At 43.2% G+C, this 288,358-nt stretch overlaps 2 protein-coding genes, 1 long non-coding RNA gene and 1 pseudogene across 4 annotated transcripts in view; 2 read left to right on the plus strand and 2 right to left on the minus strand.

Moving 5' to 3' along the window:
- Nucleotides 1-48,332, minus strand: part of CD247 (CD247 molecule) — a 68,006-nt gene extending 19,674 nt beyond the window's left edge. Inside the window, exon 1 of one of the 2 annotated variants that reach the window (XM_032862967.1) lies at nucleotides 48,094-48,332. In XM_032862967.1, coding sequence (XP_032718858.1) covers nucleotides 48,094-48,202 — 109 coding nt within the window. In that variant the 5' untranslated portion in view covers nucleotides 48,203-48,332. The remainder of the gene's footprint in view (nucleotides 1-48,093) is intronic. The other variant, XM_032862966.1, reaches the window with a different exon arrangement.
- Nucleotides 48,333-84,651: 36,319 nt separating this feature from the next.
- LOC116870815 lies at nucleotides 84,652-196,973 on the plus strand. The gene is made up of 3 exons (XR_004383296.1): nucleotides 84,652-84,692; nucleotides 84,775-84,836; nucleotides 196,916-196,973. It is a non-coding gene; the product is annotated as an uncharacterized LOC116870815 (long non-coding RNA).
- On the minus strand, nucleotides 110,922-111,196 carry LOC116870813 (annotated as a pseudogene).
- A 49,544-nt stretch (nucleotides 196,974-246,517) lies between the features above and the next one.
- Nucleotides 246,518-268,225, plus strand: TNFSF4 (TNF superfamily member 4). The gene is given in 6 exon segments (XM_032862968.1): nucleotides 246,518-246,584; nucleotides 246,587-246,714; nucleotides 246,716-246,756; nucleotides 246,758-247,001; nucleotides 265,377-265,425; nucleotides 266,961-268,225. Coding segments are annotated over 6 exon segments (879 nt in total). The 3' UTR covers nucleotides 267,311-268,225.
- The last annotated feature ends 20,133 nt before the right edge of the window (nucleotides 268,226-288,358 follow it).

The raw sequence follows: 288,358 nt of genomic DNA on the forward strand, positions 1-288,358 counted from the left end.
GCTCCCCAGTTTGGTCTGGGGCCCTGTCAGGATCACCCCAAGCCCCTGAACTAAGAGTCCCTGGGGATGGGTGTGGGGATCTGTGTTGTAACCTGCTCCCCCACGTTCTCGAGCGGGCCAGGCGCCGTGTTTTGGGCACCCCTGCTCTCTGAGCTATTTGGATCTGGAGGATTCTGTGCCTGGATCTGCCCCCTGGACTGCTCTCTGAGGGAGGGCAGCCCAGACCTGTCTGTGGTAATCAGAGTGACCAGATGTGGGCCAACGCGCACAGGCTCCTTCTCTTTTGTCAGAGAGACCCCCGAGGGAGCCACGACTTCCACATCCCGATCCACGTGTGTTCACGCCCCCACATTTATTCACGCTGATGTGTCATCTCATCGCCTCACCGTGTTTAAAACACACTAATGAGGACCGTCCTGGGATTTCTTTTTCTCCTTCTACCCTGCCTTCTTCACAGCCAGGTGTTTGTTGAGGACCAGCTTCCTGCGGGCCCCGCGGAGAAGACCTCATAGCCACCTGGTCTTGGGAGACTGGGGGAGGCTGGTGGTGTGAGATGCCCGCGTGGGCAGGTCCAGGAGCTGGGCTGGGCGTCTCACGCTGCCTCAGGTCGGCCCGGTGGTGTTCTGTGCTCCTGGAAGGGAGCCACAAGCTGCTCTGGGCCATTCAGGGACTCTGAGCTTTTCTCAGGACTGTGTTCATGGGATGAGTCCCCCATTGCCTGCTTGAGTCCCTCTCGCAGGGTTAGTTGGTCACAGAGAACAGGTCCAATTTCCAAACAGACCAGCAAAGAAGAGAAGAAACAAGAAATGTTGCAGCCAAAATGGAGCTGGCACCTGGGCACTGATTTATCCTGGGTGGAGAAGGAACAGAATGAGCCACCAAGGCCCAGCAGGTGGGACGTGCCGGAGGGTAGGAAGGGCACAGTCTGACCTGCAAACGAGCACTTGAGTTTTCCCAAATGTTGCCCAGGGCTCTCCATCCCGGTGCCACCTTCCCCTGCCCTGCAGGTCATCCTCTCCAAGCCTTTCTCAGCCGTCACCTTCACCCCTGGCTTCCTCCCACCAGGGCTCCTGCCCACGGCAACTTGCACCAGTTATTTTTAGTGGGAAGAGCACTTCATTTGTTACCCTCATTGTTTCTAATGGGTTCTTTCCTGATCAACTAGATCGCAGGTTGCTCAAGGTCAAAGACCATGGCTTCTAGTTCTTTTATTTCTGCTGCTGTAGGAAGCCCCGTGGTAGGCATTGCTGGGCTCAGTAATTACGTAATCACTTGGGTAACTGAGACGCCGATTGGTTGACTGACTGAGTAGTGGTCATCAATGCAATAACATGAATGAATTTTGCCCCTTACACGTCCAAGAATCTATGAGTTGGAAGATGTCTGAGAGCCCATTTTTCTAGGCACCTTGGCTAATGCTATCACCCAAAGTGCGTGTGTCCTTAGGGAAGTTACTTCACTCCGGTTTCCTTGCCTCCGAAATGAAGGTGTGAATTTAACAATCTCTGTGGCTCCGTGATCAGTGCTCAAGCTAGTCATCAGGAAGAAAAGGACTTAAAATTTCATAATGAGGAGCCATCACAAAGTGTCAGCTTCCTAAACATGCTGTCTACTTTCCCTACTGTCCCTCTGAGAGCGAGGGAGATGGGGAGTTTGCAGCTCCTGAGCCCTGAGCACTGGAGGGAGTAAGGTGGGCAGGGAGTTTTCTCATGGGCGGACCCCAGGTGAGCAGACCCTCTGCCACACCAGGCAGCATTCTGCTGACACCTGAACACAGGGCAGCCGAGGATCACCTGGAGAAGGGCTGCCAGCCTTCTGGAAGAGCCAGCACCTCTCCCCCCTTCCAGTACACCTGTGTACTTGTCTCCAGCTCGGCAAACTTTTACTCATCATTCAAGGCCCCCCTCAGGTGTTACCCCCCACCGGGAAAACTTCTCTGCTTGCTTCGGGCAAAACCAATCTCCCTTCAGTGGGCACCTGCTTCTATTGTATTCGTCATGGGTGAAATTCACTGTTAAACAGAATATCCTTTACATTTTCAAATAATACATTCAATATGTTTTCCTTCAACTTTCAGACACCTGTTCAACTTTCAGAAGTATTTCTAAATGAAGGAAAGGGATCCAATCGTTAACCTCGTGAAAGAAAAAGTTACAGGGATTACAGAAGTTTTTCTGTGTTTCCAGGCGGTAGTATATTTCTTGTCCTTTTTCACATTAACAATGGGACTCATCACTTTAGACTTAGAAGGACTTTCTGATAAGGTGTCTAGGGGGTTGAAGAAAATCATATTGAGCATATTATTGGAAAATGTAGTTAATGTTCTGTTTAAAGATAAGTACTATTTAAAATGGCAATATTTCTGACTTTTCAGACACATTTCACTAATTACTCAATGACGGGTCTGTCTCCATTAAAAATTAAACTCCATAACATCTGGCATAGATTTCATTCTTCTTTGACTTTCCAGTCCTTGGCTTGCACCAGCATAAAGGAGGTAATTATAAGGGTTTGTTGAATGAATAAATGATAAAGTCTGGTAGATTTTACTCAAACCTTACACTGAGGCTGAGCCCAGAGTGGGCTGCCTCCCTCATCCCTGTGTGTCCAGCTCTTTCTCCCTAATCCCTCCAAAAGTCTGACAAGAAGAAATAAGGTTAAGACTAACAGCTTTCTGTCTTTGATATTGAGGAATCCGGCCCTGTGTGCAGGCAGAGAGCAGAACAAGACCAATTTCTCACCCAGCTGGGCGGCTGACTGGCCTTGCAGCCTGGGACAAGCTGTTTCTGAGCTCCTCTGAGTCTATGCTGAGGGCCCGAGCCCCAAGAAGGGCTGTGCGCTTTTCCAAGTCTCCTCTGTGGGTCTCTTGTGAGACGGCGGGGCTGCTGCTGGACGGAAGCCCTGCGAGAGTGGGAAGGCTTTCCTGGAGTGTGTTTGTCAGTTTGGCAACCCTCCGTGTGCCCAGCAGCCCACGCCCCACGAGTGCTCGCCTGTGACGTACTTCGTTTGCATGGATCAAAGGCCCCACAAAGCCTGCCGCCCCTGCAGCTGGGGAGGTGCTGGGGGACGTGGGCGGTGGTGGGCTGACAGCCTCTCCCAGGGGGGAGTTCACCCTGGGACCTTCAAACAGGGCCCTGGGCCTTCCCCCTTCTGGGAGGGGAGATAGGATGTGGGTGAGCCTTGGGCCTGTCACCTCCCCTCTTGCTCTCTCAGTTTCCCCATAGTCCAGTCCTTAGGACATCTTCCCAGGACCACCAGGGAACAGAGCTGACGGTGACACCTGCAGGACCCTCTCGTCATTCCTATCTGACTCGACTTCGAGATTACGAGTATAGACACAGATTCGGATATTCCTCTAGAAAAGCGACTGGAAGGAACTACAGCAAAGTGTCAGCAGTGTTGTCATCTCTGGTTTGTGAAATTGTGGGTGATTTCGATCTTTTTATGCCTTTCCCTATTGTCCAAGTCCCACAATACATTAAAGATATAAGATTAGGAAATAAGAGAAAATAGTAAAAGTCCATTTTTGATGCCTCTCTTAACCACCCCTCTTCATCCTTGGCCACGCTTCAGGTCAGTGACTCGCTGAATCACTGGGCATTCTTCACTCCAGCACCAGCAGGAGGTAGGGAGTGGGCACTTAGCGCGGTCCAAGTCCCCCGGGGCTCTGCCAGCCAAGCAGGCCTGAGCCGGTGTGGAGCCCAGGAAGCCAATGGGAGCACATCTCCTCATCCCGCTCAGGACCTGACAGTCCCCGCTCACATCCCAGTGCAAGGACCAAGCTGGAGTCTGGGTTTGCTCTGGCAACAGGGGACCCCTCCAAACCACAGCTCTGTCCCCGTGATGGAGGAAGGGGCCAGAGTGTGCCCTGCGCCAGGTCTGGCCGTGCAGCTAGGCCCACAAAGCCTTTGCAGCCGGCAGGAACGCAGACAAAGCTGGTGTGCTGTGGGCACCCTCACCTGGGGCCTGGGAGTCTCTGCGTGTGTGAGTGAGTGAGTCTGATCACAGGAGGGCCCGGGGAGGAGGGTCGGCTACAGGCTTGTCCTGCCTCTCAGGACAGTAGAAAAGTAGGTGAACAAGCCCTTTGGGCCAGGGCCAAGCCGGGCGAGAACTGCTGGGACTGTGCAGAGGGCGGTCAGCTCCCGACCCACTCACAGCGAGGCGGCCCTGGGGGCATTTCCTGACCAAGGTTCTCTCTGCAGGGTTGGAAGGTGACCCGCTGGCCAAAGGAGCAGACAGAGTCTCCCAGCGCTGGAAGGCTCTCCCCTCGCTGCTCGCATCCCTCCTCCGCTTCCCTCTGGCGCGGTCCTGTCCTCCTCCCTCTGGTTTTCTCTTACTTGTCTTCTCTCCGCAGCCCCTCCCTGCCTCTCCTGTACCAGCCTTTTCTTTCTCTCTCATCCTCTCCTCTTCCTCCACCCCTCCTCGTTCACACCGGGTCCCTTCTGGAGGTGGCATCGAGACCTGTCACCTCGGATGGCCTGGACTGACATGTTGCCCCCAAGCCTGGGCCTTAAGGACCTGGGGCCTGTTGCTTTTGCTGGACGGAGCTTTCTGGAGACAGCGAGTCACCCGTCCCCGGGCTGTGCTCTGCTCTGCTGCTGACCTACCGAGCTTAGGTTCAAGGTCACACTGCCCCCTCCAGCAGAGGGAATTGCAGTCCAGTCTGGACGTGACCTATGACCCGGGCCAGCAAGCCTTTCTCATCCCCCAGCCAAGCCAGGTGCAGACAGCGAACTCGGAAACCCGCGGTCACACTGGCCGCCCTTCAGAGGAGCGCGCCGGGATGTAGCCAATTAGCAGCGCTCACTCCTGCCTCCCGGCGGACTTCAAATGCTCGGAGCCCTTCCCGTCTGGAAGCCGAGCCCTGAAAAAGTCACCATTTTCTTGTTTTCAAAGGAGAAGGGCGAAAGGGAGGGTAACACACGTACGCTAATTCACACACACACACACAAATGAAAGTCGTTTCCATGGAGGGCATCTGCTGGGCTATGTAGAATCTGGGACCTCCAACTCGCGTCTCTTTCCTCTTGATCCTGCAGGCCGGCCTCCAATTTAGTGGGAACTGGAACTAAATTTGTGCTAATTTATTGGTTGAACATCGAATTCAAAGAGTCCTTATTTTTTTTTTAACAAAATCCAACTTTTCAACTTAAAAAAATAGACCTCATGGAAACGAATTGTTGGAATTTGATCAGAATCTCCATCAACTTATTTCTTCAGATTATTAAATTAAGGAGAATGCCAACCTATGGCCTGAATTAATACCAGCCATTCATTTTGGCTAAATAAGTTTTCTTTTTCTGGAAATACTGTGTCCTACAACTGTAAAGTGGGGGTGGTCAGGGAAATGGCGGAGAAAAGCTTTGTCTTTAACGTTTTGTTTGCTGACTTAAGAAGCACAGGACCCGGGAGAGGGCCTCCTCATTCCGTGAGACAACAAAACACCCTGAGATCCTGACTCCAGCTAGCAGGACGCATTTTAATAACTGCCTCAAAAAGAGACTCGAGTGTCATGTGTTCAGCCGCACACTGTTTTTCTCCAGAATGTGCCGATCGTGGCAGCAGCAAGCACCTCTTTATTGGGCAATAATAAACGTGTTTTTAAGTTCCCTTCCTTTGATAAGCTTAAATTACAAATGGAAATAAGAAGCTGAAAATTTCCACACAAGCAGATGCCACTCTTCTGGAACAAAATCACCCCCCAGGTTGCTGTGGAGCCCAGCACAGAGCCCCAATGTTTCCACTTCCCAATTTGTGATGCATTGAAGGCGGCTGATTTGTTTCCCAGCCCGCATTTCTGACTGGCTTTTTTAAGCACTAAACTCCACATAAAGAGGTTGCCTCCCTGCCATGAGTTGTGTGTTGGTTCCTCGAGCATCCCTGATTTTCTTCTGGGGGAGGAGGAGTGGGGTTTCAGTTCTGAGCCTCTCTAGGGGTCCCATCCCCCCCCCCCCCCCCGCCAGGGAAGACTGGCTCCCTCCTGCTTTGGGCTGACAGCAGCTCTGAAGCAGGGAGGCACCCCAGGACCTTGAGGTCTTTTTCTCAACCCCCCACCCCCTTTCTGAAAGCAGAAAGGTGCGCAAGCCAGATGGGAGCAGGAAGGTGGGGAACCTGGGAGAATTCTGCCTGTGGTCATTGTACCTCAGAAACACTCTGGAAACAGTGACAGGGCTAACCCACAACTTTGATCGTCTCTGCTTTAAAGGCAAAAATTGTCAAGTGAATGCCCAAAAAGCAAAGAGAAAAAACAAGAGATACACAGTTACTGAAAAGGCTTCAAGACTGTAATGTTTACCTGCAGTGTGTACTCCATTAAAAAAAAAAAAAAGTGCCCTTTACTCTAAGCTTCCTGGCATTCCTCTTTTTACTCCTTCCCTTTCTCCTCCTGTCCCTCTCTTTTCCTCCCAGTCTCTCCCCATCAAGATTTCCTCTTTTACTGATTTCACAGTTTCCTTTCTCTTCTCCCATCTCAGTCTCCCGATCCGTCTATCCCTCCCCTTCCCTCCTTCCTTCCCTTCCAAAGACCTGTCCAGACCTGGAATATGTTTACAAGCCTCACATTCAGACTTCTGGAAGCTCTCACACTGCCGCCTCACCTGGCCAACCTCCCCGGGGTCACCAGTCGCCCCCTATGCGGAGGGCGGTGCGGAGGGCGGTTCCCCACCTGTCTTCACGCCTCACCTGAGCCGTTTCCTCAGCTCCTTGCAGCCCGGAGAGACTGATAGTCAAAGCAGTGGTTTCCCTGAAATATTTCAGGGAGTTTATTTATTTCACAGCAGGAATTATTTATCTAGCCCAGGCTGCCAGAAAAGTCTGAGCGTCTCGTCATTTGGAGGTCACCGATGACTGGACCAGCCCCCTCCATATTTCTCCGGCTACACTGAAAGCGGTTCTTGGAGCGGAGTCAGCTGGGGATATTAACTCGCTCGCTCTCCTTTGCTAGCTTGAGTGCTCCGGGGATACATGGCCAGGCGCACACACCCCTGGCAGCAGATACCACGCAATATTGCTCTTTTGGACTTTGACACCAGCTCCAACTTTGAGGGGAATTTAAGTGATATTTACTGCATAGAAATTTCCTCGCTGGAGCTCTGCTCGTCTGGCTTAGCCTGCTGACAACACACGAGATTTATCCTGGCATCAACTAGCCTGAGACTCAAACTTAATTAACTTCCCTGGGGGATTGGTTGCTGCTTTGGAGTTTGGGGCTCAGTGCGGACCTCGCGACTGGTACCCAGCACCGTGCTTAGGAGCACCTCACAGCAGACGAATTAACCACGAAAAGAACCCTCCCCCTTGCACACTTGTCTGGCCGTTTGCCAGGTTAACTCTGACCTCCTTTAGGGAAAAAAAAAAGTCAGTTTGTCTTTGGACTACTGGTGCCAGACGGTTTTGTGTATTACATTTGAATCTATCTTTAGATTGTATTACTTTGGTTGGGGTTTTTAAAAATATTATAATTGGGGACTAATATTTTTGGGGAAATTTACACTAACATTTTTGGGGAAATTGACACTTAAAGAAAAATTATTTCCCTTGCCCTGACCTTTTAACCCCAACTTTCCCCCTCAGTTTTAAGAGTCACTTGAATGCTGAAAATAAATTTAAATTTCATGTATGAGGGAAAAAGTGTGCTTCTATGTATATGCGTGCACATAGATGTGTATGTACAGGTATACACATACATGTGTATGTGTGTGTATGCATTTGACAATGTATATAATGTATGTATACGTGTATATATACACTTGACAATGTATACAATGTACACATACGTGTATATAGACGCACCTGACAACATATACAATGTACTCATACGTGTATATAGACGCACTTGACAATGTATACAATGTACACACAAGTGTATATAGACGCATTTGACAACATATGCAATGTACGTATACGTGTATATATACACGCACTTGACAATGTATACAATGTATGACAAGCAGCAATTTCAGCGTTCAGGGGTGAGGACTGTTGAGAAGCCAGGTGAGTGATACAATCAGGTAGCGCGAGCCCCACCGGTTGGAGCACCCCTGATTAGCTAGTTAATGGGAAAAGGCATTGGAAGTCCTGTCTCTTGTCCCAAATGTACTTCATTCTTTTGAGCTTCCAGCCCAGAACCCAGAGGCATCCAAAGATTTATCATGAACGCTCACTGTGGTGTACTCTCACTTCTAAACATTTATTGTAGACTCCAAGCTTGTTAATGAAGTTTCACTATTTGCTCCTGGCTAATTCCTGGGTGAAAAAATAATCTGATTTTTCAGTGGCCCTTTGTACAAACAGAGTCACAAAGTCACAAAGCTCCCCAGTGGAGGGCCCAGGGCATGAATTGTGCCTTGCTATTTTCTACTTTTTTTTTTTTTTAAGCACCTGAAACCTCCCATCTCCCATTTGGAATGTTCAGAGACTGGAATTCTAGAGGGGAGTTTTCTGTTGGAGAAATAATTCTGTTGTATTGGGTTATTGCAGGCATCCAGCCCACTTCTCTGCCTTGGTGACTCGGTACAGGGCACTTTGCAGATAAATAGGAAAGGCAGTAAAGGTTTATGCTCCCTCCCGGGGGCAGCCTTGGAGGAGGTTGGTGCGTGCTCTGATTGTCGTTAGGGGTGTAGAGCACAGATCTCAGTGCTGGGGGCTGGTTGTTGTGACTCGTTCTCCTTGGGCTTGCTTAGTTTTCATTCATTGTTCTGGCCAGTCCTGGGGCTCTGCTTTATTCTCAGATTTATGTGGCTGCCTGTCCATCCCCCAGCACCATCTGCCCCCACCCCTAACCCACTCAGATGAACACCAGCAGGCTTGCTCACATCCCGGTGACCTAGGGCTTCTGTCTGGTTGGTTTAATATCCGTATGGTACATCTGTGGGCTATTTCCCACCCTGGACACTTCCTCATTCCAGACATTTGGTAACAAATCGAAGTTGCAGAACCATATTACACGCCACAGTCCTCCAATTCCCTTAGCCAATTCGTAATTGACTTTTAAATCATTTAGGTGCAAAAGCAAATAATAACAGCCCCACTGTTCAGCAGCTAATAAATTCTAGCTCATGAAAACAGAGGGAGAAAGCTTGGACCATAAAAATTAAATATTTATATAGATACTATATCCACATAGACATATAAATGCATATACACACACATTTTAGACATCACTATTCATTTTTAATTTCTTATGTGATATTCAATAAGAAGAGATTTCTAGTGGGGAAAAAAAGTGAAAGGAAGACTTATCGCTTCCAAATTAATATAAGAAAACACCCCTGTAATAGCATCCTTTCCCTCCTGCCCAAGTAAAGGAAAAAAAAAAAAAAGATACACAAATATTGAGTTGACAAAATTATCTTTTCTCCATTGTGAGAAAGGTGAGTTCATATCCATAAAGAACGTAGAGCTCCCTTAGTTGAAGGATGCTCTATAAATACAAAACATCATTATAATTTATTATTGAACAGAGTCAATTTTTTCATCCAAGCCATTTTTCAAACCTCTCATAGCACAGGCCTGTCTGATGGGGGCTCTGACACGGAGCCAAAACACCTCTCCTAGACACAGAGAGGACATCAATCAGTTTAATGGGAAGGCTCCTCCAAGTCAGCCTCCAGGAGCCCGACGGGACTGCTGGAGCCGCCTGCCTGTGGTTCAGCCCAGCGACTTACACCCTGAGCCCACATCCCCCGGTCCAGTGCTGGGGAGGGACTGGTCTTTCCACCCTGGCCACCTTCCTCCCAAGAAGGGAAACCGAGGCTAGGCAAGCTCGTTTTTCCCTTTCCACTGCCACTGCCAGACCTGCCTTCTGCTAAATTGTAACCAGCCCATCTACAGGGCCAAATACCTCTGTTCCCAATGAACCGGTCCCTCCTAGGCAGAAGTCCTCCAGCTAGCTGATGGGTTGTAGATGAAGGGAATGGGGAAATACAATGTTGTCTTTCCTTCCAGGCAGTGGAAGGAAGAAGCTACAGTCCCACGTATAGAAAAGAAGCAAGCCGCAGTCAGAAACAGGAGTTCCTAAAACGGAAAAATTTGATCTGGTTTCGAAATAAATCTTGTAGAAAGTTTGGCAAGTGAGATTTATGCATTTTGTGGGACTGAGTCCATTTAACATGCTGGCCCCAAACCAGAGCATGAATGAGAAAGTTAAAATTACTCACAACCCCCCCCACCCCAAACATAATCTCTGCTAACATTTTGCCGTATTTTCCCTTCGATGTTTATTCTAATTTTTCTTTTTCAAGATTGGGATTGTATCCTTAGGGTTTTTGTTATTTGGTTTTTACTTAGGACTCCCTATTTTTTGACCGTTTTTAGGTATCATTATGTATAATTACTTAGCACACCCCCCCTATTGCGACAATATGGATTATTATTGATTTTTTAGTATTACAGTGTTACAATAAATATCCTTGAACATAGATACTTTTATCCCTCTGATTATTTCTTAAGAAATAAATGAAGACACACGGAAATGTGCAACCGAAGGGAATAAATATTTTTGAGACTCTTTCAGCTTAAGGCTGGTTTACTTTCCAGAAAGACAGGGCCAGCTTTCACTCAGCAATTTTTGAGAGACTCTAATTCATTTACGCTTGCCAATGCTGTGTATTATCATTAATAAAACCCGAAATGACCTACGCAGTATATATAAAACCAAATCTAGTTTAAAAATCTGCATTTCCTTGATTATTGGGGATGTTGAGCATTTTTGTGTGTATTTTCTTCCCAAGTCTGTTTATTGTTTTATGAATTGTGTGACAATTACCTTTGCATATTACGATATTTTTGGATGTGCCTTCTTAAGTGATTTCTAAAAGTGCATTCCTGGAGATAGTCACCCTTTGCACATTGTATGTTTTGTGAGTATTTTCCCACTTTGTCATCTACCTTTCACCTGGTGTCTTTGACACATAAAAATTGAAATTAACCCTAGTCAAATATTCTGCTTTTACTTATATGCTTAGAAAATATTTCCTCATTTTGAGATCAAATGCATATTCACTTATATTTTCCTGAAGGTACTGTTTTCAGTGATGTTCCGAAAAACATTCACAATGAAAAATTAAGCAATGTCTTCAGAGGCAGCCCAGGTTGACGGATTATATCTGTTGCTAAATGTGTTTGTCTACACTGACACACAGTGTAAGCACATCAGGAAAGCAAGTCCAACAGAACTGACTTTTTCTATTTAAATGCAGCAAAATTAACAAGGCACAGTTGTGGGTTTTCTCAAGGGGACAATGACAACATAGGTGAGATCATTTTCGTATAGCCGGGTCAGGCATGGTGTCATGATACTTTTGTTCGGATTTTGCCAACACTAAATTCGGGTCCCTCTGCAGCTTATTTAACTTATCAGTTTCTTGCAAGAAAGAAAACTCAAAGGGACAGAGGCATCCGTAGAAAATGCTGACTGTACTGCGTGGCTGCCTATCTCGTGTCCGATCAAGCCCCCCTGCTTGTCTGGCTTGGTGGTTCCGTGGCCCAGTGACTTCATGTCTTGGAGAGGGAAAATTTCTGCCTGGTCTCTGTCCTGCATATCCTGTGTCTGTAAGCGTCTGTGCTTTATCTCAATCTGCCTCACCAATAGGGCTTCTGGACACTGTTTTGAAAACAGGTGTGGCTGTTTCTTACCTGGCTCCCAGGGTCAGAGAAGGGATGTGAGACTCTCTTAGTCATACTCACACCCAGCGGCTCACAGGCCTGCCCAGCTCCCTGACTCCCTCACCCCCTACTGCAGCCTTGAGGATGAGGCGTGATTATGATCTCCATTGTAAAAGAAAAATAATAAAATAAGGAAGGAACTAGGCAGACTGAGTTCACACAGCTGGTGTGTCCAACAGTCAGCCCTGGGCCTATTCTCCTCTGCCATGTGCAAATTCACGCTCTCTCTGTGAGCCCGTGCCCAGTGGTCACAGTGGAACCCCCGCCCCCCCACTACCCAAACATTCCCGACGATCGACCAGACTTGGTGGACTCTCGTGGTGGAGAAGGACTCCTGCTCTGTGTAGCAGCCCCTTGCTCCGTTCCTGGGTGATTTTCCTTCTTACCAGCCTCCCTGTTGCACTGCCCCACCAAGTCTAGCTGCGTCCTTGGAAGGTAACGAGTATGCTCTTTCTCCTTCTTGCTGGTGCCTCACAGAGCTGAAGACTGTTCTTGGCCTATATGCCTTTGGTCTTCTGTGCCCTTTTCATCTTACACTTGTCTCGGTGGGAGTTGGGGGGCTCTGCCTACTGTGCAAACCCCTCTAGCCCCACCCCAGCAAATGAGATTAAGCTATGAGAACCCAAGGTACCCCACTACCTCCTCCTTGAATGTTTCTCTCTGATTTTGCTTGCAAGATAGGTCTGCCTAAATATAGATAAATGGAGATAGCGAATACTGAATACTCTCACTGCCCTCTTTTCCTTCTCCCTGGTTCTGAGTCTGGGGGCGGAGCTGCCGCTGGGGAGGGGGAGACAGCCTCAAGCAAGTTACTGCCTGAGCCTTTAAAGTCAGATTTTAATCTCCTTTCCCCTCCACCCACCTACCAGCACAGTCAACGTGTTGAGACACCTGCTTGGGTGGGGGTGGGAGGGTAGTGGCAGTGGGGCGGAGGGTGGCAGAGGCACACTTGCTTGGCATGTGGGGAGGAAAAGTCTGCTCCTGTCTATAGAATGTAACTAGATCTCAGAGAGATCTTTTCAGGTAACAGCGACCAGGCACAAGAAAGACCCTTAGTGAGAGACAGCAGCTCTACCTTGGAAAAGTGTCCCAGGTCCATGTAGGAAACGTACATAGACAAACGGACTCTTGTCATATTGTAAGCAAGGACACCATCAGGGACTACTGCACTGATGTCAAAAGAAACTCTAGGAGCCACCTTGACGGGGGTCCCATTGGCAGCGACAGAGTCGGTGAAACGTCAGTAAGAGACAACTGCAAGATCAAGACACGTAAGTAGGCTGAAGTGCGTAGGGACGTCCTGACCCATTTATGGCTCGCCTTTGGAGGACGCCAGGGAACTCGACCATTCCTTACTTTTTTACTGAGAAAACAAACAAACAAAAAGAAACAAAAAAACCTCCCAAGAAACCCTCCCAAAAAACAAAAGCCTCTTTTTTGTTATAAACTCTACCAAACATACATTAAAGCAGAATGGTGGAATGAACTCTGCACACCTGTTACTCTCAAGTCAACGGGGACCAGCCCATAGCACTTCTGCATCCCCATCTTCCCCCTTCCCAGGATTATGTGGACCCAAAGCACAAGCATTACATCTGCCATGTCATCTAACGATAACCAGTCACTGTCCATAAGGGGAAGGAACCAAGCATTTACCCTGGGTGTTTATCAGGAGCAGCAAATAGTATGTCTTTATAGCAATATTCCAAATATTTCAAGTAAATGAAAGAAGAGCTGACCCCCACTGAAATAGCTGTTCTGGGCAGTGACCATCCGTGGTCCCAGCATCACCCCAAGTGAGACCCCGGGACAGCCTGAGCTTCCCGATGAACACACACGGAACGGCCTTGAAGAGCTCTCCCTCCATCATCAGACTGGAATGTGGCCAGACCTCTAGACCCAGCATCCGGTTTATGAACGGACCTCAGCCCGAGGCACAGGGCTCGGGACACCACGGGGGGACGTGACCAGGGCGATTCAAGCAACCTGGCTTCCTCAGCAGGTACGACGGCTCAAGGAAGGGAAGGGGTGAGGAGCTCTCAGTACGAGAGAGATACTAAGCAACACACAAGCCAGTTGGCTCCTAATTCAAATAAATGGAAACGTTTAAAAAGAGAGAGAGCTAGTGGGAGAAGTTTAAACACGGAGTCGATGTTTGATGATATTAAGGAATCAGTGTACGTTGTATAAGGAGGATGACGGTATTGCGGTTATGTTTTTAAAAAGGTCCCTATTTTTTAGAGATACACACTGAAATGTGCATGCGCTATCGATTTTATTGTTTTCCCTGCTTTTACACACATTTAAAACCGAAAGAGTCGCTCTCTTGCCCCTTCAGAAGTCAGAGATGGTCACTGCGGCAGGGCAGCCGCAGGCAGGTTCTCAGAGATTCTGATGAGCTGCGGAGGATGGGGGCAGGGCCTGGGCTTCTCCTGCACCCCAGGCCCCGCTGCTCCCTCCCCTGCAGCTCTCTCCGCCCTGCCCTGCCCTGCTGAGCCAGGGGGACCATCCTCTCGGAGACTGGCCCTGCTCAGCAATCACTTGCTCTCAATTCCCTTCCTTCTCTGTGAAACGGGAGCAATAAAACGGAGCGCGCAGGGCTGGCATGAGGAGAAAATGGCAGAACGTATGCGAACGGCTCTCCAGCCAGAAATAACAACTTGCAGGGACAACGAGGGCTCCCCTGCACTCAGGGCTGATTGGCGGGTGGATTCCACCGGCTTCAGATGACACATCAGCTTACTTAGTTAATTCTCGCAAACCCCTAGGAGCTGTGCCGGGCCATGGCCCTCCTCTCCCCCAGTGGGGACAGCCAAGAAGAGATGTAAAATGTGCCCTTTTGGTTGCAGTCTTTGCTCTTACTGCGCAGAGAGCGTTTGTCACCCTGTTGTAAGTGGAGGGACAACAGGGAACCCCTGCTCTGCAAATAGCTTCAGACTGAGGCCTATGGGTGTCTAAGAGGTCCCTGTTAAAATAGAAATTACCCTGAGAGATGGCGCAGGGAGCACCGCGAATGCCTTAATATGGGATTGTTGACTGGAGTCCTCTCCCTCCTGTATCAGGACCCTGAGAAATAGGACCCGTCAGACCAGGTATTGAGGATGAAAGCCCATGACCTTGGCAGTTTTACCTGGAGCCTGCCCTGACCCCTACCTCGAATGATCAGTGCCGGTGATGGCAAACGAAGCTGACTTCCTCTTTCTTTAACAGACCCGGGGGTGGGGGGAGGCCCCCAGTGGATGTGCCCTCTGTGTGGTTCCAACAGTTTCCCTGAAGATCTTCCTTACTGGCGGGTCCCACCCACTCAGACTCTTCCAAACCGGCTCTTGTGACTGCTGATGACTTCTTGGTTAAAAGATCAGGTGTAGGGTACCTGGGGGGCTCAGCTGGTTGGGTGTCTGCCCTCTGCCTGCTACTCTCCCTGCTTGTGCTTTCTTTCTCTCTGCCTTGTCAGATAAACAAATAAAATCTTTTTTTTTTTAAGATTTTATTTATTTATTTGACAGAGAGAGAGAGAGAAAGAGAGAGAGAGTGAGAGAGGGAACACAAGCAGGGGAAGTGGGAGAGGGAGAAGCAGGCTTCCCACAGAGCAGAGAGCCCGATGTGGGGCTCAATCCCAGGACCCTGAGATCATGACCGGAGCTAAAGGCAGACGCTTAACCCACTGAGCCACCCAGGTGCCTCACAACCAGGGTTGTTGTAACATGAGTTGATGTATGTGAAATGTTTCAAATGGCCCAACTCCTACTAAGTAACCAGTGTTAGGTTAGTATAATGTCCACAACTGTCAGAAATTAGAAACTTCTATCACAGGATAAATGAAGACAGCATGATACAAAATGTATGTGGTGTGATTCCAGTTTTTTTGTTTTGCTTTGTTTTCATTTTTTAAAAGATTTTATTTATGTATTTGTCAGAAAGAGAGAGAGCAATCAAGCACAAGCAGGGGGAGCAGAAGAGGGAGAAGCAGCCTCCTCACTGAGCAGGGAGCCCGATGTGGGGCTTGATCCCGGGACCCTGGAATTGTGACCTGAGCCAAAGGCAGATGCTCAACTGACTGAGCCACCCAGGCATCCCTCCAGTTTTGTTTTTAAAGTACACACTGTTTTGGATGAATATTAGAAGAAAATACCACAGGGGCATCTAGGTGGCTCATTTGGTTAGGCATCTGCCTTTGGCTCGAGTCATGATCTCAAGATCCTGGGATCGAGCCCCACGTTGGGCTCCCTGCTTGGAGGGAATCCTGCTTCTCCCTCTCCTCGCACCTGTGCACATTCTCACACTGTCTCTGTCTCTCTCTCTCTCTCAAATAAAAAGATTTTTTAAAAATCTTTTTTAAAAAATGAAGAAAATACCACAAAAGATTAGGTGAGAGTTATGGGTGATTTAAATTTCTTACATTTTTGAATGCTGCACACCTTCTAGGTAACCACATCCTACTTCATAAGTGAAAAAGCCCCATTTTTAGTGCCCTGTTTTGGAAAGGGATAATAATGTGCTTAAGAAGGTAGTGAGATCCTGGTCACTAAACTGCCCCCTCACTAAAAATATCCATGTCTATATGGGTCCTGGTCAGATGGATTACTTAGCTTAATCCCAAGCCCGCAAAGACGCCAGTGCATATGCCTAAAGACTGGAAGGGGACAGGTGACAGCAGCCGCTGCCCTGCAGAGCAGGATTGGGGGGGGGGGGCTTGTTTGCGTCTTTCCTCTTTTCTGTTCTTTTAAAAATTTCCAAATTAAATGTGCATGACTTTGAACATGGAAGGGGACATTAACTGGAATAAAAACCAAAAAGAAATCAAAAGAAAAGGTCAGTCTGCCTTAGCTCAAAGGCCCCCAGAGGCCTGCCGCTCTAGTTACCATGACCGTGCTTCCGTGACCACAAGATGGTGGCAATTACATCACATGACATCCTCCTCCCTCCACCGCACCGTGCAGCCTGACGGTGACCGTAGCCGCCACCTTCAAACCAACCACCTCGGAGTTCCGGTTTGTTTTTGCATCACGTGGCAAAGCCTCCTCACTGTGCGGCTGCAGCCTCTCACACTCTGGTCACACAACTTTCCACTTACGTTCCCTGTCCGCGTCTCTCCCACTTGGCCAGGGCTGCCTCCATGGGGCCTCCCTCACCCCTGCCCTGTCCGTGCCTCAACTGCCCCCGATGCCCCACCAGGTCCCACCCATCAGCCAAGGTCACTTCTGCACCAGGTGCACAGAGCGGCTCCTTTCCTACACCAAACCCTCATGCCCTCGTTCTTTGCTGCTTCCTGACCCAAGTCTTGCCTCCCCCATGCAGGGTAAGCTTCATGAGTGCGGAGTCACATTTTCTATGTCTCTTTTGTCTCCCATGTCTGCAGGGTCAGCAGAGGCCAGGACCCGTCTGGGCAGACCCGGATCTGAAAAGGCAGTGGGCCCGCGGATGGAAGGCAATGTGTCAGGGTAGCCCTGCGGTTAAGACACAGTCCTGCCCCAGAGTCCGCTCTCCTCTGACCAGGGTAGAGCTCCTCAGTACAGTGCCCCATGGAGTACAGTTCTCGGTGGATGCGTGCAGAGGGGAAGCAGCTTGGGAAGTGCAAAGTCAACAGAAGAGTGTTCATCAGGCTGGAGAAAGAGGGGACGCCCACGTTCACCATACAGAGAAAAGCGTGGCAGCTGTGAGTGCTCCTGGTGCCCCCTCCCAGAGGTCACCCCCCGTCCCCCCACAGGCCTGTCTGTCTCAACCAGCCAAGGAGCCACCATGAGGCCTCTCGAAGCTCCCAGAGCTCTGTGTAGGGCACCTCAGACTGTGGGCTCTGAGGTCTGTGAACAGGGGTGACTCTGGACACCCTTTCTGGTGATTTTAAAAGAAAATAAAGATTTATTTTAAAGGATGGCTTGGATAGGACAAAAATTTTAGATCTTTTACCTCTTTGAGCCACCCCACCTTAAATGAAACAGGAAGGCACATTCCACATAAAATATACAGCTATTTCACTACAAAAAGATGTAATGTTTTTATACTTTTGATTTAGAAATCATTTGGTTGTAAATAATTCATTTGGTTTGTAATAGGCTATGATTTCTTGGCGTTCTTGGGAATTTTTGTCGTGTGACTCTAACTTCCAGCTTGTTTTCACAGGTAAGAGTTATGTGACTCTGAAGGCAACACTCAGGCTGACGGACGGCACAATTACAGCGTTGCCTGGGACTTGGCATCTTGTGTACCATTGGTTCTCAACCACAGCCCGAAAGGACGTATTGCAAGAAAATCGCTATGTAGAATAGAATATAAAACTTGAAAACAACTTGCTCTATTAAAAAATTTAAAACAGGGGCGCTTGGGTGGCTCAGTGGGTTAGTGCCTCTGCCTTTGGCTCAGGTCATGACCCCAGGGTCCTGGGATCGAGCCCCCCATCAGGCTCTCTGCTCAGTGGGGAGTCGGCTTCTCCCTCTCTCTCTGCCTGCCTCTCTGCCTACTTGTGATCTCTGTCTGTCAAATAAATAAAATCTTAAAAAAAAATTTTTTTTAAATTGTGTCAAAGCTATGCCCGTACTAAAATCCTGTTCTCTCCTTTGCTTCCCAAAAGCTTTCTTGATGGGGGAGAAATTTGGAAGTAGGGTAAGAGTGGAATTTTGTAAGCACGAGTGGAACACACACTTTGGTGCCATCCGTGTGGGGTGGGGGTTGAAGGAACAATTCAGAATTAGCTCTGATCCTTTCGGGCAGATGTCTTCTTTCTTTTCAAACCCGTGCAGTTCTCGAGGATAGATGTGCTAAGTTCTCCGCTAGTGCGGAGCCCTCCCCCCACCCCCAGCTTGAGAAAGAACTTGTTGGGTTGGTTGGTATCTGTGCTCCAGGCGGAGCCACGTTCCAATCGTCAATCCCAGCCGTCTCCTGGAAAAGCAGTGTGGATCGCGGGATCCTCACTTAATTTAGTCCCGTGAGAGTGTCAGGAGTTCCTGCTGGCCCTTGTGTTACCAGGGACCAGGGCAGGTGGGGCTGGGGCTGAGAAGGACCCCAGACTTTGGGGGAGCTGGGTTTCAGGCCTCCTGCCGAGGTGCCTATCTGTGCCGGTGGCTGGTGTGCTCCCTGCTTAAGCAACCGGCCCCCTCCCTTCCCTGTCTCTCAACCAAGACTTCCTGGGCACTTGCTCATCCCCTACCGGACAACTCCTCGTAGGACACTCCACCGTCTGAACTCCCACAGCAGGAATCCCTCAGTCTGGTGGAAAGTCCCAGAGCAGCTCTGGGCCTCTCCCTGCCCAGCTAGGGACAGCCCTGTCCCCCACCGTTCTGGGATGAAGAGGTCAAAAGGACATGTCCTTCTCATCTTTGGATCCTTTCAGAACCTGTACATTCTCCTTTGTGCTCACAAAATGTTGAGATCCTATAGGTACTAATGATAAGAAAAGAAGGTGGCCGGGACCTGGCCACGGACAGCCAAGAGGCCACGCGTAGAGTTGAGCTCAGACTTTGGGGTCCTGGAGGGTTTGTTTTGAATCTCATCTTGCCTCCGGGGTGGCTGGGGTTGCGTGAGCCTTCCTCCTCTCCCAGTGTCTCTCAAGCACAACCCCCTTCCTGCCTCCGCCTACGTCCCTCTCCTATCTGTCACCCTCCCTAGAAGCGAAGCTTCTGGTGGCCAGGCCAGGTGCTGACCTTGAAGAGCACGCGGCTGACATCAGACAATGGAGGAAACCCAGTAGCCACGGAGGCGGCCGCCCAGGGAGGCCTGGGCCTCGGGTCTCTGGGCACGTGGGAGGACCTGGAATGACTTTCAGTGATCCTCCTGCACTCCTGTCCTCAGGGCCTTGTATCTCCTCCTGTGGAAGAGAGCCTGGAGCTGCCCCAGCCTGAGTAGGGGAGGTGGGGGTGGGGGTTTATCCTGAACATGCGGTCACAGTCCCTTAGGACGCAGCCCAGGTTTGCTTCGAGGGCATGGGAGGAACTATAGTGGAGGGAGGGAGAGGTCTGAGCGAGCCCTTGTCCGGCTCCTGGTTTGGGCCCTTCCTGAACTGCTTAATGTGATCCAGGGACCCCACAGCTGTGCCCACAGAGCAGCTCACCTTCCAGTACCTTTAGCTTATAAAGGACAGCGCCCAGTGGAGAGAACCAAGCCCCTCTCAGGGATTTGGTGCTTAGACCCTGTAAACGGCCACCCTCTGGCTCCCACTCTGCCTTTCCACCAACCTTGGGTATCCTCATGCCCTTGACGCATTCGGGCTAGTTTTTCCCCGAGGGAGCTGGGTTCCCAGCACTGGTTCCAAATGTTGATCCCACTTAACCCTCAGAGACTGCTCAGGGAGACGGGCCCTGGGCACAGCCGGGAGCCATGGGCTCAGAGAGGCTGCGTTCCCAGCCCAAGGCCCCAGTCGGGAGGTGCAGGAGCTGTTCTGTGACGCGCAGTAGAGCGGTTGCCTCCGGAGGCCGGCTGGGGGTGGGGAGGGCATGACGTGCCCTGTCATGCGGACGACAATGACAGTGACCATGGAAGAGTGTCCCATTGGCACACGCTTTACCGCAGGGCTCCTTGGCTCTGAGTCGGGGCCGTGAAGCCCAAATAGGAGAGCGGTTGCCTGTCTCTCCTCCGGCCCCGGAGTCACCTCAGCCTCAGCCTTTTCCTGAGGGTCTGGAGACACGGTTCGCCCCCCGGGCTGGCTCCCGGGACAGCAGGAGGTCTCCCCGAGCAGAGCCCCCGCTCCAAGGCACCCCCAGCAAGTGGCTCGCTGTCCTGCCCTGCGTGTGAGGCGGGGCCTTGGGGGCCAGCTCTGCTGAGCGGTGGCCCGGCTGGCAGCTGACCGTCGAGGCAGAGTTAAGAACGTGCCGTCAGGGGTGGGGCGACACGGGGCCCCCTGCTTCAGCGGCCACAGCTCTCCTCCCTCTCATGCCTTGTGCTCTGGCACAGAGGCCAGTGGCCCCCTTCTGTCTTCTCCTTATTTCTCTGGGAGCAGCTTGGCCTTTGGGAGACAGATTCCTTCACCTCCAATCGCCAGACAGATGCTGCTGGTCCACCCCACGCGGCTGGTTCCCCCCTTCCTCACGGGCTGCCGTGGATCACAGGGGATCCCACAGCTCCCCCTCAGTCCCAGGGACAGCTGGCCGGCCTCCTGGCTCCCCACAGCCCCCTTCCTGGCTCGGGTGGAGGCCCCCGGGGGCGGGAGGTCTGGAGCATCCGGAAGGCTGGTTCCCCAGGCAGGCCCCACCTTTGCCGCTGGGTGAACACGAGGCAGGCCCGGGGCTGGCTGGTGCCAGGACACCCTGGCCTGGGCAGAGCTGCGGCCGGCTGGCACCGTGAGGGTGTCCACACCTGACCTTGCAGGGTGGCGGCCCGCAGCCAGCAGCAGCAGGGCGGACAGAGCAGTAGCGACGGCAGCTGGATCTCGGGCCTGGCATGCACTCCGGAGGCTCAAGGAAGTGGTCTGTGGGCACAGTCGCCTCTCCTGCCTCCCCGCGGGCCCTGGGGACCTGCGCCCTGTCTGTCCATCTCTTGGCAGCTGCAGGGCTGCCTGGCACAGAGGAGGAGAGGCCTGCCAGGCAGGGTTTCCTGGTGACCCTGGGGCCAGGGCGGGGGACATGAATGGTAGAGCTCAGGAAACCCTCCTTCAGTCCCAAGTCCCCAACCCCCTTTTGGTGAGTTCAGCTCATCTTAACTATTCCCCATCATATGGATTTTGCTTTCTGCCTCCCTTGGGCTGAGCCCTGGAGACCAGACCAGCCGTAGGGTGGGGGTGGGGGTGAGGGTGGGGGTGGGGAAAGAAGCTGAGGTTGAACAACCAGGTCATTAACCAAAAAGGAAGTAACCTGAGGGCTGGGGTGGGGAGGGGTACAATTTGTAGTTGGCACCTTCCAGAAAACTCCCCCCCTCCACACTGCCCCTCAGGGCCCTTCAAGGACACACCCTCACGCTCCGAGGGCAGACGGCCCCCCTCTGCTGCTCCTAGGAGACAGCGGCAGAAGAAGTATTGCCAGGCCAAAGAAACGGGCAACATGGAAAAGTTGGTAGAAAGAAAACATGTTTTCATCACAGCAAAATCAAGAAACTGGTTTGGTTCTTACACCAGCCCCCTCATTTTTCATATGAGAAATCAATTCAGAAGGGACACAGGACACCACAGCTGGCGAGAGACAGCCTGGGGAGAGGGCGGGTGCCCTGGCCTTGGAGGCAGAAGTTCTGTGGACCCACAGGCACATCACTGACCCTCTCTGAGCCTCAGAGCAGAACAAGGGTGCTCTGACCCTGGAGACCGGCGGTGGCGGCCACAGAGATCGCTGCCGTGAAAATACCTTGTAAACTGGAAAATAGGAGTGGGGTGCGAGCGGGTGAGTGGCAGAACCGGGACCAGGGCCCGGATGCCCACGGGCCCTGCCCCTGCACCGTCTAGAACTCCACTCCACTCGAGGCAGGGCAAGCAGCTCGACAGCCTCGCTGCTGATGGCACGCAGCTGTTCCCACGCTAAGGCGGCCAGTGTCTGCTACCACATCCTCTCTCTCTGGCTTGTGGGATCGGCTGCCTGCTCAGAGGGTCAGCACAGAATCACCCCCTCCTAGCCTGGGAAAGACTCTGACCACCGATGCAAGGCCTCCACCTTCGTGTGCGGTAGACACGGGGATCCCTGTGGAGGGCAGGCCCAGGCACGGCACCGCAGGGGGCACGGGCAGCTGCCAGGACCCACTGGCAGCCTCAGCCTGGTGCCTTTGTCCAGCGCTCGGACTGATAACCTCCCTTGCCCGTACTGACCGAACTGGTCACTGGTCTCTCTGGTGAGGGTCTGACGCACCATTCTTCCAATAACACCGTGTTGAGGGTCTTTTTGTGACCAGGCAGCAAGGTTAACTGGAGGGAGCGCTGGGCTGGGAGTTAAAAGATGCGGGTCCTGGTCCCACAGTATTACTTTCTAGCTGCGTTCCCTTGAGGCACTCACTCAGCCTCCCCAAACCTCAGTTTCTCCACCTGCCAGATGGGAACGACAATCATTCTTTCCGAGGGTTTATGATTAGGCACAAAAGAGAGGAGACGATGAGAAAGCTTTGTAAAGTGTAAACCAGAATATGGCCACGTTACTATGCGTTCCATCAAAGTCTCAAAAACAGTTTTACTGCTAAGATGACATAAAATTAAGACTTATCTTAAAATTAGGGGGAAAAACTACTGTCTGATGGAGTAAATAAATATTGCCCTTTCTGCCTGTGCATGCATGTTCTTAGGCTACATTCCTGAAGTTTGAGTGGCTCTTAATAAAAAACTCAGGGAAGTGAGAAGACGATGGGTCCTGAGCGTCTCCTGCAGGAGCAACAGTCCTTGGACCGAGGGCAGGGGCTCCCTCCGCCACCTCAGGGAGAGGCACATCAAAAGGCAGGGCTGAGGAGCACAGAATGGACGCCACAGGGTTTCATACCCCACAGCCTACAAAAGACTAATAAAAATCCAGGGCAGGCTTTTTCCCAAGAGGGATGTGTCACTGCGGAATTCCAATGAAAGGCCTGAAGGAAGTTCCTAGGACTGTCCCCCAGACTCTGTGTTCATAGGGGCGGGTTTTGTGTTCCTGGACGCCCGTTTCAAATATCCATGATGCTAAATTAGCTCACCAGTAACCAAAAGAAAAGCGGTTCCACTTCACCTTTGAAAATATGTATTCAAATGGGCTGACATGTTATCACGGGCTTTTGGCTATGCAAAGAGGGTTAATGAAACCTTTCCTGGCTGCCTGTGAGTGGGTGACACTCGACTCCGTTCATTTTCCTTCTGTGCGTCTGGTTTGGTTGTGGAATTCCACTGAAGTGGGACCCCCCCAGCCCCCCAGGGATGAGAGATGCAAACTTGGGCTGTTCATCTAAAGGCCGCGTTTGCCCAGAACCGCACCGCAGAGACGCAGGGAGGCAAACCCAGAGAGACACGCAACAGGGACCTGGGCCCTCTCTGTAAAACGTGCTGTGACTGGCCCCTGGGAGAGAGGCCTTGGGGTTCCTGCCCGTTGCATTTCAGAGCCCAGCAGAGGGGGAGCAGGGCTTTGTGTGTGGGAACCCCAGACGGAAGGTCCCCAGCTTTCCCCACCCCCTCAGGAAAGAACTGGGATGCGCCTGTTTCTTCGGTTGCTTTTGAAATGCATGAACCAGGAGACTGAACACCGGCTCTCCCGGCCTTGGACCTGCTGCTGTGAGGAGGTATGGGGCAGCCGGGCTGGGCCGTGAGGGGAGGCAGAGCCTGGTCAGCGGCCACTGGCCCCATCCCCACCCTTTCTGGACCTTCCTGACCTTCCAGCCAAAGTCAAGAAAGTGGCTTGCCCATTTTTGTGTCCCTCCCAGCCCAGAGATACACTGTAGGAAGCCATCAACGTCCCTCAGGCAGATACAGGCACACAGGACCTGTAAGGGAAGGCGGGCATGCATTGGAGGGCTCTCCGTTGCCTCAAAATCCCAGACAGGATTCCAGATGCCCCCCTCAGAGCCTCTTCCCTTCACCTTGCCTGCGTTTCCCCACAGCTTTTCCTCCCATTCTTTGTTTTCCCTCTCCTTCTCCCTCTCCTCCTTTCCACATCTCTGAAAGAACTTGATATTATCAGTTATGATATTCTGATGCATGCGTCAAAATCATTACTTCGTGAGGGGCGCCTGGGTGGCTCAGTGTGTTAAAGCCTCTGCCTTTGGCTCAGGTCATGATCCCAGGGTCCTGGGATCGAGCCCCGCATCGGGCTCTCTGCTCAGCAGGGAGCCTGCTTCCTCCTCTCTCTCTGCCTGCCTCTCTGCCTACTTGTGATTTCTGTCTGTCAAATAAATAAATAAAATCTTTAAAAAAATCATTATGAAATTACTTTGTCACATCTAAAATAGCGTATGTCACGCTATACCTATAACTTCTGAAATCTTCGCGTGGCCCTTTCTTCCATTTGAACGAAATTTCGACCTCTCGCCCTCCATCCCAATGGATTTTTATCTGTTTATTATCAACAGACAAGGCCAGGCCTTGGCGAGCAGGTGGGACCCTGGAGCACAGTATGGGGCTCCCTCTAAACACAGACCCCCTGGGGACCCAGCAATTCTTCCTCCAGGGACACACCCAGGGGCACCAGGAGCAGAGTCCAGAACGGGTCATTGCACACCCCTGTTCCCGATAGCGAGAGTCACGCTCCCCCAAAGGCGGCCCAAAGCCACCCTTCCACCGAATGCATGGCTAAGCCAACACGGGCCACCGCGCAGGCGCAGATGACCCAGCCGTGAAGGGAAGGGGGTTCGGACCCAGGCGATGGTGTGGATGATCCCGAGGGACAGGACATTCCGCAAAGTGAAATCAGCCAGGGGCACAAAGACTCGTATTTTGTATTTGCACTTGCAGAGGTACCCAGAGGAGTCGGATTCATCGAGGCGGGAGGTGGAGCGGTGGTCGCCCGGGGCCGGGGAGGGGGCCAGTACAGAGCTTCAGTTTTGCAAGATGAAAAGAGCTTGAAGCTAGATGGTGACGGTGGTTGCACAGCCTTATACACGTGCTCGATGCCACGAAGTGCACACTTGAACGGGATCAAGGTGGTAACTTCCGTGTGCTTTTTTACCACAATAAAAGCACGGGAGGGGGACGTTAAAATTATAGTTTGCTATTTGCTATTACAATTGTGTTAGGCATGAGGGCTGTCTTGGGACTATTCCCCAAGCTCAGGACGGGCATTTGGGAGGGAAGGTGGTGAGCAAGGTTAGGAGTTGAGGCAGGCTGCTTGCCTGTGCACAGAAAGGTTTAACCCTTGCAGCGCCAGGTACAGTGGAGACCTTGCCTCTATCTGTGACTTTATTATTCCCCAGTTGGTCATCATTTACTGTTGTGGGTCCCACATTTTCCACTGCTTTCAGAGAAAAAAAGTAAGCAATAGCTTACAAAACTTCGAAGCTTATGTGCGCACAGAGAGAGAGAGAGAAAAAAAAAGAGAGAGAAAGCAACATGTTGGTGAGGTCTGTGAAGCCTCTTACCTAACAAGGAGGGGAATTTTCCTCTCCAGCGTAGGTTGTTGTCTTCAGTTTCAAATCACAAACAACCTCCCAGCCAGGGTGAGCCCCAGGTGGGGGACACCCTGTTCTCCCAACGCTCCTGCTTGAACTAACAGGCTCCCCTAGTAGGAGGTGAGAAACCACTCAGATCCATGTCAAAGGGTCCCCTCTGGTGGGTGGGTGTCCAGGGATGCCCAGGAGGGTGTCAGCCCTGAGAAGAGTGCCCTGAAATTACAGAAGATTTCATTCCCAGGGTGCCCCAGGTCTACTAGGGGCACAGAGGAAGGAATGGGGGGATGGATGTTCGGGAGTCCATACACATCATTCCACTCCTGGGCAGGTGAAAATGATTCCACTATCACCCTCGAACCTTGCCTGCCTCCCCCTCCACCCTCCTTGTTCAAGCATGGGCATACGAGAAACAGCTGTTACTTGGTTGAGCCCTCTCTCAGGGTTAAGGGCACCGTGGGTTGTATCACAGCAGTCATGTGAGATAGCTGTTATTGTGCCCATTTCACAGATGGACATGCTAAGGCTTAGAGAGGGTAGGTCAGTTGTCCAAGGTCACACAGCTGGAGCGCAGCAGAGCAGAGATTGGAACGGACAGGTCTGCCTTCAGAGCTCAGACTTGTCATCAAGTTACTGTGTTTTTTTTTGTTTGGTTTTTTTTTTTTTTTTTTTTGCAAATTCTCTTCCCTCCTTTCCTTATTCCCTTCCACAGATTCCTTTTCCCATTTTTCCCCTTAGGGCAGTATGTGTGGCGGAAACAGTGCCAGCAGGGAATGGGGGAGAAGTTTGACAGGTAAGGGTAGGGGACAACCAGGCTCATGACAGGAATGTAGCTTTTTAGCCTGCCTGCCTTTTCCAGGATAGCTGAATTCTGGTGCTGAAAGGAGACTTACTAATTATCTCTGCCCAAACCTTCCATAGCATGCAGAAGAATATAGGATCAGAGACATCAAGTGAAAGGCTTAAGGTCACAGGCTGGGTAGTGGCAAACCCAGACCCAGGAGCTGGCCACCTAATGCCAAGACTCTGTTCTAGAGGCCTTCTCTGTAGATGGCTGTCTGCTAGGTTTACTTGTCTGGAATCAATAACTCATCCAGGAAGCACTTACTAGGCACTTATCCCGGTCCGGCCTAGATCAGAATACCCCTCCACAGGCCCAGGACACGTGTTAGGTTCTTATTTTGTTGGATCTGTGTCTGCTGGTACAGCCTCAGGGACCCTGGACATTCTTTCTGGGGCTCAGCTCTGCGGGCCTGGAGGGGTTGCAAAATGAAAACGCGGGTTAAGGCTCTCACAGGATAAGCTGGGCTGGGTTTCCCCAGAGTTATTAGGGGAGCAGGACAAGCGAGGAGATATCACGGTCAGGAGTAACTTGCGGAGGATGGGAGGGTTGGGGGGTGCTACATAAAACACGCTTTCTGAAAATGATTTGCTGTGTTTCTTGTGTATGCTAGCCATCAAGCCAGAAGCCCTGGAGACCAGGGCAGCGAAGCCTCTGCCAAAAAATTAAGGATTGATTTTATCTTTTCTGAAAGAGCCAGATGTTCTCCTTCTGCGTGGGCAATGGCCAGGTACTGTACTTGGAATATGCTAGAGACTTGGATTGGCTGAAGGAGAAATACAGCAGAGAAACCAAGCAGCGCACTGGGCTGTGGTTCACCCCCCTGGGATGCGGGAATCCTTTCCTCATCCCGCTTGCTTCTCAAGTGTGTTGTGAGGGTCGGAGGAGCAAATAGGTGGGAGGACGTAGCGGGAAAGCACCACTCACAGGTGTGGTGGTCTCGTGGCGTTGTCCTAGTTCTATCTTGCACTGTGGCTCTGTTTTGCCCACTTCCCTGGATTGTTATAAGGACCAAGTAAGATCATGAATCACATGGTCCTCGGAGGACAGAAGCTTTGCCCTGCATTTTGTATCTCCAGGCAGAGGGAAATGTTTGTTAATGCAGTGGGTGTTGGGTGTGAAAGTCTCATCAAAACTCAAATGTGAGGGGCAAGGCAATGATCACATCAGATCCTGTGCTCATCGGGTTCTGGAGCTAGAAGAAGGGTTAGAGACCAATATATTCCAGGGCCGTATCCTAGAGCAAAGAAGTCAGGTTCAGAGAAGGGGAACAGCTTGCCTCAGTGGGACTGGAGCTCTGTTCTTGCCCGCTTGGTTCTTGGGTCCCTGCATAGTGTGCGGGACCCTCCATTCAGACACAGCGGGAGGAGAGGAGGACTGGGGCCCAGGGATCCTGAATGAGCTCAGTGGACTTCTCATGCTGTTTTAGAGAGACTTGCAAAGTGCAGCCTGAGAAAAAGTTTCCAGCCAGGACATAAGGGTTAGGATGGCAGGCTCGGAGTGGAATAGTCCCCAGTTAGATCCCGGCTGGCTAGTTGCTAGCTGCATGGGCTCTCTGAGCCCAAGTTTCTCCATCTGTAAAATGGGGATCTCAGGGGCTTTTTCTTCACAGGTTTTTGAGAGGCACAGTTGCCATTGGATGGGGTGTGTCCGGCCTGGAGCTCAACACTGGCTATGGGCTCATTAAATGATAGAAGTGGGGACCGTCGTGATACAGACCTATGGGAGGGAGGAGAGTTTGCTTCCTGGTGTGTCCTCATCACTTAGTTCCGTGTTTGGCACAGAGGAGCTCAATAAATGTTTGTGGAACAAATGACACTATTTAAGTAATACTTCTGTCCTCATCCCTCCTCAATAAATTCCAGCCCAGCTGCTGGAGTGATCATGCTGAAAGGTAAGATTGCATTAACGGTGGCTTTTGCTTTGGTCTTATATGGCAAGAATTATGGAATAAGGCAGAAAGTCGACAGGTAGTGAGTTGGTCATTACCAAAATATTTCTAACCATCGAGATTTCCACCCACCCAAGGCTCTGTTGAGTGATAGCTCTGCTGGGAAAAGAGCTTGGACTTGATGGCCTTGAAGTCACCTCCCACTCTCTGCTGTGGGCCTGCATGCGCGGAAGCAGGACCACAGGAGCCCTGCGCACCTCCCCCGCCCCCCCAGCCCTCCTCCAGCGGTTGGCCCTGGGGTCCGCCTGGCTAAGAAGCTGCCCAAATGCAAATGCTCACCACCGAATCCTGAGGTTCATAAGGGTTTGCATCCTTTTGGGGTTTTGCATCCCAAAGGATGGAGGGTCTGCCTTTCTCTGTGGAGTAAGGCAGGGAGGAGGAAGAAGGGGTCTGGGAGGTGGCAGCTGGAGCTCGGGGGTGCTGGGCTAAGAGAGAAATTGACCAGGCCAGAGGACACGCGGGGCTTCCTGAGTGAGGCTGAGAGGTGGACCCAGAGTGGGAGGAAGAAAAAGCACAACCGGGGATACTACCAGGCAAGGCAAGAGTCTAAACAGGGACGGAGCTGGGGGACTGTTTCTAAATGACCTCTCTGCACTTCCTGAGAGTGGCCTTTGCCCCAGAGTGCTGTATCCACTGTGGTCCTCGGTCACCTCGGTCACCGTCATAAACGCCTGCGAGGACCGATACAATTCTTGACCACCATGACCACCATGACCACCAACGGTCATCAGCTCCATGCTTTGGGAGACGCCAGGCAGGATGTGGCATGTACCATGTCTCCTGTGAGACCTCCGTCATGGAGTCGAAGCTTCCCGAAGAAGCTGGGGAATGAAGTTGGGCCCACGAAGTCCCGAGAGGTGGACCCCAGGGAGCAGGGGCATTTCCACTGCCAAGGGATTAGTCCAAGGAAATAACCCCAAGCAGGGAGACCAATAAATGCACGGCAGTGCCTGCAGCGGTGCAGTTCATAATGTGTCAAATGGGAAGCCATCTAAATGCCCGACAATAGGCGGTGGCAGAATAAAATGTGACACTCTCTAGGCACTAAAATTGATGGAGAGAAATATTTAACAGCAGGGAACGATGGCCATGATTTATTGCTCAGTGAAAAACACAGTTACAAAACTAAATGCCTGTATTCAGACCTCGAAGGACAGTCACCGACATACTAATGAGTCTCAGTGGCAAATTTGTAAAAAATGATTTTTGTTTTTGCTTTGTTCTTTTCTGTATTTTCCGAGCTTTCCACAGGAAGTATGCTTTGACCTTGTGAACACTAAAAATGCGAAAAATATTTTCCTTTAAAGTGTGTGTGCTTTTGGTTCTAAAAGCAGAAAATTAAATCCAACCACTTTTAAATAAGAATAAACAGTGACCCAGCTGACTTCGAGGTCATGTTTTGCTTATTTCTAATTTTCTTTAGTCTTCTGGGGCAGGGGAAATGTTCTCGGTGGTAAATTGCTACTTTTAGGAGAAGCGTGAAATAATAAGGACAAGAAGATAGCAAGTGTGGCTGGTATTTGTCTTGGAAACAATCCTGATCTCTCTGAATACCTGTTATCTTGGAACATAGAACTAAAACAAGACATGGGGCTGAGCGAGGGAGCCGGGCATAGCAGAGCCCTGGGCTGGGGGCCAGTCCGGGTTGCAGATCTAGAATCATACACTCGCAACAGACTTAGGAACCCCCATCTCCATCCATGACCTGACTTCACCTGCAGCATATTGCGGGCTCAGCCCCCGGCTTCAGGACAGCCACCTCCTTTCTCAGCAAGATAGAGATTGGGACCTAGGAGATTATCTACCAAGCAGAGGTTCTATGATGCAGAAAGGGAAGAGAGATGGGGCCAGAAAAGCCTTCTTTACCATTTTACCCAGGGCTGTCCTGGCCAATATTCTACTGAGGACCTGGCCTTTTCTGCTTGGTGCCTAATGGAGACCCTACTGCAGACGGGGGACAGGTGCCAGCAGCTTAGCCTTGGGTTTCCTGGTCTGTGCAGTTTTGTGCCATCCCTCCTGTCCTCTAGCCTGTCCTGTAGCCCTTCCCATCCACCCATCTGTTCACACTTCAGTCTTGCTGTGGCTCCTAATTTTGGTTGGTTGCGCCCCCCAGATTAGCTGCTAAAGTAACAAGGCTTTGGCATCTTTCTACAGGAATCCGTGTGTTCACAATCCTTCATTCTGGAAAGCTCAGGTCCCCCAAGAGTCAGACAAGCTGACTGACCTTGCTGAGGCCAGGTCAGAGGGCCTTGAGGAGCTAGGGAGGGCGCAGACTTCAGGGTCATCGGGAGACCGCAGAGGTCAGCTGCAGGCACCCATGGCTTCTGGCATTCCCAGAGATGCACCTCAGGAGCTGCATTTGGGATTTGTACTTTCCTGTTCAGGCATTCGTTTTTTTTAACTTATAGTAACAGAAAACATTCATTACACTGCTACTAGGTGCCTAGCTCCATCCAGGCCCTATAACCCAGGGACTCTTCAAGGTAGGTAGAGTTATTTTCATTTTATAAAAGAGAAGATAGTTTCAGAGGGGTTGAGTCACTCACCTAAAGTCACATAGCTAGGCAGTGCTAACGCCAGAATTTCAGTGTGGGGCTGGTTGCCTCATAAATCTCTCCTCTTTCCACTTCCTACTGAAACTGACCTCCCTCGATTCCACCATCTAGATGGAAACGCAGGTGGAAGATGAAGGAGTCACTTACCGACTGGACACCCAGTGTCAAGCAACTGCTTTCCCTACCTTGTGACTGTCCCCCTTGGGAAGAGCCTTTCCAAAAGCCATGCTCATAGGACATCCCTGAAGTCATCATTTTGACTAAAGGTGGGAAAGTGATTAGCAATGGATTAATTGCTAGCCTCCTGTGCTGGTCAGCTTAATGGCCAAAATGAAGTCAGATTGGATTGTCCCCCATAGCCTAACCCATCATGGAGTGATTACAAACAAAAATTATTTCTTCAGTCACTGGGTCTCCACCAGGGGCAGATTTTGCCCCCTGGGGTATTGGCAATGTCTGAAGACATTTTGGGTTGTCACAACTTGGAGGTGCTATGGGGATCTAGTGTGTAGAGGTCTAGGATTCTGCTAAATATTCTACCACGCACAGGACAGCCCCCCACAGCAAAGAGTCATCTGACTCCAAATGTCATGGCACAGCAGCTAAGAAACCCTGTTGCAGACACTTAATTCAAAGGGATACGATGCAACTGCAGCTTAATTCGATATCAGGAAGAGCAGATATTTTATTCCTGGGCATTTGTTGTGTTCGCTGTGGTCAAGGGTGTCCATATCCTGTTCGGCTAGTCAGTGGGCATTATGTGTTTTTCCCAGTTTGTCTTACTCAAGAGTGGTCCATGGAATTTACTTAGTGTTTCTTTGATTTTTAAAACCAAGAGTGGAAAATTTAACCTCTGGGAGGAAAAGAAACAGAAAATGAAAAATATGTGTAATAATGGAAGATCATGTGCAAATTTTAGTAGTGTGAGTTCTCCTCTATAAGGTTACTTGCCCCCCAGCACACCACCCCTCTGGGCCACAGGTATGTGCAACTCATAGGAGGAGAGCTTGGGTTTGGATCCAGAGGAATGGATTTCACATTCCTAATCTACCAACAACTGATCTTGAACAAATCACCTTCTTTAAGCTTTAGCTTCTCCACCAGAAGGAGGGGGCTCTGCCCGCAGATCCCAGAGAGCTGTAGATTTCTCACAAAGTAATTTAATAAAAGCACTTGGCAAAACTACAAAGTATGATCTCATTGTTTGCATGATTTGATCACGCACACATAGAAGGCTTCTCCTTCATGGGGTGCGTGGATTCTCTGTATCCGATTTTCTCACGGGATTGCTGGCTGTGTTAGTTTCTCTTGGGCGATTCTCCTATTTCTGTCCATGGCATAGTATCTCTCCATGCCACACTAGAGAGATACTCTCTATAGCATGAAATGAAGCACTGAACTCAACTTATCTTAATCATGTCCCAAAGGACATTACTGCATCCGAGAAGACAGTACCTCCCATTACAAGAAGGCTAGGATGATCAGGCAGACAATATTTATGACACAGCTTTCTGGTTTCCAAGTGACGGAGTCTTGACATCACTCTGCTTTATTGGTCCTACAGCAGTTCTTCCCACTTTGAGCCAAATTCTCACTGCTCTTTAATTCTTGTCTGTTTCTGTCTTTCCTTAACTGACGGGATGCTGGATTTTCACTTTCAAAATCAACACAATTTCAAAGGTTATAAAAAAGTTTAGAAGAGCCCATGCCACCCTTTCCTTACAACCCGAGCTTCTGCTGTGAATTAGAGAAGTGGCCTGTACATGTGTCACTAATGAACTTCCCTCTGATGATCTCAAAGCCCTTGTAGTGATTCTGACACACATGGTTTCTCATAACTGCTCCTTTTCCTGTGATGCAGAGGAGAATTATTTTGAGAACAAATGAGCTATCATTTGTGATGGGCTGTGAGTTCCTGAGAATAGAAACTCCTATGACTAAACTCTCCATGAACAGAGCAAATCAGAGAAGAAGAACAGACATCTTTATTGCTTGGGCCGGCCGAATCACTCCGGGGGTTTTCCCTTTCACATCAGTGAGTGGGCATTGGCCTTGAGGACGGGCGCCATTTTTGTTTGAAGCTTGGCACCTGTGCTAGCTGCCCCCTGAAGTTGGCCCCCCTTTCCAGCTGTGTGGGCGCCTGAGGAGGCCACCACTGGTGTCTCCCTGGTGCTAGGGGAGGAGCACATGCAGAGGTGGGCAGACACTTCCTGATGGGGTATCTTCTCAAACCCAGAGGTGGAAACTGGGGCATAAGTAGTAGTGAAGGTAGGCTTGGACCCAAGCATTCAACTTCTGATCATTGCTCTTAACCAGGGGTTGGCAAAGCATGGCTTGTGGTCAGATATGAGTGGCTGCATGTTTTGTAAATAGTTTTACTGGAACCTCACCATGCTTGTTGGTTTATAGACGGTCCCTGGGATCTTTTGGCTACACCAGCAGAGTGGAGTAGTTGTGATAAAGACCATATGGCCTATAGAGCCTAAAATGTTTACTACCCGGTCCTTTGGAGAAAAAGTTTGCTAACCACTGCCTAACCACTGGGTTTCATCTGAGGGAGCCCCATGGTAAATACTTAAGGCATATAGGGAACACAGAGAAATAAATATCAGAATTCCTGCCTCACGAATCTTTCCATTGGCAAAGCAAAGCATAACTACACGAGAAGTTAATTAATAATATAAGAGTCAGGTGATGACATGAGTCAGCAATCAAAGATAGCGCAGTGCGATGATCTTATGAGCTGGCTTTCTGGTATACCAAGCGCTACAGTCCTGGGCACCAAGCCCAGCCCTTTTCATGAATTACTGGGTTTGTTCCTCACAAAACCCCTTTGAGGTAAATATTAGTATACCCACATCACACAGGTGACGAGTGCCAAATCCAGAGAGCCTTTATGTGTCCTAAAGACATACTGCTAGAAAGTACTGAAGGCAGAGTTTGAAACCAGCAATGAGGCATCAGAACCCAGGCTCCTCACCCACCGTGGAGTGGCCAGACAGTGAGTACCTCAGAGGCTGAGGAAGGACGGCATGACTGCAGGCTGGGGTGGGCTGCAAGGGTGGGTCTAAGTAGCACCAAGTGTGGGGGAGAAGAGTCCAGTCCAACCCAACCAGTCCCCCTTACCCCCATGAAGGAAGACCGTGCGGCACACTGTAACAAAATGAGAAATGGTTGCTAACAAAAAGAGAAAAGGAACCATGAGAGTGTATTATTTTCCTCATGAATATCCTTTTACCACATCTTCTTGTACCTTCCCTGACTCCTAATTCCCACCCCTGACCCCTCTTTTTCTCACACATGCACACACGCATACACACACAGAGCAGAGAAAATTGAGGTCATCCCCAGTCCCGACCTACACACCTGTGCTGTCAACAAACAGGTCTCACTAGAATGAAAACTTTTTCTTAACTGGAACACCTTAATGCGGCCTCTCCTTGCAAGTCAGGGCTGGGCCTTCACCTAGTTTCTCAAATGCTCATCGACTGAAGAAAACTACAGAGAGAAATGACCAAGTCCTAGGGACTCTTCCCAGGGAGAAGAGCTTTGAAGCATTTCTTGACTCAGAACAAAACTAGGACCACCCGGCCTCCCAGCCGAGGCCCCCCAGCAGCTGTGACCTGGAAATGCAACCGTGTGTTCTCTCCTCCCCAGCCGAGGAGACCACGCAGAAGGCGGGAGGGGCCCACCACGGCCACTGCCAAGTCTCCTGCTCATTGAGACCCTGGTGACGGCGGAGCTGAAACGTCAGAGCTGGGGCAGGGAAGAGGAGGCTCGGGAGCCAGCGGGACTGTCTAAAATCCAGACCAAGCCCCAATGCTCGAATTACCATTCAGACTCATTTCAAGATCGCAGAATGTGCTGGCGATGTTTTTCTAAAGGGCAACCCCGGTGCTCCCGAGATGGGAGGCACCCTCCCTTCTGACATACTTATTCCATTTTCCGGAGGTAGGGAGGGGACAGCGCTGGCTCAGCAGCCCTGTAATCTGCATCTGTAGCACCCATTTCGGCAGGGGCGTGAGAGCCACCTTGCTTGGAAATGAATGTTTATGTCTTAAGCTGGGAGGGTCCTTGCTAATTTCAGGTGCAGATGGCAAAGACTCTGCGCCTTTCTTGGAGGTTCACATGACTCTCCTCTCCCCACTGAGCCCGTCACGGTGAATGGCAATCAGTGTTCAAAGCAAGTAAATCGAGCCATCATGGAAAGAACTTGGGAGACGCCCCTAGTCTCTCTGCCCCAGGACTCACCCCGAAGGTGCGGAGTCAGGGTCCCAGGATTGCAGTGGGAGGCTACTGGGAGCACTCACTGGTGTTTGCTGGTTTCCTTGGGTGGGGACATGGTGTTCTGTCCACCAGATCTGTCCTTTTCAACTCCCTTCTCCATGTGGCAAACCAACCCCAGCACCCTTGCACCCGCCCCCGCTGAAGTTCACGAGACATGTGGGGCTTTACCCACACCCAGAAGTGACATGGTTCGTGGTGGGCGCAGGCTGCCTGGGGTCAAAGCACAGCTCTGGTATGTGCTAGCCACACGCCGCTGCCTCAGTTCCCCCCTGCAAAATGAGGACAGTGGTAAAAGTGCCACAAGATCAGATGACCTAATACATGTGAACGACACACGAAATGAGTTCCTCTCCAGGAGGGTTAGCTGTCCCTGCCGCTTGTGTCACTTTACGAAACCAGTCCAACCCATCCAGCAGCCCCTGGAATGTGGGAGTTAGTGTGTGATTTCTCCGAGCGCAGCAGCCAGGAGTTCCCTCGCGGGGATCAGACACTCGAGGCCCATATACATCCAGGATGAACCAAGGCCTGGCTGTGCTCTGAATTTTCTATCACTGATGTTTCTGACGATGAAATATATTGTTAAAATACACTCTCTTCACGAATAGGAAAATGACTTGAATTTCTCTCGCTTGGTTTAACCTTCTCTCCCCAACTAGATGCACCTAACCGATGTCCTACGACTACTAGCGGCAGGTTCAGTGGCCGGAGTCGTCCATCAGTGGGTTGTTGTGGTCACCACGGTCCTGGACATTGTCAGCAGAGAAGAAGCCACTGGTCATCCAGACGAAGGCATTTACCTTTCCCTCCTGAAGGGGGTACAAGGCAGGAGGGTGGGGATCCCAGGGGAAAAGACATCACAGAAAACCCTGGAAGGGAAACCCTTCTCAGTCCTAGGATTCAGTCCTGCACACACTAGGGCAGTGAACAACCAAAAGGAGAATCCAGGCGCGTCTGTTTTTGAGAAGATTAAGCATGGATGTTCATTCTATGAAAATTCAATAAGTGAAAATTTAACAAGTAAAAATAGCTAAATTAGAAAATAAATCCTGGGGTGCCTGGGTGGCCTCATCGGTTAAGCGTCTGCCTTTGGCTCAGGTCATGATCCTGGGGTCCTGGGATCGAGCCCCATGTTGGGCTCCCTGTTCAGCGGGAAGGCTGCTTCCCCCTCCCCTCCCCCCACCCCCACTCATGCTCTGTTTCTCAAATAGATAAATTAAATATTAAAAAAAAATAAAAGTAACATAAACAAATGAAAAAATAGAAAATAAATCCTTACGTTACTAAACAATTCAACAACACTCTCCCAAGTGTATTTGCAGCTCATGGAGGAGACCTGTTTGCCATCATCGGGGACTCTCGGGCAGGCTGAGCTAATCGCATCCAGCCACCTGAGCTCTCCGTGGTTGTTATTCCAACACGCTGTGCCTATTCCTAGGCACCTACGACCCAAGTGACCAGCTCAGGAAGCACCATTTACTTACAGCTGGGCAACCTGCTGACCCAGAGGAATGAGAGCCAGAGCAAGAATCCAGAAGTCTTTGGTTCAAGGACTGACTCTGCCACTTGCTTGCTATGTGACATTCAGCTGGTTTACTGGTTTCTTGGGCAAGCATTTCCTCCCTGGTAAAATCTGGAAGTGGAACTTGAAGATATCTATGCTCCCTAGCTCAGATACCCTGTGATTCGACCACATCAGTCCAGCCCCACTTTGATCATAGACAATCTTCTCAGAGAGGCTGCACGTCCTCTTCCTGTCACTGCAGGTAAAATTCAGTGGCAGCAGCCCGACTTCCACCCCGACCTAATCATGATGTGACCACGAGCCCCTTCTGATAAGATGGTAATTCCACAAAGTGAGAGCTGCATTCTTGGTGACTTTGCAAAATTGATTTCTCATAGGAATAAGTGTAATTAATAAATAATAAGTGCACATTATTTTTAATAGTGCACATAAATTGAAGCATTAATTTTTTGTATTGCATTATTTTGAATTTTCACAATTCAAAATCCCATTACATGTAACTTGTGCATTCCCTCTGATTTTTTAAACCTTCAAGAGAGGGATTGGAGGGCGCCTGGGTGGCTCAGTGGGTTAAAGCCTCTGCCTTCGGCTCAGGTCATGATCCTAGGGTCCTGGGATCGAGTCCCGCATCGGGCTCTCTGCTCCGCAGGGTGCCTGCTTCCTCCTCTCTCTCTCTGCTTCTCTGCCTACTTGTGATCTTTGTCTGTCAAATAAATGAATAAAATCTTTAAAAAAAAAAAAGAGAGAGAGGGATTGGAGGTGGTAGGAGAGATAGGTGATGGCACAAGGTCAGACTTGTTGGGGAAGGCCCAGGGGTTTGAAGGAACCCTGCCATAGAAGCATCTAAGACCAAGGAGATGCCCTAGAGAGGACCTAGGTCCTCCCTTGGGTGATCACTCTGTACTGAATTTGAGATGATTGGCCAATTTGGAAGTTAGATTTCTTTTTCTTTTTCTTCTTCTTTTTAAATTGAAATCACTCCCGGCTTGAATGCTGCCAAAAAATGTTCAACCCCCAAATTAAAAATGTCTAAATAGGGACGCCTGGGTGGCTCAGTTGGTTAAGCGGCTGCCTTCGGCTCAGGTCATGATCCCAGCGTCCTGGGATCGAGTCCCACATCGGGCTCCTTGCTCGGCAGGGAGCCTGCTTCTCCCTCTGCCTCTGTCTGCCTGTGCTTGCTCACTCTCTCTGTCTCTGACAAATAAATAAATAAAATCTTTAAAAAAAAAATGTCTAAATAGCCAAATCCTCTCTTCATCCTTTGGCACAAAGGAGCCATTTTGTGCTCTTCAAAATGGCTGACAGGAATTTTCTGAGGAAGCTACGGTCTGAAAACAAACCAGGGATTAGATTAGCTTCAGGTCTGAGACCTTGTGTTTGCAGCCATAGCTAGAAGCTAACGGATGTGTTTTTCCCAAACCAATGAAATCAAGAAATAGCCATGAAGATAAAAAAAAAAAACTGTTCTCTAAATCTTCCCTTCCACGTCCTCCCTGCTGGTCCCCTTTAGATTGTAGGAGTTTGTGATTATAACTTTATTCACAACCCATTTCTTGTTTTCATGTAGCTCCCTCTCCAAGATGAGATCGCAAAGCTTTGAAAATTGGAGGCGCTCCTCCCCTCACCCCAAAGAGCCATCTTTGACGAAGTGCTCTGTCAAAACGGAAGGAATTTGCTTTATGGCAGCTTCCCTTGTGGAATTATGTATGGGGACATTTAACAATACAGCATTTGCAATGGGCAGGTGAGAGCTGGCCAAGTTTTTGAAGGGGATTTCACAGACCAGGTCAGCAGGGAGATGGATGGGTGAGCTGCAGCGGATACAATTATCTGACTTTCTGAGCTGTTCTTTTGAAGCCTCTCCACTTAATAGAAAGAAAAAGAATAATCCTCTTTGCCAACCTTTTGTAGCTCAATCTTTATTGTTCCCACTAAAATCCAAAGAAAACGGACAAAATTCATTTTGTCCAGAAAGCATTTGTGTATTTTATATAGGTCTGAGCTTTGAAGCATTGATAGTTAAGTGAGAGAAAAGACAAAGATTTCCCTCTAATCTGAGGAAATCAAAGGGGGATTTTCTGAAGCTCTCTGGCCTAACTCAAAACAGTCCTGGGTGGCATCTCCAGATATACACCCCCTTTTGCTACTGAACTCAGCATGGAAATTAGCACAGGCTCACAGAACGATGAAAATTAGGCCAGACCATAAAGAAGCAAGTCTGTCGGCAAATTAAGACTTTTTCATAAAACCTGAGAACGTGACCTACAGGACCAGGGAAGCTTTCTTTTCCTTATAGGCTCCCAATCACTCAACATCCATCTCCAAGATACTGGCCTGGTCAACGGGGCACTTGGCCAACGATCTGTAGGACTTTTTGACTCGGGGTGCATGATGGGTGCTTGGTTAATATTCACTCATTGATATGGCCAGTAGCTGACCAGATGGTTTGAATGAGTGGATATTAACAATAACTGTCAGTCTGGCAATACCAACCCTTGATGGCCAAAGTAGGTCACCAGAAACCACCTTATTGGGTTGCTTGCCGTTCTATTCTCAGGGCAGAAATAAAGAAAAGCATCACATGCATTTTGACTATTTTCATCAGAACTCATAAGATGGCCGCTGCGGAAAGAGTTGGTAAGAATTTGGGGAGCTCGCAACATTTTCTGCTGATGGGTAAGTGTTCCTGAAACTACTTGTGTGCTGGGCTTCCACTATGAGAAAGGCTCACCATAGGGAACTATTCGTGCTGGGTTTTTAATTCTGAGTTCTAAGAACAACAACTTTTCCACCTTCTTTTGTCACCTCAATGCAGATGACAATGTCAACGGTGGGCCCAGGTGAGCCACACGTATCTGGGCTTGATGGTATGGAGGCAGACAGGATTTCTACAGGTGGCAGGCCGTGAGGTAGAGTCAACATTCTCAGTAGAGAGAGCTGGAAGAAAGGTAGAATGAAGGAAACGAAAGAAAGACAGCAGGCTTACTTGGGAGATGGGGGAAGTTGGGGGCCAAGAGATTCTGCATCTCTAGGGAGGCCACCCCCACCTCTCGAGGATCCTAGACCTTCTAGTTTGCATAGAACTTTTCTTGTCTCCCTTCTGCACAGAGTCCCTAGAATGTGACATCTCAGCCCTACTGTTCAACTCCCCAGATTGCCAGCTGTGAGTTCAACCAATGTTTGTCCTTCCTTCTTCAGAGCTGTCATGCTGCCACCTATCACCTCTTATAGACACAGGCCATACACACAAAACCACTTACTGTCGTGCACAAAAACACATATCTGCAGATGCGAGACCTGTCCATCAGCATATGCATGCACTAGGCACAGCAGTGCATGAACACTGGGCACACACACACACACAGGAACACACCAGAACACACATACAGCACAGCATCTCACACCAGCACATGCACGACACTCAGGAACAGACCCCCACACCCCCACCAGAGCTCTTGGGTAAACACACACAGGCACGGATGTTTGCCAGCACCCACCCTGAGCCACCACCCCCGTAGGACTGGGCTTGGGGACAGGCTTTCCCATGGTGGATTCCCTTGGCTCAGCTGCCTTCTCCCTGGAGCAGGTTGCTCTGGCCATGCTGCCTCCTGTGGCAACAGGCTGCCACCCCCACCCGTACCCCCAGGTTGTTTTGTCTGTTCTTTCCCCTATAACAGCTCTTCTCTCCAAGTCCCATCGTCCCGCTCAGCCCGCATGAGGAAAGGGCAGTTCTAATGCAGGGCCGTCATTCACATTATGTCTTAGAACCAGTACAGTATTGCAGGGAGGGGACCTGGGGAAACACAGAAGCACAAAACTGAGCCTCTAGTATTTACAGTAATAGCGAGAAGGAGGAATTTGTCGTCTCCTAAACGGTGGTGGCGGCTTACATTCTGGGCTGTGCTCCCCGACCCCGAGGTTGCAAAGGAAACGCACGCTTAGCCCAGTGCCCTATGCATGTTCTGCAGAATCTCTTGAGTGGCCTCTCCCCGGCCCTCCTCCCAGGCAACTTTGGGAAGGCAACAGATAGCCACATATTTGGTTCTTTAATGCTTCACTTTTGTGCCCTGCCTTGGATTTCTTATCTGGGTTTGTTTTGTGCCAGTGAACAGCAAAAGGGTTTGCCCTCCCTGAGCTCAGATCAAGCAAGTGGACTCAAGGGTACGATCTGGCAAAAATAATTGAAAACTGATTACAGACATTTGTCATTCAAAGGCCATCCTCTCACTCCTTGAGGATCTTGTAAAAACAAAAAAAAACCCCAAACAACAACAACAACAAAACACAAATCTCAGCTCAGTCTGTGTGTAACGGTGCACTATTGCTTTAGAAAACCTCACACATACAAAGCCTTACATTCTTACCAAGCAGATCAATTACAGTCTGTGACTTAGAATCAAAACCTCTCCAATGTCATTTACTTTAATTTTGCTTTACGATTTCATTTTTCATATACAGGGAGGGCTGTGGTGGAGACAGGGCACACATGGAAACGGCCTGATTGCACACGGATGGGCATCCCTCCCAAGACAAGCTCCCAGATAGATGTATTTATTAAGAGTAAAACAGATATGGGGCACCTGAGTGGCTCAGTCAGTAAGGGTCTGCCTTCAGCTCAGGTCATGATCCCAGGGTCCTGGGTTTGGGCAACGCATCGCATTGGGCTCCCTGCTCAATGGGAAGTCTGCTTCTCCCTCTCCCAGTCCCCCTGCTTGTGTTTCCTCTCTCACTGTCTTTATCTGAGTCAAATAAATAAACAAAATCTTTAAAAAAAAAAAAAAGAGTAAAACAGATAAGATGGATTTTTTCCCAGATTTGTGGGAAATGTGAGTTCAGAATTACAGTAGCATTCCAGAGAAAAACATAATTTCATATTAACAACCAAACATTTCATACTCAGCAGAAAAAATTATATTATGTGAGGATATTCAGCATCAAAATAACTATTTCTTCAAAATTTGAGAGGGAAATAGGAGTGAGTACTGACTAAAGATAATACCTTCAGAAGTTTGCCTCAGAGCTCAGTCCCTGGGAGTATGCCATTGCAAACTGACAAGCAAGGACCTGGGCTGCACAGAACATTTGAGAACGCATACCCTGAACAAGGGATTAGAGAGACAGTGTTTGGGGCCTGGTTCTGCTCTTAGGCAAGTCGTCAGACTTCTAAGCATAATTTTGTTTATTTGTGAAAAGAGAATCCTACTCCTTTATCTGCCACCTGCCATAGAATGTGATGAGAACCAAGTGAGGAAGGCACTTTGCGAATATAAGGGTCTGACTGCATCAGTGACCGATGGTCTGGACTGGGCGGGACAGGATCCTGCCTGTCTTTGTTCAAATGTTTTCTATTTATTTTTTTCCCCTTGAGCCTGAAAATTGGTTGCTGAGTAGCACAAATCATAACAGGTAAGAAGAGGGGACAGTGGACTCTCCTAACGTTTCCCCCTCGGCAAATTTGGCTGCTTTAGACAGCAATCTGCTTTCTTTTTGAGTCCGTCCTTACCAACAAAGTCCTTGGGGGGCCCCGATAAATCTGCAGTTAATGCACAAGCATTAAGGGACAAGCCAGAAAATGTTGGACTTCGTCCTTGGATTTTTCACAACAGAGGCTCCTGTTGGAGAGTTAAAAATACTGTGATAAGGTGGAAGCCCAGATTTTAAAAAAAACATTTGGAGCTGCAGGAAATCACGAAGTTTAGTTTCCTAATTCCGAGAGCCAATACCAGGAGGGTGGGGGGCTGATCAGTAAGTGTTCTTAAGCATTTTGTAATTTCAGGGCACCTGGGTGGCTCAGTTGGTTAAGCGGCTGCCTTCAGCTCAGGTCACGATCCTAGGGTCCTGGGTTTGAGCCCCACATCAGGCTCCTTGCTTGGCAGGGAGCCTGCTTCTCCCTCTGCCTGCTCTGCCTGCTGTTCCTCCTGCTTGTGCTTTCTCTCTCTCTCTCTCTCTCTGTTAAATAAGTAAATAAATAAAATCTTAAAAAAAAAAAAAGAAAAACCAACCAAAAAACTTTGTAATTTCAAGAATACATGCAGTTCATTTTGTAGGTGAAAGAGGTGTTCAACTCTCTCCTCTCTTGTCTCACGGATGAGAAGCCAAAGCCCAGACAGCGCTCTCTGCTCAAGTTTGCATGGCAATTTAGCAACAAAGAAAAAGAAAAGTATTACTACCAGTGTTTCCAGCTATTGTGTTGGGAAAATGGCATTCTTTATGTTTTGCAAGTTGGGTGACTCAGGCCCCCAGGATATCGGCTACTGCTTTTCGAGCACCTTCTGTGTGCGGTTCTGAGTGACATTTCTGCTCCCCATGCCCGCAGGAGGCAGACATCACCACCGCCATCTTGCAGAGGAAGAACAGGCTCTGAGGGCCGGCAGCTCCCCTCAGTGAAAGGCTGAGAAGGAACCACCGCTTGAATCCAGATCTTTCTACCTCCACGGCCCTCTCTTTCCTTCCCCATGTTGGAGCTCTAGAGAAGACCAGAACTACAGATGATCAGAGTTGGGAAAAAATTCTCTTTCCTCCATGATTGTTTTCAACAGAAGCCTCGAGTATCCTGTAAAATGTTCTTTTACGTTAACCAGTTCTTTTCCTTGTCAGTCCTGGAGAAAGTAGCCCAAGGACAGAATTCAAAAGAAATTTTAAGAGCTACGAAAGTAAAGATTTTCTTGCAGGATTAGCTATAATAACAAAAATTAGAAACAGCCCAAGTGTCCAACAATAAAGAAGTAGGAAAATACGATGCATAAAATGGAAATTTTACTATGGAAATTTACATAGTAATGAAAAACAATCGTGAGGGATAAGCAAAAAAAAATGTTCATGATGGATTGCTAACAGAAAACAGTGCACGGAAATGCTTTTATGATGGTAACTACATAAAGGTATGTATACACTTATAAGAAATATTGGAACGGAACACAAGTAAAAACGAAAAGTTACTGGCTGGCTTATAAGATTATGGATTTAAACAATGTGTAACTTCCACAAATGGGTTTATGATATTTTTATTAAAATACCTCAAATTAAGAGAGGGGGGAAAACAGCGATAGCTACTTGGAACATTTAGTTAGTAACCTAGATCAAATCAGACTACACTGGTTAGGCAACCTGCTTTTTTCTTCTTTCCATATTTTGAGGCAATTGGATATTGTGTTTTTTGCCATAATCCACAAATTATTTTTCTGCTGGTACTTCTCCTTAATTAGTTTTCTTAAAGTTTATTGGTCAACATTCTCCAACATTTGATAGCCTTGTTTATTTTCTGCGTTTCCCCTAGGGTTTAAACCAAGTCAGAAAAATTAATGTTTTTCTTTATTTGCTTATCGATTTATTTTTTGAGATAAAATATTATTTGAATCATATGAAATTATCTTGTTCGTAGGTCAAAACAAATATTGGAAATTTTATATAAAAATTTTAATAACAGCAGGTTTTATCTTAAACCATCCTTGCAACGCATTTTGAATCATTTTGTTCACTGCCCTGTCTCCTCCATGAGCTTAATTTCTGGGTTTTTTTGTTTGTTTGTTCGGTTTAGATTTAAATGCTAAGTTCTCTAGAAGAAACGTCCAAATAATGCCACTCCAGTATATTCCCCAGCCAATAAACCATTAAAGTTAATTTAATTTAATTTAATGGAAACATCTAGATTCCTTTCATTCATTCACTTTTGAATTCATTCAACGAATATTCATTGTGTTTGGACTTGGCTCCCCGCAGGGTGCTAAGCTCTGGACACCTCGGGAGCAAGACTGAGGACTCCCTTCCCTCGGGGAGCACACTGGTTTTTCAGGCCCGGAGGAATGGCTAAGTAAAGCAGTGACTAAACAATTCATTTCAACTAAACTGTCAAGTGACTGGTGTGATTATTTTTTTAACCAAACTGACTGAAAGTTTGCTCAAATTGATTAAATCTACCATCAGCTTGGCGTGAGTAAGAGCTAACGTTGGCCCAAGCAGAGAAGAAGTCTGTGTCGAATGATCCCTGCTGTTTGTTTAATCCATTAGCTGGCATCGGTACATCCGGCTCAGGAGAAGAAAGATTCCCAAAGCCCGCATTTGGACCTCCCGAATGCAAAACAGTTCCCGAGTCAGTGCCTTAACCCTTCTAAATACAACACAAGCCATGATGCCTGGGGACTCCGGAAAGTAAAAGCAAACCTCCAGTAAAAGTTAAGTCTAATTTTTTAAAGACAAAGGCAAACAGAAAGAGAATTTTAAACACATACAGTGGGGGTCATTCCGAAGCGAGAGCTTCCCAGGACGGGGGCACCTTTCACACAGCTGTGGCCGTGGCCTGTGAACCAGCAAGTGTGGGAAAAGCCCAGGGAGAAAACGGAAGTAGCGCATCTGGATGAGAAGAGCCAGGTGATTGGATGTGGGTGAAAATACCACTGAGGCAAACCTTGTCCTGCATCACCTAGAAGCTCCCCTCATTCCCAGCTCCGAGCACGTTAGCAACGATCTGGCATTCGAGAAGTTTGCATTTAACTATCCCGTCCCTGGGCAAGCACACTAAGCTTCCAGTCTCAAAACCGGGTGGCCATTGTGACCAGCGACGACCCAGAGGATTTTGTCTCACATCCCACCCCCCATTTATATTGCACATTTTGGAGCATGTTCTTACTTCGGGGGAACACCCCCAACAGAACAAATTGTCTTAGAAAATAAATATGGCGGTTCTAATGCTCGTCCTGTGACCTGTCAAAGCTTGGATCCTTGTTCACGATTGGGCCCACCGCTCAGCTAGAGCCCCACAATGTTCCTGTGCTAGAATGCGTATGCTCAGAACTCGAAGGAGGGATGAGTTGGATTTCAACAGATGGAGAGAATGCCCAGTGCTGTTTACAAAACAGTTGAGAGCAAATTAAGAATTCTAACCATGGGTTTCCATTTCCTGTTGCTAGATATTGAGAACAAGAAAACAAACCATGATGTAATAATAGTAATAATTAATACCATTTCCATGTTTTGGCTGTTGGCTATGTATCAAGCACATTACATTCATTTCCCATCTTTACAACTTTGCAAGGACAGTCATCCTTACTTTAGAGGGGAAAAACTAAGACCCAGAGAAGTCAAGCAACTTGCTTAAGGTTGCACAGCTAGGAAAGCGGCGGTACTGGGATTCCATCTGTGATTGACCTACTTTTGCTACCACATCCAGCTGCCTCCCTAGAAGCGGAGCATGAGAGTCTGCAGTCCCCAAGATTTTGTGTCACAGCTGCATATCCTTGCTTCACAGGACAATGGCCACATAGACCATGGAGTGTGTTCTTGGCCACTGTGGGGTAGGGAATTACAGGAACTGAGTAGCTGACGGCACTGCAGGCAAATTAGGCCTGTGCCGTTAAGCACACCACCTTCGTCACTTCCAGCCGCAGACCCCGGGGACCGTCCTGGCAGACTCTCACCCAGGGACACCTCCTCATGTAGACAGATTAGGTCATTATTTGCCTCGATCCTCATGATCTGGACATTTCCATAAAGGGCAAGTGGAAAAATCTTAGTAAAAAGTGGATTAAAAAAGGGGGGGGGCTTGGGGATGGGTGACTTAATTGAGCAAGAACAGAGAGAAGACCTCAACTCAAATTCTGTCAGCAGCCTTTCCGCCAAGTGAAGTCGCAAAGGCAACATGGTGCCGTTTGTGGCCCTCGGGGTTAAAGGCCCAAGTCTCCCCTCACCTCACCTCATCTGGGCGAGACACTTGGAAGAACTTTCATCTAGGAACCTTCTATAGGAGTAGCTGAAATGTCCATCTCCACCCCAGAAAAGCAAGGGGCATGGAAAGATGAAAAATCCAGTCAATCTAACTTTCTCCTCCTGGGCGCCATTTGTGGAGATGGGCACAGTCCCCATCTAGTCTGCTGGGTGGGGTTTTGTTTGCCATTCTTGGCAGCCACCACCACCCAAGCAGCTTTTCTTTTTCTCCTCTAACCCTACTTGGCTGCTCCCTTGGACCCAAGGCCAACACAAACGGACCGGTGAGGAAACCATTCTTGGCAGAAATATCTCCGTGGCCTGAAGCCCAGGGTCTGAGGCTGTTGCCGTCCACTCTTCCCTGGAACTCACTGAACTCACAGGCTGTCGTGGTCGTCTTGTCCCCTGCACACAGAATGGGCTGCCTCAGGCTTGCTGAGGGCCCTCACCCCACAGCGCCATGTGACTCATACCCAACAAAGGCTTTTCTGAGAAGAACGCTGCGATCTTACAGAAAACCCCACGATTACTTAGTCCTCAGAACCCCTGAGGCACCAAGCTGAGGCTGTGCCACATTCCTTGTCAGGAGCAGAAGCGCCAGCGGCCTCTCCAGCCCTCCCACCATGGTGGCTAAACGGTCTCCCAGGCCGAGGCAACCCGTGAGGTGGAGGAAGGTCGTTCGTGGTGACCACCCTCCCCGTTTCTCCAGATTCAAATACAGGTGGTCCCGTTTCTTATAAAAGTGCCGTGGCCCAACCCCTCGAGACAGTCTGTTTTGTTAATTCTTTTCACATGTTCTGCTCATTACCTGGCCTAGGAAACACGGTGGGAGTGAAAGCGTTCTAGAAAATCCAGACTCCCATGAGCTAAAACAAGGCGAGGGTTGGTTGGTAGTCAGAGTGGCGACTTAACAGGTCACAGCCTCTCATCTGTCCCTACATTCTGTCAGCATCTCTAGCTTTCTGGCCTCAGATGGAGAGCTGCTTGCAGTGAGGGGTGGTGGGTGAGTCACGAAGCCCGTGATGGGTGTGTCACTGGGCCGCCCTTGGCCATGGACGTGGGGGCAGCCATGACAGAGCTGCGTGGTGACATGCACCCCGAGGAAGACCCCTTCCCTCCTTCGTTGACCCTGCTGCTTAGTCCCTGCCCATCCAGGTACTCTGACCCCGGCTGACCACCGAGAGGAGCTTCTGTTGGAAAGGGAAGAAGGAAAGGGGCTGAGTGACGGAGCCAGCAAGGAGGTAAAGGAAGGTGCCGTGACGGGCCATCAGAGATACTCGCTCTCCTTTGCTCCACACTGGTCCTGCCTCAGTCGTCTTCCTTCTCCTTCCTCCCCGTCCTTCCCCTCCGTGGGCTTTCCTCTCTCCTTTTATTACTGGAAATACCTGTCCCTCGGGCAGGTGTGTTCAAGCCGCTGGCCCTGAAGAGATGCCCAGCGTGGCTGTGAGGAGCCGATGCCTGTCCAGGATCCTCCCGGCTCGGCCGCCCCTTGATTTGGGGAGAACAGGATTCAAAAGACGCACCAGCTCCTCACTCGCCCTCCCCTACGTCCCCCCCAACACACACATGCACAGAGTTTCTAGACGCTCCTTGCCATCGATACGTCTGGCCTTACCTGTAACCGGGAGCTGTGCCTGCAGCAAGACCAGGGAAACCAGCAACTTCCACGCCATCTTGTCCTTCCCCCCAGGACAGTGTCCGGACGCCGAGGCTGCGGCAGCCATGGCCGGGACGCGAGAGCAGAGGAGTCCGCTGGCTTTGTTCTGCCGCTGCCTCCTCAGGAAGTGGAGGACTATGGGGCTTTGAGAAGCTCACACCTGCCAGCGGGGCCAAGAAGCTCACACTCCCCCTTTCGGTTCATAGGCAGGAAGCTCCGGAGGTTTGAGGGTTTGAGGCGGGTGTGGGTCTAAAATTTTGCCTTTTCTCTCACTTAACAATTGTTTTACTCTCTTTTTTTCTCGAACTTTTGTCAAATGTTTATCTAATTCCTGTCTTGGTTGGTGAAGTCAGTCCCAAGGCCAATAGGAGCTCACATTGCCTGAGAGGACATTTGCCATTTTCCTAGGCTTCCATATTTTCTGGAGGTTGGTAAGGGGGCAGAGCCCTGGATCCTGAGTCAGGATAAACACAGAGACAGAACCCTGAGCTCTGGTGCCCATCCCTGCTGCCTACCCGCTGTGTGGCCTGGACAAAGTCACTGAGCGTTTCTGGGCCTCTGTGTCCTTCCCTGTGAAGCAAATTGCTGGGGGGTAGATCTAAAGTTGCAGATCAAAACTTGGCCTGAATTTGAACCACACAGTTTACCAAATGCCTTTTTATTTATTTATTTTTTTTTTGGTTCAAACACACTATGGTAGGGTACGTGGTCCCTTACTGCATGAGGAGCCCTCGGAGAGCTGCAAGAAAGACTCAGATTTCCGAGCACGTTCGTGCTCCGTTGGTACGTGACTGACAGCTTGTCTGGGGAGAGCGGTGAGTGCAGAGAAACACGACAGAAGAGGAAAGTAGGTGGTGACCATTCAGGAGGCAGCCTCCTGCCTTTCTGCCTTTCTCCTCCTCCCATGAAAGCCATGGGCCACTGTCATTTTGGAAGGGGGAGTAGGGCAGATCTGGAGCTTTCGACAAACAGGGCAGTTCCAGGAGCTCAGAGTTCCCGGAGGAGAGCGGAGTGCATTCTGCAGGAGGGTGTGGGCAGGGCTGGCTCCAGGGCTGGCCGTGTGTCCCCCGTGTGACAGTTGTGACAGGTCAGAGCTGTAAGCAGGCTGAGGACAGGGGAGGCCCAGGTGGAGAGCCGGCCGGGCACCTTCTTCTGTGCCACCAGCCTCAGCAACACACTTGAGCTCTCCGTCTGTCCCTGTCCCTCCATCCCTCCCGTTCAGACTTCCCCGCGTTGCCAGGTGGAGACGCTGGTTCAGGCTTCTTTCTTTGAGTGTGGGTGAAGTTTCAGAAGTTAGATGGTGGAAATGACGGGGCATCCGAACCTCTTCTCCTCTTGTGTTTCCCGCTCTCCTTTCAATCACCGAGGTCAAGCAGACCTGCTAGTGGAAGCGGTGATCTGTGTGTTATTTCCTGATTTACTTAAACAATGGGAAAACAGGCTTCTGAAATAGTCAAAGGATCCCTTGTGGGGGTTCATGTTTTCCTCTTCTGTGAACCACTTTCTGATATCAGAAACTATTTTTTAGGGGCACCTGGGTGGCTCAGTCCTTAAGCATCTGCCTTCGACTCAGGTCATGATCCCAGAGTCCTGGGATCGAGCCTCAAATCAGGCTCCCTGCTCAGCAGAAAGCCTGCTTCTCCCTCTCCCACTCCCCTTGCTTGTGTTCCCTCTCTCACTGTGTCTCTCTCTGTCAAATAAATAAATAAAATCTTCAAAAAACTAGAAATTAATTTTTAAAGTAAAGCACAGCTGTAACCGGGTGCAGTGCCCTTTGTGAGGGGGAGAAATGGAGAAGGAGGGTAGGTTCCATAGGAGCTGGGGGGGAGGCTCGTTGTGCTCCCAGTGTCAGCCTTCCCTGGCAGGGGTGGGGCAGGAGGTGCTGCTCACCTGGTGGCCCATCCTGGGCTTTGAAACCTAATCCAGTGAGTCCCTTGTGACTTGACCTGGGGAATTTATGAAGAAAACAGAATGAACCCTGGAGGGCGCCCGTAACCTTTGCGCTCGGACAACTCCACAGAGCAAAGGAACCCCTCACCCGTGAGGTGTATCAGGATCCCTGAGGGTCTGGGCTTTGCTTCCTGGGGAGAGGTTGTGTCTTCATCCTTATCTGAACCAGAGCTGTGTTGTCTGGTTATGGAGACCCAGATCTTTACATGACCATGTCATTATTATTCTTGTTATTTTAAGCAATATAGACATTGACTTTGAGATCCAAATACCAAAAGGAAAAACACAAGGTCAGATATATCTATGAGAACTGAATTGTGGCGCTTCTCATTAGTATGGGCAACGTAGGGCTGCCCGGATGAGAAGAACATGGAATTCTACTTGGATAGAAGTGAGCTGTGCACACGGAGTGCTTCATTCTCTCCTTTCCCTTATCTCTCTGAGGGGAAAATGGAGTGGTGACTGGAGCTTGGTTTCTGATTTGAAGGAATGGGAGACTAGAGATTTGAGAGCCTTGTTCATGCTGACGTGGTGCTCTGTGCCCAGTGAGTGAGGGTTTGAAGCCTGGACTTGGAAGCATGGGTGTTCAGGGAGGATGTGGTCTGGGTTTCCCGCATACCCACACCGAGTCACTGGCTGGTCTGCCTCATCGGATCCGTTCCTGCCTTCTGAAGGTCAGCTTGAAGGTGGCTCGAAACCCTAGGGCATTAGAGGAATGATCTGGAGGGGACCCCTGGGTGGACCAGTGTAGACAAGCCCAGGGAATTCCAGAGCTAACAACGAACACGTTTCTGAGGCTGGAGTTGGCTTCTCTGCGAGCAGCACTGCGCTGGGGAGGAAAGCAGTCTCCGGGTCTTAGGAGTCACCATGTCACAGGTGTGGGCCTGGCAGGGGAGTCAGATCAGAGCTGGGAGGTTGTGAGCCGTGGCGGTGGCCTTCGCTCTGGACACACAGGTCAGCTTGCTCCAGGGGCAGGGAGCAGGGCCCAGCCCTCCCGCTGCAGATGTGATAGGAAACTTGCTTCCCGTTGGGTTCTCAGGCCCTCATCTCAGCAGGGGGCTTGATGGGAAGCAGCCCCCAGGCAGCATTCTGGATTCTTGCCCAGTGTGCCCCTTGCTTCCTTGGACGAGGCACCACAGGTGTCTTCTCCTGGCATCTGTGAACTCCACCGGCAGAAGTTCTTCTTCCAGAGCCACACCCCTGAGAAATCCTCCGCTCCTCTGTGCTGTATGGAAGAGGCCAGTGTTCACTTGGAACTGAAATCTCAGCTCCTGCCATTAGGTTCCAAGGCCACACGGCACACCAGTCTCCTTAGAGCTCTCAGTCCACATGGGGCCTCACGTGTGAGACTGAGATTGAACCTGGGTGGCTGCCGCTGCTGCAGGTTCCTTCCTGAAAACTGTGCGGCAAAGCTGGTTTGAGATGACGTCCCAGGAAAGAGGACAGGTGCACCATTCTGCCCCAGCACAGGAGGACGCCAAACGTCTGTCACAGGTGGCTGGTGTAGGGAGGAGAGCTGTCTGTTTCCCAGGACCTTGGCCAGAGGGAGATGTGGACCCTGGGATGCTTCTCTCCTCAGCTTTCTCAGGTGAGCTCATCAGGCAAGGGGAGGACGGGGATGTGCTCCCCTGGAATCAAGGAAAGTGTCTGGTTCCAGGTTTCATGTGCAAGTGGATTTCTCTTATGGCTCAGTTTCCTGATGGTCTTCAGGGTGCAGCAGGAGCACCGATTGTCCCAGATTCCTGGCTGTGCAAGAGCTCTGGTCACCTTTTCCTCCAGGGCTCTGACTAGGAAATCAGAGGGAGTCCATGGTGAAACCATCCGTGTAGGCTTCCGTTTCCCCTTGCCGAGATGGTGACTATGATAACTGCTCTGGAAGTAGAAAGCAGCAGATGGGGCTGGGGTGCTGAAGGTGGGGGCGCGGTGGTGCTTGCTATTCACATGGGGGCCAGGTGGGACTTCGCCAGGAAGGTGATGCTTGAGTCAAGATCTAAAGATAGTGGGTGATATCACATCAGAAGCAATCTAAATGGAAGGGAAAGCATATACAAAGACCCTGGGGCAGAAGCCTACCAGGTATGTCCAGAAGCAGCACAAAGGCAATAGGGTCACAAGAGAAAACTTAGGACATGACATCAGGGAGGTGACAGTAGGGTGACAGGAATCCATTGCAGGGCCATACCCCTATGGGACCCTGTTTCACTGGGCCATCCTAGCTACAGTGTCGAGAACAGATGACACAGTGTTGAGGATGGGCAAGGGAGGTCAAGGATTAAGCTTTTCCAGACACTCAGGCTAGAGATGGGCTCCAGTGTGGGCCAGACAGGTGGCTGGGAAGGAGTGGTTAGTCCTATCCCAGGTACCTATTGAAGATGGAGGTCACAGGGTTTGCTGATGGGTTAGACATCGGGAATGGGAGAAAGGAGGAATTGAGGTAACTTCGAGCTCTTGTGGGTTGTCCTCAGTGAGGCGAAGGAGGAGGTTGCTGGGGTAGGAGGAGTCCTTATTCCACGTGCTGAGGAAGGTGCCTATGACAGAGGGTCTGCTGATGTTTGTGTCTGGGAGGACAGTTAACAGGTACTCCCTCAGCAGCTTTCAAGGACAAGCCTCCCCCAATTTCTCAAAGTTCATGGTAAGACACCTGGCTTTTTAAAAGACCTACATTATTATCCAGCTCCAGTAGCAGGAAGAGACACAAAGAGGATTTCCCTCTTATGAAAAAAGTAAAAAAAGTGGGCATCACATTCAGCTTCTGTTTTGTGGGGAGCCCCTACAGAGGCGGTGTGCACCCCAACCGGCTCCTTCCTGGGCACCGCTCTCCGTGTCCAGCCACCAGCGCTTTCAGCTGTGTCTGTGAGCGTCTGCTGTGCTTTCTCTCCATTCACTCTGGGCATCTGTAGGATGTTGTGTCCTGAGGCCTAAGAAGAGTCAAAGAGAAGGAAATTTTTGGAGCCTGAGCATGCTCACCAATGAATGAATGGTCATTGAAATGAATGGTAATTCCCTTTTCAATTTACACCATTTCTGCTGTGAAAGGTTTCCTAGGAACACTGTACTTTCAAGTAGTGGGGGAGCCTGTACCCCATCCTACAGGGTGAGCTTTCGTCTCCATCCTGCACAGAACATTCCATGGCTTGCAGATTTTATCACTCAAACATGGCACCTTTGACCACCTTCAACGCTTTCACCCCTTCCCTGAATCTGGCAACCACCAATCGGTTCTCGGTACGCACGCGTTCACTACTTTTTGGATTCCATGTGGAATGTCCATGAGAGCCTGTGGTGTCTGTCTTTCTGTGTCCAACTGACTTAGCATAGGGCTCCCCAGGTCGATGTTTCCATGTCTGGTTACTGTGAATAATGCTTCTGTGAACATGGCCATGCATCTCTCTTTTGGAAGGAGTGCTTTTGTGTTCTCCAAAGAAATATTCAGTAGAGCAATTACTGGGTCATGGGGTAGTTGTTTTAATTTTTTTCCGGAGCCTCCATAGTATTTGTCACATGGCTGCACCCCTTTCCATTCCCACCAAGAATGCACAGGGTCCCCTTGTGTACACACCCTTGACCGGACCGGGTGTCTGTCTCTGGGACAACTGCCATTCCAACCGTTGTGAGGTGATAGCTGATGGCAGATTTGACTTCTGTTTCCCTGACCACGATTACTGATGTTGAACAACTTTTTCTGTGTTTGTTGGCCACATGTATGCCATCTTTGGAAAGTGTCAGTTCACATTCTCCCCAGTTTTTATTCAGTTTTTGTTTGGATTTGAAGGAGTATTTTGCATGTTTTGGATGTTAGCCTCTTCTCACACATAGGATTTGCAGATATTTTTTCTCAGTGGGTAGGTTGCCTTTTAAGTGTTTGATAGTTTCTTTTGCCATGCAGAAATTTCAGTTTGTTGTCCTTCCACTTGTTTGTTTTCACTTTTGTTGCCTTTGCTTTTGGTGTCTGATGTAAAAGAATCTTTACCTAAACCACTGTCAGGAATCTTCTTACCTGTGTTTTCTTCTCAGAGGTTTAAGGATGCAGGTCTTGTATTCAAGTCACTCATCAATTCATAATCTGTATGTGTGTGTAGGACGGTGATCCAGTCACATTCTTCTGCATTTAGTGTCCAGTTTTCCCAGTACTGTTCACTGAAAGACAGTCCTTTTCCCATTGTTTATTTCCTGCTGTTTTGCCATAAGTTAAGACCATGCATGTGTGGGTTCGTTTCTGAGCTAGCTTCCTTCCTTCCTTCCTTCCTTCCTTCCTTCCTTCCTTCCTTCCGGTCTTACAGTTTATTTGTTGGAAAAATATTTTTCCTGTCAGAATATATGCAGTGTGGTCTTTTTTTTTTTTTTAAGATTTTATTTATTTATTTGACAGACAGAAATCACAAGTAGGCGGAGAGGCAGGCAGAGAGAGAGAGGAGGAAGCAGGCTCCCTGCTGAGCGGAGAGCCGATGCAGGGCTCGATCCCAGGACCCTGGGATCATGACCTGAGCTGAAGGCAGAGGCCTAACCCACTGAGCCACCCAGGGCCCCTGCAGTGTGGTCTTTATTGATGATGTCTTCATACTCTTTGTTAGGACTTTTCTCTGACAACTGTGTTTTTCTAAATGAGTATGGATCTATAGCTTTCAGCCGGTTGAACATTTGGGCAGAACTACTTAAGTAGTATTCTATTCTACAGTCAGACACCAGATTGTGTCTCATTGTGTTCTTTTATGATGTTCTCAGTTGTGATGATGGATATCTATGTTTCCTTTTCCATGGTAGGTTTATTAAAGTACATTTAATTTTTCTTAGAAATGTAGATTCTAAATCATCCTTATAATATATTTATATAAAACAGCATGTTTAAAGAAATGCATTTATTAGAAACAACTGTTGGAACAGTACGTAAATATTATTAATTCCCATCCAGAGTTAATAATTTTATCAGATCTAAGTTTAAATATACCTTTAATATACTAACGAATAAACTTTGCCAAAAGTACGATGATTATCAGTTTCTGAGCTTTCTCTCATATTTCATTGACCTGTGTGTCTGTTTTTAATGCCAGTACCATACTGTTTTGATGACAACAGCTTTGTAATCTAGCTTGAAATTGGAGTATGGTGACCAGGTTGCTCAATCACTTCCTTCCTTCCTTCCTTCCTCTTTTTCTCTTTCTTTTTCTTTTTTCTTTCTTTATCTTTGTTTCATCTTCCTTTCTATCATTGAGATTATTCATTAATTGATTGATTTACTGATTTATTCATTTTTAACTTTATTTACACTTGTATTCTAAATGTTTTTCTTTCACTTCTTTGTTTTATTATGGTCATATAAAACATTATTTGTTTCAAGGGTACAGGTCTGTGTTCTATCAGTCATACACAACACACAGTGCTCTCCACAACACTTACCCTCCCCAAAGCCCATCACCCAGCCACCCCCCTCCAGCAACCCTCAGTTTGATTCCTGAGATTAAGTGTCTCTTATAGTTTGTCTTGCTCTCTGGATTCATCTTGCTTCTTTTTTTCTTCTATTTTCAACTTTTTGAGGAACCTCCACACTGTTTTCCAGGGTGGCTTCACCAGCTTGCATTCCCACCAACAGTGTAAGAGGGTTCCCCTTTCTCCACATCCTCACCAACATCTGTTTCCTGACTTGTTCATTTTAGCCATTCTGACTGGTGTGAGGTGGTATCTCATTGTGGATCTGATTTGTATTTCCCTAATGTTGAGGGGTGCTGAGCACTTTTTAATGTGTCTGTTGACCATTTGGATGTCTTCTTTGCAGAAATGTCTGTTCGTCTTCTACCTAGCTCTTTTTTTTTTTTTTTAAAGATTTTGTTTATTTACTTGACAGAGAGAGATCACAGGTAGGCAGAGAGGCAGGCAGAGAGAGAGGAAGGGAAGCAGGCTCCCCGCCGAGCAGAGAGTCCAATGCAGGATTCGATCCCAGGACCCTGGGATCGTGACCTGAGCCGAAGGCAGAGTCTTTAACCCACTGAGCCACTCAGGCACCCCTTCTACCTAGCTCTTACTTAGATTATTTGTTCTTTGGGTTTTGGGTTTGATAAGTTCTTTCTAGATTTTAGATACTAGCCTTTAATCTGATATGTCATTTGCAAATATATTCTCTCATCTGTTGGTTGTCTTTTGGTTTGTTGACTGTTTCCTTGGCTGCACAATACTTTTCTATCTTGATGAAGTCCCAACAGTTCATTTTTGCTTTTGTTTCCCTTGCCTTTAGAGATGTGTCTAGGAAGAAGTTGCTGTGGCTGAGGTCAAGAAGGCTGCTGCCTCTGTTCTCCTCAAGGATTTCAATGGATTCCTGTTTCACATTTAGGTCTTTCATCCACTTGGAGTCTATTTTTGTGTATGCTATAAGGCAATGGTGCATTTTCATTCTTCTGCATGGGGCTGTCCAATATCCTGAACACTATTTGTTAAAGAGATTGACTTTTTTTTCCATTGGCTATTCATTCCTGCTTTGAGGAAGATTAGTTGACCATAGAGTTGAGGGTCTCTTTCTGATTCCATCGATCCATGTGTCTGTTTATGTGCCAGTACCATACAGTCTTGTTGATTACAGCTTTGTAATAGAGCTTGAAGTCTGCAATTGGGTTGCCACCAGTTTTTTTTTTTTTCTCAAAATCCCTTTGGCTATTCAGGGTCTCTTCTTGTTCTATACTAATTTTAGGATTATTTATTCCAGTTTTGTGAAAAATGTGGATGGTATTTTGATAAGGTTTGCATTGAATGTGTGGAATGTTCCAGGTAGCCTAAACATTTTCACAATATTTGTTCTTCCAATCCATGAGCATGGAATATTTTTCCATTTCTTTGTGTCTTCCTCAATTTCTTTCATGACTATTCTATAGTTTTTGAGTACAGATCCTTCTTTGGTTAGATGGATTCCCAAGTATCTTATGGTTTTGGGTGCAGTTATACATGGGATAGACTTCTTTTTTTTTTTTTTAAGATTTTATTTATTTATTTGACAGACAGAGATCACAAGTAGGCAGAGAGGCAGGCAGAGAGAGTGGGGGAAGCAGGCTCCCTGCTGAGCAGAGAGCTCGATGCGGGGCTCGATCCCAGGACCCTGGGATCATGACCTGAGCCGAAGGCAGAGGCTTAACCCACTGAGCCACCCAGGCGCTCCAATAGGATGGACTTCTTAATTTCTCTTTCTTCTGTCACTTTGTTTGTGTAGAAAATGCAGGTGACTTCTGTGCATTGATTTTATATCCTGCCACTTTATTCAATTCTTGGGTGACTTCTAGAAATTTTGGGGTGGAATCTTTGGGATTTTCCACATAAAGTGTCCTATTATCTGCAAAGGGTGAGAGTTTTTCTTGTTCTTTGATGATTTGGAAGCCTTTTATTACTTTTTGTTGTGCCATTGCTGAGGCTACAAATTCTAGTACTATGTTGAACAATAATGATGAGAATGGGCATCCCTGTCGTGTTCCTGACCTGAAGGGAAAAGCTCTCAGTTTTTCCCCATTGGGGATGATATTCACTGTGGGTTTCTCATAGATGGTGTTTATGATGTGGAGGAATGTACCCTCTATCCCTCCACGGTGAAGAGTTTTGATCAAGAAAGGATGCTGTAATTTGTTAAATGCTTTTTCTGCATCTGCATCTTTGGTTCTTGTTCTTTCTTCTATTAAGGTAGTATGCTACATTGATTGATTTGCGGTGGTTGAACCACACTTGCAGCCCAGAAATTTATTTGATTTGGTCGTGATGAATCATCCTTTTAATGTACTGTATTGGCTAGTATATTGGTGATAATTTTTACATTCATATTCATCAGGATAGTAGTCCATAATTTTCCGTTTGGGTGGGGTCTTTGTCTGGTTTTGAGATCAAGGTAATGCTGGCAACATCAAAAGGTTAGGAAGTTTTCCTTCCAGTTCTACTTTTCTGGAAAAGTTTCAGAATAGGTATTAAATCTTCTTTAACTGTTTGGTAGAATTCCTCTTGGAAGCCATCTGGCTCTGGGCTCTTGTTTCCTGGGGGATTTTTTGATGACTGCTTAAATTTCCTTGCTGATTATGCATCTGTTCAGGTTTCCTTTTCTTTCTGGTTCTGTTTTGGTTGTTTCTACATTTCTGGGAATGCATCCATTTCTTCAAGACTGCCTGATTTGTTGGCATAGAGTTGTCATCATATGGCTTTTGTTTGTTTGTTTGTTTGTTTGTTTGTTTTTACAGGCATATTTCATTTTATTGTGCTTTGCTTTATGACATTTTGGAGACTGTATTTTTTAAAAATTTGTTTTGTCATCATATGTTCTTATAATTGTTTGTATTTCTTTGGTGTTGGGTGTGATCTCTCCCTCTTCCTTCATGATTTTATTGATTTGGGTCCTTTCTCTTTTCTTCTGGAGAAGTCTGGCCAGGGGTTTATCAATTTTATTAATTCTTTGACAGAAACAACTTCTAGTTTTGTTGATGTGTTCTACTGTTCTTTTGGTTTCTACTTCATTGATTTCTCCTCTAATCTTTATTATTTCTCTTCTCCTTCTAGGTGTAGGCTTTCTATGCTGCTCTTTCTCCAGCTCCTTTAGGTATAGGGTTAGGTTGTGTATTTGACACCTTTCTTGGTTCTTGAGAAAGGCTTATAGTGGTATAGACTTCCTTCTTAGGACCACCTTTGCTGCCTCCTAAAGACATTGAACAGTTGTGTTTTCATTCTCATTTGTTTCCATGACTTTTAAAAATTCATCTTGAATTGACTGGTTGACTCATTCATTCTTTAGTAGGATGCTCTCTAGCCTCCATCTATTTGAGTTCTTTCCAACTTTCCTCTTGTAATTGAGTTCCATTTTCAAAACATTGTGGTCTGAAAATAAGCAGGGAGTGAACCCAATCCTTTGGTACTGGTTGAGATCTGATTTGTGACCCAGTATGTGATCTATTCTGGAAAATGTTCCATGTGCACTAGAAAAAATGTGTATTCTGTTGCTTTGTGATGGAATTTTCTGCATATATCTGTGAAGTCCATCTGATCCAATATGTCATTCAAAGCCCTTATTTCCTTGTTGATCCTTTGCTTAGATAATCTGTCCATTGCAATGAAGGGTGTGTTAAAGTCCCTACTATTATGGTATTATTGTCCATGTGTTTCTTTGATTTTGTTATTCATTGGCTTCTACAACAGGCTGCTCCCATGGTGGAAGCATAAATATTTACAAGTGTTAGATCTTGTTGGATAGACCCTTTAAGTATGATAGAGTGTCCTTCCTCACCTCTTATTACACTCTTTGGTTTAAAATCTAATTTGTCTGATAGAAGGACTATCACCCCAGCTTTCTTTAGATATCCATTAGCATGATCAATTGATTTCCACCCCCTCACTTTCAATTTGGAAGTGTCTTTGGGTCTCAAACGAGAATCTTGCAGACAGCATATCCGATGGGTCTCATTTTTTGATCCAATCTGATACCCTGTGTCTTTTGGTTGGGTCATTTAGCCCATTTACATTCAGGATAACTGTGGGAAGGTATGACTTCAGTGCCTTTGTATTACCTGTAAGGTGACTGTTACTGTATAGGTCTCTGTTCCTTTCTGGTATATGTTCCTTTTGGGCTCTCTCTTTGCTTAGAGGAGTCCTTTCAATATTTCCTGGAGGACTGATTTGGTGACCACAAATTGTTTGAGTTTCTGTTTGTCCTGGAAGCTTTTGATCACTCCTTCTATTTTCAAGGACAGCCTAACTGCATAAAGTATTCTTTTTTTTTGTTAATTATTTTTATTAACATATAATGCATTATTTGCCTCAGGAGTACAGGTCTGTGAATCATCAGGCTTACACATTTCACAGCACTCACCCTATCACATACCCTCCCCAATGTCCCTAACCCAACCACCTTCTCCCTCCTCCTACTCCCCCCAGCAACCCTCAATTTGATTTTTGAGATTAAGCGTCTCTTATGGTTTGTCTCCCTCCTGATCCCATCTTGTTTCACTTTTTCCTTCCCTACCCCTCAAACCCTCCACCCTGCCTCTCAAATTCCTTATATCAGAGAAACCATATGATAATAACTGTCTTTCTCTGATTGATTTATTTCACTCAGCATAATACCCTCTAGTTCCAACCACTTTGTTGCAAATGGCAAGATTTCATTTCTTTTGATGGCTGTGTAGTATTTCGTTGTATATATATACCACATCTCCTTTATCCATTCATTTGTTGATGGACATCTAGTTTCTTTCCAGAGTTTGGCTATTGTGAGCATTGCTACTATAAACAATTGGGTTCATGTGCCCCTTCAGATCACTACATTTGTATCTTCAGGGTAAATACCAAGTAGTGTGATTGCTGGGTCGTAGGGTAGCTCTATTTTCATCTTTTGGAGGAACCTCCGTACTGTTTTCCAGAGTGGCTGCACCAGCTTGCATTCCCACTAACAGTGTAGGGGGGTTCCCCTTTCTCCACATCCTTGCCAAATCTTTCATTTCCTGACAGATTTCCTGGTTAATTTTAGACATTCTGATTGGTGTGAGGTAGTATCTCATTATGGTTTCGATTTGTATTTCCCTGATGCTGAGTGATGTTGAGTACTTTTTCATGTGTCTGTTGGCCATCTGGATGTCTTCTTTGTAGAAATGTCTGTTCATGTCCCTGCCCATTTCTGGATTGGATTATTTGTTCTTTGGGTGTTGAGTTCTTTACAGATTTTGGATACTACCCCCTAATCTGATATGTCATTTGTGAATATCTTCTCCCATTCTGTCAGTTGTCTTTTGGTTTTGCTGATTGTTTCCTTTGCTGTGCAAAAGTTTTGATCTTGATGAAGTCCCAATAGTTCATTTTGCCCTTGCCCTTGCTTCTCTTGCCTTTGGTGGTGTTTCTAGGAAGAAGTTCTTGTGGCTGAGGTCGAAGAGGTTGCTTCCTGTGTTCTCCTCAAGGATGTTGATGGATTCCTGTCTCACATTGAGGTCTTTCATCCATTTGGAGTCTATTTTTGTGTGTGGTGTAAGGAAATGGTCCAGTTTCAATTTTCTGCATGTGGCTGTCCAATTTTCCCAACACCATTTATTGAAGAGACTGTCTTTTTTCCACTGGACATTCTTTCCTGCTTTGTCAAAGATTAGTTGACCATAGAGTCGAGGGTCCATTTCTGGGCTCTCTATTCTGTTCCATTGATCTGTGTGTCTGGTTTTGTGCCAGTACCATACTGTCTTGATGATGACAGCTTTGTAATAGAGCTTAAAGTCTGGAATTGTGATGCCACCAACTTTTGTTTTCTTTTTCAACATTCCTCTATTTGGGGTCTTTTCTGGTTCCATATAAATTTTAGGATTATTTGTTCCATTTCTTTGAAAAAAGTTGATAGTGTTTTGATAAGGATTGCATTAGATGTGTAGATTTTCTGGGTAGCATAGACACTTTTACAATATTTGTTCTTCCAATCCATGAGCATGGAACATTTTTCCATTTCTTTGTGTCTTCCTCAATTTCTTTCATGAGTACGTTGTAGTTTTCTGAGTACAGATTCTTTGCCTCTTTGGTTAGGTTTATTCCTAGGTATGTTATGGTTTTGGGTGCAATTGTAAATGGGATTGACTCCTTACTTTCTCTTTCTTCTGTCTTGTTGTTGGTGTATAGAAATGCAACTGATTTCTGTGCATTGATTTTATATCCTGACCCTCAACTGAATTCCTGTGTGAGTGCTAGCAGTTTTGGAGTGGAGACTTTGGGTTTTCCACATAAAGTATCATATCTTCTGTATAGAGTGAGAGTTTGACTTCTTCTTTGCCGATTTGGGTGCCTTTTATTTCTCTTTGTTGTCTGATTGCTGAGGCTAGGACTTCTAGTACTATGTTGAATAGCAGTGGTGATAGTGGACAGCCCGGTCGTGTTCCTGACCTTAGGGGAAAAGCAATCAGTTTTTCCCCATTGAGAATGATATTCGCTGTGTGGGTTTTTCATAGATGGGTTTGATGATATTGAGGTATGTATCCTCTATGCCTACATTGTGAAGAGTTTTGATCAAGAAAGGATGCTGTGCTTTGTCAAAAGCTTTTCCACATCTATTGAGAGTATCATATGGTTTTTGTTCTTTCTGTTATTAATGTATTGTATCACATTGATTGATTTGCAGATGTTGAACCAACCTTGAAGCCCAGGAATAAATCCCACTTGGTCGTGGTAAATCATCCTTTTAATGGACTATTGGATCCTACTGGCTAGTATTTTGGCGAGTATTTTTGCATCCATGTTCATCAAGGATCTTGGTCTGTAATTCTTCTTTTTGATGGGGTCTTTGTCTGGTTTGGGGATCAAGGTAATGCTGGCCTCATAAAATGAGTTTGGAAGTTTTCCTTCCACTTCTATTTTTTGGAACAGTTTTAGGAGATAGGTATTAATTCTACTTTAAATGTTTGGTAGAATTCCCCTGGGAAGCCGTCTGTCACTGGGCTCTTGTTTCTTGTGAGATTTTTGATGACTGCTTCAATCTCCTTACTGGTTATGGATCTGTATGGATCTGTTCAGGTTTCCTATTTCTTCCTGGTTCAGTTTTGATAGTTTATATGTCTCTAGGCATATATCCTTTTCTTCCAGATTGTCAAATTTGCTGTGTAGAGTTGCTCATAATATTTTCTTATAATTGTTTGTATTTCTTTGGTGTTGGTTGTGATCTCACCTCTTTCATTCATGATTTTATTAATTTGGGTCCTTTCTCTTTTCTTTTTGGTAAGTCTGGTGAGGGGTTTATCAATCTTATTAATTCTTTCAAAGAACCAGCTCCTATCTTCAATGATTTGTTCTACTGTTCCTTTGGTTTCTATTTCATTGATTTCTGCTCTCATCTTTATGATTTCTCTTCTCCTGCTGGGTTTAGGCTTTCTTTGATGTTCTTTCTCCAGCTCCTTTAGGTGTAGAGTTAGGTTGTGTACTTGAGACCATTCTTATTTCTTGAGAAAGGCTTGTATTGTATATACTTTCCTCTCAGGACCACATTTGCTCTGTCCCACAGATTTTGAACAGTTATATTTTCATTTTCATTTGTTTCCACGAATTTTTTCAATTCTTTAATTTCCCAGTTGACCCATTCATTCTTTAGTAGGATGTTCTTTAGCCTCCATGTATTTGAGTTCTTTCCTATTTTCCTCTTGTGATTGAGTTCTAGCTTCAGAGCATTATGGTCTGAAAATATGCAGGGAATGATCCCAATCTTTTGGTAGTGACTGAGACCTGATTTGTGACCCAGGATGTGATCTATTCTGGAGAATGCTCCATTTGCACTAGAGAAGAATGTGTGTTCTGTTGCTTTGAGGTGGAATGTTCTGAATACATCTGTGATGTCCTTCTGGTCTAGTGTGTCATTTAAAGCCTTTGTTTCCTTGTTGATCTTTTGCTTAGATGATCTGTCCATTTCAGCGAGGGTGGTGTTCAAGTCCCCTACTGTTATCGTATTGTTGTTGATGTATTTCTTTGATTTTGTTATTAATTGGTTTATATAACTGGTTGCTCCCATTTTAGGGGGATAAATATTTAAGATTGTTAGATCTTCTTGTGGGACAGACCATTTAAATATGATAGAGTATCCTTCTTCATCTCTTATTATAGACTTTGGCTTAAAATCTAATTTATCTGATATAAGGATTGTCACCCCAGCTTTCTTTTGATGTCCATTAGCGTAAATGGTTTTCTACCCCCTCACTTTAAATCTGGAGGTGTCTTTCGTTCTACAATAAGTTTTTTGCAGACAGCCTATTGATGGGTCATTTTTTTTTTAATTTTTAATTTTTAAATTTTTTTTAAAGATTTTTTTCATTTATCTGACACACAGAGATTACAAGTAGGCAGAGAGGCAGGCAGAGAGAGAGGAAGGGAAGCAGGCTCCCCGCTGAGCAGAGAGCCCATATGCAGGGCTCGATCCCAGGACCCCGGGATCATGACCTGAGCTGGAGGCAGAGGCTTCAACCCACTGAGCCACCCAGGCGCCCTGGGTCATGTTTTTAAATCCATTCTGATACCCTGTGTCTTTTGATTGGCTGTGTAGCCCATTTACATTCAGGGTAACTATTGAAAGACATGAATTTAGGCCATTGTATTGCCTGTAAGAAGACTTCTACTGTATATTGTCTCTGTTCCTTTCTGGTCTGTTACTTTAAGGCTCTCTCTTAGCTGAGAGGCCCCCTTTCAATATTTCCTGTAGGGCTGGTTTGGTGTTTGCAAATTCTTTTAGTTTTTGTTTGTCCTAGAAGCTTTTTATCTCTCTTTCTATTTTCAATGATAACCTAGCTGGATATAATATTCTTAGCTGCATATTTTTCCTATTTCATGCTCCGAATATATCATGCCAGTTCTTTCTGGACTGACAGGTCTCTGTGGATAAGTCTGCTGCCAGTCTAATATTTCTATTATTCTATGTTACAGACTTCTTATCCCAATCTGTTTTCAGGATTTTCTCTTTGCCACTAAGATTTGTAACTTTTACTGTTAGATGACGGGGTTTGGACCTATTTTTAATTGATTTTGAGGGGGATTCTCTGTGTCTCCTGGATTTTGATACTTGCTCCTTTTGCCATCTTAGGGACATTGTCTACTGTAATTCACTCCAATATACCTTCTGACCCCCTCTCTCTTTCTTCTTCTGGGATCCTAATTATTCTAATATTGTTTCATCTTTTTTTTTTATTTCTTTTCAGCATAACAGAATTCATTGTTTTTGCACCACACCCAGTGCTCCATGCAATGCGTGCCCTCCGTAATACCCACCACCTGACTCCCCCAACCCTCATTGTCTAGTAGTTGTTTGTCTCTCTTTTGCTCAGCTTCTTTATTCTCTGTCATTTGGTCTTCTATATCACTAATTCTCTCTTCTGCCTCATTTATCCTAGCAGTAAGAGCCTCCATTTTTTATTGTACCTCATTAATAGCTTTTTTTAATTCAACCTCATTAGATTTTAGTTCTTTTATTTTTCCAGAAAGGGATTTTATTTCTCCAGAAAGGGTTTCTCTAGTATCTGCCATGCCTTTTTTGAGCCCAGCTATCACCTTGATCATTGTCATTCTGAGCTCTAGTTCTGACATATGACCAATGTCTGTATTGATTAGGTCCTTAGCCATTGGTACTGCTTCTTATTCTTTTTTTTTGTGTGTGTGGTGAGTTTTTCCACCTTGTCATTTTATCCAGGTAAGACTATAGGCATGAGAGAATAAAACACTAAAAGGGTGGCAAAGACCCCAGAAAAATGTATGTTAACCAAATCAGAAGAGAACCAAAACTGGGGTGGGAAAGAAAGGAGGGAAAAAGGGAAAAAAAAATATATATATAATATATATATTTTTCTGGTGAATAGAACAGAGCCCCCCACTTAATTTTGGGTGTATTCTGGTCTCTCAAAAGAAACTACCTTCCAAAATTTTAAAGAAAGAGAAATACACACACACACACACACACATAAGGGTAAACATGATGAAGGGATGGAATATGACTGTAAGGATGAAAATGTTAAAAAATTTCTAAAGAAGGAATTGGTAAGATAAGTTGGTTGGAAAAACTAAAAATAAAGAGGAGAGAATGTGATCAGGCTGGAGACTAGAACAAAGCCATGTGCTAGATTTAGGGTATATTTGGTCTATTAGAAGAAATTGTATCCCAACATTTTAAAGAAAAAAAAAAAACCATATGTATACAAAAAATAAGGTTAAATACCATGAAGGGCTAAAAACTGACTATAACAATGATGATTTAAAAATATTTTTTAAAGAAAGGTAATGTTAAGATAAACTAGTTAAAAAACTTTAAAAGAGGAAAGAGGACAAGTTAAAATAATAGAATAAGAAAAAAATAAAATTAAAAAATTTAACTTTGCAAGACTAAAGGATCATGGGGAAAAAGCCATGAATTTTACATGCTGCTTTCCCCTAGCTCTGGAGTTTCACAGTTCTCATTGATTGGTGAACTTGGTATTGGCTGGATGTTCTTGCTGATCTTCTGTGGGAGGGGCCTGTTGCCATAATTGTCAAGTGTCTTTGCTGGAGGCGGAATTGCACCGCCCTTGCCAGGGGCCAGGTTAAGTAATCTGCTCGTGTTCGCCCTTGAAACTTTTGTTCCCTGAGCGCTTTCCATACTGCTTTGGAGGATGAGAATGAAAATGGTGGCTGCCCAATCTCTAGCCCCATAGGAGCCGAGAGCTTGGGGCCCCACTTCTCAGTGTGCACTTAGAGAAAAGAAGTCAATCCCTTCATCTCCCTGGTCTCTGGCTGCACTCAGATCTCACCCAGCCTATGACTGAGCGTTCCTATCTCTGGCACACGGCCCCATTTTGAGTCTGCAAACCCAGCAGTTTCCTGCCATGTACCCTGCACCACTCCTCCCAGAGGAGGAAGGTGAGTCTCCCCAGTTCTGCCAATTGTGGGGTTCCTGCTCAAACTGCAGTGGCCCAACTGTGCCTCAGATCAGTTTATGGCAACCCCAAGCTGAGAGCCCCCTCCTCGGCTCTGTCTCTGTAGCTGGTTTCCTTGCTCTGATACCTGGGAGCTCTGCCACACTCAAATACCCCCGGTCTTTCTGTGACCCAACGGGACCTGAGATCACACTCTCCCTGCAAGGGCTCCACCTGCACTTAGCCTCTGGAGCCATGTCCCTCAGACTTCTAAAAGTTCTGATTTTGTTCTCAGCTGCTCCACCACTTGCTGGGGGCCAGCCCCTCCCCCCGTGGTTTATCTTCCCTTCATTTCGGATTCACTTCTCTGCAGGTCCTACCTTCCAGAAAGTGGTCAATTTTCTGTTCCCAGAATTGCTGCTCTTCTTCTCTTGTATCTTCTGTTGAGTTTGTAGGTGTTTGAAATGGTTTAATAACTACGTAGCTGATCTCCTTGGGCCTGATGTCATTTCAGTCTGCTCCTCCTCCTCCATCTTGCATCTTATGTTCTGCATAAAGTATTCTTGGCTGCATATTTTTCTTGTTGGGTTCCCTGAATAGACCGTGCCAGTCCTTTCTGGCCAGCCAGGTCTGTGTGGCTAGGTCTCTGCCAACCTAATGTTTTTACTCTTGTAGGTTACCAACCTCTTGTCCCAAGCTGCTTTGAGGATTTTTTTCTTTGTCTCTGAGTTTTTAAAGATTTTTGTATTAGATGTTGGGGTGTTGACCCATTTTTACTGATTTTGAGGGAATTTTCTGTGCTTCCTGGATTTTGATGCCTGTTTCCATCTCAAAGTAGGTAAGTTCTCTGCTATCATTTGCTCTGATATACCTTCTGCCTTTCTCTCTCTTTCATCTTCTTCTGAGATCCCAATTATTCTAATACTGTTTCACTTTATGACATCACTTCTCTCTTGAATTAGTCTTTTGTGATCCAGTAGTTGTTTATCTCTCTTTCTCTCAGCTTCTTTATTCTCCATCATTTGGTTTTCTAGATCACTAGTTCTCTCTTCTGCCTCATCTATCTTAGCAGTTAGAGCTTCCTGGTTTGTTTTTTTTTTAAATATATTTACTTATTTGACAGAGAGAGAGAGAGAGTACAGCAGAGGGAGCAGCAGAGGGAGAAGCATGCTCCCTGCTGACCAGGGAACCCAATGTGGGGCTCAATCCCAGGACCCTGGGATTATGACTGGAGCCAAAGGCAGATGGTTAACTGACTGAGCCACCCAGGCACCCCTAGAGACTCCATTTTGGATTGCATCTCATTAGTAGCCATTTTTTATTTCAACTTGGTTAGAGTTAAGTTCTTTTATTTCTCCAGAAAGGGATTCTCTAGTGTCTTCTATGCTTTTTTCAAACCCAGGTAGTATCTTTATAATCTTTATCCTGAACTCTTGTTCTGACATCTTACTAATGTCCGTATTGATTTAGTCCCTGGCAGTAAGTACTGCCTCTTGTTCTCTTTCTTGAGGTGAGTTTTTCCATCATGTCATTCTGTCCAGAGAAGAATAGATGAATAATAGAACAAAAATACTCAAAGAGCAACAATGAACCCAGAGAAATACACACTAAACAGAAGAGACCCCAAACTGAGGGGGTTGGTGGTGGAAATGAGTATATGGTCAGGTGAGTGATTGGAACAGAGCTAAACCCTAGATTTGGGGTACATTTTGGTGTGTTAAAATAAATAGCATCCTAAAATTTAAAAAAAAGAAAAAATTATATACACAAAAATAAGGTTAACTACAATGAAGGATAGACTATGACAGTAAAAATGAAAATTAAAAAGGATTGAAGAAAGGCACTGAAAAGTTGATTGAAAAAGAAGATTTTAAAAATTAAAGTTGAATGGTTGAAGAATCATTGGGGAAAAAAAGCCATGAATTCTATATGCTTATGCTATATGCTAAATGAATTCTATATTCCCTTAGTGCTGGCATTTTGCAGATCTCATTGATTGGTACACTTGGTCTTGTCTGGATGTTCTTGCTGGTCTTCTGGGGGAAGGGCCTATTGTGTTGATTCTCAAATGTCTTTGCCCAAGTCAGAATTGCACCGTCCTTGCCAGGGCCAGGCTAAGTATTCTGCTCAGGTTTGCTCTCTGTAGCTTTTGTTCCTGGAAGGCTTTCTGCAAAGCTTTAGAGGAAGAGCATGAACATGGCGGCTGCCCAATCTCTGTCCCTGGAACTGAGAGTGTGGAGCCCCACTCCTCAGTGCATCCTCAGAGAAAAATGGTCAATCATTCGTGTCTCCCTGGTCTCTGTCTATACTCCATGCTCACTGGGCCTGTGACTGAGCATTTCTACCTGTGGCACATGACCCTGTTTGGAGTCTCCAAACCCAGCAGCCTCCTGAGTGCACTCCTGCACAGCTCCTCCTGGGGAGGAAAGGGCTCCCCTTGGTTCTGTGCTTCTTGGGCCCTTCTCAAAGAGCAGTGGCTAGACTGTGCCATGGATCACAGTTTATGGCAACTTCCAGCTTAGAGCCCACTCCTGGGCTCACTCTTTGCAGCCAGCTTTCCCACTCCAATACCTGGGAGCTCTGCTGCCCTCAAGCACCTCTGGTCTTTCTGGGACCCTAAGGATCCTGAGACCACATCGAGGGTTCCACACCCTGCTTGGCCACCAGAGCAGACTTCTAAAAGTTCTGATTTTGTGCTCCGCTGCCCCTAGTACTTGCTGGTAGCTGGCTGAGAGAGAGTCCCTCCCCACCCAGTCTATCTCCTCATATATAGCCTGGGATTCACTTCTCTGCACCTTCTACCTTGCAGAAAGTGGTCACTTTTCTGTTTGTGGTGCATCCCATTGGTGGATGTGCAGATGTGGAGTCATCCCGCATCCCTGGAATAATTCCCACTGGATCGTGTTGTGAGATCCTCCTGATGGATTGTTGAATTAATGTTGCTGAAAATTGTCCAGGATTTTGCATCTCTGTTCATGAGGGATATTGGCTTTTCCTTTTCTTGTAGTGTCCTTGTTTTGGTAGTAGGGTAATACTGCCTTCATAAAATGAGTTTGGATGTATGTATGCCCTTCTCTCCTTTAAAAAAAAAAATGGTTTGAGAAGGGTTGGTATTAATTCTTCTTCTACCATCTGGTTGAACTCCTCAGTGAAACTGTCTGGTCTTGGGCATTTGTTTGTTGGGAGGATTTGATTATGGAATCAATCTTTTTACTAGTGATCAATCTGTTCAGATTTTTTTTTCCTTCCTGGTTCAGTCATTCTAGGTTGTTGTTAGGAACTTATCCATTTCTTCTAGGTTGTCCAAGGTGTTGGCCTCTACGTACTCATAGTACTCTCTAATGATCCTTTGTATTTTGTGGTATTCATTGTAATAGCTCATCTTTCTTTCTTTTTTTCAAGTTTCTCACATTTTTATAAAAATTAAATTCAGTTAGCCAAGGTATAGTTTTTGATGTAATGGTCAATGATTCATTACTTGAATATAACACCCAGGGCTCATCACCACATGTCCCCTCCTTAATACCCATCACCCAGTTACCCTACCCCCCAGCCTACCAGTTTGTTTCCTATGATTAAGAGTCTTTCATGATTTGTCTCCCTCTCTGATTTCTTCCCATTCAGTTTTCCCTCCCTTCCCCTGTGGTCCTCCACACTCTTCCTCATGTTCCACACATGAGTGAAACCATATGATTATTGTCATACTTTGTTTGACTTACTTCATTTAGCATCACCTCCTCCAGTTCCATCCATGTCAATGCAAATGGTGGGTATTCAACCCTTCTGATGGCTGAGGAATATTCTATTGTATGTATGTACCACATCTTCTTTATCCATTCCTTTATTGAAGGACATCTCAGCTCCTTCCACAGTTTGGTTCTTGTGGACATTGCTGCTATGAACAATGGGGAGCATGTGCCCCTTCTTTTCATGCATGTGTATCTTTGTGGTAAATACCCAGGAGTGCAATTGCTTGTCGTAGGACAGCTCTATTTTTAAGTCTTTGAGGAACCTCCATGCTGTTTTCCAGAGTGGTTGTGCCAGCTTGCATTCCCACCAACAGTGTAAGAGGGTTCCCCTTTCTCCACATCCTCACCAACACTTGTTTCCTGTCTTGTTAATTTTAGCCATTCTAACTGCTGGAAGGTATTATCACATTGTTGTTTTGAATTCCCTGATGATAAGTGATGTGCAACATTTTTTTCATGGTCTGTTGGCTATTTGAATGTCTTCTTTGGAGAAGTGTCTTTTCTTGTCTTCTGCCCATTTCTTGCATGGATTCTTTGTTTCTTGGTTGCTGAGTTTGAGAAATTCTTTGTAGATCTTGGATACCAGACCTTTATCTGTAATGTAATTTGCAAATATTTTCTCCTATTCTGTGGGTTGCCTTTTAGTTTTGTTAATTGTTTCCTTTGTTGTGCAGAAGCTTTATATCTTGTTGAAGTCCCAATAGTTCATTTTTGCTTTTGTTTTCCTGGCCTTTAGAGACATCTCTTGCAAGAAGTTGCAGTGTCCAAGGTTGAAGAGGTTGCTGCCTGTGTTCTCCTCTAGGATCTTGATGTGAGACAGGAATCAATTATCTTTCTTTCCCCATGTATTTGCGTCCTCTCTCTTTTTTGGTGAGACTAGCTGAAAGTTCATCAGTTTTATTTATTTATCTTTCCAAAAAGGGCAGTTTGTATTTTCATTGATCTTTTGCCTTTTTTTTGTCTCCATTGGATTTATTTCCCCATTCCATTTTGTTATTTCCTTACATCTGCTGATTTGGGGCCCATTTTTTTTTTCCACTTCTTTCCCATGCTTGGTTGGTTATTGGAGAGCTTTCAGGTAGATTGACGAGGACCTGAATTTCTATGAACTTCCCCCTTAGAGCTACTTTTTCTGCATCCCATAGCTTTTCATAAATTCTCTTTTCATTTGTCTCAAGGTACTTTTAAAATTTCTTTTGATTTCTTCTTTGACTGTTGGTTATTAGCATGTTGTTGAATTTCCACATATTTTTGACTGTCCCATTTTCTTCTTGTGACTGGTTTCTACTTTCATACTATTGTGATTGGATAAGATTTGAACCAGAGTGTGAAGGGAGCATTCAGTTTAAAGATTAGTTTCCTGGGGTATTCTCTAAGGGAAGACCACAACATCCATGGGGACAGAAAAAGGTTTTATGAGACTGGGGACGTGGGGGTGGTTAACGCTTGTTACAACTACTGATCACCACCATGCAGGCTGTGTACCACCTTTCACACTGTAGTCCTGATGGACATGTACTTCCTTAGAAACATTTTGTAGGAGGTTCAGAGTGGCCTTCTCTAACAGAAAGGGGCTGTGAGGTTTCATGGCATGGCCCCAAGTCAGCAACCAGGGGATGTATGGCAAATTGGGGGATCAGATCCCAACTTTCTGTAGGAAGTGACAAAAATGGGGCATGGTGAGTTTCATGACAATAGCCGAGGTCCCAAGTGACCCACTGGGGGTTGGTGGTGGGTGGGATAGGGGGGCCTGTGGATCTGTCTCATCAGAACCCATGGAATTCAAGGAAACCCTCCTGTCTGTTGAGTTGTGTGCAGACAAGTAGACAACAGTCTCTTGCCCGGCACTAGGGTCACACTAGGTCGCCACCAGAGGGGCAGTGTGTGGTGGGAGGCACTGCTTGGTTTCCATGAAAACCAATCAGGATCTGGTGGCTATGATTCCTAGTAGCAGCATGGGGAGAGGAGGGCAGTGGTGGTGCACATTTCCTAGGGTTGTGGTCAGGACTTGTCTGGAGCCCACTGAAGTGAACCATGCCTGGCAGAGAAGGCACCCAGTCACTGTAGCTGTGGGCACTATGCCCATGGCACTTATGTGCCAGCCAGCTCCCATGCTGCTGCCTCCTACTTTCCATCATCTCCATGGCCATGAGCCTCTGCTCTTGCTCCATGGCCCCCCAGGGTATTGCCCTCCCTCCATCTGGCCCTCATCTTCTGCCTTGTATAATCCAATGCCAGGGCAGCCTTCTCGAGAGGCAGCTCTGTCAGTCCCCTGATGGAACACTTCCATCAATCACCTGAGAGGTGAGGACGAGGCCTTGCCCTGGAATGGGCTGCAGGTCCCCAATCAGGAGAGTCATGTCTCCCTTTTCAGGCTGGCCTGCCCTCCCCTCAGTCCTCCTCAAGGAAGCTCTCCTTCCTTCCTGAGATGACAGCTCTGACCTTAAAAACCAATATTGTTTTTCTTTCTCCATGCCTTAGTTCATCCATGGCATATCTTTTGAACCTCTCAGTGGGTTTTCAGCCGTCCTGCAGGGCTGTATGCTCAAAGAGGCGATGACCTCAGAGGGCAGCCTTCCCTGCCACCTCCCTCAGCATGTCCCTGACCCTGGAGCCAGCTGTCTCACTGAGTGTTGAGGGACCCAAGCCAGCCCATCTTGAGCTGAGGCTATGTCAGCTGTGTAGACTGATGTGTGTCAGGAGCAGTGGGCAGCTGGCATGGGCCAGGTGCAGGCAGTTTCCCTTCCTCATTCCTTCCCCCCCTCCCTCCCAGAGGCAGCTCAGAGCAGCCTCCATGCCCTACATCTCGAGATCTCTTGACCAATGCACCTGCTTTTAGCTGGTGAGCTTGGCGGTTTCCCGTTACTTCTGTCTTCCATACCCGCACCCATGACAGTTCCTGGATCGGGGAGGGATCGTACCCTGGTCTGTACTTGATCCTCTTCCTATCCCACACGGAGCCCACCCACCTTTGTGTCTTCCATGGATATGCTTGGAAGCAAGCTCGTCCACAGGGAACCTGTTAGCCAAATGAATCCAAGGAACGATCACTGAATTAGCGACCCAGGATAGAGAACAAAGCTGCTCTGAAACATGTCCCAAACTCTGTGGCCATCTCATATTAAACAGAAACAGTAATAGCTTTCTGGATTATGAAGTGGCTTCTATCTCTATTTACACTCTCTTGATTGCATAGGTGCTGATCCTGGACGGAAAGGGACCATAGCTCCTGTAGGCTAGGATTAACAGGTAAAATAGAAGAATTCAGTGAAATTTTAATTTGAGGCATAGAGTGGATAATTATTGTCAAGGAAGTACTCCCAAGTAGGGCACACGAACATTGTGTACCAAAGCTTTTTCAAGTAGGTTACTGAAAGAAAAATCTTATTTGTTGTTTATTTTAATTCCAGTCGAGTTAACACGCAGCGTTGTATGAGTTTCGGGTGTGCAATAGCGTGAGTCAGTAATTCTATATATTATACTCAGTGCTCAAGAAAAGTGTACTCTTAGTCCTCTTCATCTATTTCACTCATCCCTCCATCCACCTCCCCTTTGGTAACCAACAGTTTGTTCTCTATTGTTAAGAATCTGTATGTTGGTTGTCTCTTTGTTCTCCTTTATTTATGTATGTTTGTTTCTTCAATTCTACGTAAGGGTGACATCACATGGTATTGTCTTTCTCTGACTGAAGTTTTCACTTAGGACGATACTCTCTAGATCCATTCATGTGGCTGCAAATAGCAAGATTTCATTCTTTTTATGTCTGAGTAACATTCCACTGTGTGTGTGTGTGTGTGTGTGTGTGTGTGTACAAATCTATCATTCATTTATCACTTTACCAACAGATACTTGGATTGCTTCCATACTGTGATCTCATAAATAATGCTGTAAGAAACATAGGGGTGCATGTATCCTTTTGAGTTATAGTTTTCATAGCTTTGGGTAAATACTCAGTAGTGTGGTTGCTGGATCCTAGGGTAGCTCTATTTTTAACACCTTGAGGAACCTCCATACTGTTTTCCAGAGTGGCTGCACCAGGTTGCTTTTCCACCAACAATGCATAAGTGTTTCCCTTTTTCCACATTCTCCCAACACCTGTTGTTCTTTGTGTTGTTGATGGCAGCCATTCTGACAGTATGTGGTATTATCTCACTATGCTTTTGATTTGAATTTTCCTGAGGTTGGGTGATGGTGAACATCTTTTCATGGGACCACTGGTCATCTGTATTTCTTTGGAGAAATGTCTGTTCATGTGTCCTGATGATTTTATTAGCTGGATTATTAGTTTTTTGGGGGTGTTGAGTTGTATCCATTCTATATATTTTGGACACTATCCCTTTATTGCATAGGATATATGCAAATATCTTCTCCCTTTCGTAGGTTGTCTTATTATTATTACTTCTTCATAATTCCGTGGCTGTGTGGAGACTTTTTATTTTGATATAGTCCCAGTAGTTTATTTCTGGTTTTATTTCCTTTGCCTCAGGAGACAGTCTAGAAAAATGTTGCTTTGGTCCATGTCAAAAAGTTACTGTCTGTGCCCTCTTGTAGGATTTTTATGGTTTCAAGTCTTCCATTGAGGTCTTGAAACTGTTTTGAGTTTGTCTGTATGATGTAAGGAAGCAGAGTAATTTCATTCTTTTCTGTGAAGCTGTCCAGATTTTCCAACACCGTTTGTTGTAGAGACTGTCCTTTTCCATTTTGATATTCCTGCCTGCTTTGTGGAAGATTAATTGGCCACATGATTGTGGGTTTATATCTGAGCTTCTATCTTGTTCCCTTGGTTGCTGTGTATATTTTTGTGCCAGTACCATAGTGTTAGGATGACTACAGCTTTGTACTACAATTTGAAATCTGGAATTGTGACTCCTCCAGCTTTTTCTTCTCAACATTGCTTTGGATGTTCAGTATCTTTAGTGGTTCCAGACAGGTTTTTAGGAGTGGTTTTTTTTTTAGTTCTTTTTATTTAACTTAAATTCAATAAACCAACTTAGAGTACCTCATTAGTTTCAGATGCAGTGTTCGCTAATACATCAGGTGTGTTTAACATCCAGGACTCATTGCATTCCATGTCCTCCTTAATACCCATCACCCAGTTACCCCATCCCCCATCCACCTCCCCTCCAGCAACCCTCAGTTTGTTTCTGTAATGAAGAGTCTCTCATGGTTTTTCTCTCTCTATGATGATTTCTCATTCAGTTTTCCCTCCCTTCCACTCTGATCCTCTGTGGTGTTTCTTCTGTTTCACATATGAGTGAACCCATTGCCGATTGTCTTTCTCTGATAGACTTATTTTGCTGAGTGTAATACCCTGCAGTTCCATCCAGGTGGGTGGGATGGTAAGTCTTCATCCTCTCTGATGGCTGAATGATATTCTGTTGTAGATATGAACCATGTCTTCTTTATCTATTCATCTGTCCGTGGACATCTGGGCTCTTTCCGTAGTTTGGGTACAGCGGATGATGCTGCAATGAACCCTGGGGGGCAGTTGCCACTAACTTTCACTCAATCTATATCTTTGGAGTAAATACCTAGTAGTGTGATTGCTGGGTCATAGGGTAGGTCTATTTTTAAATTCTTGAGGAAACTTGATAACACGTGGCAGAGTGGCTGTGCGAGTGTACACTCCCTCCAGCAGTGTAAGAGTGTTCCCCCGTCACCATGTCCTTGCCAACATTTGTTGTTCCCTGCCTTGATAATTTTAGCCATGCCAGCTGTTGTAAGGTGGTATCTCATTGTGGTTTTGATTTGTATTTCCCTGATGGCTCTTGTTGTGGAGTACTTTTTTATGTGTCTCTTGGTTGATTGTATGTTCTCTTGGTAGAAAGGTGTGTTCATGTTTACACCTATGTCTTAATCTAGGATGGGGTGGTACCAAGGGCATGGAAGGTGTGATGTGCTTGGGTGTGGAGACCTTCACAGCCATCTGAATTGAGGGCTAGAGTTAAGGAGAATATCGGGCTCAGTCTGGTATGAAAGTATACATAAGCAGGGATTGGTTCAAGATGTCATTCAGATTTCTCCTGTTCTAAATCCTTTCTACAGTTCCAAAAGGCATGATTTCTGACTTTGTTGTAGGATGAGTCTTCTGCTCCACTCAGATGTCACATTCCCTAGGGATTTGGAGCCAGGCCTCTGGGAATTGTCCTTTTAAAAAGCCAACCTAGGATTAGGGTTAGGGTTAAGGCCTAGGATCATGGCAGGTTCAATCTGTCAGCTGTGTGGCAAGATTCCCAGAAAGCTGAGTTGAGCCCCAAGTACTGGGGACTGAATGTGGGGGTGGCCTTAGGTGGGCATGCAGATTTCTTCTGCTCTGAAGCCTTTCTGGATTTCCAAATGGCATGTTTCCCTTCTGGGTGGCAGGCGGAGTCCTCTGGAATGCTTGGCAGTCCCCAGTCCTTGGGATTTTGGCACCAAGTCTCTAGGGACAGACCCCTCCGAGCCCAACCTAGGGTCAGAGTTGAGGTGAGGCTTAGGGTCAGGGTTTAGGGTCACAGGTTAGGGTTAGTGCTTAGGTGTAGTGGTTTGCTAGGGTTAATTTATTTGTCTTTTAATACAAGATGTCCATGCTTAAATAAGACCTTTTCTTAGAGTGTTTTACATTGATCAAAGGTTAGCATGTAACCCAAATAGTTACGGAGAAGAACCAAATATTCCAAAGTAACACCCAAGACACTATTTCTTGACATTTACGTTTTATGGTCAAAATACTTAAAAATAGAGTTGCTCTGTCACTCTTCTCACAGATGGATTTGCTGGGTCTGTCTTTCTGGTCTTGGCTGAAAAGCAACTTCCTAGTGGGCTTCCTTAATGGGCCTCTCTGAATAGGATGGCTCTCTTAACCCTAAGCCTGCTTTCCTTCCTATCGTTGATCCATTGATTATATCTCACCTCTTTGCAAGCTCCCAGGTAGGACTAGGACTATACATTTGCACTAAGTAGATACTCCATAAATATTTATTAATTGAATAAGTATGACTTTCTTTTTCATCAAAAATATCCATGTTTTATCAGTGATTTTTTTACCATTTCAGAATATATTTGGAGAAATCTCTTGCTCCATGAATATACATCTGTCAAGACTGTGTCTTTATTACGTCCTGTGTCATGCTTCCCTGAGCCAACCAGAGCACTCATGACCCATGTATGAAGCTCAGTTTAAACCTTAAGGTGAGTTCTGTGAAGGCACTGGGGGGCGTTTGGGGGGCTTGTTGTGCTGAACACCACTGTGTCATCTGGGACCAGATGTGACATGAGCACTCCCTCTTTCCTTATCTTTTCCATTTTCCTCTACCCTCTGTCAGCCTGTGGGTTTCCCACCAAACATATATTTGCAGACAAACTCTGAGATGGCCTATGGCTTGGTGACTCTATGGACATCACAGAATCTCGCTATAACCAGGGTCAGAGGTTTCTGTGGCACTGACATGACCCTTGTTTGCCCAGTATGCCCTGTGAAGAGTCCCATGAGAGTCTGGGAGTCCAGGAAAGATCAATGGGTGTGTGCCCCCAAGCCATCTGATGTGGCTGAGGGGCCCTGAGCAATTCCGAACCCAAACCAAGGTTTTGGCTGTGTGGTCTTACTTGCACAAAAACAGCAATGCCTGGATCAGGCTTTCACTGCAACAGCTGAGCCAGCTTAGTGAGGACCTTGCCCAGGACACTAGCCCCGTGACACTGTGTGGGCACTTGGAGTCTCCAGTTAAGTCATGCAACACAACAAGTGATTCTACATCAGAGTAGATGATGCAAAGTATAGTTTCACAGCAAACATGACAAAAAAACATTTAAATGACAGAATAGGAAGTAGTTAAATGTACTCCATATTATGGCAGTGAAGGGAAAAGTGAACGATGGGGTCAGAAAGGGGAATGGGAGTTCCAAGAAGCAGGCTGGAGTTGCCAGGGGGTAAAAGGTATCTGGTGGAGGAAAGGACCAGGTGACTTGTCACGGGTTCTAATAGTGCAGCATCAGTGTGTGTGCTCTGGCTGACCCACGACCCCCAGGGGCACTGGGGGCATTCTAGCTACAGAGGATCTACAGGCTGCAAATTGGCCTGAGCAGAGCCTCTGCGGTCTGTCTTCTTGGTTCCTGGGTGTGGTTATGTCTCTGCTTCTGGAGGCTGTTGATTCTCCTTTTGTTTTCCTCTGAGCTGCACTATTTTGTGTGGATTCAGTGCTGTTAGTTGACTGAAATTCTTCCTGAAAAGAAGTGGGATAGAAGTCATCCTTGTTTCCTAAGTAGACCTGAACAGATTGAACAGTAATAGCTTTTTCCCAGGCCCCTGGGCCTTCATCTGCTTGCCAACTCCGAGACTTTTGAAAACATATTCTATTTTTAATAGATTGAAAGAATTTCTTTAGTTCTTAAATCGACAAAGTCACACTTTTCATAATCTATAAAATGATCTGTAAACATTGAATGAACAAGGTTTGGCAGGATGAAGGAAGAACTGGCTTTGTACTGGGGTTTGCGGCAATGTTTACTCACCATTGCCCCCGTGTGGCCACTCTCCAGATAGCACGTGGCCCAATGAGTTGCAATTTACCAGATTGAAGGTGAAGACAGAAGAGGGTTGGTTGCTGAATTCCTTAGCTCCTAAAAACCATCCTCTAATTTATGAGCGATATTCTAAATCAAGTATATCTTAACTAGAGATTAGGGTTAGGATCAGGGTCAAGTTGCATACATTAACTACGGACAGCTTTTTATAAGCCAATCTTACCTGCCTATAGTGTTTTCAAAAAATAAAATGGGAGAGGATATAGTCACCAAAGCACTGAGCACATTCTCTGTCCCCGGAAATTGGTCACTAAACATAATTACTGTTTCATCTTAGCTGAGGACCAGGAGCTGGTCCTACTGGTACTTGGCAGGTAGCATCTGTGGCCAGCTGGCCATCGCCCCCGCCCCCCCCCCCCCAATCCACACCCAGCTCAGCACATCCTCTGCTCTTCTCAAGGGCAGCAAACAGACAGACCGGGACCAGGTGCAGCTGGGACTCCCTCCGGTCAGGCATGGCTTGCTTCTGACAGGCAGAGAAGTGGGCCAGCTCACATGCTCATGACGCATTCTTTTGGTTCCTTGCTATCTGCCTCCCCTTTCTGTCACCCTGGTGCTTAATCTTTAGCTCCTGGGAGAACTTGGGTTTGCAGATTTCTGTAGACATTTCATAGTGTAGATCTCTGTTGTCTTAGTTCTCTGTCCTTGGGTTGGAGATGAAGGCGGGAAATTCATCATACCCTGAAAGCAGAGTATGAACTATCCAGTGCGCTCTGCCCCCGGCACCTCAGGTTTGAAAGAAATGGCAAATTGTGTACTTCATGTTCTACACAATCAGCTTTAGGGACTCATAGATGCATGTGAAATGAAATTGTACTGAAAGAAATCTCGTTATGGGATTTTGCTTTGCAGAAGACAGTTTAGGGACACAGCCCCTCGCTCGCCCTTTCATTTCCCGTCTGGCCAATGCCCGCTCACACTGACATGTGCAGCCACAGAAGGGCACAACTGTGACATCCTTTTGGAGCACTCCTGGTCCCCCTGCCTCCCAGTCTGGCCAACCCTGCACACCCCCAGTCCTCCTGAATATCCCCTATCACGGCACTTGTCACACAAGGCTGGCATTTGTTGTCTCTAGGTCTGTCCTTTCTGCTTGGAATAGATCTCTCTCCCAGATGCCTGGCTGGGTGACAGGTAGATGAAGGGTTTGGGGATCTTTCGTCCTGGAACAGCAGGCATCCTTTAGAACCCTGATGGGCAGGAGGAGTCTCTGTCCCTCTGTGTGCCCCCAGTCTCAGTGGAATATAGTGGCCAGGCCAAAGGATTTGAGAGTCCTCCCAGATGAAGTTTGTTCTATGAAGGTGGCTTCCTTCTGAGATCATTATGGAACCACATTGCGTGGCCATTCCTGGGGGACAGAAATCATGCTACTGTATTGTATTCTTCTTGCACACTGTGGCTAACAAAGAGGAAACACACACTCACACTCACAAGTTCACTCTTACACCTCCATTTCTGAGCATCACTACAATAGAAACCACACTGAATTCCCATTGGGCTGCAGACCCATAGCCGTGCCATTCCAGGTGTACATAGAGGAGGATGGAGATGGCGTTCTAGCTGAAAGGATGGAAGTCCTTGATTCTGGGGGTGAAGAAATTAGATTTTACCCAGAAGGTGCTACGTTCTACTAAAAGAAGGGACATGGTCCTAGGATCTTTGAGACCAGAGATTGGCACAGACTTTTCTGGGAAGTCTTCTGTAAAGATTTTCTGTCAAGTGCTGCAGTCCATGTGGCGTCTCTGACAACGACTCCTCTCTGGCATTGTGCCTTGAGAGCAGCCACCGACCGTCCATAACTCATGTACCAGACACACTGGACTGAGAGAATACAGGTGAAGGTCTCATCGGGCCCATGGGTGGTAGTTTCCCCACACTCCAGATGTGCAACATGATGGATGATGGGGGAGAAGGCTCTTCTTTTCCAGTGGCAGAGTGGGAATACACTGGGATCTACCCTGCCTGACCCCAGTCCCTCCATTTGAAAATAAGATGGGGGGGGGTGCCTGGGTGGCTCAGTGGGTTAAAGCCTCTGCCTTCAGCTCAGGTCATGGTCCCGGGGTCCTAGGATCGAGCCCTGAATCGGGCTCTCTGCTCAGCAGGAAGCCTGCTTCCTCCTCTCTCTCTCTGTCTGCCTGCCTCTCTGCCTACTTGTGATCTCTGTCTGCCAAATAAATAAATAAAATGTTTTTTTAAAAAAAGAAAATAAGATGGTAGTGAGATTGGCCAAGAATTAAGGCATCAGGAATTTTCTCACCTTTCTCTGTAGGCCTTGAACTTGCCACAAGATGTTTGTCTGTGGCTGAATTCCATGTGGGTATTGTTTGGGTGAGTATGTCCACATTGCCTGGTGGGTATATCTTGTGGGTTATATAGCACACAGATGGTCATCTTGTTCAGGACAAGATCATGAGCACCGTTAGGGTTCTCCTGAGTTGGTGGAGGATCTAGCATGTGTGAGCTTCAGGACAAATCCAATCCAGCCCTCAGCAATGTTATGGAGCACCTGGCTTCCGGGGCCCTCTGTGGCACTGGCGCGGGCCTGGCCTAGGCCACTTCTGCGTTGTGATGGAAAAGCCCCTGGCCTGGGTGGTCCATCCCATGCTTGGCTCTGCAGGCTGAGACCCAAGGTTCCTCCCACTTCATTGGCTGGGACCAGGTCATATTCCCATGGATGAGCACATCCCTGGACCCAGGGAGTGGAGCCATGGAGATTGGCACCGGTTGTTAGGACCTCTGTTGTAATGACTTTTCTAATGGCTGTGGTGGCAAGATCTTCTGGGATACATCTGTTAAAATGAATATTAATTTCTGATAGTAAGTGGGTCCAAGGTGCTGGCTTAGCACCTAGCACATCAGTCTCAGCACCTCGGAACTACTGTACTGCTCTGCAGAGACAATGGCTGAGAATGAGCAAAGTGGATGGAAACGGGTCTGGAGTGCACAAAGGAAGGGTATGTGTGCTTAGGAGGTTGGGGATAATAGCTCTGGCCAAGCTGTACCTCCAGTTTACCTAGGTTCAAGAAGGTGTGGGGAATCCGTGGTGTTTCACCATCTATAATTTTCAGATGAAGAACATGCCTTCGCATGGAGTCTGGCAAGACTGGTTCCAAGTGTTCTCTAGCTGGTGTGGAAGTCAGGGAGAGCACTGCCCTCTGACTGCTAGGAGAGGCGTGAGAGGCTGAGTGCTCTCAAGAAGGTGTCTGGCTTTTGCAGGGCTCACTGTGAGCCTTCATATAGGACTGACAAGGACGGTTCATGGTTTTGTTCTGAGGATGGAGTATTGGAAGAATGCGGTGTCCCATGTGATCCTGGGAAGGGGACAGACCTGGAGTCCACTGTAGAGTTACTTCGTGGGAGTGGGGGTGATCTGCAACATCCGCTTCATGAGACATCTGTCCTATATTGAGTTCTGGGTGTGCTTCTGTGCTTCTGTGACTTTGTCCTAATGGCTGGGATTTCCAAGGGGTGGGATTTTTTTGGCTTCACTTTAAGAGTTGGTCTACTGGAAGTGGGCAAGTCCCATTCTGCTGCTGAGAAGTGTGACTCTAATGGTGTCGCGGCCGGTGCGACGACATGAGCAGGGTCGAGAGGGTAAGAGAATGGAGAAAGAATAAGACTTGTAAAGAAATGAGGACAAGAGGGACACAGTGGATGATGTCCAAGCAGTGCCAATTTTATTCAAGGCTGTGAGACATCATATAGCTAACAGAAACAATTATAAGGAAGTATCTATTTTCAGTTGATTGCTCATACACATGTAACATTCACATGAAACCCCTCAAGCTTTTACGAAGCCCATTTCCCAAGCGCTGGTAGCGGATCTTCTGACGCCAGTAACTTTTGTCTACTTAGCTAATCTTTAACTAGCAATTCACGAGCTTACAATGGTGCAATTTATAATCCGCGCAAGTACAGGGTAATCTTGTAATAGTTAAATGTACAACCCAGTTTTGCCTCTTAATACATGCAGGCAGTCACGTCAGCGAGTCTTAGGGTCCATAGCTCAGGCTCTTTCTCAAGCGCAACTCAACTGATATTCAGGAGGCACGAGTCAGGGCCTGGTTTGATCCCTCACCTCTAGCTGAGTCCATGGCTGCCTACAAGTGGCTGGAGTGTGTATTACAAGATTAGAGGTCAGTGGTGAGGTGGTTACAGTGGTCAGCAGGCCATTGCTATTGATGATTTTTATGGGAGAATTCCATAGGATGAGATGTTATATCTTATGGTTAGGGATCCTCATTAAGTGTCCATCGAGGGTGCTTGTTCTGAGTTTCACATTCAATATTTTTGTTACTTCTAATAGCCCTTCTTGTACTTGGTATTCTAAGAAGCAGTGCATTGCAACAGTGCCTGCATTTTACTCATGTGTTGGTGAGGATTTGAGATGGAAAATGTTGTCAGTGCTTCCACAAATTGTACACTGGAACAGCCAAATAATAAAATTTTATTTTTTGACACAAAATAGGAAGTATCCTGCTGTGATTCTTAGTTTAAACCAGGGGAGGGAGGCTTATTTTGGTACTGGTAATGAGTATGATAGACCTTCCCAGGGCACATTATCAGGTTCTATTAGAAACTTGGACTTAGTTATTGTGGAAGAATCAGGAATCAATCAATTATTTGTCTCCTATTTCATTTTCCATGAACATTTCCACAATATTTGGTTTCACAGCTCTACCATTGGGAAATCATCCCAACTTTGGCACCAGCCTGCCCTTCTCTGCTAAGGGTATGTTTGGGCCAAGAAGAACATAAATTCTGGGTGATTGGAAAACTGTAGGATCCGAATACTATCGGTAGGGAGTTACTGGGTCCCTAAATTCCAAACCAGCTCCTGACACCCAGACAAAATACATTTCAGATTTAGAAACTTCAAAGAGAAATTTTGTGTCCACAGTGACAGCTGAAGAAAATGTGTCATCCCTAAACCTAACCTTAACCCCTAACTTGAATGTTGAAACCTAACCTGACTTTAAAGCCCAAACTGGAACCCTGAATCTTAAACCTGAAATGGAACCCGAAGCCTGGACTTTGAACCTGAGCCCTGGATCCAAGCCCTGAACCATGAACCCAAGCCCTAGCATGAACCCAAACCCCAAATTTGACCTTGCACTTTATCTCCTAAGCCCTAAGTCTTCAATCCTAAATCATAAATCTAATGCCCTAACCCTAACCATTCCCTTGTCCCTCACCCTAAATCTTCACCCCGATCCTAGACCCAGACCTGATCTAGAACTCTGACTGGAACCTGAACCTGCACCCAAATTCAAACCCTTCACCACACTTTGTTTATGCATCCACAACTGATGGATATTTGCATTTTCTACATTTTGATTCTTGTGAACACTGTTCGGGCTGGGGGCTAGGGTTAGGGTCTTGGATTGGGGTCAGGGCTAGGCTTGAGACCAGGTTGAGATCAGAGTGTGGGTCTGCATCCAGGGTCAAGTTCGGCGCCACTCTTTGGGTCAGGGACTGTTGTCATTCCATATTGTTTCCAATTCATTGTTCCTTAGCTATTTTTTTAAAGGTCAGGAGGATATTGGGCTCCATTCAGCTTGAATTTCCAGAATGAAATGACTTCAGCTGGACCCCGGGAGGGAGCAGGTGCTTCCACTGAAGGGTGAGCTCCCCTAGTCCTGCACTGCCCTCCATCACCTGCAGAGGGCGCCGGACCCCACCTCCGGCCCTGAGCCTGGCCTGCGCAGGTGCCGCTGGGACAGGAGCCCGGCCTCCTCAGGACTGGCTGTCGAGTCTTCTAGAGGACATGGGACCGTTCCCACACTGACGGGACCTGCTGTGGAGGCTTTGAGGGGTTATGGGTCCGCTTCCACACCAACAGGAGCCTGGTCTCCTCAGGACCCGCTGTCGAGACTTCCGGGGGATGTGGGGCCAAGTCCACACCAAGAGGACCCGCTGTGGAGGACGTGGGGCCGCGTCCACACCGACAGGACCCGCTGTGGAGGACGTGGGGTCGCGTCCACACCGACAGGACCCGCTGTGGAGGACGTGGGGTCGCGTCCACACCGACAGGACCCGCTGTGGAGGAGGTGGGGCCGCGTCCACACCGACAGGACTCCTGCGTTCTCAGGACCCGCCGCGGGAGGAGAAGGTGAGGAGAAGCCGCCCCGGCGGGGACTGGCGAGGGGGCGCGCGGTCTCGGGACCCCACGGAGGAAGCGCGCGCCGTGCGGACACCGGGGTTTCCGTGGCCTCCCGCGGGGCTGGAGCGGGGCTGTGGGGTCCCCCTCTCTGGGCTCGGACGCCCCCCGCCCCGCGGCTGTGTCCGCGCCCCCCGGACTCGGTTCCTGGGGCTCCTCAGACGGTCTGCGGTCCGGGAGCGGCCGTGGGCGTCGGGGCTCGTGCTCCCCCGCCCGGCCCCGCGGGTCCCCCCGCGTCCACACCCGCCGCAGGGCTGGGCCGGAGTCGGAGCGTGCGGAGCGACGGCGGACTGCGTGGACGGCTGTGCGGACAGCGGGTGTTTCCCGGCGCCGGTGCGTCTCCCTCCGGGTCTGTCGTGAGCGTCGCGCGGCGTCGGACGGCAGCTCCGTCCCCTCCCGGGTTCGGGGCTCCTCGTGTCTGGTTCTTGCGGCCGAGGCTGCTCCGAGGTTCTCTCCGACGGTCGCTCCGAGCCCGCGGAGACGCGGGGGGGTCGCGGACGCTGAGGCGCTCCCGCGGGCTTCGTGAGCTGCGCGCTCGTCGCCTCACGCTCCGGCCCCGGTTCCGGCCGCGGCTCGGCGGGCGCGTCTGGGAGGCGGAGGGCGGCGTCCGGGGAGCGAGCCACGCCCCCCGCCGGCCGCGCCGGGAGCCGGGAGACGACCGCGACTTCGCGGAGGAGGCGGCGGCCGGCAGCGGCCGGGAAGGCGGGTCCCCTGGAGGACGACGGGCCGGGCTCCGGGTGACGGGGGACCCTCGCCGGCGGCGGGGACGGCGACTTCCTGTGGGACGGGAACCTCCGGCTTCCCCTGCGGGGCCGGGACGCAGGCGGCTTTCCCGCGGCGGCGTCTGACGCGGGTCGGGGACGGACGGTCGCTCCCGGGACGGACGCTGAGGGGCGCCGCCCCCCTCGCCCCCCCACCCCCCGGGCGGCGCTCCGGCCGCTGTGCTGAGGCTCCCGCCCGCGCCGGCGCAGTCCGAGCCCGGCTGCAGGGGCGCGCGGGAAACGGGAACCAACTCCCGCCGCTTCCCGCAGCCGAGACCCGGCCGGGTTCAACCCTCCCGCGCGTCTCTTGCAGGCGTGTGGCCTCGTGCAAGGGCGAGCGGCCGCTCGGTGCTGGGCGAGCGGGAGCTGGGAGGGCTTGGCCTCCATCCCGAAGTCTCCTGTCCTCCTGCGGCTGTGACGGGCTGGAACGCGGCTGTTTGGAACAGTCCTTAGCTCTGCGGTGACTCCAAAGTGCCGTCACCTTGTCGCCGCAGCGCAAATCCGCTCCGTCTCCGCCCTCGGACTCCGCGGCCGTCGGGTCTTTACCACGTGTGCCGCTCCCCACACGGTGCCCCAGTGCGTTTGACCCCGAACAGGGACAACGTCCCGTGGACACAACATAACGTGGGCTGCGGAGACAGTCACAGGTTCCACCTTACAGAAGAGCGCTCGGGCCCGCTTCAGCTGTCCCCCCGCGCGGCGGGCTGGACCGTCTTTCTCCGTTCTCCAGGCTGCTGCTTCTGGTTAGGGGGAGGGTTAGGCATTAGAGGATAGGAGTTAAGATTACGGTTTAGGGTTTAGGATTAGGGTTAGTTTAGGGATAAGGTGGAGGTTAGGCTCAGAGTTTGAGTTCAGGGGATCGATGAAAGTGGGGGTTTTCTGGGATGGGACCAGCTTTGCCTTCAGATTTCTCCAGCTCTGAAAGCTTTCTGGTGTTCCAAACGGCACAGTTTTCTTCTGTGTTGCGGGCTGAGTCCCCTGGTGTTGCTCAGGTGTCCGAAATCCCTGGGGCTTTACAGGCAGGCCCTCGGGGACAGACTTTCAGAACCCAACCGACTCTGAGTGTTAGGGCGCAGGGCATGGCGGGACCAAACTAAAGGTGCATCGGGGAGGTTCATGGTGGAGGTGGGTTTGAGAGCGTGGGTCAAGGTGAGTATCAGGGTCCAGATTTGTGTCCAGGGTTCCACAGGTATACATGCAGATTTCTCCTACTCTGAATCCTTTCCAGAGTTCCAGTGGACACCGGTTCCTTCTGGGTGGCAGGCGAGTCCTCTGGTATTGCTCCGGTGTCTCCAACCTATAGGGTGTGGGTGCCAGGCTTCTGGGACAGAACCCTGAAAACCAGACGTAGGGTTAGGGTCTAGGGGAATATCAGGCATGACCTCCACTCTGTTTTGATCCTTACTGAGGGCTGAGTTGACAAAGAATGTAAGGTTGAGTATCATTCTCTGGGTTTGTGTCCAGTGGGCCGCGGAACATGGGGACGGCCTCAGGTGGGCATGCAGATTTCTCCAGCACTGAATCCTTTCTGGTGTTCCAAAAGGCGGTTTCCTTCTAAGAAGCAGCCTGAGTCCTCTGGTATTATTCAGGTATCCCCAATTCTTGCCCTTTGGAGAATGGCCCCTGGGAATGGACCTCACGGAACCCAGTGAGGGGTTAGGTTTAGGGCCCAGAGGCATCGCAGGAACAATCTAAAGGCACATTGGAGAGTTTTCCAGAAGCTGAGTTGACGTGATGGGTCAGAGTGAGTGTCTGACTCTGGCTGGTGTCCGGGGGTTGACTCAATGTGGGTGTGGGATCAGCTGGGCATACAGAGTTCTGTTCATCCTATCCATAGTTCCAGATGGCAGTGTTTCTTTCTGGGGGGCAGTCTGATTCCTCCACTATGGCTCCGGTGTCCCCAATCTGAAGGGCTGTGTGCCAGGCCTCTGGGGACAGAACCCTCTGAATCGAACCTACAGTTAAGGTTACGACCTAGTGGCATGACAGGTCCAGACTGCCAGTGCTCATTCCATCTTTCCCGGAGGCTGAGTGGAGGGCCTGGCTCAGGGTGAGTGTCAAGCTCTGGGTTTGGGTACAGGGGCCCGCTGTATGTTGGGGTGGCCAGAGGTGGGCATGCAGACTTCTGTTACTCAGAAAGCTTTTGAGAGTTCCAAATGGAGCAGTATCCTTCTGGGGGGCTGGCTGAGATCACTGATATTCCTCAAGTGCCCCCAATCCTTGGCTCTTTAGGTCTAAGCTCTTGAAGACAGACCCCTCAGAAACCAACCTAGGGTTAGGTTTAGGGACTAGGAGTACGGCAGGCCAATCTCCCAGGTTTGATTGGACCTTTATGGAGGTAAATGGCCTTGGCCACTCACTACCCCGTTGTATGAATTTCCTATTGCCTTGATGACAAATTATGACAAACATAGTAGTTTAAAACAATGCACATTTACTGTCTTATAGTTCTGAAGGCCAAAAGTCCGAATTGGGTTTCATTTGGCTAAAATCAAGGTGTCAGCAGAGCTGGATTCCTTCTAGAGGCTCTAGGACAGAATCTGTTCCCTTGCATCTTCCAGCTTTTAAAGAAACTGCCATCATGTCTTGGCTCAGGCTCCTTCCTCCATCTTCAAAGCCAGCAGCCTCACTCTGTCTCTGACTTTCTTATGTTCTCTTTATAAGAATCCTTGGGATAATGACCCACTGGAATAACCGAGAACAAGCCCTCCATTTAAAAATCCAAAGTCCTCTTTGTCATGTAAGTTAGTATAGTCATAGTTCTGAGGATTAGGAATGGACATCTTTGGGGGGGCTGTTATTCTGCCTTTCATACTCCTGTAACAGAGAATCCAAAGGGGTGGAAAATTCATCAATAGATCTAAAGAGTGATCCTAACAGAGAAGAGAACAACAGCATATAGAAAGTAGAAGCAGTCATGATTTGGTTATAGTCCCCAGACTTGGCCTGCTTGTTGCTGGTTCACAGAGCTTCCACGGACACACAAAATGCTTTGTGTGTATTTACTGTTCACCATCCCCTTCAACATGACTGAACTGCTCACTGCTGGAGGAAAAACCAGAGCTGGACATAGAGTGGAAAGAAAAGATTTTATTTAGAAAAACTATTTCAGTAAGAGAAAGGCTGACTACAACAAGGACGTGTGGAGATTTATAGCTAAGGTAGTTTTGTTTTACTTCCATTCTGTGCCTTTGTACAAATTGTTTCTTCTCTCCTTTGTATACCATATGCTTTTGCCAGTTCATAGCTACCACGTGTTCAAGACCTGGCTTAAAGCCAGCTCTTCCTACAGGACTTTTCTACTGAGTCCAGGCCACTGTCATCGCTTTTTACCCACACAAATCTGTAATTGCCAGACAATCGAATCATTAATTATCATTGCCAATCATCAAACTGTTACTGAGTACTTGGTCTGTGAGAGGCTGTACTGTGTCCTGGGAGGTTGGGGAAAGCTTTGCAGGGCAGGTGGGATCTAAGCAGGGTCTTGAAGGCTGTGTTTTCCTTAAAGACGTGGAAAAGAGGGGGAAATAAAATTATGTGTGATATTGAAAAGTTCAATTCCTACTCTTCCTGTTACTGGTAATCTTGAGAAAAACCATTTAATCTCATTAGGGATCAAGTTCCTCTTATGTAAGACGGGGATAATAAAATCTATGCTTGGAAGGTTATGAGAATTAACGTGGAAGGCTCAGAGATTGGTTAGAACTCTTTTGGTTACGCGAGATATTAGCATAGTTAACCAGGTTGCAACATGTAACATTTTCAGTGGTTAGCACATGGCTTCCATTTGGGCTCCCTTCTGTAGGGGAGCACAGTTGAGTGTCTGCTGTCCTAGTCACTATAGATTGCTCAGTAATTCACTGGTTTCCCAAGGAGGAGGAGAACTGAATTGTTTCTACCTCCCCTGTGTACGTTTCACTGTTTTAAGTCTGTGCTTTGATTTAGTGTTGCCTTTTCTACCTGGAATGCATAGTCTTTCCAAGCTGAGCCTGGCCAGCTCTCATGGCCCCAGGAAGGGGCAGCAGAGGCATCACACTAGGACGTCACCTTGGCCCCTTTTGGCCACCTTGAGTGTCTCAGGTTCCCCTTGTCTCTGGGCATCACTCTCTCATTGCACAATTATCACACTGTGCTACAAGGACCTGCCTCTCTCACAGGACTCCCCAGCCCTGCAAGCTGGCACATAGCGCTCACTTAGCATATAGCTACTAAACCAGTGAGTGGACTTCCTCCACTCTCGCCCAGTCCTAACTTTTTTCCCTTTGGGCACCATCATTTCTTCTCTTTCTGCATTGTTTATGGTATATTCATTACAAGACCACTTCCTGTTCTGACCATCACTATTGCATACACCCCCCCGCCCCATTTGAAAATGAATGACAACGTTAGCTCACATCTACTGACCACTTGCTATTTGCCTGGCACCGTTTCAAGCACTTTACATGGATAAACTACTTTACACATTCTTTGTTACCTAATTTTTGTGCCAGAGATTAACCTTGACCTTGTGGAGATAACCATCCTGCTATATAGTCCGATCACAGTGCAGTAAATGCTGTAGTGAGACAAGCTGGTTGGATGTACTATCACTCCAATGTTGGAAGATATGAGTCGGAGCAAGAGTCACAAAAAGCTAAGCTTAGGATGCCTCCCCGTGAATGACACTACAGCTTGTTTCCTCTTTGTGTTTGCATTTAAATGACTATATTATGTTTCAGGTAATGTAAGCCAGAAAGACAAGATGGGGGATGGATTGTGTATTTAAATTTCAGTTTACAGAGGTAGCCTTGAAAGAGTTATGGAAATGTGAGTAAGAGCATGAAAAACATGAGGGAGGTTTTCACTGTTTTGTTTTTTTTTTTCCAAAAGAGGATGTTAGCAAGGAAGATAGATCTGGGAACATTAGTCATGAGTGTTCACCTTTCAGTGAATCCTTCTTTGCAGGGAAGGAAAGCTTTTCTTCTGGTTAGCTGGGAATGGTGATGGGTTATTTTACCAGGAGATGGAAGCAGCTGGCAGATGAAGATAACTCCCTGGACAAATAAGGGGCAATATAAAATGGAAGAGATGGGGTTCAGTGAGTCTGGGGTTCCTCTGTGACCCTGCTTACCAGGTGTTAGCTTCGGTCAAGTTTCTTATCTTCCTAAAAGGTTCAGTTTTCTTATCCATAAAAATAGGATTGGGTTGCCAATTTTACCAAATGAAAATACAGGATGCCTACTTAAATTTGAATTTCAGATATCCAATAATTTTTTTAGTATGAATATGTCCCATGAAATATTTGTGTCCCATGCAATAAGTATGTCTTTAGTATTGCATGGGACATAGTTATACTAAAACATTATTCATTGTTTATTGGATTCAAATTTAACTATTCTTTGAGTTCCTGGCCTCAGTTCCAACATGTATATTGGGGTAATCTTCACACCTTCAAGGAATTCTTTGGACACCAGTTGGTTATCCTACCATTCATAAACGGAAATGAGAAAGAACACAGGCAAACATCCAAGTGAAAGAGAGATAGGACAAGGCAGGGGGAAAAGGCACGAGCTTCCAATGCCCTCTCCAGGCATGCTCTCTCCCAGCACCTCTGTGTGTTCACGACCCGGAGGTTCTCCAAACCTAGTCCTTTTGGGGAAGCTCCATTTGAATGGACTCAGCAGGGTTTTTGCTAAAACTGGGTTTTACAAGGAAATTTACAGATGGGCTAGAGGAAGGTTTAAGAGCCTGACTAAAGTTTGGTCAAGCAAAGACTCATTGTCAGTATCATTTTTAAAAATTATATTTAGTTTCTGTTAGTTAAGTTGATCTGTTTGTGGTTTTAGATATTTATTTTCTTTGTTTTGCTTTCAAACAGAGGGAAAGTATATTTAGCTTTATCTTATGGAAATTATGTGGTGGTTAAAAGGGCAGGCAGGCTCTTCCGGCAAGGAAAAAGACATTTAGTGCCACCTGGTGGCCATGGCTTCTTACTGCAATGTTCCCAAGAACAGCCCTAGAAGAATGTCAGCATTTGAACTTTGCCAGATTGTGAGGGCACTAAGGATGTGTTATGACAGCAAGAGACACGAACAACTGTACTCCTTCCCCCACTCCTCCTTTTCCCAAGGCTTGAGGTTGAGAAGTAGCAGCTTGCCAAGGGACTCAGTAGTGAAAATGCTGAAGTCCATACCCATCCCCTTCGTACTGTGGGTTTCCAAGCCTGAAGTGAAAAGCCAGAAAAGGAAGCTTTGTATGGAGCAGAGTGCTGATTATTACATTGGACTGGTCTTTTAAAGGCCACGACAAAGGGCCTCTTTATTTCATGGCTAAAAGTGGCTAAAAAATCCGTGGCGTTGCTCAGCATTCACCCAAAGGGCAGGCAAAGTGCAAATCCAGATGGTGGCATTGTAGGGACAAAGAAAAAAGAAAAAATCATGGGTTTCACTTGCATCCTGTTGTGTGTAGCTCATTCAACATACATGTTTCAAATGCATAAATGTGAAAGGAAAAAAGTGCATAAATGTGAGGAAAAAAATCAGCAGGAAAGGAAACAGTGATTCTGCCAAAGAGCAGACAAAGTGAATTACGTTTAGATTCTGGCTTCTCATCTCACTCATGAACAAACCAAGTTTAAAATCAGGGAAGGCAGGAGCCCAGGGTAAATTTATCAGGAGAGTCTGCTCTAGGATTCATGGTAAATCTATTTTTTTTTAAAAAAGATTTTATTTATTTATTTGAGAGAGAGAGAGAGAACACGCCAAGGAGGGTCAAAGGGACAGGGAAAGCAGACTCTTCTCGCTGAGTCGGGAGCCCTATACAGCACTCGATCCCAGGACGCTTGGGATCGCGATCTGAGCTGAAGGTAGATGCTTAACCGAATGAGCAACCAGGTGCCCCAATAAATCTATTTTTTTTTTTAATCTGAAAAAATTCTCAAGTCTATTATAGCCAGGACACAAACAAGTCTACTGACCCCGACCCAACCATGGTTAGAAGAGCTATTTCTTTTTGATCTCTCTTCCTCTCTTCATGGGTCTTTTGCAGGTTCTGCATGCAGGTGTGGGGGCTGGTTCCATCAGTTCCTTTTCCCAGATTTCACCCTCCTATCTTTCCTAAGCACCCTCTGTCTTCTGCCTCTCTTCCCCCAAATAATGCCTAACCTTTGCACAAGGCCTGGCTGGCAGCCCGTATTCATACCCACCGGCTCAGTGAGTCTTTTCTGCCTCCAGGAGGCGTTCTGTCTCCATTTGCCTGGGAGGGTCCCGAGGGCCTGGGCTGACATGCCCGAGGCCATCACACACCTGGAAGTGGCAGGGCCGGAGTGAGGCCAAGTCTGGGCCTCTCTCCATTACATTTACTGCGCTAGCATCTCTGCTGTCTTTTTCTGGCTTTCCGTTTTGGACTATGACCATTTTTTTTTTTTTTTTTTACTTTTTTTTGGGTGTGAAAGTTTTCAAGACGCCCACGAGTGGAAAATGTACTCCCCCCAGCCAAATCGAACTCCGCCAGATTCCTTACAGCTGTGTGCCGTTGAAATGACTAATGAAAGCACCTTCTGCTACTGGTGGAACTTTCCCATCGGGCACCGCTACTGCTGCTCACCAGGACCCCACCCCGCGTATTTACATACTGGATGTCACCCCAAAAGCCCCCGACCAGGGGATTTCCGGGATGTAATAAGAACATCGCTCTCGGCCTTGGAAGGTGTACTGTCTGAGCACTTGTCCTGCAGGAAGGTGGGGGGTAGCATTTCGGACCCCTCCCCTCCGTCACCAGACTCTTCTCCTAGGGAGATGCCCAATTTTGTCACAGGCCCCTCCATGGCAGGACCCCACCGCCTGCCTGCCAAGCACTGAGGTGCTGGGAATACGAGAGGGAGGAATTTGGGGCCCCTGGACACCCGGAGCTTGGTGCCTGGATAAGGCACAAGACCCAACTGCCCTGATAAGTTCAATCCATAACACGGGCAGACAAGGGGCATTCTGGGATCTCATTTGAGGGGCGCCTAACTTAGGGGAGGCTTCCTGGGGTTTATCATGACTGGGCTGTCTTGAACATTTTTTTTTAAGTCTTTTTTTTTTCTCTTAAAAATAAGAAAATCGGGGCGCCTGGGTGGCTCAGTGGGTTAAAGCCTCTGTTTTCAGCTCAGGTCATGATCCCAGGGTTCTGGGATCGAGCCCCGCATCGGGCTCTCTGCTCAGCAGGGAGCCTGCTTCCCCCTCTCTCTCTCTCTACCTGCCTCTCTGCCTACTTGTGATCTCTGTCTGTCAAATAAATAAATAATATCTTTAAAAAAAATAAAATCTAGTTACAAAGGTAATGCGTCCTATTGGAAATAATTTAAACTTCATAGAAATGTATTCCTTTAGAAAAGGTTTAGGGAATGAAGAAGAAGAAAAGAGAAAACTTTAGTAGTAGGACTTCTACTCAGTGCTGTGGCTTTCTCCCTGAAAAGTTGTGTGTGTGCGAGTGTGTGCAGGTGTGCATGTGTAAGAAGGTGCAGTCGTGGCCTGAAGAGAGAGGCAAAGACTCTAGGGAAGGCCTTGTTTCTGTGGCCACAACCAGCCTGGGTGAGAAATCAGCCAGCCGCTTACTGGGGACCCACCTGCTCTGAGACTCTGGTTTTTGTGACTTGATTTTCCAGGTTTGGGTCCTGGCTCTTCCTGTCCTATAACTTCAGAGTCTTGTCTCTGTGCACTCTCCAAATGGTATATCAGGGTGTATTTGTTTTCATTTTTTTCAAGATTTTATTTATTTATTTGACAGAAAGAGACACAGCGAGAGAGGGAACACAAGCAGGGGGAGTGGGAGAGGGAAAAGCAGGCTTCCCACCAAGCAGGGAGTCTGATGAGGGACTTGATCCCAAGACCCGGGGATCATGACCTGAGCAGATGCTTAACGACTGAGCCACCCAAGTGCCCCTCTGGGTGTATTTCTATGTGAAATGGATCTCTCCCTAAAAAGAATGAAGAGATGGTTTCCGATGTCAATACTTAACCTGCTACAATGTCAGTAAGAGCTCGAATTTACTGAGGACTTTCTGCGCTGAGAGCTTTATTCCTTCATAACATTAATGCTCACAACAAACTTCTGAAACAGGTGTCATCACTCCATTTTATGGATGAAGCAAGTAAGGCTATTCCTTGCTCAAACTGCATGGCTAAGTGTTGGCAGAGCCTGGCCTCAAACCCAGGTCTGTGTGATTCCTGAGTCTATGCTTATGAACATGGTCCTCCCTTGCCTTCTTTCTCGAGCATATCCGGCCACAGAAGTATTTTTAATTACATGATCCTTCTCTCTTAGCATTCTTATTACCATTCTGTGGATCACGATGTGGGAAATGGTGCCCCAGGAAAACACTTTGCCCCACCTGTAAGACAGAGATAATAACACAGGGTCGGAGCACCTGGGGGGCTCAGTGGGTTGGGCTTCTGCCTTCAGCTCCAGTCGTGATCTCAGGGTCCTGGGATTCAGCCCCGCATCGGGCTCTCAGCGGGGAGCCTACTTCCCCCCCCTTTCTGTGCTTGCTGCTCTGCCTACTTGTGGTCTCTCTCTCTCTGTCAAATGAATAAATAAAATCTTTTAAAAAAGTAGCACAATCTCCGTGCCCGGATGATTAAAAGAGATTTCACAAAATGGGTGCTGAGGATACTTACCTCCCACCAGCGACGTACATGTCTTAAGAAGAACATTTGTAATGTCGCTGAAGAAATGAAGCGGTGTTTTGGCTGGAATGACAATGAAGATGATGGTTACTAGGTACAGAGAAACCCCCCATCCCTGCCCTGGGGGCCAAGGCTCAGCACAATAAAGCTGGGCTCAGCCGGCCAAGGGAGGCCTGCTGGAGAAGAGGGTTCAGAGCTTGACTAACGTTTGTTCAACGAGGGTGTTCTTGTCCGCAGTCCAGAAGCAGCTGAAGAGTCAAGACCTACACAGAGGACTCAGAATGATGAGAGTCCGGGAGAGTATGGCAGTCATGGACACAGCCGGAGCTTGGCCAAGCTCCAGTGGGTGGATCTGGCTCCTCCAGCCCCTGGCTTTGGGGCTGACCTTTGGGACAGTCACACATGTTCCCCCCATTTTTGTTTATGTCTGACTATGTCCATGTAGTTTCGTCTAGTGCTTTGCAAGCTTGCATTTCTAGGATTTCATACTTTCTCTCCTTATTGAGACTGGAGAGCACAAAGGTTTTATTTAGACCTTGCGCAACGGTTTTAACCTCTTCTACTATAGGGGAAATACCTGTTATTGACTGATTTGTGCCCCTCCCCATTCATATATTGGAGACGTGACCCCCAATGTGACTCTTTCGGAGATCGGGCTCTAAGGAGGCAAGTAAGGTTGAATGAGCTCCCCTAAGGGCAGAACTGTAATCTGATAGGACTGGTGTCCTTCTAAGAAGAGGAAGAGATTCCACAGAGGGAAGGCGGTAAAGACACAGCAGGTAGGAACTGGCTGGAAGCCAGGAAGAGAGGCTCACCAGAAACTGAAGTTCACAGCACCTTGATCTTGGACTTCTTGCTTTCAGAATTGTGAGAGAATAAATTTCTGTTGTTTAAGCCACCCAGGGGCAAGTAGCATAAACTAAGTCTGGTTGACTGAGACTGAAAAGGAACTATGAAAAGATACTGAATCCAGTCAGGAAGACTGGAGGTGCCGTGTGGGGTCTCGGTAGACACGTGTGTAGAAGGGTGTGCGAGGACCACAGAGTCACACCACAGGACACTGGCTGCTGCCGCCTGACGCTCTGACGCCTCCAGGACTGAGCCAGCAAGATGGTGGGCCATCTCTCAGAATGAATGTGCCTGTGGTCCCCGTACCCCATAATTCAGGAGCAGGGCTATCTCCTTGGCAGAGCCTACATTACCCATCTGCTACATTCTAGCTGCAAGGAAGGCTGGAAAACCGAGCATTTGGCATTTGCAGCACTGACAGTGCTCGCATCGAGATTCACAAGGTGGGGGAGCTTTCCCAAACAACAAAGGGAGATTCAAGATGCCAGATGGCCAACAGGCATGAAAAGCTGCTCCAAGGATAAGGAATCTTATAGAGCCCCAAAATAGAGAGTGTAGCTTCGCTCATAGGACCAAGAACCAGAAACTGGAAAGCCAGGAGCTGGGTTGCTCTGCCACTGCCTCTCTGTAGTCTTTCTTTCTCTCTGTCTTCCTGAGGACTAGGTTTCCTGATTCACTTGCTCATGGTGAGGGCCGGTTCCTTCTTGACTGTGGGAAATTAGTTGTCTGTCTCCTCTAGCACTTCTGTCTCCTCTTCCAGAAATACTTCCTCATTCCCTTTTCAGGGTCCCTTCTCTGTTCATTTATGCTCTAGAAAGGAAACACTTGACCCAGGTCCACGCCAATCATTGTATTCTTTGGCCACAGTGACTGATCCAGGGATAGACTTATGACCTAAGAAGGCTGGCACTTAAAAAAATTGAACTATAGGGGCGCCTGGGTGGCTCAGTGGGTTAAAGCCTCTGCCTTTGGCTCAGGTCATGATCTCAGGGTCCTGGGATCGAGTGTCCCATCGGGCTCTCTGCTCAGCAGGGAGCCTGCTTCCTCCCCTCTCTCTCTGCCTACTTGTGATCTGTCAAATAAATAAATAAATAAAATCTTTAAAAAAAAATTGAACTATAGCTGGGATGCCTGGGTGGCTTGGTTGGCTAAGTGTCTGCCTTTGGCTTAGGTCATGAACCCAGGGTCCTGGGATTGAGCCTCATGGCTGGTTCCCCCTGCTAATGGGGAGCCTGCTTCTCCTTCTCCCTCTGCAGCTCTCCTTGCTTATGCTTGCTCTCTCTCTCTCTCTCTCTCTGTGTCAAATAAATAAATAAAATCTTTAAAAAAATTGAACTTTAACTTACATGTAAGATGCATGAATTTTAAATGTATGGCTCAATGAATTTTCCATATTTATATACCTGTGGAACCACCACCAAGATGGAGCTATGGGACATCTCTAGCAGCCCAGAAGTCTCCCTTACACTCTTGGCAGTGTTCTATCCAGAGCGGATCACTCCTCTGACTTTCATTACCACAGATAGAAAGCTTACCTTTCTTTAACAGCCATTTAGATGAACTCAAACACTATGGATCTGGCTTTTCTGCTCAACGTTATATCTGTGAAATTCATCCAAGTCGTTTTATATAATCTTGGTTTATTCATTTTCACACTACATAGTATTCTATTGTATGGATTTTAGCATAATTTATCCATTTTACCATTGAGGGACATCTGGGCTGTTTCTGGTTTGGCACTATGAAATAATGTTGGTATGTACTTTACTGTGTATGTTTTGGCAGATACAAGCACTCATTTCTTTGGGTGTAGAGCAAGAGTGGAATTTCTTGGTCATAGAAAAAATACATAATTTTAGGAGGTATTACCAGATAGTTTCCCAGGTGATTGTACCAATTTACACATTTGCCAGCAATATATGAGACTTACGTTGGTTCACATGCTTGCCTATACTTATTGTTGGCCTTATATGTTGTGGCCATTTTGACTGGACATCACAGTATCACATTGTAGTTTTAACTTGTATTTCCATGATAACTAATGGTGCTGAACACTTTTCTATGCATACTGGCCATTTGGATATCCTGTTTGGTCAAGTGGCTGTTTAAGCTTTTTGCCCGTTTCTGAAAAACACTGATTGTTAGTCTTTTTTTTTTTTTTTTTAATTGACTTCTAGCAATTCTTTATGTATTCTCAATGTATGGATCTTCTGACACATGCTTGGTATTTGCTTGATAACACATATTGCAAACATGTTCACCTACCCCCTGCTTTGCATTTTCAGCTCTTTAATGATGTACTTCTAGGGACGTAAGACCAGTGTATTAATATTTTCCTAGGTTATTGCTTCTTAACTTGTTCTGTTTAAGACATTCTTATGGAGTTTATATACTACAGGATTTTGGAAATTACTTGAAAACACTTTCTTATATTCTGGATTTAGAAACCAGGGTGAGGATATGGTAAATAATTTTCTTGTCATCATAACTGGGGTAAAACCACTGGTAAACAAGAACCCCAGCTAAAACTCGGGTCTCCTGGATTGAGCTCCCACCTTCTACCTGTAGTCTGTCAAAGAAAGACCTGAAGGTGGTGATGAATGTCATCACTTTCAGTTTGGGTTTACGGTAGACTAAGGTAGGTGGAGGTTTTCCTCTCTTGCTTTGACCCTGGGCAAATAGAAAGTGAGATCCCCTCTGGTCTTCAGGACCCACACAAGTCAGAGGGCCAAAGTAGATCAGTGTCAACAGGCAGAATTCAGAGGGACTTCCCCGAGGTCCTTCCTGTCAAAGAAAGAAACATTAGAGATCTTTGTGAAGAGAAAAACACCTCAAGGACTATACCAGACAGGGTAATGTCTCCCTGGTGGGGCTGCTATGCCTTGGTTTTTAGGACAGTGGGCTCCAGTCCACTGTGGCCAGTCCTGTGAATCTGGGATTGAACTCTGGATGCTTCAAGCAAATCCGAGGGGAAGGCTCAGTTCCAAGGAGCAGCAGGGTCTTCTCATTGGCAGCCAGAGGGAAGTGATGGACATTTGGATGTCTTGGTATTCACTGATGAGCAGATTAGCGACCTGGTCATGACTCCACGAGGCCTTTCTGACCTTCTCTCCCTGTCTCTGAATCTCACCACCTGACTGCAACACCCAGCACCAGCTGGGGTCTCTTACACATGCTTATGACTGTCAAAGTGTCACTGGGGTCTCTATACCAACAATAGACATATTTTGAATGTCCCCTCACCTGATTAGAGGAAGACCGCACATTTCAGAGTGGTCCCTGAAATCAGATGTGTGGACTGGTGCCAGGCTGTGTAAGAATTACCCTTGTGGGTCTTGGCTTGGGCCCAGGAACCTGGCATCTTTTTAAGCCATCCAGGTGAATATGATAAACAGATGATTCTGGAAATCATTTTGGTACTTAGCATTTGGGCTCAGACTGGGCTTTCAATTCTGCCTCTGCTTGACCCCTTAAAAATTGTACTTTCTTGGCCACAGATAGCCTCTTGAGCCCTCAGTTTTCTTGTCTGCAAAATGGGGCATTATGTACCTCATGATGCTATTACTCGGCATGAACGAGGTAATGTCAAGCCTGTAAGGCTGAAGCCCAGGGCTTGTCACTCAGTGAGTCACAGTCGCATGTGCTGCCGTCATGACTATTATTATCAGTCCAGAGGCGTCTTCCCCACCTTCCACCCTCCCCCATTCTCAGGGTTCCTTTTTATGCCCTAACGGCATGTTCACATTGCTTAGTTATATAAAACCAACTGCCCACACTACATTTTATTTAATACAGAAAGAACGAAGAACACAGTATTATTTTGTTCTTACTGGTGAGCAAAGAGGACAGAGAAAGTGGCATTGTTCCCCCCTCCCCCACCGCCGTGCCCTAACTTGTAGGGACCAGAGCTGTGCTCTCAACCCAGGACTGGGGGTTCCACGGCCAAGAAGGGTGTCGTGGAGACGAGCGCGCACAGCGGGGGAGGAGACACCGTCCATTCACACCCAGCTCTCGGCCTCACGTTCCGGGCTTTGAGCGCGTCCCTGCAGGAAGCGCAATTCCTCCTCCCTCAGTCTTAACAGATCAACTCTTTCCCACAAAGGCGAAGGGAACAGATGAAACAAAGGTTCATCCTTAATGCCTGGCTGACTAGGTGAGGCCACCGAGCAGTTGGAAACGCTGAGTCGCTGCCCCGGATTTGAACCCACATTTTTCTTTTCTTTTCTCTTTTCTTTTCTGATTTTATTTATCCATTTGGGAGAGAGAGAGAGAGAGAGAGCGAGCATGGGTGGGGGGGGACGGGACAGGGAGAGGGTCAGAGGGAGAAGCCGACTTCCGCGGAGCTGAGGGTCCCATGCGGGACTCGATCCTGGGACTCCGGGATCATGACCTGAGCCAAAGGCAGTCGCTCAACCAACTGAGCCACCCCGGTGCCCCTTGACCCCACATTTCAACCAGGTCCCGAGGGTGACGTCTGAGAAGCGGCCAGAGGAGGCAGGACCACCGTGTGGGGTCGAGGGGTCCAAGCGCTCGCACCGGGCCCTGCTTTCCCGACCGAGGGAGCCGGGGTTTCCAGGCGAGAGCGACACGGCTGGTGAGGAGGACGCTCGGCTGGGCGGCGCGTCCCTGTCGCGCGCTGGAGTCTTCGCAGCGACCGAGTCCCCTCCCAGTGGACACGGCTGAATGCGCGAACCTTCCCTCACACGGTCGAGGGAGGCGGGAACAAGGCGGCAGGAGAATCAGGTTCGGGTCCGCGGGTCCGGACGACGGGGCTGCTGACGCCGAGTGGGGTGTTGCTGCTTTGCTCGCTTGTTGTTGTCGCCGCGGACTGTTGCGGCTTCCACGGGTCTCCTTAATTTCTTTGACCTGCAGATTTCCGCTGTGGATTCGCGGGTGTGACCTGCAGCTCCCGCGAAGGTGCCGTCGTCTAGTGTTTATGGTGGTTTGTGGGATTTTTTTAAAGATTAGGGACTATTTTTTAAAATTAGAATTAAAATCTTAATTTTTAATATTAATTTTAATTTATTTTATTTATTATTGTTATTTATTATTATTTTAAATTTGATTTTATTTTTCATTGTTCCAAGATTCATTGTCTATGCACCACACCCAGTGCTCCATGCAATACGTGCCCTCCTTAACTATTTTTAATTTTAATTAACTTTAATTTTTTTAAATTTAAATTTAAATTTTATTGAAGTATAACATGCGTAGGGAAAAGAGCACAAAGCTTTAGCATAGAGCTTGAGGGAATGCATAAGGATGACCCGTCATGCACCCAGCGCCTCGGTCAGGAAACAGAATGCTAAAACTGCAAAAGCTCCTCACTGCTAACAGTCACTACTTCCTCTTTCTCCTCCCACCGGGGGGGACCAGAGTCCTCTCTTTTCCAACCATACATTCGCTTTGCATGCGGAAACCATATTTTTATGTCAGAAAAAAATACTTTGTTTAAGACATGTTATAAACCTCTAGAAGCACATGTTCTTCAGGAAACACACACCACTTGGGTTACAAGTTCTGTAGTCCTTGGCTTTACTCCTAAAAGTTGGATTTTCAATTTAATTTTATCTTCTTATATTGCAATAATTTCAAACAGAGAAAACTTGCAAGAATAGAGTAATAATTTTTCTCTTGAATCAATTGAGGGGAATTTGCTGGCACTGATGCTCTGTCCCCACGCCCCTCCCGCCAATATTTTGGTGTATAGTTCTTTCACACAGGACCTCCTTCTACATAATGATAATACAGCCATCAAAATCAGCAAGATAACATGGCTACATTATTACCACTTACTGTGAAGACATCATTCAAGTTTCGCCAAGTCTGGGATCACCTAATGCATTTACTTGCTGTGCCTCCTTAGTCTTCATCAAAGTATGACATTCCTCACTCTTCCCTTGACTTTCAGAACCTTCACACTTTATAAAATTACAGGGCAGTTATTTTGTGACGTGTACTTCAATTTGAGTTTATCGGGTATTTCTTCATAATTAGATGTAGGTAACCCTTTTTTATTTTAGGCAGGAGGATCACAGAAGTGATGGTCTTCTCATTGCCTCCAATAGGTGGTGCCCAATATTAATTTGTCTTATTAAAGGTAATACTTTGATCACTTGACTAAGAGTATCTACTAGGTTCCTTTATTGTAAAAGTATTCTTTCCCACTTATTTGTGGAGCATAACAAATAACATGGAGGACAAGGGGAGATGGAGAGGAGAAGGGAGTTGAGGGAAATTGGAAGGGGAGGTGAACCATGAGAGACTATGGACTCTGAAAAACAATCTGAGGGTTTTGAAGGGGCGGGGGGTGGGAGATTGGGGGATCCAGGTGGTGGGTATTGTAGAGGGTACGGATTGCATGGAGCACTGGGTGTGGTGCAAAAATAATGAATACTGTTATGCTGAAAAAATAAAAAAATTTAAAAAAAGTATTCTTACCCCCTTTTTACTTAGTATTTTGTGGAAAGTATTTTGAGACCAATTAAATAAACCATCAAACAGTCACCATTAGTTTTAGCATCCACTGATTTTTTTTTTAATCTAAGTATAATGAACATGGTGTTATATTAGTTTCAGGTGTACAATGTAATGATTCAATAATTTTATACATTGCTCAGTGCTTATTGTAACTGTACTCTTAATCCCTTCATCTGTTTTACCCATCCTCCCATCAGCATGCCCTCTGGCAACCACGAGATTTAAAGCTGTTTGTTTCTTTTTTGCTTTGTTTCTTAAATTCCATATATGAATGTAATTATATAGTATTTGTTTATCTCTTACTGACTTAATTTGCTTAGTTTTATACCGTCTAGATCCATCCATGTTGTTGTAAATGGCAAGATTTCATTCTTTTTTTTATGGCTGAGTTATATATATATATATATATACATATACATATATATATATATATATATAATCTTATACATATATACATGTATATATACATATATACGTATCTTTCCATAGATATATATCTCACATTTTTATCCATTCATCTATGGATGGACATTTAGGTTGTTTATATCTTGGCTATTATAGATAATGCTGCAAGAAACATAGGGGGCCATGTAGCTTTTCTAATTAGTGTTTTCATTTTGTTTGGGTAAATACCTAGTAGGGGATTTACTGGGTCATATGGTAATTCTATTTTTAGGGTTTTTTTTTAAATTAACATATAATGTGTTATTTGCCTCAGGAGTGCAGGTCTGTGTACAGTGTCTCTGTATTTGCTTCAGGGGTACAGTCTTATGCAATTCACAGCACTCACCATAGCACATACCCTCCCTGATGCCCATCACCCAGCCACCCTCTTCCTACCCCTCCACCCCCCAGTAACCCTCAGTTTGTTTCCTGAGATTAAGAGTCTCTTACGGTTTGTCTCCCTCCCTGGTACCATCTTGTTTAATTTTTTCCCTCCCTACCCTTCGTGATCCCCCCACCCTGCTTCTCAAATTCCTCATATCAGAGATATCATATGATAATTGTTTTTCTATGATTGACTTATTTCACTAAGCATAATACCCTCTAGTTACATCCACATTGTTGCAGATGGCAAGATTTCGGGGTTTTTTGATGGCTGATATATATATATATATATATATATATATATATATATATATATACATACACACACACACACACACATAAAATCTTTATCCATTCATCTGTTGATGGACATCTAGGTTCTTTCCATAGTTTAGCTATTGTGAGCGTTCCTGCTATAAACATTCGGTGCATGTGCCCCTTCAGATCACCACATTTGTATGTTTTGGGTAAATACCCAGTAGTGTGATTGCTAGGTGGTAGGGTAGCTCTATTTTCAACTTTTTGAGGAACGTTCATGCTGTTTTCCAGAGTGGCTGCACCAGCTTGCATTCATTCCCACCAACAGTGTAGGAGGGTTCCCCATTCTCCACAGCCTCACCAACATCTGTCGTTTCCTGACAGGTTAATTTTAGCCATTCTGACTGGTATGAGGTGGTATCTTACTGTGGTTTTAATTTGTATCTCCCTGATGCTGAGGGATGTTGAGCACTTTTCATGTGTCTGTTGTCCATTTGGATGTCTTCTTTGCTGAAATGTCTCTTCATGTCTTCTGCCCATTTCTTGATTGGATTATTTGTTCTTTGGGTGTTGAAGTTGATAATTTCTTTATAGATTTTGGATACTAGCCCTTTATCTGATATGTCATTTGCAAATACCTTCTCCCATTCTGTCAGTTGTCTTTTCGTTTTGTTGAGTGTTTCCTTTGCTGTGCAAAAGCTTTTGATCTTGATGAAGTCCCAATAGCTAATTTTTGCCCTTGCTTCCCTTGTCTTTAGTGATGTTTCTAGGAAGAAGTTGCTGGGGCTGAGGTCAGAGAGGTCACTGCCTGTGTTCTCCTTAAGGATTTTGGTGTATTCCTGTCTCACACTGAGGTCTTTCATCCATATTGAGTCTATTTCTATGTGTGGTGTAAGGAAATGGTCCAGTTTCATTCTTCTGCTTATGGCTGTCCAATTTTTCCAACACCATTTGTTGAAGAGACTGTCTTTTTTCCACTGGACATTCTTTCCTGCTTTGTCGAAGATAAGTTGACCATAGAGTTGAGGGTCCATTGAGGGTCCATTTCTGGGCTTTCTATTCTGTTCCATTGATCTATGTGTCTGTTTTTGTGCCAGTACCATACTGTCTTGATGATGACAGCTTTGTAATAGAACTTGAAGTCTGGAATTGTGATGCCACCAACTCTGGTTTTCTTTTTCAACATTCCTCTGGCTATTTGGGGTCTTTTCTGGTTCCATATAAATTTTAGGATTATTTGTTCCATTTCTTTGAAAAAAGTTGATAGTGTTTTGATAAGGATTGCATTAGATGTGTAGATTTTCTGGGTAGCATAGACACTTTTATAATATTTGTTCTTCCAATCCATGAGCATGGAACATTTTTCCATTTCTTTGTGTCTTCCTCAATTTCTTTCATGAGTACGTTGTAGTTTTCTGAGTACAGATTCTTTGCCTCTTTGGTTAGGTTTATTCCTAGGTATGTTATGGTTTTGGGTGCAATTGTAAATGGGATTGACTCCTTACTTTCTCTTTCTTCTGTCTTGTTGTTGGTGTATAGAAATGCAACTGATTTCTGTGCATTGATTTTATATCCTGACCCTCAACTGAATTCCTGTGTGAGTTCTAGCAGTTTTGGAGTGGAGACTTTGGGTTTTCCACATAAAGTATCATATCTTCTGTATAGAGTGAGAGTTTGACTTCTTCTTTGCCGATTTGGGTGCCTTTTATTTCTCTTTGTTGTCTGATTGCTGAGGCTAGGACTTCTAGTACTATGTTGAATAGCAGTGGTGATAGTGGACAGCCCGGTCGTGTTCCTGACCTTAGGGGAAAAGCAATCAGTTTTTCCCCATTGAGAATGATATTCGCTGTGTGGGTTTTTCATAGATGGGTTTGATGATATTGAGGTATGTATCCTCTATGCCTACATTGTGAAGAGTTTTGATCAAGAAAGGATGCTGTGCTTTGTCAAAAGCTTTTCCACATCTATTGAGAGTATCATATGGTTTTTGTTCTTTCTGTTATTAATGTATTGTATCACATTGATTGATTTGCAGATGTTGAACCAACCTTGAAGCCCAGGAATAAATCCCACTTGGTCGTGGTAAATCATCCTTTTAATGGACTATTGGATCCTACTGGCTAGTATTTTGGCGAGTATTTTTGCATCCATGTTCATCAAGGATCTTGGTCTGTAATTCTTCTTTTTGATGGGGTCTTTGTCTGGTTTGGGGATCAAGGTAATGCTGGCCTCATAAAATGAGTTTGGAAGTTTTCCTTCCACTTCTATTTTTTGGAACAGTTTTAGGAGATAGGTATTAATTCTACTTTAAATGTTTGGTAGAATTCCCCTGGGAAGCCGTCTGTCACTGGGCTCTTGTTTCTTGTGAGATTTTTGATGACTGCTTCAATCTCCTTACTGGTTATGGATCTGTATGGATCTGTTCAGGTTTCCTATTTCTTCCTGGTTCAGTTTTGATAGTTTATATGTCTCTAGGCATATATCCTTTTCTTCCAGATTGTCAAATTTGCTGTGTAGAGTTGCTCATAATATTTTCTTATAATTGTTTGTATTTCTTTGGTGTTGGTTGTGATCTCACCTCTTTCATTCATGATTTTATTAATTTGGGTCCTTTCTCTTTTCTTTTTGGTAAGTCTGGTGAAGGGTTTATCAATCTTGTTAATTCTTTGAAAGAACCAGCTCCTCGTTTCATTGACTTATTCTACTGTTTTTTTGGTTTCTATTTTATTGACTTCTGCTCTGATGTTTATTATTTCTCTTCTCCTCCTGGGTTTAGACTTTCTTTGATGTTCTTTCTCTAGCTCCATTCGGTGTAGGGATAGGTTGTGCACTTGAAACCTTTCTTGTTTCTTGAGAAAGGCTTGTATTGCTATATACTTTCCTCTCAGGACTGCCTTTGCTGTGTCCTACAGATTTTGAGCAGTTATGTTTTCATTTTCATTTGTTTCCATGAATTTTTAAAAATTCTTCCTTAATTTCCTGGTTGACCCATTCATTCTTTAATAGGATGCTCTTTAGCCTCCATGTTTTAAACAAAATTTTATTTTATTTTTTCAGTGTTCTAAGATTCATTGTTTATGCACCACACTCAGTGCCTCCATGTATTTGAATTCCTTCCAACTTTCTTCTTGTGGTTGAGTTATAGTTTCAAAGCGTTGTGGTCTGAAAATATGCAGGGAAAGATCCCAGTCTTTTAGTACCAGTTAGGACCTGATTTGTGACCCGGGATGTGATCTCTTCTGGAAAATGTTCCATGTGCACTAGAGAAGAATGTATATTCTGTTGCTTTGGGATGAAATGTTCTGAATACATCCGTGATGTCCACCTGGTCCAGTGTGTCATTTAAAGCCTTTGTTTCCATGTTGATCTTTTTGCTTATATGGTCTGTCCATTTCAGTGAGGGGGTGTTAAAGTCCTCCACTGTTACTGTATTATTGTTGATGTGTTTCTTTGATTTTGTTATTAATTGGCTTATATAATTGGCTGATCCCATGGTAAGGGGATAGATATTTAAAATTGTTAGATCTTCATGTTGGACAGACCCTTTAAGTTTGATATATTGTCCTTCCTCATCTCTTATTATAGTCTTTGTCTTAAAATATAATTTATCTGATGTAAGGATTGCCATCTCAGCTTTCTTTTGCTGTCCATTAACATGGTGAATTGTTTTCCACCTCCTCACTCTAAATCTAGAGGTGTCTTTGGGTCTAAAATGAGTTTCTTGTAGAGAGCATATCGATGGGTCTTGTTTTTTTTATCCATTCTGATACCCTGTGTCTTTTGTTTAGGGCATTTAGACCATTTACATTCAGGGTGACTATTGAAGGATATGAATTTAGTGCTGTTGTATTGCCTATAAGATGACTGTTAACTGCATATTGTCTCTGTTCCTTTCTGGTCTGTTATTTTAAGGCTCTCTCTTTGCTGAGATGCCCCCTTTCAATATTTCCTGTAGGGCTGGTTTGGTGTTTGCAAATTCTTTTAGTTTTTGTTTGTCCTGGAAGCTTTTTATCTCTCCCTCTATTTTCAATGACAACCTAACTAGATATAGTATTCTTGGTTCTATTTTTTCTTGTTTAGTGCTGTGAATATATCTGGCCAGTCCTTTCTGGTCTGCCAGGTCTCTGTGGAGAAGTCTGCTGTCAATCTAATATTTCATTGTATGTTACAGACCTTTTGTCCCGAGCTGCTTTCTCTTTGTCACTGAGAGTTGTAAGTTTTACTATTAAATGATGGGGTGTGGACCTAGTTTTATTGATTTTGAGTGGGTTCTCTTTGCCTCCTGGATTTTGATGCTTGTTCCCTTCACCAAATTAGGGAAATTCCCTGATATAATTTGCTCCAATATACCTTCTCTCTCTCTTTTTTCTTCTTCTCTGGGATCCTAGTTATTCTAATATTGTTTCATCTTATGGTATCACTTATGTCTTGAATTCTCCCCTTGTGATCCAGTAGTTGTTTATCTCTCTTTTCTCAGCTTCTTTATTCTCCATCATTTGGTTCTCTCTCTTTATCCTAGCAGTAAGAGCCTCCATTTTTTATTGCACCTCATTAACAGCCTTTTTGATTTCAACTTGGTTAGATTTTAGTTCTTTTTTTCCTCCAGAAAGGGATTTTATTTCTCCAGAAAGAGATTCTCTGGTATCTTCCATGCTTTTTTTGAGCCCAGCTAGCATCTTTATAATTGTCATTCTGAACTCTAGTTCTGCCATGTTCCTAATGTTGGTATTGATTAGGTCCCTAGCTATCAGTACTGCCTTTTGTTCTTTTTTTTTTTTTTTGAGGTTAGTTTTCCTGCCTTGTCATTTTATCCATATAAGAATAGATGAATGAGAGAACAAAATACTAAAAGGGTAGCCGCAGCCCCAGAAAAATATATAATAATCAAATCCAAAGAGACAAATATACTCTAACCAAATTGGAAGAGACCTGAAACCAGGGAGAAGAAAGGAGAAAAAGAAAGAAAGAAAAAAATATATAATATATATTTATATTATATATATATTAGAGTGGTGAGTAGAACAGAGCCACACACTTGATCTTAGTTGTAGTTTGGTCTGTTAGAAGAAACTGCTTCCCAAAGTTTTAAAGAAAGAAAAACTTATATATATATACAAAAATAAAGGTAAACAGGATGAAAGGCTGGAATATAACTGTAAAGATGAAAATTTAAAAAGATTCTAGAAAAGGAAGTGATAAGAAGTTGGTTGAAAAAAGAAAAAAAAAAGAGGAAAGACTGTCATCAGGCTGGAGACTACAACAAAGCCATGCACTAGATTTAGGGTATATTTTGATCTGTTGGAAGAAACTGTATCCCAGAATTTTAGAGAAAGGAAAACCTATATGTATACAAAAAATAAGATTAAATATAATGAAGGGATACAATATGACTATAACAATGAAAATTTTAAAAGATTTTTTAAAAGGTATTGGTAAGATAAAATAGTTAAAAAAGGTTAAAATAAGAAAGAGGAAAAATCTGAAAAAATAGAATAAGAAAAAAATAAAATTAAAAACATTTATTTTTGAAAGACTAAAGGACCATGGGCAAAAAGTCATGAATTCTATGTGCTGTTTTCCCCTAGCATTGGTATTTTGCAGTTTTTTTTGATCAGTAGACTTGGTCTTGGCTAGATGTTCTTGCTGATCTTCTGCAGGAGGGGCCTGTTGCCCTGATTCTCAATTGCCTTTGCCCAAGGTGGAATTGACTGCCCTTGCCAGGGGCCGGACTAAGCAATCTGCTTGGGTTCGCGCTTGGAGCTTTGTTCCCTGAGCGCTTTCCGTACCGCTTGGGAGGACGGGAATGAAGATGGCGGCCGCCCAGTCTCAGGTCAGAGGAGCAGAGAGCTCCGGGATCCACTCCTCAGTGCGACCTCAGAAAAAAGCAGTCAATCCCTCTCATCTCCCTGGTCTCTGGCTATGCTCTGCTCGCTTGGCCTGTGGCTGAGCGTTTCTATCTCTGGCCCGCAGCCCTGTTTGGATTCTGCAAACCCAGCAGATTCCTGCCCTGCGCTCCTGCGCCACTTCTCCTGGAGAAGGAAGGAGGGGTTCTCCCCAGATTGGCCACTTGCTTGAGGAGCAGTGGTCTGACGGCACCTTGGATCACAGTTTAAGGTAAGCCTGAGCTGAGAGCCCCCTCCTGGGCTCCGTCTCTGCAGCCGGCTTCCCCGCTCTGATACCTGGGAGCTCTGCAACACTCAGACACCCCTGTCTTCCTGTGAACCCGCAGGTCATGAGACCACACTGTCCCTGCGAGGGCTCAACCTCCCACCCCCACCCTTAGCCTATGGAGTGACGTCCCTCAGTGGAGCCAACTTCTAAAAGTTCCGATTTTGTGCTCCGCTGCTCCACTGCTTGCCGGGAGCTGGCCCCTCCCCCCATCACAGTCTGTCTTCGCCTATATCACCTGGATTCACTTCTCCGCACGTCCTAACTTCCAGAAAGTGGTCACCTTTCTGTTCCTAGAATTGCTGCTCTTCTTTTCTTTGATCTTCTTTTGAGTTTGTAGGTGTTCAGAATGGTTTGATAGCTATCTAGCTGAACTCCTCTGGCACCCAATAATATTAGGTCTCCTACTCTGGCATCTTCTGATCTTTTCTATTTTTAGTTTTTTTGACTCTTTTGTGTTAACTCCCACTTCTGATAACACAAAGTCAGCTAGTTTACCTTGGCTATACTTTTATCATTTAGTGTAGGATACGCTTTTTAAACTAGTTACACTCTAGTAACTTTGTGAATGAAAAAATTTTAAGAATGCTAAGAACAAATAATGGAGTCATCCTTTCACTGGTCCTCGTCCAGTTTCAGGAAAACCACTTCACAAAAGCAGCAGTTCTGTCTGATAAATCTTCCTGTGTCTAAACAGAAACTGTAAGAACAGTGACATTATGGGAAACCTATGATGGTTTACTAGATATTGTGTGCTTTTAACAGCTCAACACTGGTAATATTTGATCATTAAGAATAAAGTGATAGCTAACATTGGAAAATGTGTACTTCAATAAGTATATGAACAATTAGGTAAGCTTGAGGAGAAAGCTGACCGAGTTACATGTATTAGGAGATACAAGTGTCCATCTAAATTTTCTATATTTCATTTTTTTAACAGAATGTTTATTGCTTAATGTATAATTTCTCATGTGCCATTTTGGAAGCCCTTTATTGTAAAGACACTTCTTTTGTTTGATGACAAACAGCAGCCACAGTGTCAGTGATTATTCTAGACCTCCACGTTGGATAAATCCATTTCTTCTTGAAGCACATGTTTCCTTTTGTATTTCTGTCCTGAGGTACTGTTTTTATTATTTCTGCAGTGTCTTGTGGACCCTCACAATGCTGTGAGATTGAAGAAGAGTGAGGTGGTAGTCCCGTTGCTCTCAAAACTTCTGATACATTGCGTTTAGGGTTGTCTCTTCTGCCAGGGAACTTGTTTATGTGACTTGCCTACCTGAATGACTCTGCTGGCAGATGCCATGTCACTGCCCTTCATGACCTAAATTAATTTTTATGGAAGAAGGGAAGTATCAAGGCCTCATGAAAGTTGCAAAGCAGGCTTGTTGTCTTGATTAGTTTTGTAGGTCCAGTTCCTTGTAGGGTTTCTGGAACATACTATATACTCAATAGATGTGAAATAATCAAATGACTAAGTGGCCAAGCATTGGAGCTTGCGTTTCTTGTTTTTACTATGGCAGGCAAGAATAGAGAAGAAAAAAAAATCATATTTGTTGATGGCCTGTTTACCAGAATGAGTGTTTGCTTTCCCTCAGTAGTTCAAAGCTATTTATATATCTATTCATTAATTCAGATATTTACTGACTACCTATTTTGCACAGGGCTGTTATCCCTTTGTGCATCCGTATGGGATTGTGGAATGTCTACTTTAGTCTTAGGAGAACAGGGTGTGTCTCTAAGAACAAAGTCCTGATCTAACCATCCAGTGTGGGAACTGAATTGACTCCTCCTCCCCAGCAGAGCCCTCCAATCCACAGGGTTTGCAAGTCAGAAATGTGCTGAGATAATCCTTCAGCTCCAGTAATACATGTCCTTACTCCATGCAGCCTTTTCTATACCATTGACATGAACCAACTTCATCTTTTCTCAGTATGAATCATTGTCAAAAATGTACACATTGTCTAAATGGCTTAGTTCCTAGTGCTGTCAGTTGCTTTTTAAACAATAATAAAATCAAGTCTAAGGCTCATGTTGAGAACTTGGTTTTATTGATAATGTACAATTTGAGATGGATGAGATATTTGGGGCCAGAATTATTTACCATCAACCATTTTTATTGAAAACTTTCTTATTCCAATCTAACTAACTCAAATGACTCATAATTCAGAGAGTGGATAAGGTTAAATTTTCATCCGTGCTGACTATGAGAAGTACTTGACAAACGCAATAATAACATAGACATTATTGTATAAGGAATAGTCAGTATACTTAGAATAACACAGAACTTTCAAGTACCCTCAAGTACTTTGGCATAAAATCTTCCATTCAGATCTTTACTGGATTCTAGGTCAGCTGTTGGCAAACTGTGGCCTGGAGGCTACATCCAGCCTTCTCCCCATCTTTTTTATGGTCTTGTACAGTAAGTATTTAAAAAAAATTTTTTTAAAGATTTTACTTATTTCTCTGACAGAGAGAAAGAGAGTGCACAAGTAGGCAGAGCACCAAACAGGGAGAAGGAGAAACAACCTTTTGCTGAGCAGGGAGCCCAATGTGGGGCTCGATCCCAGGACCCTGGGATCATGACCTGAGCTGAAGGCAGATGCTTAACTGACTAAGCCACCCAGGCGCCCTTTAAATGTTTTTAAGTGGTTGAAAAAAATAAAAAGAATATTTTGTAACATATGAAGATTATATTAAACTCGGGTTTCAAAGTCCATAAATAAAGCTTTATTCTACTCAGCTACACCCATTTGCTTATGTATTATCTGTGGCTACCTTTGAATGACGAAGGGCAGGGTTTAGTTGCAACAGACCCTATATGGCTCCCAAAGCCAGAGATTTGCCATCTGAAACTGTACAGAAGAATTTGCCTTCCCCCGTGTGAGGTCCTTGAGACACATCAGTGAACAAAACAAGATCCCTATGCCGGAGGAGGTCATCAAGAGGGTATGACTGCCAGCTGATCTGTGAGCTAGAGCCAGGAGATGGGAGGCTTCTTAGTCCCTCCCTGTCCTTGGAATGTGTTTTTCCAAGGACCCTTCCCATGGTCAGAGCTGTATCAAGGACACAATCTTAAAAAAGTAATGTGTTGTTCAAACAAACAACTGATGTGTTGTTGAGACCATGTGGACTGTGTATGTGACAGAACCCTGTTCAGGCCTCTGTTTACACTTTTAAGTTCTGGCAGGTGGGTATGAGGAGCTACTACTCATCTTGTTGTCACCCAAGACAAGCCTTGTAAACTCCCTTGCTTGTTAAACATGCCCCCTACCAATCCCAAGTGGCCTGTCTCTTTCTTTGGTCTCTCCCTGCTCTCCTTATGTGGGGGCCAGGTTTGAATTTCACCCAGAGAACTCCCAAGGTTACAAACCAACACCCTGCCCTCGGGAAACTTACATTTAAGTAGGGAAAGCCGGTAAACATTATATGTAGTATATTAGAAGGTGATCAGTGTGATCATGGAGAAAAGGTAGAATAGGGTAATGGGAGTGAAGATTGTTTTGGGGAGTGAGGATGATGTTACAATTTTGAAGAGAGCAATCAGGGTAGAACTTCGTTAAAAAGGTGGTACTTGAGGAAAGCCTTGAAATGGGTGAGAGGTGAGCCAACGTGTGGGTGTCTGGGGGAAAAACATTCTAGGCAGAATATAGCCCCTCCTCACAGGGTTGTTGTGAAGATTAAATGAATAATGTATTTAACTAAAAATAGTGCCTGGCAAATGGTAAATTCTCAAAAAATAGCTCTTTTTTTAGTACCAGCTGGGTGTAGATGCTCCTTTCCTCTTTGCAGGGGCCTGCTGCCCTGAGTAACCCTCAGTAAGCCATCTCTATAGCAGAGAAAGGCTCTCCGGAGTACAGGGGATCTTGATATCACAGCTTTATCTGTCCCAGGATTAGCTTTCATCCCTGCAGCTTAGCTTCCAGGGACAGAGCTGCCTTGGAGAATCATGGGCTCAGGAGATACCATATCTGTGGTCTGCATAATCATGAATAGAGATTCCAGAGTTTGTGATCACACACAGTTGAAGGGACTTGCCCCACCATCACACAATTAGTCAGCAGCAAAGCTTTGATAGGCATGGGATCTTTTGCTTCCAAGTCTAGTGTTCTGTTCCTGGTATGCACTCTTTGTCCTGCACCAAATCTATTTTTATGCAGCTTATTTCTTCCAGCAAATTTTCAGGTCTCTTTGCTCAGGGACCATGTCTTACTCAGTTTTGTTTTCCCCTTCAGAATGAGGCACCAAACAAACAAATAACCAGAACTGTTGAGAGAATACTCAGGACTTGAACTTGTTTGGTACCATTTCAAATCTTAACCATTATGTACATAAGTCTGCCCAAAAATGTCACCATGGAACTGACTGTGCTTTGTCCCCTATGTCTGTATAAAGCATGGGGAGGTAAATTGTCCTACAAATTAGGGAGCTCCTAGGAAAGACCCCAGACATTTACATTTTCAAACTTTGTCATGTTGCTAAATATCATATGAAGATCCTGACGCATAAAGCCGCATTCATGAGCTTTTGGGCTTTGATGAGCCCCGTAAGGCTAGCAGTAGTGTTAGGCTGCTAGATGAGAGATGGCATTTCCAGGGCAAAAAATTTGGGCAGATGATGCAGAACAAACACTTTCTTAACCTTTGCCTCAGTCCAGGGAGGTTCTCAAAGTGTGGTTTATGAACCAGCAGCGGCATCACCACCTGATGCTTGTTAGAAATGCAAATTCTCGGGCCTCACCTCGAACTCACTGAATTTGAAACTCTGGGTGTGGGGCTCAGCAATCTCTGTTGAAATAACGCTCCAGGTGATTTTGAGGCAGGCTCAAGTTTGAGAGTCCCTGGCCACTCTTTTGTCTTTACGGATCTCTGGCCAGGACTCACCCTGCTCTGCCAAATGTCTAAGCGATATGTTGATTGAGCAAGGAGCTCCTTTTATAAAACTTAGTGATAACCTCAAGGCAGGAAAATCTCTCTGGGGAAAGTTGAAATCGTATCACATTTTTAGTAGGTTTAACTTAACATATTCCTTCTGACTGATGAAGGTGGGAAACACATTGTCATGAAAAATAACCTAGATTAGTTGAAATAAAGAAAGCTTTTAAATCCTAGAAATTAACTCTTGTTGGTCTTTAGCCAGATATGTATACCAGCTGGGCCACGACAGGAGCACTGTGGGATCTGGGAGCTCTGCTCTGATCTGGGCAGGCTATTTGAAAAATTATCTTGCAAAAAAGCAGAAGGCCAGTTAATGGTAAGTGGCTTCTCCAAAGTTCCACAGCAGATCAGCCTGTAGGAAGCACACATATTAATCATTCCAAGCTTGCAGGATTGCAGATGCGGTGTACTTTTGGCTGAGGTATGGGAAGAATAACCTAAGAACACATCTTTGACAAAAGACTCTGACACATCCTCCATGCTCCTGCCAATATATAAAATAACTGAGTATAGGAAATGAAGCTTAGAATCCGAGACAAATAGTTAAAAATACCTTTGTAAAGAAGACATGGATTTTCAAGACCATCTTAACAAGGCAAGTGCAAAGGAACAATAAGAAGACAGAGAGCTCTACCCAGCACAAACATTATATTAGCAATGTTACAAGGCAAAAATAAGGATGATCTAATCAGGTCTGACAAATGGTTGATCATAAAATATGACATTATCAACTTTTTTTTGAAAAATGGATTTATTTTTAATAAATCTCTTCCTGGGACGTTAGGAGGACTTGCCTAAATGCATAGTATACCTTCAGTGATAAAAAATAGCATGAGGCTAGCTTGATTAGCATGGTCTTTGAAAACAGACACATAAAACAACGATTTCAGTGATGTCTGCCTTAGGTGAGTATTTTACAACATTTCACTAATCTCACCGATATGTTTTTAGAAGTTGTTTTGAAGTTTCTTGACTGGAACGTCAAAAGACATGACGTACCATGGGGGAAAAGCATGTGCTTTCTGCTGAAGTAGGCATGTCTGAAATAATTCAAAGGAAAAATGGCATGAAATTAAATTTCATTCTTTGTCAGGAAATATTACTATAAAATATACAAAAATATCATATGAAGAAACAATTTTGTTGACAAATTGTTCCCTATGTGATGCTTGTGACACAAATGGATGAAAGTACAGCCGTTTCTCCCATGTCTCAGCTAAGTAAGTGCTAGGTTCTGTTTCCGTAGTGGAATTAGGGAAGAATCGCATTTCTGAATGGATTACCAAGGGAAATAAATACTGATATTCTCAATTGTATATGATTTATTGACAACATTGTTCTGTGCGGAAAATGCTATAGTACGTTGCTTTTCTGTACTTTGAAACTATCTTTAGGTGAATTCTAAGAAATGTCACTCTCACGCTTTTCTTCTTTCACACTGTCAGCCACAGTGTAGAAGAATCTCAAGGCCAAGAAATCAGCACTTGTGTTCTGCTTGAGGCTTGGACTCGATCCTGGGGGAAAATGGGTCAGATTTGTGGTTTTGGATGGTCAGAGGCTAGATAGAGGTGGCAAAGGGTCCAGAAAGAGGCAAAGTCAGAGGCGGGGACAGTTGGAAAGCAGGGGAGATGAGCTGGAAGGACAGTTAATGACATTCTGAATTAGGGACATGGGGATGGCTCAAAATGTTGAGTGAGGATGACAGAATGTCAGGAATGACTCCCAGTTTTTTGGCAGTGAACCAGGGAATGAGAACATTTGGACTGGATTTTTGGGAACAGACCCAGGAGGCAGGCTGAGCTTTCAGAGGATGTTAGCTGCTTGGCTCCCATCTTACATTTCGCTGACACAACCTGCTCCCTATCCAAGTAACCTCCCACATCCAGATTCCCTCCCACATCTGGGCTCTGGACTGGGGAAGTAAAATGGCATGACTGGAGGAGAGAAACTCCCAAATTTATCAGCTAATGCTTGCATTTCAACTGTTACATTTGGAGTGAAATTTCTTTAAGCAGTTTTAATGGTTTTCCGTAAGTTTTTATGAGAGGTGTTGATATAGTTTTAAAATACAGGTGAGGTTTGGTGGGGTGAGGTCTGGAGCCAATGACCAAAAAAGAATTGTAGAGACATCTTTGGTGCAAAATGGTGGTTTTATTAAGGCAGAGGGACAGGACCCATGACAGAAAGAGCCGCTGCCCCGGGCTGTGAGGCATGACTGATTATATACTTGGGAGTTGGTAAGGAAAAGGGAGGTTTCAAAAGGGTTTTCATGTGTTAGAGAAGACTCACAGAATGCTGGAGGCCTTGCCATTGTCAGGTTAAAGTCAAGTTAAGGTTGTTTTTCCCTCTAGCAAAGCAATAACATGAAGATACTTGGGAGCTTCCTGGAAGAATGTCACACGCGTCCCACCCAGAACTGGGGTTTGAGGGAGGTTGCAGGGGTCAGCTTCTGCTTTGTCTTCAGCTAGCCTTCTATGCCCTCATCGGTGTGTTTATAGTTAAGAATTATGGGTGGTATAGTTATAATTTTAAAATATTACACTAAATATAAGGCTTTTTCTCCTAGTTTTTCCCAAAGTCTTTTCCATCCAAATTGTCTGATTTCGCAATTATGGGTGGGCTTTTCTATTGCTTGTCTAATCTGAGGAAAGTCTGATTTCTTTGCTTCTTAAAAAGCCATAGAATAAGTTTCTTGTGAAAGATATTTTTTCTTCCTATTCCAAGAACTTATCTAAATATTTTAGCATCACCTCTCAACGAATAGGTGTGTATTCAGTGAGCAACAGTGAATGAAGAATAGGCTCTTGGCACTTAAGCTAATAATGATACAAATATGAATTACCAGTTGGTGAATGCCAGGCAGCATGATATAATTTACACCAATTATTTCTAATTGTAAAAATAATACTGTAATGCAGACAGTTGCTTGGGAGAATAGTAATGGGGGTCTACAAATTGTTTCTGTTTCCTTTCCCTCTCTGAGTTTCTGGAAAATGACATAGTAAAACTTGGTTTGGTTATGCAAGAACAGTACTGTGTTTATTAATATTTGTTCAAATTTGGAAATGCTTTCATGTAAAATATTTAATACTTCATGCTATGGCATAAATATTAATCTTTATTTGAAAGAGGAGGAAATTGAGACTCACAGGGTAAACATGGTAGCCATGGAGTTGATAATAGAGCTCAGGCCTTCTGACTCCCAAACTGGCTCTTTTCCCACTGCCTTGTGTTTTATATGTACTAGATGAGTAATTTCTTCACTGAGCAGTGCATAAGCACTCTGCTTGCTCAGGATTTTTTTTTAACCTGTGATTCCCCCATGACATTTAAGTGAAGCACATACTGTGTTTGCAACATCCTGTATCCTGTTCTCTAGGATCTGTCAGCATCAGGGCAAGAAAAAAAGGAAAAAATAAACCCCAATCAACAGGGGTATATGCAGAATCCTGGGGGCTTTATGCATCCAGTCAGTTAAGAAGGTCATGGGTAGGATCAGGGGTGATGGGTTACAGTTATGGAAACCTACTCTTACTCTCTAGGTTGCACTGTTCTCTAACACTGGCTGACATGGAGGGTTAAGTGGGGAGACAATGCGCGTTATTTCTTGTGCAACTTGATATTGCTCGAGGCACTGTCTTTGTTCTGTTTGGCTTGGGAGGAAGAGCTGCCTCGAGATCTCAGGATTGTTTCTGCGATGATAGCTGCTATTCCGTAGGTCAGGGCCAGTGAAGGCATTCCGCCAGGATACCTTGCCATTGTCAAGTTAAAGTCAAGTTAAGGTTGTTTTTCCCTCTAGCAAAGCAATAACATGAAGATACTTGGGAGCTTCCTGGAAGAATGTCACATGCGTGACATTGTTCATTTTAACCTTGTTCTCTTAAGTTGGAGAAATAGTTAAGGGTGTGTGAATTCCCTGTGGACTTGTGTGCAGTGACACTGGGTTGTATTTATCACTTTGTTCCTGTACATGCTTGCTAAGACTGACTGATTTTAGAGTATTACAGGCCCTAGGAATTAATATTAACTTAGGGTTTATAGCCAACATTTCTCAAAAATTTAGGGGACATGTTTTAGGTAAATGGCTACAGGCCCATTTGGGCAAAGTTATGAATATTTCAAGGTCCCGAGGTTAGAACATCTGGCTTATGTAACATACATGTTTGCAAAGTCATGCTTTTATTGTATTTTTCTAATAAAAGTCACTCAAAACTTTTCAGTTTTTGTTCTTGGAGGCTCCATGCCCTATAAACCGGAGTTAAACATCTCTGAGTGTCAGGCCACTGATTCCTACAAATATTTCACGGTAACTGCTAATCATCCTCACTCCTTTTAGAGATTGGTTTAAACTGTCCAGTTGAGTCACCAGGTAGTATGGGTTAGACTGACATAGACTGGGGAGAAGGAGCTATCAGGAATGTGGGGAGAGGGAGATAAAACTGTGGATTTCTGTAGTGGTGAGAAGGGATGGTGATGAGCCACTTGTTCAAGTCCAAGTAGGAACAGGGTCATAGGAAGTTTAATCCCTAAGAGATTGAAGGAGGTAGGAAACAGTTCTGGGTATATAAGGCTGAGATGATATAGGACAAATTTCTTTCTTTTCTTCTCTTTTTTTCCTAAGGAAGATGCACTATGCTAGTGGGAAAGCCTTAGATGTGTCATATGTTTTGATGAGTTTGTGTAAGTTCATTTGGGAAAGGAACCAGAGAGAGATCCTGTCTGGTATGTGCCAGAGAGAGAGGGAGAGAAAAGATTGAAAGTGAGGATGGGGATGCATCAATACGGCAGGAGGAGAAGGAGCCCATGAGACCAGGTGCTGCATAGGAAGGGCTAGAGCAAGACTCCTTGGATGGTAAGACTGCCTGGAAGGCTGATAAAAGAAATATTAAGCGTAGATTTTTAACATGTCTGCTGTTTGTATACTTGTTAGTAGTCAAAGCAAGGGGAAGACATGACTGGTTCTATAATTTACAGTTTCTTATAGCAAAAGAATGTTGAAATTATATTGGCAATAATATTGACAAGGGATTTTGTCTTCCTATTCTCTTATGATATTGGAGAAATGCAGAGATTTAGGTCTGAGAAGGGAAATAAGTTGGAGGATAATTTTGGTTTCCTTTTAGGTGACCTGAACTTGAACTGTTGAGAACAATGAGGACTTCTGTTTCTAGCAATATGGAGACTAGATAGTCTGTTACCTCTTCCAATGCAAAACACTTAAAAATGCTAGACAGATCACAATGGGCATCCTTTTCAGCACAAAGCTGAATTTATAGAAAAGAAGGGGAATGTCCAGGGCCCAAACTTGAGAGTAAAATGAAAAATTAAAAGGGTTTCATTAAATGAAAAATTAAAACCAATATGCTTGGATTTTGAAGGCCTCACAAGGACTGGAGACAGGTTTTAGGTCCACTGGAGACAAAATTGCTATCTGTGTGTATAAAGCAGAGACCTGCAGTGGCTGCAACGTGAACAAGTTAGGCTAGAAGAGAACTACTTTTGGCCAGTTACTGACTGAAAAAAGTGTTTCCTAATGAATGGTAACTCTAAGACTGTTCTCACATGATCGAGGGGTTCAAATTTATATTGTCCACATGCTCTCATACCATTCAAGCCAACAATTATCATAAAAGTACATCCTTGGACACCTAGCAGAAGCAAGTGAAACATCTGGGAGAGCATAATCTTAATCCAGGTCCTAACAAAACAAACCACAGAATTAATCCCCAGGATCTTCAGCTACCAGAATTGATCGTCTTTAAATATGTTCAAGTGAATAAATAAATCATAATAGAGAAACAAAACCTTACAAATATTAGATATTAGGTATTTGAAAAAAAAGAATCAGACAGAACTTCTAGAACAATTATAGCAATTGACATTAGAAACTCAGAGGAAGAGTTTTCATTGCAGATTACAAGCAGTGAAGTGAGAATCCATAAGTAAGAAATGCAGAAGTAATCACGAATGTACCAGAGGTAAAAAGGGGTTCCTTCTTTGGCTATACTCATGTATCTCTTCGGGTTATGTCATAATTACTGTTATGTCAGTTTAGGAGTTGTTAATATGCTTGCAAAGAGAAGAAAGTGAGTTAACCCTCTAATGTATTTAGAATTATTTTACTAGCTTAAAGATAAGGTGATATAAAAAATTAACAATGGAAATTTTTTATAGTCATAAACATAATAAAAGTTTCTCAGCCTGTCATTGGCAAGTGAACATCCAAAGAAAAGTGGGTGTCCTTGAATGCCTCGGTAATATTTGGAAGAGAAAACACCACATGCTTCCAATGGCTCTTCTAGAAGGAGGAGTTGGAAAGTGGGGTGAAATAAGGATAACATTATTTTTTTTTCTTATTTCAAAATTCTCAATGTGCATGATATATTATCATTTGTAGAAATAAAAATAATATGTAATACGTATATATGCACGCAATACACATGAAACTAGTAACTGAGGCTGTCTCTCATGGAGGGCACTATGAGCCCGGGGGCAGATAGGTATGGGAGAGAGACTTATTCCTCACTGTGTATCCATTGTTCTCAAACTTTTTTAGTCTTATGACCCCTTTAGGTGTTAAAAATTAACGAAGTTCCTTGGGGTGACTGGGTGGCTCAGTGGGTTAAAGCCTCTGCCTCATGACCTGAGCATGACCTCATGCTCAGGTCATGATCCCAGGGTCCTGAGATCAAGCCCCGCATCGGGCTCTCTGCTCGGCGGGGAGTCTGCTTCCTTCTCTCTCTCTGCCTGCCTTTCTGCCTACTTGTGAGCTCTGTCTGTCAAATAAATAAATAATCTTAAAAAAAATTAATGAAGTTCCCAAAGAGTTATTGTTTATGTAATGTATATCAATATTTACTGTGTTAGAAATTAAAATGAATCTTAAAAATACTTATTTAATATTTCACTTAAAAATAACAATGGGGGCACCTGAGTGGCTCAGTTGGTTAAGAGTCTTAGTTTTGATTTCAGTTAAGGTCATGATATCAGGGTTGTGAGATCAAGCCCCCTTTGGGCTCAGGTCTCAGCTCAAAGTCAGCTTGAGCTTCTCTCCCTCCCTCTCTCTCTGCCCGACCCCCACGGCATGTGCACACATGCACGTGTGCTCTCTCTCTCTTTTAAATAAATCTTGAAAAAAAAAACTCAATAAACCCATTATGTGTTAACATAAAATATTAAGTGAAAAATAACTGTATATTCTAAAACAAAATTTAGTGAGAAGAATGGCATGCTTTGGCTTTTTCTTGCAAATCTTTTTAGCATCTGACTTAAGAGACATCTGAATTCTTATATTTGCTGCTGTATTCACTGTTTGTGATATCACACATCTTGAAGTGTCTGCTGAACACCACTCTGTACACTTGAGAGAGAGTCAGAGTGAGAAAAGCAAGCAGTATCTTAGTATTATTGTGAGAATAGTTTTCATCTCACAGACCTATGAATAGGATCTCAGAGACCCTGAGAGTTTCCTTGGACTACAATTTCAGAATTGCTTCTGTATAAAATGTTTGAATTTATACCAGGTGCTTAGATCAGCAAGTCAAAATACATTTAAAGTTACATCCATACAAAGATCCATGCATGCATATGCATATATAAATGTACACCTTTAAAGATTCTTTTCTGATCTTTCTGGAGGCAAAAATAAAGATAATTGAGGGTTTCTGTGAAACAAGTGCATCACAGTTTTGATACAATGCTACTATCATTAGCTTTAGAAAGGAGAGGCTAATATATAGCTAATTATTAGGTATTGTATTTTTAAAAAGATTTTATTTATTTATTTATTTATTTAGAGCACATGTGTGAGCAGGTGGGGGAACAGAGGGAGAGGATGAAAGAGAATCTCAAGCTGACTCAAGTTGAGCACGGAACCTGACTGGAGGCTCAGTCCTATGACTTTGAGATCATGACCTCATTGGAAATCGATTGTCTGATGCTTAGCTGACTGAGCCACCCAGGTGCCCTGATGTCTAGTATTTATTGGGTTCTTATTATGTACTGGGCTGTGTACCAAGAATTTTACCTTTCTTCATTTTTTAAGGAGAAACTAGGACTTAGAGAAGTTCAGGCGTGTGCCCAAGATCACGCAGCCGTTAGAATTTTGCGACGTCCAACTCTAAAGCACATAGCACTCTCAAAAACTGGAAGATAAATGGTCTTTTTTCTTTGTTCGATTTTTAAAATTGTGGTAAAATACATATAACATAAAATTTACCATCTTAACCCTTTTTAACCCTTTTTAAAAAAAGATTTTATTTATTTGACAGAGAGAGCACAAGTGGGGGTGGGGTAGAGGGAGAAGCCAATTTCCCACTGAGTAGAGAGCCTGATGAGGAACTCAGTGCCTAGGATCATGACCTGAGCCAAAGGCAGACATTTAATGAACTAAGCCACCCCCAACTTAACCCTTTCTAAGTATACCGTTTAATACCATTAAATACATTCATGCTATTGTGCAACAATCATTACTATCCATTTCTATAATTCTTTTCATCTTATGGAACTGAAACTCTATACCCACTAGAAAATAACTGTTCTTTCCTTGCTTCCTCTAGTCCCTGATAACCCCTTTCTACTTTGTGTCTATGATTTTGACTACTCTAAGTATCTCATGTAAGTGGAATTATATAGTATTAGTTTTTTTCACATGGTAAAATGTCTTCAAGAGTCCTCCACGTTGTAGAATATGTCAGAATTTCTTCCTTTTAAAAGCTGAATAATAATAATACGTTACATTGGGGCACCTGGGTGGCTCAGAGGTTAAGCCTCTGCCTTCAGATTAGGTCATGATCTCAGGGTCTTGGGATCAAGCCCCGCATTGGGCTCTCTCCTCTGCAGGGAGACTGCTTCCCCCTCCCTCTCTGCCTGCCTCTCTGCCTACTTGTGATCTCTCTCTCTCTCTCTGTCAAGTAAATAAATAAAATCTTAAAAAAAAAATATAGATATACCACATTTCACTTACTTCATACAAGGATAAACACTTTGGTGGCTTCCACATTTTAGCTATTTTGGTGGCTTCCACTATATTTAGCTATAGTGCTGCTGTGAACACAGTTGTACAAGTATCTCTTTGAGACCGTATTTTCAAATTTTTTGAGTGAAATCTGAATAAAACTTTTAGTTTAGTTAGCATTATTGTACCCATGTTCCTAATTTTGAAAAATGGGCCATAGATATGTTAGTAGTGGGGCAAGAGAGTTGCTTGGGTGAAAGGAACGCTCTGTGCACTCTTGCAAGTTTTCTGTAAATTGTAAATTATTATAAGATAAAGATGTCTTTAAATAGTGAATTACAAGCTTTTAATACCTAGTCAGTGATAAATATACCTTTAGAAAGATTCTTCTCATATGGAATCTTTTTCCATTTCAGTATAAGCACATATTGCTATTTTGTCCATTTCTGCTTAGTCATTAAGAATCTCTGCTCTTCATTTGCCATAAAAAAGTTCTTTCATGACTTAGATTTTGAGAATTACAACAGCTTTTCACATACATTTGCATTTTAAATAATTCATATTATTTAACCAACTTAAAATTATGGTTCAGTTTTAATCCCTTTATAGCTATTTGGTCATATTCTCTGACTATATTGTCTTCAAGTCACATAGGCTCAGCAGCCTGACAGTTATTAGATTGGCTTTTTAAAAAATTCAATTTCATTTTTTCAGTGTTCCAAGATTCATTTTTTATGTACCACACCCAGTGCTCCATGCAATACGTGCCCTCCTTAATACCCACCACCAGGCTCACCTAACCCCCCACTCCCTTCCCTCCAAAACCCTCAGTTTGTTTCTCAGAGTCCACAGTCTCTCATGGTTCATCTCCTCCTCCAATTTACCCCAATTCACTTTTCCTTTCCTTCTCCTAATGTCCTCTGTGTTATTCCTTATGTTCCACAAGTAAGTGAAACCATATGAGAGTTGACTCTCTCTGGTTGACTTATTTCACTCAGCATAATTTCCTCCAGTCCTGTCCATATTGATACAAAAGTTGGGTATTCATCCTTTCTGATGGAGGTATAATACTCTGTTGTATATATGGACCATATCTTCTTTGTCCATTTGTCCGTTGAAGGGCATCTTGGTTCTTTCCACAGTTTGGTGATTGTGGCCATTGCTGCTATGAACATTGGGGTACAGATGGCCCTTCTTTTCACTACATCTGTATCTTTGGGGTAAATACCTAGTAGTGCAATTGCAGGGTCATAGGGTAGCTCTATTTTTAATTTTTTGAGGAATCTCCACATTGTTTTCCAAAGTGGCTGCACCAACTTCCATTCCCACCAACTGTGTAAGCGGGTTCCCCTTTCTCCACATCTCCAACACTTTTTGTTAACTGTCTTATTAATTTTGGCCATTCTAACTGGTATAAGGTGGTATCTCAATGTGGTTTTAATTTGAATCTCTCTGATGGCTAATGATGATGAACATTTTTTCATGTGTCTGTTAACCATTTGTATGTCTTCTTTGGAGAAGTATCTATTCATGTCTTCTGCCCATTTTATGACATGATTATCTGTGTTTTGTGTTGAGTTTGAGGAGTTCTTTATAGATCTTGGATATCAGCCCTTTGTCTGTCGTGTCATTTGTGAATATCTTCACCCATTCCGTGGGTTGCCCCTTTGTTTTGTTGACTGTTTCCTTTGCTGTGCAGAAGCTTTTGATCGTGATAAAGTCCCAAAAGTTCACTTTCACTTTTGTTTCCTTCAGAGACAAGTCTTGAAAGAAGTTGCTGTGGCTGATGTCGAAGAGGTTACTGCCTATGTTCTCCTCTAGATTTTGATTGGCTTTATTTTTTAACTTTATTGAGATATAATTGACATAGCACATTATGTAAATTTAAGGTATACAGTGTGTTGATTTGATAGACTTATATTTTGCAAAATGATTACCACTCTAGTGTTAGCTAATACTTCCATTGCATCATCTAATGACCATTTCTTTTTTTTGTAGTGAGAACATTTAAGATTTACTCTCTTCACAACTTTCAAGTATATAATACAATATTGTTATAATCCCCATGCTGTATGTTAGATCCCCAGAACTTATCATCTTTTTTTTTTTAAATTTTATTTATTTGACAGAGAGAGAGAAATCACAAGTAGGCAGAGAAGCAGGCAGAGAGAGAGGGGGAAGCAGGCTCCATGCTGAGCAGAGAGCCCGATGCGGGGCTTGATCCCAGGACCCTGAGATCATGACCTGAGCTGAAGGCAGAGGCTTAACCCACTGAGCCACCCAGGCGCCCCGGAACTTATCGTCTTTTAACTGAAAGGTGCTCCCTTTGACCACATTTCCCTGTTTTCTCCATCCCCACCCCCTAGTAAACACCATCCTATGCTGTTTCTATGAGTTTGATGTTTTTAGAGTCTACATATAAATGAAATCATACAGTAATTGTCTTTCTTTAACTTATTTTACTTAGCATAACACCCTCAAGTTCTCTCCATGTTGTCACAAATAGCAGGATTTTCTTCTTTTCTGAGTGACTGAGTAGTATTCCATTATATATATATACCACATTTTCTTTATCCATTCATCCATTGATGAGCACTTGGGTTGTTTCCATGTCTTGGCTATTGTGAATATTGCAGCAAAGAACATGGGAGTGCAGATACCTTGAGTTAGTATTTTTATTTCTTCCAGATAAATTCCCAGAAGTGAGATTTCTGGATCAGATGGTAATTTTATTTTTAATTTTTTTTTGCGGAATCTCCATACTGTTTTCCATAGTGGCTGGACCAATTTACATTTCCTCCAATAGTGTACAAATATTCCACATTCTCACCAATACTTGGTATCTCTTGTCTTTTTAATAATGGCCATTCTCAGTGTGTATGGAATCACAATACCCCAGGTTATCAAAGCAATTCTGAGAAAGAAAAACAAAGCTGGGGCATTACCCTTCCTGATTTCAAACTGTACTATGAAGTGATAGTAATCAAAACAGTATGACATTGGCATAAAAGCAGATACATAGATTTTATTCAGTGGAACAAAATAGAGAGCCCAGAAATAATCCCATACATATATGGTCAATTAATTTACAACAAAGGAGCCAAGAATATGCAATGGAGAAAGAACAGTCTCTTTAATAAATGGTGCTGGGAGAACTTGATAAACATCCACAGAAGACTGAAATTGGACTCTTATCTTATACCACACACAAAAGTTAATTCAGAATGGACTAAAAACTTAAGCATAACCTGAAACAATAAACTGTTAGAAGAAAAATAAAGAAAAATCTCTTTGTTGTTGATCTTGACTTTTTTTTTTTGTGATTTGACATCAGAAGCACAAACAAACATGAGATAAATGAGTGGGATTACATTGAACTAAAAAGCTTTAGCAAATGTGAAGAAAAAGAAATAATCAGCAAAATGAAAAGGTAACCTATGGAATAGTAGAAAATATTTGCGTATCATATATCAGATAAGGAGTTACTGTCCAAAATTATGAAGAACTCATATATAACTCAATAGAAAAAAAGAGAACAATTAAAATATGGGCAGAATAACTAACTAGACATTTCTTCAAAGAAGACCTACACATTGCCAACAGATATATGAAAAAAATTCTCAGCATCACTAATCATCAAGGAAATGCAAATCAATACCATAATAAGAAACAACTAATTGTTGGTGTTAACAAAATGGATTCCACTGAGTCATGCTACGGCCAGAAGAGATACAAGGAAATCATTAAGGAAGTCAGTACCTACATTAAGAAAATTGGCTACAACCCTGACACAGTAGCATTTGTGCAGTTTTTGACTGGGATGGTGACAACATGCTGGAACCAAGTGCTAACATGCCTTGGTTCAAGGGATGGAATGCCAGCTGTAAAGATGGCAATGCCAATGGAACCATGCTACTGGAAGTTCTGGTTTGCATTCTGCTAACCACTTGTGCAATGGACAAGCCCTTGCACCTGCCCCTCCAGGATGTCTACAAAATTGGTGATATTGGTACTATCTGTGTGGGCTGAGTGGAGACTGGTATTCTTAAATCTAGCATGGTAGTCACCTTTGCTCCAGTAGGTGTTACAACTGAAAGTCTGTTGAAACGCTCCATGAAGCTTTCTTTGAGTGAGGTTCTTCCTTGGGATAATGTTGGCTTCACTGTCAGGAACGTATCTGTCAAAGATGTTTGTCATGGTAATGTGGCTGGTGACAGCAAAAATGACCTACCAGGAGCAACCTGGATGGCTCCTTGGGTTAAGTGTCTGCTTTCAGCTCAGGTCATGATCCCAGGGTTCTGGTGTTGAGCCCTGCATCATGTTCCCTGCTCAACAGGGAGTCTGTTTCTCCTTCTCCCTCTGCCCCTCCCCCTGCTTGTGCTTTCGCTCTGGATCTCTCTCTAAATAAAATCCTTTTTTCTTTTTTAAGATTTAAAGACCTAAAGATTTTATTTATTTGAGAGAGCACACAAGCAGGGGCAAGTGGCAGGCAGAAGGTGAAGCAGGCTCCCTGCTGAACAGGGTGCCTGATATGGGATTCAATCTCAGGACACTGGGATCATGACCTGAGCTGAAGGAAGACACTTAACTGCTTGAGCCACCCAGGCATCCCTAATAAAATCATCCATTCTGGAAAAAAAGTTGGAAGATGGTCCCAAGTTCTTAAAATCTGGTGATTCTGCTATCATTGATCTAGCTCCTGGCAAGCCTATCTGTATTGAGATCCATTTTGCTGTTTGTGACATGAGACAGACAGTTGCTGTGGGTGTCATCAAAGCAGTGAACAAGGAGGCAACAGTGAACAAGAAGGCAGCTGGAGCTGACAAGGTCATCCACGGGGTCTGCCCAGAAAGCTCAGAAAGCTAAATGAGTATTATCCCCAACACCTGCCACTCCGGTCTGAATCAGCGGTAGAGAAACAGTCTTAGAACTATGTCAACTGGCTATTTAAGTTTAACAGTAAAAGACTGGTTAATGATAACAGTGCATAGTAAAATCTTCAGAAGGACAAGAGAACGTTTTGTGGACCTCTGTGTGTGTGTGTGTTTTAAGTTATTAGTTTTTAGTTAATACTTTTTTTTAAAAAAGATTTTATTTTATTTATTTGATAGGGAGAGAGAGATCACAAGTAGGCAGAGCAGCAGGCAGAGATAGAGAGGGAAGCAGGCTCCCTGCTGAGCAGAGAGCCCGATGCGGGGCTCAATCCCAGGACCCTGAGATCATGACCTGAGCCGAAGGCAGAGGCTTTAACCCACTGAGCCACCCAGGCACCCCTAGTTAATACTTTTTAATGAAAACAACTTAGCCAAAAATCAGTCACAGAATTTGAGACCCATTAAAACAGAAGCTTAATGAGAAAAAAACTACAGTGAGATATATTCCACACCTGTTAGAATGGCATGACAACAGAAAGTGTTGGGTCTTAGTGCTTGATTTTTTTTTTTTTTTAATTTGGCCCCAAAAGCAAAGGCAATAGAAGCAAAAATAAACAAATGGGAGCACATCAAACTAGAAGGCACAGCAAAGGAAACCGTTAACAAAATGAAAAGGCCACTACCTAATGGGAGAAAATATTTGCAAATCCTATATCTAATAAGCAGTTAATATCTAAAATATATAAAGAAATAATACAACTCAGTAGAGTTGTTGGGCAGAGGATCTGAACGGACATTTTTCCAAGGAAGACTTATAGATGGTCTACAGGTACATGAACATGTGCTCAGCATCACAATCATTAGGAAAATACAAATCAAAATCACAAGGAGATACCACTTCACATCTGTTAGAATTGCTATTGCCAAAAAAGATAAGAAATAACAAGTACTGGTGAGGATGTGGAGAAAAGGAAACTCTTGTGCACTGTTGGTGGGATTGTAAATTGGCGCAGTCACTGTAGAAAAAAGTATGGCGGCTCCTCGAAAAATTAACAATGGAATTAACATATGATCCAGTTATTCCACTTCTGGGTATTTTTTTCAAAGGAAACAAAAACACTTACTGGAAAGATATCTGCATCCCCATTTTCATTGCAGCATTATGTATGATAGCTGAGACATGGAAGTACCCTAAGTATCCGTTGTTGGATGAATAAAGAAAATATAATATGAGCACATGTGCCCCCCCCATGGGAATATTATTCAGCCATAAAAAAGAATGAAGTCCTGCCATTTGGAGTAACAGCATTGGACCTTGACAGCATTACCCCAAGTAAAATAAGCCAGACAAAGACAAATACTGTATGATTTTACTTATATATAGAATAAAAACAAAAAGCAAGCAAAAACCCCTCTGAACTCATAAATTTAGAGAACAAATTGATGGTTGCCAGAGATGGCAGTTGGGGTGAAGGAGGTCAAAATGTACAAACTTCTGGTTATAACTTCTTTAAAATATCTTTATTGTTTTCTAAAATTAGAAAAACAGAACTCAAACTATTTTAAAAATTCAGATAATACAGAGGTAATACAGCAAAAATAAATAAAAGTCACTTTTCCCCCTTCCCAGTCCCCTAGAGTTAACTGCTGTTTATTGTTTGGTGTGAGTTTCTTTTCACAGTTTTTCCTTGTGTGTGTGTATATATATATATATATATATACACACACACACACACTATGTATACATATGTTTGAATGTACAGATATGTATGTGTATATATATATATGTATGAGTGTCTACATATTTCCATACCTCAGCATATATATACATTTATAAATCTATTTAAAAATGGAAAATATTATAACAAAAATGAGATGATAAAACTTATGTTTTTCTCTTTTCATTTCTCTGAGCAATGTGGTATGCATCTCTTTTTGCAGCAGTAGGATGTATATCTAACCTATTCTTAGAGGTAAAATGTAGATCTAGTATAATTTAATCCTATATAGATGGACATTTAGATTGTTCTTTTTTATTTTACTTTTATTTTTTATTTTTATTTATTTGACAGAGAGAGAGATCACAAGTAGGCAGAGAGGCAGGCAGAGAGAGAGGGGGAAGCAGGCTCCCCACTGAGCAGAGAGCCCGATGTGGGGCTGGATCCCAGGACCCTGAGATCATGACCTGAGCCGAAGGCAGAGGCTTAACCCACTGAGCCACCCAGGCGCCCCTAGATTATTCTTATTCTTTCCACATTATAAACAATGCTGCACTAAAACTCATACAAACACCCCAGTATTTCTGGGGTCCAGTTCCTAGAAATTAAAGTTCTGAATTAAGGGTTATGGACGTGACTATTAATTATCAAATTATTATTATTTATTTGTTATTAATTATTAATTATCAAATCATCCTTTCAGAGTAGTTACAAACTCTGAATAGGGTCAGACTGTGATATGTGATCATCCCCAACAGGCTAAGAATGTGGTGCCCAGCATTCTTTAAGCCTTTGTTTTCTTTTTGAGGAGGAGGGGAGGTTCAGCGATGTTGGGGGAAAGGGCAAAGAGGCAGGGCCCCTGCAGCAGAGCTGTGTTTCTTTCTCATCATCTTGAGCATTTCTGCTCTGGTGCAAACTGGCAGATCCACTCAACAGAGAAAAACCCTGCTGTTAACTGGACCCACCTTTCCTAAAAGGCTGTTTAATGCACATCTGATGTTATTCAAGCATGCTTTTGAGGGGATTTCACTTCCCATTTCCTTCTTTGAGAGAAGTGATTAAATTATTCCTTGTAACTACATTCAGTAAACTGAGATGGGTTCTAATACACCTAATTTTCTCATCTCCTTGTATTCCTAGGGCTGCTGTCCTGCAGGGAGCTTGGCAAGCTCCCTCATCGTCTTTGCGCCTTGCCCTTTGCCCATCACAGGACTGTGTGAAGAGCTCCCTTTGCCTGAACCACAGTGTCAGTGTTGGCCTCCCAGGTTTCCTTGCAGCTTCCTTCTTGCTTGCATGATGGCTTTAACAATTTCTGTAGATCGTTACTTTCCCTTCATCCCCTAATTTCTCACAGCTGGGTTTCTGGCCCACCAGGGAGTCCTGCTCTGAAGTTCCTTTTCCCCAAAGGGCGCCTCAGTCTACCGCCTTGTTTAAATTCTTCCTTGTTTCTTTGAATATCTTCCTGTTTCTGCCCCTGGAGGTACCACAGCTGGATCTACTATCCCCAACTATCCATCTTTTGTCATGCAGCAGTGGGAACCAAAACAACAGGCTAGCAGAACTTCATTGCCAGGCTCAGCATTTCCAGTGGAATTAACCACTTACCCTTTTTGAAGGCCGTCTTTGATCTTCAAAATTACCATATTTATTTTATCACCCTGCTTAGCTATTGCAGTGTGGTGGGAGGAAATGTTTAAGTCTTAAGTACTTGAAAGGCTTTTCTGCCAGAGTCAGCAGTGACTTGTCAGGCAAACAACATTGGAGGCGTGACTTTGAGCTGGATGGCCCTCCTGCGATAAGGCATGGGCTTTGAAATGGGAAATGGAGAAAGACTTTGGAGCAAAGGTGTTTATTTCATGGCTAGACATGGGTCTTCACCAGCCACTAAACAAAGAAGATAGATACATATCTCTTTCTCAAAGGTAGCATCAGAACTGTATTAGCCAGTTTAGCAGGACTGGGGAGAGGCCAGGGTTAGTGGTTGGTCATATGGCGAGTGGTCTGTATGGTCATTACAGTTGAGGTGGAGTGGACAGTATGATAAAGGAATCATTGACTCTGTGGTGAAGTGGTCTGACCAGTGTTTTCAGATTGACAAGCTTTCCCTCCAGCATGCTATGGATACTTGAGTGTACAAAATGAGTTGTAAGGATAGCTCGTTACATTATAAGGGTAACAGTGAGGAGAGAGGGCAGTGCCATCAATGGTTAAGGGGGGAAAAGAAAGTCCTTGAATTTTCCTTTTAAAATAGAACTCCGAGACTGATTGGAATTCATTTATGTTCATCTGTCTCATTAGACCATGAATTTCTTGAGACTAGGTTGTCTTTTTAAGAAATCTTTTTATCCCAAATATGTAACATAGTTCCTAATGAATAAATGTTTGATTGAATGGCTAGGCACAAACTCGTTGTAAAAGAAGAAATTCATTCATTCGTTCTGCTCAACAGATATTTTGGAGCCACTATCATGTGCTGGGTTTTGGGCATTCAGGTGAATTAGAAATGCCACAGTCTTCATCTGGTTCACAGTTTGGAAGAGGAAACAGACATTGTTACAGATGGTGTAACAGAAGCTTAAAAAGAGAAAAAGGAAGGGAATGGCTAATTTTTTCCTGGGGGTGGGTAGGTACCCTGGGGTGATGCTTTAACTGGGTTTCTTCTGAAAAGGTCATTTAAAAATGGTACACACATAGTGTACATGTATGGTAAGTGTACAGCTTAATGAATTTTGGTAAATTGTACACATCATATATACCAGTACCCCAGGAACACCTCATTTTCCCTCCAGTTTACTATTCTCCTCCTGAAATTAACACCCCTTTGACTTCAAACAGCATTAAATATTTGTGCCTACAACCAGTGCTTTAAGTGGCAGAAATCATATATGTGCTCTGCTGTGTGGCTGGTTTCCAAACATTATGGCTGTGAGATTCACCTACATTTTTGGGTATTGGGGAGGATCATTCAGTCTCATTGTGTAATGTTCCATGGTATGAATATTCATTTTTTTCTTTCATTCATTCATTCATTCATCTTTCCTGCTGTTTGATGGACATTTTCAGTCTTTGTTACAAATAGTGGTTATGAGCCTGGGTGGCTCAGTCGTTAAGCGTCTGCCTTTGGCTCAGGTCATGATCCCAGGGTCCTGGGATCGAGCCCCGTGTGGGGCTCCCTGCTCAGTGGGGAGGCTGCTTTTCCCTTTCTAGCTCCCCAGGGGTTGTATTCCCTCTCTCACTATCTTTCTCTGTCATAAATAAACAAAATCTTAAAAAAAATAGTGGTTATGAAATTGTAGTACACGTGCTTTAGTGAAAATACGTATGCATTTCTGTTGAGTATATACCTAAGGAGTGCAAATTGCTGGTTCTTATGGTATGTTCAACTTTAGTAGACCCTTCCAGTTTTCCAAAGCAGTTGTACTAATTTATACCACCAGGGGCAGTATATGAAGGTTGAAGTATATGAGGGCTCCACTTCCTTGCCAACACTTGGTATTTGTCTTTTTTTTATTTTTTAATTTTTTTATTTTTAAGATTTTATTTATTTATTTGAGAAAGAGACAGTGAGAGAGAACATGAGCGAGGAGAAGGTCAGAGGGAGAAGCAGACTCCCCATGGAGCTGGGAGCCCGATGTGGGACTTGATCCCGGGACCCCGGGATCATGACCTGAGCCGAAGGCAGTCGTCCAACCAACTGAGCCACCCAGGCGTCCCTCTTTGTCTTTTTATTTCAGCCATCCTGTGGCCAGTCACATTGTAGTTCAGCAGACTTTTGAAAGATGCATTGTGTGTTATCAGGCAAATGGAGTAGTAGAGGGTTTTCTGGAGAGGATCAGAAGGGGTGCTCAGGAAAGTGGGGGACCAGTGGGAGTTTTCAGGTGTGAACCTCATGAGTTACATGAACTGCAGGTAAGTCAAATACACAAATGATATGTCCCCAAAGTACTGTATGTAGTAGAAAATTACAGTAAAGTTTGTAGTAGAAATAGACTGAGCAAGGCAATTTGCCATCAGCTGGTGAGTCCAACACAGTTTATATAGGCTTGTAGCTCTGAAAGGAATAAACACATGGCATCTCTAATGGAAGACTCTGAGACATTAGTGGCTTGTGCACAAGTATAGGTAAAAATAACTGATAACAATAAAAAAGTGATGCTCCTGTAGGTATATACCTATTAGATGTCTTAGTCTATGAAGTAAGGAGGGGATGTCCAGGATAGCTCCTCCAGAGGGTTTCTGGCATCTACCAAACTACTTTGTAACATGGCTGTGTCTTCTAGCTGTCTACTACATGAGTAATACTTTCTATGAGTCCTAGTAATAGAACCCCCGGTTTTATTTCTGGAGATTTCAGTATGCCCAGTTAAAGACCATATTTCCCAGTCTCCTTGCAACTAAATTCTGGCCACATGAAATGTCAATATAAATATTGTATGCCACTGTTAGATACTGTCCTTAGGGAGAAGATATACCCCTCTTTCTCTACTTTCTTTCCTGGTGACTTAAAAAGGGATGTGATGACTGGACCCTGAGCAGCCACCTTGGACCATTAGGTGGAAGCCACATGCTGACGATGGCAAAAGGAACCTGAATGCCTGGTTTCATAAAGCAGCCACACCAGCCCCCTAGACTTCCTACTTTTGGATTTCTTTTTCTGTGAGAGAGAAATAAATTTCTATCTTGTTTAAGTCAGGGTTCTTTGTGCACGTGTGAGCTCTCTCTCTCTCTTTCTCTGTTATTTGTAGCCCAATCTAATATTAACTAAAAACTGTGTACCGGGAAGGGGAAAGCTCTGCCTAGAAACCGGTGTGCTAGAAGAAAGGACATGAGGTTTTAAGTATAAGCACTTCCTGGTAGTTCTCTGTAATGCCATAGACATCGAGTTTGTAACGGAGTCTGACACACTGCACATAAGCCTTTGTTGAATTGAAATATAAGAAAGTAAATGTATCACTTTTCCTACTGCTGCTGTAACAAATTACTACAAACATAGTGCCTCAAAACAATTTTATTATCTTACAGTTCTGGAGGACAGAAATCTGAAGTCAGTTCTACTGGGCTAAAATCATGGTGGCAATAGGCCTGTGTTTCTTCTGGAGACTCTAGAAGAGAATGCATTTCCTTGGCTTTTCTAACTTCTAGAAGCTACTCACATTCCTTGGCTCATGGCCATACATCCTTCTAACTTTGCTTCTATCATCACACCTCCTTCTCTCACTCCTACCCTCCCACAACCCTCTTATTAAGGACCCTTATGATAATGGAGCCTAGTCTCCCCATCTCAAGACCCTAAACTTACTCACACCAGCAAAGTAACATTCACAAATTTCTGGGATCAGGACATGAACATCTCTTGGGAAGCCCTTATTTGTCCTACCAATGTTATAGCCCCAGCTTGTCTACAGTGTGAATTATTCTTATTTATGTGTGTCAGGTGCTAGGCAGATCAGTGTGGTGGAAGGAACCCTGCTTCGGAGTTAGCACACCTGAGTCCCAGAGCTGCTTCTATGTAGCTGTGAGGCCTTGGACAAATCATTTAAATTCTCTTAGCTCTTGTTTTTTTTTTTTTTTTTTTTTTTTTTTAAGATTTTATTTATTTATTTGCCAGAGAGAGAGCACAAGCAGGGGGAGAAGCAGGCAGAGGGAGAAGCAGACTCGATCCCATAGGGGACTTGATCCCAGGACTCTGGAATCATGACCTGAGCAGAAGGCAGATGCTTAACCAACTGAGCCACCTAGGCTCTTACTTTTTAGTTTACAAATGAGGTTATTAGACTATACCAGGGAAGGAAATACACGGTGAGGAGCATACTGCCAGCCCTTCCTCCTATACTTATAACAGAGATGACTTCTCTTGTGAGCTTGTTTCCAGTCTTTCAAACAGCCACTGCCAGGTAGCCGGAAGTGATACTGAGATGAAATCTATTTTCTCTCCCTGAACAAGATCATCTCTAAGGCTTGTGACCTGAGCTATGAAAGCACATACAGAGCTAAAATTCAAATAGCCCTATCATGGATCATTGAAAACCCAAAGTCAATTGATCCTTTCTTTTCAATATATTTTTCCTCCCAGTTTTTTTTTTTTAGACCTATTAACTTGTCTAAGGTTAGTGTTTCCTATTTCCGTGCTTTTTCTTTGAAGGGAGCAGTTAGGAGCAAAAATAGACATAGAAGATCTGAAAAGTCTTCCACCTGTATTGTCAATTGGGTATAAATGAGAGTTGCCCACACAGAACCCCTGCTCTGCAACCACAGCCAAGACTGCAGGCATGACCAGGATAATTCATAGTTACACCTACACCTGCGTCTTATAGCCACACCTATATTTACTTTGACCCCAACACCAACACACACACCTATATTTATACTTACACTTAAAAGCTCGTGTCCTCCTTTTTTTTAATCCACTGATTTCCAGACAGAGGTTGCCTCTTACTGATAAACAGAGAACACTGTAACAAGATCTGTCTACTGCCAGATTTATAAGCCAAAAATAATTCTCTCAAAAACAATTGGCAGCCAGTCATGACCACACATGTGAAACATCTCATAGGGAGTAGGTATAAAACATTAAAAACATAGCTTGGACCACGAAAAAAGTTGCAAGACAGGATGTGAACTCCTTTCTACTGGAAAGAGTGTAATTAGAAAAAAATAAAATAGAAACAAAACAAAACAAAACACCACCAAAAACAAACCCCAAAATCCAACAACATCATCAACAACAACATGGTGAGACTTGTTCACCAGGAGCAAAGTCAGGTGCTAGGAAAACCACAGAATAGTCAAATGGCCCAGTTGTCTAGAATATGTGGTTTTTGGAATGCATGAAGAGTGAAAGGCCAATGTTCTATTGAGGTAATTGTCCCTTTTCAGAGTCTGCTTAGAATTGTTGAAACCTAACTCTTTCAACATTATTATTGGTAAGACTTTTCAGAGGAGAGATAATCTTTCTGCTTATTCTTTTTTTTTTTTTTTTACATTTTTTAAATTAACATATAATGTATTATTTGCCTCAGGGATACGAGTCCGTGAATCATCAGGCTTACACATTTCACAGCACTTACCATAGCACATACCCTTCCCAGTGTCCATAACCTAACCACCCTCTCCCTATCCCCGAACCCCCAGCAACCCTCAGTTTGTTTCATGAGATTAAGAGTCTCTTATGGTTTGTCTCTTTCCTGATCCCATCTTACTTCATTTTCTCCCTCCCTACTCCCCATGACCGCCTGCCCTGCCTCTCAAATTCCTCATATCAGAGAGATCAGATGATAATTGTCTTCTCTGACTGATTTATTTCGTTTAGCATAATGCCCTCTAGTTACATCCACAAATGGATCACATCCACAAATGGTTACATCCACAAATCTTGCAAATGGCAAGATTTCGGTTTTTTTGATGACTGCATAGTATTCCATTGTATATATACACCACATCATCTTTATCCATTCATCTGTAGGTGGACATCTAGGTTCTTTCCATTCAGTGCATGTGCCCCTTCGGATCTCTACATTTGTATTTTTAGGGTAAATACCCAGTAGTTTGATTGTGGGGCCATAGGGTAGCTCTATTTTCAACTTCTTGAGGGACCTCTGTACTGTTTTCCAGAGTGGCTGCACCAGCTTGCATTCCCACCAACAGTGTAGGAGGGTTCCCCTTTCTCCACATCCTTGCCAACCTCTGTCGTTTCCTGACTGGTTAAGTTTAGCCATTCTGACTGGTGTGAGGTGGTATCTCACTGTGGTTTTAATTTGTATCTCCCTGATGCTGAGGGATGTGGAGCACTTTTTCACATGTCTGTTGTCCATTTGGATGTCTTCTTTGCTGAAATGTCTCTTCATGTCTTCTGCCCATTTCTTGATTGGATTATTTGTTCTTTGGGTGTTGAGGTTGATAATTTCTTTATAGATTTTGGATACTAGCCCTTTATCTGATATGTCATTTGCAAATATCTTCTCCCATTCTGTCAGTTGTCTTTTGGTTTTGTTGAGTGTTTCCTTTGCTGTGCAAAAGCTTTTGATCTTGATGAAGTCCCAAAAGTTCATTTTTACTTTTGTTTCCTTTCCCTTTGGAGACCTATTTTGAAAGAAGTTGCTGTGGCCAATGTCATAGTTGCTGCCTATGTTCTCCTCTAGGATTCTGATAGATTCCTGCCTCATGTTGAGGTCTTTTATCCACTTTGAATTTATCTTTGTGTAAGGTGTAAGAGAGTGGTCAGGTTTCATTCTTCTATACATAGCTGTCTAATTTTCCCAGCACCATTTATTGAAGAGGCTGTGTTTTTTCCACTGGATATTTTTTCCTGCTTTGTTGAAGATTATTAGAACATAGAGTTGTGGGTCCATATCAGGGCTCTCTACTCTGTTCCACTGGTCTATGTATCTGTTTTTGTGCCGGTACCATGCTGTCTTGGGGGTCACAGCTTTGTAGTAAAGTTTGAAATCAGGCAACATGATGCCCCCGGTTTTGTTTTTCTTCTTCAAAATTTCCTTAGCAATTTGGGGTCTTTTCTGATTCCATACAAATTTTAGGATTGTTTGTTCCAGCACTTTGAAAAATGCTGGTGGAATTTTGATCGGAATGACATTGAAAGTATAGATTGCTCTAGGCAGTATAGACATTTTAACAATGTTCATTCTTCAGATTCATGAGCATAGAATGCTTTCCCATCTTTTTGTGTCTTCTTCAATTTCTTTCATAAGTGTTCTGTAGTTCCTCGAGTACAGGTCGTTTACCTCTTTGGTTAGGTTTATTGCAAGGTATCTTACGGTTCTTGGTACTATTGTAAATGGAATAAAATCTCTAATTTCCCTTTCTATATTTTCATTGTTAGTGTATAGGAAAGCAACAGATTTCTGTGCATTCATTTTGTATCTTGCCACATTACTGAATTGCTGTATGAGCTCTAGTAGTTTGGGGGTGGAGTCTTTGGGTTTTCCATATAAAGTATCATGTCATCTGCGAAGAGAGAGAGTTTGAATTCTTCTTTGCCCATTTGAATACCTTTTATTTCTTTTTGTTGTCTGATTGCTGTTGCTGGGACTTCTAGCATTATGTTGAACAACAGAGGCGAGAGTGGGCATCCTTGTCGTGTTCCTCGTCTCAATGGGAAGGCTGTCAGCTTTTCCCCATTGAGAATGATATATGCTCTGTGTTTTTCATAGATAGATTTTATGAAGTTGAGGAATGTTCTCTCTGTCCCGGTACTTTGAAGAGTTTTAATCAGGAGCGGATGCTGTATCTTGTCAAATGTTTTTCTGCATCGACTGAGAGGGTCATGTGGTTCTTCTCTTTTCTTGTACTGATTTTCTTTTTTTTTTTTTTTTTTACATTTTATTTTTTTTTTTCTGTGTTCCAGCATTCATTGTTTATGCACCACACCCAGTGCTCCATGCAATACATGTCTCCTTAATACCCACCACCAGGCTCACTTAACCCCTCACTTCCTCACCTCCAAAACCCTGTTTCTGAGTCTACAGTCTTTCATGATTTGTCTCCCCCCTTCAATTTCCCCCAACTCACTTCTCCGCTCTATCTCCCAATGTCCTTCATGTTATTCCTTATGCTCCACAATTGACTCTCTCTTCTTGACTTATTTCACTCAGCATAATCTCTTCCAGTCCCGTCCATGTTGATACAAAAGTCGGGTGTTCATCCTTTCTGATGGAGACATAGTACTCCACAGTATATATGGACAATATCTTCTTTATCCATTTGCCCGCTGAAGGGCATCTTGGTTCTTTCCACAGTTTGGTGACTGTATTCATCGCTGCTATGAACATTGGGGTACAGGTGGCCCTTCTTTTCATTACACCTGTATCTTTGGGGTAAATACCCAGTACTACAATTGCAAGGTCATAGGAAAGCTCTATTTTTAATTTTTTGAGGAATCTCCACACTTGTTTCCAAAGTGGCACCAACTTGCATTCCTGCCAACTGTGTAAGTGGGTTTTCCTTTCTTCGCATCCTCTCCAACACTTGTTGTTTCCTGTCCTGTTAATTTTGGTCATTGTAACTGGTGTAAGGTGGTATCTCAATGTGGTTTTGATTTGAATCTCCCTGATGGCTAGTGATGACCAATATTTTTTCATGTGTCTGTTAGCCATTTGTATGTCTTCTTTGGAGAAGTGTCTATTCATGTCTTCTGTCCATTTTTTTTTGACATGATTATCTGTGTTTTGTGTTGAGTTTGAGGAGTTCTTTATATATCTTGGATATCAGCCCTTTGTCTGTCGTGTCATTTGTGAATAAACAGGGTTGCCTCTTTGTTTGGTTGGCAGCTTCCTTTGCTGTGCAGAAGCTTTTGATCTTGATGAAGTCCGAAAAGTTCATTTTCTATCACATTGATTGATTTGCAAACATGGAACCACCCTTGCATCCCAGGGATAAATCCCACCTGGTCATGATGGATAATCTTTCTAATGTACTGTTAGATCCAATTACCTAGGAATTTGTTGAGAATCTTGGCATCCATATTCATCAGGGATATTCATCTGAAATTCTTTTTTGATGGGATCTTTGCCTGGTTTGGGGATCAGGGTAATGCTGGCTTCATAGAAAGAGTCTGGAAGTTTTCCTTTTGTTTCTATTTTTTGAAACAGCTTCAGGAGAATAGGTGTTATTTCTTCTTTGAATGTTTGGTAGAATTCCCCAGGGAATCTGTCAGGTCCTGGGCTCTTGTTTTTTTGGAGGTTTATGATCATTACTTCAATGTCATCACTAGATATTGGTCTATTCAGGCTGTCAATTTCTTTCTGTTTCAGTCTTGGAAGTTTATAGGATTCCAGGAATGCATCCATTTCTTCTAGGTTGCTTAACTTATTGGCATATAACTGTTGGTAATAATTTCTGATGATTGTTTCTATTTCTTTAGTGGTAGTCATGATCTCTCCCCCCTTCATTCATAATTTTATTAATTTGGGTCCTCTCTCTTTTTTCTTTTGGATTAGTTTGTCCAGTGGTTTAGTGAGTCTTTCAAAAAACCAGCTTCTAGTTTCATTGATGTGTTCTACTTTATCTCTAGTTTCTATCTCATTGATCTCTGCTCTAATCTTGATTATTTCCCTTCTTGTGTGTGGTGTTGGATTAATTTGTTGTTGACTCTCCTGTTCTTTAAGGTTAGTTTGGCCAATGGTTCATCATTCTTATTGATTCTTTCAAAGAACCAGTTTCTAGTTTCGTTGATGTGTTCTACTATATCTCTACTTTCTAACTCTTCGATCTTGCTCTCATCTTGATTATTTCCCTTCTTGTGCATGAGGTTGACTTAATTTATTGTTGATTTTCCAGTTCTTTAAGGTGTAAAGAGAGTTGGTATATTCAGGATTTTTCAATTTATTTTGAGTGAGGCTTGGATGGCTATGTTTTTTCCCCTTATGACCACCTTTGCCATATCCCATAGGTTTTAGACTGATGTATCTTCATTCTCATTGGTTTCCATGAATTGTTTAAGTTCTTCTTGGATTTCCTGGTTGATCCAGTCATTCTTGGGCAGGGATGGTCTTTAGCTTCCAAGTGTTTGAATTCCTTCCAAACTTGTTCTTGTGGTTGAGTTCCACTTTAAAAGCATTATGGTCTGAGAATGTGCAGGGAAGAGTCTCAATCTTTTTGTATCAGTTGAGCCCCTTTTGTGACACAGTATGTGGTCTATTCTGGAGAAAGTTCCATGTGCGCTTGAGAAGAATGAGTATTCTGATGTTTCTGGGTGGAATGTTCTGTATATATCTATTAGGTCCATCTGGTCCAATGTGTCCTTCAAAGCTCTTGTTTCTTTATTGATTTTCTGCTTGGATGATCTATTACTGAGAGTGGGGTATTAAGATCCCCTACAATTAATGTATTCATATCAATATGACTCTTTATTTTGATTGACAGTTGGCTTATATATTTGGCTCCTCCCATGTCGGGGGTATAAGTATTTACAATTGCTAGATCTTCTTGCTAGATAGACCCTTTAAAAATGATGTAGTGTCCTTCTGTATCTCTGACTACAGTCTCTTTAGCTTAAAATCTAATTTATCTGGTATGAGAATTGCTACCACAGCTTTCTTGTGAGGCCTGTTGGCATGAAAGATGGTTCTCTATCCCTTCACTTTCAGTCTGGATGTGTCTTTAGTTTCCAAATATGTCTCTTGTAGAGACATATGGACATATGGATGGGTCCTGTCATTTTATCTAGTCTGCAACCCTGCACTCTTTTATGGGAGCATTTAGGCCGTTCAGGTTGAGAGTGATTATTGAAAGATACGTTTTTATTGACATCATGTGGCTTGTGAAGTCCTTGTTTCTATAGATTGTCTCTGTGAATTTCTGTTCTATGTCACTCTTGGGTTCTTTCTTCTTTTATAGAGCTCCCCTTAATATTTCTTGTAGTGCTGGCTTGGTGGTCACATAATCTTTTAAACCTTCCTGGTCTTGGAAGCTCTTTATCTGTCCATTCATTATGAATGTCAGCCTTGCTGGATAAAGTGTTCTTGGCCTCATGTTCTTCCCATTTAGTGCCCCGAATATCTCTTGCCAGCCCTTTCAGGCTTGCCAGGTTTCTATGGACAGGTCTGATGTTACTCTGATGGTCCTCCCTCTGTACCTAAGGAATCTCTTCCCCCTAGCCATCTTTAAGACCTCTTGTCTGAAATTGTGATTCATGAATTTCACAATTAAGTGTCTGGATGTCTTTCCAGACTTGTTGATCTTGGAGTGTATCCTTTCTGCCTCTAGGACATGAACACTTATTCCATTCCTCAGATTAGGGATATTTTCATCCAGAATTTGTTCAACTATATCTTCTAGTCTTCTCTCTTTCACCACCCTGTCAGGGATCCTGATAATTCTGATGTTGATATGTTTCCTGGAGTCATTTATTTCCCCAATTCTGTTTTCATGGCTTCTAAGCTCTTTGTTCCAAGCCTCCTCCTGATCCTTTTTCTCTATCAGTTTGCCCTCTAGATCACTAATTCTGTCTTCTGCCTTTGTTACCCTAGCTGTTAGAGTATTTAGATTAGATTGGATCTCACTGATAGCATTTTTAACTTCTGCCAGGTGGGCTCTCCGTTCCGCCCTTAGAGATTCTATGTTGTTACTAATGGTTTTCTCCAACCTAGCCATTGCCTGGATAATTGTTACCCTGAATTACCTTTCTGAAATACTGTCTATGTCCATATCCCATAGTTCGGAGGGAGAGGGCACAGTCTCTGAATTTTTCCTCTGTTGGGCATTCCTCCTCCTAGTCATTTGGTGAGAGGTGGTTGAGGGGATATATAGCTGAATATATCAACTGTGATCCAGGCAAGGTGCACCCTGGAAAGTTTTGGAGCAATTGGAAGTCACCACCAAAATGAAAGAAAAGAGAAAAAGTGAGCGAGCAAGAGAGAAACAGAGAGAAAACCCAGCCAAAATGAGCCCCCAAAGTAAAATTTATAAGGTAAATAAACAAAAACGAAGAAACAAAAAGACTAACAAAAGTAAATGACAAGGAAAGAAACAACCCAGCCAAAATGCATCCCAAGAATAAGATTTATATAATACCAGAACAAAAACAAATACACAGTAACAGAAGAAAAAGATGGGATGGTGGTTATAAATCCTCAATATGGGTGAGAAAGGTTATTTTGGTTCTTCCTAGGTATATCTTGATATCTTTTGAAAGGATTCAACTTTCCAGAGATAAAGGGAGATTAAAACTGGTTTACATGCAGGGGTAGTATTGAATAGGGAAAAAGGATTACTTTGAAGCTTATATCTGTATGTATATTAAAAAAAAATAAAAATAAAAACAAAAACACAGGTATATGTATGAAAAAGTTCAAGTTAAAAGGTTATTATGGAATATGTTGTATTAAACCTCTAGTTGTAATGGTAAGTAGGTTAAAAAAAATTAAAAGAACAAGAATCGTGAGAATGAATAAAAAAAAAGAATAAAAGTTGTATCTATGAAATATGAAGGTTTTAGGGCCATGCTGTGAGCTTAATATATTGTTGTCCCCAGATGTTGGGGTTTTACAGTTTTAATGGGACCCTGTGGTTATTGTCCTTTTGTTCTTTTGGCTTGCCTTCTGGGGGAGAGGCCTGCTGCATTGTTCTCCTGTTAATCTTGCTTGGGTTGAGTCGCCCTGCAGGTTATCAAGGGGCTGGGCTTTGTGGAAACTGGTTTTTCAGGCTTTTGTTCTCTGGAGGTTTTTGTTCTTTGGCAGCTTTTTGTGAAAGCAAACTGTCTGCGCCCAGACCTCCGCCTCAGAGAGAAGCCTCCGTCTGCTCCCCTCTGGGTGGTCCAGAACACTCAGACTCCCCCTCTGCAAACTCCGCCGAACACTGCAGCCTCCCACAGGTGGTGCACATCCCCAGCCACCTTCCTAGTGGTTGCCCGAGGCTCCCGCTTGTCTCTGCATCCCCGTGCCACTAAAACCATGAGCAAATTGGTCCAGGGAGCCCGCTTCCGGTGGCTGCCTTGGCCAGGACTGCTGTCTGGATTCCAGGCCCATGCAGGATGTCCTCAGACCCTGCGGTCGAGCAAGCCACAGAAGGTTGCTCCAAGGGATCCCAACCAGAGATCGCACCGGGTTCTATCAGGCACAGGCTGGGAGCGTTCAGATTCTCAGCCGGTCACAGAAGGCTGCGGTCCTAGAGATTGTGGGCTGGTGCCCACACCAGGCTCACTCAGATGGGGATGGGAGTGCACCCAGCCGAGCGGTGGTGCAAGCAGTGGAAAGATGGGAGCTCAGGGACCACAGACTGGAGGCTCCACCACACTCTCTCTGGCATGGGTGGTTGCCGGTGGTGGCCGTCCTTGGACTGTGGGCTTAGGCCTGTGCCCATGACCGCCCGATTCCACCAGTTGCCCCTTAAGATCTTTTGCTCTTTGTGAGTGCTTTTCGCCAGACTCCAAGTTAGTGCTGGTCCTCAACCGCAGGGCACTTTCTTATTGGGGTATTACTTTGCAATGGGTCACTTCTGGTGGCTCCCTCCCCCGCCTTCTGTTTATTCTCCGATATCAGTCTGACCATTCCCACTCTGGGTTACCTCTCTACTGTGTCTTCTGCCGCTATAGTGATCTAGAAGTGTATAATCTTGCATCTCAGGCTGATTTCATGGGTGTTTGAGAGTTTTCTGGTAGATATTTAGCTCACTTTGGGGGACCAGTTGAAACAGGGTCTCCTACTTCTCTGCCATCTTGCCCCTCCTTCTATTATACTATCCCTTTTATTTCTTTTTGTTGGTTTATTTCATTGGCTAGTACCTCCAGTGTGAGGTTGCATTGAAATGCTGGGAGAGTATCTTTGCCTCATTTCTAATATCAGGGGCAAAGTTTTCAGTATTTCCTCACTGAATTATGTTTGCTCTAGGATTTTTGTTGAGTATTCTTAATTACATTGAGGAATTTCTCTTTTCTTTGGTTTTTAGAAATTTTTAAAAAGGTGTCAGTGAGTGTTGAATTTCATCACATGCTTTTAATGGATGTATTGACATTATCATGCTAGTTTTGAACATTAAACATTGCATTCTGGAATAAATTCAATTTGTTGATAATGCATTTTTTTTATATGTCTCAATTCAGTTTGGTCATATTTTCTTTAGAGTTTTTGAACTGATATTTATGAAAAGATTGGAATTTCTTCTTCTCCCCCTTGTGATAGCCTTACCATGCTTTTGGTAATAAGATCATGCTGGCTTTATAAAATCAATTGGGAATTGTTTTTATTTTTTCCTATTCTCTGGAAGAGTTTGAATATGTTAGTATTATCTCTTCCTTAAATGTTTGGAAGAATTTATTGGAGTAGGTATGTAGGCCTGAAAATTTCTTTGTGGAGGGGTCTTAAATTATAGATTCAATTTATTTAAATATATATATTACTATTCAGATGTTCTATTTTATTTTGTTTCAGTGTTGATGTTTTGCATTTTTCTAAAACTTGTCCTTTTTAAACAACTTTTGAATATAGTTGACACACAACGTTACATTAGTTTCAGGTGTACAACATAATGATTTGACAAGTTTATGCTATGCTGCTACCATCTGCCACCATACAGTACTATTGCAATATCATTGTCTACATTCCTTATGCTGTGTCTTTTATTCTCATGACTTATTCAGTCCATAACTGGAAGCCTGCGTCTCCCATTCCCCTTCCCCCATTTTGCCCATTGCCCAAACTCCCTTCCCTCTGGTAACCACCTCTTTGTTTTCTGGATCTTCATAGAAGACTTGTCCTTTTCATCCAAATTTTCAAATTCATTGGCATAAGGTTCCTAACATCTTATGATTTTCAAAAATATTGTATTTATTTTTTGACAGAGAGAGCACAGGCTGGGGGAGTGGCAGAGGGAGAGCGGGAAGCAGACTCTCCACTGAGCAGGGATCCTGATGTGGGGCTCGATCCCAGGTCCCTGCGATCATGACCTGAGCTGAAGGCAGCTGCTTAACTGACTGAGTCCCCAGGTACCCCTCTGCTTATGATGTTGTTTGTAGGATTTGTAGTGCTTTTCATTTTTCATGCTTGATACTAGTAATTTGTGCCTTGTTTCTTTATTATTCTTGATAAGGTTATATAAATTTTATCAAAGTTTTCAAAGAACTAGATTTTGGCTTTGTTGATTTTTCTCTAGTTATATACTTCTATTTTCTCTATTGTACCTTTTATTCATATTTGTTGATCTTTGTTTTTATCTTTACTATTTTTTTCTTTTATTTGATATGGGTTTGGTATGTCTTTGTTTTTCTAGCTTTTTGAAATAGATTATGAATCTTTTGTCTTTCTCCTTTGTTATGGATTTAAAGCCAATTTAATCTCAGTACTGCTTCAGTTGCATCCCCTAAATTTAAGATTCATTGCTTGAGGTTCATTCTTAAGATTATGCTTTAGACCAGTGATTTTCAGCTTAGGTGATTTTATTGCCGCCACCCCCTACCTTCAGGAATGTCTGGCAGTGTCTGGAGACATTTTTGGTAGTCACAGGTTAGGCAGCGGAGCTACTAGCATCTAGTGGGTAGATGCTAGGGCTGTTGCTAAAAATTCTACAATATACAGGACAACTCCTCACAACAAAGAAGTATCTGTCCATAGTTCTGAGGTTGAGAAACCTTGCGGACTTAGGCCTATTTATTAACCATAAATGTACCCCCTCCCATAATATCCTCCACATGACTTGTTTCTTTCCTCCTTTTGGTGAGTTCCCATGGTGCTGTCCCTAATCACCCTATACATGTAGCTCTAAATCATGCTCTATAATCTTTATTATATTTTCCTTCATCACATTATGCATGTTCTCATATGATATAAATATTATATTTATATAAATGTGTAAATCATATATGACCATATATATGTAATATTTATTTCTTTTTGCTTGACCCCTTCACTAGAATAAAAGAGTTCTATTTTGTTTTTAACTTCCTTTTCCCAATGTCTAGAACAATCCTGCATGGTTGGATGAGTTAATATTTGTTACATGATTGAATGCATTGTTGCATTGGAATAAGTGTCCTTTCCAGTTCAAGGCACTGAAAGTACAGTGGTGAATAAAGCAGATGTTGTGTAAGGGGAAATACAAATATGATAAAGAAAATATTGAATTTTTCTGGTGCAAGAAAGGGAGACTCCTCTTCTCCCTTTCCTTAGCATGTTTACTTAAAGAAAACTGTAATTTTGAGTTCTTTCTCTGCCCATTTGAGATGTCTATAAACCTTCTTAAAAGTTAAATAAGGCTCTAGCCAGTTTTGTAACCTACAAATCCTTTTCAAGAACTTGGCACCCATCCTTTTGAAATGTGACCAAGGAAGATAGCACCTCTATTTTCCAGTCTCTGGGAATGCGTAGGAGCCCAACTTTGGTAGGTGTGTGACTCCACATTACTAATCTATCTCTTGTCATAAGTAAATAAGACATTTGTTACTTTTGTTTCCTTTTGTTTGCTTTTAAATATTTTATTTATTTATTTGACAAAGAGAGCCGCAGCAGAAGAGGGAACACAGCAGGGGGAGTGGGATCAAAGGGCTCCATACTCCAATAGTGTCTCTCTCTCTGACCCCCCAATTTCTCCTATAACAGATGTGACTGAAATTTCATCTATCATGTAAATGTTCAGTATTGGAAAATATACTGGCAGCTGTACGGGCAGAACTGTGCCAGTGAGAGATTGCCCCAAAGTTTTGAATCGGTGTCTTTATTTCCATATGAGGCTTTGCCAACGATTTGTTGAGGACACACCAGAGATCGCAATAGATCCTAAGTGAATGTTGAGAATTCCTACGCCACTTTCAAGATTACTTTTTTGTGAGCAAAAGCTGGATATAAAGTAACTCGTTTGAGATTTGCGCTCTTCCTTCCTGTCTTCCCCTAATACATTTGGTCTCCAGATGTTGAAGTGAGGAACTTTTTTCCTGGAAAATGAAAGTGTTGCGGGGGCTGGCATGTGGAAGACACCAAAGCATGTCTCAAAATGAAGCTAATGTACATCTAAATCCTGGGCCCTCTGGCATAACCTTGCCCCAGGCTGAACTTGGGACTGAGAAAGGGGAGGCCCAATGATTCTGTTAAAGCACCAAGTAGTTCGAGGGATCGTTGGAGAAGTTTTCTCGTATTTATCCTATTACATTTTTCTTGACAGCCTTGCCAAGGACGTTTTTTCCTCTTTCTCTCTCTTTCTTGCAAATGAAGAGAGTCAAGCTGAGGGAGTTAAAGTAGTTTTCTAAGGGCCCCAGACATTGAGGTGCAAAGCTAGAACTCCAGACTGTTTGACTTAGAAGCCCTTGTGCTGTCCCACATATCATACTGCCAACCCAAGGAGCTGAAAGTCTGCATGTTCTGCTACACAGTCAGACCCTAAGTGTTACCTTAGAACAAAGGTACTGTGTATGGCCTTGCTTCTTTAGGATTTCCTGCCTGCATGCCATCGAGGGCTGGGGTCATGAATATCTAGCTATTCAAATGGATGAATGAATTAAAGCTGGCCATGCTAAAGCCTTTTCCAAAGGAGCTCCTCTTTTAATAATTTCTATTTCTCTTAAGCCTGCTAGTTATTAGAGCCCAAGAGATCATTTGAGGAACGTTTTCTCCTTGGCCACTTTAACATTCACTGAATTACCAGATACGTCGTTTTACTTTTGTAGTGTCTCCACACCGGTCTCTTCCTTTTTATTCCCATTGCCACCACCTTTATTTCAGCTAGCCCCAGGGCGTATATACTTCCATTTTCTATCTGTTTTAGTCTGTCTCATCCATATATCCATCCATCCCTCTGTCTATCCATCATCCATCCTTTCATTTCGTCAACAAACATTTGGGAGTACTTACTAAAGATACAGTCGACAGATTATCACAATATGGTATGATAAATGCTTAAGAAGATATTGTTTAGGTGCTATGAGAACACAGAAAGGGGACACTCTTACCCAATTCAGGGAGAGAGACTCGGAGAAGGCTTCTTGGAGGAGCTGTCAATCGGAGCTGAGCCTCAAAAAATCAATTGAGTTAGAAAGGTGAAGGGGATGGAGAAGGGCAGAATAAGAACCACAGGGGCCCTCCCCTGCCGCCTCACCATTTCTTTTCTCTGTTTCAATCTTCCCCCATAGCAGTTTGCAGCACCAGGCACGCTATGTAGTTTACCTGCCGTTTTGCTTCCCAGGATTATCCGGTCATAGTCCCTGACACCCCAGTAAAAGCCAGATGGATCACAGCGGCTGCCCAGGCTACTGTGGTGGGGCTCCTGTCAGCCCTCTGACCTCTCTTCTCTCCAGTTTTCTCCTTAGTCACCCTGCGTCCGCCACACTGGGCTCCTTGTTGTTTCTTGAATGCATCAGGCTGCCTCCTGCCTCAGAGCCTTTCCGCCATCTTCTCTTCCTTCTGTGTGCAGTGGTCTCACAGATGTCTGCGTGACTAACTCCCTCCATTCCTGCAGGACTTACTCACACTATTACGCAGGGCTTCCCTGATTATTCCATTTGTAATTAAATCCACTCACCTCCCCACCAGAGCTCTCTATCCCCTAACCCCCCTCTTTTTAAAGTAGGCTCCACGCCCAGTGTGGAACCCATCACCCTTTTTTGCTTAGAAACTGTCAGCTTGATCATACCCTGCATTTATATGTTTATTTCATTTATTGCCCAAAGAATGAAGGCTTCATGGGAACAGGGCTTTTTGACTCTTTTAAAGTCAATTCTGTCTTCACTACCTAGATGAGTCCATAGAAAATCTTGTTTTGGGGGGGGCAGGAACAGTATACTACGTTGATGGCATATAGCAACGTAGGGCTCCTCAAACCCCATCCCCCCTCTTCAGGGGCTCTGGGACGGAAACTGTGGAAGTTGGGAGATTGTCAGTGTGTTGGGAGATGCGGTGGGGCAAGGACCCCCCAGCGGCTGAGGGCCTGTCTTCCTTTTGCTATTGCTGGGGCTGGTGGTCCAGGGGGCTCTTACTCCTTGGAGGCCATGTGGACCGTAAAGTCCGCCATCTAGTTGCTGTGGCCAAATTCACTGTCACACCAGGAAATATATTTGACAAAGTGGTCACTGAGAGCAATGCCAGCCCCAGCATTGAAGGTGGGAGTGGGTGTCACTGTTAAAGTCATGGGAGACAACCTGGTCCCCAGTGTACCCCAGGCTGCCCTTAAGGGGTCCCTCTGGTGACTGCTTCACTACCTTCTTAATGTGATCTTATTTGGCAGCCTTCTCCGGGTGGCAGGTCAGATCTGCACGGCTAGAGTTGAGGATTCGGTAGTGTGGCACCACCTTCCTTAGACTCTTGCCAGGTGCCAATGTTGCTGAAGGGAAGGAAACATTTCATTTTGTTTGGTGGTGGTAATGACTGCCTTTCCCTCTCTCTCCCAGCTGATGTTTTTAGCCTTTTACCACCACCAAAGGGTCACTTCTGTATTTCTCAGCAGGGCTTTTTCCCTTTGACTAACACATGGGATTCTTCCACAGAGCTATGGATTTCTTGGTTGTTGGTCACTGTCACAGTATAGATATTAGGAGGTGGAGGAAGGGGATGTTGGAGTTTTCAATTAAAGGCCTCTGTTTCCTTGGTGTGTAGGAGGCTGGACCATCTGGCGAGAGAAGGTGGAGACAGGGTAGAGATGATGAAATCTGGAACTGTCACCCATCAGATTGGGAAATGTGACTCAAGACAGAAAACAGAGGGATCCTGAATACAATGACATGTTTGGAGAATACACAGTATCCTTGCACGATGTCTGATGTCGATTTTTTTTGCGTAATACATCAGTGCTGCTGATTCTTTAGAAGGAATTCTTTAGGGGGAATTCTGATTCCTCAAGGAGGAAGAATGAATTGAACTCAAATTCTCATTGTTAGAAAAGTAACAAGCACAAAGAAATAATGTGCTATGATTTCCCTGTGCGAATCCTTGTTGTCCTCAAAGAATAGGAACTGCTGTAGCCCACAAGGCAGGCTAATCCTTAGCATTTATCAAATGATCAGACATCCAGCAGATATATGGGGGAGAGAATAAGAACCCTGGGCCTTTTGGAAGGCAAACCTTGTGGTCATTTCCTAATCCTGGAGAGATTAATACTGAAGCTGAGATTTACCAAGGGTTCCTTGTGGGCACTGTATGAGTACTGGGTAGACCCTCTTGAAGGAACATCTGCACTTGGTGGTCCCCTCCCTCTGGGGTAGAAGAGGTTCCTACCTTCATCAGTCTTCCGTAACTTCAACGGTGGGATTTATTTTTGAGACCAGAAACTTGGATTTAGTACAGTTTCTGGGAGTGTGCTATGTTCGTACTTCAGACAGGCCAGAATAGGAATCTAAGAAGTCAGGTCAGGGAAGGAGCAGGAATTTTAGAGGGAATCTTGGAGCCACTGAGACTTCCAGGAGGGGTCAGGGGACATCTATAGGATGCAAGACCTTTGGGATTTGGGGGCAGGGAATTTTTAGGGCACTTTCTGCAATGGAATATGGAGAAATTTCATGGCAAAAGGGGCTCATTGGAGCCAATAGCAACAGAGAAGGAAGGAAAAAAAAAACATTTATGAGGCATTTACTATGTACCAGGGATTTGTCTAATGCTTATCATATGTCAGCAGTGCATATCAACTATATCTTTTTAAAATTTTTTCAGTGTTCCAAGATTCGTTGTTTATGCACCACACCCAGTGCTCCATGCAGTCCGTGCCCTCCTTAATACCCACCACCAAGGTCACCCAACCCCCCACCCCTACCCCTTCAAAACTCTCAGTTTGTTTCTCAGAGTCCACACAGTCTCTCATGCTTCATCTCCCCCTCCGATTTCCCCCAACTCCTCCTTTCCTTCTCCCAATTGCCCTCCGTGTTATTTCTTATGCTCCACAAGTAAGTGAAACCCTATGATAATCGACTCTCTCTGTTTGACGTATTTCACTCAGTATAATCTCCTCCAGTCCTGTCCATGTTGATACAAAAGTTGGGCTTTCATCCTTTCTGATGGAGGCATAATACTCCATTGTATATATGGACCATATCCTCTTTACCCATTCGTCCATTGAAGGGCATCTTGGCTCTTTCCACAGTTTAGTGATTGTGGCCATTGCTGCTATGAATGTTGGGGTACAGATGGCCCTTCTTTTCACATCTGTATCTTTGGGGCAAATACCCAGTAGTGCAATTGCAGGGTCATAGGGTAGCTCTATTTTTAATTTCCTTAAGAAATATCAATTATATCTTGTAACAGTTCTATGAAACTATTGTAATGTCTCCCTTCTGTAAGTGGCAAAACTAAGGCCTGGAAAGTGAAGCCACTTGCTCAGGGGCACAAACTAACAAGTGGCCAAGCTGAGGGTTTTTTTTTTTTTTTTTTTTTTTTTAAGATTTTATTTAATTATTTGACAGAGATCACAAGTAGATGGAGAGGCAGGCAGAGAGAGAGAGGGAAGCAGGCTCCTTGCTGAGCAGAGAGCCCGATGCGGGACTCGATCCCAGGACCCTGAGATCATGACCTGAGCCGAAGGCAGCGGCTTAACCCACTGAGCCACCCAGGTGTCCCACCAAGCTGAGTTTTAATCCTGAGTCTTCTGACTCCATATCTAGAGCCCTGGGAAGGAGATTGTGGCCGCTGTTATGCCTGAGTTTTCGCGTCCGAGAGACCACCAAGGAGCCAAGCACTGATGCAATCACACGAGGGTTTATTCAGCAAGCATAAGTTTGGGCCCAAGTATACCTGACGCAGCGGAGTAGGGACTTGCACCCGGAACCAGATTACAGTCAGAGTTTTTAAAGGCAGAGTGGGGTGGACTCGGCGGTGGGTGAGGACAAAGGGGGTTATGGATGATGTAAGTCTCTAAGGAATTTTGGAAGCGAGGTCTCCAGGACCTTGAGGGGCTAGCTGTTGTCTGGGGAAAAGGTTATTCGTTACCAATAATAAAAATCTTCTTGTGACACCCTTTAGGTGTATATCAGTGGGTCATATGCTTGGGAATGATCGCTGACACTATCTTGGAGGTTTAGAGATAAAGTGTCACATTCCTGCTACCAAGTGTCCTTGTTAGTGAGATTTAGGTTTAGAAGAAATTTAACTTTATTTCCATTTCCTTCTTCCTCAGCCTCCTTCAGTTTTATGATGGGGAGGGTGACATTAGGGCTTAAGGAACTGAGTTATTTGTCTCTTGAAATTGGGCTATTGAGAAGATAGCTTCTTTGTTGTAAATCACTAGGACATTTGTAAACTGAGGGAGACTCCTGTCTTGCAGGATTGTGATCTCTGCAAGTTAACTATTTGTTTTTCTTTTAGGGCCGCCAGGGGTGGCTGAGGAATGTCACACATACCACGGAGGGGAGGGGAGCCGGTGGAGAGGGGGTGCAAGGTGCCAGCTTTTGCTTTGCCAAGATGGCTGTACTTATGTCACGGCTAGACTCGAGGTGGGTACAGCCTTGTTTTTCTTGGCCTCCACAGCCGCCAAGCCAGTAGGTGACAAGACTTTAGTCATATTTTAGCAAGGGGCCTATGCTATGCACACTTGTTAAATGTCTGCTGCTGAATAAATGCAAAGCTTTCCTGCCTTTTGTGTAGTTTCTGGATTCTACACATCGTTCTCGGTCTCCTCCGTCTCCTTTCAGAGAGCATTGGTCCAGTTGCTCTTCTCTACTGCTGTGATCCCTGTTTGCTCCATGTAGCTAAGAAGGAAGGGTCTCTCTCCTGTTTTCCAGGCTGTGCAGCACTAACACTCTTGGTAACTCTCTGCTAGCAAAAGTGGGGAATGGAGGAAAGGGGAAAGGGAAGAAATGGAGAGTCTACTTATCTATTTTCCCTCCCCCCCACCCACTCAAAATCCCTTTCTCAGACCATGGCCAGGGGTGGGGAGAGGCTCCAGAGAAACAAATCATTCTGTGTCTGTGTCCTCGTTTGTTAAATGAAAAATACAGTTTTCTTTTGTATTTTTTAAAGATCGTATTAATTAATTAATTGATTATTTATTTATTTATTTATTTGAGAAATAGATTGTGCATACACATATACACAAGCAGCAGGGAGGAGCAGAGGGGGAGAGAGAATCTTTTTTTTTTTTTTAATTTTATTTTTTTGGTGTTCCAAGAGTCCTTGTTTATGCGCCATACGCGGTGCTCCATGCAATACGTACCCTCCTTAATACCCACCACCAGGCTCACCCACCCCACCACGTCCTCCCCTCCAAAACTCTTAGTTTGTTTCTGAGTCCACAGTCTCTCATGGTTCATCACCCCTCTGATTTCCCCCAGTTCACTTTTCCTTTCCTTCTCCTAAGGTCCTCCATTGTTATTCCTTACGCTCCACAAGTAAGTGAAACCATATGATAACTGACTCTCTCTGCTTGACTTATTTCTTTCTTTTTTTTTTTTTAATAAAGATTTTATTTATTTATTTATTTGACAGAGAGAGAGGGAGAGCACAAGTAGACAGAGAGGCAGGCAGAGAGAGGGGGAAGCAGGCTCACCGCCGAGCAGAGAACTCGATGCGGGGCTCGATCCCAGGACCCCGAGATCATGACCTGAGCCGAAGGCAGAGGCTTAACCCACTGAGCCACCCAGGTGCCCCTGCTTGACTTATTTCACTCAGCTTAATCTCCTCCAGTCCCGCCCATGTTGAAACAAATGTTGGGTGTTCATCCTTTCTGATGGCTGAGTAATATTCCACTGTATATATGAACCACATCTTCTATCCATTCGTCTGTTGAAGGGCATCTTGCTCTTTCCACAGTTTGGCAATTGTGGCCATTGCTGCTATAAACATTGGGGGTACAGATGGCCCTTCTTTTCACTATACCTGTATTTTTGGGGTAAATACCCAGTAGTGCAATTGCAGGGTCATAGGGAAGCTCTATTTTTAATTTTGTGAGGAATCTCCACACTGTTTTCCAAAGTGACTGCACCAACTTGCATTCCCACCAACAGTGTAAGTGGGTTCCCCTTTCTCCACAACCTCTCCAACACTTGTTGCTGACTGTCTTGTTAATTTTGGCCATTCTAACTGGTATAATGTGGTTTTGATTTGAATTTCCCTGGTAGCTAATGATGATGAAACATTTTTTCATGTGTCTATTGGCCATTTGTCTCAATGGGTAGGTTGTGAGTTTTTCCCCATTGAGAATGATATTCACTCTGTGTTTTTCACAGATAGATTTTATGAAGTTGAGGAATGTTCCCTCCATCCCTGTGCTTTGAAGAGTTTTAATTAGGGGCATATGCTGGATTTTGTCAAATGCTTTTTCTGCATCAGTTGAGAGGACCATATGGTTCTTCTCTCTTTTCTTATTGATTTGTTCTATCACATTGATTGATTTGTGAATGTTGAACCACCCTTGCATCCCAGGGATAAATCCCACCTGGTCATGGTGGGTAATCTTTTTAATGTACTGTTGGATCCTGTTAGCTAGGAATTTGTTGAGAATCTTGGCATCCATATTCATCAGGGATATTGATCTGAAATTGTCCTTTTTGATGGGGTCTCTGCCTAGATCAGGGTAATTCTAGCTTCATAGAAAGAGTCTTGAAGTTTTCCTTCTGTTTCTATTTTTTGAAACAGCTTCAGGAGAATAGCTATTATTTCTTCATTGAATGTTTGGTAGCATTCCCCAGGGAATCCATCAGGTCCTGGGCTCTTGTTTTTTGGGAGGTTTTTGATCACTGCTTCAATCTCATTACTAAATATTGGTCTATTCAGGTTGTCAATTTCTTCCTGTTTCAGTCTTGGAAGTTTATAGGATTCCAGGAATGCATCCATTTCTTCTAGGTTGCTTAACTTATCGCCATGCGACTGTTGATAATAATTTCAGATGATTGTTTCTATTTTCTTGGTGTGAGTCGTGATCTCTCCCCTTTCATTCATCATTTTTATTAATTTGAGTCCTCTCTTTTCTTTTGGATTAGTTTGACCAGTGGTTTATCAATCTTATTGATTCTTTCAAAGAATCAGCTTCTAGTTTCGTTGATGTGTTCTACTATATCTCTAGTTTCTAACTCATTGATCTCTGCTCTCATCTTGATTATTTCCCTTCTTGTGCACGGGGTTGGCTTAATTTGTTGTTGATTTTCCAGTTCTTTAAGGTATAAAGAGAGTTGGTGTATTCAGGATTTTTCAGTTTTTTTTTGAGTGAGGCTTAGATGGCTATGTTTTTCCCCCTTAGGACCACCTTTGCCATATCCCATAGGTTTTAGACTGATGTGTCTTCATTCTCATTGGTTTCCATGAATTAAGTTCTTCTTGGATTTCCTGGTTGATTCAAACATTCTTGAGCAGGATGGTCTTTAGCTTCCAAGTGTTTGAATTCCTCCTAAACTTTTTCTTGTGGTTGAGTTCCACTTTAAAAGCATTTGTGGTCCGAGAATATGCAGGGAATAGTGTCAATCTTTTGGTACTGGTTGAGCCCCTTTTATGACCCAGTATGTGGTCTATTCTGGAGAAAGTTCCATGTCCGCTCAAGAAGAATGAATATTCTGTTGTTTCTGGGTAGAATGTTCTGTGTATATTTATGAGGTCCATCTGGTCCAATGTGTCCTTCAAAGCTCTTCTTTGTTGATTTTCTGCTTGGGTGATCTGTCTGTTGCTGAGAGTGGCATGTTAAGGTCCCCTACAATCAGTTTATTCTTATCAAGATGAGTCTTTATTTTGATTAACAGTTAGCTTATGTAGTTGGCTGCTCCCATGTTGGGGGCATAAATATTTATAATCTTCTTGATGTATAGACCCTTTAAGAATGATGTAGTGTCCTTCTGTATCTCTGACTACAGTCTTTAGCTTAAAATCTAATTGATCTGATACAAGAATCACTATCCCAGGTTTCTTTTGAGGCCCACTGGCATGAAAGATGGTTCTTTATCCCTTCACTTTCGGTCTGGATGTATCTTTAGGTTCAAAATGCATCTCTTGTAGGCAGCATATGGATGGGTGCTGTCATTTTATCCAGTCTGCAACCCTGTGCCATTTTATGGAAGCATTTAGGCCGTTCAAGTTGAGAGTGATTATTGAAAGACACGTTTTTATTGACATCATGTTGCCTGTGAAGTCCTTGTTTCTATAGATTGTATCTGTGAATTTCTGTTCTATGTCACTCTTGGGTTCTTTCTTCTTTTATAAAACCTCCCTTAGTATTTCTTGTAGTGCCAGCTTGGTGGTCACATACTCCTTTAAACCCTGTTCATCTTGGAAGCTCTTTATCTGTCCATCTATTCTGAATGTCAGCCCTGCTGGATAAAGTATTCTTGGCCTCATGTTCTTCCCATTTAGTGCCCTGAATATCTCTTGCCCGCCCTGTCTGGCTTGCCAGGTTTCTGTAGACAGGTCTTACATTATTCTGATGGTCCTCCCTCTGTACATAAGGAATATCTCCCCCACCCCCACCCCCCAGGCTGCCCTTAAGACATCTTCTCTGAATATATGACTCATTTATTTCACAATAATGTACCTGGAGGTCTTTCTACCCATGTTGATCTTGAGGGGGTGTCCCCTCTGCCTCTAGGACAAACACTTGTTCCATTCCCCAGATGAGCTTTTCTTGAGCTGTGGCCCAATCTTTCCGTTGTCCCTTTATGAATTGCTGAGGGCTACAGGCTCCTGAAAACAAACTTCTTCCCCATTACGTTGTTTAACCTTTTTTTTGAAAGATCACACTCAGCTGCTCAAATGGGCCATCCTTAGTGCTGCTTCCTACACTCTGTTCCATTAGGCAAGATATTGCAGAGACACAGAACCAATAGGATATACATATTTATTGTAAGGATTGGCTCACATGATTCTGGTGGTTGAGAAGTACCAAGATCTACAGTCAGCAAGGAGAGAACTAGGAGAAGCAATGGTGTGGTTCTAGTTCAAAAGCCGGCAGTCCCAAGACCCAGGATGCGTCCTGGTTTCAGCTGAAGTCTGTGGACAAGGAAAGATAAGGCAATCAAGAAGGAGGAATTCTCTCTTACTCATGGGAGGATTAGTCTTTTTATTCTACTCGGGCCTTCAACTGATTGAATGAAGCCCACCTATATTGGGGCCAGCAATGTTTTACTTAGTGTACCCACTCAAATCTGAATTTCATCCAAAACACCCTCATAGACACACCCAGAATAATGTGTGATTAACTGTCTGGGCAACCCGTGGCCCAGTCAAGTTACACGTAAAATTAACCATCACATATATCTTTCCCATCCTTCTTTTTACCTCTTATACCCTGAAGACCTTTACATTCTTCTGATCAATATCCATATCCTACCCACTCCATGATGTCACACGTAATTTTGAAGGATTCTTCACTGGTTATTTGTGTCAATCTATCTGCAAGATTTTAAATTTCTAGATGAGTATGACAAGGATTTTATTTATTAAAACAAGAGATATAGGAATCTATTATATTTTCTGTCTCTTCCTTAATGGCACATAAGTGGATACTCAGTAAATACTGTTTAGTGCTATACATTCAGTCCAGTTGGAGAACATGTTTTCTGATAACTTGGATCCCAGGAAAGCAGCTAGGGAGGGTGAGTGTTAGTAAGCTTGGGATGGACAAGGGTATCTCAGGCCTTCCCTTAACCCTCTGCATGTCCTCACCCTGGGGCTCTGGACTAAGGCAAAAAAGCAAGAACTGCTTTGCTTCTTCACTCTTGCTGGGTGAGAAGAGCTGGATCTGAGAGGTTCTCTTTAAGGTCATAGTCATTCCGGCACTAGACCTAGGAGATTTGCCGGTATCCAAACCCTAGGGCAGTCTTTCTCAACGTCAGCACTATTAGCATTGAGGCCAGAAGACACTTCTTTAATGTGAGGGACTGCCCTGTGCATTGTAAGATGTTAGCAATGTCCTTAGCCTTGATCTATTAGATGCCAGGTAGTACCTACACCCCAAGTTGTGACAATTAGAAATGTCTCCAGATATTGGCAAATGCACCCTGGGGAACAGAAGCATTTGAGAACCACTGATTCTGGGTTTTGTTTTTTTACAAAGGAGAGTCACCTATGTGATCACATCTGTGAATCAGGAAGGAACTTGTTCTTTTATCTATTTTACACAGCTGGTCAAGTGGCAGGAAAAGAAAGAACTCGTATCTTCTGACTTTCAGACTACAGCTCTTTCTATTATATATCTCCAATGGCTCAGTAAAAAGACCGCTAGGAATGAAGGATTAGAAGAAAGAGTGGATTGACCCCACCCTGAAGGAGATGTCAGTTTTGAGCTGAAGAATGAAAATCCTTATTGAATTACAAGTCTTGACAAAGGGATATCAATAGCTACATTGCTATTTTCAGACTCTGCTTCTTAACTGTATTTGGTGACCTTTCAGTTTGCCCTTTTGAAAGGGAAGACATTAGATTTCCTTTCTTAGTGGCTAGTCTTACTTTGACTGCTAATATCTCCAAAACTTCCAAACCTTTGAAGGGGAGAGGTAAGGTCCTAATAAAACTTGTTCACTTCCTCTTGAAGATGCGTCACTGTGATAACCTTGTGTGTGCGGCCTTGACAGTGGTGGTTTCCAAGAAAACCAAAATACAATACTGCCCTTCAAAACAAAAGTTTGCACCAATTGTTACTGAGACAAGATCAGAAAACTAGAAGTACTAAAAATAAGCATCTGAAAGGCACATAATTTCTGAGACTATATTGATTATTTTGCTGTGTTTTAAAAAGAGTAAATGTAGTGTCTTTTTAAATTGGCATATAAAACTGAAGACCTAAAATTTGCTAAGTATGGGTACACTTGAACTTCACCTTTGAAATATAATTCGACTATGCTTAGGTATCTAAGACTTTAAGTTCATCATATTGGAAGCATGTTATAATCAGTGACAATCGTTACTATTCAATGAGAGCTTACTTTTTGCTGCCACTGTTCCAAGGTTCAGTTTTATAGGGAGGCAGAGGCAGAGTGTGTTAATGCCTTGTTAAAATGCCTATTCTAGACGTTTGACCTTATGTAAATTATGTAGCCTCTTTGAGTCTCAGCTTCCTCCTTTGTAAAATGAGGTGATGATATCAACTCCTGTATTTGGATTAATGATATCAAATTTTGTGCAGACTAAATGAGAAAAAAAGTGCAAAAGCTTAATGAATACTAAATTAGTATTTAATGTTGATAATTATTAATAACATTGCATAAAATTACATACTATGCTATTGATAGTGTTAATTAATATTACATAGAAACATATGAAGTGAAAATCATGTGAAAGAATAATTAACATTAGTATTAATTATTATAATTAATAATTTTGAGTATGCTGAGTTGGTTTTAAACAGTTAAGAACATTTATTATTTTTTAAGATTTTATTTATTTGAGGGGTGCCTGGGTCGCTCAGTGGGTTAAAAGCCTCTGTCTTCAGCTCGGGTCATGATCCCAGGGTCCTGGGATCGAGTCCCACATTGGGTGCTCTGCTCAGCAGGGAGCCTGCTTCCTCCTCTCTCTCTGCCTATTTTTGATCTCGGTCTGTCAAATAAATAAGGTCTTTAAAAAAATAGATTTTATTTCTTTGAGAGTGAGAGTGTATGAGTGGGGGAAGGGCAGAGGAAGAGAGAAAAACAGACTCTCTGCTGAGCAGGGAACCCAGTGTGGGACTCCACTGCAAGACCCTGGGATCATGACCTGAGCCAAAGTTATGAATATTCCTGATCAACAAGGTGGGTTGGTGTTTTGGGATTTCCATAGTTTTCTCCAAGTTTGGTTTATTTATTTTTTGTGTTTTTATTTTGAAAGTGCTAGTGTTACTCTTCTATGTCCTAAATGAACTTTTTGGACAGAGACCAATCTAGATACGAAATAAGTGTCATTAAAAAGATGGTAAATGGAATTTGCATCACTGGTTACACTTATTTGGGGAAAGTGATCTGGATTCCATGTGATGATGGAATTTTTGAGCAAGTGCACAACTAAATTTTAAGTCTGGGATAAATAAAATGTTCCTATTTGCTTGCTTTCTCTTCCCCCCCCCCTCTTTCTTTCTTGCCTGCCTGCCTTCCTTCCTTCCTTCCTTCTTTCCCTCCTTCCTTCCCTCTTCCTTTCCTTTCCTTTTTTTCTCCCTCTCTCCTTACTTCTTTCTTTCTTTCTTGACTCAAATGTCTCATGGTCAAACATATGTTTCCATTTTGAAATACCTTTTTTTTTTTTAAGATTTTATTTATTTATTTGACAGATAGACACGGTGAGAGAGGGAACACAAGCAGGGAGAGTGGGGAGGGAGAAGCAGGCTTTCTGCTGAGCAGGGAGCCCGATGCCAGGACTCTGGGATCATGACCCGAGAGGAAGACAGACACTTAACAACTGGGCCACCCAGGCACCCCTTGAAATTTCTTAGTAGTAACACAGAATGCTGTTTCCAGACAACAGGTCCTAGGGTACTGCCTGGCATTGTTCTCAATACTTGCTTCTTGAACTGAACAAGTTGCTTAAATTATATTAAATTTGTTACAACTGTGGAGATTATTTTTCAGTTGTCATATGAAGGGGAAAAAAATCCCTCAAAGTCCTACTATGAAAGAGTTTCATTTAACCTGTATCATGTTCTGATTTTTTTTTTTTTTGCATTTTGTACTTTGTTATGATCATATCTTCCTTTCTTTTCTTTTTTTTTTTTTAAAAGATTTTATTTTTATTTATTTGACAGAGAGAGATCACAGTAGACAGAGGCAGGCAGAGAGAGAGAGAGAGAGAGGGAAGCAGGCTCCCCACTGAGCAGAGAGCCCGATGCGGGACTCGATCCCAGGATCCTGAGATCATGACCCGAGCCGAAGGCAGCGGCTTAACCCACTGAGCCACCCAGGCGTCCCTCTTCCTTTATTTTCATTCTGCTTTTAAAAAATATTACAGGATAAGCATTTGTATTTTTTCAAGCATAATTTTAGGATGCATAATAGTTAATTGTTTACCTATTATAGCTGAATCTAAAACACATATGGAAATGCAAAAATGTAAAGAAAAGTTGACAAGCTTGAACAAAGATTAAATTTGAGGGACTTTAATTGCTAGATATTGAGACTTAATAACTCCATAGTAACTAAAAAAATAAGTAGATATATGGAAGAGAATATAGGATATGGAAACAGAGCCTCATATAATCATCTGATTTAGGAAAAGTGCTACTACAGTGACATGAAGAAATGATAATCTTTTGCATAAATGGTCCTGGAGCCATTAAACACGCAATTAAAAAAAAACAATTAAAAAAAAAAAGCAACATCATGTTCTGTTTATCTATTATTGCATAATAAATACCCCAAACTGTGGTGGCTTAAACCAACAGTCATTTTACTGTATCTCAATTTTGTGTGCCAGGAGTTCAGGTAGGATTCATTTGGGTAATTCTTCTGCTCTGTGTGGTGTTGATATTGGTGGCATTCATCTGATGGATGGGGGTGGTCTGGAGAGTCCATGGTGATTTTACTTACCCATCTGATCCCTTAGTGGGAATGGTTGGAAATACAGGCTCAGCTGGCACTATTAATTAAAACATATATTTGTCTTCTCCAGCATGGTGTTCTCAAATAGTTGGGCCTATAACATGGCAGGTCAAAGTTTCCTGAGTGTTCCATGAGGCCAAGATGAAAGCTATAAGGCTTTTCATGGCTAGCCTCAGAAGTCTCAGAATGACATGTATGCCACCTCCTATTGGTTATGCAAGTCACTAAGGCTAGCCCACATTCACAGGGGTGGCATTTAGACTTGGCCTCTCAAGGAGTTCAGCAAAGAATTTGGGCCATTTTTATCATTCTAGATGGATCATAGACCTGAAGGAGAAATATAAAACAAGGCTTTTAGAAAAAGACATGGAAGAAAAATCTTCATGACCTTAGGAATAGAATTAAAATACAAACTACATATAATGTATCCAGAGTATAATAGAACCTTTCAATCAATAAGACAGCTAATTCCATGAAAAAATTAGTTAAAAGTGAATAGGTACTACACAAAGAAGATATATAAATGGCCAATAAGAATATGACAGTGTTCTCAACTTCATTAATTATCAGGTAAATGCAAATTGAAATCACAAATCCAGGGATGCCTGGGTGGCTCAGTGGGTTAAGTGTCTGACTTGATTTCAACTTGGGTCAATATCTCAGGGTTATGGAATCAAGGCCGGTATGGGGCTCCACACTTAGTGGGGAATCTGACTGAAATTTTCTCCTCCCTCTCCTTCTGCCCTCCCCCCACTCTCTGTCAAATAAATAAATCTTCAAAACAAAACAAAACAAAGGACCACAAACCCACCTACCAGAATGACTAAAATGAAAAGGATTGACAATTCTAAGTGTTAGCAAAGATCTGGAGCAGTTAGAATTCTAATACACTGCTGACGGAATTGTCACTTGATACATCTGCTTTTAAAAAAATGAACATACGGATATCCCATGACTTAGAAAATCCACTCCTAGAGATATAATAAATATATTAATAATAATAAATGCAGGGGTGCCTGGTGACTCAGTCAATTAAGTGTCTGACTCTTGACCTCAGCTAAGGTCTTGACCTTAGGGTTGTGAATTCAAACCCTGTGTTGGGCTCCATATTGGGCATGGAGCCTACTTAAAAATGAAATGCATATGCTCACCCCAAAAGTGTAACAGTGTTCATAGTTTATGAGGTGTACTAAAAATGGTCTCAGATTGGGAAAACAACCCAGATGTCCTTCAACAGTAGAATGACAAATTAATTGTATATTAATACACTTTTTATTATAATAAAAGTGGAACAAATTATAAATACTATATGACAAGGTAGATGAACATTATAGATGTAATCACGAGCAAAAGAAGCCAGGAACAAAAAGGGATATATTGTAAAATGCCATTATATGAAGCTCAATAAAGTCAAAATTAAATGGTAATAAGTCAGAATAGTGATACCATTTGGAGGTTTATTGACTGGGAGGGAAACATATGAGGTGGTAAATTATTCTATATTGTGATCTGTTGGTGAGTACTCATATGTTGAACTATGCAATAAAATTTGTGCCCTTTTCTGTACATACATTAATACAAAAGATAAAGTTCAAGTAAAAGCAATGCTTACTTAAAAAAAATAAATCAAGAGTCTGGGCAAGACGGCAGAGAAGTCGGAGACCCTGTTTCAACCGGTCTCCTGAATTGAGCTAAATATCTACCAGAACACTCAACACCCATGAAATCAGCCTGAAATGTAAGGATTATCCACTTCTGGATCTCTGCGGGGGCAGAAGATCATCGTGGAGAGGTAAAGCAGAGTGGGAGCACTTGGATTGATATCAGAGGATAAACAGAAGGGGGAGGGAGCCACCAGAAATGACCCACTGCAAATAGAGTGCCCTATGCTTGGGGACCAGCATTAACTTGGGAGTCTGGTTAAAAGAACACAAAAAGAACAAAGGATTTTAAGGGGGAATTGGTGGAATTGGGCAGCCACAGGCATGGACCAAAGCACACGGTCCCAGGGTGGTCATGCTGGTGCTCACCCATGTCTGAGAGAGCCCAGTGGGGCCTCCAACCAGTGGACCCTGAGCCCACAGCTTTCTGCGGCTTGCATCACCGCCGGGGCTGCACACACCCCCTGCCGCACCCGGGAAAACTCAGCACAGTCTCCTGCTGGAGGTCTCTGGACCCACAGCGTTCCGTGACCTGCGCCGCAGCTCATTCTGACCACCCAGCATGGGAATGGACTTTAGACCGCAGTCCTGGCAACGGCAACCACTGGAATTGGGCTCGCCCAGACCAATATCACTCGTAGCTTTAGAGGCACGGGGGGGTGCAGAAACAAGCAGGGGCCTCGCGCGACCACCGAGATGGTGGCTGGGAGTGCACACCACTTGTGGGAGGCTGCAGTGTTCAGCAGAGATTGCAGAGGGGGAGTCTGTGTGTTCTGGACCATCCAGAGGGGAGCAGACTGAGGCTTCTCTCTGAGGCGGAGGTCTGGGTGCAGACAGTTTACCTGGCACTAATCCTCTGAAGAGCCGCAAAAAACTGCCAAAGAACAAAAATCTCCAGAAAACAAAAGTCTGAAAAACCAGTTTCCACACAGCCTAGCCACTTGACAGTGGGCAGGGTGACTCAGCCCAAGCAAGACTGACTGAAAAGCAACGTGGGAGGCCACTGCCCCAGAAGACAAGCCAAAAGAACAAGAGCACAATAACCACAGGGTCCCCATAAAACTAAAACCCCAATATCGGGAGAAAACAATATACTAAGGCCCTGGTATTACCCCAAACCCTGTATATTTCACAGATACAACTCTTTTCTTTTTAAAAATTTTCTCATGATTCTTCTTTCTTTAACCTACTTACCATTAAAACTAGATGCTTAATACAACATATTACATAATAACTTTTTAACTTGAGCTTTTTTCATACATATACTATGTTTTTTTCTTTTCTTTTTTTTTAATACATCTATAGATATAAACTTCAAGGTAATCCTTTTCCCCTATTCAATACCACCCCTACATATAAAATATATATAAACCAGTTTTAATTTCCCTATATCTCTGGAAAGTGACTCCTTTACCAAAGATAACAAGGTGTACCCAGGAAGAACTGAAATAAACTTCCTTGCCCACATCGGAGGTTTATAACCACATTCCCATCTTACCCTTCTGTTATTGTTTCTGTGTATTTTTGTTTTTGTTTTTGTACTATATAAATTTTATTCTTGGGGTTCATTTTGGTTAGGTTTTTCTTTCTTTTTTCCCCAAAACTTATGGGATACAGCAAAGGCGGTCCTAAGGGGGAAAAACATAGTCATCCAAGCCTCACTCAAAAAAACTGAAAATTCCCAAATACACGAACTCTCTCTCTTTACACCTGATGAACTGGAAAATAAACAACAAATTAAGCCAACCCCGTGCACGAGAAGGGAAATAATCAAGATGAGAGCAGAGATCAATGAGTTAGAAACTAGAGATAAAGTAGAACACATCAATGAAACTAGAAGCTGGTTCTTTGAATCAATAAGATTGATAAACCACTGGCCAAACTAATCCAAAAGAAAAGAGAGGACTCAAATTAATAAAATGATGAATGAAAGGGGAGAGATCACGATTCACACCAAGAAAATAGAAACAATCATCTGAAATTATTATCAACAGTCACATGCTGATAAGTTAAGCAACCTAGAAGAAATGGATGCATTCCTGGAATCCTATAAACTTCCAAGACTGAAACAGGAAGAAATTGACAACCTGAATAGACCAATATTTAGTAATGAGATTGAAGCAGTGATCAAAAACCTCCCAAAAAACAAGAGCCCAGGACCTGATGGATTCCCTGGGGAATGCTACCAAACATTCAATGAAGAAATAATAGCTATTCTCCTGAAGCTGTTTCAAAAAATAGAAACAGAAGGAAAACTTCAAGACTCTTTCTATGAAGCTAGAATTACCCTGATCTAGGCAGAGACCCCATCAAAAAGGACAATTTCAGATCAATATCCCTGATGAATATGGATGCCAAGATTCTCAACAAATTCCTAGCTAACAGGATCCAACAGTACATTAAAAAGATTACCCACCATGACCAGGTGGGATTTATCCCTGGGATGCAAGGGTGGTTCAACATTCACAAATCAATCAATGTGATAGAACAAATCAATAAGAGAAGAGAGAAGAACCATATGGTCCTCTCAACTGATGCAGAAAAAGCATTTGACAAGATACAGCATCCACTCCTGATTAAAACTCTTCCTCAACTTCATAAAATATATCTATGAAAAACACAGAGCAAATATCATTCTCAATGGGAAAAAGCTGACAGCCTTCCCTTTGAGATCAGGAACACAACAAGGATGACCACTCTCACCACTGTTGTTCAACATAGTACTAGAAGTCCTAGCAACAGCAATCAGAAAACAAAAAGAAATAAAAGGTATTCAAATGGGCAAAGAAGAAGTCAAACACTCTCTCTTCACAGATGGCAGATAGTTTATGGAAAACCCAAAAGACTCTACTACCAAACTACTAGAACTCATACAGCAATTCAGTAATGTGGCAAGATACAAAATGAATGCACAGAAATCTGTTGCTTTCCTATACACTAACAATGAAAATATAGAAAGGGAAATTAGAGAATCGATTCCATTTACTATGGCACCAAGAACCATAAGATACCTTGCAATAAACCTAACCAAAGAAGTAAAGGATCTGTACCTGAGGAACTACAGAACACTCATGAAAGAAGTTGAAGAAGACACAAAAAGATGGAAGAGCATTCCATGCTCATGGATCTGAAGAATAAACATTGCTAAAATGCCCATACTACCCAGAGCAATCGATACTTTCAATGCCATCCCAATCAAAATTCCACTGGCATTTTTCAAAGTGCTGGAACAAACAATCCTAAAATTTTTATGGAACCAGAAAAGACCCCGAATTGCCAAGGAAATGTTGAAAAAGAAAAAGAAATCTGGGGGCATCACGTTGCCTGATTTCAAGCTCTATTACAAAGCTGTAATCACTAACACAGCATGGTACTGGCACCAAAAGAGACACGTAGATCAAGGGAACAGAATAGAAAACCCAGATATGGAACCTCAACTCTATGGTCAACTAGTCTTTGACAAAGCAGGAAAAAATACCCAGTGGAAAAAAGCCTCTTCAATAAATGGTGCTAGGAAAATTGGACAGCTATGTATAGAAGCATGAAAATTGACCATTCTCTTACACCGTACACAAAAATAAGCTCAAAATGAATGAAAGATCTCCACGTGAGGCAGGAATCTTTCAAAATCCTAGAGGAGAACATAGACAGTAACTCCTTCAACATTGGCTACAGCAACTTCTTTCAAGACATGTCTCCAAAGTCAAAGGAAACAAAAGCAAAAATGAACTTTTGGGACTTGATCAAGATCAAATGCTTCTGCAGAGCAAAGAAAACAGTCAACAAAACAAAGAGGCAAACCACGGAATTGGAGAAGATATTCGCAAATGACAGTACAAAGGGCTGATATCCAAGATCTATAAAGAACTCCTCAAACCCAACACCTAGAAAACAGATATTCATGTCAAAAAATGGGCAGAAGACATGAACAGATACTTCTCCAAAGAGGACATACAAATGGCTAACAGATACATGAAAAAATGTTCCATTACCATTAGCCACCAGGGAAATTCAAATCAAAACCACATTGAGATACCACCTTATACCAGTTACAATGGCCAAAATTAACAAGACAGTCAGCAACAAGTGTTGGAGGGGATGTGGAGAAAGGGGAACCCTCTTCCACTGTTGGTGGGAATGCAAGTTGGTGCAGCCACTTTGGAAAATAATGTGGAGATTCCTCAAAAAAATTAAAAATAGAGCTACCCTACGACCCTGCAATTGCACTACTGGGTATTTACCCCAAAGATACAGATGTAGTGAAAAGAAGGGCCACCTGTACTCCAATGTACATAGCATCAATGGCCACATTCACTAAATTGTGGAAAGAGCCAAGATGCCCTTCAGCAGACAAATGGATAAAGAAGACATGGTCCATATATACAACCGAGTATTATGCCTCCATCAGAAAGGATGAACACCCAACTTTTGTATCAACATGGTTGGGACTGGAGGAGATTATGCTGAGTGAAATAAGTTAAGCAGACAGAGTCAATTATCATATGGTTCCACTTGTGGAGCATAAGGAATAACACGGAGGACATTAGGGAAGGAAAGGAAAAGTGAATTTTTTCCTTTGGAAATCAAAGGGGAAATCAGAGGGGGAGATGAACATGACAGATTGTGGACTCTGAGAAACAAACAGCGTTTTGGAGGGTTGGGGGGTGGGGGTTTGGTGAGCATGGTGGTGGGTATTAAGGAGGGCACATAATGCATGAGCACTGGGTGTGGTGCACAATCAATCTTGGAACACTGAGAAAATAAATAAAACAAGCATGCAAACATGCACTATGCAAATGATTTAAGACACAGGATATTTCCAGTCCACTTTCATATCTGTCCATAACTGCTGTGATCTAAATGTTTGGTCGCTCCAAAATGCATACGTTGAAATCCCAATACCCAAAGTAATGGCATTAAGGAGACGGGGTCTTTGGGAGATGATTAGGGGCAAGGGCAGAGCCCTCATGAATGACATTAGTTCCCCTATAAATGTGGCCCCAGAGAGCTAGGTTGCCCCTTCTACCATGTGAGAATACAATACAACAGAATTCTGGGATCCAAAAGTCACCAAAACTCACCTGACCATGCTGCTACTATGATATTGGGTTTCAGGCTCCAGAACTGTGAGCAATAAATTTCTGTTGTTTATAAGTTACCTGGTCTGTTGTATTTTGTTATACCAGCCTTAATCAATAATGACAATAACCATTTATATAGAGGCTCATTAACTTGGTATTTTATAAAAATAAAGGATTTGTTGGAAAAAAATTTGGTTCATAATATGAAATTTAAGAAATTATGTATATTTAGTACTTTAATGAATAAATATAACAGCAACAAAGATCATTCATGAGTTTTGATCTAAATTCCTCATCTCCTTTTCTGGATGTCTGAGAGGAATGATCTTCAGTGTGACTAGGAGAACAGTCTCCAGCCTAGTCTGATCTAAGGTGCAATCTTGTTTTCTTTGCCTGATTTAGATTTGGATTCTGGTCATGCCTTTTCCCCTGTCATCCATGCATGCTGGAATATTATATAGCCATGAAAAAGGAGATCTTTGCCATTTGGGACAAGATGGTTGGACCCAGAGGTTATTAGTCTAAGTGAAATAAGTCAGACTGAGAAAAACAAATACTGTATGACTTTCCTCATATGTGAAATCTAAAAAACAAAACAAATGAATAAACAAACAAAAAGCAGACTCATACCTAAAATACAGAGAACAAACTGATGGCTGCCAGAGGGAAGGGCGGGAGGAAGGGAATGGGTAAAATGAATGAAGGAGAATGGGAGGCACAGGCTTCCAGTTATGGAATGAATAAGTCCTGGGAATAAAAGGCACAGCATAGGGAATGTAGTCAATGATACAATAATAGCACAATGTATGGTGCTATTGTATGGTGGCAGATGGTAGCTACAATTGAAATGAACATAGCACATAGTATGGAGTTGTTGAATCACTATGTTGGACACCTGAAACTAATGTAACATTGTGTGTCGACTATACTTAAAATTTTTTAAATAAAAAATAAAACATTGCTTATCAAATTAATGACTAATTGTGAGTTAATAAATTATTAATTATTAAATTTAATGTTGATTTAAAAATCATTCCTTCCACCCTTTCCCCCTGCTTGTGCTCCCATGCACTCTCTCTCTCTTTCTCTCAAATAAATGAATAAAATATTTTTTAAAAAGATGGGTTTAGGGCACCTGGGAGGCTCAGTGGGTTAAGCCTCCGCGTTTGGCTCAGGTCATGGTCTCAGGGTCCTGGGATCGAGCCCCACATCGGGCTTGCTTCCCCCTCTCTCTCTGCCTGCCTCTCTGCCTACTTGTGATCTCTGTCTGTCAAATAAATAAATAAATAAATAAATAAATAAAATCTTTAAAAAAATATGCATTTATTCAGGAATGAAAGAAAACTACAACCTGGAACAAACAAGCTGCAGTATAACCACAGGCAAGTCTGGGGAATGAAGGAGAGGTATGGTTTCTTAAGGAGAAAGGGGCAAGTTGAGAAGGCTTTAGGAACCAGAAGTCTGTTGGAGTAAACTGAGAGTTGAAGTGTGGCGGCTTCTCACCGGCTGAGCTGTCGCGGGGAGGGGAGTTGGGAGGGTTGGTGTTGGGTGAGGGGTAGAGCGGGGGATGTGGAAAGCATCTCTTTTTCTGGCTGGAATAGCAGAGTGATATCCAAGTGCAAGGTTAAATCCGTGCAAGGTCAAGTCCAGCTCTTCCTGTTGGGTCTGCAACTGACCGTGAGCATAGGGCACGAGAGCTCTCCCTGCTGAAACCCCCTGACTCCATTTTTGTGAGGTTTCCCACTACTAATTTTCATGTCTTCATGGGGCTTAAATTCTAGTAGTGCACACCTAGAAGGAAATAAGCTCCATTATAAAAGTACACACAACGGATGTGCTGTGGGAACACAGTAGGAAGTTGGACATCATCAAATGGTGGGCATGAAGGCTGAGGAAGTAGTGTGGGCAGAGGTAATGACATATACAGCCTGACAGAGCATGAGCAAGTGTTCTTTTGGTTCAGTAGACTGAGAAATGAATCAAAATGATGAACTCAAGAATGGGAAGAATGATGTAAAACAAAAATCGGTAAGCAGAGAGGCCAATAAATTTTAGAGTTGTTACTAAGCTCATAACACCATGAAAATATAAATAATATTTCCTAGAAGATAAGATACATAAAGTAAGAAAAAATAAAATAATCATCTGGACCAGAAAGCTCAGTCAAAGCTTGTAAGACAGTCAGGGGAGAAGTCAAGATTTCACAAGTGGAAATCATTATTGATTTTTATTTAGAAGTATGGGTTCAAATGTATTTATTATAATTACTATAATGTAAAGATGACAATGGTGTAAGTAGGATATATGACTAGTTAATCACTAGAAAAGAAGAAAAAGCTAATACAAGTCAATGCAGCAAAAGATAGGATTACAGAGAAGGGAAATAGCAAGAAGTATGGAAATAGCATATAAGATGATAGTAATCATAACAGGCGTATTGCTCAGAGTAATTAATATGAATGCTCCAGGGGCGCCTGTGTGGCTCAGTCATTAAGCATCTGCCTCTGGCTCAGGAGGCAGGGTGCCTGCCTCCCAGGGTCCTGGGATCAAGCCCTGCATCGGGCTCCCTGCTCAGCGGGAAGCCTGCTTCCCCCTCTTCCACTCACCCTGCTTGTGTTCCCTCTCTTGCTATATTGCTGTCTCTCTAAAATAAATAAATCAAATCTTAAAAAAAACCAAACCCTTTAATATGAATGCTCCAAATGTCCCCACTAAAAGGTCCATTCCTAGATGGACCCCTAAATGCAAAATCCAAATATTGCTATTTACATACAATAGACACACCGAAACCTACATTACCGGACAATTCAGAATAAGGAGATGAGATCAGCTTCTACCCTAGAAAGTGTAGCATGTAATATGTGTATATGTGTAATATGTGAAGAGAAAAAATATACTTCCCATGATTAACGAAAATTGACATGTTTTGAAGAGAAGTATTGAGAGTCTGTAAAAAATGCTCAATTTTAGGAGAGATTATATAAAGTGAGTATTCTTTAAAAGAAAGAAAAACCCAGAAGAGATCAAAAGCAGTGGGATAAATTCTTGAAAATCACTCTCGTACCTTCTTAGGAAATGTAAGAGCTGTGATGTAGCACTGGGAGATGAAAAACTATACTGTCACGGGTAGTGTGTTCCTGCTTGGGAGAGGTGACATTAGAGGTATGTTTATGTGCGATCTGATGGGGGCGCCTGGGTGGCTCAGTCAGGTAAGTGGCTGCCTTCCGCTCAGGTCATGATCCTGTGGCCCCAGGAACCAGCCCCACATCAGGGTCCCTGCTCAGTGGGGAGGCTGCTTCTCCCTTTGCCTCTGTCCCTCCCCCTGCTTGTGTTCCCTCTCTCACTCACTTTCTCTCTCAAATAAATAAATCTTAAACAGCCCCCCACCCATGAGATCTGATTGTCACAGAAGATCTGAAAGTCATTCTGAAATGGGCACAGTAGGCACATAGTTGAGAACGACACTGAATTGTCTAATAAATGAGTGAGTTGTTAGTAACTAAACATGTTAAAAGGTTTTATCTTGTGTTCCTAATGAATTCTTTAGAGTCCTTGCATTTTCTGTCAAAATGCTAAGTATTCAAAATATCTGTTTTTAGGAAATCACATAAAAATTGAAGCAAATGATAAACTATAAGGAAAAAAAAAGGCCCTGCCTCGTTAATGTATTAAGATCTCTCATGTAGAGGAAACCACTTTCTCTTCTTCACAGAATCCCTACACAGGCCACCAAAATAGAATTTTCAAGTCTGCTGTGGAAAAGGAAGGGAATTTCCACCCTACAGTCTGTTCTACTCAAAGCTTCCAAGCGACTAAGAGAGAATTAGGCGCTTGGGGCTACCATTTCCACAGGCTGCCTCTGTGCCAGAGACTGGGGGCTGAAGCTGAGCTAACGTTCAGGCCTCATGCCCTGGAAGAGAGCTGCGTTCACCTGGAGGAAAGAGTGAATTCCAGCGAAGATATTGTGCCCGAGGGTCTAGATTCCCCCCCTCAAAAGGCTACCTCTGTCTATAAAGCTGACCCCCATACTGGCTGGGGACCTTTGTATTTCAGCCCCTTTGGGGTTCTTTCCTCCTTTAGATCTGCCTACCCCTGAGCCCCACAAGTATTCTAAGGCTCCTTTTCTGTGACAAGCCTAATGGGGGAGACATTGACTCCTGAATTAAGAGGCCTATGGTTTATGCATGTAACCGCCAGAGGGACTGGTGTTAAGTCTGATTAATTCAGGAGTGAAGTATTAGGAGGTATTAGCATTTGGCCTCTGAATTCCCTAGATTGTCAGTATGAAAGCTGATAATTTGATTTGATTCCTGCACTTGGAGTCTTTGCTCTTTCCCCGTGATTAGATTCAGCTTACGCAATCTCAGCAGGCATAACTACGTCGGTAAGCTTTTGTCCTTAGTCCATCGACAGTGTCTCATTTGACCCGGCATCAAGTGAAGAGTCACTGTATCTCACCTTACTGCTGTATTTTTTTAAAAGATTTTTAAATTTATTTCAGAGAAAGAGCGTAAGTGCTCAAGCGTGTAAGAGTGGGGGCAGGGGGCAAAGGGAGAGGGAGAGAATCAGACTCCCCGCTGAACAGGGCGCCCGATGGGGGCTCCATCTCGTGAGCTGAGCTGAAACGAAGAGTTGGTTGCACAACCTTCGCTGAGCCACCCAGGTGCCCCTACTGTTGTGTTTTTAAGGTGAGCAATTTCTCAACATTTTTTTAAAACTAGTGAATGAATTGATTTAATAAATAAAAACTTTATTTACTTATTTAGTATTCGATGTATGAGTGTGTCTGCATGGAAGTTGGCGATGAAACCTCAAACAGAAGCAGGTTGCCTAAAACGGACCATTGCGAGTGGCAGGTAGTAAGATAGTGTACTCAGACGCAGTGAGGATGCTTCAAGAAAACCATCTGGAGAGTTGTCATGGGCTCCTGACGTTGGACGGGATGCAGGGCCTAGCATCGGACCCACCACCATGGAGTCTGAAGGTGAGAGCAAGGGAATTTACCACAACTTCTAGCCTCTGGTGTGACAGGGATGCTTGAACTCCCCATGAACCTGGGAGGCCCCACCGCCGCAGGGAATCCTACTGGGCTGTTCTGAATGGGACTCCACAGGAGGGGACTGACCCAGCAGACAGGCGGCTGTGAGAAACCAGCAGCTAAAGAGGAAACTGTGAGTGGCCAGCTGGAGGCAGCAGAGCCTACGTCAAAGGAACTGCAGGCAAGAGCTTTCCAGTGATGGAAGCTGTCTCTGAAAGAGGCCACAAACCAGTCCAAGAAGAAAAGCATTGACATTTAGAACGTCCCTCACCGAGAGGATGTCTCTGCCAGAGTAGAACTATATTATGAATAATACTTTTATTGACCCTGACTTCCTCTCACTCACCTTATTCCATCCCCGAAAGGTCCCAACACCTCAGCTATGGAGTGAAGGAGAAGGTAGAAAAAGAGGTAGATAGGAATCTAGTCACTCCTATCTTTACTCATTATAGGCTTCCAAGCCTGAAGTAGGCCAGAGCTCCAAGAAGGAAAAAGTTTTAAATTAGATGAGAATAGAATTGTGATTATTATACTTGAATAGATTTTTTGGGGAGGGGGGAAGGGGTGAGAGAGATCTTCAAGCGGATTCCATGCTGAGCGCGGATCCCAACACAGAGCTCGATCTCATGACCCTGAGATCATGACCTGAGCTGAAATCTAGTCGGAGGCTTAACCGACTGACCCACCCAGGAGCCCCTTGAATAGACTTTTTTAATACTGGAAAAAGAGACACTAAATATCACTGACTCTAAGATGCGGTTGATGATAAGGTGCTCCATTATTTTATATACAACTAAGAAAGGGAAAAAAAACCCTTCAATTATGATTATAAGATGACATTAAGACTCAGAGATGAGATGTTAAGATGGAAACATATGCACATTTTAGATAAAATATAGTAGTATTTTACCATTTAAGAGTGATTGGAAAAATTAGGGGATCTGCTTGAGATTTCATTGAGGGGAGGGTAAATGAATTAATTATAGAGGATATCAAAGGAGGCAGTGGTGATAAAAAGTAAAGTTTACTCCTGCTTATACCCTTCAGTGTACAACTGGTTTAAGAAACTGGTTGAACGATATAATTTCTCAGCCTGATTACTAGCATAGAAACACACATGAGACATACATGTCTTCCACAGAAGTCTGGACAGAAAAGAGGATCTGGGTACCTGAAGACTTGTTTTAAGGTTCACATTCTCCAACTTAAATATGTCTAATCCTGCCCCAACAGAGCAGAACACAGTCCTTGAATGCTCATGTAGGTGCTAAATTTTCTTGTTTGGAACTAAAATTTGGAATACATGGAAATAATGACTACTTGGCATGTTCTTATAACTTCTGAGGACTAACAGGAAAGAATCAGATCTCATGCCCTTGTGAACACAGTTGTAGTATGTGGAGGTTCGCAGTGTAACTGAAATATCTTGTGGCCTCCCTACCTCGCAGATGTCTAGATAAACTAAACCACCCACTTCTATGGTCTGGGAAAGTCTGAAGAACTCCCTTTTGTTTTTGTCAGTTCCTGGAGAATTGTGCCTTACAATCCCCTCAGGCTCTGGCTCTCATGGGCATCAATCTGGCCTTGAAACTAGACTCCTGTGGTGGTTTTGAAATATGTCCACAAAGTCTCTGACACTCCCCTCTTCAAGAGATGGCACTTGGTGGAGTACAGAAGGACTCCTGGAGGAGGTCGGTCCCCTGAAGTGTGGGACAGACAGCTGCATGACTTACTTCTAATGAAATGCATGGGGCAGATGTGGCCTTGAGCAACTTCTGAGACTAGGTTGTAAGGCATGTGGCTCCCTCCTTGTCCACTCTCGTGCTCTGGAGGGAGTGGCTTTCATGTCCTGAAGCTGCTCAAGTAGCCCTCTAGAGAGAGAGAGCCATTTAATTAAGCCATCTTGGAAGTGGAGTTTGGTTCTTTGGCAATTTACTAAGGGCAAGGGCCATTTTAGAAGGTAAGGTCCGAGTTCGTACTTACGCTTCTGACAGTAGTGATGATATCAGGGCCCCAACAATACTTAATACCGTAATCAAGTAAATAAAGTAATAGCCTAAAAAGGAAAATATTACTAAAGTATAATGCTTAAATCTTTAAAACACCTCTTCGTTCATGAGCAACTGGGTCTCCTTACCCTTGGATTTTCCCTTTTCTAGACCACTATCTTCAGCTGGTATGATCTTCCTATGTCACTTATCTGATCATGCTCTCTGCCCAGGAGAGCAAGCATTTGCGTCCCACCATCTCCCATTGCCTCCAGCTTAAAGTCCAAAGTCCTTTACTTGGTTTATAGGAATTCTAAGGACTGCCATGCTGTGAGATTGTGGTCAGTGCTCTGGCCATGGGATATTGACTTTGAGTCTCATGCAGTCAAGAGTTTATTTTTCACAAGTTTTGTATGATCAGAAGACTCTGTAACCTTTACCTGAAGAACTTTTCATTCCAGAAATGAATAATTATTTCTTGTCAACATTTCTTGCATACACAGAATTAGTGGACCAAGTGACCAAAGCTTCTGGGAAACACAGAAATGACTGTTTTCACACCCATATAGTAGAAACAACTAACAGTGTGTGGGCAGGTCACATGGACAGGACGGGGAAAAGAAATTGGTGGAGCAGTAGGTCTTTCTTCTGAAAAGATCACTGTATTAGATTCCTAAACAAAGAAAAAGGAATAATTACGGTATACCCACCGTGGAGCAGTAGAAATGACAAAGCAGATCTGTCTTGTTGACTTGAGATATTGTCTATCATAGAGAGTGGAAAAAAGTGGCTAAGGAACCATATGGAGTGAATGGCCACAAGCAGGCAAAGGTTCACACAGGTATAAACAGATACGGTATAGACGGCAACTAGGTCGGACTGTAAATGACAATTATCTCTGGGAAGGAGCTTATGAGGGGAGTTTGTGGCGTATTTTCTACATTATTCCCTTCTGAATTTTTGTAGATTTTAAGATTATTAATTTATGAGAGAGAGAGAGAGCGCACAAGTAGGCAGAGAGGCAGGCAGAGAAAGAGACGGGGAGACAGGCTCCCTCTGAAGCAGAGAACCCGATGCAGGGCTCGATTCCAGGACCCTGAGACCATGACCTGAGCCAAAAGCAGAGGTTTAACCCACTGAGCCACCCAGGCGCCCTTGACTTCTGAATTTTAAAAACATGTATAAAAATATATCCTTTTATAATTTAAAAAGATAGTTTCATTTTATAAAGATCAAGGATCACAACTAGGAACTTTAAATTAATGTCTGTCCCTTTGTCTTCACACAGACTCTCATTCAAATCCTCCTGGAATGATGAAAGGTTTGATGTCAGGGTTTAAAACACATCTTGAAACCATACTCCAAAGGTATCTTTCATAGCCTCGTTAGTGGCTACAACACTGTATCTGTTATTAAATTGCCCCTCATAGCTAATCTCAAGCTGCTCAACATATATTTCCCCCCAGAATTCAGTTCAATCTGGAAAAAAAGAGTTGATAATTCTCCTTTCTTTAATGGTTGAGTAAATTTAATTTTCTCTATAGCCTGTGTCTCTTTTTCCAAATTTCTTGCCCTTGGTATTTCTTGGAAGCAGCATGGTGACCATGGAAAGTGTGGGGTCTGAAGTCAGAGGAACTGTCCACACAGCCTGCGGTGTTCATTTACCAGCAGGACCCCTGTGGGGAGACCATGCCCTTAAACTCACTGGACTTGAGTTTCCTGATCTATAAAATGGGATGAGAGCCACTGTGAGGGTCCCAGGAGGTAATGAAAGTGATGAACGGCCGCCTCTAGCAAATAATGCTGCTGGACCTCTCTCTTCCTCCCGCCGCCTTCCTTCTCTCTTTCCTTGCTCTTTTCTTACCAGAGGCAGAAGAACTCTGTACCTACTAGTAAAAAGCAGAATGAATATAGTTGCTGCCCTTTTGTGCTGCAATGGGTCGCTTTTGTGAGACTCAGCTGGGCAAAGTCTCACAAATTGCCAAATTCTCTGGGAGAATGTGGTAAAGAATCAGGTCTGAATGCTGGCTACGTTTGTGTATTTGTAGGTTTTGCCACAGGACAGCCCTCCAAGTAGGCTTGTCGGAGAACACTTCATCCTTCCTATTTTACACACAAGGACGTGGTTGGAGAGCCTGTGACTTGCCCATGGTCTCACAGCACTAGAACCCAGGCTCCCAGAGGATCAAAGGCCACTTCCCATGTTATTTTGCTTCTGTGACCTGCAGGGGTGACAGGATAAGTGTTTTGGACAAGGTGGGACCCAGACCCAGCGGTCAGAGAAGGGCTCTTGAAGCAGATGGCAGTGAGCTGGCTTCAAGAAGAGCAGGGCTTTGTCTTCACCGTGTGTCCCCCGTTCCCAGTGACAAGACCAGTGCCCTATAAGCAATGTGCGTCCCATTGGTTTGGTTGAATGAAAGGCTCCGTGAACAGAGGAGCTGCTCCTGCAGACGTCGGGGAGCGTCTGGAAATGCTTTTGCGATAACAACTCATACGCTTAGCTCGTCGTCTTTTGCTCTTATTACGTGCCGGGATTTATGCTTAATGATTTCCATTTCTTTAAAACTTGAACCCTCAGGACAATTCAAAGAATGAATTGCTACTTCCCCATTTATCAGGTAAGGGCCATAATGACATTAGTGTTAAAGGGAATGGAATTTCACGTTTTTAAAATCTTGAATATTCTTGTTACTCCTTTTAATCTGAAACACTTAAAAAATAGTCACATTTTAGTCAAATGCTAAGAAATGTGGTTTTCTGACTTACCTAATTTTCTGTCAACCATACTTATTAAAGTTCTATATAAAAATAATAGTGTCTCTATCTGCTTCATTCATATGTTAGTTATAACTGAATCATAGAAAGTCTGGGTTGAAAGAAACCGTAGAATTCAGCTAGTCCAGTGCTACTGCTTTATATATAAAGACAGTTAGGCAAAAAGAAATTAAGCGAATCTTTTTCTTTTCTCTAATGACTGTGGGGTTTTGTTGTATTTGTAGTTGTAAAACTATAGCAAGAGTGACCATCGTTTGGTAAGCTCACAAGTCACGTGTTTCACAAACAGTTCATGTCCTCTTGGTAAGAACTGCAGTGACACAGACATTAGAAAATCCACTTTGCTGATAGACACCTGAGGTTCCGGGCCCTAAGTAACTTGCTCGAGGTCACATTAACCATAAATGGTAGACCTGGGATTCGTGGTCGGATATACTCCTTCAAAACACCATGCTGCCACTCCCCAAATAGGATCAATTAATAGTGAAATTATTTGAGAGACTGGTCGCAGGAACAATAGCAGGTTGGATTGAGAGTTTACTCATCCCAGGGCACTGGAATTTATGTTAATTCTGTTTCTTGGGAAGGTTGCAGCAAATGTGTCTCCATCCGAAAAGAAGAGGTGGGGAAAGAAACCCAGTTATTCGTGTTTCGATTAATGCCTGTAGCATCACACATCCATGATCAACAAAATCCAGGTCCTTTGGTCAGTGAGACAGCAGGCTCTGGGCAGCTACGGAGAGGGAACTTGCCAGAGACTCTTGGGGAAGTCCCTACCCTGAGAAAATCCCTCCATGATGACAAAGTGCCCCAGGGACCTTTGAGATTCTGTGAGGGCTGATGAGGTGCAGTCTAAACACGGCTGGCGGATACCATCTTTCAAGGCTTTTCTGAATGACTGAGGACTTCAGCCTCTCATATTCTTCTGTCCTCTCCCCCGTAGGAAGTTCCTGCCTGGAGAAACCCCCGGTAGGGGTGGGCTAACGAGAAAGAACTCTGGGACTGCTTGGTCTTCCCCAGGGGCTGCTTTAAAAATTAACTTCAGCTTTTATTTTTGTCTATCATCTATCTATCATCTGTCTTCTACCTACCTGTCATCTATCATGTGTCTACCCTCAACATCCACCTTTCTATCTTTATCTGTGTTGGAGGAAGCGGGGGGATTATAACGAGCAGCTGCCTAACGACCGAAAGACCCTAGTGACTGAATTCATCAAACGTGCCTTGCAGAGGTTGGGAGAAGCTAGCCTAAAAGTAATTTTAGCCGTTCAAGGCCATTCGAGGATGCGTGTCGATGTCACCTAGTCCTTGCGGCTGGGGAGCCCCTGAGCCCTGACACCATCCTCCCCACCCCCATCCCCCACATACATCCACTGTGGGGACACGCTGAAGTTCTAACTGATCTAGTCATCGCAGACTCAGAAACAGGTGCACTTTGCATCCGTGATTACACATTTTGACTCTTTCTGCAAAATCATTGCTAGGCATCAGCCCCAGAGAGAGCCTTAATCCCAAGTTGACAAATCCGTCACTACAAAAAGCGCTTATGAATTACCTGCTGCAAATATTTTGATTAAAACATGATGAAATTTAGAAGTTAGGCTCTCATAAGCCAGTAGAAAAATATTCCAAGGAAATAGGGAGAAAAAGTCTTCAGCTCCCTGAAATTATGTAAACGTCAAACCTTGATCTTATTGAGCTAGTCCTTTGGACTTTTCTCCTCATATGACTCTCCCAAATGGATGACCACAGCCTTCTTGGCCACTGAAATTAGTGTGATGAGAGAAGAACAGGGACATCTACATTTTACAACAGAAGACTATCGAGGGATACGGTCTTTTCCGTGGCTAGAATTTATACTCTCTTATCCCAGCTCTTCCCCAAGATAAGCCTATCACCTTATACTAGAATTACGCCTTTGCTTCTTTGCCTCCCCCACTAGACCAGCTTCTTTTAAAGGCAGCGTACAATGCCTGTCTCACTGTGCTTGTCTGCGATAGGATTCGACTGGAAAACATCTCTGTGAGACAAGGACTTGTGTACAGGGATATTCTCACACCTGTGAGGGAATGAAGGCGGTAGGATGGGCGAGATGGGAGAGCTGAAATGGAAAACAGTCACAGCAAAGACCTCCTGAGATCCCACGGACACCTCGGGTTACCTCCAAGGCTGGAATGACCCCTTCAGAATCTTCCCACCTTGGGACAAGGGAACTGGACCGTTACTGCTCGTCTGCTAGTCTTGGGGGGAGGTTGGCTCTCTGAGGGAGGCATGGCCTCAAGCAAGGCAGCTGCCACTGGCTGAGGGCAGGTCCCAGGAACCAACAGAGCTGCCAGCTGCTGTCCAAACGCCCCAAAGTTCAGGGAATAGTGAGTGTGACGCAATTCTGAACGCAGGGATCTGGGGGCCGTGCCCCAGCGTCCACTAGAGCACTCAAAAAATATTCTTAAATGAGACATTATGGTCCGGACATTTCTCCAAGCGACTGGTGTATTTGACTTCGTCTGTGTCACCGGGATATTTTAGCCGACGGGGAGGCGGCGCGCACGGCTGGCAGTTTAGAGACCTCACTTTCAGGGACTCGTGATACCGCTGCCAGGGGTCAGCAGGAACGTGATTTGATGTGTAATCGGTTTCATTTATCCAGTGTGACCTGCTGGAAGAAATTCGGAGACTTGGCTTGAAAGGCCTGGGCTCCTAGTAGAACACCGCCATTTACTACAGGACAAACCATTAAACTTCTTTGTTCTCAGTTTTCTCATCTGTAAAATGGCAACGATGATACTCTGCCCGACTCTCGGCAGGCTTGTGGCGCACGGTAACCAGATGGAGGCTTGTCGGAGCCGCTGCACCTGGCTGGCGAGATGGGCCGAGGAAGCCCTGGGAGCCCTCGGTTGGCATGGGGAGCACTGGACGCTGAGGGTCGTGCAGATGTACAGACAGAGAGGAATGGGGGGAGGGGATCGGGAGGGGAAGGGACGGGGAAGGAAGGTAGCCTTTTCCTGAGGGGCCCAAACCCATCTCTTGCTACGTCACCACGGCAACTCAGGCCGGCTCAGCTGAAGTAAACTCAGAACAAAACAAAACACAAAAGACAGAGACAAATCAGTCGATTGAATTATGTACGTTAAGTCGGTATGTATTTTAGAACTTGTTTCTCGCCTCCTCCCGACCAGGAGAGGCTGTAGTAATCACACTTTTGGGAGGAAAGGAAACCCACTGTGTTTGTTTAGTTCTGGGGGTTCTTGGATACATGCGCTGCAGGAGCTGTCACCTCAACACCACTTTGACTCAACTCGCTCATCCGAAAGCGAGTGGGTGTTCATTTCTAAGTCTCTCTTTATCTCTCTCTTTTTATTGTGGTCGTGGTTGCTTTGGTCTCATTTTTAATCTTCCCCTGTGACAGCCCTCTCTCAGTCCCTGTGCTCAAAGTCAGTGATCGTCCTTCAGGTCAGGGCAGAGCTGGCGTGGATTTCCCCAGACCCTACCCGCAACAGTGGAAATGTTTCCTTTGAATTTTAAGCTTTTCGGCACTGATGGCACAAACTCGGTTTTGGTTGAAAACTAGAGAAAAATGTCATGTGGTCACCTCCAGGGACGTGGAGTCAGCTTATTTCTAACCAGAGGCATTTCCCAACTGGTTGCCCACATGACCCTAGTTTTCCCTTCAACCCCAGAGGCTTTCTGCTGCACATTCTGCTCCTTTCCCTCTGCTCTTTCTTCTAAATATCCATCCATCCATCCATCTCCCTCCTCTCTGGTTAAGAAGCCAGCTTGGTTGCGTTGCGTATTTTATAATTCCCTTCCGCAGCGTCCTTGCCCGGGCCAGATGTAGGTGAATTCTGCCTTCAACTTCAACACCTTGCTTCTGGGACCCACATTGTTTCTGGCTTAGCTTCCATCTCTGGGAGCTGCTGGTTGGCTAGGATAATTTCAACAAAGCAGCAGGGCTGATTGGGGTCAGGTCTGCTTTGTGCTTCCTGTTATTTCAAGACTTATGGGTTAGATTAATCTGGCACTCAACCCTGACCTTGCTAACAACGTGTTTGTTTTTGTCCATAAAGTGCTCTAGAAGGAGAGCACACCAGTGGCTGGGAAAGTTGACTTCACTTGGTCTGTGACAGATCTGGCCTCTATACCAATGCCTTTTTTCCAGCGTAGACAGATAACTCTTCCCTTAACCCTTGCACTCCTGCTCTGGGGTTTAAAGGAACAAACCTTATATCCATATGCCATAAAATATGTGATATTTTACATATATTATGGCATATGGATATAATGGAAGCATTTTTCTCGTGGAAGCGTAACCTGATCCGCACCTCACCCCGCAACCAAGGGTAGACTGGGTACCCTTCTTAAGCCCTTTAATGGCACCATGTACTTTTCCTTATATTTTTGTTTTTTATTTATTTATTTTTTTGCTTTCTACATTCTCTTCTATTAGACCCCGTGCAGAAGAAAAAAAAAAAAAATCTCTCATTCATCACTGATTCTCCAGAGTATGAAACAGAGAAGTGTCAATATACATTTGTTCATGAATTAACTACAGTTTGGAAAGTGTGGTTCCTCTTTTAGTTTTCTGAGAAGGAAGAAAAGTAGCAACATCTGATTTTCTGGGTGCATCTACCCGGGGCTCTGGGGCTCATGAAGAGGCAATGCTGAGGGTAAGAGGATATTGGCCTCTTACATGTGACTGTTTCCCTATCACTTCTGTCTACCCATTCCAGTCTCCTTGCTCTACCTAGAACTTGGCACGCACCATCTTCTCCATGGGGGGAGCATGGCTGGCAATGGAGAAAACTGATCAGGAAGAAATAGCAAGCTGGTAATAAATGTCTTTCTCTTCCTGCCTACCCACATCCATTAACATGGTAAGCAAATGTGTGCCTAGAAGTACATCCATGCTGTCAAGGTCTTTGCCAAACTTTTATTTTCATTCTTAAATCTCCCTACTTCTCCCTTCCAGTCGTCTCTTCTGCCAGCTAACAAAGCCACCACATCTTACATGAGACTAGCTTAGGTGGCATTTAAAACTGACAGGGGTTACTATGCAAACCCTGCACAGTTTAAGCCCTATCACCCCAACATTGTGAGCTCCCTGCAAGCATGGTTCTTTCTCACACTCTGACCGCCGCGAGTAGAATAGATGCCTTCTCCGTGGCAGGACTGTGATCACTACCTGTTGGGTGAAATTGAAATTTACAGGGTTAGCCATCGAGGTTGTGGTGGATAGATGTGCTCGACGGCGCCACCTTCATCTCAGGCGGTCAGGGCTCCCCACCAAGCACGCTCTCTTTCTAGCTCTGTTCGGCTCCCTCATCCTTATCTTAAAAATGCCTTACTCTGAGACATTTTCTTGGGTGAGGCAGACTTGAGCTAGGAGTTCCTCCTATGGGACTGCATAGCACCTTGTACCATTATAGTTCTATCATGTTGTAATTGCTTATGTAATTTTTGTCTTAAGGCCAAACATTTCCTTAGGGCAGGGAACTTGTCCACGCCTTTGCTTTTTTGTGATCTGTCCACGAAAACTCTCAGTGATGGGGGAAATGCTCTATTCTCCTGTCCACTGAGGTAGCCACTAGCCCGATGTGGTTATTGAACCCTTGAAGTACAGCTAGTCTAACGGAGGAACTACATTAATTGTATTTAATTTTAATTAATCAGTATTTAAATTTAAATAGCCACACATGACTAAATGGTTGCAGTATTGAGCAGCACAGTTAGAAACTTCTCTGTTTCTCTTATTCTTTCTGAAGAACTAACTCTTAGCTTTTTTGATTCTCTATTTTGTTTTCTTCTTTTCTCTTTCAGTCAGTTCTGCTTTAATCCTTATCATTTCCTTCTACTTTCTTTGCCTTTTTTTTTTTTTTCTTCTTCTCTTGTCCTTTTAAATTCTTATCTTGGAAGCTTATATTATCAAATTTAACATTTCTTCTTTCTAATATAGCACTCAAAGCTGTACATTTTCCTCAAAGTGTTGTTTTATTAATCTACAGTATTTTAATCTATAGTATTTTATTTTTTTAAAGATTTTTATTTGAAAGACAGAGTGAGCATGAGTTGGGGGGCAGAGAGAAAGGGAGAAGCAGACTCCCTGCTGAGCAAGGAGCCTGACATGGGGCTCGATCCCAGGACCCTGAGATCATGACCTGAGCCAAAGGCAGACGCCTAACCAACTGAGCCACTCAGCCATCCCTAATCTATAATATTTTAAATCAGCTTTATTAACATTTAATTTACACACATTAAAGTATACCCTTTTTAAGAATACAGTTAGATGAGTTTTAGTCATTATATATAGTGTAATAAATACTATATAATATATACTATAATTAAAATATGGACTTTTCCCTTCATCCCCAAATGGACACTCATAACCCTTTGCAGTCATTCCCTTTCTCATTAACCTATTTTACTATAGATTAGTTTTGCCTTTTGTAGAATTTCATATAAATTAAAACAATTAGCATCTACTCTTTGCCTGTTTCATTTCAGCAGAATATTCTTGAGAATTATCTGTGCTGTTGTATATAACAATAATTACTTCCTCCTTATGACAGATGGATAGATCACACTTTGCTTATGCATTTATTTCTCAATGAATGTTTGGGTGGTTTTCAGGCTTTGGTTATTATGAATAACGCTGGTGTGAACATATATACACAGGTTTTGGTGTGGAGATACGTATTTTAATTTTTCTTGGGTAATTACTTAGGTGTAGAATTGTTGAGACAGATGGTACATGTAAGTTTATAAGAAACAGCCCAAGTGTTTAAAAAAATTGTATCATTTTCAGTTTTTAGCAGGAATATATGAGAATTTCAGTTGCTCAACATCCTCATCAATACTTGCTATTGTCGGTCTTGTAAGTTTTAGACATTCTAATGTGTGCAGTTATCTAACTGTGGTTTCGTGTTGCAGTTCTCTGATGACTAATGATGTTGAACATCTTTTCATATCCTCATCAGACATTTGTGTAATTTTTGTGGTATCACTATTGAAATATTTTGCCCATTTAAGAAACTGGATTGATTATCTTCTTAGCATTCAGTTGTAAGTGTTCTTTATATATTGCTTTCTTTTCAGTCTTAGGGGGAAATATTAATCTTGCAATATTAATTGTGGTAATAGCTCTGGGTTTCTTACAGATGCTCATTCTCGGGTTTGCTGGGTGGTTTTATCACAAAAGGGTGTTGAATTTTTTAAGTGCTTTTTCTTCATCTATTGAAAAATTTTAATTTCAATTTTAATATTTTTAATCTGTTACTATGACCACTCTCATATAAATATAAATATACAATATGTGTCTTTTTGTTAACATTATGGTTTTAAAATGTATCTATGTTGTTTTGTGTATCAGTAGATTTGTTTTTTAAAGTTGTTCTGAAGAGGGACGCCCGGGTGGCTCAATTGGTTCAGCCGCTGCCTGCGGCTTGGGTCATGATCCCAGGGTCCTGGGATCGAATCCTGCATCAGGCTTCTCACTCTATGGGGAACCTGCTTCTCTCATTGCCTCTGCCTGCTTGTGTGTATTCTCTCTCTCTCTCTGACAAATAAATGAATAAATAAAATCTTAAAAAAAAAATAAAGTTCTTCTGAAGAGCTCCATTGTGTAAATAACTTCCCATTCCATATTCCCTATTTAGGTTTTTTCCAGTATGGAGCTATAATAAGTAACCTTTCTACAAACATTGTTGCACATGCCTTTTGTGGAGAGAAGAAACATTCACATTTATTGGTAAATGCCCAGGAGTAGAACTGCTAAGTCACAGATTAAGTTTATATATCACTTTAGTAGATACTGCCAAATAGTTTTGCAAACTAACTGTACCAATTTCCCTCTCTTAGTACCGCATGAGAGTTCCAGATGCTCTACAGACTTGCAAGCACTCCAGATGCTCTACAGACTTGCAAGCACTTGGTGTTGTCTAGATTTTAATTTTGTTAATTCTGCTGAGTGTGTAGTGTGATCTGATTGTGGTTTTTAATTTGCATTTCTCTGATGACTAATGATGTTGAGCACAGTTTTATATGCTTATTGGCCATTTTTGGATTTTTTTTTTTAAGTGAATATTTGGATTCCGGCTCATTTTACCCCCACAAATTTGTCTGTCCTTAACTTACTGATTTACAGAATTTTAAAGGTATAATAGTGTCTTAATTTCTTCAGTTTCATAACGTCTTGAGGTCAGATAGTGTGAGTCCTCCATGTTCATTCTTCTTCAAGACCACCTTGGCTATTGTCAGTCCTTTACATTTCTATATAAATTTTAGAATTAGCTTGTCAAAATCCAAACAAAATTAAATAAACCTCTGTTGGGAATTTAGATTAAAATTGAATTGACTCTATAGAACAATTTGGGGTGAAATGACGTCTCACCAATTTTGAGTTTTGTAACCCATGAGTATTCTTCTATTTATTTATATCCTCTTTAATCTGTCTTGTCAAGATTTTGTTACTTTCTGAGGCTGCTTTGTCAGTTGCCAACAGTTAATTAAAAAAAAAAATCTAGTCTAGCTGAATCTTTTAATTTAACCTTTCCATGTGTTTATTTTAGGTCAGGTGTCAGCAAACTTTAAAGTGCCAGAATAAATATTTTCAGGTTTATAGTGCATAGTCTCTGGTCCAATTACACAGCTCTGCTGTTGTGGAGTGAAAAACTGCCATAGACAATGTGTAAGCAAATGGGCATGTCTGTGCCTCAATAAAACTTTAAAAAACAGGCAGTGAGCATGATTTGGCTTGTAGGCCATAGTTTGCTGACAGTCTTACCCAATGCTCTTGTAAGTAGCCTTTAGCTGGCTCTCTTGTAAACAAGATATAACTGAATTTCTCAAAGTTTAAACCAACGATCTCTTTTAATTGTTGGCTTTAGTCCATCACATTAAAAAAAAATAATGATTCTCATATATATTGGCTTTTTTCCCATCCCATCTTACTGTTACTTTGTATTTGTTCTACTTTTTCGTGCTTCTGTCTTTTTATTAATTATATTTTTATTTTCCTCCAGTTTTTCATCTTTATTTCTATTACTTTTAGTAATTACTTTTGAAGTTTTGCCATGATATTTATCAAAGTCTAACTTTTTGAACAAGAAAAGATCTAAAATATTTTACTTTTATTCACTTTCCTGTCAGCTTATATACTATTGCTGTCATACATTTACTTAGGTCCTTATTTTTTAACCTGTTGATTAGCCTTTACTACTGTGGTTTTCTTATAGAAGTGTTTAAATTCACCCATACATTTACCATTTTCTTTGCTCATAATGTTTTCCCCACCATCTTAGACTTTTTCGGTGGAAAGTTTTCCTTATTACCCAAAATAAATTCTTAGAATTTTCTTTAGAAATGTCTGTTGGTGGTGACTACTAGTTTTATCTGGAAATGTCTTTATTTAACCTTCATTTTTGAAAGGTGGTCTTAATTGTATACAATGATTGGTTGACAGTGATTTCCTCTCAATACCTTAAAAACACCAGTTTGGTTTCCATTATTATAGCTGCAGAATCAGCTCTCTGTTTCATCTAATTTTCATTCCTTTGTAAGTGATCTACCTTTTCCCTCTGGTTTTCAAAACTCCTCTTCAACAATTACGCTTTTTTATTTCTAAAAGTTCTATTTTCATATCTGTCTGCTCATTTCTGATAGTCCTTCGGTTATTGCTCATTTTGTGACTCCATTTCTAGAAGGATTTGATACGTAATCATTCTATATATCAGCCGATTCCAGAATTTTAGTAATTTCTCCTCTAAATTTACTGTTTTTCTCCCCCTCGGTCATTGTGCTTTCAGTGTCTGGGAAACTAAGCAGTTTTCCTTTGAGTTCCTAGTTGCTTGAAATTAATCTGTGAGGATCCTGAAGCCATAAATTGGGAGTGTTGGCACTCAGTAGAGGATTTTCAGTCGTTTCTACTGCCTCCAGAAGGCACCAGCAAACTGGGACCGCTTTCACCACGTTCTAGGTTTCTGACTTTCCGTGGGAGTCTTTGATTTATATCTCTAACCTAATTTGAGGCTCAGTTTCTTATTTAGCGGCAGTCCTGACCCAACAACCTACAGAAAAACTTGTCTTTTTTGTCTTGCTTATTACTCATTGAGTCCCGCTCTGGTTTCAGCTCACTCTTTTTTGGGGAGGGAGGATTTGGTGTTGTGGGGTTGTCATTCTTGGAGTCTTCAGAGACATCCCAGAAGTGTGTTTAGAGTTTTGTTTCATCCAGGAAAAAAAAGAGGAGGAGGGTCCTGCAAGTATGTACCACAGAGACTAAAGTTGAGGTCTTTAAGAACCATATTCAGGGGCGCCTGGGTGGCTGGGTGGGTTAAGCCTCTGCCTTCGGCTCAGGTCATGATCCCAGGGTCCTGGGATCGAGCCCCGCATTGGGCTCTCTGCTCAGAGGGGAGCCTGCTTCCCTTCCTCTTTCTGCCTGCCTCTCTGCCTACTTGTGATCTCTCTCTGACAAATAAATAAATAAAATTAAAAAAAAAAAAAAAAGAACCATGTTCAGGGGTGAACTCAGGGTGAACTGGACCTGGGGGGCTCAGTCGTTAAGCGTCTGCCTTCATCTTCGGTCATGATCCCAGGGTCCCGGGATTGAGTTCCACATCAGGCTGCCTGCTCAGGGGGGGTCTGCTTCTCAATCTCCCACTTCCCCACTTGTTCTACCTCCCTCCCTCTCTCTCTCTATCAAATAAATAAAATCTGAAAAAAATTTTATTATATGCTTCAAATCAAAGAACCATCACATGTTCAAGCTAAAAGGAACATTAGACTTTATAGAATTTAATAATTTAATTATAAATATTGATACACATATTATTCAGAACCAGGGAGTTTAAGTGTCTAGGCTAAGATGCAAAAATTGACTCTAAAGCCACGAAGGACAAGCAGATTTTTGACAAGAGTTTTGGGGTGGAGAGGGAACCCAAGAAAATCTAGCAGCAGACATACTTAGCTCTGCCACTTAGTGATGCATGACTGGGCAGATTCTCACTCCTTCTGTACCTTAGTTCACTTTTCTTTGAAACAGGACTCTTTTTGTACCTCTTTCACAGAATTGCTGTATCAAATGAGACAAGGTATGGAAATCACTTAGCAAATATCTCCTGCGTAATGGGTTCAGTAACTGTCCTCTGTTGTAATTACCTCATCCCTCTACCTGCAGCCAAATGCAAACCTGGAGAACCACTGATGGGTATGTACTGATCACCTTGAGCCACCAAATTATCTTACTGTTACCTTTAAAAAATGGAGTAATTGGGGCACCTGGGTGGCTCAGTGGGTTAAGCCTCTGTCCACGGCTCAGGTCATGGTCTCCGGGTCCTGGGATCGAGCCCTGCCTTGGGCTCTCTGTTCAGCAGGGAGCCTGCTTCCCCCTCTCTCTCTGCCTGCCTCTATGCCTACTTGTGATCTCTGTCTGTCAAATAAATAAATAAAATCTTTTTAAAAAATGGAGTAATTTTAGCATTGTTATGTAATGTATTTTATGCATAATAATAATAAAAACGAAATTCTGCAGTTTAAAGAGGGTGTATAATAACTCCCCATGAAATGCAGTCATGTATTAGTGCTTATTCAATTTCTGATGATGACATATACATGAAATTAGGTTTAGATTGACCACTTTGCCAGATTCTCACATTCTTACTTTCACTCTCAGGATAAAGATTTTGAAGCTTTGAAGAGGCATGGAATAATTTGCCCAAGGTCATAGAGTCAAAATTCTAGGATTCTATACCAAAGCATCCAGGATTTAAGCATGGGATGTTTCCATGTAGAATATAATGTATCCTTCTACATCGTGATTCTTCCATAACCAGAAATAGAGTATCTAATGAACTAGAAGAAAAACTGTGAAAGAGAGAGAGAGAAAGTTTTATAAGTGAAGAGTGATCAACAGCATTGAATATCACTGGGAGATGAAAAGAAAGTGGAGAAAGGTATATATATTTGATTTTGAAATTTGGGGGTTCCCTTGATTACCATTCCTTTTTAAAAAACTAGAAGTTGTGATTTTTTTTTTAATTTTCAGCGTAACAGTATTCATTGTTTTTGCACCACACCCAGTGCTCCATGCCGTCCGTGCCCTCCCCAATACCCACCACCTGGTTCCCCAGCCTCCCACCCCCCGCCCCTTCAAAACCCTCAGATTGTTTTTGAGAGTCCATAGTCTCTCATGGTTCACCTCCCCTTCCAATTTCCCCCGACTGCCTTCTCCTAACTGCCATGTCCTCCGTGCTGTTTGTTATGCTCCACAAAGAAGTTGTGATTTTGACCTACAATTTGCTAAGGGGAACAAGCTGGCTGACTCTTGAGAGCCACCAGGTGATAACTGAGTCAGTGGCCAGGAGAAAAGAGAATTTCTGGCAATAACAATTTATGCTCATTGGACAAGTAAAATAACTACTATGTTTCTTGTGTGCTGAAAAGAATTTCTCTTCAAATATAGAGTTTTAATATTATAAGTTTTCATCACACATGTGATGTTCCTCAAGATTTTGTTGTTGTTGACAGTGGGCACCCTAATTTATTTCATAACAACCACTGTGGCTGGTTTTACATCTTACAGGGTTTCTAGTGCTTTCACTGGAAGTTCTCATCTTGCCTTCCTTCCTGATTACTTGACCAAATTATATCACTGTATCAGTCTATTTCAAGGATGCTTTTGTTATCTGGGTTATGTATCCTGGCAATTCCTCCCCTTATTGTGCCTCCCATTTCCCCAACTAGAATTGAAACACCATTTGTGTGAAAGGATAGTTTCACCATATTTATAAAATCGTTTATGTATGAGCTGTGCTCTGAGATCATATTTGAATCGTTAAGATGTTAAGTGTACTTTTTTGAGAACTTCATATTCCATATTGGGCTCTGCCTCTTAGATGTCAGGTTTCCATACTGGTGTGGAAACGATCTACAGATGGTGGTAGAGTTACTAAATAAAGACAAAGACAGTGTTATTAAAGTATCCATCCAAGCTAGAATTGGAAATCAATTGGAATAAAAGAAAAATAAAACATATTTCTGACTAATCTCAGGGAGACTAGAGATAACCAGAAATGCATCAGTTCAAAGGCTCAGGAAGAATATAAGAGATATATTAATTCATTTATTCAATCATTAGTGTAAATAGTTAATTGAGCATCTATTTGATAGCAAGCTGGGTGCTAGGTGCTGATGTATGGTAGTTAAGAAGACCATCCAAATCTGTGTATCATGTAATGGGAGAACAAAGGAACATATTCTTCATTAGAGGTTGTCTGGAAAGGCTAGGGAAAGTGAATACGAAACTTGGAGTCTCCCACTTAAACTGAGAGGACAGGAATGACGTTTTTCTTAGATGGGCGAATCTCACCTAAATTCTCACCAGCATTTAGGTCTGCACAAGATAGAGGAAGAATTCAGACCTACTCTGATGTGGGCACACTGCCTGGATTTCTTGGTGGAGTCATTCTTCCCGAGTGCAGTCCTCCCTCTTACGCGCGCCATGCTCTTTCTGCCAAGAACCTCTCCTGGGAACTTGACTATGTAACACAGCGATGAGGAACATGAGCTCAGAATCCGGCTCACTGGGGCTCTAGTTCCAGTTTGTCATTAATGAGCTCTGTGTCATTAGTTAGAATTCTTTCTTTTTCTTGAATTTGTTTCCTGTCCATTAATTGGGGGCAGCAACAATGCTTAATTCACAGGACTCTTGTGAAGATGTAATGAAAGGAATTCCCAAATCTTTCGGTGTAATATCTGATTCATACTTAGTAGCCATCATTATTGGATTGGGCTGAGTTCATTTACTAAGTACTTAAACTGTCCCAGCTTTGTGCTAAGACACTTATGTGTGAGTTAATAATGTCTCTTTCTCCTTACCACCTTTCACCCCTCATTTTTTTGTTCTCTACTGTTGAAATCCCCAGGAAGCCTAGAAATAGAGCCTTCCCTAAAAATTGGGGTAAGCAGCCTAAAAAGGTTTCACAGGCCTTAGCAGAACTCTGATTTTTGATTCCCGGGTTTGAGACCCCAGTTTCCCTCAGCTCTGAATTTGGACCTCTTTCTGGTCACTGTCATGGTCAAGACCTCAGAAGCTGATGGGACAGAACAGATCTCGAGTAGTTACATTTATGACAGATGAAAACTGCTACAAATTCCCCCATGTTCTTCACTCCAGACAGGTTTCTGTCTCACCCCTGTGGAAGGTGGTGGGGCGAGTATCATAAAACCATGTGCTGCTTTCTTTTTTCACCGCAGGCAGAGTTTCACTCCGGTTGAACGGGTTCAAAGAAAAGGTTTCACTCTAACTGATGGCCTTACAAACACCTGGGATGTTTGAAGCATCATGATTGTAACTGACTGATTCCAAAGAACTAGGGCTCTTCTTATTTCGAGGGACTATAGTTATGTGTCCTTGTGTGAAAGGGATAGAAATTTTATCTTTAGAAATGAAAGTTTGATCACAGCATCACATGTAGGCATTTTACCTCACACCCAGCTGCAGAAGGAAGCAGCCGTGTTGTGAAAACTGAGGGTCTCAGGAGCCTGGTCACTGGGTTGAGCCTGGCTCTTGGCTCACAGATGAGCAAGTTCCTCCCTGATCCTGCTTCTGATTCACCTGTTTCCAACTCCCTTTCTCAAATGCAAGTAAGTATCAATTGTCTTGTCAATATTTTTGCAAATTTGGAATGCAAAATAGGAAATCTGTGCCAAGTTGAGTCCTAAATTAATGACAGTCATGGGAGCTAACCAGGGATGCAGCTGGGCTAGACGTCAGCTCCTGTCTGTGGCCTGCAGGGTCCGATTCAGTGACTTCTCTTCTCTCTTTTCCTCCTCTGCTGCTTCGTTCATTTTCCACCTTAATGTGCTCTTCCCTTGAGCACAGTTACAGGGTTCTGAACTGGTGCTTGAGAATCTTTCCCGATCACGGGATGTTGGGAACAACTGTGTGAAGTTTGGAGATGTTAGTAGCAGAGGCAAGGAGAAGAGGAGGAGGAAGACAGGTGGGAGAAAATTTGAAGCCTGTAGCTTAGAGGGTGTCTTCATAGGGAAAAATTTCACTCACTGTGTAGCAGAGTTAGAGAGACAGGTAGATTTGGATCAGTCTTTCTGTAAATCTATATTGGGATTTTTTATTTATTTATTTTTTTACATAAAACAGTTGTCACTGACCTCTGTCATTTCTCTTTGGCATGGGATTAACACAATTATCTTTAATTTTTCATTCCTCAGTATGATGTTGATGTTGATTGGAAATTGATATTCTTTATCATGTTAAGGAAACATCTATTATAAATGTTTAAAGAATTCATTTAAGATCGAGAAATAGTGTTTGATGACAGATGTTGGTGAGGTTGCAGAGAAAGGGGAACCCTCCTACACTGTTGGTAGGAATGCAAGTTGGTGCTGCCACTCTGGAAAACAGTACGGAAGTTCCTCAAAAATTTGAAAATAGAGCTACCCTATGACCCAGCAATTGTGCTACTGGGTATTTACCACAATGATACAAAGGTAGTGATTCAAAGGGGCACCTGCACCCCAATGTTAATAGCACAAATGTCCACAATAGCCAAACTATGGAAAGAGTCCAGTTGTCCATTGACAGATGAATGGATAAAGAAGATCTGATACACACACACACACACACACACACACACACACACACCATGGAATACTATGCAGCCATCAAAAAATGAATTCTTGTCACTTGCAACAACATGGATGGATCTAGAGGGTATTATGCTGAGTGAAATAACTCAATCAGAGAAAAGACAATCACATGATCTAACTGATATATAGAATTTAAGAAACAAGGCATAGGATCATAGACGAAGAGAGGAAAAAAATATGAAACAAGACGAATCTAGAAAGGGAGAAAAACCATAAGAGATTCTTAATCTTAGGAAACAAACTGAGGGTTGCTGGAGGGGAGGGTGGTAGAGGGGGTGGGGTTAACTGGGTGTTGGACACTGGGGAGGATATGTGTTGTAATGAGCATGGGGTATTATATAAGTCTGATGAGGGGTGCGTGGGTGGCTCAGTGGGTTAAAGCCTCTGCCTTCAGCTCAGGTTATGATCCCAGGATCCTGGGATCGAGCTCCGCATCAGGCTTTCTGCTCGGCAGGGAGCCTGTTTCCCTTCCTTTCTCTCTCTGCCTGCCTCTCTGCCTACTTGTGATCTGTCAAATAAATAAAATTTAAAAAAAAGACTGATGAATCACAGACGGTACCCTTGGGGCCAATAATACATTATATGTTAATTAATTGAATTTAAATTAGAAAAAAGAAAGTGATCTGTTGAGAACTCTTACGGAAGCAACCTAAGTGTCCATCGATAGATGAATAAACAAAGAAGATGTACTATATACATATGATATACAACAAAATATTACTTAGCCATAAAAAAGAATGAGAATTTGCCATTTGGGACAATATGGATGGACCTAGAGGGTATTATGTTGAATGAAATAAGTCAGACTGAGAAAGACAAATACCATATGAGTTCATGTATGTGTGGAATCTAAAAAAAAAAGATGAGTAAACAAACAAAAAACAGAAACAGATCCACAAATACAGGGAACAAATGGATGATTGCTAGAGGGAAAAGGACAGGAAGATGGGCAAAATGCTTAAAGGGGAATGGGAGATACAGGCTCCCAGGTATGGAGTGAAGAAGTCACAGAGAAGAAAGGTACTGCATAAGGAATATAGTCAATGGTATTATAATAGTGTTGTATGGAAACAGAGTGTAGCTACACTTGTGAACAGAGCATGACTATGTTGAATCATTACACTGTACAGCTGAAGCTAATGTAACAGGTACAGGTCAAGTGAAAGTCGTGTGTCAGTTGTATCTCAGTTAAAAAAAGAAATTACAAAAAAAATGCTCGATTTTATCAAATTTTTTTACAAAAACCAATTGAGATGCTCTTATTGTTTTTCTTATTTAATATAATGATATTATCAACCACAGTGTTGTAAGATTTGAATGGGTCTATGTATGTAAAGCTCTTAGAAATATGTCATATAAGTGTTAGCTATTATAACTGATGTGCTGTGTTACTGGGAGAGGAGGGTCCCCAAGAATCAAAAACACTTTTTTTTTTTCAACAATCGAAAATACATTTTTTTTTCAGGGATACAATGGGTGCCCTTGGGATTATAACTCTTGTGTGTAATTCTTTCTTCTCTCCCAGAAAACACTGGTCATAAGAGAGCTGCCCCTGTTTACAAATTGAATGGATGGATGTGGTCTTATCAGTCAGATTAGAGTGCCGGATAGAATGTTCTACTTAGAGAAGTGTGCAGACAAAAGGTAGATGTGTTTGGAGGCAATTCTCCATGGTGTTTTTACACAACTTGTGTCAGCTTCCATTCCAGACTGCCTTTTCTAGCATTGTAGAGCACACAGCCTCATTCAAAGCTAGAAGTAGTGTCCTTCTTGGGGGGAAAGGACAGATTTGCTTCCAGCCCAGGACAACAAAGATGATATCTCTCTGTGGAGCAAAGTCTGGACAGAACTGCTTACAGCTCTTTAAAAGACTGGAAGTTTACTAAACTTGGGGCTCCTCAGCTGGGACATGGATGCAAGCCCTTTCCCTCCGCACGTGGGACCTGGGGACAATGGGAGCAGATGTGAACATGGAACTCATGCTGCCTGTCATGCCATGAGTACAAAATGTCTAAACCATTTGGGTTGTTTCCAGCCCCACAGATTTTGGAAGTGTAACAAGTCAGTTCGGTATGTGCTCAAGCCCTTGACAAGACCTGGACACATGACTCAAGAACAAAATGGTCAAAGTATGTGAAATGGGGACTCACAGAAGGGGAAATCTGAACAAATAAAAACACATGGCAAGGTACTCAGTGTTACTCAGAAATACAAAATGGAGTCTTTACTGAAAATGTATCAAAAATGAGATAACCTTTCCTTATCCTTGAGTCAACTTATCAAATTGACTCAGTTAAACAATATGCATAGTTAACTTTTGATGCTGGTAAGATGAGAAAAATAGGTACCTGGCGTATTGCTGTTGGAAAGGTAAATCCTCCCTGTATTAATTTTCTCTGCTGTGTAACATTACGACACACCTGGGGGCTCAAAACAACACAACTGTATTAGCTCACAGTGTCAAGAGGTCAGAAATCCAGGGACGGTGGGGCTGGGTTCTCTGCTTAGAATCATATATGGTTGAAATAAAAATGTGTGCTAGGGCCACAGTTCTTATCCGGGGCTGCATCATGCTCACTAGTTGCTGGCAGAATTAGTTTCCTTGCAGTTGTAGGACTGAGGCCCCTCCCATTTCCTTGCTAGCTGTCAGCCACAGGCTGACATAATCAGGGAATCCACATTACTCAGAGTACGGGGGATTATAGCAGGGCGTGTACATGGTGGAGGAGAAGGAGGTCATCCTAGAACTCTGCCTGTCATTACTGTAATTCGGGAAAGTAGTCTGGTAATATTAAGCATTCATATACATTTTAATTCTGCATTCCTACTTTTAGAACTCCATTTTATAAGGGGGATGAAAGTCCAAAGATGTTTATTGCATTATTTGTGATGACTCCAATTTGGAAACTCATTCTTCACCAAAGGAGTAGGTTGAATAAATTATGGTTTATCTATCACATTCTTTATATGAATAACTTAGATCTTTATCTGTTGATAGAGGATTAATCAAGATCTACATTTTTCCCCAATTGGTTAACAATTGTCCCAATAACATTTATCAAATACTTATCTAGAATGACTAGAAATGCCACTTTTATTGTATATATATATATTTTTGAAGATTTATTTATCCAACAGAGGCAGAGACAGTGAGCCCAAGCAGGGGGAGGGGCAGAGGGAGAGGGGGAAGCAGACTTCCTGGTGAGCAGGGAGCTTGATGTGGGGCTTGATCCTGGGACTCTGGGATCATGACCTAAACCCAAGGCAGATGCTTAACCAACTGAGACACCCAGGTGCCCCAGAGACATCAGATTCTTATATAGATTTCTGGAAATTCCATTCTGCTCTATTGGTAACTCTGACAGATACAAAATCCTACTAATTAGATCAGTGTCTTGCAGTGTGGATGGGCAGTTACTATTACGTATACCAACTAGCAGATATTTTGTTTCCATCATTGGATGGATCTGCTGGTATGTGGAGCAGGAACCAGCATTTGACATTTGTGACAGCACAAGGTAAAAGATGATCAGTATTTTACCTTCTTCGATCAGGCAGTGGCCTTTCAAACTTAATGCTTATCACTTGCTGTGGAACTGCCTTCCGTAAACCAAACAGTTCTTTGCTGGTCAGTTGGTAGCTGTTTCCAGGGTACTATCCAAGTGGTGACAGGGTCTGACAGCTTTTAAAGTGTTTTCAAAGACAACCCTACGGGAGAGAGGATCCCTGCTCACAGGGGCCGTCTTGCAGTCAGTCCCCCAACAGCACGTTGCTGTACAAACAAGTTCCATCTTACTACGGAACCCTTCTGGGCGCTGCTCTCTCCGTTGGAACTACTCTGTCTGCTGAAGAGAGAGGCAGAGATTGCAAATGGCTGTGAGGCAGATGCCCTGGGGGAAGGCCCCCGCACGAAGTTGGCGAGTTGGACCGATGCTAGTAGCTCCAGAAGGCTGCAAATGGTCCAGAAAGGAAGACACTTTGGACGAGGCTTTGCCTGCTTGGTGATACATGTAAATGCTAGAAATAGTATAATAGGACCAGAACAGAAAACGCTGCAACAACTTGGATCACTGAATCACAATTCTTCAGACTAAGGAACATATTTTAGAGTCCATATTGTCTAGCCATGGGCAGAGGAGGTATCTTCTTCAGATGAGCAGTTTAAAAGAGAACTGGGTAGGGTAGCTGGAGCACTGGTTGTCGAAGACCAACGGGAGGAGATACAAACATGAAGGGCTGGCTTACATACTTCATGAGTGTGGGCTCACATTCCATATGAAGGAAGCCAGGGGAGGGTCCTTGCTACATAAATTCCTCTGCTTTCCTGGTGTATCTGGGGGAAAGGGGGGGAAGGATCATGGTACGACAATGACTATATTTTTTCTTTCTTCCCCACATCATCCCCATCCCAAATGTTCTTTTCCTTACTAATGCGGTGGTCCTAGGATGAGGGACACGACTGCAAGTACTGGAAACAGGGATGGTTTTTAAACAGGAAACTATAATTGTACCTTTAAACTTTGGGGTCAGAATTCTTAAGGGCTTGATGGGTTGGACCGTGCCTTAACCACATCTGGCAAAACTGACCTTGACAGTTAATGCAGCTGTACCTCCTAGTGGTAGAAGTAGCCCGTTCATTCCCTACATATGTGGGAGTGGATGGGGTGGGGAGGGGAGGGCACTTGCTGAGTGAGTGTATCTGGCAATCCAGACCAGCTCAGCAGCTGAAACGAACATCCTTTCCAAAGGTCAAACATTTCGGGTACAAATGGAGGGGAGAGATAATAGCTAAGGGAAAATGAATGAATGGGTTACCCAATCAGGGAATTCCGATGTATCACATTCACACCTGGAAAGAGGCTCAGAGCAAGTGATTATATTGTCCTTTAGCTCAATTATACCAGATGCCTAAAACGGTGATGACATATATTTCTGAGACAACTTCTATTTTTTTTTTTTTGAAGATTTTATTTATTTGAGAGATAGAATGAGAGGAGAGAGCATGAGAGGGGAGAGGTCAGAGGGAGAAGCAGAGCCCCTGCCGAGCAGGGAGCCCCATGTGGGACTAGATCCTGGGACTCTAGGATCATGACCTGAGCCGAAGACAGTTGCTTGACCAACTGAGACACCCAGGGGCCCCATAACTTCTATTTTTTGAAAGTGAGTTGATCACATGAAAGCCAGCAAACTTGAATCTTGCCCAGAGAGACGTTTTGGTTATATGATATAATGGACTAATTGCTAATTGTCACCAGCTATGACCCCAAGACCTGACCTTGAGTGCCCACCTGCTGTACTCACTGACTTCTGTCCCACATTTTTCCTTAAACTCTTCTTTTTAGTTCATCTCTTAACTCAAGTAAATGGAAAACAAATCCACACCCCTGGTGATAGCAACCATCTTGACCAGACCTCCCACTGGCCCAGACCACCCAGACCAGTTTGAGTCAAACCTCTGACTCAGGCCTGTGCATGAGTGACCTCTAGAATGACCAACTACATTTAGCTCATTATAATACCAAAATGCTAAAATGCGCACAAGCCTCATTTATATAACATACAACGTGTATAGGCGTGTTTCCTTAAGGCACATGCACTGCCTTATGCCAGCCTCTACATACTACAGCTTCCCTAAATACTCATCCTAACCCTTAATAAAAGGAACCCATCCACCCTTGCTCAGGGAGTCCCGGCTTTGAAAGTTACTTCTGTGATCTCCTTATTTGCTGCAAATAAAGTTCACTCTGTGCAACAACTCCACCTGGTGTGTCTGTGACTCACCACGAAACGAATTCCCGTTGGTTCTGTTGCACAACTGCTTAGTGGGACTCCAGAAATATGCCAGATCTTTTTATCCTTATTTTTCAGATTACATGTATCAAACTTAGGGTGGAACACTGCATTGTTGGTGAGATAATACTGATATTGGTCAAAAGTACTGTGACATTGGGTCAAAAGCCTCCTGTGCCTACCCCACACTGGCTACTCCAGATGTTAGGCATATAGAAAGAACCATAGCCAAAGGCCAGGGGGTAGCCGGTATAATAAAGAATTGGGCTTACTTTTATCTCTGGTTCCTGGAACATCGCCTCAAAACTCCTGGAATTTCCTGATAGGAAGTGTCTTTGCTGTTTATGGTCAGTCCTGATAGTTTAACAGGAGGACTCAGGGTGGGTCCCTGATAGTTTGTGTTGATGAGATGACTCAAGATGAGAGGCGGGCTATGCCTGAAGGAGCAACCATGTGACTAGAGGGTTGGGGCTTCGAGCCACAGTGATAGATCTCTAGAGAGGGAAGGTGGGGCTAGAAATTGAGCTCAGCAGATGATTCTGACAGTGATAACTATGTAATGAAATCCCCATAAAGTTTTGGACACCAAAGCTTGAGTGTGCCTCCCCAGTTGGTGTTGTTGTGTTATCGAGTATTCTGTTGACGTGCGCGAGGAGGGTGATGTAACTTGGCTCTGTAGGGAGAACACAATGGAAGACTGGAGCATGGAACCCTCCCAGACCTCGCTTTATGATCTGTGTCCTTTTGTTGAAATAATACTTTAGTTAAAAAATATAGTGGTTTTCTGAGTTCTTGGAACTGTTCTTGTGACTTATTGAACCTGAGTGGATATAAATTCGAGGGGACCCTCAAATTTATAGATAGTTGGTCAGAGGTGAGGGTGACCTGGGGACCTCCGCACTTGCAGCTGCTGTCTGAAATGAGGGCTGTCTTGTGAGTGACCATGCCCTTCTCCTGTGAAGTTTGGTCCAACTCTAGGTAGTTGATATCAGAAGTCGTTGCAATGCCCCCTCCACCCCGTCCCATGCCCCTGGTTAAGAATATTAATAAAGTATTATCTAAAGGTATTCCTTTCAGTGTAGATGCTGTATGTCTAAAACCACAATTTTGCAGAAAATGGAAGTCAATCATGAGGGACTAGATTACATCAGAATTTCTACCATGCAGCATCTGGAGTCTTGTGAATGAAGACAGGATGAAGTTTCCATCTCTTATTGCATTACCCTGTCCTTCTACCTTAGAAGCATGACTTACAACAACTACAAAAAAACGGCTTTTCTTATGTACCAGGGAAGACCCTTTGAAGTGGGTAGATGAGCCATTCCTCCATTTTTAACCACATTCCTACCTAAAAAGAGCACTCGGGAGCTCCTTCTGGGTAAGTATGCGGCTTCGTCTTATCTTTAGTCTATCCAAGCTTATTCTTGTTTCCAAGGTCCGGATTTAAAACAGGTTATGAAAGTTTCTCAAGTTGACCGTCTCTCTTCTATGGTTGCTATGGACAGAATTGTGTTCCCCTAAAATTCGTATGTTGAAGATCCAACTCCCAGTGTGCTGGTATTTCAAGATGGGGCCTTTGGAAGACAATTAGGTTTAGAGGAAATCATGAGTATGGAGCCCTTATGATGGGATTAATGCCCTTACAGGAAGAGAAGAGACAAATAGTGCTCTCTCTCTCTGCCATGTGAGAACACAGGGAGAAGGCTGCTGTTTGCAATTTTGCTCAGCACCTGGTAAATCTTTTATTAAATATTATGATAGTATTTTTCTGTTTGTGTGATTCTTCCAATCTTCATAGATTTGCTGATAGACAAGACAAAGTCAGGCACTATTATTTCTCTATTTTTTTAAACTTAGAAGCTCAGCCTTGATATTTTTGACTTAACGTCCCTTATCCTTTTCAAGTCTGAGTTGCAACAACTATCTGATCTTTCCAATTTCTTCTATTAAAAAAAATACCCAAATAAGAATAGTGATGTTATTAAGTGATATTTTATTAAGACACTATCCAAACACTACCTACACCATCCCTCCTCACTCATAGTGCGGATGAGGATGGGGGAGCAGATAAAACCTGACAGATGACGAAGGTGAAGCAAGACAAGGCAAAAAAAGATTAGGTGCTAAGCCTAGTGCAGAACTACAAGAGGTTTTCAACGGACCCCATGAAGGACTCCTTTTTTGCCTATTTAGCCAACAGTGGAAATTATTTCTGTCTCCCCTAGAAAAAGCCCAGTGCAAATCAACTCTTTCCCAAGAAGAGAATCCACAGCCACATTATACCAGTATTAACTTGGCAATATGGTGCCATCTCATATCAAAGAACCAGTAAAATCCTAAACTTAAACCCAAGCAGTTCTCCCTGGGATGAAGAAGAGAGGTGGGGAGAAGGAGCCTTGAGCTCCCCCTAGAGGTTAGCAATAACATTCCCATAAAGTAGGATTTCTATTGTAAACCGACGTTTGTTTCCTCATATAACTAAATTTTCCATCATCATACTGCCAAAGTCTGTTCAAGAATTTGAGGAGATTATAGTAATCAACAAATTGAAAAAAAAAGCATATATATAACACATGGGCTATAAAAAGCACGAAGACACTGTCGTTTTATCTCTTTTTAAAATCCTTGTTGCAAGCATCCTGGTGTGGACGTGAGTATCAAGGTTCAACCCATTGTAATTAGTAGCATCAGTCAGACATGACCACATGAGTTGCTTGAAAAGGAGAAATGCTAGTCTTACTTCCTTTCCCAATCTCTCCACAAACCAATTAATCAGAATTTCTGGAGGTGGACCCAGGCATTAGTGCTTAAAAAGATTTCTCAAGTGATTCTAATGTGCAGCCAAGTGGAAAGATGTGCTCATCAAACCTACTTTCTTCCTCTGAGCCCCATGTTTTTTCTTCTTTTCTATTTTATGTTTCCATTTTCTGTGGTTCCATTTTGTTGCTGGCAATTCCTCTTTTGATCTCTTTTATATTTTAATTTTATCAATCTAATTTTCTTCTTGAATACTCTCTTTTAGCCTCTGTTCCAAAGAGGCTTCTAAACCGCATTTAATAAACCCAAGATATTCTAGGTTTGTCCCATCATTCTCGCTCTGGTAATTCCTACTCCTTTAGGACCCTGGATCTTGTTTATGAGAAATAAAGTAGAAATCTATATCCAGATACATGGCCTCATGAGAAGAATTTGAATGTTAATGATTTTTCTGTACTTATCATTCTTGGTCTTAGAGTTGCCTTTGCATTACATTCATTTTTTAAAATTGCTCCACCTAGAACTCCATTCTCTTTTTAGCATATTTTTAAAAGATTTTATTTATTTATTTGAGAGAGAGAGAGAGAAGAAGCAGGGGGAGGGGCAGAGAGAGAGGGAGAAGCAGACTCTTCCTGAGCAGGAAGCCTGATGTGGGGCTCGATCCTGGGACTCTGGGATCATGACCTGAGCCAAAGGCAGATGTCCAACTGACTGAGCCATCCAGATGCCATAGAACTTGATTCATTAATAGAACATGGAAGAGATGAAGGTCTTATGAAGAAAGTCATCCAAACATAACCCTCTACTCAGTACTAGACCTAAAACCTCCAAGTCCTCAGTTTTGTAACTGTCATTCTGGGATGCCTTTCAGAACAGCTGGGAAGATAACACTGATGACGGCCTACCTATCTGCTGGCTGCTGCATCCACCTTCTCCTACAACTAATGTTTAGCCATGACTAAAAAGACAAAATAATATGGAAGCTTTCAAGGGAACAGCTTACTTTGGTTTATGTGCTTGATTCGGCTGAAGCAGGAGAACTCCATCATGCCAAGGGAACTTGTCCAGTTGTCTTCCTAGGGCAGGTCCAGTGCAAAACCAGAAGTGGATTTATCTTGGCTTCATCCCTTTTACCTATAGCTCAGCTCTCCGCAGGCAAGAATCAGATGTGAAGCAACTGCGAGGTCCTGATGTTTTTGCCTCAATTTCTGTTTGTGCCAGTAAGACCAAACTGCAGGACCCACATCCTCCTCACTATTTCCCCCTCCAAGGCTCAACTTTAAATTTCTGAATACTCCTCCTGTGTTTCCTCTGAGAACCCTTTGCCAGCATGGTGAAGGGCAGTCGCTGGTCTGGTGTGGATCCCTCTTCTTCTGGCTTCTGCTGACCCTCTTTGGCATGTGCCTTTCTTATTCCATCCTTTCTAAGTGAATTTGTTTACTCATGTTTCAGGATCCTGGCTCTTGACCTCTCTCTTGGACAAGTAGAGGTCTTTGGGCTGAGTTTTGTGTTTGGAATGGATATAACTGGTATATATGTGCAGGACTTCAACTAAAAAAAGGTCTGATAGCTGAGTACTGAGGAAGATCTGGCTGTGAGAGGAGGTAGGAAATATCAGGTCCAAATGAGCAGGGAAACCGCAAGACACTAAATTGAAGGGTTGGTAAAACAAGAACAACAAACAAAAACAAGAAACAAACCAACCTGGCAAGACAGAATGAGTGGGTACAAGGGAAGAAACTTGAACATATTTCCAAATGCAAGGAGGTGCAGGGGATGGGAGTCTCAAAGTTGCCCATAGTTAAGGCATGGAAGAAAGGCTTGAATGATTCCTCAGAAGTTTTGAAACTTATCTTACTGGAAGTGAGCTGGTAACCATTTCACCTGCAACTTCTAAAATACATTTTAAGTACAACTTCTATGAAAGAAAATTTCAGTGAAGCTTTGGTACTACCAAAGTGTTCCACGAAGTGCCTGCTGCAGTTCCTTGTTAAACTGGGGACATCTCTCTTGGTCTTGATCGGATTGGGGCTCCTTCTGGTGCCTGAGTGGCTGCTTTCTCTCCGTGTTCATTGCTGGTCTGCTCACAGTGATGGAGCACACAAGCTACCCTGGTGGGAAGAGCTGTTTCCTGACTGGAGTCCAGGTCATCTTACAATCTACAGAAATATAGAAGTTGAGATACTTCCCGTGTGAGACAAATAATCATTCTTTCAACCTCGACTCAGGGCACAGGTGCACTGTGTATTTAACAATTTAGCGCTAAGTATTACATAGATAATTATCTCAAAGGAGGAGAAAAATGGAAAAGTTCCATTCTGGAAGGGCTCCTTAAGTAATTACCTATATTTAATTTCAGTAAACGGGTTTGTGCTTTAATGATTTCAACAATCTGAGCTTCAAATATCTGATTCGATTTGTATGAAGATTGGATGAAGATGTATCAAGAGATCCATAATTAAGCTGTTAGAATCTGAGGCCAGCATTCCTCCAACATGATAATTAGCAACTGGATTCATCATCCTTTAAGATAGGATTTCAGGGAGATTTTTATTTCTTCTCTATCTTCCTTCCTTCATCCCTCCCTCTACCCTTTCATATTTTTCTTTCCTATCATCAGAGCTAAGAACTGGATTTATTACAAAAGTGGCGAAATCTTTACTCTGACAGATGCCTCTATAAACATTAAAACTTTGACCTTGTTTAGCTAACTGAAATCTGCCTAAAATTCAAGAGTCAAATAATTGGGCATTCAAATTTATTATTTGAATATTATTATTCAAATAATAGGGCATTTATCTTATTCTCTGGTTGTAATTCTCCACCCCCTAGAAAGAACTTCAATAAAGGAAAATTCCTATGCTTCTTTCTAAGGAAAAAGCAGGTTGCCAGATGGGGTAGACTGAAGTCCTAATAATGTAAATTGAATAAGACAGGGGTCTTAGGCCTAACCATTGGCTCCTCCACAGTAGTGTTACTGAAATAACAATTAAAAAATTTTAAAAATTACCAAAAGGGCTAACATTAATTGAAATTTCTTATATTGCAGGCACCCTGCTATGTACTTTATAGGTATTTTCTCCTTTAATAATCAGAATAACTCTATGGGTTAGAGACTATTATTATCTTTGTTGTACTATAAGGGCAATAAAGCTTAGAGAGACTAATTAGTGTAGGGTCACTAGCTACAAGGGCTGGAACTGTGACTCAAGCCCAGGTTAATATCAACTTCCCATGATTTGGACCATGTGGAAGAACCTCCTGGGTCAGGTTTTCCCACGTGTGTAATACACATTCATTCTACAGTTAGGTACAGAGTATCTTCTACATGACAAGCACCTTTGTGGAAAACGGGGATCCAATAACGAACAATATCTGTCTCTACCCTCAAGGAATTCATAGGTTAATTTAATATATTCCTGCTTTGTTCTAGAGCAAACTTCTGGTTCAGATCTATTTGTTGGGCAATTAACCATAATTAATTAAACTCAGATGCCTAGATGGAATCTGCAGTTAACTTACATGGTGTGAAGGTGCCAGGTAAATGTAGAATTCTGGGAGCAAAATGCTTGCATTTTGACCAAGACTTATATATCTGCTTAGTATTTGCCATTTCAAACACCCGGTGGATCTATAGAGTCTAGGGACCGACTTTGTGCCTTCCCCCTCAATGGTTTCCCAAACTGAGCTTATTAAAGTAGAATGCTTAGCAGCCCCTACCCCTCCACCCCTGAGTTTCTGATTCAGAGTTTGCATTTCTGAAAAGTTATCTGATGATATGGACGGTGCTGGTGTCGGGCTCACACTCTGGAAACCCTCGCTGGGTCATCTACGCATAATTTTAGTCTTGAGTATGTTATGAAATAATTCTCTCTGCTGGGATCCCTAATGAGTTTAGTCTCTTAAAAGACATTTGATCCTAAAAGCCTCAGATTTCAATCTACTTTTCTCTCTTCCACTCTTCAAAAATATTTGTTGAGATCTTTGTTAAGAAACTGGAGATATTGATGTGAATAAGACCCTATGGCTGGAAGTTTTGTATATTTAAGAAAGAAATTTCCACCTCTTAACTTCTATCTCCATACTAACTTTCAGTGTAATCCACTAAAATGTTAAAATGAGCATATTCTCTCTAATGTTGAATGTTTCAAGATGATTAGCTAAGCAAAAATTAAACTACAAAATCATTTATGTTTTATTAATGTGCTAAATTGGACAAAATTAGTTAAACCCTTTAAAGGTTTTTATAAGACAAAGAAATACAAAATATCAAGATCTCAATTTGCTTATAGGCTAAATCTGTAGATGCCATATACATAAAATAGATATTTAAAAGTTTTTCAGCTCTCTTGATGAATGAGGTCTTTCCATACATGGATTATCAAATTTTGAATATCTAGAATACAATTAAGGATAGTCTGCACTAACTTTCCTTTTTAAATACAAAAGAATTAGATGATTTGATGATTTAAGAGTTTCAGGATCACATAATGCCTATGAGTCATGAGTGTGACCACCACCACGCAACATTTATTGAGTACTTAGCATGTGTCAAGCACTGTACTTCGTGCTCATTATGTCTTATCTTTTACCCCCCCCAAATCTATGAAGTAGGTACTATTATTATCTCCATTCTACTAAGGTTTAAATATTTAGCACTACGTATTGGCACTGTTGGTATTGTTGCTAAGGGCAGGAAGTTCTGGTGTCCAGGTGCACGGGCTTTGACTTCAGGGGAGGGGTTATATTGTGAAACGAGTGGGTAGACGGGCTACTTCCCAGCAGTCACAAGTCCTCTGCCCAAGTCCTCCCACTGACTTTAAAACCCAGCTGAGCTTTGCCCTTTTCTTTTGTCCTCCCACCCTTTGGTATGCAGGAAGGATGTGGCATTGCTACAAGAGTGATGTCACAAGGAACAGGACATGCTGTCCATTCAAAGACATCAAGAGTAAAACTCCTGGTATGCTGTTTTGGAGAAATTGAATGGACAGTTTTATCTTTGGATATTTCTCTTAACCTTACATTTTAATGATGTAAGGGATGTCCTCAAAGACTAACAAAACCCTTTTCTTGATATCTAGATCTTTTAGTACTCATAATCCTCTTGCTGTTTTAAAATGCATCTCAATTCTGATATGTCCGAAATGGAACTTACCATCTTCCCTCCCCTGCAAACATGTGCCAAGCCCCTCCTCTTTTTCCCACCTTGAAAAATGGCCCTATCACACACACAGTTGTCCAACCCAGAAACCTGTCCTTCATTCTAGTTTCCTCCTTATCCCTCACCCCAATTTAATTAATCAAATCTTGTCAACCTACTTCCTAAAAGACCATCCACTCTTCCCAACTCACCGCATTACACTTCTTGCCTTTTTATTTGCGACTCTCATCTTTTAATGCATGTTACTGTGAAAGTGATTCTTCTAAAACTCCAATTATTATGTCATGTTCTTTTTTTTTCATTTTTTAAAAGATTTTATTTATTCCTTGACAGAGAGAGTCAGCGAGAGCAGAAACACAAGCAGGGGGAGTGGGAGAGGGAGAAGCAGGTTTCCTGCTGAGCAGGGAGCCTGATGTGGGGCTCAGTCCCAGGACACTGGGATCATGGCCTGAGCTGAAGGCAGACGCTTAATGACTGAGCCACCCAGGCGCCCCTATTATGTCATGTTCTTAAACACCCTTTAATACCTTTCCACTGCTATTAGTATAAGTTTCAAATTTTGTAATGTGGCTTATGAGATGTTCCATGACTGGTCTCTGCCTACCTCTCCTGTCTGTCTCTGATCACTTAGACTCCAACCATGATGAATTTGTTTTTGCTTGAGAGGACCACATCCTATCTCCCATACATGCCATTTACATGCTGTTCTCGCCATCTGGAACACTTTCCCCTCAATTTCCACTCATACATCTGACATCAACTTAAATATTCCTTTCTCTAGGAAACTTTTATTCTTCTACATTAAGGAAGGTATGGACAGCATATGTACCTTCTTTTTTTTAGATTTTTAAAAATTTTTAAAATTTATTTTCAGCATAACCGTATTCATTGTTTTTGCACCACACCCAGTGCTCCATGCAATCTGTGCCCTCTCCAATACCCACCACCTGGTTCCCCCAACTTCCCACCCCCCGCTCCTTCAAAACCCTCAGATTGTTTTTCAGAGTCCATAGTCTCTCATGGTTCACCTCCCCTTCCAATTTCTCTCAACTCCCTTCTCCTAACTCCCCTTGTCCTCCATGCTATTTGTTATGCTCCACAAATAAGTGAAACCATGTGATAATTGACTCTCTCTGCTTGACTTATTTCACTCAGCATAATCTCTTCCAGTCCCGTCCATGTTGCTACAAAAGTTGGGTATTCATCCTTTCTGATGGAGGCATAATACTCCATAGTGTATATGGACCACAGCTTCCTTATCCATTCGTCCATTGAAGGGCATCTTGGTTCTTTACACAGTTTGGCGACCATGGCCATTGCTGCTATAAACATTGGGGTACAGATGGCCCTTCTTTTCACTACATCTGTATCTTTGGGGTAAATACCCAGTAGTGCAATGGCAGGGTCATAGGGAAGCTCTATTTTTAATTTCTTGAGGAATCTCCACACTGTTCTCCAAAGTGGCTGCACCAACTTGCGTTCCCACCAACAGTGGAAGAGGGTTCCCCTTTCTCCACATCCCCTCCAACACATGCTGTTTCCTGTCTTGCTAATTTTGGCCATTCTAAGTGGTGTAAGGTGGTATCTCAATGTGGTTTTAATTTGAATCTCCCTGATGGCTAGTGATGATGAACATTTTTTCATGTGTCTGATAGCCATTTGTATGTCTTCATTGGAGAAGTGTCTGTTCATATCTTCTGCCCATTTTTTAATATGATTGTCTGTTTTGTGTGTGTTGAGTTTGAGGAGTTCTTTATAGATCCTGGATATCAACCTTTTGTCTGTACTCTCATTTGCAAATATCTTCTCCCATTCCGTGGGTTGCCTCTTTGTTTTGTTGACTGTTTCCTTTGTTGTGCAGAAGCTTTTGATTTTGATGAAGTCTCAAAAGTTCATTTTTGCTTTTGTTTCCTTTGCCTTTGGAGACATATCTTGAAAGAAGTTGCTGTGGCTGATATCGAAGAGGTTACTGCCTATATTCTCCTCTAGGAGTCTGATGGATTTCTGTCTCACGTTGAGGTCTTTTATCCATTTTGAGTTTATTTTTGTGTACGGTGTAAGAGAATGGTCAAATTTCATTCTTCTACATATAGCTGTCCAGTTTTCCCAGCACCATTTATTGAAGAAACTGTCTTTTTTATTTATTTATTTGACAGAAAGAGAGAGAATAGCAAGAGGAGTGGCAGGTAGAGGGAGAGGGAAGAGCAGGCTCCCGCTGAACAGGGAGCCTGATGTAGGGCTCAATCCCAGGACCCTGAGATCATGACCTGAGCCAAAGGCTCATGACTGAGCCACCCTGGTGCCCCAGATACCATATGTATCTTGAACTTCTCTAACGAAACACTCCTTCACTTTATTATAAGTTCTTGTTAATAGCCTATTTTTTTTCTGCTTGCCTGTGAGCTCTGAGATGGCAGGGACCACATCTAGTTGTTGATAAATGTATCACAGGGCTTGCCATACAGTAGGGGAAAAATAAATAGCTATTTAATTAATTGACTTAATGAAAGACTTGAGTAGGGACAAGTATTGTATAGACTTATACTTTCCTAAGTCACTGAAAACATATATATAGCATTTTTACCTTTGCTTTTCTTATTGGGTTTTTTTTTTATAGATTTTATTTATTTGATAGACAGAGATCACAAGTAGGCAGAGAGGCAGGCAGAGAGAGAGAGAAGCAGGCTCCCCGCTGAGCAGAGAGCCCGATGGGGGCTCGATCCCAGGACCCTGAGACCATGACCTGAGCCTAAGGCAGAGGCTTTAACCCTCTGAGCCACCCAGGCGCCCCTCTTATTGGTTTTAAAAAAACAAAAAAGTAAATAATTCCAAAAGGTATCAGAGGTGTCTGAAACCTTGGCTTTTCTCTAGGTAAAACTGTGAAATGAAGAAAAAATGAGTTTAGTGGTCCTTATGGTCAGGTGGCTGAGGTTCCGGCTTTGTTCTCTTCTGCCTCATGCTTGCACCTGAAAATCTTTATAGGTCCAGTTTCCCTTAGGATTTGCAATTTTGCCCATTAATATTTTAAAAATCTCACTAAAACTCACCTCAGCTGCATCACGGAGCCATTGAATCACAGATTTGGACAGAACCTCAGACAACAGCTAGCGTACCCCACCATCCTATACTTTAATTCCTACTTTTCATCTTCATGTTAAGAGTTATCCAGAATGAGTGGCAAAAATACTCAGTGACAAGGAGCCCCCTACCTCCAAAGGCCACCCATACAGCTGGTGCTAATGGGTCAGGAGCCCCCGTTGAAAGGGTATGCATTCCTGGAAGAGAGGAGACATGTGGCTTCGTCATCATTGTAAACTGAAGGAGATTATCCATCTTTTTCTGAGACCAGGTTTGGTAGAAAATGAGAGGAGATAACATTTAAGGCACTGGATTCCCTGGGAAAAGGAGGTTAGAAGGAGACCCTAAAGAAATAGGAAAAAGGTTGTGGAAAAGGAGAGCTGGCATTTTCAGAAAATGGAAAACAATATGGAGGTTCTTCAAGATGGTAAGAATAGAGCTACCCTCCAACCTAGCAATTGCACTACTGGGTACTTACCCCAAAGATACAGACATAGTGAAAAGAAGGAGCACATGAACCCCAATGTTCGGAGGAGCAATGTCCACAATAGCCAAACTGTGGAAGGAGCCGAGATGCCCTTCAACAGACGAATGGATAAAGAAGATGTGGTCCATGTACATAATGGAATATTACTCGGCCATCAGAAAGGATGAATACCCAATTCTCGCATCAACATGGATGGAACTGAAGGGGATTATGTTAAGTGAAGTAAGTCAAACAGAGAAAGACGATTATCATATGGTTTCACTTGTATGTGGAACATTAGCAATAGCACAGAGGACCACAGGGGAAGGGAGGGAAATACAAAGGGGGAGAAATCAGAGAGGGAGATGAACCATGAGAGACTATGGATCCTGAGAAACAATCAAGGGGTTTCAGAGGGGAGGGGGGAGAGAGGAGGGGGGTAACAGGGTGATGGGTGTTGGGGAGGGCATGTGCTGTGATGAGCACTGGGTGTTATACTTAACTAATGAATCACTGAACATCAAGGACTAATTATGTACTATACAGTGGATAACTGAATATATTAATAATAATAAAAAAGAAAGTGGATATACTCCCAATTTTACCACATTTTTTTCTTAGACTTGGGAATGCTTGAAAAGGGAGAGAAGATGCTTGGAGGACAGAAGACCCAAAAACTAACACTGATAGGTGGTGGTGGTATATGTGTTGGGGAATGAGGGTAGGGCAGAAGGGAATAGAGGGTACAAAGTTGTATTATTAATCATTATTATTTGCACATACTTTATCATAGGTGGCAACTAGATTCTGAGATGAACAAAAAGGACTTCTTTGCAACTAATATGTCAACATATGTGTTTGTAAATGGATCAAAATATTTTGTCAATGCTATTGTTAAATATATTCATCAAATTTATGTTCAAATTTTCTTAAATTCTTGTTAAGAATTTGTCATTTTGCACATTGATCAATGATGGAACAGAAGACTCAGAAATAAACCCATAATTACATGGTCAATCAATCTTTAACAAAGCAAGAAAGAATACCTGATGGGAGAAAGACAATCTCTTCAACAAATGGTGTTGGGAAAACTGGACAGCCACATGCAGAAGAATGGACTTGGACCATTTCCTTACACCGTACACAAAAATAAAATTAATTAAAGACCTAAATGTGAGACAGGAAATCATGAACATACTAGAAGAGAGCACAGACAGTAATTTCTCTGACAGTGTCCATAGCAATGTTTCTCTAGATATGTCTCCTTAGGCAAGGGAAATTAAAAAAAAAATCAAAATAAAAAGCTTCTGCACAGTGAAGGAAACAATAAACAAAACTAAAAGGCAACCAACTGAATGCGAGAAGATATTTGCAAATGACGTATCTGATAAAAGGTTAGTATCCAAAATATACAAAGAACTTGGACAACTCAACACCCGCAAAAACAAATAATCTAACTAAAAAATTGGCAGAAGACATGAACAGACATTTTCCCAAAGAATAGAGATGGCCAAGAAACACATGAAAAATGCTCAACATCACTTATCATCAGGGAAATGCGAATCAAAAGCACAATAAAATACCACCTCACACCTGCCAGAATGACTAAAATCAATGACACAAGAAACAACAAGTGTTAGCAAAGATGTGGAGAAACAGGAACAGGAACCCTCTTTCACTGTTGGTGGGAATGCAAACGGGGGGCAGTGACCCTGGAGAACAGTATGCAGGTTCCTCAGAAAGTTAAAAATAGAGCTACCCTTTGATGCAGTAATTGCACTACTGAGTATTTACCCCCAAAATACAGAAACACTAAATCAAGGGGATACATGCACCTCTATGTTTACTGCAGCAACTTATGAAAGCAGCCCGGATGTCCATTGATTGATGAATGCATAAAGAAGATGTGGTAGGGGCGCCTGGGTGGCTCAGTGGATTGAGCCGCTGCCTTCGGCTCGGGTCATGATCTCAGTGTCCTGGGATCGAGCCCTGCATCAGGCTCTTTGCTCAGCGGGGAGCCTGCTTCTCTCTCTCTCTCTCTGCCTACTTGTGATCTCTCTCTCTGTCAAATAAATAAATAAAATCTTAAAAAAAAAAAGATGTGGTGTATATATATACAATGGATATCATTTAACTGTAAAAAGAATGAAATCATGCCTTTTGCAACATGAATGGAGCTAGAGAGTTTAATACTAAGTGAAATAAGTCAGTCAGAGAAAAACACATACCATATGATTTCACTAATTTGTAGAATTTAAGAAACAAAACAGATTAGCAAAGGGAAAAAGAACGAGAGACAAACCAAGAAACAGACTCTTAATTATAGAGAATAGACTAATGGTCACCCCCCGATAGGAGATGGGGGATGGGTGAAATAGGTGATGGGGATTAAGATGTTCTGGTGAGCACCAGGTGTTGTATGGAAGTGTTGAATCACTAGATTGTACCCCTGAAACTAATAAAACACTGCATGTTAACTGACTGGAATTAAAATTTAAAAAATTTGTTATTTTGTTTGTATTAAAGTGAACATTATGAATGATGAGGAGAGCAAGTAAATCCAGAATACTTGTTCCAAAAGCAAAGATTTTATCTATGAGACATGAAATATTAGGTAAAATAAATAATATTATCATCAACACTATGGATGAAAAGCTTTATTCATCGTCTAGTCCAGTTACTTCAAAAGTTTTTTTTTTTTTTAAAGATTTTATTTATTTATTTGACAGACAGAGATCACAAGTAGGCAGAGACGCAGGCAGAGAGAGAGGAGGAAGCAGGCTCCCCGCCCAGCAGAGAGCCCGACACGGGGCTCGATCCCAGGACCCTGGGATCACGACCTGAGCCGAAAGCAGAGGCCTTAACCCTCTGAGCCACCCAGGCGCCCACTTCAAAAGTTCTTAAAGGAAAGCTGATTTCTGTTTCTGTTTTTGCTTTTTAAATGAAACACAATGCCAAAATTAAATAGAAAGTGAAAACAAAGCTGTTTTGATTAAAGTGAGGTGAGACCTTTTAAGTTCTGTCCACTTGTTTCCTCTTCCCTTCCTCTGTAGGAACTGAGGACTCTGGAATTTAGTTTGAAATACTATTCTAGTATAACCCATCACCTTACAGATAAAATTAAGATCATGCTAGTTTTATCTTACTAAGTCAGATGCCCTTCTAAAGTAGCAAGAAAAGGTCTGGTTGGACAGGAACAGGACTAAGAAGTAACCCACTCTACAAGCATGTGGTACTTCCACACATACACACAGGTGATACAGACATACCTGCAGAGAGATACTCAGAGCATGCTATCATACTGCAAAGTAATAAATAAATACGTCACCCGGGAAGGTGGGGTCAACCTTGACCCTTATGGAAAATTCCCTGTACTCCTCAATATTTTTACTGATTTCTGAGCATATGTTTTCATAGTTGTCTCTATTTTAAGCTCTTCCTTCAAAGGGATTAGCTAGATTTATGAACTGTTGCACGGTCTAGTTGAAACCTTCCCTCCTTCTCACCATGTCACAACAGACATGAGACTCAGCCCTAAGATGTAACAAATAATCCAGTTCATTTTAAGTGTCTTTATCTTATTATAGTAATATAAGTCCTGAAATGATGGGCTTAATTTTATCCTGCCAAATATATCATTTTTATAGTTTGAGCTTTATGATGTAAATTTTTAATATTTCTTCCTTAACATGTAAACACTTTGGTGATCAGTGGAAGAAAGAGTGGCTTTGACAGGGTGTATAAAAAGATTAGTGCACAGACATAATTTTGAAATTACAAGTGACTGCTTCTAGTTCTAGAAAACTTGCAATGATTTATCAAGACAAATTTTGTCCTATCTACTCTAATGAGAGAGAGATGATGAAAACTGTCGTGGAATCGAAGGGGAAAGCAGAGAAGTAAAAGAGGAGACTGTGAGATAGCCTCACCACAAGCCAGTAGAATGGTGAATACAGGGACATGGAGAGCCTGGGCAGATCTGTGTGCGTCCTGGAACATGGAGTCAAAGGAGAGGGGATGGAGATGCCACCCTTGTGGGCTGATAAGTGACGTGTGAGAATGTGGTGGGAGAGGGCAGACAGGAGGGTGATGATATAAAAGGGGAAGTCATAAGGAAATGGAAAGATTTTTATCTTTGACTTTTCATGTTCTGTTTTGGGGATGGCTACATGCCTTTTATTTTCAGACTTGCCGAAATTAGAAATGTGTATTAGTTTTCTATTGCTGGTGTAATGAATTAACACAAACTTAATGACTTGAAACAACACAATTTCATTATTTTATAATGCTGTAGGTCAGAAGTCTGACATGGATCTCACTAGGCTAAAATCAAGGTGTCAGCAGGCCTGTATTCCTTGAGTTCTAGGAAAGAATCCACTTCTTTGCCTTTTCCAGCTTCTAGAGGCTGCCCGCCTACATTGGGCATGACTCTCCTCCATCTTCAAGACCAGCCACATTATACCCCTCTGAACATTCTTCCATAGTCACATCATCTCCTTCTGTGGAAAGTTTCTTTACTTCTAAAAACTCATATGATTAAACTCGCTTCACCTGGATATCTCATTGTAATCTCTCCAAGTCCTTGATCAAATCACATCTGAAAAATCCCTTTTGCCATGTAAGGTAACATTCTCAGGTCATTATTCTGCCAACCACAGGATAATTCCTTCTCTAGCCTACTCTAGATCTTTTAATCTGAATGAAACAAGGACACTAATACAAGCCAAAGGGATTCTATTCTCTATTTCTTGTGAAATTCACTGCCACGCAAGGCTCAGATATAATCTGTGTTTCTTCTCCCTTGTCTAAACATGAGAGTCACAATATCTGAATGGCACAGGGTCTCAGGCCTAGCTGAGTTTCTTGGTGTCTGAAAGCTGGATTACAAAGCAGAAGTAGTTGTGACTGGTAAGCAGGCTTCTGTCTGCATAACCACAGTACTCTAAAAAGAGAAAGGCTATTTGAACACTTTCATTTTTTTCCTCAGGGAAGACATAGTGGCCTGTCGTGCTAGCCAAAGTCTTATCTCATTTTTGACTGTGATGGCTACATTTTAAAATTTTTTCTTAAATTTAACACCAAGCAAGCATAATTAATAGAGAAAAAGGACCTCAAGTGATAAAACCATAAGCATTACATATTGTAAGACCTAAAATTTTAAGTGCTGCTTTGACATCTTTGAGCCTCCTAGGACACCGGAGGACACACCATGAGTTTTCCTGCTCTTGCCAGATATGCCCCCAAACTAGAGGGAAGGCTCCCAACGGGCTCATTCCCATATCAGCCAGACCTGCTGCAGCCTACCTAATCCTCAACCTAATGGGCTTTACCTTCCGGCCAGTCCATACAATTATTCAAAGAAGCAAATCACCCTCTCCCACAGGAACCAAGGGTCATTCCATTCTCTCATTATTCCGAAGCCTTGCCTCCCACAGCCCCTGCTGGTTCACTCTGCTCCTGAGTGCCAACCCCATGTGACCCTGCCTGGCATGTGGTATATACACTCCCCTGGGCTGTGAGTATATGTGACTAATCCACTGCGGCCAATCTCTTCTGTCCAATGTCAGGCGTCATGTGTTCTGCCATCTTGTTCATTGAGGGTGGGAAAATCCTCCTTCACCAATGGTAGAATAGGAAGTGATCAGAACCTATTTGCTTTTCTTGTTGCAAAGTATTTGGTCTTTGGACTGAAAAAGATATGTGAATGCTCTGGGTCCCGTAACAAGAACCACAGGCCCAGTCTTCCTCATGGGAAAAGGAACAAAGTCAATATATGATGCTGTTATGTATTCCTGGGATTTTTCTAGGGGCTTCCAGTAACATTGCAGAAATGTGGCAGGGACAGAACGCAAGAAAATTGGTTTCACATGTAGCTCACTAGCTTCTTTGGGTGTGTCATAACCTTCCAAACACCAAATTAATAGACACTGGAATGTGTTGAGGAGGAAGAGGTAATTGGCAAGAGAAGGCCGCATTCCATCTTATTTCCCCATCAAACATTTTTGTCTTGACTTTTGTAGAAATGGAAAATATGTAACAGTATGATCTAAACTGAGATTGATATCCAGAATATAAAAGGAACTCCTAATAATCAACAAGACAGAAAATTTAATAGAAAAAAATATATAAAGGTGAGGCTAGGTAAGTGACAGAAAGGAAAATCCTGGCGGTTAATAAATATTTAAAGAGAAGGTAATTCTCACCAATAATCAAGGGAATACAAGTTAAAATAACAATACTACTTTGCACTCATCATTTGGCAAAACTTAGAAAGTCAGATAATATCAAGGGATGATGGAAATGTGCGGAGACTTCAGGAACTCTGAGGAGCAGTATAAACTGGTGTAGCTGACTCCAGAGTGCAGGCTTACATGAACCGTGAAATTAAGCACGCCCATAGCCTGTGACTAGCACGTTTGCTTCCAGGACTATGTCCCAGGGAAGTCCTCAAGGAGATGATGACAGTGTTCGCCCAGGTCTTATGTATGGTAGCAAATAACTAGAAGCAAACTAAATGGCCATTGATTTCCAAGGCAACAGTAAAATGTGATAAGATCAGATTCTCAGCATCATTCAAAAACAGTAATTTAGATCTACATTTAGCAACATTGATAGATCTCAAAAACTTATTATTGAATAAAAAAATAACTCAATAAGCGGGATGACCCTTATCTAAAATCCTTTTCATTTAAATTAAAACCTAAACACAAAACATGCTGTAAGCTTTAAAAATACACCCATCTTTAAGTAAGCGTGTGAAAAATGGATTAGAAAGTAAGTGTTTGGCTATGGAATGGGGGGGAATGGGACTGTAGATGGGGGATGGAGATGAAAAGTAATAGAGTAAGATAGCACCAATGAAGGGAACTAATTCTAACTGATAATGTTAGTGTACCTTAAACGGGAGCTGTGATTAACTTGGTTCTGTGCTCCCGATTCCAAAGAAATAGAAAGGAGGAAGAAAGGGAAGAAGGAAGGGAGGGAGGGAGGGAGGATGGAAAGGAGGGAGGAGGAAAGGGAAAAAGGATAGGAGGAGGGAAGGAGGAAGAAAAGAAGGAGGGAGAGAGGATTGAAGGAGGGAGGAAGGCAAGAGGGGGTAAAATGTGTCTGTAGGTGCAGATTACAAGACCTTGACTTTTGGGGAGTGCATTTCCAACCACTGAGCCCATTCTCTTGTAGGCACTTTGGACTCCTAGTGAGGACAAACTGATAAGTAGTCATCCTGGTGTACGAGACAGGAATTTGGAGTGCAAGACAAGAGATGTGCACCTTTCTTTCATCTTTATCACAAGCTGGTTGAATAATCTTTGGTAGGTCACAGATAACACTGTTAAATGGACCTGCCCTGTGTCCTGCAGGATCCTTGTGATGATGAAATTAGGGGAATATGTGGCAGAAAATATCAGCTTTGCAGAAATATCAGATGACAAATCTGTTGCAAGACTTGGGGTAGACAAAATGATTCTAGTCAAGAGAAGGAGAGTTGAACTAAGTTTCCTAGGCCCTGAACTTGCCCGGGTCCTTGCCTCCTGGAAAAGGAAAAGGACAAAAGCCAAATCGAAGGGAGATTCTTCCTTTTAAGAAAAAATTGCAGGGGCACCTGGGTGGCTCAGTCAGTTAAGCGGCTGACTCCATTTCAGCTCAGGTCATGGTCTCAGGGTTCTGGGATTGAGACACATGTGGCTCTATGCTCAGTGAGAAGTCTGCTTCAGGTTTCTCTCCCTGCCCCTCCCCCTGCTTGTGCTCTCTCTCTCTCTAAAATGAATAAATCTTTTTTTTTTAATTACCATATATTGTTACATTTGTTCTATTTTATAATTGTTGTTAATTTGTTACTGTGCCTAATTTATAGATTAAACTTTACTGTAGGAATGTTTGTATAAGAAAATCATAGTAACGCAGGTTTTGGTACTATTTGCAATTTCAAGCATTCACTGGGGATCTTGGGACATATTTCCTGTGGCATAAGGGGAAGTCCTGTAGTTCCGTACTGTTATGATCTTCCCCCAAACCTCTAAATATTCTTCTTTCAGTTCTTCCTTTACTGATTCTCCTAGCTTGACCTTGGTCACATTATTATACTTAGAAATGTCCCCGGATCTGGTTGTCCCCAGACATTTCCTTGCTGGTGGATAGGGTTGGACTCCTATCTTACAGTATCATATCTTACATTAGAGAAGATGTTACGTATTTACTTTCAGTGATAAGACAAACTTTTAATTTTCTAATCTCTCAGAAGTTACAAAAATTATTCAAAATCCACAGAGGTAAAGAAGATGCTTTTTGGTGCAAGAACTGTGAGTCCTTTTCTACTGGAAGCTGAGAATGATTCTCAGAAATCCTTAGGACCTCAGGAAAGCTCTTCTCCACTAGACCTGTGGATAGTGCAGGTGCCAAGAAAACCTTAAGGGATATTTTCTTAACTTCTACCCTGGCTTATTTCCTCCCTACCTTCCCTGCCTCCTTTCCTTTGAAGTGAATGTTGTTAATTTTGGGTGTCAAGAGCTAGATTTTTGGGTCAGTAGATCTCTGTTTGGCCATGCATGCGGGCCGGTTTGGCTCCTGAGAAAATTTGAACATACTGGGTTCCAGGAATGGCTCACTGATGAAGGAAGGAAGGGGAAATCCCATTTCTTGAGTGCCGAGAACTGATATTGGAGATATCACTTAATTATTCCATAGTGCAGTGAGGTGGTGATCATTGTTTTCATTGGAGAGAAAAATGACAGGTTAAGAGAGACCTAAAATGTTTTCAGTGGACAAAAGTATCACGTACAAAGTGACAGAGTTGGATTTTGCATCTGATGACAAAGCTCATTATTCTGTTTCTATACTCCTATGAGGTCTTGGAGGTCACCTAGCACCATTCTCCTCCCCTAACACTTCCCCTGCATTTTCAGATGAGAAAACTGAAGTCCTTAGAGATCACCTGTGTTGTCCTAGATCATATGGTAGCTAAAAATAAAACTGGGTTTGGAACTTGGGTGCTCTGGGTTTGCCACTTTATGCTTCCACAGTTACAAATTTAGATTATATATAATGTAGTTATGGTCATAAAAATCATGTGATACTCTCTTTGCTTGAAGATATTGCTTAATGTTTTTCTTTCCTGCTTTTCTGTCCCATTTCACCACCACAGCCTGCCGTATGCCCTCTTTTTGGACATATCTGCTGCCGCATAGAGAGAGCGTCAGGAGGTCCACGTGGCTGGGAATTTCTAGGCATCATAAGGAAGGCGTTTCCTACAAGGTAACCTACCGATGGAACTGTCTCTAGGTAGGTGACGTGCCCTTGTTCATGCTGAGACTGGAACACTTGGTGGGAACTCAAAGCAACTCAAACCCATATAGAAACTGGGCAGTAGATGGTTGGCCAGAGACTGACTGTATATGGCTTGTAATTCGTTTCTACTTTGAACTTAAATTATGTAGGAAAGGAAGACGCTTCAGCAGAAGAATTGAGTGTATCAACAATGCCTTCAAGTCTGAAGGAGCCACTCTGCATTTTACGTAAATCTTCTTTCCTTCAAAGGGGCTTCAAAGTACCGGCAGACAATGGACACGTGCTCTGTGCCTCTTGCTCTGAGGACGGAGACACCACTACATTAGGGGAGGCCTGACGTTAGCCTTCTTTCTCTTGCTTTTCCCCCAGTCCCAGCTCTTATTTCAGGATCATATGAGATTTACGCCAGATCCTGCTCGCCTCCCTAATCAGGGAAGACAGATGAGATTCAAGTTCCTGGGGAAGGGAAGCTGCTGTTGAGCAGAAGGCAATGGGAGAGTGATCTGGGACAGAGAACGCGGGTGCGGGTGTGAGACAAACTGTGCATTCTCAGGAAGGACAGATGATACTAGAAAGCAAGGTAAACTGGATGAAAGTTTGTAGAAGAATCAACACAGAAAGCTTTGTGGCCAGGGTTGGGGGAGGGACATGGGGTAGGACAGTGGTACACATTCAAGAAAGGGAGGGATGAAGGTAGGAAGTGATCAGTGCTCTTCCTCCGCACCTGGGAGCTGGCTGGGTCTGCATGTGGCCAGAGGTCAGTCTGTAACACGCATCAGATTTCCCAGATTGCTTCTGAAATTACTGAATGACGTTGAGCATCTGAATGTCGCTTTGTGGTGGGTGGTGGTACGGTTGATGGGCGTGGGTGAGTTCCAAGGATGTGTATCATGGGAAAAAGTTCTTTCTAAATCCAGAAAGATGTGATTCTCGGACTCTAAAAGTTAAAAAAACAACACAAGACAAATAGCATGGAGGACAAGGGGAGATGGAGAGGAGAAGGGAGTCGAGGGAAACTGGAAGGGGAGGTGAACCACGAGAGACTATGGACTCTGAAAAACAACCTGAGGGTTTTGAAGGGGAGGGGGTGGGAGGTTGGGGCACCAGGTGGTGGGTATTAGAGAGGACACGGATAGCATGGAGCACTGGGTGTGGAGCAAAAACAATGAATACTGTTACGCTGAAAAGAAATTGAAAAAAAAAAAAAAACCAACAACGCAAGAATACTGAAGCCCTCTAATAACCCTGTTCTGGCCTAATGGATAAATAATATCTCATCCCTACTTTTGTAATCATTCTGTATTCTTTTCAGTGATAAGGTTCCTGGAAAAGATGGCTTTTGCATATCAGTTTTGAGTCTCAAACTCACAAGCACTGGAGCAAATTCTCACTCACCCACGCCTCATATAAATCATACTAAGAAATTCCTCTCACAAAAGGTCCTTCTACAGGTTTTCTCTATAGCCCATTCTGGAAAAGTTTTCTTCACTTCTAATCAGACACCACTGAAGCCACTTTTCCTAGTTTATTGTTTTCAGTAAAGATGGAGTACAGTGTTTTTTCCCCCAGATATTTCGAGATTTTTATCTTCACAGCCTGTTCCACAGAAATAAATTAAGGGCACCTCTGTTTTTTGAGCATGATAGAAAACACAAACTGTGCATTTCAGATAGACATGATTTTAAACCTAGTTCGACTACTTAATGGCCATGTTTCTACCTCCAAAATGCTATGCTTTTGCTGTGCTCTGCTCCAAAATGCTGTTATCGTTATAACATTGCCTGGATCTCTCCTTTATATCATGTAGGTCTCTGTTCACCCCCAAAGTTTCCTACCCTGCTTAGTTTTCTTTGTAGTTTTTCTAATACTCAACATCTTGCCTGTTCGACTTTTTTTTTTTTTGAGTCCTCCTTTATTGTCGGTCCCTCCATTAGAATAATACTTGTCATAGAGCACACACAAAACAAATATTTATTAAATGGATGACGGAATGTGGAATTAGTGACCTGGGGCAATTTAGTAACTTTCTTGGCGCCTCTGTCTCTTTTTTCCTGTTAAACAAGGGCTATGAAATCCCACTCAAAGGACTGCACCAAAGATTAGATAATATGATGCAACATACTAGCACAGTGTCACATCATGTATTCAGGACTTATTTTTTCTTTCCCTGGTGACAAGTGATTCCCCTGTAGTGTTTGCCTAACGGAGACCTAAGGAGAGATACCTTAGAGATACCACTGAGAGATAATTACGTTGGTATCTGATGATCAAAGGACAAAACAAAAAAACAAAACTCAAACAAAAAATCTCAGTGCTTTCAATGGGTTATCTGACAACGGGAAGGAACATGAAAACTGAAGAACATTCTGTAAGACGTGGTTGCTGGGAAAGAAGCTTGAGGTCTTCAGTTTTCTGATTTCCTTCTGTTACGGCAAAGACAGTATTGGCCCAGGGAAGGGAGGACCTTTTATCAGAGGTTGTGATCTTGGATACAGATTGTAGTGGATTGCATTGATGGCTCCAGTTCTTCCCTGTAGCAGAGCTGGGTTTGGAACCTAGACGCTTTGTGCTCCTGCCTCCTACACTTCACTTGCCTCTAACCCTGAATTGCTTCAAGCTAGTTTCAGAGTTTAGAGACTCTGCAGATGGAAAATGTTAATCACTTTGGTTTCAGATTCTTGGCTGATTCCAGCTTTCTAACTCTTTAGTTATAAACATGTCTTAATCTTCATCATAATAAGCACCTTAATAACAATAAAGATTAGGAGGCTACTTTTTTCTCTTACTAAATGAGGTGACCTCTTCAAAACTTTCAGTTTGCAGCCCTAAAATTACATTGTAGGAAATAATTGAAAGAAGTGATATAAGAATAAGGGGAACACAGGTAAGATGAGAATAACAGAAGATAATGCTGGAAATACTTGAAGATCAAACCTAGTATCAAATCAGAGACTCATGGTCTGAAATCAGTAAATGGTGTGAGATGATGTGATAAAACTGTGAACGTGATCTGAATCTGTCCTAGAAAATAAGCTCAATAATAAAAAAAAGTATGATCTAAAAATCTCACTTTCATTTTTTTAGACATGGGCAATCTTCTATGACTTCTGATTTGTCTACCATGGGGGTCTCTGAAATCTTGTCATTTCATTGTCATGAAATCTTGACAACTTTAACATAATTAGACATGCTTTCTGCTAAATCAGCTTTACAGAAACATTGAAAATGAAGTGTGTTTTAGACAATCACAGTTTCCATATAGCTTATTTTGGGTAGAATCAGAATAGATACCTTTTTAAAACGTAGTTCCTAAAAAATGTGCTAAATTTGTTTCTAGTGGGCTCTGAATAACTTTGTTGGTTCAGGCTACATTTTGGTGGGACTTAGTCACTAGTGCTTTCCCCTTACATGCCCCATGCCCTTAGTTTGCCCATCTCTCTCACATCTTCCTCCCCCTCCTTCATTCTCTTTCTTCTCCTCCCCCATGACACTCCTCCTTCCCATTCCCATAATTTTCGTACGACCCCACTCTGTCCATCTTTCTTTCCTCTTACTGGCCCAAGCTAATTTGAAGAAATTATAAACAAAGATCTTAATGTCTTGAAAAACTGTGTAGATGAGACTTTTAATTTGAAATATGTGTAATTTTTATCAGAGGTCGTGATCTTGGATACAGATTGTAGTGGATTGCATCGATGGCTCCAGTTCTTCCCTGTAACCACATTCTTTGCCATGTGACTGTGAAGTTCTACCCTCGGAAAAGGTGGCGGTGTATTTCCCCACTCTTCACCTTGTTTTGGCTACATGACTTGCTTTGGCCAATAGAAAGAAGTTGAAGGTCTACCATTTCCAAGCCTGGGGCCTAAGAAGCCTTGTATTATTCTGTGCTGCCTCCTTGCACCTCTATCATTGCCATGAGAAGAAAATGCCAAGACTCTTCCTTGGGTCTCAGAAAGCGAATGAGAGGCACCTGGCACAGAACTCCCTACCCAAATCAACCCTCAGCTGACCCCCAGCGAACACACAAGTTCATGAGCTCAATAAATGCTATCATTATGTACCATTGATATTTGGTGGCTGTTTGTTACACCAAGTTCTTGTAGCAATAGGAAACTGATATACTGTCCGCATCAATGTCTTCCATTTTGAACATGTGCAGACTGAGGCCCAGAGAAGTGTACAGTTATAAACTAGTTAAGGACAGATCTGGAGCTCGGACCCAGAATTTCACATAGCTGGACCTATACTTGTCCAGTGAACCACGTCTTGTTGTGAAATGCATTTGCATATGCCTGAAACTCTTAATGCCCTTCTGCTGAACTTCTATTAATACCTCCTTATTATTTATTCCTATTAATAATTTGACTCTATCACTTCAGCAATCAATTGGGCTAACTTAATTATTCAATTTATGATAAAAGGCAGGAAACAGAAGACAGTATTGTTAAGGCTTATCCATCTTACTGTGGTATATATGTGTATGTATAGACGTGTGTGTTTGTGGTGGAGAGCTATGAAAACTTGTCATCATAGCTACTACTGGCGGAGCAATTACTGTAATTAAACCATACTTCATGTATTGTGCTAATACTTTTTTAAAAAAATTTAAGTATAATTAACATACAGTGTTATATCAGTTTCCAGTATACAATATAATGATTCAACCATTTTATACATTACTCAGTGCTCATCACGATAGGTATACCTTTTAAAATTTAAATTTAAAATTTAATTTAAATTTAAAATTTTTAATTAAAAATTTAAAAAAAAATTTAAATTTAAATTCAATTGGCCAACAAGCTTGAATTTATTGGCAAAGAAAATACTGCCACATGTTTTTCTTGAAGTACCAGGCCCATTTCTTTTGTTTAAAAGAAAATGTGTGCCAGAAAAAGTTTGCTGATAGCTGCTCTTAACAATGGTAGTTTTCAAGTGTCATCTGTGCATCCTGGGGTGCCTTAAGAGGTCTATGAGGTTAAAACTATTTCCTAACAACACTGTTACATACTTGTCTTTTTCACTTTCACACAGTGCCTGGCATTGGCACTGAGGGTGGATAAAACTGTTGTCATTTTGGTGTCAATTAAGGCAATGGTGACACTCTGTGATAGTCACCACGTTCTCTAAAAGTCAATCACAGCAAACAGAAAAAGCCAGTTTCACATAAGAATGCCCTGATGAGGCAGCAAAAATTAATTTTATCAAATTTTGACTCTTTCAGTATCCATCTTTTTAATATTCTGAGTGCTGACATGGAGGTGTGCTGCACACTGAAATACGGTTTCTAGGGGGAAAGTCCCTCTGTGACTGAGTGAAGAGTTTAGTAGCTGTTTTTTTCCTTGAAACAGGGAAGATTTTTTTTTTTTTTAAGATTTTATTTATTATCTGGCAGAGAGAGAGAGAACACAAGGAGGGAGAGTGTGAGAGGGAGAAGCAGGCCTCTTGCCTAGCAGGGAGCCAGACGTGGGACTTGATCCCAGGATCCTGGGATCACAACCCCAGTCAAAGGCAGACACTGGGCACCCCTTGGAACACAATTTTTGCTTCGGGAGAAAAAGACTAAGAAACAGTTTTTTGATTTTTTAGACTTGAGTATTTGGCAGATACTTTCTTTTATTTTTTTTTATTTATTTTTTTTAAAGATTTTTATTTATTTATTTGACAGACAGAGATCACAAGTAGGCAGAGAGGCAGGCAGAGAGAGAGGAAGGGAAGCAGGTTCCCCGCAGAGCAGAGAGCCCGATGCGGGGCTCGATCCCAGGACCCTGGGACCATGACCTGAGCCGAAGACAGAGGCTTTAACCCACTGAGCCACCCAGGTGCCCCAGATACTTTCTTTTAAACAAAAAAAGTAAGCCTGTTGTGCACCTGGGTGTCTTAGTGGGTTAAGCCTCTGCTTTCCGCTCAGGTCATGGTCCCAGGGTCCTGGGATCGAGCCCCGCCTCGGGCTCTCTGCTCAGCGGGGAACCTGCTTCCCTTCCTCTCTCTCTGCCTGCCTCTCTGCCTACTTGTGATCTCTGTCAAATAAATAAATAAAATCTTTAAAAAAATGAGCCTGTTAACTTCAAGAAAAACATTTGGCAGTATTTTTTGTCAATGATAAAATTCAAGCTCTCAAGTGAAAGTCAATTTTGGAAAACTTGCATACCACCTTGAGAGTGATTGCTTACTAGTATAGTGCTTAATGACTTTTCTGGTGACCATAGCAGTGATATGAATGAATGAAATTTTTTTTTTACTGGCTTTTGAATAATGTAATGGGTCAGTGTTAGGAAGATCTGTATAAATTCAGTGAACCAGTATTTAAATGATCAATGAATCACGTTACAAATTCATAGATGGTAAAGGATCCTTTCAAGATGCAAGATATTCCAATGGCTCTTAAAGGAACAGTATAAATTTATGGATATAATTTTTGATTTACAGGGCAACTAATTTTTAAGAAACTACCGCTTGATAAGTTCTGGTATATAATCAAATGATGATATCCGCAGTTTTCTGAAAAGAATATTAAAACACTGCTCTCTTCTATAGTTGATTAGATTTTCTTTGTATACATCAACTAAAACAGCATGTCACAACAGACTGAATGTAGCAGATGTGTGAATTCAGTAGTCTTTCATTAAGCCAGATATTTAAAAAAAGTAGATAAAAACATAAATTGTTCTCATTACTTTTTTGAATATATAGGTTTTTCTATAAAAATTTGATGTTAATATGCCATAGGGTTAATTTTTAAATGAATAAATTATTCAAAATATTCTGTTTTAGTTTTTGGCATAGTAAATATTGATAGATATAGTACATGTAAATAAAAGCTCTTAAGGGTCCTCAATAATTTTTAAGAGCATAAGGAGTTCCTGAGTTAAAAAAAAATTAGAATTGCTGGTCTTTATATACTCTATGATATGGGTATAATTATTATCCAAGTTTATGGATGATAAAACTAAGGCTAAGAGACATTCAGTAACTTGCTCAAATTCAGATAGCTTGTGGTGCAGCTAAGATTCAAACTGCAGCAGAATGATTCTGGAACTTACACTTGTCACCACTAAAAATGCCTTTAAGCATTTCTGGATTTAGAAAGCTGAGAAGAATCTGGACAGTCTCCCTATCGTCTCTTCCCCACTTAGAACAGACCTCTTCTGGGATGCCTGGGTGGCTCTGATGGTTGGTTTAAGCTTAGGTCATGATCTCAGGGTCGTGAGGTGGAGCCCCAGGAGGGCTTTGCAATCAGCAGGGGGTCTGCTTGAGATTCTCCACCCCTCTCTCCCCCTACTTGCTCTCCATCTCTCAAATAAATAAATAAAATCTTAAAGAAAAGGAACAGACATTTTCTATGCTCACTTTTTTTTTTAAGATTTTATTCATTTATTTGACAGAGAGATCACAAGCAGGCAGAGAGGCAGGCAGAAAAAGTGAGGGAGGGAAGGAAGCAGGCTCCCTGCTGAGCAGAGAGTCCGATGCGGGGCTCGATCCCAGGACCTGAGCCGAAGGCAGAGGCTTAACCCACTGAGCCACCAGGTGTCCCATCTATGCTCACTTTTTATTCAATCCCCCTTACCTCCTTCTAAGTTCTAAAGACATGGGCAGTCTGTATGCAAAGCTGCACTTAGTAAATTAGGTAGAACACAGAACATAGAGCAGTTGGAGAGAGGGTGACCACAGACCTATCTGGTGAAGCTTTTCACTTTCTACTAATTAGGAAGAGGAGAGAGGATGTAAAGCCACACAGCAGTCTGGGGAAGGCTGGCTCAGTTGGCCGGGGCAGGCGGCAGAAGATCAGACTCAAATCTGGGTTTTGCCCGGTTCCACGTTCTCGTTTCAGGAGTATCCCAGAGAAGGCACGTCCACCTGATGGTCCAGGCACACACCGAGAATCGCTTAGAACCCTCTTTCTCTTTGAGCTGAGTGACAGCCTCAAGGCCTGGCCTTCTCAAGGGCAGGTCCCCTACAGTCACTCCGCATAAAGGATATGGCATATACGATGAACCTTATTACTATCCTGGCATTATATTGAACCTGTGACGCCATCTGTGCAGCAGGCGTGAGTCTCCTGAACACAGAGCCCATCGGGAGGCTGTGTTGCTTCATTCCCAGGACTAGAAAAGCAAGCTCTGGCATTTCTGTGGAATTTTCACTGGCTGCATTCATTAGGGAAGATCTGTATATTCTTCCTCCTATAACTGTGACATAGAACCCTCCTTTGTCATCCATGCCCCATAAACAAATATATAATTTAGTGGCATGGGCTCTGGAGTCAGATTATCTGGGTGTGACTCTCTAGTGGTACTGTAATACCATTAATATTATTATTATATTAATATCATTTATATTAAGATGACTTAATATAAATGGAACACATTTAACAGTACCCAGCTTACAGTAATGCTCAGTGAATATTAGCTATTTATTATTACTATTATTATTATTCTGTGGCAGAGTTCCTATTTAGGAAAGTGTAACTTGTTTAAAACAAGGAATTTCAGCTCCAGCAGCAAGGCGATTAGGTATCCTGAATTATCCTCCAGTTGAAAACAACCAAAAGAAATGGAAAGAATATAAAGAATGTTTTAAAAGTCCATCTCTGAGCCAGCGAGAACAGAAGACATTCACAGAGGCTGGAAACTCAGTGAAAGTAGAAACCTTAAGGGCAAATGCACATCAAAGCAGATTTCATTTGGGATTATCTAACAGACCTTGGTGACCTTGATGTTTTGTTTTGATGCGTGCACAGGACTTAGAAGACAAGGGAAAATGACTAAGATTGGACTAAAGTGGGGATCTCATAAGAAACTCACAAATAAAGCTGGGACACCTAAGAGCTCTGGTCTTAGTTTAAGGATAAACTCAATCTTCCCTTAGACTGGGACAATAAGGAGCCTTGTCTGGTTTGACCTTGGTTTGAGCAGAGGAAGAAAAGTCTCCCCTGAGAATTTATAACCACAAGCCAGTCCTCTCTGGGGCTTGAGCATGAATGGAAAGTCTGAGCGACAAAAAGAAACGGTGAGCAAGGATGTGATTAAAGATGTGGTTACATAAAAACAAACACTGACTGTGTAACATAATAACAGCAATGATAATACCTACCTGGTAGGACAAATCAAAACAAGACAGAACCAAAATACCAAGACCACTACAGCATTTAAATTCAGGGAGTTACACTGATGAGAATTAAAACATTCTCAGATCTGTATAGTGCTTAAGAGACAATAAAAATATGAAACTTGGAGTTTGTTAAGGATGCATGTTAAACGATTTAGCTTAACCACAAAAGGCACAGACAACAAGTTCTCCTTTTCCTGAACACCTTTTGAAAATCTCAGGTATGAGGATTTGGCACTGAGGTAGCATTATCTGAGGTCCTGCCGTTAGGTCATAAAGAGAAAGGAAAGTTTTTGCAATGTAAAATATTCACTAATGAACTGGCTAACCACGAAATTAGTCCCCACATAAATATCCTTCTCCCTCTTTTCTAAGTCTATGGTTGTGAACATTTGAATGCAAAGTAAATTGAGTGTTGAGTAAAACTGCAAAGCTTGCAAGAGAGTCAAGATACTGAGTCTGTGAACGTACAATTGAGGAGTCACACTTGAAGCTGTTGAGGAAGGAGGCTCTGGCAGGTTCCGATCAGTGGACAACTGAAGAAGACGGGATCCCAAAGACGGTTGCGTGATCTGATGATTTAAAAGAGAATGATTTTGACACACAAAGGTTAAAAGAGTCCTTGAGAAAATAGATGAATCTCTCTCTTTAATTGTACTGATTATGGAAAAAACCCAAGATGCTGGAAAAGGGACCCCAAAATACAGTGACTTGAGATAGCGATTACAGTCTAGCTCTGGGGCCTCCAGTGGGGTGCAAGCTCCTTCCGTCTTAGGGCTCGGACTTCTTCTAGGGGGTGGTGCTCACCTGCGGAGTCAGAGAGAAATCTGTGGTGCGCCCGAGTTTCAGTTGAAAGGAAGGGGAAAGAGAGGAAGTCCAGAACAAGCAATTTCCTTTTAAGCAAGTGATAACAGAAGATATATGTTTATATCACTTCCTCTCACAGTCCATTGGCAAGAACTAAATTGCATGGCCACAATGGCTAGTCAGGCTGAGAAATGTCATCTCTGCATGGATGACAGAGGGCGTGGCATAAGAGGAGAATAGATTTGGGGGGACCACCTGTTTCCCGCCCAGTGTAAGACTGACTCTGTGGTCGTGTTCTGAAAAAAACATGAAGTCGTGTTGCACTGTCTGTACAGCGATGTGTGATAATTAGGTCTGGTAAATTATGCCCATCCAAATCAAAACTTCATTCATTCTTTAACTTAAAAAAGATCACCATATCATTATTACTCATATTTAGTCAGATAAAGTGAACTTATTTAAGTCAGATAAAGTGAACTTATTTAAAAAAACAAATAAGCAAGGGTTTATTAGACGGTGCTTGCTGACTTTTGTTTTGTCTTTTTATTTTCTAGCAAAATGACTAGAAAACTTGTATTTCTCCTCTACGTCTGTAGTTGGTGTGAGTCTTGATCCATGATCTCTGTGTTGGAGAATTGAAACACACTTAATTTCTATGTTTCTATTTTTAACCTCTATGTATTTTGGTCCAAGCAGCTGCAATTTAATTTCACTTCACAGTTCTTTTCACTCTGGTTGCACCTAAATTCTGGCATCCAGAAATTACGGGGGCTCTAACCTGGCATCTGCTGGGACAGCTGTCACTCATCGGGGCCTCCTTCATTAAAAAAAGTACTTCAAGCAAATACGGGCGCCAGGTCCTGAGAAACACATCAGCCCTTTTCCTTCGCTAGTGACTTTCGGTGCACGGCTAAAAATTCTGGCTCAAGAGCAAGGTCAAGCACGCACGCATGTGAGAGAGAAAAGTCGGTTTGAAAGATTGGCTCCAAGTGAGGAAGAAGAAAGTTAACGACTAAGTGGAAATCTGGGGGTTGTTTATGATTTTTCATTTTCAATGAATTTTTTCAGGTGTGTGTGTACAAGAAAGAGTGACTTCGGTTTGTCCTGGGGAATTTCTTTTTCAGTGCTGGGGCCAGGGGTAAAGATCTCTGTACACGCTGAACTGAAGGCCGCGGCGTTGGACCCACCTCTGTCCGCACGGCTGTGCCCCCGGCTGCTGCGGGGCGTGGAAGGAGCGAGAGCCCCAGTTCCGAAAGGGGCTCAGAGTGTCCTGGTGAAGAAAAATGGCAGGACAGGCGGGAGGCCGAACTCTGCTAGTGAACCGCCGTGGCGGGAGGGAAGCCCAGCCCTGGAGAGGCCAGTGCTAATCCGAGAGGAAGGCGGGATGGTTGTAGGACGACGAGAGGACAGCGCGGTCGGTTAGTCGCCAAAGGGCAGCGAGGAGCAGGGCGGGCGGAGGGCACGCGGGCAGGAGGACAGGCGGCGGGGCCAAGGCTGGAGCGGGAAGGTCGCCTCGTGGCTACTCTCTTTCCTCAGCTACTCACCGAGGAGGAGCCTCTCCTGGGCTCCGCTGAACTGTGCTCCTCTTCCTGTAGCCTCGAGGGTGAGAACACCGGCCCTGCAGCCGGCAGACCCATGTGAATTCTGCCTCCAGGACTCAGGAGGGTGTCAGCTGGGGGAGCTACTCGACCTCCCCGAGCCTCCGTCTCCACCTCGCCTTGCAGGGTTTGGAGGGCTGCCCTGAGCTACCACATAAAAGGCATCCCACGGAGTTTCCAGCGAATTAGTGTGACCAGCAGTCATCCTGATGGTCAGCCCTGGGAGGATGCAGCGGGCAACAAAGATGAGCTGCTGCTTCCCAGGGTCTGGAGTTCACAGGCCATTTGCATCACTTCCTTAAAACTCCCGGTCTGCCAGGAATGCATGAGATCAGGAACATGACGTGATCCACATAGGCCTGGCGTGTCCTAGTGCTTTTAAAGATGTTCGCTCCCTCCCTCACCACTTATCCCCCCTTTTTTCTTTGTTCCTCAGCATACATCTTCTACTGTTCCAGTCTTGTGTCTGTGCTTGGACTAGGACAACGGACACAGAGGAGGGGGGGTCCTGTGCCGGCTTGCCTGGACAGTCCTGGTGTGGGCTGTTGAACTAACATTATTTTGAGTAGTTTTGAATATTCTTCCCTTTCACTGACAAAGCGTCCCAGTTTGGCAATGAATCACTCTAGTGCTACCTCGGGCCTTCTGGCCTCCTGTCCTGCACGCTAGCCATACTCACAGGCTGCCTTTTCTGAAGAGGAAATCACCTGGGGGCTTTGGGCTGGGGCATATCCCTCCAGAGTGGCTGCAGAGCGGGCAGGCCTCTCCCCAGGCAACCCCCTTATGCGTATCTCCTTCACCGTCTGGGGGTCCCCAGGATTACCTGGCCGGCTCTCTGGGTTCTACCACATCCTATTCTTTGCCCTGGAGCTCTTGGTGAGACAAGACACAGACAGACAATAGAGTTTCCCACCCTCCCCTTTCCTGTTTGTTTCCAGCCAACACAGATTTTCTGGTCATCTGACAGTTTATGATATGTTTGGGAAAAGGAAGAACGGGGAGCAAAATTATATACAGGAGGAAACCTCAACTCAACATTGGGACATTAGAAATGCCCCTAACCTCCGCAGGAATATGAAAGTTGGCCTTTCTGAGCCCTCCTTACTCATCCCTTCCAGCGAACTTCTGAAATCCACCTCGCTCTTGTCTTCTGTCTCGACTTTTTTTATTCTTGGGACTTTATGCAATAGTTTCCCCACTATTTTCTTCAGCAACTTATTTTTGGAACTTATTGGATAAATATTCTTTTCTAGAATGGGACAAGCAAAGACATGGACCGAAAAGGGACGAATTCCTGGCAGTTTTTCGGGTTTGTTTTTTGTTTTTGTTTTCCTGAAAAGACTCATTCTCTAAGGCATTCTGGTCTAATCAAATCAAACTCCAGATAGACACAGAATAACTACAAATGCTTCCTGAAGGCTATGTGCTGGGGCTTTGGGAACAGTATCTCACTGGCATCTCACAGCGACCCTGTTATTACACTTCTGCTCACCTTTACTATACAACATTATACTCTTTCTCATATTTATTACTGAGAAAACCAAGGTTTAATGAAGTTAGGTTGTCCAATTACTCCAATTATTCTTCCATTATTATTGAAAAGGGTGAGGCAAGCTGGAATTCAGCCTCAGGCAGCCAGTCCCTAAAGCACCTGGTCTCAATCCCTGTAGTCGACTGTCTCCCCAGACTGTAGGAACCAGACACTCTGTCCTGGACTAGTAGCTAGGATCCAGCCTAGGGACAGCCTGCCCGGCATGGGGCTGAATTTGGGGTGGAGGGGCCCCTACACTTCTGGGAAAAGGCTCGACACTCTGACCCCCTCTACTTTGTCTCTTTGTGGGGTTGCCTTGCCTTGCTTTCTCTAACAGCTTTTAACACCAGTCTTAGCGATCATATCTTCATCTTTCCTTTTAAAGTTATTGATAAGGCATCATTTGGTGACACTTTAAAAGGGTCACCTCCCCCCCACCCCCTTCCCCACTTCAGTTGGCACTGATTTTTCAGTGTCCTATTTTCTTACTAGATAGAGTGCCATGAGGGAGAAGGGGCATGCTGAGGTTAGGGTGTACAGTGGGACAGCAGAGGAGGCTGCTGTACCTGGTACACTTAGGGAAGGAATTTTCCAGGCATTTAAGCTAAACCTCTCAATTTTGCTAACTTTGGATCAGTTCTTCCTGTGAGGTCAGCGTGGGGGAAACGTTCTTGATTACTCTTCACCTTTGGCTTTCTGGGATCAAGATCTTTACTGTCTGATTATATCATGTGTGGTTATTATTATCTTTTTTTCTTTCACTGACACAACTAACTTTCCCTGATTAAGGCTGGGACTTTCTCTCTTTGGTCATTTCAGACCCTTTCAGTGGAGTTTTTGTACCTTGTCTTTTGCCTCTGATGTTTCCTTTCAATCGGGCTTTATTTCATGTCTCACTGGCTTCTCCCCTGCCCTTTCAGATGTCAGAGAGTATCCAGCAGAGGCAACTGGGCTCTCATTCTGGAATGCAGTCTTAACGATGAAAGAAACAAAACTAGTGTCAAAGCTGAAGACCGATTGGAGGAAGAACATATACCTCATAGATGGGTCCTTTTAGTAGGAGTAATCCGGAATCATAACGCTATGATATTCCTAGCTTTGGAGATAACGTTAGTTAACACTTACCACACATGTGTTATACGTTATGTCCTGCAAATCGCCTATCCTGCTGCACTTGACTCTCACTCAAACCCTGAGCAGGAAACATTCCATTTTCAAGAGGACAAAATCAAGGCCTAGAGATTTTAAGGGCCTTGCCAAAGGGTCACAAAACTAGCAAATGGTGGTTGTGGAGTTAGGATTCATCCCTCTTAACCTCTACAATGCTGTGTGAAGGAAGAGATCCCAAGGAGTGAGTCAGCCAAATGGTCTTAACCTTGTTACATACCCTCTCTGCTTTAGTTTCCTCATCTGTAAAATGGGAAGAATAAAAGGACTCTTGGAGTCATCTTAAGCACCCCTGTGGTGCTTACATGAAGAGCTGTCCAAAACGGATCTCTTGATTTGCAAACTGCCTCATCGACGTTCCTCTCTACCATCTTCCTCTTACTGAGTCAATGGCACCAGTACATAGCAACTCTGTTAAGTCATCCAGAAATCATCTTTGATTCCTTGAGTTCCTTCACTTGTATTTAAGCCAGTAAGTCTTGCTTGACCTACAAAACACGCCCTAAATCTGATCATTTGTCAAAATCTCTTCTGCCTCAACCCTAGTAGTCAAGGGGTTTCACATCTTGCCAGGATTACTGTGTCTTACTGCTTATATAAGTTGTTAGGATTAATTCATCTCCCACACAAGTAGAAAAGGAAAACAAATAGAACTTTCTCCTTTTTTTTTTTCTTAAGTAGTAATGAAAAGACCAATGAAAAAAATTTTTTTCGCTAACCTTGCAATAACAGAATCCCACATGTTATACACATTAGGAAGGAGCTTTAGTTAATATAGTGTGAAGGTTAGAGGTGGGGGCAGCTAGGAAACATCAAAGGTATTTTTTTTTTTTTGTATGTTAGGGGAATTTTGCTCCCCATTTCTGGGTAATGCACAGAAGATGAGATCGTTAGTAACTGGAAAGACAGAGATTCAGAGTGTCAAGGAAGGGGGAGGCTACTGTGCGTAAGGAGCTTTAGAATATTTTCATCAATGGGCATTGAGTTGGCCCTTCCCTGGAAACTGAGATGAAGCATGTAGGGGCCCGTGAGATAAATATATTGGTTTCTTGGGTGCTGTCAGTAGACATTTGTAGTAGCAATGGAGGGGATCTCTGCCACAGCCAACAGGAACAGGGATCTAGAGAGATCATCTGGAATGTCAAGGTGATTAGACCATGCAAGGAGGCTGAAGACTCAGGAAGAACAGAGGTTCAAGGAGAGAGCTGTTGACCAAGATGAAAAGCATCAATCTGGACTGATTTGTGGTGCATCTGAGCTCTCCCTGGAATGCCCAGAAATTCCTGGGACCACACTGTGGAATGCGACAGACTCAGGCTACCATGGGGGTTAGGATCTGTCTAGCGCAATGGTGTCCACTCGAAATATCACAATGTAATCTAAAAATGTTTAGTAGCCACATTAAAAAAAAGCAAATATAAACAGGTGAAAGTAATTATAATAATGTTGTATTTAGCCTAATAGATCCAAGATACTATCATTTCAGTATGTGGCACTAGTCCAGTAGTACGCTGGTAAAGTAGTTCTCTCTGAAAAAAAGTCCCAACTTGTAGTGTTTACCAATTTCCCTGATGTAAATACTGTTACTATGCTCGATCTCAAGTGATGATAATGACTCTAATAATGACAGCTAACAATTATTGAATGGTACTTTGTATCAAACAGCTTCTTTCTCTCAGCACTGTGCTTTATTTGTCCTTTTTGTCAGCATTTTGTTATAACATTTCTATAAGAAAAAAGGCAACTGCATTTCGAGTTTTTCTCTTAATTCTGTTATAACTTTATTTTAGTCATTTGTAAATCTCTTGATACTGGAGTGTTTTCCCCTTTTTAAAATGACAGCTGCAGTATCCTAATTAATGAGGTTATTATCTATCTATGTATCTATCATCTTTCTATCTGTCATCTATCTATCATTTACTGGTTGATCATAGATAACTACATGAAATAATTTATCAATAGGAGGCAGTACATCTTTTATTTGCATACAGGTCTTTTGACTCTGCCCAGGATGTCAAGAATAAAAGCAAAGTGGAATCAAAGAATGGCAGGGAATCATGGAACCAGAAGTATAGAAGGATAGAACAGCAGAAGCTCCAAAGAACTAGAATAAAACTACAGCTCTTGATCTCATTGAATTCAGTCCCTGTACTGAGCACAGCCATGGACTGGTGCTGGGGGAGAACAGAGACATATGACAATGGCTAAGGCTTGTCCTCTCTTCCCCATGGGGTGACTGGCACATCTACGCAAAACTCTGACACAGGGTAGACTGCAACTGGTGCTAAAAAAAAAAAAAAAGAACCTAATCCAGCTTTCCCAGACTGAGCCTAGAAAGCACCAAGCAACCCCACAGAAAGTAGGAAGGAGAGGCCTGGAGGAGTTCCCTAAACCGATTTGCATAAAGTTGCAGGGGTTTTTGTTGTTGTTTTCCGTGTGTGTGTGTGTGTGTGTGTGTGTGTGTGTGTGTGTATGATTTTTGCAGAAAGGACATACCCCTAGGACCTATTAGTACAGCGTAGGGAGGTGGAAATGAGTGAGTAAACCATACAGTGGTATTGAGGGTAGGGAGATAAGGGAAAACCACCTTCAAGAAAAGAGACTGCTGACCAGACCTCAGCTTTAAGAGGTGGTTAAGGAACATGTGTGTCCATGGAAGGATAAACATGAAAATGCCTGCACAGATTAAAAAAAAAAAAAATCACACTACAGCATCTGCTGAAGGCCTACTCTGTCCAGAAAATCGCTCCATGTGTTTTATAGATTCTTGTACTCTCGATCCAAACTAGAAGCACATCCAGAAAAGAGTTCCCTAGAAGCACCTTGAGGATGGCAGGGTGATAACACCGTCGTTATCACAGAGTGCATGTATCTGGAGGTGGAAACGAGAGAGAGTTCGACACACAGTGCTCCTCTGGTACGGCTTTTATGGCCTCCAGTTTTCTCAGGCTGTCCAGGCAGCCAGAATAACATGCCATAGACCTGGGGCTTAACAACAGAAACTTATTTTTTCACAGTTTGGAGGCCAAAAGGCCATCATCAAAGAATCAACAGTCAGGTTCTGGTGAGAGCTCTCTTCCTGTCTTGTGGCTGCCTTCTCACTGTACTTGGCAGGTGGAGAGAGAGACAGAAAGCGAGCCAGCGAGCTCTCTAGTGACATTTCTTATCAAGACACTTGTCCCATCAGACAAGGCTGCGCCCTCATGATCTAATCACCCTCCATTGCTAGTTACCATCCTCGGGGGATTAGGACTTCAACCGCCGATTGTGGGGGACACAAGCTTTCAGTCTACACCACTAGCTACGGAAGGTCTGGAAGAGTTAAATGAACAGACAGACCTGGATGGTCTCGGTTTAGATCCCAACACTGTAGTGGTTGAGTTACTCTGAGACTCTGCTTCCTCATCTCATGAAGATGTGGTTAGTAATAACCATGCTCAGTTGTTCCCAGAAGGATTGAATGAAGCTCAGAGGGTTTGTTCCTGGCACACAGAAGGCGGACAAGAAACAGAAGCATGTATTCTGTTCACTGATACTTTGGGGGAAAAGATCAGATCCAGCTGGTAAGAAGTTATTGTTACCGAATTAGTGGGTGTGTGAATTTGGCAATGTTAACATCCGCTGAAATACACTAATTGCTTAGTAAGTGTCTGGGCTGGACACTGAGCTTGTATTTTCACTTAAAAAATTAATAGTTTCAGGGCACCTGGGTGGCATAGTTGGTTAAACATCCGACCCTTGGTTTTGGTTCAGGTTGTGAGATTGAGCCCCGCTCAGTCCGGAGTCTGCTTGAGTTTCTCTCTTCCTCTCCCTTTGTCCCTCCCCTCTGCTCTTTCTCTTTCTCAAATAAATAAATCTTTTAAAAAAATTAATAGTTTCACATAGAGTTTAAGAACAGACCTCAGAGTAAAAGGATCTGGATTCAAATACCATATCATAAGGTTACCATGTGACCTTGGCCATGTTAGTTCATCTCACAAAGCCTCAGTTTCTCTCAATTCTAAAATGGGTACAAAAATAGTACCCTCCTTATAGATTTGTTGCCGGGCAGTGGAGAGGCGTTTCAGATGGGACAATAAGCAAATGCAACGTTCAGAGAGTGAGTACAGTACTGCTTCAGCCATGGTCAACTATGGACATGGATCTGTATCAGGGTTTGTCAACCTCACTGCCACTGACATTTTAAACCATTAATTCTTTGTTGTAGTGGGGGCTGTTCTGAGCCTTGTGGGATGTTTAGCAGCGTCCTTGTGCTCTACCCAAGAGATACCTGTAACACCCACCCCAAATCCAGACAATCAAAAATATCTCCAGACATGACCGAAGGACTAGCTCCTGGGGCAGCCAAATCACCCCCTGTTGGGAATCACTGGTTTACATGAATTCCAATTTATACCCAATTAAACACACTTTGGATAGAGGAAGGCATTTCTTATGTACTCTGGATTTGCTTTTGGAATGATTACTTTCAAAAGAAAAATTATATTTTGGGTGTGAATAAAGATTCTGTATGTGGTGGTAGTTTCATGAGTATCTACAGTCAAAACTCATCTAATTTTTCACTTTAAAGAGATGAAGGTGGTTTTTTTTTTGCCTATAATTATATTCCAATAAAGTTGATTCTTTAAAAAAAAGAAGGTGGCCTACATTTTATATGTTAAAAAATCAACTTACAATTTTTTACATATTCTGGCAGTGCCATGTGTTGTACCTACACAACTTGAAAAGTAATATTGCATCTAGATATTTTCTTCTCATGGTGGTGTAATACTTCCTGGGCAAATTTCCACAGAGAGAAAAATTTCTGTGGCTGTTTTATGCCACTAAGTTTTAGAATCTGTCATCATGCCCTAAAAGAACTGCCAATGATCAGCTTAAAGAAAAGTAGCAAATATGAAGAATGAAGGGGAAAATCAGCATCAGAAGAAAAAGGGGTTGACAAGATGAGGGGCTGATGAGTCTAAAACCCCAGTGAAATATCACTAGAAGAGCTCACATTTGCATTTGAAATAGTGGTGCACATCCGGTTTCAATGAAAATTACACATTTCAGGTTTGCTAATCTTTCACATCTAAGACCAAAGTCCAGCTATCAGGAAACTTCTGTATTTAATAGTGCCATTTTCAGTTTTGTTTAGACTCTTATTCTTTCTGGTCCTGAAAATAGCCACCTCAGATCTACTGCAAGCAAATCCAATTTAATTTAGTAAATCTTAGAGAAAGAGGACTTTGGCCCTAGCAGTGAGCGCTATACAAGACTCTTAACCTACGGATCGTGCAACATCATGGAGAAGCTTAAATTTAAATTGTTATGACACAAGAGAGATCATGATAATGCTTTTGACACAGGGGTGGAAACAACTGCATCCTTCTGGGAGGTCCAGGGGAGGCTCCTTATCATTGAAATGTAATATTGAAAGAGACCTTAAGTGGTCATCGGGGGAGAGTCATAAATCAGGCTGTTGTCGAAAGTTTTAGAAATACAGATTCGCAAAGTACTACTCCAGACTTCTCAAACCAGAATTTCTAGAATGAAAGCTCAGGAATCTGAATCTTTCAAAAGCTAGCGTGACTCTGATGATCAACCCGACTGTGGGAACTTCTGTTCCATACAACCCTTCCCACTTCATGGATTCCTGGAACAGGATTCCTTCAGGGTTTTTCTTTAGCTTTTTTTTTTCCTGGAACATTGCAAGCTAAATGCCTCACAAGACAGCCAGCCCTTCGCGGAAAATGTGTATGTAGTGTGTAGGCTTTGATTGTCAGAGGTGGTGGGGAAGGATATTTGAGGCACAGCGACGATCAGAAATCACCAGGAAACAGAGGGAGGTAAGTTTGGAGTGGACACATGAAACCTGCGGTCCCATTAAGGAGTGACTTGAATATAAAGCTAATGAGTTTCAGCTGCATCCTCTTTTTGAGGTAGACCCTTGATAGGATTTGGTAATCACTGGGTTTAAAAGAGTCTGCCAAAGCCGAATGGATTGGGGATCACAGAGACTGGAAATAGGACAGCTGGGAGTTCAAGTTCAACATTCAGGAGTTCAAGTGCGGAGTCATAAGGACTTGCATCAGAAGCAGCAGGAAAGGCAAAGAGCCGGAAAGTATGAGCCGCGTTATAGGGAAAGTCCTACAAAGCTTGACTGAGTGGGGGAAAAGTCAAAAGAAAAGGAAAAGTCAAAGCTGATTCTGGGGTTTTGAGATTCTTGAGTGCTGAAACATTAACAAGAATGAGGACATGAGGATTGAGATCAGGTTGGGAAGTCAGATGGCAAACCAGGTTTTTGACATTTGAAATGCGTTGTTTCCGTCACCAACTATTTTGTCACCTGTCCCAAGACAGAGCTTAGTTAGGACTCCCTTTGTATGCACAGAGGTAGCATAGAACAGGCCCTCAAAATATTTGGTGAGTTAACAGCCACTGTAAATATCTTCTCCTCTCTGCTTCTGTTTAGGATTTTACTAATTCTCACTTAAAGAATTGCAAGCCCTCAGGACCGCCCCAGCTCCTGCTGCTGTCTTTGTGTGAATTAGAACAAGGTGCTCTCTCTGAATTTATGAATTTAAAAAGGGGGCTTTTATACAGATGTAGTGAAAAGAAGGGCTACATGCACCCCAATGTTCATAGCAGCAATGTCCACAAGAGCCAAACTGTGGAAGAGGCTGAGTTGCCTTTGAACACATGAATGGGATAAAGAAGATGTGGTCCTTATGTACAACGGACTACTACGCAGCCATCAGAAAGGATGAGTCCCCGAGTTTTGCACCAACATGGACGGGACTGGAGGAGATGATGCTGCGTGAAGTAAGTCAAGCAGAGAGAGGGTCAATCATCACATGGTTTCACTCATATGTGGAACATAAGGAATAGCATAGAGGAGATTAGGAGAAGGAAGGGAAAAACGAAGGGGGGAATCAGAGGGAGAGATAAACCATGAGAGACTATGGACTCTGGGAAATAAACTGAGGGTTTCATCGGCGGCAGGGGCTTGGGCGGGGGATGGCTTAGCCCAGTGATGGGTATTAAGGAGGGCACATATTGCATGGAGCACTGGGTGTTATATGTAAACAATAAATCATGGAACACGCATCAAATGGTGTCTAACATAATAAATGGTGACTAACGTAATAAAAAAAGGGGGGCTTTTATCTGGGTGGACGCTGCTCTTTGTCCACCTGGGGCTTGGGAAGCCATGCACACCTTTGCGGGAAGATAAGGGCTGCCCTTCCTATAGGGCGAAGCCTCCCACTCAAGAATGGAGGACAGGGGCTGCTCAGGGCAGAGGTGGCTTCGGACCTCACTCTTCTCATCAGCTGGGTGTCCTGGACAAGTCCCTCAGCTGGTCCCCTTGATCCCTCCCCTCCATTTCTATTTCACAAGAACGTATTTTTCTAAAATGTCACCATAACACATTCCACTTCAAAGCTTTCCTTTTTCCCCCAGGGCCATCAGGATAAAGTTCAAAGTTCTTAACTTAGAGCTAAAGTTCATCTGCGACAACTTCTCAGCCTCTTCCCCCACCAATCTCCTGCACAGTCCTCCTCTCCAGTCACAGTCCCCAAACCAGCAGCGCACGAGCAGCTTCACCAGGCATCCTGCATCTCCCTCATGCCCCGCCCGGCTGTCACTGCTCCTCCTTCCCCACCCGGACTGTCCTGCCTTCCTGTCCATGATCTCCTTGAGGACTAAGAAAGTGCTTTGTTCATGTTGCTTCCCTAGTACCAGTATCTTGGCAACTGGCTTATGCTCGCTGGATGGACAACTAACTTAGAAACCAATGAAGAGCCAGATTTTACACCCCACCCCACCCCCCAAAACCAAACCAAAAAACCAAAATAGAACAACACAAAACGAAGTCAGGACACTCTTCTGCTTCTTTTCTGTTATGCTTAAAATTATCATGTAGGTGTTTCCTAAATATCCCCCACACACCAAAAAAAATTTTTTTTAAGTTTTTGCTGCTTTTTAAGCACGAGGTAGTCTGTTAGTTGTCAAAGGTTTTTATGTTCCACACTTTTCTGTAATCTCGAAACGGCTATTCATTTAGCGGTCAAAGATCTATGGGAAGATAATTGCTTGGAATGAAGTCCGAGGCTTCCTTCGAAGGCTGGTTTGCTCTGGTGGGTCTGTGTGTGTGGCTTCAGCGAGAAGCCTTACAAAAGGGCACGGAGATTCAGGGAACGCACTTGACCTGGTTGAAGACCTCTGCTTGGAAGCCAAGTGCTCTCCTCACCTGCCTGAGCGAGAACACCATCAGCGCGGTCTCGGACGGTGCTCCCACATGTTCCAAATGCCGGGCCAGCCCGACTTTGAGATGCTGACGTGGTCTGTCCGAAGGCCTTGCCTGGAACCTCCAGGCCAATCTATATTTATTTTTTCCAGGCGTATTCCTCTGTTTCCCACCAAGAATTTGAACAAGTGGTGAAAATGTGTTCGATTAAGAAAAGAAATGTTTCAATGTGCGTCATCAGGTGAACTTCAACCAAAACTTCGCAAGTCGGCAACACAGGGTGTTGGAGACCCGGACAGGTTGGTGACAGGTGTGCCGCGGTCACGCAGGTTCACACACTGCCATGGTCAACCCCGAGCTCATTTGGGACAATGCGAAAGCAGAGGCTTATTCTGTTCCGAGGTTCTCATTGTCTCTAACAAAAACCAGTAATTGTAGTTTTTTTCCTAGAAACCACGGTGTTAATAATGAGAAGAGATGCGGGTCGGGGCATAAGTACATACACTAAACGTTCGTTTTCTTCCATGCTTTCGGCAGTCACTGAAAAGTATTTTCTACGATTTCAGCGTTGATAGTTTCCATGGATCTTTTCCAGCCAGTCTTTATAGTTTCTGATAGAATTTTAGTTTTTGACTCTTTTTTTTTAAAAGATTTTATTTATTTATTTGACAGACAGAGATCACAAGTAGACAGAGAGGCAGGCAGAGAGAGAGGAGGAAGCAGGCCCCCCACCGAGCAGAGAGCCCCAGGCAGGGCTCGATCCCAGGACCCTGAGATCATGACCTGAGCTGAAGGCAGAGGCTTAACCCGCTGAGCCACCCAGGCACCCTAGTTTTTGACTCTTTTTTTGAAAATAAATAAGTCATTACCAATTTTAACATCTATTTATGACTATCAACTATTACACAAGAATTGGGCTCTACACACTGACTTTTCTTTCATATTTTTCCCCTCCATGTCCTGTATGTTACACATACTTTGCTCATTGGAATCACTAGCTAGAGATAAGTTCCAATGGAACTTGCTTTTTAATTTTGGCTTGGTGTCTATGATAGTGTTACCTTATCTTCCAGACAAAAACTTGAATGTCTGAAGACCAAAGTGTTCCCCAAGTGCAAGGCATAATGATTATAATGAGGATATTAATTCATACTTTCTCTGATTTATGCTGTAATCATAAAAGTATTTTCCACTTTCCACAAACTGCTTCTCTTTGCAATATGCCTAATACTCACTTTCCATAAAATTAAGTTGATATATCATTTCATATTGTTGATATCGAAATAGACTTTCCCCCCTTCTTTCTTTGAATATCTGTTGAGTGGCTCCTGGGGAGCTCAGAGAGACGTATTTGCCTATAGAAGAAACAGAATCCTGCCTTAAACGTCCCCTCCCCTGCAGCCCCATGGTCTCCAGTCCAGCGCTGGGTTTACTCTGTATCCAGTAAATATCTGTCAATCTGGACTTGACGTTATAAATCATTTCATCATTTATTTCCGTGCTCAAGGGTAAGGAGTGCCCATCTATTGGTAGAATACTCTTACTTTCCAAGTTCTGAGTCCCACCTACCCCTGACCTCAAGGGAAGGAACAATCTATTTCAATCTATTCATTTCTTCATTCACACAAAAATTATGTAAGGGGAAAAGGAAAAGCGGAAGGAAGGGGGAAAAGTCAGGATACTCTTCTGCTTCTTCTCCGTTATGCTTAAAATTAATCATGTAAATGTTTATTAAATTTGCCTCAAGAGATGAACTGAGAAAAAGATCGTAAGGCTGTCTAGCACAGTGTCTGATAAGGGGGATGCTCAATATTTATTAGAATGTAATGTACTAAAACCAGAGGATCTCACTCCTTTATTGCTACATGACCACCGTCCTGCTTTCTTCTTTTCTCTTTTTCATCTCAGGAAGGGTCTGGATGTGCCTTTATACACACGCGTCTATCTGTCCGACGGTTCAGCGCTTAGTTACCCAGGGACGAGCAGATGAGCAATTAAGACCGACGTTTTCCTCAAATCTCTTCTATGGTCTGAGAGACGCCTCAGGGAAGGGACAGAGGAACTCCTACATCAACGGATGATGATTTTTATCTCCATCAGTGACCCACAATTTGGTTACTGGTGCAATGAGAAATTAAGAAATTAGCACACTTGTATGACTGTCATTTCACAGTCACTCAAATCAGAACTGGAATGCCACAAAAACAACTCCCTGTTCGCCCAGAGAAAAAAAAGAAAGAAAGTAAAGGGGAAATTCAGATTAGTCACAGAGAAGTTCCCCCGCCTGCCTGCAGAAGCTGCGGTGTTAAAACTGAGAGAGTGCGTTGTGCTCTCTCAATCGCCTCTTCTCTCTGGCCCTGGGACCTCTGTGTATTTTCTGATTGATAGGCTCTGTTCTCCATCTCCTTCCTTGTGGAGAAGAGGTCAGTCTCCCTCAGATTCCCCTTTGCCACAGTTTTCCTCTTCCTTGCATCCAAACCGTGAAGATGGAAGGGGTCCAACCCCTGGACGAGAATGTGGGAAGCGCACCAGGGCGAAGACTCCAGAAGAACAAGCTATTGCTGGGGGCAGCTGTGATCCAGGCGCTGGGGCTGCTCCTGTGTTTCACCTACATCTGCCTGCACTTCTATGCTTCCCAGGTAAGACGGATGCTCCCCTGGGCACCTTCCCCATCCCTCCCTCCCAGCTCATGCTGAGGCAGCTCTAGCCAGCTCCAGGCACTTGGAAATACTCCGGTGCCCAAACTGTTCATTGGCCCCAGCCTGCCCCTCAGGGACTGTAGAGTGTGGTCAAACACCCTGCTGTCTCTCCTTTCCTTCCCTCTTTTCAGTAGGGGCAGTGGTGGGGCACAGTAGAGGTAGGTAGGGCAAGTGCATTGCTTCTGTTTTTTCTCCTCCTCCTCCTTCTTGTCCTTGCCATGCAGGAAATCTGGTATTGCTTTATGAGCTCTCACTCTGAAACCTGGAATCACTGATATACCTGCTTTAGCCAAATTCTGCTACTACGCATCTGATCAGGGAATTTATGAAAAAGGAAATCCACTTTCCCACTGTATTCATAAAGCCCACAGGAGATTTGCTGTTGGAAGAATGCTTAAGGCACTGGTACTAAGTCCTTTCAATAGCTCATCTATGGGTTCTAAGGGCAGAGAGGCGTGTGTTCACGTGTGTGTCTGCATATGGCCAAAGAACTGCCCTGATAACTTAATCAGAGATTGTTTTTTTCACTCTCTTTCTGCCAGTCACAACTTATATGCATCGCTTTGCCTTTTCCCACTTTTTCCAGTGCATTATGTAGTGGGTGATTATCTAACTATTTCTCCCACTTAATGAAGATGTTCTTTCTCTTTTTCCTTCTCTTTGTTCTGGTTCTTTCTACATTTTTTCTTACTTACTTGTTCATAGCTACAAACATTTTTTGGTCTTTAAGGAGGTTTCAGCTGCAGGAGATTCCACTGAAGAGAAAATAAATCTAGAGTCTTCCCACATTCCCTTGGTGGGGCCAGTCTGAGAGTTTGGTTCCTTGGCAGGTCATTTTAGGTTACAAAAGTCTCTCTCTGGTAAAGGTGAGACAAGGGGAACTTTAGTTTCTGATAGCCGTGTCAGAGACTGGGTACCTCAAATTAGACCAGGATAAGATAAGCAGAGTCCTAACCAATGCCTGGGCTTGTCTTTGTCTACAGGAAGTCGGGGTTTTTGGTGCACGGAGGCTGGTGGGAGTGTGGTTGTGATCAGTGTACCGCGGAGAGGGCTCATGTTCCTAAATTCCAAACGTGTAGCTGGTATCGCGTCAGGTCTGCACACCGGGGAGCACAACAACGTGCCAGTGCTCTCTTGGTCTTGTCACCTATCTCCTTCCCCGTGCAGAGCCCCTTGGATGAAATGAGTGTAGGCGACTGGGGGGAGGGGTGGGCAGAGGAGGAATGTGTCCATGGCAGGGTGCCTAAGACCTAGACCGGAATTAGGCTTTTCTGAGAAGAAAACAAAGAGATTGACCTGAAATAGAACAGCTGAGTGCGTTCACCAGGTCTGGGAGCCCTGAGAGCGTTTTTTCAGACAACCACAGTGCACATATTTCCTCACACTGTGGGGTGACAGAAAGACAGGGCAGGCGACCCAGTCAAGACCCAACAGTTGCCCTGGGGCTCCGAGCAGGACAGGGGAAAAGGTGAAACAGAGAGCCAGCGTGTGGCAGTCTGCCAGAGACTGTGAATACCTAAGAGATGCTGAGAAGGAGAGAAGTCCTTTCTGGCAAGTCGCCCAGTGTCTCTGTGACAGAGCCTGGAGGGAAAGCTGACTGCGGGCTTCCAGGATGCTAGAATTCACTGAGCCCATCTCTGGGAGAGGATTAGCTTTCTCTGGTCCTGGCACAGAAATAGAAGCAAAGACACAGGAGGTATGTTAGATCCATTTGCTCAAGAAATGTGCTCTCATATACTTGCGGTACAAAATTTGGGGGACACAGATATTTGAAATTCTTCACTGCACATCACCTTTAATTTTTTTTCTTATTTCTTAGCTAGACTGTCATAGCTAACGTCATTTATTGTACTGTTGTAGGACCCAGGGCAGCACAATGGGTCCTTACATGTCATCTCATGTAGTCTATTAAGGGGAAGGCTAGCATAGATGGGTCATGTGTGTTCGCCCTGGAATTTGATCAAATGGGGTGCTGGGGGCAGTTTGTGTGTGGGAGCGAGGGGTGTAGTGTAGCTGATGGAAAGGGGACCTAGACTGGTAGCCTTCCTAAACTCGTTGATAAGATTGGAATTTTGGTTGAAGGAAGGGGTAGGTGGTGATATAAATCCAATGTCTATTTTACAAAACATAATATTCCAGTGATGTGTCTGAGGGGTGAAACTGAGCTTAAATGTTGATCATTTGTCCAGCTGAACTGGATCTCTTTCACTGTAGGAAAATGTATTTGGAGAATAATCGTGATTTTTCCTAATTTCCCAGATTTAACTTTTAGCTTTATAAAATAACTGCCTCCATGTAGAAGTCTGTAAAAAAACCAATAATACAGATATAACTGTTAAACTGCATTTGACAGTGGACTTTCCCTTCAATGAAGTTTATTTAGTAAACTTTGTTTTCTCACAACTCTGCTAAGTTGTATTGACTTATGTGAAAAGCAGAAGTCTTCGTTTTTGAGATACTAGAAAAAAGATAGGTCTTACCCTCTCCTCCTTGTAACTTCCCTCTTTGGGCCTTGATTTACTCATTTTAACACAAGGCAGTTGGATCACATGATCAGAAAGAACTCTCCCAGCTCAATATGCTGTGAGTATGTAATTTATATATATAAATTTATAGAACGTGTATGAGGATTTGAGAAATACAAAATGTAAGTAAATCGACCTTTGTGTCTAAGCTTATGAATTTCCTGCTTCTTAAGAAGGGACTGGAGGAAATAAATTTTGCACATGTATTTGTAATCTGTACCTACTTATATACCACATGCTTCTCTGCATCACCTGTTCTGGGCTAGGGAAATGTCTTATTTTGAAAGGGGAAAGAAGTGTCTGTCCTAGAAGTATATTGAGGATACAAGTTATCAAACTAAGTGTTTCTTTCACCAGAACCAATACACATTGTTTGGATATTTACTGGGACTGCCATTAAAGTAGGAGGCTCCCAGTTGTACCTGTATTGTCAGCTGGGAACAATGGCAGAAAAGAGCTGACCTATAATGTGCAAAGCTTTTGTAAATTATATCCACATGGGGCTCAGTCAGTTAAGCGTCTGCCTGCAGCTCAGGTCGTGATCCCAGGGTCCTGGGATCGAGCCTCGCGTTGGGCTCCCTGCTAGGTGGAGAGTCTGCTTCTCTTTCTCTCCACGAACCCCCCACCCCTGCTTGCTCTCTCTCTTGTTATCTCTCTCTCCTAAATAAATAAATAAAATCTTTAAAAAAAAATTTATCTGTGTGCCTTAGGGCTTTTGAAGCTTTCCCAAGGTTTGTACCACCTTTAATGTAGCACTTAATGTATGTGAGGGCTTTTAGTGATAATTCTTCAGCAAATCCCACAGTGAAAGGTTTATACTCTTACCACCAGTTAAACTGCTGGAAAGAACAGAGTGGGGGTAGTTGGAAAGTGAGTGATCTCTTCTGTACCAGTGATGCCCAGAATTAGAACTCATAGTTTTCCAACCAAGTTTCAGGCAGTAACTTGGATTTTTTTATTCGTATCAATTAGGAAGAAAAAGAGGTGTTTTTGCCTGAAGAAATCTTGTCTCAGATTAACTCAGTTTAAATGCATCCCCATGTAAACGAACACATTTTTTTAGAAATTCTTTTTTTAAATGACAGACATGCAAATAAGTGATTTCCAATACATCTGAGTTTGCATTTCATAAGCAATTCTGTGAGAGTGAAAAAGAAACGTCTGAAGTGTTGAACTAAACTTGTCATTAATTATTTTCAGGTCTTCAGGGGAAGTACTAATAAAAAACACAAGAGAATCTTTGGATTTTTGAGCAGGCATCGGACATAGTCTATTTACAGATAAACCCCCAGAAACTCAGAGATGGTAGAAGCTGGGGGAGCAGCTAGTGCTTCAGCTAATACTAGAAGGAGGAATGGAAATTCTTTCAATGGACAAGACAGATGGTGGCCTTGGACAGGGGCAGAAGGCTTCCTCGGTAGAACCGCAATTTGTTCAGAGTGGTTGAAGTTGAGTGTTCATAGGGGAAAGTGGCAAAAGGTGAGGCTGAAAACCTAGGCGGGGGCAGATCACAAAAGGTCTTGTGACTCATGCTAAAGGAGCACACTTCCCTCTACTCTATGCAAAAGAGAATACAGGACAAATTACTAAAATTTTTGCTTCTCCAAATTTCGCTTCTCTCCTGTGGTCTACCTATTGGCAAGTGAGAGAGTGAGTCACATCTCTTGCAGCACTAGGGGGCACCACAGTAAAACTAACCATTCTCGGCTTTCCCGTTTTCTGCAAGAGCGCCTGCTCTTTTCCTGAGGGCTTCGAATTACCAGATTAGAAAGTTTTTCTCAGGACCCAAGTGCTGATCCACGTGTGAGAGAATGAACACGTTGGGGGGCCCGATGTGGTTCACTATTTACACAGCGTTTGATGACAAATGTAGATACATGTTCTGACCCATGTACTCAAAATAGGACAGAGTAATGTGGCCAGAGATCAGGCTGGAAAATGCCACATATGTATACAGGTACAGAAACACACACACACACACACACACAGACACAGGAGATTTGGGAAGTGAGCAAAAGGGTCTCAGTATAGACCCAGGAGTGTAATCTCCCAGTTCCTTTTCTCTGATCTCAGCCCCTAGCTACTAGCACGGAGTAGACCCAGCCTTGCCCAGGGCTGCCCACCCTGCCCTTCCAATTCTACTTCTTCTAAGAGCAATTACTCTCGTGCCCTTTACTCTTAGAGAAACTGAAGTTTTCCACCCTTTTCAGAGATTCTTTACTCATGGAAAACGAATGTTAAGCTGGAGGTAGCTAGGTTAGGGGAACCATGTACGATGTTTTTATGTTATGTTTAGTGAGTTAAAGGAAACAAGAGAAATACAGAGTAGAAAGGTTGTTCCCCAGTCACAGGTGAAGCTTGTGGTCCTGGCTTCCTATAGCTTGTGTGTTGTCTGAAGTCGCCATACTTTTGATATCCATACTTTTTCAAGTGAAAGAATGAAAACACTTCCTTATAGGACAAAACAAATCTTCTCAAACTTCTGAAGGAGCTGTTGGGGTATAGATGACAGTGTGATGGACCAGGAACCAGACGACTTGTCCAGTCCAGCCTTCCAACTCCATGACCCTGGGTAAATTCTGTGACATTCCCAGAGCATCATTTAATCATTTCCAAAGCTGGAACTTGGCTTCTGTGAGGAGCGAATGCTGCGGTATCGAGCTCTGCAAATGCCGAGTCTATGATTATTCCTGGACTTGCTTCCACAGCCAGAGCACCACTAAAATATCTACTTTGTGGCACTTCTACACCTGGACAAACACCCCATAACTCAAACCTCGGAAACCATATCATAGGGAAGGTTAACCTTAACTTCACGAAGCTTGACTTTGCTACTGAAATTTATACAATTAAAAACAAACAAACAAATCCTTGTAATAATTCTAGCATTTTTGAACGTAGATTTCTAAGAGCTCATGACTGTGTTAGAGAGGAAAGGAAGGATGAAGGGGAGAATTTATGAAGGTATACGGTGTTATTAGGGTTAGTGGCTGACAGGGGTTCAGAGACCTAACTTACACACTTAGAACATGGCCTATTCCATCCCCCCAGCCCCAGTCTGATGTATTTCATTCCATTCTCCAATGACTTGGTTGCCGAAATGGGTAGAAAATTATGTCTAGAAAAGGCATGTTGTCTTGTTCACAATACTGAAAACACTGGGGATCTGATTAGCGTAATTAAAAATTATTTTTCCTTTCAGCAGACCTTCATTCTAAAATGTTCCTTAGGTGGGTTGTAAATATGTAGACATTTGTCTAGCTTTGCTAACGTGTAAATGGTACTTAAGAACATACTCTGACAGAAAAATAAATGAACACTCAAGCTTAATGCTCACAACACTAATGTAATAAGTGCCTGTGGATAGAAAACCATTGCCAAAGCATTGCCCTGTATCTGTGGAGAAGGGAGGGTCCCGTGTGTAGATGATGGACCCTCAGGGCTGGGCTTCTCTGAAGCTAGAGCTAGGGCACAGGCCTAGAGAACCACAGAAACCATCAAAGATCTGGATGAAAACGACAGTATCACAAAACACAAGCAAGCAGCACGACAGTCATTGAGGGCAAACATAAAAACCTGTTGGGTTATAAAGTAAGTTGTAAAACACATTTTATAGTTCAGTAATACAAAATATATTTTGAATTACTTGTGTGTTGGGTGCCTAATGTTTTCAGCTTCCAACGCCCTGAAAGTTCGTAACTTGACCTTGTATCTGATGAAGACTGGGAACTCAAAGCTCTTTTGCAGGGATAACGGATGGGTGTCACTCCTGCTGTTACTTGCAATAATAGCCCCTCATCTTGCAGATTTTTCCCCTACTTTTGTCCTCTCTAATTCATTACCACTTTGGAGGAAGTTAGGTGTTTTTGCAATGAGGAAATTTGAGGCATGAGAGACTTTCCTAGGTTTATGTAGAAAAGTCAGGGTTAGAAATTAAGACTGGAGGGGCAGGGCGCCTGGGTGGCTCAGTCGGTTTAGCATCTGCCTTTGGCTCAGGTCATGATCTCAGGGTCCTGGGGTTGAGCCCCACATTCGAGTCCCTCCGCATCTGGCTTCCTGCTCGGTGGGGAGTCTGCTTCTCCCTCTGCATCTGCCTCTCTACCTGCTTGTGTTCGCTCTCTCTCTCTCTCAAATAAATAAATAAAATGTAAAAAAAAAAAAAAAAGAAAAGAAAAGAAATTAAGACTAGGTCTAAATTCTAGTCCTGGTCATGACTCCATGACCCTAAACTTTAAATATTTTGTCTGCCTGTTTTAAAATTTGTTTCCTTTTCTGACATCAGTAGATTTTGAAGAAAAATTAAGGGAAGGATTTACAACCTGGTATGGAGGAAGAAGATTCTTTTTCAGAGGAGAGTTAAATCTACTTATGCAGATGTTGATAACATGACCAATGAAGCTTTCCAGTCACATAATAACTTACAGGTTATTTTTATAAGTTGGAGTATTGCATATGTGGTCTATTCATAGTTTGGGCACTAACTCATTATTTCTCTGAGCCTTATTTTCTCTTTCATTGATATTTTTTTAAAAATAATGAGATTCAACTGTATAATCTCCCTGCACCTTTCTAGTCCATCACACTCTGAATTGAAGATTTACTTTAATGTGAAAGTGTGATTTGTTCACTATTTCAAATACCTATTCAACAATGTATTTGTTTGTAGGGTGGCCATAGTAAATTACCATCACCTAGGTGTCTTAACAGAATTTGTTCTCTCACAGTTCTGGAGGGTAGAAGTCCAAAATCAAAGTGCTGGCAGGGCCATTCTCCCTGTGCAGGCTCTCAAGAAGACCCCCTCCTTGGCTCTTTCTAGCTTCCAGTGGCTCCTAGAGGTCGCTGGTGTTTCTCGGCTTGTAGTTGTGTGACCCCCAGCTCTGCCTCCCTTTTTGCTTGATCACCTTCTTGCGCGTATCACCATGTCCTCTCTTCTTACTTGAAGGACACCAGTCATACTGAATTTAGGGTCCGCCCGAATCTAGTTGGCCTCATGTTAACTTAATTAACTACATCTGCGAAGACCCTATTTCCAAATGGAGTCACTTTCTGAGGTGCCAGGTGGACACGAACGCGGGGCACTTGTTCAACTCATTAAGAACTACGTGTTCGCTTACTTGTTTAGCAATATCTGCGGAGGGACGGTTACCTGTCAGACACAGAGAAAGCGGTGGTTTCCAACATACGGTCTTCCTTGCCCTCCCAGATTTTCCGACACAGCGGGGAAACAGGAGGGTTAAAGAAGCAGTCGCACTATGTGTGAGAAGCACTGGATAACCGAGTGGGGTATAGTAAGAAATTTCACTAAGAGGTTTCAGAGAAAGTTACCTACCTGCTTCGATACCTGGTTTCTTGACTGCGATTACAAAGCAAGCATACTTTTCTTTTGCCTTAGGTGCTTTGTTTCTCTACCACTCATTATCAGAAAGTCTTTCGTTTTCTTTTTTTAAAAATTTTTTAATTTGAATGTAGTTGGCCCACAATGTCACATTCATTTAGGTGTACACCTCATAGTGACTCAACTTCTCTATACATTTGCTAGGCCCTCCACCTGTCCCCAAACAATGCGACTGCAGTATCACTGACTACCTTCCCTATGCTGTGCCTTTTAGTCCACTGACTTATTCATTCTATAACTGGAAGCCGGGTCCTCCTACTCCCTTTCACCCATTTTTCCCATCCCCCTACATCCATCAACTTGTTCTCTGTATTCATCGCTCTGATTCTGCTTGTGTTTATTCTTTTTTTTTTTTTAGATTCCACATACAAGTGAAATCATATGGTATTTGTCTTTCTCTGCCCGACTTATTTCACTTAGTGTAATACTCTCTAGGTGTATCCATGTCCTTTTATTTAAAAGATTTTATTTATTTATTTGAAAGGGAGAGAGAGAGAAAACACAGAGGGAGAGTGAGACAGAGAAGCAGACTCCCCAGTGAGAAGAGAGCCTGAGGTGGGGCTCAATTCCAGGACCCGGAGATCATGACCTGAGCTGAAGGCAGACTAAGCCACACAGGGGTCCCAGATTTCATCCTTTTTATGGTGACATAATATTCCACTATCTACATCTATGCCAATGCTTGTGATTCTATTATCTATCCATCCATCTATCTATCCATCTACCTATCTATCTTCATACCAGACCTTAAGAAGGCTTTAATTTAAAATTTCATTGTCATTGTCACCACCATCAACATCCCACTGATGATTTTTACCAGCCACCAATCTCAGTTTGCACCAGAATACAGGTTAAGGATCATTTAGGCTCATGCAAATGAGGCTAAGAGCTTCACTGCACAGCCAGCACTAGAGATATTTGTGATTGTTCACTAACCATCAGAGGGAGCCGCTTGGGGAGGAGGCCTGCTGTTTTTATTACAGTAGAAGGATTTATAGTGTTGAAAAGATCTTCTGTTCAAAAGGTCTTCTTATCACCCAATCTCTTGGGATTTCTCTTTTGAATGTTGTGATTGGCCTGCTCTGGGACATGGAAGTGTCTGTAGGCATTGCTTAGTCCGTCCATAGTGTGAATAAGTACTTTTTATTCTATACCGTTCATTCTACCAGTTTAACTGAGGTTGGACATCAAGATGAGGAAATTAGAAACTGAGGAAGGGAAAGGACTTGCTCTGGCTTAAGACAAGACCCAGGTGTTCCTATTCCCAGATCAATGCCTTATCTGCTCTACTAGGTTGCCCTCCCAAAGCAACGGTCCTTGCTTTTTGTACAGCAAGTGAGATGGGGGAATGAGTGACTTCAAATAGAAAGAGATTGATTGTAATAATTTTGCAACTCCCTTTGTACTCAAGGATGAATAGGGCCATTTCCAAAAAACCTTGAGCAATGTATAGAGTTGGCTAGAGCCTGTGTCTGATATTACGTGATTATGGAGTCTCATGCTAAGGTCTGGGCATTGTCTAAGGGGATAAGTTCCACCTTAGCTCAGCAAACATTTATTGATAAGCCATTATGTCTGAGGCATGGTAAGACTTATGAAAATGCAGCTGGTACATTGTAAACGGACCCTTCCAGCTACTTAGAGACTAAGCTGCTAACAAGGATATTATAGTGGAGACTTAACTCAGTCACTGTGGTGAGGAAGGGAGCTCTTGGAAATGAGATCCCTCTGTCAGTGTACTCTGAGGACTTTCCAGTGTGGAAAGGGAAACCCAGATACAAGGAAATCTTTCCCTTGAGGATATAAAGAATTGGTCGCGTTAGGTCAATCAGATAATTGTGAAAGTGTGCTCAGGTTACATGGATGCTTTTGCTTTTTCATTTGGTTGTTAACCTGAATACCTAGATTCCTCTCAGGAATTTGTTAATTGCTAAGCATTCAGGACCATGAAATCACAGTTTCTGTTCTCTGAGATAGAGAGGAGAGGGTTAGTAAGTTCCTTTTGGAGGGCTATCCATTACTAAGCAAACTTGACAGGAAGAGTGGAAGTGGTTAAAGAGAGCAGGCTACATTTAGAGTACGGAATGGGCTATGTAGTAGAGAGAGATTACAGCAAAAAGGTGCTGGTGGCCATGGGAATGCAGAAAGAGAGTGTTTGGATGACAATTAAAATGGCTTTTCTTTGTGTTCATTAAAGCACAAAAGCCTATTCAAAGAGGTTTTCAAAGTCACACATTTTCATCTTTAAAAAACATGGCTTTTGGAATAAGTTTTTCTGAATGGAGATGCCTCTCTGGCCAAAGAACCAGTTTTTGCCCATTCTTCTCATTTTTTTTTTTTCCCCTCTGAGTGATAAGAGGTGGGCCCCTCGCAAGGAGGCTCTTTCCACTGAGGACACATTAAGTGCACCAGGGTGAGAGTCTACTTTCCCAGCCTGTTGTAATGAGTGAAGTGTGGAAACTTCCATATTTTCAGAGGCTCCTTGCTACATACCCTGACAGCTTGCGAGGTTTTACTCTCAAGATCTCTCAGGTCTCTTCTCTTGACATGAAGGTTGGGAAAGGAGTGGCTCACATCCCAGTGGGGGTGGCGTGGTGAACTGGGGAGTCCCCTTCAGAGATCTGTTTCCCCACCATCCAACACTGACGCATACCCCTGTGCACTCCCACGTCGGATCTCGACACTATCCCGATACCAAGGGAGGAAGGGCAAGGCCCACACAGTGAATGCAGAGCCCACTTCCTGCTTCAACATTTGATGAGTATCATTCCCTCTCGCCACAGACGCCCCTCTCGAGGACAATTGCCAAATGAGTACAAAGTTGGCAGCCTCATGCCACATCCCAATGAGTCAGAATTAGAAACTCACACTCCAAAGATGAGCTCTTTAAATAAGCGTCACCTTTTTGGGAACATGGTACATAGTGCTGGGTAAGCTCTAGACACTAGACATTACCTCACCATGTTTTTGGACAAGTCAGTATGCAAGATGCTAAGAGAGGCCAGGAAAGGACCAAATTCTGGCTCTTCTTTGTAGCACCTGCTTGCTGCCTACTTTATACTTATTCATGGGCCCGCTGCTCCTTGCCAGGACAATTGTACCTAATCAGAGCTGAGCTAAAAGTTTTGCCAACCTGTACTATGCGGACAACCTTGTAGAATTGGCTGAAGAGCTTTATTTTTTTTCCCCCTGAAGAACCTCTGGATATTTTGAGATATATCTGAATATTTTAACAACTATTTAAAACCTAATATGTTAGTCTTGATCAATACTGTTGATGAAAATATTTCAAATTAATCTTGGACCATCAGACATTATTTTCATAGGGCTTTTCTCTCTCTCTCTCTCTAAGATGGTCTAGGATAAGAGAAGGGTTATTATCAGGAACTTGGAGTTCAACCAAACTCAAGTTAATACCTGCTTATTCGTGAGCAAGTTCTTAACAGCGTTCATTCTCATTTTCCTATTTGTAAAACATGGGTAATTATTATTCATACTTACGAAGATTATTTTGCACAGCAAATGAGGTAATGAATCTGAGAAAGAATAACCTAGTGCACGGCATGTTGAATTTTTATTCTTTTTCTTGAATGCCAAGAATGGTCTCATTCCTAGACCTTCCTTCCATAGAATATCTTTTGCTTCTCTGGTTCCTTTTCCTCTTTCAAGGCCTCTGTCATGTCTTTCCTCCTTGAGCTGCCAAAGCCTGCAGTGATTTTTTCTTTGTTTTTCTTTTCATTTCTTCTTCTTCTTCTTTTTTTTTTTTTGTTCTCTGGAACCTTATGGGATATACTGTCTATTGACCGTTAGTAAAGGTTTTATGTAGAGGAAGGGTTTTGTTTCCTCAACTGGCATATAAGTTTGTCAAAATAAGAATTGTCTGTTCTCTTCCTCTCTGTTCCCAGAGTTGACTCTAATGCCTGCCATACAACAGATACTCTGTAATTGCTAATGCTGTGTCAAACCACCAAATAATATGGCAATCATATTATTCAATCAATTACTGAATAATTCAGTAGAAAAAACATTTCTTGTTTACAGCAAGGAGATGATTTCTTTTATACTCATGCTTCCGAGACCAGTTCATTCAAACACCAGGACTGGACTTTCTCTGATGCACCAGCCCTACATTCACCTTTGAGAATGACGTGGGCTCTTCAGACTTTCCAGATTGAAGAATCTTTATTCTACAGCTTGTTCTTATGTGGAAGCTCACTGGGACCTTTGATATTTTCCTATTTCTTTTAGTATTTGGAGAGGATCTGAGGATTTTGCTTTTCGTGATATAAAAAAGACCATGTTTATTTGCATGTGGGTAATAAGTATCTCTGATTGTTTTCTGGTAATCTTTCTCATGAAGCCCAGATCCTTTTCTTTGGGCTACAGAGAGCCAGAGAGCGAATATTTCAGGGATGTTGGTAGTCTTTATTCAGTATTTTATTAATTCCTTGATTCTGTCGTTATACATGATGCTTGACTGATGTTGTACAGAATAAATTAAGAACGTGATATGGATCTTGTCTTCCATGTGCACCCAGGAATAATAGCTGACACTTGTCAACTCTTTTCACTGTTCCAGGCCACATACTGAAGACTCACAAAACATGAGCTCATTCAGTCTTCACAACAACGCTCTAAGATATAGATCTTACCATTTCCACTCTACAGATGAAAAAAACTGAAAATCAGCAAGGTGGTACCGTTTACCAGCATCACACACTTAAATAGTCTTGTAGAGCAGATGAGACTTCTATCCAGTGTAGAATGGAAGTCAGTAGAGTGTTTTTACTTTATTTTTTTTTTAATTTTAGGATTCACTCTTGGTGTTATACATTTTATGGGTTTTAACAATTGAATAATGGCATGTACCCGCCATTACAGTATCACAAATAATAGTCTCACTGCTCTGAAACGTTTTTACTCTACATATTCATCTCTCCCTTCTCCCTAACTCCTGGAAATTACTGATCTTTAACTGTCTCTGTGGTTTTGTCTTTTTCAGAATGTTTGATGCGTAGAATCATACAGTATGTAGCCCCTTCAGATTGGCTTCTTTCACTTAGTCATATATATTTAAGATTCCTCCACCTCGGGACACCTGGGTGGCTCAGTGGGTTGAGCCTCTGCCTTGGGCTCAGGTCATGATCCCACAGTCCTGGGATCGAGCCCCACATCGGGCTCTCTGCTCAGCAGGGAGCCTGCTTCCTCCTCTCTCTCTCTGCCTGCCTCTCTGTCTACTTGTGATCTCTGTCTGTCAAATAAATAAATAAACTCTTAAAAAGAAAAAAAAAAAGATACCTCCACCTCTTTTCATGGCTTGATGGCTTCCTTCTTTTTAGCGCTGAAAGACAGTGCAGTGGCTGGACGGGTCACAGTATGCTTACCCGTTCGCTTACTGAAGAATATCTTAGCTGCTTCCAGGTTCTAACAATAATGAACAAAACTGCTATAAACATCCATGTGAAGAGAGTGACTTTAAACACTTGCTGTGGGGGTGCAGAAGCCAAAAATCAGGGATCTGATTTAGGCTTTGAAGGTGGTGATATTTTGATGAGTAGACGCAGCTGGAGGGACATTCTTGGCAGAGAGAATAAAGAAATAGAGTATTTTTCAAATGCTTGCCAGACTAACTGTTGGGTGCGTTCACATGTTATCTTACTTAAACTTTACAGTCATCTGAAATAGTCCAATAGTAATATTATGCCTTATTTTCACAGAGCTAAAAACTAATGATCAGAAATAGTATATAATGTTTCCAGACTGTTTTTCTGGAACAGAAAGGTGCCCAGCATGGCACTGTGAGGCTCTCCTCCAGAAGAGAGTGGGTCCACACCCTGCCAGGTACTTTAGGATTTGTTGTTTTGAATCCCAACCACTGGCTGGAGATAAAATACAGGAGAACTGTGACCCTGGGCATGTTGATGGCTGGGCACAGACAGGTTGAGGGCAGGGATCTAACGAAAACTGGGACACAGAAGAAGAAATTGTTCATTTTTCCATGAGGGCCTCCTGAACAGTGAAGCTATGAGTTTCCCTCCCTGGGGCTAGAGGGTGGGGTAATCCCATCTTCCACACCCCTTCCCCCAGCATGGCTGAACTTTAGCATGAAACACAGCACCTGCAGTAGAAGCTGGAGTTACTTTCACCAAACCCTGCCCCTCTGCACCTCATGGGGCACCTTTATTAGGGCAGGTCTGTGCGCCAGCACAGTAGACCTCTCCATCAGAAGACCAACACAGGCCCCTACATGTACCAAGTCTCCTGATCATAGAATGCTCCAAAGCATCAGCTTCAGTCAATGGATATAGTCAATGTGCTAAACGGAAAAAATATGCAGGCAAGAATATTTTATCTAGCAAGGTTGTCATTCAGAATAGAAGGAGATATAGTCTCTAAGACAATAAAGAACTAAAGGAGTTTGTGAACAGTAAACAGTTCTGCAAGAAATATTAAAAGGAGCAAGAGAGACCAAAAGCAACAAAGACTGGAAAGGAACAGATACAATCTATAGGAATAGTGATTTTACAGGTAATACAATGGCAATAAATTCATATCAATAATTACTCTGAATGTAAATGGACTCAATGTTCCAATCAACAGACATAAGGTATCAGAATGGATTTAAAAAAAAAAAAGACCCATCAATATGCTGCTTATAAGAGACTCATTTTAGACCCCAAAACACCTCCAGATTGAAAGTGAGGGGGTGGAGAACCATCTATCATGCTAATGGACATCAAAAGGAAGCTGGACTAACCATACTTACACCAGACAAACTAGATTTTAAACCAAAGACCGTCATAAGAGATGAAGAAGGGCACTATATCATAATAAAGGGGTCTAGCCAACAAGAATATCTAATAATTGTAAGTACTTATGTCCCCAAATTGGGAGCAGCCAAATATATAAATCAATTAATAACAAACTTAAAGAAACTCATTGATAATAATACAATAATAGCAGGGGTCTTTAATGTCCCACTTACAGCAATGGACAGATCATCTGAGCAGAAGTTCAACAAGGAAACAATAGCTTTGAATGACACAGTGGATTAGATGGACATAACACTTAAAGAAGAATTAATACCTAATCTTCTGAAGCTGTTCCCAAAAATAGAAAGGGAAGGAAAACTTCCAAACTCATCCTAGGAAGCCAGGACATTTCTCCAAAGAAGGCATATGAATGGTTAACAGATACGTGATACCACCTCACACCTGACAGAATGGTTAAAATTAACAACTCAAAAAACAACAGATGTTGGTAGGATGTGGAGAAAGGGGAACTCTTTTGCACAGTTGGTGGGGATGCAAACTGGTACAACCACCCTGGAAAACAGTATGGAGGTTCCTCAGAAAGTTAAAAATAGAGCTACCCTATGACCCAGCAATTGTGCGACTAGGTATTTATCCCAAAGATACAAATGTAGTGACCAAAGTCCCCTGCATCCCAATGTTTATAGCAACAATGTCCAAAATAGCCAAACTGTGGAAAGAACCAGTATGTCTATAGACAGATGAATGCATTAAGAATATATGGTATGTACAATGGAATATTACTCAGCTATCAAAAAGAATGAAATCTTGCTATTTGCAAGAACATGGATAGAATTAGAGTATATTATGCCACACGAAATAAGTCGGTCAGAGAAAGACAAATATCACATGATTTCACTCATATGTGGAATTTAAGGAACCAAACAGGTGAACATGGGGGAAGGGAAGGAAAAAAAAAAAAACAAGCTAAAAACAGAGAGGGAGGCAAACCATAAAAGACTCATAATTAGAGGGAACAAACTGAACATTTCTGGAGGGGTGGTGGGTGGTAACTTGAATAAAAGTTACTGTTTTGTATCAAAGAGAAAGAAAGAAAGAAAGAAAGAAAGAAAGAGAAAGAGAAAGAAAAGAAAAGAATATATAAAGTTTCCAAGTGCACAAAGCTAGGCAAGTCACAATTTCAACTGAGACTGACTCCTAAGTCTGTGATCTCTGTCCCATCCTACCTGGCTCTAGTCAAGAGCAAAAAGCTTACAGAAAACAGCTGGTGAGAGCATAAGACACAGACAGGATATGTGTGGCTATAAAGCTTGACAAGGAGGTTGGAGCCCGGCTATGGCAGGTCTCGAACTGGGCACTGTGGAGGGGTTTCAGGGCAGTGGGGTAGTGAGTGTGAAGTAATCAAATATGGAGGATGAAGGAAAAAGTTGTGGAAGGGCAGGGAGAAAGAGTTAAGGAAGGGACGTCTTATTTTATTTCACAACATTGCCTGGATTTGATGGTATTGATGTAATGAGAGGCTTCTGAGAATCCATAAATGTCTAATACCGGGCAAGCTTCAGGAGAGGGAACAGGAAGGCTGAGTCTGGAGTTCTGTCAGATCTACCCTAGAGAGGAAGTCATGTGCACTTTCCTTCCTGCCTCTCAGCGTTGCGGTCTCAGAGCATGTCCTCTTGATGACTACCGACCCTGCTTCACCAGGGTACTTCAAAACGTTCAGAAATGTCTTTGATTTGCAGGGACCTTTTCGAGATTTTGCAGAGTCAGTCAAATTAAATCATGAGGACTTTAGATCTGAGAGCTAGATGTAAGTTTGGATGAAGAGGCTTCCTGTTTTCCTCTTTTATTACAATTGACCTAGAATTACAACTTCTAAAAGCCAAATCTGGGACAGTTAATGCTGGAAGGGATGCCTGGAAATTTTAAAAATGAAAAAACTGACTTCTAGGGAAGTTATGAAATTTGCCCAAGATGCCCGTGAACCTGCCTGGCGGACCCTAGCACTGAGGTTGTCGTGTGCTGAGCCCTGTGCTCGGTGTGCTATTCCACACGCTGCTTCCGATTTTAATTACGTGGCCACTCATGCTGGGCCCAACCAGCTGGAGAGTAGTGGGGGGCTTGTATCTACCCAGGGGATTATGGGGATAGTGTAATATGCCCTTTGAGAGGCTCTCTTTCAGAACATTGCCTTAAGCAGGACGGACCCAGATTCCGGCATCACAAACAGTTCACAGAGGGGACAGAACCATACCCCCTCAAGCTCTCATGTCATCCCAAGTCAACACCTCTATCCATGGGCTCACCACTGAATTTAAATGGCCTCTGGGTTTCATCCACTGGCAGGCTCAGAAAGGCTCTCTCTTCTTCCTAGGCTGCCTGCTGTTTCAGCTTGGTAAGGTTTGTGATTTGACTTAGAAGGGAAGTAGGGGATTCCTCATCTGTGTGGGCAGTCCCAGTGGAATCCGCTTGACTGCGGCCACTGTGCGCCAGGAGAGTGGGAAGCTGGGATTCCACACTCCAGGGTATGAAAACAAATCCCTCCCCGTACCTTTGATCACAATGTCTTGCCAAAAATAACCTGTGAGGAGAGATGTTCTTGGCAGGAGTAATAGGTGGTGCTTTTTGGTTTTGGTTTTGTTTTTAATTTCCTTTTTTCGTGGGTAACACAGCGTATGGGGAAACATTTTAAAAATATGAAAAAGGAGATCATGAAAAGTAAGCGTCCTCCCACTTCTGACCTCAGGCTTCCAATTCCACTTCCCAGAGGCAACATTTATGAGCTGTCTTGTGGGTATTCCTTCAGATACAGTCAATGCCCATACATGCATTATTAATATTTTTTAACATGAATGGTGATATACTTTATATATGATTCTGCCTTTTTTCCCCACTTCATGTATTTTGGAATTTGCTCCGTATGGAACTGCTTTGTTCTTTTAGCCATTAGATTACTGTAGATATTTTATCTATCAGCTTTCTTTAGCATTTTACTTCCCTTTTGCTGCTTAGCACCCACTTGGTTCAAGTTAGGTTTTTCAAGTCATTAAACCGAAGAGGAAGAGACATTAGAAATATATGCACTCAAATCTACTGAACTCTGCATGATTAGACCAGTTCCTATTGCCTGTATGACCTGAAAATACAACAGTCTTATTCCCAGGTTGCAGCGAAAGAACAAGCAGCCAGGAAGCTTCCGGAATTCACTCCCCGTACATTCTGCGGGCTTGTGGCCGTGATGGATTGATTGGTCACAGCCTTGCTCATGAGGGGATCTCTATGGCTGAATGGATTTCTCAAGGTGACTATTAAATGCTCCATGATCCAAAATGGGAAAATGGGGCTCAGAGAGCCAAAACAAACCAGAGAAGAGTTTGGCAGAAGTGGAGACAGATCTTAGATGCTTGCATGACAGAGTAGAACATTCCTAATTTACCTTAGGAGATGTTATAGAAAACAAGGGGGCGGTAGAAAGTCTGAGTCTAATCTTTGTAGAAAACACGAAGTGTCTTCTCAAGTCATTCCTTCTATAGTCCTGCATTTTTGCTTAATAGAATATGACTTGTCAGTTTCATTTGTTTGCTTTTTCTTTTCTCCTAAAAACGTGTCCTTTTTCCTCTTTCAGGTGCCACCTCAGTATCCTCCAATTCAAAGTATCAGAGTACAATTTACCAGTAAGTATTGTTTAACTGATTCATGTTTTTAAAAGAATCTTCCTTCTAGTCTCTTAATTTCTTCCAAAAACAGAATCTCTCCTTACCCTTTGGGAAGCACAAAATCCTGCAATTATTAGAGCCTGCATGCCATTTTCATTAGGTACATAGAAGGTGTATAGAGAAGACGAGAGTAATTAATTACCAAATATGTGGTTGTCACTGTATTGATCCGTTATATGCCTCTCTTACTCCTTCCACGAACCCTCTGAGTAGGAATTATTCTCATTTTTTAGGAAAGAAAACTAAGGCTTCACTTCTTACAAGGCTGTCTGACCGTATGACCCATCATTTCCCACTAAATCAATTATAGAACAAGATTTTGTCTTAAGGAGAGTGGAGGGGGCATGTCTTGGATATGAAGACAAGGTGATCTTCTAACTACCAGGAGAGCATTATTCAGATCCACGATTAATATTAGGACAATCACCAGTAGTTTCTGTATGGATATTCATTTATTTATTACAATCTTCTGAGTCTGAAAGGAAGTATATCTTGCCTTCCACCAGCAACCCTCATTTTCAATTCAACTTAATCCCCACGGGACCTAGTGCAAAGTAATAATTAAATGAATTATGTCTGGTAGTGGAGACCTGTTCTTTCCTATCACTAAGGATCATGGGTGAAAATGGGGAATCCGAGATGTGGTTGCTTGGCCATTCAGGATGATATTGTGAGGTAGAAATTAAAATTTAGTCTTTTTGCTTTGCACTTGGAATGGCCCTATACAAAGCTACCAAAGCCTCCTTTACCCCAATTTTCTCCCTGCTGTGGTGGCAACTCTTCCCAAGGCATTTGCCAGGAAAAACTAGCAATAAGATAAAATGGAGAAGCTGGTCTGTGTTCCTGAGCTCTTTCTCTGGCATCTTACTGAGCAGAACTGAGCCCACAGACATTCTGTGCATAACGCTTACTAAGCTTAAGTGACTGCTTGCAAAGGCCAGTCATCCAGTCCCAAGGCATATGAAAAATTTGAATTTCACGGTCAGGTCGAGAGAGGATAGAGAAGCGGTAACAAGCTTGGTGTGAGGTGGTGTGCAGGATCTGGGCAAGGGGCCTCTTGCTACCCTTTGCCCTTGTCTATCTGTTGGAAAAGAAAGGAGGCACTGAAATGACCAGCCCTTCCTGGTTTTGAAAAATCGGGGAAACCTCGGAGTTCCATTTCCCGCCACTGGTCTGTTGTGCCTACTGCCGGTTGCTATGACCTCTCCGTTTCTGAATCCCATCCGCACCTGAACCTCTCTGGGCCACTAGTATTATTAGCTTTGCCTCTTCTTCCATTCCACAGGGGAAGCAGACTCCAACCCTCACTCAGAAACACAATGCTCGCTCTTTCTTTCTTTCTTTCTTTCTTTCTTTCTTTCTTTCTTTCTTTCTTTCTTTCTTTTCAAAACCTCTCCCTATCACTTTCTCTTCACAAGTTTTTAGAAGGATTAGAAGGTTGCCAATGCTGTGCTCAGTAATCTTGTTTTTCCTTCTTGCCCTCCCCTCCTTAGGGTGTGAGAATGAGAAAGGTTGCATCATCACATCCCCAAACAACGAAGAAACCATGAAGGTGCAAGACAACTCCATCATTATCAACTGTGACGGGTTTTACCTCGTCTCCCTGAAGGGCTACTTCTCTGAGGAGCTCAGCCTCAGTCTTTATTACCGTAAGGGTCGGAAACCTCTCTTCTCCCTGAGCAAGGTCACATCTGTTGACTCCATTGGAGTGGCTTATCTGGCTTTCAAGGACAAAGTCTACTTTAACGTGACTACTCACAGTGCCTCCTACAAAGACATTCAGGTGAATGGTGGGGAATTGATTCTCATTCTTCAAAATCCTGGTGGATTCTGTGCCTACTGAGGACCCAAGGGCTGCTCCTGAGCCAGACACCAGCATGAACAACGAACCGGGGTTGGACAGGACTCTTGATTCTTCCTTGGGAGTGAAGACACTGTCCTAGCTTAGCCCCCATATATGGCCACATGGGATGTGACCAGAATCAAATCCCCCAACTCAGGGATATTTAAAACTTATTTTTATGTACCAATTAACTTTATTTATCCTTATGTCTTCTAAATCACCTACCCCTCATCCCTTATGTTTGCTTCAAGCCCACTAGGCACCTGTACAAGAATGAGAAAATAGGTACCTCTTCCTCAAGGCACCTTCTATCTACTGGTCAGGAGATTGTCATAATAAACTTTCTTTATTGAAAAAGACACTCGACTACCATTTGCTGGACAATTTGACATCTGGCTTTGTCAAAATGAAGAGGACCAAGGAAGGGGCTCTGAATCAGCCAAAGGTGGCGTGGACTCACGGTTGGCAGCCAAAACGGTCTCTCCAAGATGAAATTAGTTGCGGTTTGCGTAGTGTCTAATACCTCTCCCGTTTGTTGGAATTCAAATGGAAGATCATCTTGAGAACAGCTGGAAGGACTTGAAGACAACCAGCTGAGAAATACTCTGCTCTGGGCTTTTTTTTTTTTTTTCCTTTACCACTTTGCTTGCTTTCCCTGCCTCCATTGTTCGTAATAGAAATTTCCCTTCAAAGAATCATCCTGGTGATGTGATGCTGTGAAAAATCTAATCACTGATTTCAGGAAAACCAAGGGAGAGTTTTCTAAACTGGGAGAGTGAGATAATTTATTGTTGAGGGTTATCTTTATGGCATGGGAGAGCAGTGAAACTGGACAGCTCAGGGTAAAAGTCAGTAAGAATTTTGGTGGTCTGGAAAGGAAAGCACGTTCTTTGCCACTGCCAACCAAACCAACACACGTGCATTTTCCTGCTTATGCTGAGACACGCACTCAGCCCTATTTCATGTACATCTATACCGCATTGCTAGCTTCAAAAATGAAGCAGTTCTATTCTTGCATGCAACTTTATGTCAAGATACTCAGAAGTTATTATAGTATATGAAAAACAATGATATCTATAATATTGCATATGATCTAATACTGATAATTGAGACTAGAATGAACAATAATCAGTAATACCAATAAGGAAAATGATCCCTTTATTTTTAGTTTAAATATCCCTCTTGATGCCTCAGGCTTATGGCACTGTGGACAAATTTCCAGACGAATTGTAAGTTCTCAAATTTTTGATGGCAGCAAATGGTTACCTCCCATTTTAGACAGACTGCATAACATGACATAGACTCTTTCTGGATGATTCTGTGTCATCAAAGTGATTGTACTGTGCTGCAGTACACTCATATCTCCAGGATCTCCAGAAAGGGAGAAGACAGTTTGCCCCATACTCAATGGTCTCAATTGCATTTGGATTTTTTCCTATTTAACACAGTTTTCCATCCCCTCTTAAATGTTTATTTATAAGAGAAACTGTGCATACGGTAAGAGCAACTGAGCTCTGAGTGGCTGTCCAGGCACTCTCCTAACCGTAGTCATGGTCATGATCATAATCACAGGTAAACATTAGTGGAGGGTCTGCGGTGGGCCAGGCATTGGGCAAAATGCTTTACATGAATTGTTCTGAGCAAGATATTCCGTGATATTTGTCTTGATGACTCAGAGGATTGAAATGTGTGTGTGTGTGTGTCTGTGTGTGTGTGTATTTGTTATTCACTATGGTTTTGGGAAGTTGAAGCTACTCAGAAGATGGTAACTAATAAGTAAATGTTTACGACTATAGATAATATTTAAGAAAATATATATTTACTTTTTAAAGGTTGGAATTTCTAACTATATTTCTCCTGAACATTCACATTCCAGTCCTGGGCATAGATGTTCTGTGGGTTGTCTGTCTCTGCTGTCAGGGTCCTTCCCGACAGATGCCCACTCCTTTTAGGTACACGTGGCTTGCCCTTCCTGTGGGGCCTCTTTTGGCTACGCAGGGATTTTTCTGTCATGCGCCAACTTTACTGCCCGCCCCCAACTCGAACCCATCAAAATATGCACGTTGCCTTTCAGTCATTTCTCCAGAAAGATAATTAAACCTTCTTTCCGCACAACGAAGTTTTGTGGAAGGAGAACGGAGTGAGAAGTCAGGAGATTGAAAATCTAATTTGATTCAGTCTCTAATGAGCTAGGTGACCTCAGACAAGTAATTTCTCATTTTTGGATCCTGCTTTCCTCTCTTGTTAAGTGACTATTTTGGAATCTTATGCTCATAGTGCCAATCGTGAATGTTCATACTAAATGTCTAGGTACTGGTTGCTGTGAGTCAAGATGTCCAGCCTTCTCTCACCCTGTGTGGAATTTTGTTTTCTGAACCGTCTTCCCTCAGCCTTCTTGACCACCCTTTCAAGAGCAGTTCCAACTGTTACTTAGTACCTTTCTATTTAGAGACTGGCATAAGGGATTCTAATCTTGATCCAAATCATAATTTGTTCTTAAGCATACTGGGCAGGTCCCCTATTTTAAGTCATAATGTTGTAGTTAGTGCTTCTCTGGCTCTCAGGAAGTATTAATATTGATATTAATAATATAGCTAATAATAATATTGATATTTACATGGAAACAAATAAAGATTTCAGAATTCACTACTAGTTCAAGTGCTAGAGTTTTTATTTATCCTCTCTTCCTTTGTTTTTTTTTTTTTAAAGATTTATTTATTTTTAGAGAAAAAGAGTGAACGAGTGGGGGATGGGGAGTGGGGGGAAAGGGCAGAGAGAGAAAATCTCAAGCAGACTCCCCACTGGGCTCAGAGCTCATCGCGGGGCTTGGTTTCATGACCCTGAGATCATGATGGGAGTCAAAATCAAAGGTTGGACACTTAACCAACTTGGGCACCCAGGCACCCCTTCCTTTCCTTGTTCTGATCAGCTAATTCCCTGATGAGGGAAGGATAGGGCAAGTATTCCGATTTCCTATCTGCCTCCAATTTCAGCCATCAGAACTACGACCAGGGCATAGTTGAGCTGCCAAACTCCACTTCTGCTTTTCATTCACTTCAAGTGAATGAAAACATTCACTTGAAGTCACTTGAAGTCCTCAGGGCTCCTCTTCATGGTTCAAAAGACCAATTTTTTTTTTAAGATTTTATTTATTTATTTGACAGAGAGAGAGAGAGATCACAAGTAGGCAGAGAGTCAGGAGAGGTTGGAGGGGGGAAGCAGACTCCCTGCTGAGCAGAGTGCACGATTCGGGGCTCGATCCCAGGACCCTGGGATCATGACCTGAGCCGAAGGCAGTGGCCTAATCCACTGAGCTACCCAGGTGCCCCTCAAAAGACCAATTTAAATACAACTCTACAATGAGGAATTCTTGCCTCATTTCCAAACCTGAGAAGATCTCTTAGAGTTACATGCCCTTTCCTTAGTAGTAATTACATCCTAATTACTCTCCTTATCTGTAAAGTGGGGGATATGAATAACCTTATGGGTTATTCTGAGTATGAGAATACCTAGTATATTGCCTGAAATATGGTTGTTCTCAATACCTAATAACTCTTCATTTATAAAAGTCACTAATTCTACAAGGCAAAAAGTAAGTGCCAAATAAAAGAATTATGGGGATTTAGGACGGAGAGATCACTGAAGCATAATGGAAGAGCCTTATAGGATTTACACTGGAAAAGAGAGGAGAACATAGTTGGAGAAGAACAATATGTGTAAAGTCCTAGTCATAGGAATTCTCATGGTTTTCTGAGGACAAGAGCTACCATTATGGATATGGCTCTCATTCACCCATTTATTTGAACATATTCTACTTTTCCAAGATAGGAATCTGTGTTTGGTCATGGTTGGAGATAGGATTAATGGGTAGTTTGAGGATAAAATACAGAAAGCATAAAGACAAAGCTAAGAATTTTGGATCATGTCCTACAAGGGGAAGCACTGAAGGTTTTTGAATAAGAATTTATCATGGTTTGGGAAACAGAGTGAGCTCTTGTCAGTATCACTTTTCATTTTGACCTAATTCATATGAGTACCTTACTTTCTGTCAGTGAACAAAAGCTTCAGATTACTTTTATTAGAGAAAATGAGAAAAAGAAACATCATAAGAACTACATTTTTAATACTTTTGGGAAAAGACATATAGAGAGCTTCTTATTAAACTCAAAGTGAATGCTTAATAAAGACTACACTGGATGTTTTAAAAAATATTAAATATTTTCTAAAAAGTAGTATTTTAAGATATCAATCTGAGATGTTATGAGCACTAAAAAATAATCCCTGAGGATTGCAGTCACTCTGCCACATTTCTTTGCTTATGTCTTAAGTATACCCTGTTTCTCAAATTAGATTTTTGTCAGCACTTTGGAATTGCCTTTCCTCTACCTATCTGTCCATCTGTCCATCTATCATCTATCATCTATAAATAATTTTCTCTCCCTGGCAGCAGTCTCAGTCACAGAACATGTGGGTGGCTAGCAACCTCTCCCTAGCATCCCTAATAACTAGCCATGGTGGCTGATTCAATCCATGATCCATGGGATCTTGACACAAAAGCATATTGATAAATTTTAAAAGTAATTGTTACTTAGGAGAGCTGACACATGAAACCTTTTAATGTTTTAATACCACCACTCCCCTCCCCTATCCAACAGAAGATGGTCAGTTGGTTGGTTTCAATCTTGAGGGCATGGGATGCAAAGCCCTTCAGCTTTGACTGGTGCCTGGGGGGCAATTGGGGTAGCATTGCATCCAAAATCATGCAGGAAGTTGACATAGGAAGAGGATGCCAAACAGCAGGGTGTTCTAGCATTCTGACACAGTCCTTGAGAAATCTGAAACCATTGTGGATGGGGCACAGTTAAACACGGTCCTGACCAGCATTTTGGTTGATGGAACTCTGACTTTTTCATCTTTTTAGGGCCTATCTGTGGGATAAAATAGAGGATCTAAGAGCTGAAACACAGACTTAGAGCATTTAGGTTTTCTTGGAGTCATGCCAAAGCTGAGAAAATACTTTATTTTCATATACTCTCTCTTTATTGCTGAGGTGTATGAAAGACTTTTCATGTTCCTCCTGATCAAGCTGTCCTCACCTTTGGTTTTTGAGGTTTTAAGATAAAACAAAAACAGTAAAAAAAATTTTAAAAAGTAATCAACAAGAAGACTTGCTATTGTAGAAGTACATTCAGGAAGTAATCTCTAAAGGTCATTTCAGTCCCGCTGTCTACTTTTATTTAGGGCGCACTAGTCATAAGAACATATATCACCTTAGAGATTATTAGGATATGATAATCTATATCTTCACCTTATAATGAATTTTAAGAGGTAACATTCTATACTCCTACAACCATTCCTTAAGGCAACTTGAACCTTTCACTTTTTATAAACATCTCTTCACTATTATGAATCAAGCAATAGTCAGTCAGTCAACTTGAATTAATTCTACTCCTACTCTATGCCAGGCATTGTGCTAAGCACTTAGTAATATTCTTTTCCTCATGAGAAATGAATAGGAGCTATTATTCTTGATCTTCTTTTACTCTTCAGCCCCCAGTCCTTGCTGTTATCATGTCTATCACCCATTCTGCCTCTAACAGGCATGTATTATCCATACTGGAGATATAAATACAAATATAAAACAGTTTGTTTCTGCTAAGTATTGAGTATAGTGTGTAGTATTAACTGGATTGGGGAGAAGCTAGAAGCCAGGGTATCAGATACAAAACTAAGGGTTGATGACTGTAAAGGAAAAAGAGTTTGAAAAATAACAAAAAAATTAATCAGACCTACGGATTGGTAGGATGTCAGTGGTAGGTAAAGGGAAAAATTAATTTGTTCATTCATTAAATGTGCTGTTTTGAGAGTCAGGAAGAGATAAGGAACAACAAGCAAAAACAAGAAAACAAATTAGTGTGTTAGGAGGGGAAAAAAAGGAGGGGGCTTATCCACTTTAAACAGGGAAGAGATCTCATTGAAAAGATGACATTTGGGACACCTGGGTGGCTCAGTTGTTAAGCATCAGCCTTTGGCTCATGTCATGATCCCAGGGTCCTTGGGATCAAGCCCTGCATCAGGCTCCCTGCTCAGCAGGAAGCCTGCTTCTCCCTCTCCCACTCCCCTTGCTTGTGTTCCTTCTCTCATTGTCTCTCTGTCAAATAAATAAATAAAATCTTAAAGAAAAGAAAGGAAAAGATGACATTTAACTCAAGATCTGAAAATTGGAAGAAACCAGCTGTTTGAAACAAGAAATGTTAGCCAGGCCAATGAGGTGGGGGTGGAGAGTGGGAAAAGGAAGTTAAAAAATACCACTTATGACCACGTGACCGATTTCAGAAATGAGGACTATAATACTTATATTTCTTCCTTATTCTGATATGACTATATTGATGTATATGATAACCAATTTGTTCCTTCTACTCTCCGTTCCTTTGCCATCTGTTAACGGTAGTTAACTTTACATCTTATATTTTAAGTAATAGAATATCAAAGAGGGACTGTGACTCAGCTGAAAAACAATGAACACCACCCAAAGATGGATGAATGGATTTTGTATATCATCTTTGGGGGAGAACCAGCATGTTGTACAAGGGACAGCTGCATCATTGTGTGGAAGTATCATGTTGACGTTATCTTTATTCGGAAGTAAATGATGATAAAAGGATACTATGTGGACAAGGGGTGAACTGGGGTTCAGTTTCTGCTAGTACAAGTTAGCTAAGATAGAAGCATAATTCCTAGAATTCTTTTTACCCTAGAGTTACAGGGAAAAGTCTGCATGACATGTATAAAGTGGAAATAGAGGAATAGCAATCTTCATACTCAAAAGCCTAGAATCCAGTGTCAGGTACTGTGGCAACTCACAGTCATTGCTGTGGATCTGCGGACTCACTATGCTGCTGGGGGCAACACCGGAACCACAGCTCATCTTGCTCCTTCCAGATCTTCCAAGCTTCTCAAAGTCCTAAGGCCAGCATTTATGCAGCTCTGTAGCTCTGTGGTGGAGGGATCTAATGTCTCCTGCAAGGCCCTGGTGTCCTCAAGATTAGTGGTGCCTAGAGACAGGTGTGTGTCCTGGCTTGTTTTCATGGGTTCAGTGTTCAAGAAAAAGTGACAGTATTGAGATTAGGCCAAGAAGATCCAACACGTAAGGTAACAGTAGTCCTCAAAGAAGAAAACTAATACAGAAAACAGAAGAAATGCTAAAACTATAATTTTAAAAAAACTCTTCTGAAGTAAAGATTTGAAATCACGTATTAAAATGCCTAATGCATAACCTTGGGAATTCTGACCCTGAATGACTGAATTTTTAAAAATTCCTGAACTTAAAATAAGATATTTAAAGAATTCAATAATTGTCTTGGCAAAAACATTATCACCAGACTAACACTCTATTATGTTCCTGTTGGCTACAACAAATTGCCACAAACTAATCAGCTTAAAACAACAGAAATTTATTCTCCTAGAGTTTTGGAGACCAGAAGTCTGTAAAGAGTCTTACAGGTCCAAAATTAAAATGTAACAAGGGCTGGATCCTTCTGGAAGCTCTCAGGGAGAACCATTTCTTTGCCAGCTTTTAGAGGCTATTCTCATTCCTTGGTTAATAGTCCCATATCACCTCACCTTTTCTCCCCTTGCTTCAACAGTCACATTGTTTTCTTTCCTTTCTATAGTCTGCCTTTGGCCCCATCTCATAAGGATACTTGTGAATACATTTACGGCCTTTTTGGATAATCCAGGATAATGTCCGTATTTGAAGTTCCTTAACTTAATCACATCTGCACTATCTCTTTCCACATAAAAGTAAGAGTCCCAGGTCCCAGTTATTAGGACATGGATATCTTTTGGGCAGGAGGCATTATGTAGACTTACACAAACACTTTAACCAGAAGAAAATAGAAAATGTATTTAAAATACCCAAAGGAAAAATTAATACGAGCTAAGGATTTTTATATCCAGCAAAACTGATATTCAAGCACAGTGGGCATGGATCAATTGCTGTTTTCAACTTTTAAGAACTCAGAAAATCTTGTTCCTATAAGCTCTTCATGAAGAATCAATTAGAAAATGAGCTCCAGACAACTGAGTACACAGACACGGACCTAAGGACTTGTGGTAATCATGAAACACCTGGTTTCTATAAAAACAAGGCTTACAAAGAAGAGATTATAGTAGATAATGGTTGTATCCTCTGACAATGTAGGTGTAATTTTAAAATGGGCAGTGGAGAATGAGGGGGATATTTTAAAAATATCTTTTAAGCTGTTCTGACTAATTATATTAATGGTAGTTATATATTAGAATTGCTGTTCTGAAACTGTTGTGTATGATGTGGAATAAAGTAAATGTATAATAATGATTCAAGGCTCAGCTTGGAGAAAATTCCTGCATGAGGCCTTTTTAAATTCTACTAGGCAGAAGAAAGCTTTTCCTCTCTCTGAATTCTCATTTTAAAATTCTTTTATGACCTTATTATTTTCATGATGATGAGTTTCTGTACTTGGCATATCAAGTTGGCCAGTAAATATTTTTTGTGAATAAATTATCTTGAAGAAACTTACTAGGTACGGAGGTAAAACACAGATATTGCTAATAAAATTCTTTTTTTAAATTTTTATTTATTTATTTGACAGAGAGAGAGAGATCACAAGTAGACAGAGAGGCAGGCAGAGAGAAGGGAGAAGCAGGGCCCCTGCCGAGCAGAGAGCCCGATGCGGGGCTCCATCCCAGGACCCTGAGATCATGACCTGAGCTGAAGGCAGAGGCTTAACCCACTGAGCCACCCAGGCGCCCCATTGCTAATAAAATTCTTATACTGGGTCCACATTTCTTTTTTTCCAAAGTGATGCAGTATCTAAAAGATAAAGTATCTCCACTAATAATGTCTCCTCATTAAATAGTTAAAAGTTCCTTCCACAAATCCAGGTCCTACCCCCTGGTAAATGTTTTGTTTTGTTTTGTTTTGCTGGGTCCAAATTGGTAGCATGGAAATAGTTCCCCAGGGACCCATAATTTTACTGTTTTCTGAAGGTAGTTACTCTCTATGGGTACAATTGATTAGATAAACATCATAAACCATAATTATCTACCCACAAAAAGCAATTACACCATTACTAATTACCCACTCACAACTTCCTTGTACACAGAACAAGATACCTTGTAAAAGATATAAGGAAGCTGTAGGATTTAATCTGAGTCTCTATCCTAGCCATGTGCTTATAAGCAGAAGACATTTTTAAGATGAAGCTTTACCAGCTGGTCTTAGACAAAAAACAAACAAACAAAAAAACCCAAAAGATTAAAAACCAAAAACCAAACAAACAAAACCCCCCCCCAAAACAAACAAACAAAAAAAACCCACATGACTTTCTTCTAGCTTGGCAGGTTGTCTGTTAATGTGGTGTCAATTGATAACATAACTCATATACTATCCAATAGGGGTCTTCCTGGAAGAGGAATAAAATCTAGCTGAGGAGCCTGGAGAAAAATATAGTGTCCCAAGGAAAGCATAAACATGCAGACAGATGTGTCTAGATTTATTTTCCACAAGAATGCCTGAATTGGTTTTTTTTTCCCATAAAGTTAAATAATACAGGAAATATTTTCAGATTACACAAAGTCAAGCTCTTCATAAAACTTTTGCCAGAAATTCTCAAGTGGCTAACTGTGGTTATGTGTGCCATAACTTCCTAAATGATAGCTTCCTTTGGTTTGGCGTGCTAGATGGACCTTAAGAGCATCAACAAAAGGAATGATGAAGTGCAAGTGAGGGAAAAGGAAAAATAAAGCCGGCATGGAAAGGACAAGAAATCAAAGAAGGGACAATATGTTTCCTTCAAGAGCATAGGTTTACACTATTGGTTTATTAAACTTGAGGATATATAAAATTCAATTTAATTTATTTGAACAAGTATTTGTTCAATTTTTTTTTTCACCAGGTGCGTGACACTGTGCTATGTGTTCTGAGGAATCTGAGCAAAAAGAAGTAGAAGGTTCAGAATAATAAGATCGGTATAAACCCAATACTTGTACTCAATGAAGGCTAGAGTTCAAATTGAGACTTTAACATCCCTTATCAGCTGAGTCCTTTGGCTGATTACTTACTTGTATGTCCCCTACTTATTGCCTTCCTTGCTCCACCATCATACAGATAAGGGATAATGAAACCTATTCCACTGGATTGTTAAGAGGATTAAATAAAGCAGTTCATGACATTTTCAAGATGTTTAATAATCTTTGTTGCCACAAGTAGAAACCACAGCCCCTGTCCTGTAGGATAGTAATTCACAGAACAAAAGACATAAAAGCCTCTAAAAGAAGTAGAGAAATATAGAGAAATATAAAAATGTGTATGAGGTTTTAAGAAAGAGGAAAGATTAAATGGAATATTTTGGACTATTAGCAAACGGTGAAGACTTTTTGATCTGTATGAAGTGGTAAACCTGTAGGCTTTTGTTTTATTATTGAAAATTCTACAGTCTTAAACAAGTTTTTTTTAAAAAGTCAGCTGTACCTTTTTACAGGTGAGAAATGTAAGGTTTGCAAGAGCAGAGACTACTAGCTAATCAACAAAATTGTTTCCTCTTCTTTTTGGGACTCCCAGCTTCTCTTGAAGTCAGTAGGGGGTCATGCAACTGAATTCTACCTGATGAAATGTGAGTCATAGTCCCTCCTGCTTGCAATTATCCATGCTCTTCTCCTATCTACTGGTGGATATTAACCTCCAGGGCAACTTTGTAGCCTTCCACAACCTGTGGAATTGTGACAAACTTCATGGAATAAAGCCTGTTTTCCTTCTCTTTGTCACCAATCAGAAAACACCTATTTCATCTACAAAGCAAGCAATTTCCAGAATTTTATGTCATTGAGATCTGGGGATTTTTCTTTTACAGTAAGCAGGATTACTCAACTAAAACACTTGGAGAAAATAAGAGACTGATTATATAGAGAACCACTCACAAAGCCAAATTTAAAACCTCGGAGCATCAAGGAACCAATAGAGAATGTTAGAGACAGGTGAAATTTTAGAGACTATACTCACATTCTAGTAGAGAAGCAGCCATATTTAAGGGTAACAGGTATCATCAGCACTGCCACCAGTTCCATCATCGTGATCACTGTCATGATTCCACACACAATAGTATGTGCAGTGGCTAGGCACAGGCTATGGAGCCCCATGACTCGTGTGAATCCTGGTTTACTATTCACTAGTTGTGTGCCTTGCACAAGATCCTGAACTATTCCAGGCCTGTTTGTTTATCCTTAAAATAGGAATGAGGATATTAATATTTATTTCACAGAATCACTGATGGTATTGTTATTTCATATGTATGAAGCATTTAGAAGAGTGTCTGGCACATAATAAACACTCATTATGTAAAGCTGTTATTGTTATGGTTTTAGGATGAGTCAAGACGCTGGGGAAAGTATGAAGCCTTTGAGACTTCATATTGCTGTCATCTTTCCTTGTCTGTGTGTCTACAAAGAACATGGTCATGGGTAGCTGAAATGCATGAGTATTTTGACTCTGTGTGGCTGATGGCTTTTAAAATGAAGTATAGCTAACCTTCTGATTCTTAACTTGTATAGTGGATAATGAGTATTCATTCTATTATTGTCTTCCAAAATGTTCACATACATATATACTATTTTGCATGCGTAAATATTTTATCAAAAACAGGATTTATGGGGACACCTGGGTGGCTTAGTGGGTTAAGCCTGGTTATGCCTCTGCTTTCGGCTCAGGTCATGATCTTGGGGTCCTGGGATCAAGCCCCGCATTGGGCTCTCTGCTCAACAGGGAGCCTGCTTCCCCCCCTCTCTCTGCCTGCCTCTCTGCCTACTTGTGATCTCTGTCAAATAAATAAATAAAATCTTTTTAAAAAACACGATTTATGGAGTCCTATTTATGAATTTATGGAAAATTATATAAATATATTGCAAATGTAATAAGAATCAACTTTTCAATACTTTTTTAAACTTTTCTTTAAAGATTTTATTTATTTGTCAGAGAAAGAGAGAGAGAGAGAGTGAGAGCATGAGCAGGGGGAATGGCAGGATGAATCAATTAGATTCAAGCTCCCTGCTGAGCAAGGAGCCCAATGTGGGACTTGATCCCAGGACCTGGGGATCATGGCCTGAGCTGAAACCAGACGCTTAACCGGCTGAGCCACCAGGAGTCCCTGCTTTTTTTAAATTAAGTAGTCTCTGTACACAATGTGGGGCTTGAGCTTATTATCCCAATATCAAGAGTTTCCGGCTTTACCAATTGAGCCAGACAGGTGCCCCACAAGTCCTGAATTTTTCCAATGAACCCAACTTTAATATGAGGTATTTTTGTATGCCAAACTGAGGTCTTGTCTTTTGTATACATGGTAATGTTGATTTTATGACTACTTTTAAAATCCATTTGATATGATTAGAGTTCGTAAGATGATTTCAAACAGAAAAAAAGAATGAATTTTTAATATTTAAAAAATAATAGGACAAGCACTCTGATTACTCCAGTTATAGCATAACAGCCCAAAGAGCTGAGTTAAAAATGTAATGTTGGCTTCCTTTGCTCAGAAGAATGAGGCTATGTGGGGATAAGTCATATCAGATACAACGGTAAGTGGGTGAGATTTGTCTTTGATGTCAACAGGATTCTTATCTTTACTCCTTTATGCTCCTGGTTTCCTCCTGGTCTCACCTTCTGTCCTTATCAAATCACACTTTTTGGCCACCATGACCTATTGCCTGGTTTTATTTAAAAGCTTCCTAACAGGTTCCTTTGGTCACTAATCATATCCTCTTCAATCCTATCTCTAACCTACATTCAAGAGGTCCTTTTGAAAAAACAAAATTTGAGGGGCGCCTGGGTGGCTCAGTGGGTTAAGCCTCTGCCTTTGGCTCAGGTCATGATTCCAGGGTCCTGGAATCGAGCCCCGGTATCAGGCTCTCTGCTCAGTGAGGAACCTGCTTCCCCTTTTCTCTCTGCCTGCCCCTTTGCCTACTTGTGACCTCTGTCTGTCAAATAAATAAATGAAATCTTAAAAAAAAAAAAAAGAAAATACAAAATTTGACCATGTCACTCTTTGACTTGAAATTCTTGGATGACTCCATTGCCTTCAGGTAGAGTTAAGATGGTATGGCAAAGCAAAGATCATTAGTTGCCCTTAATATCTTTTTTTTTCTTTCTTCCTTACTAATAGACCCCAATTTTGTTAGGGAGAATTGTGCTCAGCTAAGAAACCATACGTCCTAGTACCTCTTGCATATAGAAAGAAACATTGGATAAAGTTCTGGTTAATGGAATAAAAGCCAAAGTTTCAAGTGTAGCATTGAAAAAAGGAACTGACTTGGAGGGACTGTAACCAGTTGTTCTTTTTCTCTTCTTCCATCTCCTTGGAGGAAATGGTGGCTCCAGTTGAAGAGGCCATTTTGAGACCCTGAAATGGTCTTATGGAGATGAGTCTGCACTAAAGATGGAAGAACAAAGCAAAAATGAGCTGAAATCTTTAATGGTTTCCCCATCATGGAGATAATTTATACTGCCTCTTCCTGGATTTGTTGTACATGAGAGAAAAATAACCCCGTCTTATTTAAACCATTGTTTGGTGACTTCCATCTCTTATAGCCATATACAATTTCTAAATGGTATATGTGACTTCAAGGTCTAGTGCCTACCTATCTCTTCAGCCCTACATAGCGTATCTATGTACGGACTGGTTTTCACAGAAGACCAAGTGGTTTGTAAGGACTTACCTATGCCCCAGAAGCTCTTCAAGAGCCACTGACCTACAGCATACATCACAAGTTACACAGCTTACTTACGACATGTCCTCATTACTCATACTGGTATTACAGAAACTTTCTTCAGAGAATTGTGAAGAATAACTTGGAAGCCAGCCATGCTTTTGGGATTGACACTGAAGTGGGCAGGGACACAAGTGGGGGTGGAAAACAAGCACTGACTTAGGTACCTTGTGTGGGCAGGCTCCCCAAAAGCCACAGGTAAAGCTGGCTACACATGGAAAAAGGGGCAAAACTTTGATTACATGACTTTGGATTGTTTAACAGAAACTTACTAACCAGTGGTGGCCTGACTTCTAAATGTGACAATTATAAAATACTTGCTGAACACCTGTCATGTATTGTATATGAAAGCCTGTAAGAAATAACCCCTGACTGAGTTCTCTTCACTCCATTCCAGCAGCCTTTACAAACAAGATAGAAGATAATAGTTAAATAACAACACAGTGAAAGGCGTTACAAGTGTAGATGAAGGGGGCAGATATGGACTGCTATTGTATTGGAAAAAGAAGTCCTTGTGAGTTGGAGCTCCCTGAGAAGTTTGCATGGACATAGTGGTCCATAGCTGAGATTGGGTAGAAATGTTAAGATTGGGTAGAAAAAAAAGTAAAAATATTAAGCAGTTATCCTGACAACTTGTACTCTTTATAGATCCTAAGCAGGTACAAACCTCCTATAACTAAAAAGAGCTATGAAACCTAGACATTCCTCCAGACTTTGAAAGAAAGTCAAGAAATACTCCACAGTGCAAGGAACAGGATGAGAAACCAGAATAAAGGGCCTATTAAGTACTTATGTCATGAGTTAAAGACATCTGTCGTGTGTGGCTGTCTAGTATAAATTTTTTAAAGATTTTATTTATTTATGAGAGAGAGAGAGAGAGTACTGGGGAAGGAGCAGAGGGAGAGGGACAAGCAGATTCTGCATTGAATGTACAGCCCAATGTGGGGCTTGATGTCAGGAATTTGAGATCATGACCTGAGTGGAAACCAAGAGTCAGATGCTTAACTGACTGATCCACCCAGGAGCCAAGGTCTCTTGAACAGACTCTAGTTTGATTGTTCTCCTATTACGATTTCCACCTTTGTTGGGTAGAATGGTGCTAGCAGGTAATCTAGGTTCTGCCAAGTAGACACTCGACTTCAGAGTGAGTTACATGAGGAAAAATGCTATTCATGGATGGCTGTGGCTTGGTTCTGGGCCTGGGGTTAATGGTAGAAGCAGTGTTCTGTGGTGAGTTTCTGGGAAGAGTTTCTGGAAACCCAACCATAGGTTTATTTCTTCAGCCCCTTGACCTACTTAATATCCCATAATAAATTCCTTTTCTGGTTAAAGTTCCCAGAGGAAGTTCTCTTTTAGGAACTAAGAGGCTTAGCTGACATTCTATAAGTTCTAGGTAGCCTTTAAAACTTGGTTTTAGAACTGCCCTACATCCCTCAAAGGGGATGGATCACATGAAGTCTAAGCAGTGTGTAACTCATGATATAAGAAGAGTACAAGTCCATTGTATCCTTCTTTCCCTTTAATATTTATTCAGAAGAAGTAATCTTCCCCTACTCTGAAAACTCTGGTAGACCCCAGGACTTTTCTATTCAGGATGTATGGTCACTTTAAGTAAAGAATACATAAATGTGTTTAATAATTACAGTATCTAGGAGAAGATATTAAAGAGATCTCAAAATATGATTTATTGGCTCATTTCCTCCTACCTATGGATCAGCTGGTTTCAGCCTGGAAAATTCTAGCGGGAAAGGGGGTCAGAGTTAACTTCTTCCCTAACTCTCTTTTTAACCTTTCTTACCTTGCTGGTGTGGCAATGTAAAGGAAGAGAAAAAGCATCCATTGAACTGACCGAAGAAAGTCTGCTTAAACATGGCAGGTGTTTAAAGCAGAGTCTTTCATGAAGCTCTTTGTTGGCTCTTTGGAAGCTAGGATCAGGTCTCTCAGACTTCCATTCCCTTATCTTGAGCAGATACTTTTCCAATCTAGATAGTTACTTGAACTTTCTGTAGTTACTGTGCTTTCTGTAGGCATTTATTTCCAGGTTTTTGCTGTTGGGGTTCCACTGCCTCTTTAGGTGGCTATACAGGGCAAACACCCAGAGCTCTCACACCTGGTTTCCATCAACATCTTTGCCTTGACGAACTCTAGCAGTGTTGGCCAATTTCAATATAATAGCATGTTCTGTTTCCTCTCCACCAGAGCAGTTAGCTCATATGTGAGTTGAGATTCTTTGGGTGAACATTATTTACCTTATTTTAATTTAATACTTTTATTTTTAGAGAGGGAGAAAGAGCGCATGTGTGAGAGTGAGAGTTGGGGAGGGGGCAGAGCATGGGAGAGGGAGAGAGAACCTGAAGCAGACTCCATACTGAGCACAGAGCCTCAAGCAGGTTTCAATCCAACAACTGGGAGATCGTGACCTGAGCTGAGATGAAGAGTCAGAAGCTTTACTGACTTAGCTAGTTACCCAGGCACCCCATCTTTGGGTGAACATTAAACCTCAAATCTTTATGACATATAGTCATCACAAATTGAACTTTTTTCAGTAGCCCAATGGAAAGCCACCTTCCTTCTGTAAGATAAAGGGGCAAGCATCTCTCCCTAACATCTTGTAATAGAAATAAAAGACAGGTATTTTTTTTTTTTAATGAAATACTTTCTAAATTTGATAAACAACTCAGCAAACATGTATGCAGTGGGTAGTCAGTTGCTCTGGGGATGCAACAATAAACAAAAAATGGTACTTGCTTCCTGTGTGACAGATTTATAATTGCAAACAAATAATTGCAGAATGGCGTGTGTCGGGGACAAATGATTTAACCAGTCTGCTGAAATGACGTGGTCAGAAGAGAAGATATCTAAAATATGAGTAATGGTGTTTTTAAGAGGAACCAAACCATAATAACTTGACGGAAAAATGTCTGGATATACGAGATTGACAGGAAAATATGGGAAATTTTGAAACTGAGAAAGAAAATTAGGCTAGGAATTTGGCTCATCAAAGGGGGGGGAGTTTCCTTTCAATTTGCTACAGAGCAATTTTAGATTGTGATGTCTTATCTTGTGATAGACCTCAAGATACATCTGGGAGGCTCATGGCTTCAGACATCTGCATACTTTGTTTGGCTTTAGGGAACTACATAAGTTGTTTGAGAACCTCAGCAAATATCAATAAGACAACTATCAGGAATTTCTAATGAGTAGAATTCTTTTCCTTGGATCCAAATAAATGAACAACAGAAGAAATTCTCCAGGTTGTGTTCTCTGGTCACAGAGCAATAAAATGAGTAATACTTCACTGTTATTACTATTATTATTATTATTATTTTATCAGAGAGAGAGAGCACAAGCAGACAAAGTGGCAGGCAGAGACAGAGGAAGAAGAAGGCTCCCCGCTGAGCAAAGAGCCTAACACAGGACCGTATCGCAGGACACCAGGAACATGACCTAAGCCGAAAGCAGCTGCTTAACCAACTGACCCAATCAAATGTCTCTATTGTTATTATGATTATTAAAACAAGAATTCAAGTAAATAACAACAAAAAATTATATGAAAAATGTTTTAAAGCTCTCTAATATAATCACTGAAAAACACACAAGCCAATGACTTAATAACAGACTTTGGATAAAATAATAAAAATTAGAGTTCCTCATAATCCAGAAAACCTCTGCGACAAAGTCATAGAAATACTCAGAGGTCAATTCTCAGTCTTCGATGCTTTTACTATTAAAAATAATGAGAAAATAAAGAAAGCACTTAATTTGATTAGGTAGGAGGAAAAGGCACATGAAAAGTTCCAAGGAAATTAGCAGAAATGAAATAAAACAAAACCCGAAAAAAGTAAATTGGTAAGCAAAAAATGTTCCAGCAGAACTAACAAACCTAAGTGCTATCGTCACTCTTATAAGGCTGTAGCTTTATCAGAGAAGAAAAAATAAAAATAAAAAGGAGGAAAAAATACCACAGAAGAGACCATTAGCAAGGGTTCTTCGAAATAAGAATGGAAACCTGTCAGAGGGCATGATGGCAGAGGGCAGCATTGTCACAGATGACCCAGGTAATCAGAGGGCAGTGGCTGAAGCAAAGCTTCTTGCTGTCCTGCCAATCAGGGCTGTCTTGGGCAGGTACCTGGAATAAGGAGCTCCTTCTGATATGGAGACAGAGGAAGAAGAATGGCAGCTGCTCCTCAGAATGAATCCAGAGCATCTTGGAGTGATGACTTTCTATAGCTTTTTTATTTCTTCTCTGCTAGTGGGAGACCCACACGGTCTTCCTTAGGGCTAGGAGTAAGGAGTGTGAGACTTAAAACAAGGAACAGGTGAGATTTAACACAGAGGTCACTGAGTCCAGTTGTCACCATGGTCTTGAAACACTCCTATCTCAGGACCGTACTCAGCAGACAGAGCTGTAGCAGGGAGACAGGCTCACCTCCCTTCTGTCTTCCAAGTGGCACAGGAGAGCATGGGCAGAAGCTCAGTCACATCCAGGACCTCAGCTGTGGACTCTGGGAAATGTAGCCTATAGTATTTCCGATGAACAATAGAACTGAATGGATCCAAACCAAATGGAACCCACAGCAGGCGGTTGGAAAATTATGTTAAGTGCAGAGAAGTATAATTCAGCACAATGCATCTGGATGTGAGTTTCCTTTCACTGACCCTGTTTGGGGTGTCCTGAACCTGAGAGTAAATTTTTAGCAATTCTGGAGAATTCTCAGCCATTATGTACTTAAACATTGCCTGTCTTCTTTGGGTTCCACTTTCTCTTGGTTTTTGGCCTCTGAAGATTCATTACCATTACTTTCTTTCTTTCAATTGATTCTTGCCTGTGCTCTTTTATGGTTTCAGGTCTCAAATGTAGATCTTTCCTCCATTTTGAGTTTATTTTTGCATATAAAGTAATAAAGCCAATCCAATTTCATTCTTTTGCTTATAGTTGTCCAGTTTTCCCAGTGCCATTTGTTGGAGAGACTGTCTTTTTAGCTTTGTGTATTTTTGCCTCTTTTGTCATAGATTAATTGACCATATAATTGTGGATTTATTTTTGGCTTCTTTTTCTGTTCCATATATTTGTGTATCTATTTTTGTACTGCCTTTGTCAGTTTAATTTTTAAGTCTGGCCAGGAACCCTAAGAGGGTTGAGAAAATTTTTTCCTCTCCTACACTTAAGTAGGGACACTTCTAATGTAATTCCCAAACATGCAATTAAAAATAAAATTTTCCTCTTACTTGAGGGCCATGATGACTCTGGGAAGAGCTATGAAAGCTGTTTCCTATCACCATAATCCCTCAGATGCATTCTCTCACAGCAAGCAGGGCCAGGGAGATTGTGGTGAAAAAGCTTTCTTGGGAGCAGAACCCACAAATACTCTCTCTTTACTCTGGGTCAGGACTAAGTGTGTCCCACTAGGTTTTGCCAATCCAATTAAAAGAGGCAAGGCATCTTGGCTGTTAGTCAAGGCTAAAGGCGGGGCCCAGGTCATTGCCACTCTGGGACTGAATCTCACGTGAGTCACAGACGTGCAGAAAGGAGACACTGTATGTAGTTCATAGGCACTGATGCATGGCCTCACCGACCCCAGAGCCTCCTAGTCTTGTCTTCCACATTACAGTGTGCTTATAAAATACTCTTATCCTGCCACTACCCTGTTTAAAATCCTCTGATGACTCCTTCCTTACCTTCAAAGTAAAACCCAAATATGTTATAGAAGACCATTCATGATCTTAGCCACTAGGGACTTCCCCTCTTGAGCCATTCAAAACATTTTGGTGTTCCATGAACATATTTCATTGTTTCAAATCTCTGGGCAGAGTCAACCATTCTCTGGTATCCCAAACTGAATCAACGAACTCTCTGTCATTTGTGGAGCATAACAAATAGCAGGGAGGACAAGGGGAGATGGAGAGGAGAAGGGAGTTGAGGGAAATTGGAAGGGGAGGTGAACCACGAGAGACTATGGACTCTGAAAAACAATCTGAGGGTTTTGAAGGGGCCGGGGGTGGGAGGTTGGGGGAACCAGGTGGTGGGTATTAGAGAGGGCACGGATTGCCTGGAGCACTGGGTGTGGTGCAAAAACAATGAATACTGTTACGCTGAAAAGAAATTAAAAAAAAAAAAAAGGACTTTTGGACTTGAGAAGAGAGAGAGAAATTGAGGGTGGGGGAGACATACCATCTCAGATGGTAGAAGGTGCAAAAGGTCAAACTCAAGAGTTGCTGGTGACCATGTTTTAACCAAATATGGAGAAAACCACTCAGCAGTGAGAGAGGACGAGCCCCACATGCAGATAAATGAGAAAAAGACTGAGTGAGGCTTGGTAGCAATGAGTCCCCAGTTCCAACTGGGTTTTAGTATATTGCTGACCTGGCGAACTCCTCCTTAGCCTTAAGAGTTGCCTGTGAGTTGAGGCGCCTGGGTGGCTCAGTGGGTTAAAGCCTCTGCCTTTGGCTCTGGTCATGATCCCGGGGTCCTAGGATCGAGCCCCGCATCGGGCTCTCTGCTCAGCAGGGGGCCTGCTTCCTCCTCTCTCTCCACCTGTCTCTCTACTTGTGATCTCTCTGTCAAGTAAATAAATAAAATCTTAAAAAAAAAAAAAGAGTTGCCTGTGAAACATTACACAAAAATAAGAGAATGAGTTTGTGGTCTCCAGTGAAAGTGCCACAGAGAGCATACCATCCAGAGTACTCCCTTCAGTTTGTCTGCTTGGAATAGCAAATGACTGCGAAGGATGGGTGACATCCAGTTATTGCTAGCTTTGTCCTTAAAGAATGTGCACAAGGGGGCGCCTGGGTGGCTCAGCTGTTAAGCGTCTGCCTTCAGCTCAGGTCCTGATCCCAGGGTCCTGGGATCCAGCCCCTCATCAGGCTCCCTGCTAGGAGGGAAGCCTGCTTCTCCCTCTCCCACTCCCCCTGCCTGTGTTCCTGCTGTAGCTATCTCTCTCTGCCAAATAAAATTAAAAAAAAAAAAAAAGTGCCCAAGGCTTTTATTTATAAAAACATTTTTGAGACTAATTCTCAGCAATTAAGATAGTATCCTGAGCTCTGTGAAAATACCTGATAATCTGAATTTTATAAAGGTAACGTGTTTGGAGGATTCAATGGAAAAAATATGCCTCGTTAAATATTCTTCCTTCTGCAAACTGCCTCTGAGGTACAAATCCAGGCCAGCAATATGTGGAATGCAAGAAAGAATCTAAAGAATTAAGTTAGAACACACTGATCACCTGCAGAACATTCTTTCTGGGCTTCAAC

Source organism: Lontra canadensis, unplaced genomic scaffold (assembly GCF_010015895.1).
Source record: "Lontra canadensis isolate GAN:19392208 unplaced genomic scaffold, GSC_riverotter_1.0 scaffold24, whole genome shotgun sequence".
Classification (NCBI taxonomy): Eukaryota; Metazoa; Chordata; class Mammalia; order Carnivora; family Mustelidae; genus Lontra; species Lontra canadensis.